General features: G+C 36.6%; 8 protein-coding genes and 4 long non-coding RNA genes across 17 annotated transcripts in view; 6 read left to right on the forward strand and 6 right to left on the reverse strand.

Annotated features, from left to right (window-relative positions):
• LOC127853002 (uncharacterized) overlaps nucleotides 1-66565 on the forward strand; it is a 102729-nt gene extending 36164 nt beyond the window's left edge. Inside the window, exons 9-15 of the mRNA XM_052387120.1 lie at nucleotides 6810-6851; nucleotides 23516-23676; nucleotides 35187-35255; nucleotides 36775-36900; nucleotides 43834-45853; nucleotides 63288-63943; nucleotides 64247-66565. Of these exons, the coding sequence (XP_052243080.1) occupies nucleotides 6810-6851; nucleotides 23516-23676; nucleotides 35187-35255; nucleotides 36775-36900; nucleotides 43834-44023 (588 nt within the window). The 3' untranslated portion in view covers nucleotides 44024-45853; nucleotides 63288-63943; nucleotides 64247-66565. The remainder of the gene's footprint in view (nucleotides 1-6809; nucleotides 6852-23515; nucleotides 23677-35186; nucleotides 35256-36774; nucleotides 36901-43833; nucleotides 45854-63287; nucleotides 63944-64246) is intronic.
• On the forward strand, nucleotides 9154-11725 carry LOC127853012 (uncharacterized). Its single transcript, XR_008036401.1, has 3 exons — nucleotides 9154-9275; nucleotides 10138-10640; nucleotides 11362-11725. It is a non-coding gene; the product is annotated as an uncharacterized LOC127853012 (long non-coding RNA).
• Nucleotides 66566-70342: 3777 nt separating the features above from the next.
• Nucleotides 70343-79455, reverse strand: LOC127852999 (wee1-like protein kinase 1-A). Of its 2 annotated transcripts, none has more exons than XM_052387113.1 (10): nucleotides 78569-79455; nucleotides 78224-78281; nucleotides 76655-76824; nucleotides 75774-75895; nucleotides 75069-75215; nucleotides 74825-74932; nucleotides 74279-74424; nucleotides 73683-73790; nucleotides 72334-72488; nucleotides 70343-71917 (listed from the first exon to the last, which is right to left on the reverse strand). In XM_052387113.1, exons 1-10 carry the CDS (start codon nucleotides 79168-79170, stop codon nucleotides 71788-71790), a joined length of 1746 nt encoding a protein of 581 aa, XP_052243073.1. In that variant the 5' UTR covers nucleotides 79171-79455; the 3' UTR covers nucleotides 70343-71787. The 2 variants fall into 2 exon arrangements, with proteins under 2 accessions (XP_052243073.1, XP_052243074.1); XM_052387114.1 differs by having other exon boundaries at nucleotides 72343-72488; nucleotides 78569-79450.
• Nucleotides 79456-84838: 5383 nt separating this feature from the next.
• Nucleotides 84839-95510, reverse strand: LOC127853000 (D-beta-hydroxybutyrate dehydrogenase, mitochondrial-like). 3 transcript variants are annotated; one of them, XM_052387117.1, is made up of 7 exons: nucleotides 95350-95510; nucleotides 88976-89174; nucleotides 88626-88826; nucleotides 88278-88430; nucleotides 86475-86668; nucleotides 86034-86264; nucleotides 84839-85093 (listed from the first exon to the last, which is right to left on the reverse strand). In XM_052387117.1, exons 1-7 carry the CDS (start codon nucleotides 95410-95412, stop codon nucleotides 84983-84985), a joined length of 1152 nt encoding a protein of 383 aa, XP_052243077.1. In that variant the 5' UTR covers nucleotides 95413-95510; the 3' UTR covers nucleotides 84839-84982. The 3 variants fall into 3 exon arrangements, with proteins under 3 accessions (XP_052243077.1, XP_052243076.1, XP_052243075.1); XM_052387116.1 differs by lacking the exon at nucleotides 95350-95510 and adding an exon at nucleotides 93632-93792; XM_052387115.1 differs by lacking the exon at nucleotides 95350-95510 and adding an exon at nucleotides 91914-92074.
• A 6-nt stretch (nucleotides 95511-95516) lies between these two features.
• LOC127852997 (DNA (cytosine-5)-methyltransferase 3B-like) lies at nucleotides 95517-188486 on the forward strand. The gene is made up of 21 exons (XM_052387109.1): nucleotides 95517-95776; nucleotides 103852-104053; nucleotides 106714-107634; nucleotides 110496-110626; nucleotides 133759-133911; nucleotides 143936-144037; nucleotides 145554-145689; nucleotides 146288-146395; nucleotides 146720-146808; nucleotides 149214-149261; nucleotides 162000-162064; nucleotides 163580-163634; nucleotides 166648-166794; nucleotides 179197-179352; nucleotides 181566-181634; nucleotides 182765-182855; nucleotides 183729-183877; nucleotides 184130-184215; nucleotides 185946-186027; nucleotides 186233-186444; nucleotides 187612-188486. Exons 2-21 carry the CDS (start codon nucleotides 103852-103854, stop codon nucleotides 187757-187759), a joined length of 3150 nt encoding a protein of 1049 aa, XP_052243069.1. The 5' UTR covers nucleotides 95517-95776; the 3' UTR covers nucleotides 187760-188486.
• Nucleotides 169944-172674, reverse strand: LOC127853008 (uncharacterized). Its single transcript, XR_008036397.1, has 3 exons — nucleotides 172359-172674; nucleotides 171919-172144; nucleotides 169944-170355 (listed from the first exon to the last, which is right to left on the reverse strand). It is a non-coding gene; the product is annotated as an uncharacterized LOC127853008 (long non-coding RNA).
• Nucleotides 188487-199465: 10979 nt separating the features above from the next.
• On the reverse strand, nucleotides 199466-201314 carry LOC127853010 (uncharacterized). The gene is made up of 3 exons (XR_008036399.1): nucleotides 201042-201314; nucleotides 200768-200935; nucleotides 199466-200129 (listed from the first exon to the last, which is right to left on the reverse strand). It is a non-coding gene; the product is annotated as an uncharacterized LOC127853010 (long non-coding RNA).
• Nucleotides 201315-206655: 5341 nt separating this feature from the next.
• On the reverse strand, nucleotides 206656-208908 carry LOC127853004 (uncharacterized). Of its 2 annotated transcripts, XM_052387128.1 has the most exons (4): nucleotides 208781-208908; nucleotides 208580-208700; nucleotides 208306-208497; nucleotides 206656-207326 (listed from the first exon to the last, which is right to left on the reverse strand). In XM_052387128.1, the coding sequence occupies exons 2-4, from the start codon at nucleotides 208680-208682 to the stop codon at nucleotides 207136-207138; spliced, it is 486 nt and encodes a 161-aa protein (XP_052243088.1). In that variant the 5' UTR covers nucleotides 208683-208700; nucleotides 208781-208908; the 3' UTR covers nucleotides 206656-207135. The 2 variants fall into 2 exon arrangements, with proteins under 2 accessions (XP_052243088.1, XP_052243087.1); XM_052387127.1 differs by lacking the exon at nucleotides 208781-208908 and having other exon boundaries at nucleotides 208580-208774.
• A 5579-nt stretch (nucleotides 208909-214487) lies between these two features.
• LOC127853001 (low density lipoprotein receptor adapter protein 1-A-like) lies at nucleotides 214488-235558 on the forward strand. The gene is made up of 9 exons (XM_052387118.1): nucleotides 214488-214724; nucleotides 220753-220910; nucleotides 222609-222721; nucleotides 225271-225385; nucleotides 227183-227290; nucleotides 229879-230038; nucleotides 233215-233297; nucleotides 233567-233658; nucleotides 235201-235558. The coding sequence occupies exons 1-9, from the start codon at nucleotides 214664-214666 to the stop codon at nucleotides 235364-235366; spliced, it is 1056 nt and encodes a 351-aa protein (XP_052243078.1). The 5' UTR covers nucleotides 214488-214663; the 3' UTR covers nucleotides 235367-235558.
• LOC127853013 (uncharacterized) lies at nucleotides 231617-232562 on the forward strand. Its single transcript, XR_008036402.1, has 2 exons — nucleotides 231617-231755; nucleotides 231912-232562. It is a non-coding gene; the product is annotated as an uncharacterized LOC127853013 (long non-coding RNA).
• Nucleotides 235559-250887: 15329 nt separating the features above from the next.
• LOC127853264 (general transcription factor IIE subunit 1-like) lies at nucleotides 250888-263572 on the reverse strand. The gene is made up of 7 exons (XM_052387612.1): nucleotides 263443-263572; nucleotides 261565-262024; nucleotides 260130-260318; nucleotides 259045-259249; nucleotides 256869-257076; nucleotides 251969-252142; nucleotides 250888-251106 (listed from the first exon to the last, which is right to left on the reverse strand). The coding sequence occupies exons 2-6, from the start codon at nucleotides 262017-262019 to the stop codon at nucleotides 251970-251972; spliced, it is 1230 nt and encodes a 409-aa protein (XP_052243572.1). The 5' UTR covers nucleotides 262020-262024; nucleotides 263443-263572; the 3' UTR covers nucleotides 250888-251106; nucleotide 251969.
• A 1-nt stretch (nucleotide 263573) lies between these two features.
• LOC127853265 (charged multivesicular body protein 2b-like) lies at nucleotides 263574-285732 on the forward strand. 2 transcript variants are annotated; one of them, XM_052387613.1, is made up of 8 exons: nucleotides 263574-263775; nucleotides 271220-271311; nucleotides 272305-272346; nucleotides 273537-273638; nucleotides 278229-278279; nucleotides 279444-279546; nucleotides 281863-281969; nucleotides 284579-285732. In XM_052387613.1, the coding sequence occupies exons 1-8, from the start codon at nucleotides 263646-263648 to the stop codon at nucleotides 284684-284686; spliced, it is 735 nt and encodes a 244-aa protein (XP_052243573.1). In that variant the 5' UTR covers nucleotides 263574-263645; the 3' UTR covers nucleotides 284687-285732. The 2 variants fall into 2 exon arrangements, with proteins under 2 accessions (XP_052243573.1, XP_052243574.1); XM_052387614.1 differs by having other exon boundaries at nucleotides 263604-263887.
• The last annotated feature ends 2626 nt before the right edge of the window (nucleotides 285733-288358 follow it).

The raw sequence follows: 288358 nt of genomic DNA on the forward strand, positions 1-288358 counted from the left end.
GCCCCCAGCCCTCACCTACCCTCCAGTCATTCTATACATAGATGGTGACGTCACTACGTTATTATCACCTCTATACTTAGACGCATCACGCACCTCCATTTGGAGGCATTTATGACTACGACACAAAGAAGTCCGCGGATGAATGAAGAATTTGCTTTATAAGTAAACTTTCATGTTATGATTTAAAAGTTAAGTATAATTTTGTTCAGTCTTACGGTCTTATGTTAGTATCAATTAAAATTTTTGTAAGTTTTCAACAATTTCGCTCTTTATTCATTTTTTTTAAACTGTACTTTCACTTTCGGTTGTATAACAACATGTATCCTTTATTGACGAAAGTTTGCAATGAAATAGCGTTTTCAAAACCGCTTAAAAAGTTTCAGAAGGTGTGTCTGATGCATGTTATGAATAGACACAATGTCATAGCTATATTGCCGACTAGTATGGGAACAATTTGGTATTTCAAGTGGCTCCATTTGCATTGCAAGAGAAGTTCAAATTGACTTGTTCAGTTTGTTAAATTTTGACACCCTAATTATATATTTTTTTATAAGTGCCTGATAGATTTTTTTCTTTAAATAATTGAGATCAATGAAAATTTTAGTAATCGCACAGCATTGATGTTCTATGATGGTCATTTTTTAGTGGAATAGTATGTTACAATAAAACAATTATAACTATTGTATTAATGAATTTAGATTAGGTGTCGTCTTTAAATGGGGTAGTAATTCATTATATGAGATTAGCACATTATATAGTTGAACAATAAATAACACTTTAATGACTTACCATAGTAAAATAAAGTAGCATAGAATATGTTGCAGGTCATAAAATGTAAAACTGAAGTTCAAACTCAGAAGAAGCTTTACAAATATTTTACACTGTCACTGACAACACTGCTGGTTTTCCAAAAAAAATCCTTCCTATCTACCTGACCTAGTTTTTTGGGGCAAATTTAAATATTTTTAATATCATTGACTTAAATTATTAAAATATCAATGTGTTTTGATTACATTAGCTTATTATATTATTAATAATAAATACTTTGCAAGGAAAGTCCAATTCTGTTTTAATTAGTCTTAATTTGGTTCTAGTAAAATTGAAAATATCAGTGACATCCAAAACATGGCTTATATGCGTATGAATGCATATTTTCTTTGACAGTTACATAGTACCCTATTTAATTGGATTAAAACAACAAATAACTATAGTTCTACAACCCAGCCCAAGTTGACTCAAACTGAATTAATTCATCAATTGATCCTATTTAATTATATTAAAAACAACATGTGTAAGATTTTGATAATATCCCATGTATTCCTCTAGTATTCCTGTAGTACACCAACATGCACTTACTAATGATTTACATGCACTCCTTAAACAGTTTAACAAAAAAAATGAATGATTAATCCAAAGAAAACAACAAACAAGCTGCTTCATATAAAAAGTTAATTACATAAGATTACATAAGCAAAATAATCATTTTGATAATAAATCAAGATTATACTTTTACCAAACCATTATAAATTTATTGTGGGGTGGGGGGGGGGGGGGGGGGGTAATGTAAGCACTAAACTCAATATTGAGTGCATTTGAAAGAGATATAAATGTTTCATGCATTGTTTTTGATGAAGCCCACAAGTCATGGTCCTTTAATGGTAGCTTTCCTATTAGGGAATTTTATACTTATTTTTTACTCTACAATCTAGCTCCTTTGTCATAAAATGAGAAGTTTTAATATCCAACAGGTTTTGTGTTTGAACCTCACAAATTTTATAATACCAAAGTCCCATCATATAATCATCATCACAATCAGCAGCAGCATTATCATATTCATCATCATCATCGTTGGCAGCAGCATCATTGTGTTGTATTATCAGAATTCAATACAAATACAAACACAACCATTACAACTCTTACTACTACTACTACGACTAATTAATTAATTATCTACTACTACAACAAGAACAACAACTACGACTACCGGTACTACTACTGATCTTACTTCTAATACTACTAGTCTTCTACTACTACTACTACTACTACTACTACTACTACTACTACTACTACTACTACTACTACTACTACAACTACTACTACTACCACCACCACCACCACAACCACCACCACTACTACTACCACCACTACTACTACTACTTGGTACACCAGAACTTGTTGTCCATGGAGACGATAATGAGAACTCCCAGAGTATTGATCGAACCCACGTCCAGCGGACATCATTCTCTGCACCATAGCGACCATGAATTAATATTTGACGCCATGTACAACATAATTCACCTTATTACAAAAAACATGGAATTCACAAAATGACTGAAAATGCTTTAAAATAAATGCAAATTTTAAATTTGAAACCAAACAACCTAAGCAATACATAATAAGAAACACTACTATATTGAAACACTGATACCATGAACATTATAGGGTGTAACACCTTATGTACATGTACCAGACCTTTTATGTACTACCGGTACTTTGAAACTTTACGTACCACCTACATAAAATATAGGTGTTATTGTCCATACATTCATAGCAGTCCTAATGAATTAAGGTCATTCTCTAAACATGATTAAAGTCTAAAGAAGGAAATTATTTGATTTTTTTACAGTTTGAACATTAAGGTCATTCTCTCTTCTCTTCAAAGTATCACATTTCAATTATACAATATAATACAAACATTTTAGACTTTATAATCCTTAGTAAGGATAAGATAAGAGACAAATGAATTTTTATAATTTACTTCAATTTCAGGTAAGACTAATAAATCATTTATTAAGTACTACATGTACTTGGGCTAATAAATTAAACTAAGACACTCAGTGACACTAAGACAATCTGACAAAATATAAAATCTATGGCCAATATAGATCTATAAGTATAAGTCTAAATTCATAAATACTATCACACAAAATACATTTCATCAATAACACACATTCATATTAAATTAGTTACCGTAAATTCGCGAATATAATACGCCCTCGTGTTTAATACGCACCCCCAACTTTGGTCCAAATTTTTTGGTAAAAATTCAAAATCCGAGTAAAATACGCACTAAAAAATTCAGTGTCCGAAATCGGCCATGACACTGTCATTTCCGAAAAAAATGTATTCACACTTGTTAAAATAAAATTTCAGATTGAAGATTCCTGTTTAAAGTGATCGCTGTCATCTGTTCTCCCACATGTTAAATGTCTTTATATATTTTCTCCATTAAGTTTATTTGAACGTATTATTTTAAACAATAACGACATTTAGAGCAATACCGGTAATTATTGACCATATCGGCAAGCTATTGCATTCCCAGTACACATTACGTTCGACAGTGTTTACACCCACTCTAATTTTCGCGCGCTTTTAGACAAAGACTTGACAGGAAAATACATGAGAAATAGATTTGCTAGCGTAAGCGTCGGGTAAGCAACAAAATGGGGAAAATATATTTTTGTGTTGTGAAAATAGCAAACCAATTTGGCGTTATCACACATCTGTTTCACAGTGCTACCCCGGTATATTGATCGCGATGTGTTATCGGGCCGTTGTCATGACAGTTGCATAATAAATATCTGTCTATTGTTTATATTACCGTTGATTGTTTTATTAACGCAAACATATGGTTAATTTGATACCAATGTGACAATTTTGAGACAATACACGGGTCCCGCTGACAAGCGATGGCCCTTCTCAGCACCTTTACCGATAACACATGGGCCACCTGCTGACACCCGGGTCAAGCAGTCAGCAAAAGAAAGAAACAGAGACGCTGTTTTTTTATAACATTTAATTCCATTTGACAATATTCAGAAAGATGATAATTATAATTATAAAATAATAAGTATTATTATTATTATTATATATATAATATCGATGGTTGGTCTATTAAGCATGTACGGTACTATACGGTGTAGCCGTGACAATTACCGTAAGCACAGTTGCCCCCCTTTGATGTAATTGTGTAATTCAAAATGGCTTACGCGCAGCGAATTACAACGATTAAGTTGAACATTTTCACAGGAAAATTTTTGTTCTGATCTAAATTCGTATATTATACGCACCCCCTACTTGAAGAAAAATTTGGCAGGTAAAAAAGTGCGTATTATATTCGCGAATTTACGGTATCTCTTTATATTATAAATATGGTACATAAAGTGTCAGATAGTGGTACATAAAGTGTCATTACATAAACGGACTGGTACGTAATGTGTGACATTCAACATTTTAAAAATCAGTTAACAATATATGGACTTCATTGTTTTGCATATACGCAATCAAAGCATATTTATTAAAAATTAAAACACACTGTTCATGGCTGTATCTTTTTATTTATACATGCATCAACTATTCTGGTTATTAATACATTTTTCAAATTATATATAAACAAGAGCATCACATTATGGGTGCCAAGCTAGGCTGCGGTGCAGTTTTGAATAAATGAAATTTATTAAAAGAATTTTTAGAGGTTAGTGACCTTGACCTTTGACCGAGTGACCCCAAAATGGGTGTGGTGTGTAGAAATCATCAAGGTGCATATACATGTGAGGTTTCAATGTTATAGGTGGAAGCACTTTGATTTTAGAGCCGATTTAAAGGTTTTAGCATGACGCGGACGTCTGACGACGAGCTGTCTATGACAATACCTAGGGTTTTCCCCAAAAACAGCCGAGCTAAAATTGAGCGCCATTAGTCCAAATTTTTGACGCTCTTAAATATTAAGCTACTTTTTATATGGGTAATATTTAAAGCAAAGAATTTAGCCCATATAAAAAGTATCTCTAAATTCTTTGCGCGTCTTATAAATAAGACTAGAGCACCATATAAATTAAATGGAAAACATACAACATTATGTCAAGAAAAATAAAGCTGTAAAAATCTCACCTGCTCGTCTTTGATGTTGCAATAAGCACATTCAGCATTTTCAGTATCTACTAAATAAATATATGAAAGTGCCAAATGTCCAAGATACCATGACGTCCTCCTCAAAATGTTAGATCCTTTGAACTCCATTTATTTTATCCCTGATTAATCCTCTCACACATGAGGCCTACATGTAAGATTCCTTGTAATGTTCACAGCGTTTATTTTAAATCGTTTACGTTCTCAAATTTCAGCAGGTATTTAATTATAAATATTTATTTAAGATTTTGATTTATTTACTATTTCGAAGATACAGTCTAAAAACGTGTTTAGTTAGTCTAAGTTACGTGTTTAGTGATTCTTACAAACAATAGACTGACATGAAAAGTGGCTCCTTTTGAAGCACAAACTGCATCCATGTATATATTACAGCTGGCCCGGTTTGATGGGGCCTGTTTTTGATAATAATTAATTACCATTTTTCACTTCCGTGTTTATTATGTTTACCAACGCCATGATGGAAAAGAGTCCGTTTCCCACAATGCTTAGCGCGCATTCACACAGGTCAGTAAGACCGGTGTGACACAATGACCCTCCAGTAGACATAGACACCACCTGCCTACATACAGGCACAGTACTGTTCACATCTTGACTTCACAAAACAGAAAAGCATCTCCAGGACAATAAAAATTCAAACCTGATTATAAGTTAACGAGTGATCATAATTGATCAGCAAGTTCTTAAAATTGTCTGTCCTATGTTATATGTTATATTGCACATTAAATTAATAAATTAAGTTACACTGTTCATCTTCCTTAAGCAAATAGATAGAGGCATAGATATCAGTTTAACTACCTATTTGTCTTGTTGGATGAATTTCAATGTTTGTGAACACAGGGTCTGAGCTCTCCTATGAAATACCCATACCATAGACATTGTAGGCTCCTTTGACAACAGTGACCATCTAACCTGATACCAGTCCTGATAAAGAGCTTGTATTTTCTCCTGAATTATAGCTGCTAATAACTGAACATACCATCGTAGCAGTTAGTTTTTTTTGCAGTGAATGGCTACCTGAAGTAGCAGTGTCTATTTGCAGTTGCCCGCCAGAGAAGCTCCAGTAATGAATTTGTGAACATGCTTTTGTGTTCTCACACATGCACTGGAGCTTATAAAATATGTTGTTTAACAATACGTTATAACTTTGATTTTATATTTGATGGAAATGAATGTAACAAATTTGATTATATACTGTTGAATGGCGATACTGTGATACCCAAGTTTTCATTATATGTTTAACTAAAAAAATATGTGAAACTACATGTTCACAATTAAACAACAGATGTGTTACTATGAAATCGTCCAGCCCAATCATAATGTCTGCATTTAAACTCAATACAACAAATCCATGTAAAACTGAAATTGTGGTAAAACTTTCAATAAAGATGTCATACATTTGCCCAATCAGACAACAATTAAAATTGTTTGCACTGTAAATTTGTTTATCTGCTATTTAAGGACGCTTCAAATAATACAGTATGAGATTTGCTTTTTACACTTAACAATCTTATTTTAAAAAGTCTATGTGACTTGGATACATGGACACAGATATTTTAAAATAAGAATGGAACATATATTGCAGGTGTATAAAAAATTATACATAGTTTGTAAATGCAATGACAGTGTGTATTAAGTAGAAAAATATTATTTTAAGGTAAACTTGTCATGCAATGTCAGGATTAATCATGATATAACATGAAAAACCGCAAATGTCTACCGTGTTTATCATCCAAGCTTCTGTGAATTGTGGGCCATCATAGCCAATATGTTGACAGTGTGACCTAAGCTCGACATGCATGTGCTGTAAAAGGCAGTTATAGGCAACAGCCTGTTAAGAATGGTTTGCACTGTATGTTGATATTCTGCTTCTTGCCTGCCAGTTCCTGACCAGTGTCTGGAGCCTTGTTGACCTCTGCAGCAAGGTAGTCTTGTTTAAACAAAGTTTGGTTGCTGAAATCATGTTTGGTCTGTTCTTTAAATTTCATGAGTTCGTTTGACTTTGGTACCTATTACCGGTATTGATTGAGTTATTAAGCATTATTGTGATAATAATCAAAGTTTGAAAGGGATTATCAGACATTCCCAAAAGTGCCGGACCGTCGGACCTGACCGACGTTTTTAAGAGAGGTCCGATTGAAATTGCTATGTTGCCGGTCCGAATGTCTGGTAAATAATAAAAGAGCAGAAATGTATTTATTTCCTAGAATTAAAATCTGGAAATTAAAGAGAGCTTAAAACAAATATGAGCATTAAAAATGCGTCGTATTTTTGAAAACATTCATGAAATGTTCGTGCGCATGCGCACTGAGTAAATTTGTCAATAGTGCTTACAGTTAAACGAAAACACGTTTTGTAACTCAGATCGTTGTTATCGGGGCATTAACAGTTCATTCCCGTTCAAATGTACGCTTTATAGTGCGTTTTTATTGATTTTTATTTCTTTATGGCCTTTTTATTTACATTTACAGTAAAATTCTGAGTTTTCATGTAATTTCGCGACCAGGAAATAGTTGTCAAGAAATTTTCTTAACACCGATAATTGCATTGAGCTTTTAAAACTTAGTCTGAGTAATTGTTTTTGATATCCCACATTTGTTCTGTTGTTTTAGGTAGTCTTTATTGATTCCTAACAAGTATATATGTGATTTTTTGTTTAAATGTAGTGTATTTACATTCTTCACTGACTTCAGTCACTGTCATTTAACTCTCAGCGATGCTTTTTTTTAGCTCACCTGAGCACAAGGTGCTCATGGTGAGCTTTTGTGATCGCCTTTTGTCCGTCGTCCGTTGTGCGTTGTCCGTTGTGCGACATTTGCCTAGAGGCCACATTTATTGTCCAATCTTCATGAAATTTGGTCAGAAGATTGGTCTCAATGATATCTTGGATGAGTTCGAAAATGGTTACGTTTGCTTGAAAAACAAGGCTGCCAAGGGGCGTGGCATTTTTACTTATATGGCTATAGCAAAATCTTGTTAACACTCTAGAGGCCACATTTATTGTCCGATCCTCATGAAACTTGGTCAAAAGATTCATCCTCATGATATCTTGGAGGAGTTCGAAAATGATGTCCGTTGGTTGAAAAACATGGCCGCCAGGGGGCGGGGCATTTTTCCTTATATGGCTATAGTAAAACCTTGTTAACACTCTAGAGGCCACATTTATTTTCCGATCTTCATGAAACTTGCTCAGATTATTTGTCCCAATGATATCTTGGATGAGTTCTAAAATGGTAACCTTGGCTTGAAAAACATGGCTGCCAAGGAGCGGGGCATTTTTCCTTATATGGCTATATATGGCTATAGTAAAATCTTGTTAACTTTCTAGTTTGCTCAATCTTCATGAAATTTGGTCAGAACATTGGTTTCCTGTGTAGTAAAGTTTGGTTTTATTATGTCAATATTATGTGACATTAACTGTATTATGTAATTTTTCATAACACAGAATTTTCATAGTTTACATAACAGTTTTAGTCATTAACACTTATGATAAGCCTTTCAACTAAGATCATGCATTTGATATAAAATCTATGTAAACTCTTAAAAATTACGTCCATTCCATATGTACAACACGCTTTGTTTGTCGGACAAAATGGCTGCCAGATAAGCGTTGCTGAGGGGTGTGTGAAAAATAGATATCTGATTGGCTGATAGAAAAATGTGGGCGGAGTGATCGATACTTTGGCGACTGGTCAATTAGGTTGTATCACCCTCTAAGGGGTGTGATATTTATATAATGTTGGCATAGTGGTGTGCTGGGTATTAATCATCATCAATGATCTAGTTGTGGGGCAGTGGTCTAGTTGTGGGACAGAGGTCTAGTTGTGGGACAGAAATCTAGTTGTGGGACAGTGGTCTAGTTGTGCGGCAGTGGTCTAGTTGTGGGACAGTGGTCTAGTTGTGGGACAGTGGTCTAGGTTTGGGACAGAGGTCTAGTTTTGGGAATGTGGTCTAGTTGTGGGACAGAGATCTAGTTGTGGGGTAGTGGCCTAATTGTGGGACAGAGATCTAGTTGTGGGACAGTGGTCTAGTTGTGGGACAGACATCTAGTTGTGGGACAGTGGTTGTGGGACAGAGATCTAGTTGTGGGACAGAAATCTAGTTGTGGAACAGTGGTCTAGTTGTAAGACAGAAATATAGTTGTGGGACAGTTGTCTAGTTGTGGGGCAGAGATCTAGTTGTGGGACAGGGATGTAGTTGTGCAACAGAGATCTAGTTGTGGGACTTGTCTTGTTGTGGGACAGAAATCTAGTTGTGGGACAGTGGTCTAGTTGTGGGACAGAAATCTAGTTCTGGGACAGAGATGTAGTTGTGCGACAGAGATCTAGATGTGGGATAGTGGTCTAGTTGTGTGGGACAGTGGTCTAGTTGTGGGACGTGGTCTAGTTGTTGGACAGTGGTCTAGTTGTGGGACAGTGGTCTAGTTTTGGGATAGTGGTCTAGTTTTGGGACAGACATCTAGTTGTGGGACAGAAATCTAGTTATAGGACAGTGGTCAAGTTGTGGGACAGAGATCCAGTTTTGGGGCAGAGATCTAGTTGTGGAACAGTGGTCTAGTTGTGGAACAGTGGTCTAGTTGTGGGGCAGAGATCTAGTTGTGGGACAGGGATGTAGTTGTGCAACAGAGATCTAGTTGTGGGACTTGTCTTGTTGTGGGACAGAAATCTAGTTGTGGGACAGTGGTCTAGTTGTGGGACAGAAATCTTGTTGTGGGACAGAGATCTAGTTGTGGGACAGAGATGTAGTTGTGCAACAGAGATCTAGTTGTGGGACAGTGGTCTTGTTGTGGGACAGTGGTCTAGTTGTGGGACAGAAATCTAGTTGTGGGACAGTGGCCTAGTTGTGGGACAGAGATCTAGTTGTGGGACAGAGATCTAGTTGTGGGACAGAGATCTAGTTGTGGGATAGAGATCTAGTTGTGGAACAGATATCTAGGTGTGGGACAGAGATCTGTGGGTGGGTGGTCTACTTGTGGGACAGAGATCTAGTGTGGTACAGAGATGTAGTTGTGCAACAGAGATCTAGTTGTGGGACAGTGGTCTTGTTGTGGATCAGTGGTCTAGTTGTGGGACAGAAATCTAGTTGTGGGACAGTGGCCTAGTTGTGGGACAGAGATCTGTGGGTGGGTGGTCTACTTGTGGGACAGAGATCTACTTGTGGGACAGACATCTTGTTGTCGGATAGAGATATAGTTGTGCAACAGAAATCTAGGTGTGGGACAGTGGTCTAGTTGTGGGACAGTGGTCTAGTTGTGGGACAGTGGTCTAGTTGTGGGACAGTGGTCTAGTTGTGGGACAGTGGTCTAGTTTTGGGACAGACATCTAGTTGTGGGACAGAAATCTAGTTATGGGACAGTGGTCTAGTTGTGGGACAGAGATCCAGTTTTGGGACAGAGATCTAGTTATGGAACAGTGGTCTAGTTTTGGAACAGAAATCTAGTTGTGGGACAGAAATCTAGTTGTGGGACAGTGGTCTAGTTGTGGGACAGAAATCTAGTTGTGGGACAGAGATGTAGTTGTACAACAGAGATCTAGTTGTGGGAGATTGGTCTTGTTGTGGGACAGTGGTTTAGTTGTGGGACAGAAATCTAGTTGTGGGACAGTGGTCTAGTTGGGGGACAGAGATCTGTGGATGGATGGTGTACTTGTGGGACAGAGATCTAGTTGTGGGACAGAAATCTAGTTGTGGGATAGAGATCTAGTTGTAGGACAGAGGTCTAGTTGTGGGACAGTGGTCTTGTGGTAGGATGCTGGTCTAGGAATTGGAAGGTTCCTGGTTTGAAATATGCTCACATCACAAAATTAGTATGAGCAAAAAATTAATCACCTGCTTGCTCTGCTCCACCCAGAAACCTAGTTGTGGGACAGTGTTCTAATTGTGGGACAGAGATCTAGTTATGGAACAGTGGTCTAGTTGTGGGACAGAAATCTAGTTGTGAGACAGTGGTCTAGTTGTGGGATAGTGGTCTAGTTGTGGGACAGAAATCTAGTTGTTGGAAAGTGGTCTAGTAGTGGGACAGTGATCTTGTTGTGGGACAGAGATATAGGGTTGGGACAGAAATCTAGTTGTGGGACAGTGGTCTAGTTGTGGGACAGAGATCTAGTTGTGGGACAGATATGTAGTTGTGTGACAGAGATCTAGTTGTGGGACAGTGGTCTTGTTGTGGGACAGAAATCTCGTTATGGGACAGTGGTCTTGTTGTGGGACAGAGTTCTAGTGGTGGGACAGAGATCTAGTTGTGGGAAAGAAATCTAGTTGTAGGACAGAGATCTGTGGGTGGGTGGTCTACTTGTGGGACAGAGATCTAGTTGTGGGACAGAGATCCAGTTGTGGAATAGAGATCTAGTTGTGGAACAGAGATCTAGTTGTGGGACAGAGATCTAGTTGTGGGACAGAAATCTAGTTGTGGGATAGAGATCTAGCTGTAGGACAGAGATCTAGTTGTGGGACAGTTGTCTTGTGGTAGGATGCTGGTCTAGGAATTGGAAGGTTCCTGGTTTGAAATCCACTCACACCACAAAATGTGTATGAGCAAAAAATGAATCACCTGCTTGTTCTGCTCCACCCAGGAGTATAGATGGGTCATTGTGAGGGAAATAAGGCAATGTGTTGTGGCAGCATGCTTCGCCAAGTGTAAACTGACACTTATGTCTCAGTAGTTGGGAGTTAAATGTGAAAGTCGGCTGAAGATTTCACCTAGAATCACTTATCAGACTATAAAGCCATACCTTTACCTTTAACTTTTTGTTAGAACAGAAATACATTCATGGGATATGCCAGTACTGATCAAAACTTAGTAAGTTAGGATGTATAAAAGCTGCATAAAGTACATAAAATGTCTTGATTGCAGTTCCAAGTTGTGTAAAAAGTGTTAGCTATTTCTTTGTTTTGCCTGTTTTTATTGTAAGCAAGTTGTCTGTTTATCTTTCAACAGGGCAGTAACATGAACTGTGCACATCTTGAATCTGAGGCTACTTCTTCCATAGGACAGGTTACAGCAGGACTGCCGCCTATCTCCTCCTAACCATCTGTCTATATAGCAGTCTTATGTGTCCTTAAAAGCCACCAAATCTGTCTGTAATTTTCTATGCACATTCGGTGTACAAACAAATACAATAATTCACTATGGTGCATTCTGGATATAGAAGTTCATACATATTTATTTAGGCCTCATTTTTATGCCCCCGGTAGGGTGGCATATAGCAGTTGAACTGTCCGTCAGTATGTCAGTCTGTCCGTCCGTCCGAAAAAAAACTTTAACGTTGGCCATAACTTTTGCAATATTGAAGATAGCAACTTGATATTTGGCATGCAGGTGTATCTCATGAAGCTGCACATTTTGAGTGGTGGAAGTTCAAGGTCAAGGTCATCCTTCAAGGTCAAAGGTCAAAAAAAATAAAAAATATTTCAAAGTGGCGCAATAGGGGGCATTGTGTTTCTGACGAACACATCTCTTGTTAATGAAATTTTGATGAAACTTGGTCAGAATATTTATGTGGACAATATCTAGACTGAGTACAAATCTGGGACACATGCATTTAAATACTAATTCACTAGGTAAAATCTAAGCAAACCTTTGCCACAACTCTAGAGGCCACATCCATGACTCAATATTGATGAAACCTGGTGAGAATGTTTATTTAGACAATTATTAGGCCAAGTTTTCTAATCTTTTTTATTTGCCTCCAAAACTTTGTTACCAGGTCAAATCTTATAAATACCTTGTTACCACTCTAGAGGCATTATGCATACATCGATCATGTTAAAAACTTATTCAGAATGTTTATCTAAACATTTTTAGGCCGAGTTTGAATCAGGGTCACATGCATTAAAAAAATAGTTAACCAGGTCAAATAATATCAAAACCTTCCTACCTTTTCTAGAGGATACATTTATGACTCAATATTTATTTAACTTCGTCAGAATGTTTATCTTGACAATATATAGGTCAAGTTTAAATCTTGGTCATGTGTGTTAAAAAACTAGGTCATCAGATCAAATCTTAGAAAATCCTTGTTAGCAATCTAGAAAAAAAACAACTATGATTTGATCTTGATGAAACTTTGTTAAAATGTTAATCTTGACATTCTCTAGGCTGAGTTCGCATCTAGGTCATGTGTCCAAATAGTAGGTCACCAGGTCAAAAGAATGTTCATTATGGAAATATCTAAGCTGTATTCCAATCTGGGTCAAATGCAAAAAAAAACTAGTTCACTTGATCAAATCTTAGAAAAACCTTGTAACCACTAAATGGGGCAACAATTTTGACTCAAGCTAGATTAAACTTGGTCAACTTTTTTCTTTACAAATCTATGCAAAGTTTGAATCTGGGTCAGATGTGTCTAAAATCTAGGTCAACAGGTCAAATCTTTTTTTTTAAGCTTAATTGTAGCCACTCTAGAGCCACATATATTACTCAGTCTTAATGAAACTATTTCAGAATGTTTATCTTGACAATATGAAGACCATGTTCGAATCTTTATCAAGCGTTGTAAAAATCTAGATCACCTTTTTAAGTCTTAAGCTCTTGGTAACCATGAACTCAGGTTAGTACTTACATCCCATCATGGCCCTCTTGTTCTTGTCAATGACTTAAGATTATTTTAAAGCATCTTCTAGAATCATGGATTTTTTTTTCCTCTAGAAGTATAGACACAATATTACGCAAATACATTAAGAACATGAAATTTAAAGTTTTGTTTGAAAATGATGCCCATTCCAATTTCAATGTCTTATTCCTTATTCACGTAACACTGTGTTGAATACTGTTTTTCCTTAAAACACAAATAGTCAAACAATTTGAAAATTTCAGACTGTATTAGTGTTTCTGAAAACATTTTTAAAAAGTCAATGAAATAATTATTGGTAGTAATAATATTAGAATGAATAACAGTGTTTTGAACATACAAATAATAAGAAATAATTAACTAGCATTTATTTCTTATGAAATGCAGAGATGTGGTGGCTTTAAACCTCCTGTCTGGAAATGTAACAGTCTAAGTTCAGCTCACAATGTCTTTAACATTTTGCATGCAGCCTGTTTAATAAATGATTTTATACTGTTGATTTTTTAGCTCATCTGAGCACAAAGTGCTCAAGTTGAGCTATTGTTATCACCCTATGTCATGCGTCTGGCTTTGTGAACTTTTAGCTCATTTCCTCTTTAGAGGCCACATTTTTCAACCGATTTTTTTTTACTTGGTCAGAATATTTATCTGAAAAATATCTAGGCTTAGTTCGAATCTGAAAAATATCTAGGCTGAGTTAGATTAAGGGTCAAATGCCTAAAAAAAACTGTATCACCTGGTCAGATCTTAGAAAAACCTTGTTATCACTCTATATGTCACATTTATGACTCCATCTTGATGAAACTTGATCAGAGTGGTTATTTTAACAATATCTAAACTGTGTTTGAATCTAGGTCTCAGTTGTCCAAAAACTCTGTCTACAGTCTAACATCTTTTTGCCATACAAGAGGCCACATTTAGGACTCAATCTTGATGAAACTTGGTCAAAAAGCTTATTTGGACAATATCTAGACAAAGTTTAAATCTGTGTCATGTGCATGCATAAACTATTTAATCAGTTCAAAATTTTGAAAAACTTTCTTACCACGCTCAAGGCCACATTTATGGCTCAATCTTGATGAAACTTTAATCGAATGTTGATTTGAAGAATATTAAGGTCATGTTAGAATCTGGGTTGTATGTGTTGAAAAACTAGGGCACCAGGTCAAATTTAAGTAAAACCTTGATACCAATCTGGTCATAAATAAAGCTTATGTAACATGTGAGACAACTCTATTTATGCCCAAAATATAGGAATATAGCATTTAGCAATCACACAGTCCATTCGATCGTCCTGCATTTGTGTTTTGTTTTTTTCCTTAATGCTTTCAAATATTTACCTGAGTTTTGTAATATGAATCTGCAAGACCTACAGATCAAGTTTGAGTTTCTGTCCGGTCCATTCATTTTTGGCAAAGTTAAGGACAAGGACTTAAAAAGAAATTCTGGTGTGTGAGTCTACCTACATAACTTACAGATAAAGTTTGAGTTTGATGTTTGACAAAATTACAGGCCTTGGACTTTGGAATTTTCTTTAAAATAACACTTTTCTGGATTTTTTTGGCAAAACACTTTCAGATACTGACTTTATTTGTTTAGCGTGAGTCTACCTACATTTCTTACAGATCTAGTTTGAGTGTCATTCCGATTTGAAGAAGTTATGGATCTTTCAATTAACAATTATCTATACAAAAGCTGCTGTTGCTTCAAAGTGCAGTAGCGGGCATTGTGTTTCACAAAAACAGCTCTTGTTATTTTTTAATATAGAATTAACTCATTTACTACCCTTTGACTGCAGTGTTATTCATGTTAGTTCAGTTTACTTGTATCATTTTCGTGTTATTGCTATTCAAGGTTTGATTATTTATATGCCCTTTTGTGAAGAAGGCAGCATATAAGAGTCCATCAGTATTTTTATTGGAATTTTCCTGTCTTAACCATACACGGAGGGTTAATAAAGATGGCGACATCTATGCTGAGACAGGTATTAATTATTCCTCTGCAAAATTTCTTAGCGGGTCACAAAATTACAGCTCTCTTTAGCAAGTATTAATATGAAATAAACGCTAATTACTTTCTTGCTGATATGGCTAAAAGTGAAAGGCATTTAAACATTTAATACAAGTAATAAAGGGTATAAAACGGCGAATATACCAGTCTCAGCAATAGTCGCCATCTTGTTTGTCACATGATTACCTCATCTGATACATTTGCCATAATCATATTTATGTATTGGTAAAAATCTTTTTATGCCCCCCTTCTAAGAAGAGGGGGTATATTGTTTTGCTCATGTCGGTCGGTCGGTCGGTCAGTCTGTCGGTCGGTCGATTGGTCCGTCCACCAGATGGTTTCTGGATGATAACTCAAGAACGCTTATGCCTAGGATCATGAAACTTCATAGGTACATTGATCATGACTAGCAGATGACCCCTATTGATTTTGAGGTCACTAGGTCAAAGGTCAAGGTCACGGTGACCCGAAATAGTAAAATGGTTTCCGGATGATAACTCAAGAACGCTTATGCCTAGGATCATGAAACTTCATGGGTACATTGATCATGACTCGCAGATGACCTCTATTGATTTTCAGGTCACTAGGTCAAAGGTCAAGGTCACGGTGACCCGAAATAGTAAAATGGCTTCCGGATGATAACTCAAGAACGCTTATGTCAAGGATCATGAAACTTCATAGGTAGATTGATCATGACTCGCAGATGACCCCTAATGATTTTTAGGTCACTAGGTCAAAGGTCAAGGTCACGGTGACCCGAAATAGTAAAATGGTTTTCGGATGATAAGTCAAGAACGCTTATGCCTAGGATCATGAAACTTCATAGGTACATTGATCATGACTCGCAGATGACCCCTATTAATTTTCAGGTCACTAGGTCAAAGGTCAAGGTCGTTTGAAAAAAAAGTTATGAGCTATTGTCATCCCCTTGGCGTCGGCGCCTGGTTTAGTTTTGTGTTTAGGTCCACTTTTCTCATAAAGTATCAAAGCTATTTCATTCAAACTTGGTACACTTTCTTACTATCATGAGGGGACTGGGCAGGCAAAGTTAGATAACTCTGGTGTGCATTTTGACAGAATTATTTTCCCTTTTTATGTCCCCCACTATAGTATTGGGGGACATTGTTTTTTTGCCCTGTCTGTTGGTTGGTCTGTTGGTTGGTTGGTTGGTTGGTCTGTTTGCGCCAACTTTAACATTTTGCAATAACTTTTGCTATATTGAATATAGCAACTTGATATTTAGCATGCATGTGTATCTCATGGAGCTGCACATTTTGAGTGGTGAAAGGTCAAGGTCAAGGTCATCCTTCAAGGTCAGAGGTCAAATATATGTGGCCAAAATCGCTCATTTTATGAATACTTTTGCAATATTGAAGATATCAACTTGATATTTGGCATGCATGTGTATCTCATGGAGCTGCACATTTTGAGTGGTGAAAGGTCAAGGTCAAGGTCATCCTTCAAGGTCAGAGGTCAAATATATGTGGCCCGAATCGCTTATTTTATGAATACTTTTGCAATCTTGAAGATAGCAACTTGATATTGGGCATGCATGTGTATCTCATGGAGCTGCACATTTTGAGTGGTGTAAGGTCAAGGTCAAGGTCATCCTTCAAGGTCAGAGGTCAAATATATGTGGCTCAAATTTCTTATTTTATGAATACTTTTGCAATATTGAAGATAGCAACTTGATATTTGGCAAGCATGTGAATCTCATGGAGCTGCACATTTTAAGTGGTGAAAGGTCAAGGTCATCCTTCAAGGTCAAACGTCATATAGGGGGACATTGTGTTTCACAAACGCATCTTGTTATACTTAGAAAATAGAAAATTTGGTTAAGAAAAAAGTATACTTTTTGCGATTGGGAATATAGCCGAATTTCGGCTATAAAATTGGGCCCAAAAAAAACCCTGCCTAGTTCCATTTTTAAATCCATCTACATTTTTGTGTCTTTTCACTACCGGAAACGGAAAGATTGTCTTTCATTCATACAGTCATTGAACATAGAATGCTTTTTATGCCCTCCTTCGAAGAAGAGAGGGTATATTGTTTTGCACATGTCTGACCACCTGTCCGTCGGTCCGTCCACCAGATGGTTTTTGGATGATAACTCAAGAACGCTTAGGCCTAGGATCATAAAACTTCATAGGTACATTGATCATGACTGGCAGATGACCCCTATTGATTTTTAGGTCACGTGGTCAAAGGTCAAGGTCACAGTGACTCCAAATAGTAAAATGGTTTCTGGATGATAACTCAAGAATTCTTAGGCCTAGGATCATGAAACTTCCTAGGTACATTGATCATGACTGGCAGATGACCCCTATTGATTTTCAGGTAACTAGGTCAAAGGTCAAGGTCATTGTGAGTCGAAATAGTAAAATGGTTTCCGGTTGATAACTCAAGAATGCTTAGGCCTAGGATCATGAAACTTCATAGGTACATTGATCATGACTGGCAGATGACCCCAATTGATTTTCAGGTCACTAGGTCAAAGGTCAAGGTCACAGTGACTCAAAATAGTAAAATGGTTTCTGGATGATAACACAAGAATGCTTACACCTAGGTTCATGAAACTTCATAGGTACATTGATCATGACTGGCAGATGACCCCTATTGACTTTCAGGTCACTTGGTCAAAGGTCAAGGTCACAGTGACTCAAAACAGAAAAAAGGTTTCCGGATGATAACTCAAGAATAATTAGGCCTAGGATCATGAAACTTCATAGGTACATTGATCATGACTGGCAGATGACCCCTAATGATTTTCAGGTCACTAGGTCAAAGGTCAAGGTCACAGTGACAAAAAATGTATTCACACAATGGCTGCCACTACAACTGACAGCCCATATGGGGGGCATGCATGTTTTACAAACAGCCCTTGTTTCAAATGTCCATCATCATAAGACGACGTTTCAAGTGAAGCATCCGTCTCCCTACTTCGATAGTACAGGTCTCTCTGAGTGGTTGAAAATCAAATGTGGCCATAAAACAGCTAGAAATTTCGTGTCTCAGCCATAACTTTATCATATGTATGAGTTAGGAATTCTGTATTGGTTCCAATAGATGCGCCATGGGGCGTTCATTTTTCTGAGGATGTGCAACAACTATGGGCTAAACTTTGACGTACATAAATTTCCAAAAACATATATTTATACCATGTTTATTTAAAAGTAGATTGCATTTCAGGAGTAGTAACTGTCTGACTACCACACATTTCAAGGTCACACTTAGACATTAAAAGTAAAATTTTGCCATTAAACTTCTTTAAAATTCCTGTCTTAGCCTTATCTTTGACATGTAATGATGGATTTTAAAAGATCTGTGGCTCATGTAGGTACATCCTATTGTTCTCGTACTAAGTTCGGTTTTTCTATCACGGCAAGTCTTCAACAATTGATATCCAAGAACTAAGGCGACTGCTTAAGGGTCATCATGACTCTCTTGTTTCTAATAACTCATTAGTGCAATTGTGTTCCGGGAGATTTGTGTATACTGTATAAGAAGATTTGAGCAAATTTATGTAAATTTGTAATGAGAACTGGCATATCAGTAAACTTCATTCCCTGTTCACACAAATTTGATGACAAGCCATGTGAGCCCAGTAATCTTGTGTATCCCAGTGATATTGTGTATCCCAGTGATCTTGTGTAGGCACAGTGATCTTGTGTAGGCACAGTGATCTTGTGTAGGCCCAGTGATCTTGTGTAGGCACAGTGATCTTGTGTAGGCCCAATGATCTTGTTGGGGCCCAGTGATCTTGTGTTGTTCAAGTGATCTTGTGTAGACCCAGTTGACTTGTGAAGGCCCAGTGTTCCTGTGTTGGCCGAGTGATCTTGTGTAGGCCAAGTTGTCTTGTGTAGGACCAATGATCCTGTGTTGGCTGAGTGATCTTGTGTAGGCCCAGTTATCTTGTGTAGGCCCAGTGATCTTGTGTTGGTCAAGTGATCGTGAGTATCCCAGTGATCTTGTGTAGGCCCAGTTGTCTTGTGTAGGCCCAGTGATCTTATGTTGGTCAAGTGATCTTGTGTAGGCACAGTGATCTTATGTTGGTCAAGTGATCTTGTGTATCTCAGCAATCTTGTGTAGGCCCAGTGATCTTGTGTAGGCCCAGTGATCTTGTGTTGGTCAAATGATCTTGTGTATCCCAGTGATCTTGTGTAGGCCCAGTGATCTTGTGTTGGTCAAGTGGTCTTGTGTAGGTCCAGTGATCTTGTGTTGGTCAAGTGATCTTGTGTAGGTCCAGTGATCTTGTGTAGGCCCAGTTGTCTTGTGTAGGCCTAGTGATCTTGTGTAGGCCCAGTTATCTTGTGTAGACCAAGTTGTCTTGTGTATCCCAGTGATCTTGTGTTGGTCAAGTGATATTGTGTATCCCAGTGATCTTGTGTAGGCCCAGTTGTCTTGTGTAGGCCCAGTGATCTTATGTTGGTCAAGTGATCTTGTGTAGGCTTAGTGATCTTATGTTGGTCAAGTGATCTTGTGTATCTCAGCGATCTTGTGTATCCCAGTGATCTTGTGTAGGCTCAGTGATCTTTTGTAGGCCCAGTGATCTTGTGTAGGCCCAGTGATCTTGTGTTGGTCAAATGATCTAGTGTATCCCAGTGATCTTGTGTAGGCCCAGTGATCTTGTGTTGGTCAAGTGATCATGCGTTTCTCAGTGATCTTGTGTAGGTCCAGTGATCTTGTGTAGAACCAGTGATCTTGTGTAGGCCAAGTGATCTTGTGTATCCCAGTGATTAATGTAGGCCTTGTGATCTTGTGAAGACCCAGTGATCTTGTGTTGGTCAAGTGATCTTGTGTATCACAGTGATCGTGTGTATCCCAATGATCTTGTGTAGACCCAGTGATCTTGTGTTGGTCAAGTGATCTTGTGTTGGTCAAGTGATCTTGTGTATCCCAGTGATCTTGTGTAGGTCCAGTGATCTGTTTTAGGCCCAGTGATCTTGTGTAGACCCAGTTATCATGTGTAGGTCCAGTGATCTTGTGTAGACCCAGTGATCTTGTGTAGGCCCAGTGATATTGTGTAGGCCCAGTGATCTTGTGTAGACCCAGTGACATTGTGCAGGCCCAGTGATCTTGTGTATCCCAGTGATATTGTGTAGGCCCAGTGATATTGTGTAGGCCCAGTGATCTTGTGATGGTCAAGTGATCTTGTGTATCCCAGTGATCTTGTGTAGGCACAGTGATCTTGTGTAGGCCTTGTGATCTTGTGAAGACCCAGTGATCTTGTGTTGGTCAAGTGGTCTTGTGTATCCCAGTGATCTTGTGTAGACCCAGTGATCTTGTGTAGACCCAGTGATCTTGTGATGGTCATGCGATCTTGTGTATCCCAGTGATATTGTGCAGGTCCAGTGATCTTGTGTAGGCCTTGTGATCCTGTGAAGACCCAGTGATCTTGTGTTGGTCAAGTGGTCTTGTGTATCCCAGGGACCTTGTGTATCTCAGTGATCTTGTGTAGACCCAGTGATCTTGTGTTGGTCAAGTGATCTTGTGTACCCCAGTGATCTTGTGCAGGTTCAGTGATCTTGTGTCTGAAATTGGGTCACATGAGGTCAAAAAGTAGGTTCTGATTAAAGAAAAAAATGTGAACACTCTAGATGCCACGTTTATTGCCCAATCTTCATCAAACTAAATGATAGTTTTTGTCCCTATGATATCTTGCATGAATACAAAACTGTATCATGTGAGATAAAAAAAATACATCACTTGACTAAGTAAAAGAAAAAGCTTGTACAAACTCCAGCAACCAAATTAATTTCTTTAAGCTTGGTGAGAACCTTTGTCCCAATGATATCTCAGAAGACTTCAACAATTGGGCCAAGTGTGGCCAAAAACTGGTTAACTAGTTAAAAATAAAGAAAAGCTTTCGAACACTATAGAAATCACATTTGTTTGCTCAATCTTTATAAAACTTGCTCTGAGATCTACTAGTGAGATATGGTTCCTATCCATTCAAAAACAGGGCTGCAATGAGGCAGTGCAGCTTTCCTTATATAGCTTAAGTTAAAGTGTTTGAACACACATTTTTTACTAACTCATCATGAAATTGCTTATAACATTAGAGTATTGTGTTGTCATTATATCTGGGCTGTGTTTGAAATTACTTGTGGTTAGTTCAAAATCATGGTTGGCAAGTGTTGGGTAAGTTTTCCGTATAATTTTTGTAAGACACCTTAAACGTCTTTAAGACTACGTGCCCAAAATTATTTAGTTGCTAGGGGTATCAGGTTAGGGTCAAAGGGCCCTTTTGTTTTTATGCTCCCCCAAAATTTTCGGGGGAGCATATAGGCGCCGCTTCTTCCGTCCGTGTGTGTGTCCGTATGTCCGTCCGTGCACAATTTTTGTCCGGGCTATTTCTCTGCAATTAATGACCGAAAGTCAATTAAACTTTATGGGAAGCTTCACTACCAAGAGGAGAGAGATGTGCATATTATCAGCCGGTTCTGGTTGGATGATTTTTATGTCCCCCACTATAGTAGTGGGGGACATATTGTTTTTGCCCTGTCTGTTGGTCTGTCTGTTGTTCTGTCTGTTGGTCTGTCTGTTTGTCTGTCTGTTTGCGCCAACTTTAACATTTTGCAATAACTTTTGCTATATTGAAGATAGCAACTTCATATTTGGCATGCATGTGTATCTCATGAAGCTGCACATTTTGAGTGGTGAAAGGTCAAGGTCATCCTTCAAGGTCAGAGGTCAAATATATGTGGCCCAAATCGCTTATTTTATAAATACTTTTGCAATATTGAAGATAGCAACTTGATATTTGGCATGCATGTGCATCTCATGGAGCTGCACATTTTGAGTGGTGAAAGGTCAAGGTCATCCTTCAAGGTCAGAGGTCATATATATGTGGCCCAAATCGCTTATTTTATGAATACTTTTGCAATATTGAAGATAGCAACTTGATATTTGGCATGCACATTTCGAGTGGTGAAAGGTCAAGGTCAAGGTCATCCTTCACAAGGTCAAGGTCATCCTACAAGGTCAAACATCATATAGGGGGACATTGTGTTTCACAAACACATCTTGTTCACAGAGTTATGGCTCTTTGAAATTTTCTATAAACTGTACATATAGTGCAATTCTTGTCCCCCCCCCAACTACTAGACGTTTCCTTTTATCTGAATATATAGTGCAATATTGTGACAAAAAAAACTTTGGGGAGCATCACCTGTCTCTGACGGTTTCTTGTTATAAATGGATGGTAAGTTTACAACTTTAAGTTCAATATTCAGTAAACAGCAATATCATAATTTTGTTTTTCTCTATTAAGTAGTATATTAAATCTATGTTGCTCACTTGAATATGAAGTGCTCGCGGTTATCTATTGTGGTCAGTCTATGTTCGTAACTTTTAAGCTCATTTCAAATTAGGAGGCTACTTTTTATGCTCAACCTTGATGAATCTTGGTCAGAATGTTTATCTTGACATTATCTAGGCAAATGTTGATTCTTGGTCAAATGGGGTCAAAAACTTGGTCATTAGGTAAAATCTAAGAAAAAGACTTGTAACAGCTCTTGAAGCCACATTAATGACACACTATTGATGACGTTTTGTCAGAATGTTTGTCTTGAAAATCTTGGCCAAGTTTGAATCTGGGTTAAGTGGGGTCAATACTTGGTCACCAGGTAAGATATAACAAAAATATAATTAAAAACATTAATAATGCATCTTTAGTGTCCTATTTATCATGACATCTAGTCTGATTGTTTTTCTTGGCCATATCTAGGCTAACTTTAAGTGGGACATGTGAAATCATGTGGTCAAATGTTAATAAGTGTTGTCTCAATAGGATGAAGAAGAGATTAAGGGCCGTCATGGCCCTCTTGTTTTAAAGGAAATTCTTATCTCTGTCAAGTCTTTGATGACATGTTACACATTCATTTTCATCTGGTAAAAGTGTCTTAGTAATTAACATAATTTTATTGTAACAGTTGTCAGTTTCTGATGTATATCATCAAAAGATGCCTTGGTAAGTATTTATTCTGCAGTGTGCTTGTTGATGTTTGCAGGATGCCAGGAGCAGGTTCCAGGCAGCTGTAGCTCACACGACCATGAAGTCTGCAGTGGCCAACACACTTCGGAGGGCCTCACTAGAGAAGCAGAGTTCCATGCGCACCAGTACCCCACCTGGAACCCCACCCACTGTGTCCCGTGACAACTCCTCGGACAGGTAAACCAGTGTATACTGAAGTACCCCTCCTGACACCCCACACCCACTGTGTCCTGTGACAACTTCTCTGACAGGTAAAACAGTGTACACACCTGTACTGCACCTGACATTCCAACCTATGTGTCCCATTTAAAAAGTCCTCTAACATATAGATATGTGTATAAAGTTGTGCTCCTGGTGCAATTCCACTGATATGTAGATCAGTGTGTGCTCTTGTATCCCACTTGGTGCCCCAGCCTAGGTGTTTCGTAATAATTCAGGTAGGTCAGTGTACGCACCAAGAACTTGTCTGGAACCCCTCCCTAGGTGTACCATGACAATTTGTCTGGCAGTGCATAAAGTGGCTGATATAATGGTTTGTAATACATGTATGCATATGGTTAAGGTTAAAAGGGTTACTAGTGTACATATAGTGGCTGGTAGAATGGCTTGTATTGTACATTAGTGGACTGTTATATGGGCTTGTATTGCACATAAGTGTGCTATTAGAAGGGCTAGTATTGTACATAAGTTTGCTATTAGAAGGGCTTGTATTCTACCTAAATGGACTATTAAAAGGGCTTGTATTTTACGTAAGCAAGCTATTAGAAAGGCTTGTATTGTACATAGGTGGGTTATTGGAAGTGCTTGTATTGTACATAAGTGGGTTATTGGAAGTGCTTGTATTGTACATAAGTGGGTTATTGGAAGTGCTTGTATTGTACATAATTGTGCTATTAGAAGGGATTGTATTTCACATAAGTGTGCTATTAGAAGGGCTTGTATTGTACATAAGTGGTTTATTGGAAGCGCTTGTATTCTACATAAGTGGGCTATTAGAAGGGCTTGAATTGTACATAAGTTGGTTATTAGAAGCACTTGTCTTCTACAATTTATGGCTATTAGAATGGCTTGTATTGCACATAAGTGGGCTGTATTGCACATGAGTGGGTTATTAGAATGGCATGTATTGCACATTAGTGGGCTATTAGAAGGGTTTGTATTGCACATAAGTGGGCTATTAGAAGGGCTTGTATTGTACATAAATGGGTTATTTGAAAGGGCTTGCATTCTACATAATAGGATTATTAGAAGGGCTTGTATTCTACATAAGTGGGCTATTAGAACGGCTTGTATTGTACATTAGTGTGTTATTAGAAGGGATTGTATTGTACATATGTGGGATAATGAAAGGGCTTGTATTGTACATAAGTAGGCTTTTATAATGGCTTGTTTTCTACATAAGTGGGCTATTAGAAGGGCTTGTATTGTACGTAAGTGGGCTATTAGAAGGGCTTGTATTCTAGGAAAGTGGGCTGTTAAAAGGTCAAGTATTGTACATAATGGGGTTATTAGAAGGCATCCTATTGTACTTATAGTGGCTGTTATAAGGGTTTGTATTTTCTGTAAGGATGCTGTTTGTGTTTTTATTACATACCTCTATTTGAAGAGAGTGTAGTGTTCCTATTCTAATTTGTTCAAAGGGTGTGCCTTGGGTCAGCACTTAGCATGTTGATGTGTCACATGATTTTTATAGACTTATATATTAAATAACATTAACAATCTTATTTTCTGAAACCTCAAGGGTCAGGGGTTTATTAATTAGTGTGCAACATTGTATGGTGGTCTTCCACTAAGTTTGTTCATGCCCCTGATGGACTGTTATATGGGCTTCAAAATTGGCCTCACTCTGGGGGTTACTTTTAATGTTTATAGTATACACTTACATTTGTTTTAATTCGGTCTCGTCCACATTAACTTTTCAAAAACAAAGTATTCTTACACTAATTCCAAAACCAGGAAAAAATCTTGAAACACTTGATAACTGGAGACCATTGAGTTTATTGAATGTCGATTATAAAATAGCGACCAAAACAATTGCAAACAGAATTAATAAAGTTATATCATCTGTTGTCAAATCAAGACAAACTGGATTCAAAAAAAAAGGAAGATTCATTGGCGGAAATGTACGCACAATTTTTGAAACAATAAATTTTCTGAATAACAATAACAAACCAGGCCTACTTTTATTTGCCGATTATGAAAAAGCATTCGACAGTTTAGATCATGACCACATGTTTAAGTCTCAAACAATTTAATTTTGGAACTGAACTCATACAATGGATTAAATTATTTTACACGGACATAAGTACCATTATTATTAATAATGGACATCTATCTGAACCTATTCCTATTCAAAGAGGCGTAAAACAAGGTTGTCCATTGTCAACAACACTTTTTATATTAAGTATAGAAATATTATCCAACTATATTGAAAAAAATGAAGACATTAAAGGAATAAAAATAAAAGAACAAGATATAAAACAAACACTTTTTGCAGATGATACAACCTATCTGACAGATGGAACGCTTAACTCGTTCTCGGCACTAATAAACACTATTCAAGACTTTAGTGAAGTATCCGGACTCAAACTTAATACACAAAAATCCATTGTAATGCGCGTTGGTTCACTTAAAAATATACAAATTATATTTAACAAATACAAACATTTTACTTGGATGTCAGAAGAAGCCAAAACACTGGGTTTTTACTTCACAAATGATGAAAACCTCAATATAGACAAAAACCTTCAACCAAAATTGCAAGCCTTTAAAAGTTGTTTAAAACAATGGCATCACAGAAAATTAACACTTCTCGGAAAAGTCACTGTGGTGAAAACATTTGCCTTACCAAAAATTATGTACACATTGTCAGCACTCCCAAACCCTAATCATGATATAATACAAACAATTAATAAATCTATATACCAATTTGAATGGGATGGTAAACCTGACAAAATAAAACGAACAACTCTTGTTAAACCAATTGAGCAGGGAGGGCTCAAACTCACTGATATAACCGCCTTTTTATACGCAAATAAGGCCAGTTTGGTCAAAAGATTGACAGACATTAATAAAACAGGGCAGTGGAAAATTTTCTATCAGAATGAACTTTATAAATATGGTGGAGATCTTGTATTTGAATGTGCCCTTAATGACAAACATATTAATTCAAATTTTAAAAATGTATTCCTCAGAGATGTAATTTCTTCCTGGAACAAAATTAAATCAAAAGAAACAGAAGGACATGTCACTAAAACGATTATATGGAATAACTCGACAATAGTAAAAAATAACCAACATACCTTCTTTTACCAAAACTGGTTTAATATGGGTGTTAAGTTCCTAGAACACATCTATGACTTTAGGTCAAAAAGCTATTATACATTCGAAGCTTTTAAAACCCTTTATGAAATACCCTCAACAGATTATCTTAAATATTACACTTTAATCAAAAGTATACCAATAACTTACACACAACAACTTTCGGAAGTGGAATATGTCAATTTCAATAATAACACACTACTTGAAAAGGTACAAAAAACAAAAACAGTGTGTAAATACTTATATAATCTACAACAAACCGTAGAAGAAAATAAAACCAAACAAGAACAGAAATGGGAAGAAATAATGTCCCCCTATGAACAAAGTATAGACTGGAAACACGCCTATATAACACCATTTAAAGCCACCATTGATAATACTTTACGCAATTTTCAATACAAAATTCTGCAATGCATATTACCAACTAATTCATATTTATTTAAATGTAATTTAATATCTTCAAGTCTCTGCACTATTTGTTCAAGTTGTAAAGAAACAATTATACATGTTCTATTTGAATGTAATTCTGTACAACCGATATGGCGGGAGCTGACATTATTTTTAAATAGTAGACAATTACACATAGATCTGAATGTAAATGATATTGTATTTGGTACAAAAAAAGGAGGCAATTATAATCAAGTGATAAACTATATAATTATTCTGATGAAGTCTTACATATTTAATACTAAATCATAAGCCGAAAAGCCAAATATTGAGACCTTCAAAAATGCTCTAAGAATGAAAATTACATTAGAAAAGCAAATTGCTTTTGAAAAAAATAAAATTGACAAACATAATAAAAAAAGGCACAACTTTGCAATAACATCTTGAAAAGATCTTGCCTATATCCTCCTCATCATATGATCTTTCTTTTGTAGTCTTGTTTTTTTTATTGTATCTCTCTTCATTTCTCCTTTTTGCGGAAATTTAAGAAATTAGAAAAACACCTATTGCTCTTTAGCTCCACTGGCCAAAGGCCAGCGGGGCTTATGTCATGGTCCTGTGTCCGGCGTGCGTGCGTGCGTCCGTGCGTCCGTTAACTTTTTCTTTAAACATCTTTTTCCTAAACTACTGGTCCAATTCTGATGAAATTTCTCAGGAATGTTCCTGTGGTGAACCTCTTTCAAATTTGTTCAAATTATACCCCTGGGGTCAAATTTGACTTTGCCCCTGGGGGTCAAAAAATTGAAAATTTACTTATATAAGGCCTATTTTGTGCAAACTTTATAAATCTTCTTGTCAAGAACCATTGGGCCTAGGGCTACCAAACTTGTTATGTAGTGACATCTTATAGTCCTCTACTAAGTTTGTTCAAATTATGCCCCTGGGGTCAAATTTTACCCTGCCCAGGGGGGTCAAAAAATTGAAAATTTGCTAATATAAGGCCTATTTTGTGCAAACTTTAAAAATCTTCTTGTCCATAACCGTATGGCGTAGGGCTACCAAATTTGGTATGTAGTGACATCTTATAGTCCTCTACCAAGTTTGTTCAAATTATGCCCCTGGGGTCAAATTTGACCCTGCCCCGGGGGGTTAAAAAATTGAAAATTTGCTATATAAGGCCTATTTTGTGCAAACTTTAAAAATCTTCTTGTCCATAACCATTGGGCCTAGGGCTACCAAATTTGCTATGTAGTGACATCTTATAGTTTTCTACCAAGTTTGTTCAAACTATGCCCCTGGGGTCAAATTTGAACCTGCCCAGGTGGGTTAAAAAATTGAAAATTTGCTTTTATAAGGCCTATTTTGTGCAAGTCATGATCAATGTACCTTTGAAGTGTCATGATCCTAGGCCTAAGTGTTCTTAAGTTATCATCCAGAAACCATCTGGTGGACGGACATACGGACAATAAACACCCTCTTCTTCGAAGAGGGGCATAAATATAATTAACAACCCACACATCCCTTAGACCAACAGGCCTGAGAATATTATGATAATCTAAAGATTATTTCTTATATTTATAAATGTATTTAATTAAGTAATACATTTGACTTCTAAGATCAATTCATAACTTATATTAAGAAAATTATAAAATGATCAGAAATTAATATGGATCGTTGAGCAATTGACAATCATATCTCCACAATTCATGAATCACAATTCACAAATGGAACAATGAATCATTAGTTATTAAAAAGCAGCATATATGATAGTTAAGAATATTGCACTTCATTAGGGGGGGGGGGGGTAAAAAATAGAAAATTTGCTAATATAAGGCCTACTTTGTGCAAACTTTAAAAATCTTTTTAACCATAACCATTGGGCCTAGGGCTACCAAATTTGCTATGTAGTGACATCTTATTGTCCTCAACCAAGTTTGTTCAAATTAAGCCACTGGGGTCAAATTTAACCCTGCCCCGGGGGGTCAAAAATTTGAAAATTTGCTTATATAAGGCCTATTTTGTTAAAACTTTAAAAATCTTCTTGTCCATATCCATTGGGCCTATGGCTACCAAATTTGGTATTTAGTGACATCTAAAGTCCTCTACCAAGTTTGTTCAAATTATGCCCCTGGGGTCAAATTTGACCGCGCCCTGGGGGGGTCAAAAAATCGAAAATTTGCTTATATAAGTCCTATTTTGTGCAAACTTTAAAAATCTTCTAGTCCATAACCGTATTGCATAGGGCTACCAAATTTGGTATGTAATGACATCTTATAGTACTCTACCAAGTTTGTTCAAATTAAGCCCCTGGGATCAAATTTGACCGTTCCCCAGGGGTCACAAAATTGAACATATGCTTATATTGGGCCCATTTTGTGCAAACTATAAAAATCTTCATGTCCATAACCATTGGGCCTATTTCTATCAAATTTGGTAGGTAGTGACATCTAATAGTTCTCTACTTAGTTTTTTCAAATTATGCCCCTGGGAACAAATTAGACCTTGCCCCAGGGGTCACAAAAATGAATATATGCTTAAATAAGGCCTATTTTGTGCAAACTTTAAAAATCTAGTTCTTAATGATAGAGCCTAGGGCTACTAAATTTGGTATGTTGTGATATCTAATAGTTGTCTACCAAATTTGTTCAAATTATTCCCCAGGGCTCAAATTTGACCCTGTCCCGGGAGGTCACAAAACTGAACATATGACGTTTACCAGGGGAGATTACTGCGGCCGTGTGGCTGTGATCAACAACAACAACAACATCTTGTAAACATGAGATTAAACCCTGTCATTTAGTGCCATTTTAGATCAGATGGTGACTGCTTACAAAGGAATTGAAGTAAGAACATGTGTTCTGAATGTTTTTCTTATAAACTGAAAAAAGTCGGGATTTATTTAAATATGTCGAAAGTGACCATATATCCGAATAAAAAAATTTCGGATGACGTGTTTATTTAATGTCTTTTTTGTAGTGTTTAAACCAGTTTAATAATATCTTATTGATTTTAAAACACAACTTCCATGAACATAATTGTTTCCAGAAAAGTCAATATATGATACTGCATTGTAAACTCAAACTTTGTATCCAAGAGGTGTTGGAATTAATGAAGTGCAATGTTCTTAACTATCATATATGCTGCTTTTTAATAACTAATGATTCATTGTTCCATTTGTGAATTGTGATTCATGAATTGTGGAGATATGATTGTCAATTGCTCAACGATCCATATTAATTTCTGATCATTTTATAATTTTCTTAATATAAGTTATGAATTGATCTTAGAAGTCAAATGTATTACTTAATTAAATACATTTATAAATATAAGAAATAATCTTTAGATTATCATAATATTCTCAGGCCTGTTGGTCTAAGGGATGTGTGGGTTGTTAATTATATTTATGCCCCTCTTCGAAGAAGAGGGTGTTTATTGTCCGTATGTCCGTCCACCAGATGGTTTCTGGATGATAACTCAAGAACACTTAGGCCTAGGATCATGACACTTCAAAGGTACATTGATCATGACTTGCAGATGACCCCTGTTGATTTTGAGGTCACTAGGTCAAAGGTCAAGGTCACGGTGACCCGAAATAGTAAAATGTTTTTCGGATGATAACTCAAGAACGCTTATGCCTATGATCATGAAACTTAATAGGTACATTGATCATGACTTGCAGATGACCCTTATTGATTTTCAGGTCACTAGGTCAAAGGTCACGGTGACCGGAAAAAGTAAAATGGTTTCCGGATGATAACTCAAGAACGTTGTATGCCTAGGATCATGAAACTTCATAGGTGCATTGATCATGATTCGCAGATAACCCCTATTGATTCTCAGGTGAAAGGTCAAGGTCACTGTGACCCGAAATAGTAAAATGTTTTCTGGATGATAACTCAAGAACGCTTATTCCTAGGATCATGAAACTTCATAGGTACATGGATCATGACTCGCAGATTACCCCTATTGATTTTCAGGTCACTAGGTCAAAGGTCACGGTGACTCAACTTAGAAAAATGGTTTCCAGATTATAACTCAAGAACGCTTACGCCTAGGATCATGAAACTTCATAGGTACATTTATCATGACTCGCAGATGACCCCTATTGACTTTCAGGTCACTAGGTCAAAGGTCAAGGTCATGGTGACTTCACACAGTAAAATGGTTTCCGGATGATAACTAAAGAAAGCTTACGCCTAGGATCATGAAACTTCATAGGTACATTAATCATGACTCACAGATGGACCCCTATTGATTTTCAGGTCACTAGGTTCAAAGGTCAAGGTCACAGTGCCAAAAAAGGTATTTACTCAATGGCTGCCACTACAACTGACAGCCCATATGGGGGGGGGCATGCATGTTTTACAAACAGCCCTTGTTTGAGATGATTCTTTACAAAGAAAGATGCTACTATTGTATTTGTTATAAATGTGTGAAAGGCTCTAAGAAGGAACCAGAGATAATTAACCCTTTACCAAACACCAACAGGGTTTTACGGGTTTATAGCTGACGACTTTATAAATAATTATGATAAAATGAGAAATTGCTAAAGATGAGCAATTTCTCCTTTTATCACAATTATTTTTACCCTACCTGATTATTTCCTTAATATTCCATTACAATTTAATTGTCATCTGCAACCTTTTTCAAATTGGGAAAGTCCAAAATGTGTCGTTTGGTAAAGGGTTAAGGCATTTTGATTCCTACGGGTCTTGTGAATCTGTTTCAAATCAAATGCGTATATTTGATCTTCAGCATCTAAAAATATGTGAAATAGAAAGAACGACAATATCTTTTGGAGAGATAAATGTACCTACGTTATAAGCAATGGGACTGTGCTTCAAAGGAACAATTCCTGGGCTTTTTAGTGGAGCGATACAGGGCCATCATGGCCCTCTTGTTGATTATTTGTGTTAATGTTTATAAATTCTACCTCTCTCTTATAATTTAACATAGTTTCTCCCCTCTCTCTTTCACTCTTTACCAAAATAATAATATAGCATCGTCTCAAAATGTATTTTCTGGGAACAATATCAAGCATTAGCAAATTAATGCATTAATAACGTGTTATTGTTAATATATACCAAAAACATTGTGCTTGTACATAAATCGTAAATATATATGATACTGTGGTATGTATAACTATGTAGCTTCATATGTATAACCTTGTTGTAATTGAGATGTATGTTGAAAATCAAAAAAAAAATGTATATAAAAAATAAAAATAAAAACTCGTCAACGAATTGACCGATTGGCTTGATACTTCACATGTGCATTGGCCTTGGATTGTAGATGACTCCTACAGAAATTGGGGTCACTAGGTCAAAGGTCAAGGTTACTGTCTGAATAAGTGTCAAAATCATTTCTGATCAATAACTCATCAACCAATGAACCAATTGGCTTGATACTTCCCATGCCAATTGGCCTTGGAAAGTAGATGACCCCTTTTAAATTGGGTTCACTAGGTCAAGGTCACTGTCACAATTGTGAAAATCGTTTCCAATCAATAACTCATCAACAAATTGACTGATTCACATGTGCATTTGCCTTGGACAGTAAATGACCCCTAGTGAAATTGGGGTCACTAGTTCAAAGCCCTGTTTAGGGCGGGGGGGGGGGGGGGGCATATGTCTCCGACAGCAGAACTCTCGTTTTATTTAATTAATGCCAAGTGGTAAATTTAAAAAGTAATTTTACATTTCATATGTCACATTCTCATATATTACAGCAATAACTGTTTCTGAGAAGTTAGTTCTAAATGGGAGGATCTATTCAAATTAAATTACTCAAAATTATTTGAACTACTTTTTGCATGTGTACACACTTAAAAGCTATTCTGAAATTGCTAAATTGATCATTCTTAATCAAAAGATAATTTTTGTCAATTATTTTTTTTTTCTCTGATTTAGTACTGTCTCTTATAGTTTTTCGTCTTGCACATTCTGACAAATATAATAAAAATTGTAATATATTTTATTATGCCCCCCCTTCGAAGAAGAGGGAGTATATTGCTTTGCTCAAGTCGGTCGGTCTTTCGGTCGGTCAGTCTGTCGGTCCGTCCACCAGGTGGTTGTCAGATGATAACTCAAGAACGCTTGGGCCTAGGATCATGAAACTTCATAGGTACATTGATCATGACTCGCAGATGACCCCTATTGATTTTGAGGTCACTAGGTCAAAGGTCAAGGTCACAGGTGAAGGTCACAGTTACTGGAAGTAGGCATTTTAAGGATTTAGCGTGGTTCAAACAAGGGAAACAACTACCGTTTATGCATGTTCTTTTTGTTACAGCATTTGCCTCCCTTGTAATATATTTAAATTTTACCAAATGTAAGGCTAACTGCATTTTTGCTGCACCACCACCCACCACCCACCACCACCACCACCACCATTGTTCACAGTGACAAAAAACGTATTCACACAATGGCTGCTACTACAACTTATAGCCCATATAGGGGGGCATGCATGTTTTACAAACAGCCCTTGTTTCAGTAAGTTTTCATAATGATGATCTTGAATACAAATTATTCTCCTGTAGCATGAATGAAAACCTTGTACATTTATTCACAATTATAAACAGCTAACAATTGACAAACTTTTCAATCACGTCTGCCATTTCGTGTATGACAGCTTCACACCTTTAAGTGTACTGTACATGTTTGAAAAACATAATAATTTTACCTTACATATCCTATGTATATGCAATGAATCCATCCATTTCATGGGAATATTACTACATAGACAATAAAATTACTTTGCTTGTTTAACCACAAAGAAGATGTAAATAGAGCTGAAGCTCCACCAAATTTCTTGGATTAAGTCAGACACTATTGGACGGGTATACATTTCAATAATGGGTCATCAAAATGGAGTCAGACATAATTCCTTAGCATCAAAAGCATGATTGCAGTGTCTATTGAAAACCATTTTAATTTTTTACCTTCAATTTTTTGGAAAACATGGTTATAATCTTCTAAATAACATTAAACTTTGTAATTGTTCTGAAGAAGAAATATACCAAGGGCATAAACTCTGAAAAAATGAACAGAAAGATATTGTTCTTGCATTCTGCATGTACTCAAAGTGTTCACTGTAGATCTATTAAGTTTTATCGGTATATTTTGTATTTAAATTATAGAGTGCACTAGAAAATAAACAAAGAACAATAACTCATGAAATACTGAAGAAAGAATTATGCCACTTTTTCTCTGCACTTCCTCCCGAAGCCTTCTATGTTATGAAGTTTCGTTCAAATCTATTTAATTCTTTTTATGCCCCCTTTCGAAGAAAAGGGGTATATAGTTTTCGCACTGTCCGTCAGTCTGTCACACTTTTCGTGTCTGCTTTCTAATTCAAAACGTTTTCATCCGATCTTTACCAAGTTCGAATATGGGTCATGCTGGGTCAAAAACTAGGTCATGGGGTCACTTAGTGCATTTCAATAACTTCTATCAAAGCGTTTATTGGGGGCATATGTCATCCTATGGAGACAGCTCTTGTTTACTTATACTTTGAACAAGATAATTACAATATGCAGTTAGATTCTGAATACAAAATAAGAAAAGGGGAATTACTTGAGATATGATTCATGTACCCTTTATTTCCTCAATGTTCTCTATCAATTTGCGAAGTTATATTTTGATACCTTCAATGCGAAGGAAGTTATGGTCTTTACAAGAGAAAAAAAAGGGAAACAACTCCTTAACTTCTGAAGAAAGAGTTATGGTTCTTGTATTTTGCACTTCCCCATGAAGTCCTCTATCATTGGAATCACTTAAATACTTGCTGAATAATGCTCTGCACAGGAAATATGACGGACAAACAGAAAGACGGAAGGATGGAGTACGGTATGTGATTTCTGTATGCCTCCTTTCAAGGGCATAAAAGAAGCATGGCTTAGTTAATAGACGAGAAACTTATCAAAATAACTGACAAGTAATAAAAAGTGTATGTTTATGTGAACAAGTTGTGTGTTGCAGTATGCCTGCCAAGGATGCACAGGAAAAGGAGAAACAGAAGAATGCAGAAGAGGAAGCCTTCAAGAAGGGGTGAGAGCATGTAGGCAACTGGCCTGCTACTTAGTACACATATTATTTACAGAATAACTCTCTCTGACATATACAAAGAATGTGGATTTGAAAAAAGCAACAACTGTGTTCATAATCTGAAGATTAAAATGCAGTCAAATTGTTGAAAAGGCACTAGTCCCATGTAAACACCACTAAGAATATTGATTATTTAGCATTCTATCATGTATATTATAGGTATAAACAGGGTATATAAATAAGAGCAGGCAATATTGTATGTTCTAAGAATAAGCAGGGTATGTTGAATTTTCTAGATATGAACAGGGTCAGGGTATGTTGATTTGTATATATAATTATGAACAGGGTATGTTGTACGTACTAGATATGAACATTGCATGTTGTGTGTTCTAGACATGAACATGGTATGTTGTATGTTCTCAATATGAGCAAAGTAATGTGTATGTTCTAGATATGAACAGGGTATGTTGTATGTTCTAGCTTTGAACAGGGTATGTTGTATGTTCTAGATATGAGCAGGGTATGTTGTATGTTCTAGATATGATCAGTGTATGTTGTATGTTCTAGATATGAACAGAGTATGTTGTAATATGTTCTAGATATGAACAGGGTATGTTGTATGTTCTAGATATGAGCTCTGTATGTTCTAGATATGAACATGGTATGTTGTTATATGTTCTAGATATGAGCAGGCTATGTTGTTTGTTCTAGATATGAGCAGGGTATGCTGTATGTACTAAATATGAGCAGGCTATGTTGTATGTTCTAGATATGAGCAGGGTATGTTGTATGTTCTAGATATGAGCAGGGTATGTTGTATGTTCTAAATATGAACAGGGTACATTGTATGTTCTAGATATGAGCAGGGTATGTTTATGTTCTCGATATGAACAGGGTATGTTGAATTTTCTAGATATGAGCAGCGTATGTTTATTTTCTAGATGTGAACGGGGTATGTTGTATGTTCTAGATATGAGCAGGATATGTTGTTTGTTCTAGATAGGAGCAGTGTATGTTAATGTTCTAGATATGAGCAGGGTATGTTTATGTTCTAGATATGAGCAGGGTATGTTGCATGTTCTAGATATGAGCAGTTTATGTTCTAGATATGAACAGGGTATGTTGAATGTTCTAGGTATGAGCATTGTATGTTCTAGATATGAACAGGGTATGTTGAATTTTCTAGATATGAGCAGTGTATGTTTATGTTCTAGATATGAACAGGGTATGTTGTATGTTCTAGATATAAGCAGTGTATGTTGTATGTTCTAGGTATAAGCAGGGTATGTTGTATGTTCTAGGTATAAGCAGGGTATGGTGTATGTTCTATGTTTAAGCAGGGTATGCTTATGTTCTAGATATTTACAGGGTTGTTGTATGTTCTAGATATTAGCAGTGTATGCTCTAGATATGAACAGGGTATTTGAATTTTCTAGATATGGGCAGAGTATGTTTATGTTCTAGTAATGAACAGGGTATGTTTTATGTTCTAGGTATGAGCAGGGTATGTTGTATGTTCTAGGTATGAGCAGGGAATGCGAGCTAGTCTGGGTCAGGACCTGTCCAGCCTACGGGAGCAGCAGAACAGAATCAATGCAAGTCTTGGGGATATCATGGACAACATAGACACCCACATGGAGGATCCAAAGTATGCATATGCAGGCTTCCTTTATGACCTACTCCATTCAAACTGTATTTTTCTGTTGTACTGAATAAGAATAGATGATCACATTTTATTGAAGAAGTTTCCATCTACCTTTGAAGTTTACATAAAGGAAATACTTTTACATCAATCATGCAAGGGAACAATACTTGACAGTTTCCTGTGTCTTTAAAAAAAATTAAATGGCTACAATATAAATTATACACCAATCATGAATTATACAGCATAACATAACATCATTTCACATTAACATAACATATAAAACATGAAAAAAATCTCCCAACCAAGACCTTAGTATCACAATGTGAATTCAGGTTTGGATCAGAGCCGGAATGGCCCTCTTGTAAATTAAATTTAAAACATGGCCTCCAGGGAGCAAAACAGTTTTCCTTATAAGGCTATTGAGCAACCTTGTGAACACTCGATAAGTCATTTTGCTTGCTCAATCATTAAAAAGCTTGCTTGGAACAATTCTGCAACGTCATCTCAGCTGATTTATAAAATGGTAACAAAAACATCACAAAATCACTCAGAAAAGGTGAGTTCCTATGCTGAGCGAAATGGGCTTTGTTACTTTAATTATGATTGCTCCATGAGTGTCAACATTTTCAGGGAGCAGGTTCTAAAATGTGTGTATTTCAACAAATGTCTGTGGAATCATTTAGGAGTTTTAGGGTTCACGGACAATCAAAAATGCTCCTTTACAGTCACTGAGCAACTCAATCAGGGGTGTAATTTTCAACCTAATGATTTTTATCACACATGAGCACAACATGGTCATGATGATCTTTTTGTCCGCTACCGGTTTCACCGGAGGGGACTTATGGTTTGCGCTCTGTCAGTCAGTCTGTCTGTCAGTCTGTCTGTCACACTTTTCTGGATCCTGCGATAACTTTACAAGTTCTTAATATTTTATCATGAAACTTGAAACATGGATAGATGGCATTATGGACATTATGCACGTCATTTCATTTTGTTCCTACATCAAAAATTATGGTTGCTATGGCAACAAATAGACTAGAAATACTGCTGAAAATGGTGGTTTTCTGGATCCTGCGATAACTTTAAAAGTTCTTCATATTTTTTCATGAAACTTGAAACATGGATAGATGGCAATATGGACATTATGCATGTCATTTCATTTTGTTCATACGTCAAAAATTCCTGTTGCTATGGCAACAAATATAAAAATAAAAATAAAAAAAATTCTGACAATGGTGGAATTTCTGACAATGGTGGAGCCGGTAGCGGACCATATTGCTTGGCAATCTCTTGTTTGATCAATATTTGTCATCATGCATCATGAATCGTTTGTCATTGACATTTATTTTGGGAACACTCTAAGTGCCATGTTTGTTGTCAAATCTTCACGAAACTTTATCAGAACATTCGTCCAAATTAAGGTTGGCAGAGTTTGAAACTGGGATGTGTGAGGTCAAGAATAAGTCTCTAGGTCAAATTAAAGAAAAAAGCTTTGTAACACTCGTTTTTCCCAATTAAATCATGACCTTGTTTGAAACTGAGTCATGCAAGGTCACAAAATTGGTCATGAGGTCAAATTAAAAAAGCTTGTTAACACAAGAAGTCACATTTTAAGTCAAATCCTCATAAAACGTGGTTGGTACTTTAGTTTGAATGATATCTTGGCAGAGTTAGAAAAATGGTTCTAGTTCATAAAACACATAGCCATCATGTGGCAGTTTTCCTTTAATGCTTTAGTGAAACCTTGTAAACACTCTAGAAGTCACAAATTTACTTCAATCTTGGTGAAACTTGCTCAAAAGATTTGTTCTTATGATATCTAGGCTGAGTTCAAAACTGGTTCTGGTCTTTTGAAAAAAATAGCCCTCAGCGAGCAAGGAAGTTTTCCTAATATGGCTATATTTATACCCCCACAAACAAAGCTTAGGGGGGTATATAGGAGTGAACTTGTCTGTTGGTCGGTCCGTATTAAGTGTCCGCTCTCTAATTATGTCCCCCACCCACTATAGTGGGGGACATATTGTTTTTGCCCTGTCTGTTGTTGTGTTGTTTGCCCCAACTTTATTATTTTGCTATAACTTTGGCAATATATAGGATAGCAACTTCATATTTGGCATGCATGTGTATCTCATGGAGCTGCACATTTTGAGTGGTGAAAGGTCAAAGGTCAAATATATAGCTTCAAAGCGGCGCAGAAGGGGACATAGTGTTTCTGACAAACACATATCTTGTTCAAGTTGTTTTCATCTGATCTTCACCAAACTTGGTCAGATGTTGTATCTAGATGATGTCTAGGTCAATTTTGAATATGAGTCATGCCGGGTCAAAAACTAGGTGTTGGTGCATTTTAAACAGTCAGCATGTTGTCCTCTCTCTAATTAAAGTAGTTTTCATCTAATATCTTCACCAAACTTGGTCAGAAGTATTATCTAGATGATCTCTATGCCAAGTTTGAACATGGGCCATGCCGGGCCAAAAACTAGATCACGGGGTCACTTAGTGTGTTTTTTAACATTCAGCATGGTGTCTGCTCTCTAAATCAAGTAGTTTTCATCCGATCTTCACCAAACTTGGTCAGAAGTTTTATCTAGATGATCTTAAGGCCAAGTTCGAACATGGGCCATGCCAGATAAAAAACTAGGTCACAGGGTCACTTGGTGTCCGCTCTCTAATTCAAGTAGTTTTCATCCAACCTTCATCGCACTTGGTCAGAAGTTGTATCTAGATGATGGGTAGGTCAAGTTCGAACATGGGTCATGCCAGGAAAAAAACTAGGTCATGGGGTCACTTAGTGCATTTTAAACATTGAGCATGGTGTCCGCTGTTTGTTGTGAAGACAACATGCAAAATATTCTGTGTCAATGCGGCATGTGGGGGTATTGGTCGCATCTGTGACAAAGCTCTAGTTAAACCTAGTTAACTCTCTTGAAGTCTCATTTTTTGCACATTCTTAAAACTTGCTCAGAATGTTTGTTATGAACATATCTCACTTGATTTTTAAATTGGTTTCCGTCTGTTGAAAAATATTGCTGCCATGGCATGTGAAAGATTAGCTTGTAAATTTGCAATCTTTAAACACAGGTGATGTTGCTTTCTCTGAAAATTAGAACAACCATTAAAGAGATACTATAATAATGTGATTTGTATGCCCCCCTTGGAAGAAGAGGGGGTATATTGTTTTACTCAGGGCCCTCAATCTATCAAATCTGCGGCCGAATTTCGGCCGCAGTCCCCCACCTGAAAAGTATATTTATGCCCCCCTTCGAAGAAGAGGGGGTATATTGCTTTGCTCATGTCGGTCGGTCGGTCGGTCGGTCGGTCCATCCACCAGGTGGTTTCCGGATGATAACTCAAGAACGCATATGCCTAGGATCATGAAACTTCATAGGTAGATTGATCATGACTCGCAGATGACCCCTATTGATTTTGAGGTCACTAGGTCAAAGGTCAAGGTCACGGTGACCCGAAATAGTAAATTGGTTTCCGGATGATAACTCAAGAACGCATTCGCCTAGGATCATGAAACTTCATGGGTAGATTGATCATGACTTGCAGATGACCCCTATTGATTTTGAGGTCACTAGGTCAAAGGTCAAGGTCACGGTGACCCGAAATAGTAAAATGGTTTCCAGATGATAACTCAAGAATGCATATGCCTAGGATCATGAAACTTCATGGGTAGATTGATCATGACTTGCAGATGACCCCTATTGATTTTGAGGTCACTAGGTCAAAGGTCAAGGTCACGGTGACCCGAAATAGTAAAATGGTTTCCGGATGATAACTCAAGAATGCATACGCCTAGGATCATGAAACTTCATGGGTAGATTGATCATGACTCGCAGATGACCCCTATTGATTTTGAGGTCACTAGGTCAAAGGTCAAGGTCACGGTGATCCGAAATAGTAAAATGGTTTCCGGATGATAACTCAAGAATGCATACGCCTAGGATCATGAAACTTCATGGGTAGATTGATCAAGACTCGCAGATGACCCCTATTGATTTTGAGGTCACTAGGTCAAAGGTCAAGGTCACGGTGACCCGAAATAGTAAAATGGTTTTCGGATGATAACTCAAGAACGCATATGCCTAGGATCATGAAACTTCATAGGTAGATTGATCATGACTCGCAGATGACCCCTATTGATTTTCAGGTTCCAGGTCACTAGTTTATTCAGACTGTTTTCACACTGTCCAGTAAAGAGACTTACAAATTTTTGACACATGTTCATTCATAATGATGTATAAGCCTTTGTTTCTGTGCCAGTAAATACTATGTTTATGGAAATGACGTGAGAATTCAACATTTAAAAAACCAATGTAATATGATATGTAATATTATATGGCAACAGGACAGTTGTGATTTGCTGGGTCAATTCTATTTAGCTTGACCATCCAAGCGGTTGATAGCTTTGACAAACTGGTGGTCTGAAACATTGAGAAAATGTCACGATTCACTGACAATAAATCAAACATGTAATTCTTGCTACGCAACTTGCATTTAATTTTGTCAATTCAAATTATACATAAAATATAATTAATTTTTAATCTGCTTGTTAATTGAAAAACAGCAACACAGTTTGTATGTATAAAACAATGTTAATACATAAATAGGATCAAGCATATTAAAATATCAACTTAGATTTAGTTTCCTTTACTGTACAGGATTTGTAAAGTTAGGTTAATATTTGTGTATTGAACAAAAATAACAACAGTGTAAAGAAAAGTTAATTTGGGGATGTTCTATCCAAACCCTGAGAGTTCAGATTTCCTCAAATGCCAAGTAAAGATTGTAAATTTCAACCCACTCCTCTGGTTAGTTTTCAGAGGCACATATAATTAACTTTTGAGCTTAGTGTCTCATTTGTACATGCATTACTGTATTAACTCCAAATCAACTAGTACAAGTGGTAGGCCAGTATTACATGGACTGGTGTTCACTGTTTACACAGTTTCACAACCCCATCTGATACTGGTCAGTATCTTGGCAAGTGGCCAAAGTTGGGAGCGGAATTAATGGTCTATTACATAACTGACTTCTGTGTGTGGTAAACACATGATACTGGTCATGTGGTCAAGTTGCACTTGTATACATTTGCCCAATACACAACACTAGCCTTGGCTATTTTTAATCAGATTGCATTGCTATCTATGGTGGTCATTGACTAGGGGAGTTAACTGCTATAAATAACATGTTTCATTACCATTAATAAATAAAACATTACAAATTGTGTGCACGTTTCACATATTGTCAAATAAGTCAAAATGTGTGAAAGGAATCCAAAAAATCAAAGACTCAATCATATAATGGATATAATTGATAAGTATAGGTCCTGATTGGTTTTTGCACTATTAATTGGATACATTTCACAGGTCATTGACATACAGTGACAAAAAACATATTCACACAATTGCTGTCACTACAACGGAGAGCCCATATGGGGGGCATGCATGTTTTACAAACAGCCCTTGTTTTTTCCCCTTTTGGGGGGAAAAATTCCCCCTATTAATTTTTTTTATATATTTTAAAGATGTGTCTCATGATTATTATATCTCAATTCTATTTCAATTTAATCTTGTTAAACATACTTAATTATGAAAAAAGAAATGAATATAGTGCAAACATGTACAAATGTAATAATTAGAGAGTAGTAAAAAAATCCCCCAAAAAGGGAAACGCCGCAAAAATTCCCCCTCATGAGGGTAGCAACCCGCTTCCCCTAAAATGGATTAAGGGCCCTGTTACTGGATGGCAGTCTTTGGTAGACCAGATCGTTTCCCATCAATAACTCGTCAAGGGAATGACCAATTGGCTTTAAACTTCACAGTCGATGACCCCTATTGAAATAATGGTCACTAGGTCAAAGGTCAAGATCACTGTCACAATAAGTGTGAAAATCATTTCTGATCTATAACTCATCAACGAATTGACCAATTGGCTTGATACTTCACCTGTGCATTGGCCTTGGACAGTAGATTACCCCTCTTGAAATTGAGGTCAAAGGTCAAGGTCACTGTCAAAATAAGTGTGAAAATTGTTTCTGATCAATAACCCATCAACCATTAGACCAATTGGCTTGATACTTCCCATGCCATTGGCCTTGGACAGTAGATGACCATTTTTGAAATAAGGGTTTCTAAGTCAAAGGTCAAGGTCACTGTCACAATAAGTGTGAAATCGTTTCTGATCAATAACTCGTCAATAAATTGACAAATTGGCTTGATACTTATGTTGATGATGATAATGATGATGATGGAAATATTGTCAATTATCAAAAGTGTGTCATGATAAAGCTATTTTTGTTATTTTGATGAAACATTTTTAACATCTTTCTTTTACTAGTTTGTTTGACAAAATGTTTTAGAAACAGCTAACTTACTTGTTGAATTTTTTTCATAGATTGACCATATTTCTTTGTATACTAATAACTTATAAACCTATCCCCTTATCGTTTAAATAGATTTCCTATACTCATGACTCTAGAACACTTAAATTATGTATGCTATATTCTATTCGCACATCAAGTTTTTTTGCTCTCATTATTTCATTTTCTGTTTGCATTGGTACATTTGATTAAAACCATTTAAGACACGCATTTATTGTGTGAATAATTTTTGGGTAAGTGTAAGGTTTGGCTAGCTTTCAAACCAGTTTGAACACCCAATGCTTTACATTGACCGTTCTTTGGCAGTGATCTAAGTTTTAATCATTTCTTGTTAATAGTTGGTGTTCTGTTACAAAAGCAGAGGATAAGAACACGAATTTCTCCTGTGATAGTTCATAGTTTGCTGTAATAATGTGCCTATACATTGTATGTTTCATTAAGTACTCTTATTCTTCTAAGCTCCACATTCTCCAAATAGTAAGCACCTAATGGCCCTCTTGAGTATGGAAGTGCTGCATCTGAATTCTGGTACTTGTTGTTCATTTCAGGAGTTTGAAGGACATTTTGCTGCAGCATTACAGGGACAATGTTCCAAAGATCCAGATTTCTAGCTGGCGTATCCGGCTCACGTTTGGCTGTTTTTTCATTGTGATGGCGATACTGTCTGTGATCATCTCCCTGCTGCCTGTTGGGTCTGCGTCTGCTGTGGATGTAAAGCACTACAATCCCCCACACTGACAATCTGACCAGCTTTGTAATCCCCTACTCTGACATCTGACCTGCTTTGTAGTGTCCTACTATCTGACTTGTGTCATTGGGCTAAATTATTTGTTAGTGTTACCAAATCTGCAAGATAACTTATACTTATTACTTGGATATTTTTAGGGTGCTTTCAGTTATTTTTAGCTCACCTGAGCACAATGTGATCGCCTTTTGTCCATTGTGCGTTGTGTGGCGGTAACATTTGCATTGTTAATACTATAGAGGCCACATTTATTGTCCGATCTTCATGAAATTTGGTCCAAAGACTTGTGCCAATGATATCTAGGATGTGTTTAAAAATGGTTCCGGTTGGAAAAACATGGCCCGGGGGGGGGGGGGGATTTTTCCATATGTAACAGTAGTAAAACCTTATTAACACTCTAAAAGTCTTCTTTATTGTCCAATCTTCATGAAACTTGGTCAGAACATTTTTATAAGCCCGTTTTAAAAAAACGGGACGTATTATAGTTTCACCTTGGCGGCGGGCGGGCGGCGTCCACAGCAGTTTCCGCTCTCTAATTCAAATAGTTTTCATCCGATCTTCACCAAACTTGGTCAGAAGTTTTATCTAGACAATATCTAGGTCAAGTTCGAATATGGGTTATGCCGGGTCAAAAACTAGGTCACAGGGTCACTTAGTGCATTTCAAGCATTTAGCATGTTTCCGCTCTCTAATTGAAGTAGTTTTTATCCGATCTTCACCAAACTTGGTCAGAAGTTGTATCTGGACAATATCTTGGTCAAGTTAAAATATGGGTCAAAAACTAGGTCGAGGGGTCACTAAGTGCATTTTGAGCATTTAGCATGGTGTCTGCTCTGTAATAGAAGTAGTTTTCATCCGATAATCACCATACTTGGTCAGAAGTTGTATCTAGACAATATCTAGGTCAAGTTCTAATATGGGTCATGCAGGGTCAAAAACTAGAGCATAGGGTCACTTAGTGCATTTCAAGCATTTAGCATGGTGTCGGCTCTCTAATTGAAGTAGTTTTCATCCAATCTTCACCAAATTTGGTCAGAAGTTGTGTCTAGACAATATCTAGGTCAAGTTCGAATATGGGTTATGCCGGGTCAAAAACTAAGTCACAGGGTCACTTAGTGCATTTCAAGCATTTAGCATGTTTCCGCTCTCTAATTGAAGTAGTTTTTATCCGATCTTCACCAAACTTGGTCAGAAGTTGTATCTGGACAATATCTTGGTCAAGTTAAAATATGGGTCAAAAACTAGGTCACGGGGTCACTAAGTGCATTTTGAGCATTTAGCATGGTGTCTGCTCTGTAATAGAAGTAGTTTTCATCCGATAATCACCATTCTTGGTCAGAAGTTGTATCTAGACAATATCTAGGTCAAGTTCTAATATGGGTCATGCAGGGTCAAAAACTAGAGCATAGGGTCACTTAGTGCATTTCAAGCATTTAGCATGGTGTCGGCTCTCTAATTGAAGTAGTTTTCATCCAATCTTCACCAAATTTGGTCAGAAGTTGTGTCTAGACAATATCTAGGTCAAGTTCGAATATGGGTTATGCCGGGTCAAAAACTAGGTCACAGGGTCACTTAGTGCATTTCAAGCATTTAGCATGTTTCCGCTCTCTAATTGAAGTAGTTTTTATCCGATCTTCACCAAACTTGGTCAGAAGTTGTATCTGGACAATATCTTGGTCAAGTTAAAATATGGGTCAAAAACTAGGTCACGGGGTCACTAAGTGCATTTTGAGCATTTAGCATGGTGTCTGCTCTGTAATAGAAGTAGTTTTCATCCGATAATCACCATACTTGGTCAGAAGTTGTATCTAGACAATATCTAGGTAAAGTTCTAATATGGGTCATGCAGGGTCAAAAACTAGATCACGAGGTCACTTAGTGCATTTCAAGCATTTAGCATGGTGTCCGCTCTCTAATTGAAGTAGTTTTCATCTGATCTTCACCAAATTTGGTCAGAAGTTGTGTCCAGATGATATGTAGGTCAAGTTCAAATATGGGTCATGGTAAAGTTATCAAGTTGTCCAAAACCTTCAAACGGGCGTATCTTGTGACAGTTTGGCACTCTTGTTTTAAGGATATCTTGGATGAGTTCAGAAATGGTTCTGGTCTGTTGAAAAACATGGCGGCCAGGGGCCAGGGAATTTATCCTTATATGGCTATAGTAAAACCTTGTTAGGACTGGAAAAGTTACATTTTTAGTTCACTCTTCATGAAACTTTGTGAGAACATTTGTTCTCATGATATCTTGGGCTGCACCGAACAGGTCAGCTCCTTTGTATCTCAGGTTAGCTACTTATTAAATGTATTGTACATGCTTATGTATACATGTAATCATCATAATCCGCGGACCTTTTGGCTATTTTCTGTTGTTGAGCAGTCATAACAATAATCTTACCTGTAAATTTAAAAGTTCTTAAGTTTTCAAAATGGAAATATATCTCATTGAATTTATAGCAATCAGATATGGTTAGTTCAGCTTTCAGTGCTTTAATTTCCCATGCACTCGTGATAGTTTCATTCCATTCATATGAGAGGAAATCAATATATTGATAATAAGCATGTGAACTGTTCCTTTTGTTTAATTATTACTTATTGAAACTTTTCGAATTTAGAATTAGTTCTAGAATTTTTTTGTTGGAGGCATTTGTCATGACTCATTATATTTACTTGGTGATGCTTATTTGTTTGCTGTTTAATTTAATGATCACATCTTGAAATATTTTATGTGGTTGGAAATTCATGACAAAAGTTCTTACCTGTCAAAATAATAAGGAAAGATATGAGTGAGGTTCCTGCAAACGCCCCTTTCAGCAGCATTATATTTGGAAAGACCTTTCAATAATGCAGTATTAGGTGTCGTCATTGTGCTTTAATATTATTTTATATGTTTTACACGAGGTTTGTTATTATTTTAATTTTTGCTTGTTGTTTCATATACTTTAGTTAGAATTGTTACACCACACCCAAAATGGTTGCAGGAATTTTTATGTCCCCCACCACTATAGTGGGGGACATATTGTTTTTGCCCTGTCTGTTGGTTGGTTGGTCTGTTGGTTTGCGCCAACTTTAACATTTGCAATAACTTTTGCAATATTGAAGATAGCAACTTGATATTTGGCATGCATGTGTATCTCATGGAGCTGCACATTTTGAGTGGTGAAATGTCAAGGTCAAGGTCATCCTTCAAGGTCAAAGGTCAAAGAAACTAAATCAAAGCGGCGCACAAGGGGACATAGTGTTTCTGACAAACACATTTCTTGTTTATTTCTGCATTCACACCAAAGTTTACGGTGTATTAACTATGTTTACCTGACATGTTATATATAAAAGCTGAAACTGATCTGACACATAGAGTAGTCATATTTCAGGTAAACATCTCTATATGTAATGTGTTATGAATCACACAAAAAATGTGTTCTGAATAATGTTTATGATATACTTGTTGACAATGGTCACTTTGGCCATTTCATTTGACTGACCACTGTACTCAGTTTTGACTGTGTGCATAATGCTATTCTGTATCAAGAAAAACATATTTTACTCAGAAAACGATTTAACTTCATGATGAATGACATTTTATGTGCACAGCCATATCTTGTACCATGTTTAGTGTATTACTAGTATATGCAACCTAGGCATGCATTTGCACATTCTTCTAAAAAATGTCTTCTCTTCTTAAGAATCTTGGCAACAGTTGTTTCTTTTGCTCAAATTCAAACAGTTCAAACTTCACAACTTGCTTTGAAGTTAATAATCTTTGTGAATAGGAACCCAGTTAAATTGGATACTAAAGTGCAGCTGCTCTGCCAATGTAGTCCACCGATCCACTATCATTATTTCATCTCTCTGTCATTGATTGTTAAAAGTCCACTGATCCACTATTATTATTTCATCTCTCTGTCATTGATTGTTATAAGTCCACTGATCCACTATCATTTGTTTCATCTGTCTGTCATTTATTGTTTGTAGTCCACTGATCCAATATCATTTGTTTTATCAGCCTGATATTGTTAGTGAACTTGATATAGCAAGCGTCATTCTGTCTGAGAAAGGAGCACCGGTATATGTATATAGAAATGTGTGCTTATTGTTCATCTACCAATGTGTCTATTATTGTACTATATTGTATAACTTTGATTATTATACCAAGTTGTGTTTAAAAAAAAGTTGATCTTAACCCAGACAGTTTTAAGTTGTTTATTGACTACCAACAGTGTTTCTGGGACATATTGATTCCCATCAGTGTTTCTGGGACAACAATTTTGGGTTTGTACAGTGAAATATCCTGAATAGATTTATCACTGGGTAATATAATGCTGAGAATCATTGCAAACCCAGTCTTGTTATGAAATTGTCTTTTGATTGTTTATACCCAAAAGAACGACACAAAGGGAGCTAGTTGATGGCTTTTGTCACCATTTTAAGCTCGGCTGTTTTCGGAGAAAACCCGAGGTATTGTCATAGCAAGCTCGTCGTGTCTTCCGCTGTCCGCTTCGTGTTAACCTTTTGAACATCGGCTCTAAAATCAAAGTGCTTCTACCTACAACTTTGAAACTTCATATGTAGATGCACCTTGATGAGTTCAACATGCCACACCCATTTTGGGGTCACTAGGGGTCTAAAAAAAATAAAAAAATTCTGACAAGCTTTCATTTATTCAAAACTGCACCCGCAGCCGAGCGTTGGCACCTGTTATGCGGTGCTCTTGTTAGCTCACTTGAGCACAATGCACTCATGGTGAGCTTTTGTTATCACCGTTTTCGACTTATCACCTTTTTATAATTTTCTTAATATAAGTTATGAATTGATCTTAGAAGTCAAATGTATTACTTAATTAAATACATTTATAAATATAAGAAATAATCTTTAGATTATCATAATATTCTCAGGCCTGTTGGTCTAAGGGATGTGTGGGTTGTTAATTATATTTATGCCCCTCTTCGAAGAAGAGGGTGTTTATTGTCCGTATGTCCGTCCACCAGATGGTTTCTGGATGATAACTCAAGAACACTTAGGCCTAGGATCATGACACTTCAAAGGTACATTGATCATGACTTGCAGATGACCCCTGTTGATTTTGAGGTCACTAGGTCAAAGGTCAAGGTCACGGTGACCCGAAATAGTAAAATGTTTTTCGGATGATAACTCAAGAACGCTTATGCCTATGATCATGAAACTTAATAGGTACATTGATCATGACTTGCAGATGACCCTTATTGATTTTCAGGTCACTAGGTCAAAGGTCACGGTGACCGGAAAAAGTAAAATGGTTTCCGGATGATAACTCAAGAACGTTGTATGCCTAGGATCATGAAACTTCATAGGTGCATTGATCATGATTCGCAGATAACCCCTATTGATTCTCAGGTGAAAGGTCAAGGTCACTGTGACCCGAAATAGTAAAATGTTTTCTGGATGATAACTCAAGAACGCTTATTCCTAGGATCATGAAACTTCATAGGTACATGGATCATGACTCGCAGATTACCCCTATTGATTTTCAGGTCACTAGGTCAAAGGTCACGGTGACTCAACTTAGAAAAATGGTTTCCAGATTATAACTCAAGAACGCTTACGCCTAGGATCATGAAACTTCATAGGTACATTTATCATGACTCGCAGATGACCCCTATTGACTTTCAGGTCACTAGGTCAAAGGTCAAGGTCATGGTGACTTCACACAGTAAAATGGTTTCCGGATGATAACTAAAGAAAGCTTACGCCTAGGATCATGAAACTTCATAGGTACATTAATCATGACTCACAGATGGACCCCTATTGATTTTCAGGTCACTAGGTTCAAAGGTCAAGGTCACAGTGCCAAAAAAGGTATTTACTCAATGGCTGCCACTACAACTGACAGCCCATATGGGGGGGGGCATGCATGTTTTACAAACAGCCCTTGTTTGAGATGATTCTTTACAAAGAAAGATGCTACTATTGTATTTGTTATAAATGTGTGAAAGGCTCTAAGAAGGAACCAGAGATAATTAACCCTTTACCAAACACCAACAGGGTTTTACGGGTTTATAGCTGACGACTTTATAAATAATTATGATAAAATGAGAAATTGCTAAAGATGAGCAATTTCTCCTTTTATCACAATTATTTTTACCCTACCTGATTATTTCCTTAATATTCCATTACAATTTAATTGTCATCTGCAACCTTTTTCAAATTGGGAAAGTCCAAAATGTGTCGTTTGGTAAAGGGTTAAGGCATTTTGATTCCTACGGGTCTTGTGAATCTGTTTCAAATCAAATGCGTATATTTGATCTTCAGCATCTAAAAATATGTGAAATAGAAAGAACGACAATATCTTTTGGAGAGATAAATGTACCTACGTTATAAGCAATGGGACTGTGCTTCAAAGGAACAATTCCTGGGCTTTTTAGTGGAGCGATACAGGGCCATCATGGCCCTCTTGTTGATTATTTGTGTTAATGTTTATAAATTCTACCTCTCTCTTATAATTTAACATAGTTTCTCCCCTCTCTCTTTCACTCTTTACCAAAATAATAATATAGCATCGTCTCAAAATGTATTTTCTGGGAACAATATCAAGCATTAGCAAATTAATGCATTAATAACGTGTTATTGTTAATATATACCAAAAACATTGTGCTTGTACATAAATCGTAAATATATATGATACTGTGGTATGTATAACTATGTAGCTTCATATGTATAACCTTGTTGTAATTGAGATGTATGTTGAAAATCAAAAAAAAAAATGTATATAAAAAATAAAATAAAAACTCGTCAACGAATTGACCGATTGGCTTGATACTTCACATGTGCATTGGCCTTGGATTGTAGATGACTCCTACAGAAATTGGGGTCACTAGGTCAAAGGTCAAGGTTACTGTCTGAATAAGTGTCAAAATCATTTCTGATCAATAACTCATCAACCAATGAACCAATTGGCTTGATACTTCCCATGCCAATTGGCCTTGGAAAGTAGATGACCCCTTTTAAATTGGGTTCACTAGGTCAAGGTCACTGTCACAATTGTGAAAATCGTTTCCAATCAATAACTCATCAACAAATTGACTGATTCACATGTGCATTTGCCTTGGACAGTAAATGACCCCTAGTGAAATTGGGGTCACTAGTTCAAAGCCCTGTTTAGGGCGGGGGGGGGGGGGGCATATGTCTCCGACAGCAGAACTCTCGTTTTATTTAATTAATGCCAAGTGGTAAATTTAAAAAGTAATTTTACATTTCATATGTCACATTCTCATATATTACAGCAATAACTGTTTCTGAGAAGTTAGTTCTAAATGGGAGGATCTATTCAAATTAAATTACTCAAAATTATTTGAACTACTTTTTGCATGTGTACACACTTAAAAGCTATTCTGAAATTGCTAAATTGATCATTCTTAATCAAAAGATAATTTTTGTCAATTATTTTTTTTTTCTCTGATTTAGTACTGTCTCTTATAGTTTTTCGTCTTGCACATTCTGACAAATATAATAAAAATTGTAATATATTTTATTATGCCCCCCCTTCGAAGAAGAGGGAGTATATTGCTTTGCTCAAGTCGGTCGGTCTTTCGGTCGGTCAGTCTGTCGGTCCGTCCACCAGGTGGTTGTCAGATGATAACTCAAGAACGCTTGGGCCTAGGATCATGAAACTTCATAGGTACATTGATCATGACTCGCAGATGACCCCTATTGATTTTGAGGTCACTAGGTCAAAGGTCAAGGTCACAGGTGAAGGTCACAGTTACTGGAAGTAGGCATTTTAAGGATTTAGCGTGGTTCAAACAAGGGAAACAACTACCGTTTATGCATGTTCTTTTTGTTACAGCATTTGCCTCCCTTGTAATATATTTAAATTTTACCAAATGTAAGGCTAACTGCATTTTTGCTGCACCACCACCCACCACCCACCACCACCACCACCACCATTGTTCACAGTGACAAAAAACGTATTCACACAATGGCTGCTACTACAACTTATAGCCCATATAGGGGGGCATGCATGTTTTACAAACAGCCCTTGTTTCAGTAAGTTTTCATAATGATGATCTTGAATACAAATTATTCTCCTGTAGCATGAATGAAAACCTTGTACATTTATTCACAATTATAAACAGCTAACAATTGACAAACTTTTCAATCACGTCTGCCATTTCGTGTATGACAGCTTCACACCTTTAAGTGTACTGTACATGTTTGAAAAACATAATAATTTTACCTTACATATCCTATGTATATGCAATGAATCCATCCATTTCATGGGAATATTACTACATAGACAATAAAATTACTTTGCTTGTTTAACCACAAAGAAGATGTAAATAGAGCTGAAGCTCCACCAAATTTCTTGGATTAAGTCAGACACTATTGGACGGGTATACATTTCAATAATGGGTCATCAAAATGGAGTCAGACATAATTCCTTAGCATCAAAAGCATGATTGCAGTGTCTATTGAAAACCATTTTAATTTTTTACCTTCAATTTTTTGGAAAACATGGTTATAATCTTCTAAATAACATTAAACTTTGTAATTGTTCTGAAGAAGAAATATACCAAGGGCATAAACTCTGAAAAAATGAACAGAAAGATATTGTTCTTGCATTCTGCATGTACTCAAAGTGTTCACTGTAGATCTATTAAGTTTTATCGGTATATTTTGTATTTAAATTATAGAGTGCACTAGAAAATAAACAAAGAACAATAACTCATGAAATACTGAAGAAAGAATTATGCCACTTTTTCTCTGCACTTCCTCCCGAAGCCTTCTATGTTATGAAGTTTCGTTCAAATCTATTTAATTCTTTTTATGCCCCCTTTCGAAGAAAAGGGGTATATAGTTTTCGCACTGTCCGTCAGTCTGTCACACTTTTCGTGTCTGCTTTCTAATTCAAAACGTTTTCATCCGATCTTTACCAAGTTCGAATATGGGTCATGCTGGGTCAAAAACTAGGTCATGGGGTCACTTAGTGCATTTCAATAACTTCTATCAAAGCGTTTATTGGGGGCATATGTCATCCTATGGAGACAGCTCTTGTTTACTTATACTTTGAACAAGATAATTACAATATGCAGTTAGATTCTGAATACAAAATAAGAAAAGGGGAATTACTTGAGATATGATTCATGTACCCTTTATTTCCTCAATGTTCTCTATCAATTTGCGAAGTTATATTTTGATACCTTCAATGCGAAGGAAGTTATGGTCTTTACAAGAGAAAAAAAAGGGAAACAACTCCTTAACTTCTGAAGAAAGAGTTATGGTTCTTGTATTTTGCACTTCCCCATGAAGTCCTCTATCATTGGAATCACTTAAATACTTGCTGAATAATGCTCTGCACAGGAAATATGACGGACAAACAGAAAGACGGAAGGATGGAGTACGGTATGTGATTTCTGTATGCCTCCTTTCAAGGGCATAAAAGAAGCATGGCTTAGTTAATAGACGAGAAACTTATCAAAATAACTGACAAGTAATAAAAAGTGTATGTTTATGTGAACAAGTTGTGTGTTGCAGTATGCCTGCCAAGGATGCACAGGAAAAGGAGAAACAGAAGAATGCAGAAGAGGAAGCCTTCAAGAAGGGGTGAGAGCATGTAGGCAACTGGCCTGCTACTTAGTACACATATTATTTACAGAATAACTCTCTCTGACATATACAAAGAATGTGGATTTGAAAAAAGCAACAACTGTGTTCATAATCTGAAGATTAAAATGCAGTCAAATTGTTGAAAAGGCACTAGTCCCATGTAAACACCACTAAGAATATTGATTATTTAGCATTCTATCATGTATATTATAGGTATAAACAGGGTATATAAATAAGAGCAGGCAATATTGTATGTTCTAAGAATAAGCAGGGTATGTTGAATTTTCTAGATATGAACAGGGTCAGGGTATGTTGATTTGTATATATAATTATGAACAGGGTATGTTGTACGTACTAGATATGAACATTGCATGTTGTGTGTTCTAGACATGAACATGGTATGTTGTATGTTCTCAATATGAGCAAAGTAATGTGTATGTTCTAGATATGAACAGGGTATGTTGTATGTTCTAGCTTTGAACAGGGTATGTTGTATGTTCTAGATATGAGCAGGGTATGTTGTATGTTCTAGATATGATCAGTGTATGTTGTATGTTCTAGATATGAACAGAGTATGTTGTAATATGTTCTAGATATGAACAGGGTATGTTGTATGTTCTAGATATGAGCTCTGTATGTTCTAGATATGAACATGGTATGTTGTTATATGTTCTAGATATGAGCAGGCTATGTTGTTTGTTCTAGATATGAGCAGGGTATGCTGTATGTACTTAAATATGAGCAGGCTATGTTGTATGTTCTAGATATGAGCAGGGTATGTTGTATGTTCTAGATATGAGCAGGGTATGTTGTATGTTCTAAATATGAACAGGGTACATTGTATGTTCTAGATATGAGCAGGGTATGTTTATGTTCTCGATATGAACAGGGTATGTTGAATTTTCTAGATATGAGCAGCGTATGTTTATTTTCTAGATGTGAACGGGGTATGTTGTATGTTCTAGATATGAGCAGGATATGTTGTTTGTTCTAGATAGGAGCAGTGTATGTTAATGTTCTAGATATGAGCAGGGTATGTTTATGTTCTAGATATGAGCAGGGTATGTTGCATGTTCTAGATATGAGCAGTTTATGTTCTAGATATGAACAGGGTATGTTGAATGTTCTAGGTATGAGCATTGTATGTTCTAGATATGAACAGGGTATGTTGAATTTTCTAGATATGAGCAGTGTATGTTTATGTTCTAGATATGAACAGGGTATGTTGTATGTTCTAGATATAAGCAGTGTATGTTGTATGTTCTAGGTATAAGCAGGGTATGTTGTATGTTCTAGGTATAAGCAGGGTATGGTGTATGTTCTATGTTTAAGCAGGGTATGCTTATGTTCTAGATATTTACAGGGTTGTTGTATGTTCTAGATATTAGCAGTGTATGCTCTAGATATGAACAGGGTATTTGAATTTTCTAGATATGGGCAGAGTATGTTTATGTTCTAGTAATGAACAGGGTATGTTTTATGTTCTAGGTATGAGCAGGGTATGTTGTATGTTCTAGGTATGAGCAGGGAATGCGAGCTAGTCTGGGTCAGGACCTGTCCAGCCTACGGGAGCAGCAGAACAGAATCAATGCAAGTCTTGGGGATATCATGGACAACATAGACACCCACATGGAGGATCCAAAGTATGCATATGCAGGCTTCCTTTATGACCTACTCCATTCAAACTGTATTTTTCTGTTGTACTGAATAAGAATAGATGATCACATTTTATTGAAGAAGTTTCCATCTACCTTTGAAGTTTACATAAAGGAAATACTTTTACATCAATCATGCAAGGGAACAATACTTGACAGTTTCCTGTGTCTTTAAAAAAAATTAAATGGCTACAATATAAATTATACACCAATCATGAATTATACAGCATAACATAACATCATTTCACATTAACATAACATATAAAACATGAAAAAAATCTCCCAACCAAGACCTTAGTATCACAATGTGAATTCAGGTTTGGATCAGAGCCGGAATGGCCCTCTTGTAAATTAAATTTAAAACATGGCCTCCAGGGAGCAAAACAGTTTTCCTTATAAGGCTATTGAGCAACCTTGTGAACACTCGATAAGTCATTTTGCTTGCTCAATCATTAAAAAGCTTGCTTGGAACAATTCTGCAACGTCATCTCAGCTGATTTATAAAATGGTAACAAAAACATCACAAAATCACTCAGAAAAGGTGAGTTCCTATGCTGAGCGAAATGGGCTTTGTTACTTTAATTATGATTGCTCCATGAGTGTCAACATTTTCAGGGAGCAGGTTCTAAAATGTGTGTATTTCAACAAATGTCTGTGGAATCATTTAGGAGTTTTAGGGTTCACGGACAATCAAAAATGCTCCTTTACAGTCACTGAGCAACTCAATCAGGGGTGTAATTTTCAACCTAATGATTTTTATCACACATGAGCACAACATGGTCATGATGATCTTTTTGTCCGCTACCGGTTTCACCGGAGGGGACTTATGGTTTGCGCTCTGTCAGTCAGTCTGTCTGTCAGTCTGTCTGTCACACTTTTCTGGATCCTGCGATAACTTTACAAGTTCTTAATATTTTATCATGAAACTTGAAACATGGATAGATGGCATTATGGACATTATGCACGTCATTTCATTTTGTTCCTACATCAAAAATTATGGTTGCTATGGCAACAAATAGACTAGAAATACTGCTGAAAATGGTGGTTTTCTGGATCCTGCGATAACTTTAAAAGTTCTTCATATTTTTTCATGAAACTTGAAACATGGATAGATGGCAATATGGACATTATGCATGTCATTTCATTTTGTTCATACGTCAAAAATTCCTGTTGCTATGGCAACAAATATAAAAATAAAATAAAAAAAATTCTGACAATGGTGGAATTTCTGACAATGGTGGAGCCGGTAGCGGACCATATTGCTTGGCAATCTCTTGTTTGATCAATATTTGTCATCATGCATCATGAATCGTTTGTCATTGACATTTATTTTGGGAACACTCTAAGTGCCATGTTTGTTGTCAAATCTTCACGAAACTTTATCAGAACATTCGTCCAAATTAAGGTTGGCAGAGTTTGAAACTGGGATGTGTGAGGTCAAGAATAAGTCTCTAGGTCAAATTAAAGAAAAAAGCTTTGTAACACTCGTTTTTCCCAATTAAATCATGACCTTGTTTGAAACTGAGTCATGCAAGGTCACAAAATTGGTCATGAGGTCAAATTAAAAAAGCTTGTTAACACAAGAAGTCACATTTTAAGTCAAATCCTCATAAAACGTGGTTGGTACTTTAGTTTGAATGATATCTTGGCAGAGTTAGAAAAATGGTTCTAGTTCATAAAACACATAGCCATCATGTGGCAGTTTTCCTTTAATGCTTTAGTGAAACCTTGTAAACACTCTAGAAGTCACAAATTTACTTCAATCTTGGTGAAACTTGCTCAAAAGATTTGTTCTTATGATATCTAGGCTGAGTTCAAAACTGGTTCTGGTCTTTTGAAAAAAATAGCCCTCAGCGAGCAAGGAAGTTTTCCTAATATGGCTATATTTATACCCCCACAAACAAAGCTTAGGGGGGTATATAGGAGTGAACTTGTCTGTTGGTCGGTCCGTATTAAGTGTCCGCTCTCTAATTATGTCCCCCACCCACTATAGTGGGGGACATATTGTTTTTGCCCTGTCTGTTGTTGTGTTGTTTGCCCCAACTTTATTATTTTGCTATAACTTTGGCAATATATAGGATAGCAACTTCATATTTGGCATGCATGTGTATCTCATGGAGCTGCACATTTTGAGTGGTGAAAGGTCAAAGGTCAAATATATAGCTTCAAAGCGGCGCAGAAGGGGACATAGTGTTTCTGACAAACACATATCTTGTTCAAGTTGTTTTCATCTGATCTTCACCAAACTTGGTCAGATGTTGTATCTAGATGATGTCTAGGTCAATTTTGAATATGAGTCATGCCGGGTCAAAAACTAGGTGTTGGTGCATTTTAAACAGTCAGCATGTTGTCCTCTCTCTAATTAAAGTAGTTTTCATCTAATATCTTCACCAAACTTGGTCAGAAGTATTATCTAGATGATCTCTATGCCAAGTTTGAACATGGGCCATGCCGGGCCAAAAACTAGATCACGGGGTCACTTAGTGTGTTTTTTAACATTCAGCATGGTGTCTGCTCTCTAAATCAAGTAGTTTTCATCCGATCTTCACCAAACTTGGTCAGAAGTTTTATCTAGATGATCTTAAGGCCAAGTTCGAACATGGGCCATGCCAGATAAAAAACTAGGTCACAGGGTCACTTGGTGTCCGCTCTCTAATTCAAGTAGTTTTCATCCAACCTTCATCGCACTTGGTCAGAAGTTGTATCTAGATGATGGGTAGGTCAAGTTCGAACATGGGTCATGCCAGGAAAAAAACTAGGTCATGGGGTCACTTAGTGCATTTTAAACATTGAGCATGGTGTCCGCTGTTTGTTGTGAAGACAACATGCAAAATATTCTGTGTCAATGCGGCATGTGGGGGTATTGGTCGCATCTGTGACAAAGCTCTAGTTAAACCTAGTTAACTCTCTTGAAGTCTCATTTTTTGCACATTCTTAAAACTTGCTCAGAATGTTTGTTATGAACATATCTCACTTGATTTTTAAATTGGTTTCCGTCTGTTGAAAAATATTGCTGCCATGGCATGTGAAAGATTAGCTTGTAAATTTGCAATCTTTAAACACAGGTGATGTTGCTTTCTCTGAAAATTAGAACAACCATTAAAGAGATACTATAATAATGTGATTTGTATGCCCCCCTTGGAAGAAGAGGGGGTATATTGTTTTACTCAGGGCCCTCAATCTATCAAATCTGCGGCCGAATTTCGGCCGCAGTCCCCCACCTGAAAAGTATATTTATGCCCCCCTTCGAAGAAGAGGGGGTATATTGCTTTGCTCATGTCGGTCGGTCGGTCGGTCGGTCGGTCCATCCACCAGGTGGTTTCCGGATGATAACTCAAGAACGCATATGCCTAGGATCATGAAACTTCATAGGTAGATTGATCATGACTCGCAGATGACCCCTATTGATTTTGAGGTCACTAGGTCAAAGGTCAAGGTCACGGTGACCCGAAATAGTAAATTGGTTTCCGGATGATAACTCAAGAACGCATTCGCCTAGGATCATGAAACTTCATGGGTAGATTGATCATGACTTGCAGATGACCCCTATTGATTTTGAGGTCACTAGGTCAAAGGTCAAGGTCACGGTGACCCGAAATAGTAAAATGGTTTCCAGATGATAACTCAAGAATGCATATGCCTAGGATCATGAAACTTCATGGGTAGATTGATCATGACTTGCAGATGACCCCTATTGATTTTGAGGTCACTAGGTCAAAGGTCAAGGTCACGGTGACCCGAAATAGTAAAATGGTTTCCGGATGATAACTCAAGAATGCATACGCCTAGGATCATGAAACTTCATGGGTAGATTGATCATGACTCGCAGATGACCCCTATTGATTTTGAGGTCACTAGGTCAAAGGTCAAGGTCACGGTGATCCGAAATAGTAAAATGGTTTCCGGATGATAACTCAAGAATGCATACGCCTAGGATCATGAAACTTCATGGGTAGATTGATCAAGACTCGCAGATGACCCCTATTGATTTTGAGGTCACTAGGTCAAAGGTCAAGGTCACGGTGACCCGAAATAGTAAAATGGTTTTCGGATGATAACTCAAGAACGCATATGCCTAGGATCATGAAACTTCATAGGTAGATTGATCATGACTCGCAGATGACCCCTATTGATTTTCAGGTTCCAGGTCACTAGTTTATTCAGACTGTTTTCACACTGTCCAGTAAAGAGACTTACAAATTTTTGACACATGTTCATTCATAATGATGTATAAGCCTTTGTTTCTGTGCCAGTAAATACTATGTTTATGGAAATGACGTGAGAATTCAACATTTAAAAAACCAATGTAATATGATATGTAATATTATATGGCAACAGGACAGTTGTGATTTGCTGGGTCAATTCTATTTAGCTTGACCATCCAAGCGGTTGATAGCTTTGACAAACTGGTGGTCTGAAACATTGAGAAAATGTCACGATTCACTGACAATAAATCAAACATGTAATTCTTGCTACGCAACTTGCATTTAATTTTGTCAATTCAAATTATACATAAAAATATAATTAATTTTTAATCTGCTTGTTAATTGAAAAACAGCAACACAGTTTGTATGTATAAAACAATGTTAATACATAAATAGGATCAAGCATATTAAAATATCAACTTAGATTTAGTTTCCTTTACTGTACAGGATTTGTAAAGTTAGGTTAATATTTGTGTATTGAACAAAAATAACAACAGTGTAAAGAAAAGTTAATTTGGGGATGTTCTATCCAAACCCTGAGAGTTCAGATTTCCTCAAATGCCAAGTAAAGATTGTAAATTTCAACCCACTCCTCTGGTTAGTTTTCAGAGGCACATATAATTAACTTTTGAGCTTAGTGTCTCATTTGTACATGCATTACTGTATTAACTCCAAATCAACTAGTACAAGTGGTAGGCCAGTATTACATGGACTGGTGTTCACTGTTTACACAGTTTCACAACCCCATCTGATACTGGTCAGTATCTTGGCAAGTGGCCAAAGTTGGGAGCGGAATTAATGGTCTATTACATAACTGACTTCTGTGTGTGGTAAACACATGATACTGGTCATGTGGTCAAGTTGCACTTGTATACATTTGCCCAATACACAACACTAGCCTTGGCTATTTTTAATCAGATTGCATTGCTATCTATGGTGGTCATTGACTAGGGGAGTTAACTGCTATAAATAACATGTTTCATTACCATTAATAAATAAAACATTACAAATTGTGTGCACGTTTCACATATTGTCAAATAAGTCAAAATGTGTGAAAGGAATCCAAAAAATCAAAGACTCAATCATATAATGGATATAATTGATAAGTATAGGTCCTGATTGGTTTTTGCACTATTAATTGGATACATTTCACAGGTCATTGACATACAGTGACAAAAAACATATTCACACAATTGCTGTCACTACAACGGAGAGCCCATATGGGGGGCATGCATGTTTTACAAACAGCCCTTGTTTTTTCCCCTTTTGGGGGGAAAAATTCCCCCTATTAATTTTTTTTATATATTTTAAAGATGTGTCTCATGATTATTATATCTCAATTCTATTTCAATTTAATCTTGTTAAACATACTTAATTATGAAAAAAGAAATGAATATAGTGCAAACATGTACAAATGTAATAATTAGAGAGTAGTAAAAAAATCCCCCAAAAAGGGAAACGCCGCAAAAATTCCCCCTCATGAGGGTAGCAACCCGCTTCCCCTAAAATGGATTAAGGGCCCTGTTACTGGATGGCAGTCTTTGGTAGACCAGATCGTTTCCCATCAATAACTCGTCAAGGGAATGACCAATTGGCTTTAAACTTCACAGTCGATGACCCCTATTGAAATAATGGTCACTAGGTCAAAGGTCAAGATCACTGTCACAATAAGTGTGAAAATCATTTCTGATCTATAACTCATCAACGAATTGACCAATTGGCTTGATACTTCACCTGTGCATTGGCCTTGGACAGTAGATTACCCCTCTTGAAATTGAGGTCAAAGGTCAAGGTCACTGTCAAAATAAGTGTGAAAATTGTTTCTGATCAATAACCCATCAACCATTAGACCAATTGGCTTGATACTTCCCATGCCATTGGCCTTGGACAGTAGATGACCATTTTTGAAATAAGGGTTTCTAAGTCAAAGGTCAAGGTCACTGTCACAATAAGTGTGAAATCGTTTCTGATCAATAACTCGTCAATAAATTGACAAATTGGCTTGATACTTATGTTGATGATGATAATGATGATGATGGAAATATTGTCAATTATCAAAAGTGTGTCATGATAAAGCTATTTTTGTTATTTTGATGAAACATTTTTAACATCTTTCTTTTACTAGTTTGTTTGACAAAATGTTTTAGAAACAGCTAACTTACTTGTTGAATTTTTTTCATAGATTGACCATATTTCTTTGTATACTAATAACTTATAAACCTATCCCCTTATCGTTTAAATAGATTTCCTATACTCATGACTCTAGAACACTTAAATTATGTATGCTATATTCTATTCGCACATCAAGTTTTTTTGCTCTCATTATTTCATTTTCTGTTTGCATTGGTACATTTGATTAAAACCATTTAAGACACGCATTTATTGTGTGAATAATTTTTGGGTAAGTGTAAGGTTTGGCTAGCTTTCAAACCAGTTTGAACACCCAATGCTTTACATTGACCGTTCTTTGGCAGTGATCTAAGTTTTAATCATTTCTTGTTAATAGTTGGTGTTCTGTTACAAAAGCAGAGGATAAGAACACGAATTTCTCCTGTGATAGTTCATAGTTTGCTGTAATAATGTGCCTATACATTGTATGTTTCATTAAGTACTCTTATTCTTCTAAGCTCCACATTCTCCAAATAGTAAGCACCTAATGGCCCTCTTGAGTATGGAAGTGCTGCATCTGAATTCTGGTACTTGTTGTTCATTTCAGGAGTTTGAAGGACATTTTGCTGCAGCATTACAGGGACAATGTTCCAAAGATCCAGATTTCTAGCTGGCGTATCCGGCTCACGTTTGGCTGTTTTTTCATTGTGATGGCGATACTGTCTGTGATCATCTCCCTGCTGCCTGTTGGGTCTGCGTCTGCTGTGGATGTAAAGCACTACAATCCCCCACACTGACAATCTGACCAGCTTTGTAATCCCCTACTCTGACATCTGACCTGCTTTGTAGTGTCCTACTATCTGACTTGTGTCATTGGGCTAAATTATTTGTTAGTGTTACCAAATCTGCAAGATAACTTATACTTATTACTTGGATATTTTTAGGGTGCTTTCAGTTATTTTTAGCTCACCTGAGCACAATGTGATCGCCTTTTGTCCATTGTGCGTTGTGTGGCGGTAACATTTGCATTGTTAATACTATAGAGGCCACATTTATTGTCCGATCTTCATGAAATTTGGTCCAAAGACTTGTGCCAATGATATCTAGGATGTGTTTAAAAATGGTTCCGGTTGGAAAAACATGGCCCGGGGGGGGGGGGGGGGGGGATTTTTCCATATGTAACAGTAGTAAAACCTTATTAACACTCTAAAAGTCTTCTTTATTGTCCAATCTTCATGAAACTTGGTCAGAACATTTTTATAAGCCCGTTTTAAAAAAACGGGACGTATTATAGTTTCACCTTGGCGGCGGGCGGGCGGCGTCCACAGCAGTTTCCGCTCTCTAATTCAAATAGTTTTCATCCGATCTTCACCAAACTTGGTCAGAAGTTTTATCTAGACAATATCTAGGTCAAGTTCGAATATGGGTTATGCCGGGTCAAAAACTAGGTCACAGGGTCACTTAGTGCATTTCAAGCATTTAGCATGTTTCCGCTCTCTAATTGAAGTAGTTTTTATCCGATCTTCACCAAACTTGGTCAGAAGTTGTATCTGGACAATATCTTGGTCAAGTTAAAATATGGGTCAAAAACTAGGTCGAGGGGTCACTAAGTGCATTTTGAGCATTTAGCATGGTGTCTGCTCTGTAATAGAAGTAGTTTTCATCCGATAATCACCATACTTGGTCAGAAGTTGTATCTAGACAATATCTAGGTCAAGTTCTAATATGGGTCATGCAGGGTCAAAAACTAGAGCATAGGGTCACTTAGTGCATTTCAAGCATTTAGCATGGTGTCGGCTCTCTAATTGAAGTAGTTTTCATCCAATCTTCACCAAATTTGGTCAGAAGTTGTGTCTAGACAATATCTAGGTCAAGTTCGAATATGGGTTATGCCGGGTCAAAAACTAAGTCACAGGGTCACTTAGTGCATTTCAAGCATTTAGCATGTTTCCGCTCTCTAATTGAAGTAGTTTTTATCCGATCTTCACCAAACTTGGTCAGAAGTTGTATCTGGACAATATCTTGGTCAAGTTAAAATATGGGTCAAAAACTAGGTCACGGGGTCACTAAGTGCATTTTGAGCATTTAGCATGGTGTCTGCTCTGTAATAGAAGTAGTTTTCATCCGATAATCACCATTCTTGGTCAGAAGTTGTATCTAGACAATATCTAGGTCAAGTTCTAATATGGGTCATGCAGGGTCAAAAACTAGAGCATAGGGTCACTTAGTGCATTTCAAGCATTTAGCATGGTGTCGGCTCTCTAATTGAAGTAGTTTTCATCCAATCTTCACCAAATTTGGTCAGAAGTTGTGTCTAGACAATATCTAGGTCAAGTTCGAATATGGGTTATGCCGGGTCAAAAACTAGGTCACAGGGTCACTTAGTGCATTTCAAGCATTTAGCATGTTTCCGCTCTCTAATTGAAGTAGTTTTTATCCGATCTTCACCAAACTTGGTCAGAAGTTGTATCTGGACAATATCTTGGTCAAGTTAAAATATGGGTCAAAAACTAGGTCACGGGGTCACTAAGTGCATTTTGAGCATTTAGCATGGTGTCTGCTCTGTAATAGAAGTAGTTTTCATCCGATAATCACCATACTTGGTCAGAAGTTGTATCTAGACAATATCTAGGTAAAGTTCTAATATGGGTCATGCAGGGTCAAAAACTAGATCACGAGGTCACTTAGTGCATTTCAAGCATTTAGCATGGTGTCCGCTCTCTAATTGAAGTAGTTTTCATCTGATCTTCACCAAATTTGGTCAGAAGTTGTGTCCAGATGATATGTAGGTCAAGTTCAAATATGGGTCATGGTAAAGTTATCAAGTTGTCCAAAACCTTCAAACGGGCGTATCTTGTGACAGTTTGGCACTCTTGTTTTAAGGATATCTTGGATGAGTTCAGAAATGGTTCTGGTCTGTTGAAAAACATGGCGGCCAGGGGCCAGGGAATTTATCCTTATATGGCTATAGTAAAACCTTGTTAGGACTGGAAAAGTTACATTTTTAGTTCACTCTTCATGAAACTTTGTGAGAACATTTGTTCTCATGATATCTTGGGCTGCACCGAACAGGTCAGCTCCTTTGTATCTCAGGTTAGCTACTTATTAAATGTATTGTACATGCTTATGTATACATGTAATCATCATAATCCGCGGACCTTTTGGCTATTTTCTGTTGTTGAGCAGTCATAACAATAATCTTACCTGTAAATTTAAAAGTTCTTAAGTTTTCAAAATGGAAATATATCTCATTGAATTTATAGCAATCAGATATGGTTAGTTCAGCTTTCAGTGCTTTAATTTCCCATGCACTCGTGATAGTTTCATTCCATTCATATGAGAGGAAATCAATATATTGATAATAAGCATGTGAACTGTTCCTTTTGTTTAATTATTACTTATTGAAACTTTTCGAATTTAGAATTAGTTCTAGAATTTTTTTGTTGGAGGCATTTGTCATGACTCATTATATTTACTTGGTGATGCTTATTTGTTTGCTGTTTAATTTAATGATCACATCTTGAAATATTTTATGTGGTTGGAAATTCATGACAAAAGTTCTTACCTGTCAAAATAATAAGGAAAGATATGAGTGAGGTTCCTGCAAACGCCCCTTTCAGCAGCATTATATTTGGAAAGACCTTTCAATAATGCAGTATTAGGTGTCGTCATTGTGCTTTAATATTATTTTATATGTTTTACACGAGGTTTGTTATTATTTTAATTTTTGCTTGTTGTTTCATATACTTTAGTTAGAATTGTTACACCACACCCAAAATGGTTGCAGGAATTTTTATGTCCCCCACCACTATAGTGGGGGACATATTGTTTTTGCCCTGTCTGTTGGTTGGTTGGTCTGTTGGTTTGCGCCAACTTTAACATTTGCAATAACTTTTGCAATATTGAAGATAGCAACTTGATATTTGGCATGCATGTGTATCTCATGGAGCTGCACATTTTGAGTGGTGAAATGTCAAGGTCAAGGTCATCCTTCAAGGTCAAAGGTCAAAGAAACTAAATCAAAGCGGCGCACAAGGGGACATAGTGTTTCTGACAAACACATTTCTTGTTTATTTCTGCATTCACACCAAAGTTTACGGTGTATTAACTATGTTTACCTGACATGTTATATATAAAAGCTGAAACTGATCTGACACATAGAGTAGTCATATTTCAGGTAAACATCTCTATATGTAATGTGTTATGAATCACACAAAAAATGTGTTCTGAATAATGTTTATGATATACTTGTTGACAATGGTCACTTTGGCCATTTCATTTGACTGACCACTGTACTCAGTTTTGACTGTGTGCATAATGCTATTCTGTATCAAGAAAAACATATTTTACTCAGAAAACGATTTAACTTCATGATGAATGACATTTTATGTGCACAGCCATATCTTGTACCATGTTTAGTGTATTACTAGTATATGCAACCTAGGCATGCATTTGCACATTCTTCTAAAAAATGTCTTCTCTTCTTAAGAATCTTGGCAACAGTTGTTTCTTTTGCTCAAATTCAAACAGTTCAAACTTCACAACTTGCTTTGAAGTTAATAATCTTTGTGAATAGGAACCCAGTTAAATTGGATACTAAAGTGCAGCTGCTCTGCCAATGTAGTCCACCGATCCACTATCATTATTTCATCTCTCTGTCATTGATTGTTAAAAGTCCACTGATCCACTATTATTATTTCATCTCTCTGTCATTGATTGTTATAAGTCCACTGATCCACTATCATTTGTTTCATCTGTCTGTCATTTATTGTTTGTAGTCCACTGATCCAATATCATTTGTTTTATCAGCCTGATATTGTTAGTGAACTTGATATAGCAAGCGTCATTCTGTCTGAGAAAGGAGCACCGGTATATGTATATAGAAATGTGTGCTTATTGTTCATCTACCAATGTGTCTATTATTGTACTATATTGTATAACTTTGATTATTATACCAAGTTGTGTTTAAAAAAAAGTTGATCTTAACCCAGACAGTTTTAAGTTGTTTATTGACTACCAACAGTGTTTCTGGGACATATTGATTCCCATCAGTGTTTCTGGGACAACAATTTTGGGTTTGTACAGTGAAATATCCTGAATAGATTTATCACTGGGTAATATAATGCTGAGAATCATTGCAAACCCAGTCTTGTTATGAAATTGTCTTTTGATTGTTTATACCCAAAAGAACGACACAAAGGGAGCTAGTTGATGGCTTTTGTCACCATTTTAAGCTCGGCTGTTTTCGGAGAAAACCCGAGGTATTGTCATAGCAAGCTCGTCGTGTCTTCCGCTGTCCGCTTCGTGTTAACCTTTTGAACATCGGCTCTAAAATCAAAGTGCTTCTACCTACAACTTTGAAACTTCATATGTAGATGCACCTTGATGAGTTCAACATGCCACACCCATTTTGGGGTCACTAGGGGTCTAAAAAAAATAAAAAAATTCTGACAAGCTTTCATTTATTCAAAACTGCACCCGCAGCCGAGCGTTGGCACCTGTTATGCGGTGCTCTTGTTAGCTCACTTGAGCACAATGCACTCATGGTGAGCTTTTGTTATCACCGTTTTCGACTTATCACCTTTTTCCCATCATGTGTTGTCAGTCTTATCACATTTATTGTCCAAACTTAGTGAAACTGTGTCAGAAGATTTGTCCTATTGATAGCTTGGTTGAGAGGTCAAATGCTTGGGCACTCGGTCAAATAAAAGAAAAAGCTTGTAAATTCTTTAGAAGTCACTTTTGTAGTCTAAACTTCATTGACCTTTCTCAGAAGTTTTCTTTAATGATATCTCAGTTGACTTTGAAAATGGTAAATGTTTTTTAGCTCATCTATTTATTTTTTTTAAACCTGAACTATTGTCATCACCTGAGCGTCGGCGTCTGGTTAAGGTTTGTGTTTAGATCCACTTTTCTCATTTAGTATCAAAGATATTGCATTCAAACATCGCACACCTATTAATTATCATGAGGGGACTGGGCAGGCAAAGCTAGATTACTCTGGCTGGCATTTTGACAGAATTATGTGCCCTTTTTATACTTAAAAAATTGAAAATTTGGTGTTTAGGTCCACTTATTTCCTGAAGTATCAAAGCTATTGCTTTCATACTTGCAACACTTACTATCATAAGGGGACTGTGCAGGCAAAGTAATGTAACTCTGACTGGCATTTTGACAGAATTATGGTCCCTTTTATACTTTGAAAATTGAAAATTTGGTTAAGTTTTGTGTTTAGGTCCACATTATTCCTAAAGTATAAAAGCTTTTGCTTTCATACTTGCAACACTTACTAACTATCATAAGGTGACTGTGCAGGTAAAGCAATGTAACTCTGACTAGCATTTTGACAGAATTATGGCCCCTTTTATACTTAGAAAATTGTAAATTTTGTTCAGTTTTGTGTTTAGGTCCACTTTATTCCTAAAGTATCATATCTATTGCTTTCACACTTGGAACACTCGCGAACTACCGTAAGGGGACTGTACAGGACAAGTTGCATAACTCTTGTTGGCATTTTGATGGAATTATGGCCCTTTTTTGACTTAGTAACTTTCAATATTTTGTTAAATTTTGTGTTTACATCCACTTTACTTCTTAAGTATCAAGGCTATTGCTTTCAAACTTTAAATACTTTATTGTTATCATGTGGCTACTGTACCTGGCAAGTTGAATGTGACCTTGACCTTTGAATGACATTTTAAATTATGCTAAAATTGCCATAACTTCTTTATTTATGATCAGATTTGATTTGATTCATACTTTCAAAACAACATACCACAATGGACTCCACTCAAACCATCCTCCTCGCCACTCCTCAGAATCCCCCCCTCATTTTCCCATGTGTTTCTATTCGAAAGATCATCTTATAAATGACCACACACCCACACTAAACCCCCTGACCCCCCCCCCCCCAAAAAAAAAAATAATATATATAAAAAAAAGTTTTGTTTTTTTTTGAAAGACTGTCCAAGAATCCCCCCCCCCCAAAAAAAATAATCTTTTTTTATTACATTTTTGAAAGATAATGTAATAAATAACCACACCCCCACACTATACACCCCTCTCCATCCCCACCCCTCCCCCTTTTTGATTAGTTTAAACCTATTTATTTTAGCTTGATTGCATCGAAAGCCTAAGGCTTATATAAATGCTCTCGAGTCCGTTTCCTGGGCCTAGAACCAGTACTTGGTGTCTTTGGGGGAGATCTAAAGAACGCTCCCACGGTGGGGATCGATTGATTGAAGTATTGAGAAAAGTCCCTTTACCTTTAAAAAGTAGATGAGCAATCTGCACAGGCTAGGCGGTGCTCTTGTTTTTAAACATCACCACCAAGGGGTGGTAGTTTCCTTATATGGCTATAGTTTTAATGACATCTTGGCCGAGTGTGAAAATGTGTCTGGTCTGTCTAGAAGTAACTTTTTAGTTAATTATCATGAAACTTGCTCAGAACATTTCTCTGAATGATATCTAAGCCAATATCGTCATGGTGACAGTCTAGTGAACACAAAGCTGCCAGGGATTGGGGCAATTTTTCTTATATGGCTATGTTAACTCCCTTGAGTTCACATTTTTTGCCAATTCTTCATAAAACTTCCTCAGATTTGTTCCAATTCAGTTCTGTGTGTTGAAAAATGTGGCTGCCACGAGATGTATTTACTTTGAGGTGCTTGATGTTTATGTTGTTTTTGTTGAAGATGATTGTTCACAATGATGGTGATGAAATATCAAGATCGCCGTGGCGTAGTGGATATCGTGTCCGCCTAGCGATTGGGAGGTCACTGATTTGATCCCAACTGTGGGAGCGTTCTTTAGGTCTCCCCCATAGACACCAAAGAAACGGACTCGAGAGCGTTTCATATAAGCTTAGGCTTGTTATGCAATCGAGCTTTAATAGTTGTTTTTTTTAAATATCAATAGGTGACTGCTTCAGAAACTCAAGCATACCTAATTTCTAATTTTATTGAAATACATTTATTTAAATATTGACATTACTTCAGATTATAATATATATTTCTATAAAAACCAATTAGTGATACTTAGTTAAACAAAGAGAACTGTTTCATATTATTCTTGTATGACCTTTCACCCAATGGTATGTCAGTATCTCTCCATTTGATCTATAAATAATTCTCAAGTGACCTGGTACATAAAGCATTTTTGCAAGAGATACAAGATATTGGCTAACTCAAATATATCCCCAATAAATTAATCTAAGGTTTTAATATAAATTATGTGTTGGAAAAAGGTTGTCATAATAATCTGCCTAGACATGAAATATTTCTATTTTATCATAATACTATTTTCTGATGTTCACCTTGTGAGAATACTCAGTAGAGCCTGGGGGCCCTTTTGCATCTTCCCAATCACCATGGCAGATAACTTTATAATGCCTGTCTAAGACGGGAGACGGAAAACTACAACGGGCGAGGCATGGTCAGGGGTGATAACCCCAAAAAGGGTTAGGGTAAGGGTTAGGGGTCGGGTTAGGGTTGGGTTTAGGCTAACCCAAACCCTAACCCGACCCCTAACCCAAACCCTAACCCTCTAACCCCCCCTTGCGCAATACCATACCATGCCTCGCTCGTTGTAGTTTTCCGTCTCCCGTCTAAGACAGATATGTACAACCACTTGCAGTCAGTGATATTACATGTTTAAAGTTGACAATCACATCAATGAAATCTCCTCAAATGTTCATGCCTATGACGCCTGTAATTAACTAGATCAATCAATGCTAAAAAGGTATTTGTAAGAAAACAAATTAGAGGAATAGGTTACTTATCTTTATTGTATTCTTTTATTTACACAATTTTATACCATAATTACATGCTTACAATTTTATCACAAAAATATTCACAAAATAATCCTACAATCTTTACAATCAAAGAGCACTGATTACCCCTATCTGTGTGGGGTTCAAGACATGTGAGATACAATAGCAGAGCCTGGAAACTAAAGAACAACAATAGAAACATTCACATTCATCCAATTAAACTGCCCCTGTAACTAAATTCAAAATATGATTTCATGATGGCAGTAAGCAATTATGAAAACAAACCTATAATGAAAATTAGAAACAAACAATTACTGTCAATAATGTAACTTCTTTTTCTGAAAATACACCATTGGAAAAGTAAATGTGGGGCCACTTTAAAAGGGCAATGTTATCGGTTAGGTAACAGCCATACAACCATACAGCAAGATGACATCTGGAACTGCTTGATCTTTATCCATGATGGATTACTAAGCATGTCCATGTACAACCAACGACAACTTTTATGCAATATCAACAGGTAAAAATGCTGAGATGCTTTCTAAAATTTTATCATTGATTACAAAGAACTTAAAACAGGAATTTCATCAAAAACCAACAATAAAATTGTAGTAACTCTCCAACATTTTTCACTGTAGATCATTCATTACAAAAAATAGTAAATTCAAATATAAAGCTTAAAAAGTCAATAAAATAGAAACAGATGCAAACCAGACACACCATTTATAAAATGAACAATCTACATGAACCATCATTAAAACAGCTCAATTGTGACACAAACACTTCTACACAGGCAAAGCAGATATAATGATAATCATTTTTGTTGACACTAGGACTTAAACTTGAAATACTAGGAATAAACCTTGAAATAATTGTTCACATTGGCATTGCTATTCTGGTTACCTAAAAATAATTTTTAACATTAGATTTGTTTCACAATAATGAAACAAACAAAAATTGTTTGGCTAATTTTTTTTAACTGATTTATGTAAACAAATTCATAAACACACACACTGACACACGCCTGATTCAACCAAGTATATAATAGTCTGTAGTAAATAGACAATATTTTGCTTTACAATTTCAATATAGCACACGATTGTATTGAACACATTTCATTGGAAGCACTGCCACCTTGTATGTACACAGGTTATTACAGTCTGGTATTTACAAATTGTAAGATTCCTAGACAGATCACAGACTTTCAATACTGCTGCCGACTTCCTGTAATGCCCCTAAACTTCATAGCAATAGTATTTTGCACACACAACTATTCAATGTTTTACCAAAAATTGTGATGACAAAACCAATTAATACAGAGATAACAGTAAAAAAATATAATCTTTTGAAGCGAAAAAGAAGATGGTAACACTAAGTCATAAATAGTGTTTAATGTAACACTACGGAGCTGGTATTCAAACGCTGGTTGTTAGCCGCTAAAGTCAGAATGCAGTCATGCTCATGCTACGCTTCATCTTGTTTCCTATCAACCTCGAGTTTCCAACAGTCAACTTCGGAAAGGCAAACTTTGTGGTATTTTGTGTCAGACATTGTGTGGCTTCAACAAGTTTCCTGAAAGAAATCAATCAATAAGTATAAATAAAACAGCCACAGTCACAATATAAAAAGAAAATAATTAAAAGAAACATGTGCATCTTAAAAAGGGAAAATATGCTTTTCTTTACAAACAGATACAAGAAGGTTGTATCACATGATTGATGAGAAACAAGAAGGCTGAGAGAAACATGAAGGCTGGGAGATCATACAAGAAGGCTGTATCAGCCTGTTTCACATGACTGAGAGATGTATGAAGGCTGTATAACATGATTTAGAGAAACATGAAGGCTGTATAACATGAGTGAGAGATAAAAGAAGATTGTATCACATAACTGAGAGATACAAGAAGGCTGTATCAGCCTGTATCACATGACTGAGAGATGCATGAGGGCTGTATTACATGACTGAGAGATACAAGAAAGCTGTATTACTTTACATACTGGGACAGCAGCTGGTTCTTGAAGCGTTCTTCATTGAGTTCCTTTCTGAGCTGGGCCCTTGACTTCTTTCCCTGGGGGCACAGGGCGGGGTGTTGAGTGATGGCCAGGGCAGTTGGGCGCTCACGGGGGTCACACTTCACCATGCTCTACATCAAAACAACACAGTGCACACATCAACATAAATTATATACCATGAGCAGTGTTCTTCCGTGGATGCGCCCTTGCGTCATTGGCGCAAAAAAGAGATTTGGCCCCACCCTTTTTCCGTATATGGGTATGCGGGTGCACAGAAATTAGGAATAAAAATTAATCGATTAAATTTGTAAGTTGTTAAAGAAATCGAGTAAATGCGTAATGAGAACGAATTATTTCATTGGACGTGACATCATTTCGCTGCCAATCCTTAATTTACTTTAATAACATTCTATTTCATTGGTAAGTTGAGACTATAACAACCAATCAGTTATCAAGGAAATTTCCACACCTATCAAAATGGCGGAAAGTGACCGGCCGAAGAAAACAAAATCCATTTTGAGTTCTTTTTCCTCCGGCAAGTAAAATAATAAAATATGGATAGTAATAACACCCCAACAGAGTCTTCCCAAGTACCAACATCATTTAGCAATGACGAAAAAAGTCTGCCTCTAAACGTACATTCCAAGCAAATTGGCTTTGAGATTTTCTTGGTTACTGTTTGACACTACAAAATGACATGCAGTTTGTGCATAAAGCCCAAACAAGAAAAGCCTTTACTATCGGTAATTCTAATTTGAAAAGGCTTTAGATCACTGGAGAAATGTAAAGCAAATGTGAATCTTGGCCTCTAATTCCATTGAAGCAGATGTAGACAGACGTAGATGTAGACATTAAATACATGTAACTGTTCAAAGTTTTGTTAATATATTGACAATTGTTTGACAGTTTTAATTTTTTTTTAAAGTTCAAGTTTGAATTAGAATGTTACATCCTGTGGACTGGCTGTAGGAATAAATCTAGCCAGAGTGCAAGTAAAAGGTAATTAGTTTCTGAAAATTTAATTCTGCTACAAATGTTTTTCCCTGTCCCCAAATTTTTCCCTTTTGTCCCCACTTTTTTAACCCTAAAGGGTCCCTGTCCCCAACAGTACAGATTCACGGCAGAACACTGATGACACAAGATCACATCAATAGCATCATAACATTTATAAATATACCATGGATTAAAAAAGCAGCACCAACAAAAAATTCTTTGACTATATGTTTATTATTTGCTAGAAATAAATAGAAATATGTTACATTGTGCTAAATGTTCTAAATATACCTTGCTTTCAAAATAAATTACTGAGTGTATGTAAGACTAACCCTTAGTAGATAGTTCAGTTCCGTGGTGTAGTGTGACAGTTCAGGAAGCTCCCCACGACGTATTGCCTGCCACGCCTCGCCATTCTTGGGAAGAGGGCCTCCTCCTCCCTAGAGAGAAACATATCAATGGTTAGGAAAATATTCGAAAATACTGATAGAGAATCAAAACAAGGACCATAAAAACATGAACTTGATTTATTTTAAATAAATAATACAATTCAATACAAAATTGAAGTTTCAAATCATCTTTATTCCATTTTCTACAATCATTATGGCTTTCATTAACTTTTAACAACTGGAAGTTTGAACTTTCTTGCCTCGGATAAAAGTTGATTACAAATGTTTGAAGAAAAAAGTAACATGTGCATTATTTTTTGGTCAAAAGATAAGACACATTATACTTGACTAATGTTTTCATATTTAAAATACTGCTGCAAAAGAACACTTTAGGAAGTTGTTACAATTTTTCCTGTAGATCGAGTCCGAGTATATTTTTATATTATTTTCGATTTTTGCAAGTCAATTTTGAAGATTGTATAAGTCCATATGTCTAATTCTCTATTTACAGCTAACATCAATCCTGATTGTTAACTTACCAGTTCGTAAATGGTGAGTCCAAGGGAGAAGATGTCTGCTTTGGAGAGGTGCTCATAGTTCTCTGCTAGGATCTCGCTGGCCAGATAGCGACAGTCCCCATCCTCCACGCTGGGGTTGGACATGGACGTCACATGACCCAGGTCACCTGCAGATACACACACACACATCTATATAGGACAACCATAGATACAACATGTTTGAGGGTATTAACTTAAAATAAAAGTTGAACTGCTTAATTGTATTGTTTTAAAAACAAAGATAGGAATAATGATTTGATGTGCTAAACCTTATACTTCATCATAATAAACGCATTAATTAAGAAAGGGTTTAAAGTATGCTTTGATAAAAACCAATCTTAATTATGAAAAATATTTGCCAACAAAAAAACACCTAATATTTTAATCTTGATCAGAGGGCTTGAACAAATTCTGGGAAAGGCTCTGTATTTTGTGACTTAAACAAACATGTTTAAACAAACGCGTTATTATTATGCTGATATTTCTGAATATATGCGATTTGACTGAATACAAGGAGGCCACAAGTACCTATCTTGTAGATGATTGGTTCATCAAACTCTTCATCCTCCTCACAAGACTCCAGGCCACTCTCAGGGGACTGCATCAACTTTGGGTTGCGATGAATGAACACATTACCTGAAGTACACAATCTTGTAAGATTAATTCACATTAGAAATTATTCCAAACTGTTATATGAAAAGAGACTAAGCATTGAACAAAAACACTTTTGTAAATAATATACAGTAAAAATATAACCATGTGCAGTTCTGACCTGGCTTGATGTCGAGATGTACCAGGTTCTGTGAGTGGATGTAGCGTAGTCCCTGGGCCAACTGGTACAAGATCTGGGTCAGCTCCACTTCAGAGAAGTGCTGGCCCGTCCGCCTGTGGTCCTCAACATACTCTGCCAAACTGCCTCCTGCAAGTGCAGTTGTTGAAATATAATACAGCCATTTTTTCCATCTTAATAAAAAACAATTGCTGTCCGAGAACTCGCCAAAAAGATGTGTCACTTTGTTTGCAAGGGTACATATAAAATGTCCAGAGCACTGAAACTGGACATTTTAGCATACAGCAAAATATTTAGATGGGTTAGTGCAATAACCAGGCAATTAGAGCCCACAATTCCTGATAAAAACTTTAGTTTTCCCACTAGCACGGTTTTTAGTGCTTGCCTTTTTTCCAATTGTTGTGATTACCGTACTTTTGCTAATTGGACCAAAAAGTCATGTTTATATACTACAAAAAATATTAATTTATGCAATCACTCCAATTATTTCATTCACAATTATTCTGAGACTTTCAAGTTTCAACTGTATTAATGTTTCTCCTACATGGCCTTTAAGAGATAAAGTCAAATTGTTCAACAGCTTGTGTCATTCAGTGTTTTTCCTCTACATCCAGTAGTATAATTCTTAAGACTGGGAATGGTAAATAGTCGCAAACTTGACCAAAAGAACAGCGTCAAACCACCAACCATTGCAGTATTCATTCTGGATGAACATATGGTCCTCCTCTGCCCAGGCTGAGTAGTATCTTACAACGTGTGGATGCTTTCCAAGAACAGCGTGTGCATATACCTCATTCATCGCATTGCGTCTAAAAACAGTCATACAAAATACATTATCATAGCCAGTGGTTTGCATTTAAACAAATAAACATGCCAACATTTTCTGGTCATTTTATCTGGATATCATAAATTGTTGCTACCTTTTGATGTTCAGGGCTCGAAATTAACACTCGCACACTCGCAAACTGCATAGTGAAAAATACTGATTGCGAGTTAAGTTTTAAGACACTAGAATTTTTTTGCGAGAAAAGAAATAGTGAAAAAATATTGCTAAATGCGCTCCACATCGTGGGTGGCTAAACCGTAGGTCAATTTATAGAACGTCCGAATACCCGTATGCGGAAGCGCGCACTTTGTATGTAGAGTGGTATACTTATAGTGTAGACTGGTATACTATAGACTAGTCGACTATTCACACGCGTTCATTGAGCTTGAACAGACATGGTGTCGAAGCAAAAAATAACTAGTTTCTCTTAGCCCACAGATGGAAATAACAATACGAAAGATAAAGCAAAGTTTACCGTTAAGTTAGAAAAATTAACGGAAATTAAATCCTTCTATGAAAACATTGACAATGTGGAAAAAAGAACTTAATATAAAACTAAAATTTGCGAGAATGTTTTTGATTTTGCGAGTTGGTATTAAAGCTGCTTGCAATGTTTTACAAGTAGAAAAAAAAAGTTAAAATCAAGCCCTGATGTTTTGTCCTTAGTTAGACAGATCATTTATACAGCGTCTTTTTTTAACTAGTTTATTTACCGCGGACAAACTGCAGAAATAATACATACTCATATACACTGCCTGCAACAGGAGTCTTGGATTTCTTGATCGCATATGTGCAGCCATCTAGCCGATGTACACATTTATAAACGCTTCCAAATGCACCATCGCCAAGTTTGCAAACTTCGTGGAATTCCTCATTATACCGAGATGTGTTGATTTCATGAAGTGCCAGTTTCTAAAAAAAATTATTGATATATTTATATTCTGAAAACATTTTAATGATATATGAAGCGGTATGTTATATTGTACAACTGTATCACAATCATACAACATGATGACGAATAAATAAAACAATTAGTAAAGCATTAAACCAAATGACTTTAACGAGAGACTCCATTCTAAACACTCAGTTTGGAGTGTAATTATAATATATGCTTCTAGGGTTATGTGGCCCCTACATTAAATGACATGTTTCAGTGTTTTTTTTTCAGTTTTGGGGGAAGGGGGTCGGGTCCCCTGAGAGGGGGAAAATTCGCGCGTAAATGGGGAAAAGGGGGAAATTTCTATGCTTAGCTAGTAACATTCAAAATCAAGTTTTAACACTATAATTCACCATACAGAGGGAGAAAAACATAATTCAAACTCTTTTATTCATTAACATGTTATTTTCATGTTCAAAGTTCAACATTTCTGGGCTTTTCAGGGAATTTATCAATTATTCTGGTGACCTCCTATAGACCAAGTCTCTCCGTGTGCAGACAAAGTCTGATCAGGGACTTCAGTGTAGCTTCCCCAAGCCTGTTTCTCTGTGGCGTGCAAAGCAGGTTGAGCAAACTAAACAGTCTTTCAACACTCTCTTGACCGGACGTTTCTGGCGTTTCACTGCCGGCATTTAAAGAAGACTGACTTTTAAGTTGTACTTGTTTGAAAAGAATATCAATTTATTTTTAAGTTAAAACAGATTTGTCAATTTTTTTACGATAGCTTTTTTTGTTGTGCGACATGTTGGAATACGTATGGTTTGCGTTAGATCGTAAAGCTAAAGTCGTCATAGTGAACTACGTACGGGTTTGCAGTAAAGGCTAAAATAAACACGCGGATGCAGTTCAGTAAAATTGTAGTAAATTCGTAACGAAAGACGTATTTAAATGAGGTATTGATTAAAATTGAATAACACTTCCGAGAGGGGAATTTTAAAAATACTTACTCTAAAGATGGGGGAATGGGGCCGAATAACGCCGAATATTTCATCCAAAAAAACACTGTGTTTGTATTTAAGTTTTGTGCATGCTTTTTCTGAGAATGAAGTGCTTTTTTCTTGATTTGGGGAAAGTGTCTGGCCCTAAATTTTTGGGGGAACAATTAGACAAAACATAGAAAGGGGAAACTGTTTCCCCAAGCAGTGTTTTTTTCACCATTTAGGTTATGTGGTCGGGTCCTTTGCATTGGGAAAAGTCGAATAGTATAGTTTAAAATTGGAAAATACATGAATTTTTAGGTCCCAATTGGGAAAAAAAATGTGTTCCATTAGGAATGGGTCCCCCATCACAATCAGAAAATCTGCCCATAAGTTCATGCATATGGACATTTACATTAACACTGAGAAACCACATCACATAAAATGATTAAGTTACCTTGGTTGCAGGCATATCTATGTCCAATTCTTCTTCCATCGAGTCATCGAGAATGCTTCTAAAATGAAAATTAAAGTTAAAAGATAAAACGTTTACATAAAAAAACATCATTTGTTAACACTAGCATTGCCAACAAAATCAGGGACGGTATGTTGGCTAAAATTTCTTATGATTCCCCACTTTAATAAGAATATAAATGACATGAAGACATTATTGCTATTTTATATTTATTATTCTTTTATGTTCCTTGTATGTTAAATTAAATGTTGAGATTATGATAGAATTTATCAAAAATTAGAAAACTTTGGAGATACAATCTAATAATTAATCTAATAACCAACATACCTCTCTAGATCTGATCGGGTTCTTTTCCCACTACCACAATAGCCAGAGTCGTTCTGATCCGTGTTTGGACCCGGTGTAAATGGATTCACGTTTGCTTGCGGTCTGTCCACTGCAATCTTTGGTTTGTCTCCAGTTGGGCGTCGTTTTCTGGCCTTTTCAAGCAGTGATTTCGGGGTGTGTGGTGTGTCAAAGAGTCTGAGAGCCCGCAGTTTCCTGTGCGGAGGCGAGTTCTCGGACTCGGGACTCGTGGCATCAGATCCGGGTACCTGTTGTGCCTCCTCCTCAACCTCCTCCAGGCCAAACATTGGGGAGCACCGCGCCCGTCGCCTTTGAAACCGCCGAGTGGACTTCGGACTGGCGATCAGGTTGTAGTCCGGCATGTCTAGTTCCAAGAACTCGGGTGGCTGGTCAAAAGGAGTGCTGGTGTTCACTGATCGCCTTTCTGGGGAACACAGCGGGCTAGATCCTAAACTTGAATCTTCTGCCTCGGGACCACTACCTTCATCAGAATCCTGATACGTTAATGTTCTAATAATATTCTCCTCACGGCGTTTCATGAACGCTTTTCGCTTTAATCCAAATTTTGGTTTGCACAATGACATGATCACATAATAAAGGCACTGATCAAAATGTTAAAATCACTTACACATTAATATTTAAAATCCACCGATCAAACGTAAATAAAAGCTATACACCTTTCAGATTTGGCGGGTCCGTTATTCACGTGAGAAAATTAACCAATGAGAATGCTCGTTTCAAGCGTGGCTTCACACATCAGATAGCTCGTATAGTCTTTATCGACAATCAATGCCTAAGGCGTGGTCTATGAATCACTCAAGCGTTGACATTATTGATCTTGCTGAAGCCGAATCGATCCGGTTTACTCGCAGTTTTTCAATAATATTATAGAATTGTTAAATGATTGTGCTTTTTAAAGGCTTAATAAATATTAAAAATATGAATAAACAAGAAGAAATACTGATCGAAATAATATGACAAATGATCGTTTCAAAATATAGTTTATAGCAGATATATTTAGTCTAATATAGCAGACTACATTAAACGACTAGTTTGTCTATAGCCACGTATGTACGTTTTATATAGCTCTACCTTTAACTTTTTGGTCGAGTAAATTGCTAAATTTGGTAGGAGTCCTCACATAATGCGGCCTAAAGTGCGGATGGTCCACATAAACTTTGAAACATTCGCACAATTACTAGCTTGTATCACAAGCTTTGAACATAACAGAATTATGCTGCATATATATAGCATAACCAAACAACCCACAAAGAACTATCGCTACAAACAACATCTATAAAATAATTGTGTTCGTGATAATAAGTCTATCATTAGTTGTTGTCAGGCAATTTTTCTGCTTTTATCTTTTGATTTGTTTGTAGCACATGTCCCGTTTACAGTTCGTATCTGAAAGGCCGCCGGCAAATCAGTCCGCGGGACCAAGACAACGGCTTTTTTGTTTGCGGTAATGTGATTAATGGTGAAAAACAACAGTCACTTGATGTTCACACTGTACAGTTAGGGGCCGCAGGGCCTGTCATCGTAACGCAGATGCCTGATGGTGTTATTGGTTGTTGTTCTCGAATATATTACGGAATGTCAATAGTTAAAATTGTGTAATTTATTGTACTATTGTTATCATCTTTTTAATTTAACAGGTTTATTCAAAGCAGCTTTTATTTATGTAAGCGTTTTGTTCAGCTTTGATAGGCATTTAAATTAAATTGTCAAATAAGATAATTGTTGCCACATAATTTGTTCGATAACAAAGGAGTTGCAAGATGTAAATGTTTTAAACCTGTGAACAAATAAAGTTTTTGACTGACCATAACGAAGACACAATGCTTTGAATATGTTGATAATGTATTTTTTCTACTTGTAACATCAGTGTACATGTTTGTTAAACAATTAACTAAAGCAATTCCACCTGCCTGCAAAAAGTTACTGTGTCCAACTTAAAAAATAATATCATCTTCTCAAATCAAAATTTCGTCTCAAATGAAACTACTCGAACAGGCGTTAAATAACGTATGCGCGTGTTAGGATGGGTTTGAACTCTGCGCACTCCGACGGCTGTTGAGATTTCACTCAAGCCTTCTCAATGTGTTCTCTTTATGTTTTGGCCATGGTCAGATGTATTTGCAAAGTACACATTTACTGACTTGTTAATAATGAGTTTAGATACTCAACTGACCGGTGTCAAACTACAAGCTATCACGGACACAGCAATTACAGATAATATAAGTAATATATCACACATTAATAAGAAATGACCATTCGTATTCAACACTTTAGTTTCATGCACATGTTGATATTACAAACGGGCTCCTCAAACACAGGCAAGCACGAAATTGGGGCTGCACGCATTTTGCCGTTGTTGATTTTGGGAGGTGCATTTATATATATTAAGTAAAGTGCAAGCATGTATTTTATTAATGAGCGCAAGAAAACTGTGCGATGCTTTTAGCAAAGCGCGTTGGGTTCGAAAAAGGCATCAAGAAAATACCTTTTTAAAACAAATAACAATCAAAAAGTAAGAGGATGCTATAGGCGTCATATAAAATTTCAGTTATAAATATAACATATAAATAGGCGATCCTTTGTTAGATCGCATCTGTGTAATATTATATCATCTGTAGAGAAATTATCCATTTTTTTTCGTTGACGTGGACGTTTGAAAGTAATTTAAGCAATCGAAAGGCAAATAAAACTTGTAAAATCTACAACATGCCGTTATTGTATTAAGGTGTTTAAAGATGATATCTATTCTCAATGTAACTTGTGCATCATAAATACCCACCACTTAACGACACGATATCTATAATCGTTTAATTGTAGTACATTAAACTAGTTTTTATCTGACAATTGATGTGGCATAATCTAAAATATAATAATTCCTTTACGTAAATGTTTTCATAGACTATAATGATGTAAAATTTCTTATCTTCTTGCGTTTTTAATAATTGGAGAGAATGTTGTGGATCCCGGATATTTTGCATTTTTTCCAACACCCCCACAACAAAAGCAGCTGGCGGCCCCTTTAATGGTTTCCACAGCTCCGTACCCCTCGCTGTCCTTTATCGCAGATTTCGTCTGTGACCATCTTGTGTACACAAAGTTATCTTTTGTAGCTGCGATGTAAACATCAGTGTGTTTATGTTACAGTAGATTTTAATTGATACCATTATTAGCTTACGGGACATGTGATGGCAGCAATTGTTAGCGATTAATTTTGTATAACTGCATATAAAAAACATCATTAAAACACCACCAAGAGATAAAACGTGGTGTTAAAACAATTGTCGGGAAGAAACCAGGCGTAGTCAAATAGCAGCATAATTATGTTTATTGTAATAATTATTTTATCATTATAGTGCACATTTCACTTAGTTAGCACGTCGTACCTCTTAACATAAAAGGCCTTACGCTTAAAGGCCCGCTAACTATTGAAAACCATCATGAGGTCATATATTTTTTATTGATAAGCGTATACAATATTGAAATCAGCCTATTTCAATTATATTGAAATTAATTGGAATTTTTTTTTTTTTTTAATACACGTTTCTTCTGTCTGACTTTTTAATTTGTTGATATTTATGTTCACTTCTAGTGTATTTATTAATATGAGATTTATGAAGATTGGCTAGAACGTGTTCTGTATATAATTCAACTTCTTCCCCGCAGATTAGTAACGAGCTTAGGCTATTGCGAGATAACCACTGGGGAGAGTTGAGTATAATTGTGAAATATTCTATTATGCTGCAAGGTTTAAGATGCGGACCGTCGTTGCAGTTAAACAGGCGGTTACTGAGAAGTCGTGGTACCTTAATTTTGTCTGACATTTATTGTGGGTAATTTATTTGGTTGTATATTATATTATCCAATGCCTTATATTTGCTATTATAAGTATAAAATTGCCCATGTTGCGCAAATTCGTGCCATATCATGTTAATTAGAGTCGATACACAGAGTCATAAAGATGTCACGCGCGCGCCTCCATGCTGCTATCAAATGCACTGAAGTCATTTAAGTTGCTTTAAGTGCCTTTAATAAGCACAATATGCAAATGAATGCATGTGCAGGTGGTATATTAATCCGTGTCATAACTGTGTCGTCGAGTGTCAAAAAAGGTGTGAATCCAAGTCACGCAAGTTCAAGATAACCTTTGCTCTCAGCCACACAAAAATCTATATTATTATAGATTATTACAACAATGCACATTTTTATAAATGTTTGTTGATTACAGTACGGCTGTTAGGTACTTGACACCGAGGAAATCATCATATTAGCAATTGAATTATGTAGCTCATGTGAGTTTATTGTTATAAAAATATCATTTAATTGCCAATTGATCTTTGAAATATCCAGCTTTTTTTGTACACAATTGGTAAAAGAGAAATAAGGCAAGGGTCATATTGAAATGATCTCTGTTATACAAACCGACCACATAGTTTAGCCGAACAAAATATATGTCTTTTGGTAAAATACATGTAACTTAAAGCATGGGCTATCTATTCTTGACTTGTCATGTGCAATATCCCATTTATAGCACGGTGATAAAGGAACATCAAATGCCGTCATATATTCACTACTAGGCCCATGAGGCCGCGAGCGTGCCGAAAGCCTCAATGTATGAGCCGACCCTACCAGAGCCCGGTCAGGACTGGATCTCGTCAGGTCAGTGCAATCAATTAATCTACTGAAGGTATTGGTTTTAACAAATATTGACCTGGCGTAAATGCATTTGTTATAACTAGTACACGAAAATGAAAACAAATACTAGAGCAATATCGCATTGCCAGGCGAGTTGTTCTCGGGCAAACGGCGCTCAAAAGACGCCTATAGCTGTACTAATATTTGAACTTTCAGCTCCTTTGCATTTGTTGAGCAAGTCAATATTAGGTCATCTGCAACGGGTCATTAATTCCCCGTTATGTTAAAACGTTTGCTATCTGTCAATGATTTGTCTATTTTTGTTTCACAAATATCTGTGCAGTTCCTGAAGGAAACCCGTTGTCTGGCTGATACAGTGACCGTAATCCGGCTATCAGTGTCATCATGTACTCGCTAAACACTTAATCCTACACACAAGCTTGACAATATTATATAACTGTGTACATTATTGAATGTATTATTGAACTATACTGCGCATAATACAACATAATATTTGAATTTGTGTATGCGAATTGCTCTTGACCATTACAAAGCACGATTGTAAAAAAAATATATAACATTTTGATTAATTTCACATGTATGTGAATGTGTATGTTGACATGCAGGACATAATGTGTTATCCCGCCTAGAATCTTCAGAAGACCCGTACCCTGACCGGGTCGCAGTTGCAGCACTTGACACGTTGGTGTACTATACTTCTTTTATGATGGACAATCCCGCGCACATATTGAGTAAAATTTAATGTTGTACTATAACTGCATACCGTTTAGTTTTCAGTAATTAAAGCAATACAAGATGGTAATGTTGCAACGCGAATGGAGGTCAATTGAGGTACAAGATGATCATGCTACAATGTGGATGGAGATCGCTTGTGCTGGTTGCAGCGCGTGCACCTTTGTCAAGGGAGCGGACTTTAACCATTAACAGCACACATAGTAGCATGTATTTTTGCACAAAGAACAACATATTAACCGTTCAGTTCGACGTTAATGGATGTACAAATCGTTGCCTGTTATAATGGCTGAATGTCTATTGACAGGAAACACACATACATGCTAGCGTTTCAATATTAATGGGACATTTTCGTGAAGTGACAAATGCATGACGATGGATGTCAACTGTTGCGTGACGTGAAGTAATTTCCTATGTTTGATTTTTAAACAAGCAAAGACCATGGCTAAAACTTCATAACTGTGGGTGTATTATATACCTCAATATAAGTCTGTTAATGTTTAGTATAACTGGTGTGATCAGCAAACAATACACGTACGATATATATACGTCATCGATGTATGGAAACAGAGATTCACGACAATATATATCTGATACGTTTTCCAGTTATTCTAAGCATTTACATAATTTTATTGGGGGTATATATACTGTTTTGTAGACATTTTGACCCAGGATGCAGTTATACATAAGTGAAACTTTGTAGATTTACTGTTATCTTATACAGTGATCATTTAAAATTTTATGGAATATTTTATAATACTGTGCATCATTTTAAAAGTACAACGTATGTTATGTCAAATATTTGGCATTGCACGTAAATGATTTATATTAGGTTACCCACATGTGTTAGTTTTTACATAAACTTTATTTATATATCAGTAATTGTTTGGCATTTTATTTAATACTTAAAACTTAAAGTATAATGCACTTCTAAATGTAGTTCTTTAGACAGGACCAGGCCTACAGTGTAACATGTGTGAACGCGGTGCGTTATTCTAGCTTTAGTTTCCGGTAGTCAGGGAAGCAATCGCAGCCAGTCCAGCAGCTGATAATCAGATCAGAGACCCACGTGGGCATTACGTCATAGTATTGGGCCAGAGTCTGAAATAGAAACACGTGGACATGATTTCCTATACTCAAGTACATAACCAGCGTCTTAAAACGAACAACGCGGGTATGATATTAAAATATCTAGTCAGATCTAATACAGAACCACGTGGCACAAGTCCGCGAGGTGTCACAGTATCTAGTCAGTGTCTGCAACAGAATCCCGTGGTCATGGTGTAACCGTATATAGAGTATGAAACAGAAAACCATGGGTATAACGTCACAGTATCTAGTAAACCTCTGAAACAGCTCAACATGGGCATCACGTCACAATATCTAGTCAGGGTCTGACACAGAACCCCACGACGCCGACGTCACAGTATCTAGTAAACCTCTTAAACAGAACCACCACATGTGGATGACGTCCCAGTATTTAGTCTGCGTCTGACACAACACAACATAGGCATTACGTCACTGTATATTTCAGCGTCAGAAAAAGAACCACGTAAGCATCACGTCGCAGTTTATAATAAGCGTATGAAACAGAACCCTTGTTCATGGCGTCACAATATATTGCCAGCTTTTCAAACAGATATGATGACCATGACGTCATAACATCTAGTCAGCGTCTCAACCGGAACCATGTAAGCATGCCGTAAACGCATTTAATAGGCGTCTAACAAGGAACATCGTGGGTATGTCAATAAATCTAGTCATGTCTGAACCGCACCTGGGGACATGACGTCATATTATTTGGACAACGTCTAAAACAGAACCACCTTGGCTTGGCGTTATCGTGGCTGACTTGCGTTTGAGACAGAACCACGTTGAAATTTCGAAACAGTTTCTATATATCATATATTTCTACAGAACCACGTGGGCATGACGTCACTAGCCTAATATAGTCCTGCAGTTTGCTATATGACGAATTTGACGTTGACCTCTTTATATTCAAATGGGTTGGATTATCTACAAGTTATGTAGCCTATCTAACCGTGTGCATGTCGAGGCAGCTTCCGGCGATCATATAGCGTGTATGCGGACGTCTGCTCAGAATGGCGTCCTCCATGGCGTCCATAACAGGCGCAGTGGACCCGCCGCCTCGACCGATGCTCGAACGCTGATACTCTAACATAGCGTCTAGGTAGCGGCGTCTATAGACTTCACGTACTTCGGTGGGCGCAGATTCCCACATTTTGTCGGCTTCTTTCCGATAACGTTGGAACTGCGTATTATACAGGTTCGAATTAGGAAATGATAATTATATTGTTAGTACATTACGTTTTTCCTGTTATATCCACAAACGTGTGGCCATTTAATGTTTTCTTCTTTAAATAAATTAAAACAAAATTGTCGAACCAATAAACTACTACACATAAAATATTACTTAGTTGCCGGTATGGTAAAATGTATAACAATTTGCGATAAGACTAACCACTTCCTCATTCTGACAGGCTGTCGCCGTGCTGAAATCCCCGGGCTCTATGATCGCCACGTTCACGCCGAACTTGCGCATTTCCAGCCTCAACGAGTCCGCCATGGTCTCCAACCCGTGCTTGGTCACGTGGTATGCGGAGTCGGCCGGCCACGAGCTGCGGCCTTTCACACTGGTAACTATGACAACGCGACCTGGAATAATAACAACGACAACCCAAAGTCAGCATGCTGGCTGCACACTTTCTACAGAGTTTCGTGTTATAATAAGCTGAAAAGATTTGGAATTTTTTGCATGTACATGTACTTACATATTCTAATTTATTTGGGAGTCATACAACTAAAAATGAACAGAAAAAGCCGACCTTCCCATCCTATTTTTGTGGCAAATATATTTAGTGAAAACAAGTAAATTTTAGGCCTCATTTGCAGTCAATAAACGGTGAAAGGATATAATTTTCCGGTATATAACGATTTTCCAATAAGCTGTTTATAACTCATTATATACAAGCACATGATCATTTATAAACACATTAAAACACAAACCGTAGAATGAAAGCGAAAAACACAGACCGTAGAATGAAAGCGCACAGTATAAATTTCATCAACATATTCAAAATGTTCACTATCGTTTTATCTGAAAGAATCACTGACAGAGTCGTGGTCCGGGCAGTCCGTTACTTTTTGTGTAAATCGTTCATGTCGTCATCAATGAACCATACATATTATTATTGGAATTAGACAAATAACAGCACATCTTTTAATCGATTCGGGATAAGTCTGTCACGTCATAATTTGTGGTTCTGTTGCCATATAATGTCGCGGTCTTCAAGATACCGGTAATGCAATGTTTTCTTTTTCGTCTTCACTTGATTACAAAGTAACGAAATTAAATCACGTGGTCATGAAGAAGTGGTCACTGTGGGAGTATCATTTTGAACCAAGTGTGCAACAACTCTCGGCTGAACGGGACACAGGATGCAGAATCACGTGACTGCGTGGGGTTCATGCTTGAAAGTTAATGGATGTAAACACACCTGGTTGGAGCTTTTCTCCAAATATCTTTTTTAAAACGATTTTTCTTAAGAATTTCAACTAGTGCATGAAAGACAGTTTTTATGCTGCTTTTAGCAATGTAAAATACATCAGAATTACTTTATTCAAAAAGCCTGTGTTCTTGTTCAAATATTCGATGTTTAACGCATTTATGCACATGGATATTCTGCACGCAACGTGAAATGTTGGCACCAACTTCAGACGTATTCAATGCTTTATTCTTAAATATTAAGATATCGGCACACACTGCAAGAAAAACTGTCTAAAATTCACTAAAGAGTCGTAAAAATGTATTTCAATAACTTAACATATTTGCAAAAATAAAGTTTTTAACGTTGTGTTTACTTTCTGTCCAGCCCGTGTGTAAACCCCGTTAATCCTGCACCCTGGCACCGTTTACACTGGTGTCGGCATGGTAAACACCTACAGACATTCTGTGGGACTATATTGATTTAAATCCATACAATCGCGTGTACAAATTGATATAGGTTACCCAATAAGCGTGAAATTTGTATTGACATGTAACATACATTATTGTGAAGTGTTCAATTTTAATAGCCTTCTTGTTGCAATGGCACGTTCGTATTGACGGGACCTCTCTGTTACTTGACGTGAACCCATTTCTTACTGTTGACATCATTTACGCTTAGACATACAGCTGTATTATTGACCAATTTGTCGTTGAGCAGAAGCTCGTAAAGACAACGTACCTTTAGTTGCTCTAACCATATACAGGAAGACAACGTACCTTTAGTTGCTCTAACCATATACAGGAAACGCCTGAACGTGCGTACGGCTCCGTAGAAGTTGACGTCCATAGCTTTATGGTACAGATCTACCGTCAACCACTCTACATCTCCCATGACGTTAAAGCCAGCGTTATTAACGATTGCCCATAGACCTGTTAGTATACTAGTATGACGTGTTTGAACAACATTATCACATTAACATTTCACACAGAAATAATACTTAAAGTAAATACAGACCAGCATTTTAAACATTCATTTAGTAATCGGTCTTTTTACTCAATTTTTAATAACCACAGAAAACTCAAAAATGAATCTGCACTATTCACACGAAAACAACGTATAAGTACCTCCCGAGGGGAGATGTTTCTTTACGTATGCGTGAGCTTCCTCTACGCTGTCGTCTGATGTCACGTCTAGAGGAACCACGTGCAGACGTTTGGACGCCCCGGATGCTAATTTCCGGGCACCTGCACCATCTGGTCGTAGACATCCGGCGAACACTGTGAACTTTCGGTCGTCAAGCCGCCGAGCCAGATCGTGTCCAAAACCTAAAAAAGTATTGCGTACGAGGTTAAGATATGCCTTGTATATCGCATGGTTATATTTAAATATGATTCAAGTTGAAACAAACAATACATGCTTTAATAAGTAAAGCACAGCAGTACAATGAAACACTAAAAGCCAAGTTTGTACTTACCTGTGTCGCATCCCGTAATGAAAGCCGCATAATCGTTGACCACTATGCGACCGGCAGTTTTCCTCCTGACAATCTTGAAGCAGACATAGAGCCCCAGAACTAGCGGCAAACTGCACGTGACGCACATAGAGAACAGCGGCGCGAGAGCCACTCCAATTATGGTGAGACCGACCACTTCAGGGCCTCGAATGTGCAGCGACTGTATTGTAGACATCTTTGTTTCAGTTCATGAACGTATGGCATTGAAGTACATGCATTTTAAACAGTCGCGAATAATGTCCTCTTATCACTATTTTACCAACACGTTGCTTCAACGAATGTAAGCGATATGTAGAAACACGGTTAAAGGTGAGAGCATGAAATTAAAATTTCAAATTTTAATATGCAACATGTAATAAAATTACAAGGAGCCGCGTCAAAAAGCTGCCCATTATTTAGGTCTTACCGCACATTTTCGTAGCCGAATGACCGCGTTAGGGTATCAATCTGAATCCATAACACTATTTTCATTGACAATATACGTTATAATAACATAATCTTAAAGGAGCCTTTTCACGTTTTGGTAAATTGACAAAATTAAAAAAAGTAATTTCACATTCGCAATTTTTTCTTTTTAGTTATGATATTTGTGAGGAAACAGTAATACTGAACATTTACCATGCTCTAAAATATCCATTATCTGCATCTTTTGACAATTTAAAAACTCGAAAGTAATAAAGCGTTGCAACGCGAAATGATTGAATAATTAAGAAAGTTCTATTGTCATACCCGTACCCAGGGGGGTGCGTTGGGTGCGTTCGCACCCAATCTTTTTGGACGAGTAAAAAAATTGTACTCTAAGTTGCACCCAACTTTATTGGACGCAAAAACAGAAATTATTTTTTTCCAGGAACCAAGTGAGTCTTCGTACTTAAGCGTTAAAATAATGTTGTATTCAATTTGCAACCGACAGGATTCCATATCATTAATTTTTCGATTAAGTCATTTCTAAGATAGTGCGTGATTTTTATTTACAAGTTTTAACCGTAGAATTGTTGAAATCATTAGAAGTAGTGAAAGCAAAATGTTAGAAGATCTAAGAAGCCGGTCCCCGCAAAATGGAATTGGAATCTTTGTTACAAATAGATATTTGTTTTCTGTATAATGCAAAATTATTAACCTGGCACTCTAATCCGTATACAATGGATACTTATTTATAGATTTTTGATACTAAATGATTGTTTTGTAACTTTTGTAATCGTTTTTAATGTCTGTTAAAGCTATAACTGCAAGAGATATCATAACAAAATGTTGAAGCCTACTTGTTGTGGGTTGAAATACCAGTCCAATAACCTTTTTTTGAAAATTATCTAAATGGCTGGAAAAAACAATTTGATTAACTTGAATAAATAAATAATCTTATAAACAAGAAAATATATTTTAGGTGATTATTTTTTTTTTGAATGACAATAAAACAAATCATTATTACAAAGCAGTGTAGCTTTTTTTCTATTTACCAACACTTTATGGCATCTGTTCTGCTCCACATACAGAACTTTCCACAATGTTTTAATTATGTCAAACTTCACACTATGAATGTCCTACTCTTAAACAGTTGTTATAATTAATTCAAAACGTTATATGATCAGCTGGACGTTAACGTTTAATCTTCATCAACTGTGATGGATCTTGAGCATATAATAGGCAACTAAGTACATCTTTTTACTTCAACGTCCTGGTATACATTGTTTAGGACTTTGAGACCATAGGGCCAGTAGTTTGTGGTTATAGGGTCTTAATGAAGCCTAAAGTGTTCGTATGTTTCCGAAATTCGTTTTGAAAAAGATAACTTATTTGTTAAAAATAGTTAAAAAAATAAATAAGTAACCAATTATACCATTTTGATTTCTTTTTAGAATTGATGCACATTAGAGAAGACCCAGTTTTGTTAATCAGTGTTTGCTGTACAATACACTACTAGCACGTTTTGAGCAATGCTAGGCCTCTGGTACTCTCCATAGTAGCAGACAAATAATTGTTTTGTAAAAAAGTCAAATATTTCCATTTAATTTGCTTGATTTATGAATGGTAGAATGTTAGAATGGTAAAACACACCAATTTTATCAAGATTCCAAGATTCCAATAAATAATGATATTTTATACCGTTCTTATTGTTGATTTCACATTCTATAAATTTTTGTTGCATAGGTAAACAAAGTGTGTGCGCGCATACTAGTGTCGGGTTAAACACCGTATAAAATTATGTATTCCCGTGACTGATCGAAAAAGGTGGTTATTGAAAAACGTGGTGGAGAATACATGTATGTTGTATCATATTCATGTAGATCAGTCACTGAGTATGGTCAATGAAAGTGAATTTTCATATAAAATGCTCTATAACTTCAGTCTCTGAAATCATTTTAAAAAATGACCAGAATATGCAGGAATTTACGTTTCAACATCCCCTCCCGCACATACTCCCTTCTCCACTTCGTTGCTCAATAACAATCGTCTATGACAAACATTCGCACCCCCCTTTTCAAAACCCTGGCTACGGGCCTGATTGTTGTCGTTATATTTTTTAAACTAAGAGGATTGCTTAATAAAATAACATCTCTCATTGTATGAGCACGGATGGCCGAATGGTCTAAGCGGTAGACTTTTACTCCAGGACTCCAGGGGTCAGTGGTAGGAGCCTAGTTGAGGGTAACTTTTCTTTTTTTAATTGTATTCTTGTTTTTGTTACTGGTGCTTTTTGGATCCAATGTTTTCATTTATCAATATAAAGCATTTAATGAAAACTTCAATACATGCCAAAATCTGTGAAAAGGCCCCTGAAATGCAAATCTATATATCAACGACGTTTATTATTGTTTATCAATGTAGTTGTGGTTTTTGCTTTAAATGCAAATCTATATAAACCTAACGACGTTTCTTATTGTTTTGTTTTTGCACTTACTGAAGAAAGCCTTCTTTTGTTGGGCGGCTGCTTCTCACAGTATTTTGGCAGCGGCGGTGGCATTAATTGCGGCTACTGCTCCGACGCCTATTCACGGAAACATATTGGTTGGATGTCGAGCTGATACCCGCTTTAAGCAGTTGTCCGTACTGAAAAGGGCTCGAAACGAACGAGCTGGATCCAAATCGCACGTAGACTTTTGATCCGGGTCATATTAAGAACACGAAGAACACTTGTCTTTGTCGAAATCAATTTAAAACTATAAACGTAATTAATAAACCACGTTTTTGTTTTCGACCAGAATGTTAGTTTATTTTAACCCAGATCAGTGTCTTCTGCTAATAAAAAGGCGGTAAAATTAACTATCGTCACACGTAGCATGTGTTTAACGTTTTATTAAGTGTAAATTAATGCACGACAAATATAGGTAACTACAACATTTTTTTTCAGAAAGTTTTACTTTTTGGTTAACAGTTAAGTTACGTTCACCTATATAGAGTTTTAACACATCTAGTTAAGACACTGAGGTGTGGAACAAGACCTATCTAGAGCTATGTATTATCGTCTACACATCTACTTACTGAGGTGCGGAGACAAACATATATTTAGTGTCTATGTATTGTATAACTACCTTCTTGTAGCTTGTAGAAGCTCTACAATACTAAGTGTAATTTGCATGTATAAATTGAAAATGCAGTGAAATAATTAATATAGAGCGAGGTAGAGTATTATGTAATATTACCTTAAAGCACTTTACTCTCAGACTCGACAGACTGCAATATACTATTTTGCTCCAAGTTGAAATGCTACAGGTCAGCTACACTTGTTTGTTTTGTTTGGGAACAGTTTACAGATGGTGCTCGGCAAACATTTACATTGCGATTTAGGGTGGCAAGATTGGGGGTCAAATTACAGTATTTTGATATTAATCTGCAAATAAGGTTGTACATAAATTTTTGTTGCATAGGTAAACAAAGTGTGTGCGCGCATACTAGTGTCGGGTTAAACACCGTATAAAATTATGTATTCCCGTGACTGATCGAAAAAGGTGGTTATTGAAAAACGTGGTGGAGAATACATGTATGTTGTATCATATTCATGTAGATCAGTCACTGAGTATGGTCAATGAAAGTGAATTTTCATATAAAATGCTCTATAACTTCAGTCTCTGAAATCATTTTAAAAAATGACCAGAATATGCAGGAATTTACGTTTCAACATCCCCTCCCGCACATACTCCCTTCTCCACTTCGTTGCTCAATAACAATCGTCTATGACAAACATTCGCACCCCCCTTTTCAAAACCCTGGCTACGGGCCTGATTGATGTCGTTATATTTTTTAAACTAAGAGGATTGCTTAATAAAATAACATCTCTCATTGTATGAGCACGGATGGCCGAATGGTCTAAGCGGTAGACTTTTACTCCAGGACTCCAGGGGTCAGTGGTAGGAGCCTAGTTGAGGGTAACTTTTCTTTTTTTAATTGTATTCTTGTTTTTGTTACTGGTGCTTTTTGGATCCAATGTTCTCATTTATCAATATAAAGCATTTAATGAAAACTTCAATACATGCCAAAATCTGTGAAAAGGCCCCTGAAATGCAAATCTATATATCAACGACGTTTATTATTGTTTATCAATGTAGTTGTGGTTTTTGCTTTAAATGCAAATCTATATAAACCTAACGACGTTTCTTATTGTTTTGTTTTTGCACTTACTGAAGAAAGCCTTCTTTTGTTGGGCGGCTGCTTCTCACAGTATTTTGGCAGCGGCGGTGGCATTAATTGCGGCTACTGCTCCGACGCCTATTCACGGAAACATATTGGTTGGATGTCGAGCTGATACCCGCTTTAAGCAGTTGTCCGTACTGAAAAGGGCTCGAAACGAACGAGCTGGATCCAAATCGCACGTAGACTTTTGATCCGGGTCATATTAAGAACACGAAGAACACTTGTCTTTGTCGAAATCAATTTAAAACTATAAACGTAATTAATAAACCACGTTTTTGTTTTCGACCAGAATGTTAGTTTATTTTAACCCAGATCAGTGTCTTCTGCTAATAAAAAGGCGGTAAAATTAACTATCGTCACACGTAGCATGTGTTTAACGTTTTATTAAGTGTAAATTAATGCACGACAAATATAGGTAACTACAACATTTTTTTTCAGAAAGTTTTACTTTTTGGTTAACAGTTAAGTTACGTTCACCTATATAGAGTTTTAACACATCTAGTTAAGACACTGAGGTGTGGAACAAGACCTATCTAGAGCTATGTATTATCGTCTACACATCTACTTACTGAGGTGCGGAGACAAACATATATTTAGTGTCTATGTATTGTATAACTACCTTCTTGTAGCTTGTAGAAGCTCTACAATACTAAGTGTAATTTGCATGTATAAATTGAAAATGCAGTGAAATAATTAATATAGAGCGAGGTAGAGTATTATGTAATATTACCTTAAAGCACTTTACTCTCAGACTCGACAGACTGCAATATACTATTTTGCTCCAAGTTGAAATGCTACAGGTCAGCTACACTTGTTTGTTTTGTTTGGGAACAGTTTACAGATGGTGCTCGGCAAACATTTACATTGCGATTTAGGGTGGCAAGATTGGGGGTCAAATTACAGTATTTTGATATTAATCTGCAAATAAGGTTGTACATAAATTTTTGTTGCATAGGTAAACAAAGTGTGTGCGCGCATACTAGTGTCGGGTTAAACACCGTATAAAATTATGTATTCCCGTGACTGATCGAAAAAGGTGGTTATTGAAAAACGTGGTGGAGAATACATGTATGTTGTATCATATTCATGTAGATCAGTCACTGAGTATGGTCAATGAAAGTGAATTTTCATATAAAATGCTCTATAACTTCAGTCTCTGAAATCATTTTAAAAAATGACCAGAATATGCAGGAATTTACGTTTCAACATCCCCTCCCGCACATACTCCCTTCTCCACTTCGTTGCTCAATAACAATCGTCTATGACAAACATTCGCACCCCCCTTTTCAAAACCCTGGCTACGGGCCTGATTGTTGTCGTTATATTTTTTAAACTAAGAGGATTGCTTAATAAAATAACATCTCTCATTGTATGAGCACGGATGGCCGAATGGTCTAAGCGGTAGACTTTTACTCCAGGACTCCAGGGGTCAGTGGTAGGAGCCTAGTTGAGGGTAACTTTTCTTTTTTTAATTGTATTCTTGTTTTTGTTACTGGTGCTTTTTGGATCCAATGTTCTCATTTATCAATATAAAGCATTTAATGAAAACTTCAATACATGCCAAAATCTGTGAAAAGGCCCCTGAAATGCAAATCTATATATCAACGACGTTTATTATTGTTTATCAATGTAGTTGTGGTTTTTGCTTTAAATGCAAATCTATATAAACCTAACGACGTTTCTTATTGTTTTGTTTTTGCACTTACTGAAGAAAGCCTTCTTTTGTTGGGCGGCTGCTTCTCACAGTATTTTGGCAGCGGCGGTGGCATTAATTGCGGCTACTGCTCCGACGCCTATTCACGGAAACATATTGGTTGGATGTCGAGCTGATACCCGCTTTAAGCAGTTGTCCGTACTGAAAAGGGCTCGAAACGAACGAGCTGGATCCAAATCGCACGTAGACTTTTGATCCGGGTCATATTAAGAACACGAAGAACACTTGTCTTTGTCGAAATCAATTTAAAACTATAAACGTAATTAATAAACCACGTTTTTGTTTTCGACCAGAATGTTAGTTTATTTTAACCCAGATCAGTGTCTTCTGCTAATAAAAAGGCGGTAAAATTAACTATCGTCACACGTAGCATGTGTTTAACGTTTTATTAAGTGTAAATTAATGCACGACAAATATAGGTAACTACAACATTTTTTTTCAGAAAGTTTTACTTTTTGGTTAACAGTTAAGTTACGTTCACCTATATAGAGTTTTAACACATCTAGTTAAGACACTGAGGTGTGGAACAAGACCTATCTAGAGCTATGTATTATCGTCTACACATCTACTTACTGAGGTGCGGAGACAAACATATATTTAGTGTCTATGTATTGTATAACTACCTTCTTGTAGCTTGTAGAAGCTCTACAATACTAAGTGTAATTTGCATGTATAAATTGAAAATGCAGTGAAATAATTAATATAGAGCGAGGTAGAGTATTATGTAATATTACCTTAAAGCACTTTACTCTCAGACTCGACAGACTGCAATATACTATTTTGCTCCAAGTTGAAATGCTACAGGTCAGCTACACTTGTTTGTTTTGTTTGGGAACAGTTTACAGATGGTGCTCGGCAAACATTTACATTGCGATTTAGGGTGGCAAGATTGGGGGTCAAATTACAGTATTTTGATATTAATCTGCAAATAAGGTTGTACATTATTTAAAATTATTTGAATAATTTGAACAAGGATTACAAACTTTAGAACGTGGGCATGTTATATTTTGTGTATGTAACGAAATCGGTAAATATAACAACACCACCACAACAACAACAAATTGTTCCTTTCTGCTTAATTGAAAATTAAGTGATCGTAACAGTATTACGAATAGTAACAAACAAAACAATAAATTTTTGAAAAACAAAGATACAAGTTTAACCTTCCCAAAAAGTCGTTCAGTTTCGTAAAAAGTAATGATGTAATGATAACGTTAATTAAAACAAGATCATAAATAAACGTCAAGCCAATCAGAAATAACATTTACATCTGGGCATTTACCGTACTTGCTGTCAAAAAACCCCAGCTCCCTTGATGCGTATTTCGGATTTTCTGCATGCTATCCCTCTTGTTTGTAGGCTGTTAAACATGTATTTTGTTCACTTGTTTCTCCAGGGTGTCGGGTGTCCATGAGTGCAGTAGCTTGTTGGCTGTTCGTTTCTCTAGGGTGTCAAGTGTCCATGAGTGCAGTACCTTGCTGGTTGTTTGTTTCTCAAGGGTGTCAGGTGTCCGTGAGTGCAGTACCTTGCTGGTTGTTTGTTTCTCCAGGGTGTCAAGTGTCCATGAGTGCAGTACCTTGCTGGTTGTTTGTTTCTCAAGGGTGTCAGGTGTCTGTGAGTGCAGTACCTTGCTGGTTGTTTGTTTCTCCATGGTGTCAGGTGTCCATGAGTGGCAGTACCTTGCTGGTGGTTTGTTTCTCAACGGTGTCAGGTGTCCTTGACTGCATTACCTTGCTGGTTGTTTGTTTTTCCAGGGTGTCAGGTGTCCTTGAGTGCAGTACCTTGCTGGTTGTAATTCAGGTGTCTGTAAGTGCAGTACCTTGCTGGTTGTTGATTTCTCCAGGGTGTGAGGTGATCTTGAGTGCAGTACCTTGCTGGTTGTTTGTTTCTCCAGGGTGTCCGTGAGTGCAGTACCTTGCTGGTTGTTTGTTTCTCCAGGGTTTCAGGTGTTCCTCAGAGCAGTACCTTGCTGGTTGTTTGTTTCTAGAGGGTGTCAGGTGTCAGTGAGTGCAGTACCTTGCTGGTTGTTTGATTCTTCAGGGTGTCAGGTGTTTGTGAGTGCAGTACCTTGCTAGTTGTTTGTTTCTCCAGGGTGTCAGGTGTCTGTAAGTGCAGTACCTTGCTGGTTGTTTCAATCTCTAGGGTGTCAGGTGTCCTTGAGTGCAGTGCCTTGCTTGTTGTTTGTTTCTCCAGGGTGTTAGGTGTCTGTGAGTGCAGTACCTTGCTGGTTGTTTGTTTCTCCAGGGTGTCCGGTGTCCTTGAGTTCAGGACCTTGCTGGTTGTAATTCAGGTGTCCTTAAGTGCAGTACCTTGCTGGTTGTAATTCATGTGTTTTTGAGTGCAGTACCTTGCTGGTTGTAATTCATGTGTTTTTTAGTGCAGTACCTTGCTGGTTGTTCGTTTCTCTAGGGGGTCAGGTGTCCTTGAGTGCAGTACCATTCTGGTTGTTTGTTTCTCCAGGGTGTCAGGTGTCATTGAGTGCAGTACCTTGCTGGTTGTTTGTTTCTCCAGGGTGTCAGATGTCCTTGAATGCAGTACCTTGCTGGTTGTTTGTTTTTCTAGGGTGTCAGGTGTCCTTGAGTGCAGTTCCTTGCTGGTTGTAATTCAGGTGTCTGTGAGTGCAGTACCTTGCTGGCTGTTTGTTTCTCCAGGGTGTCAGGTGTCAGTGAGTGCAGTACCTTGCTGGTGTTTGTTTCTCTAGGGTGTCAGGTGTCTGTGAGTGCAGTATGTTGCTGGTTGCAATTCAGGTGTCATTGAGTGCAGTACCTTGCTGGTTTTAATTCATGTGTCCGTGAGTGCAGTACCTTGCTTGTTTTTTATTCTCCAGGGTGTCAGGTCTCCGTGAGTGCAGAACAATGCTGGTTGTTTGTTTCTCCAGGGTTTCAGGTGTCCTTGAGTGCAGAAAAATGCTGGTTGTTTGTTTCTCCAGGGTTTAAGGTGTCCTTGAGTGCAGTACCATGCTGGTTGTTTGTTTCACCAGGGTGTGAGGTGTCCTTGAGTGCAGAACCTTGCTGGTTGTTTGTTTCTCCAGGGTGTCAGGTGTTTGTGAGTGCATTACCTTGCTGGTTGTTTGTTTCTCCAGGGTGTCAGGTGTCCTTGAGTGCAGTACCTTGCTGGTTGTTTGTTTTTCTAGGGTGTCAGGTGTTTGTGAGTGCAGTACCTTTCTGGTTGATTGTTTCTCCAGGGTGTCAGGTGTCTGTGAGTGCAGTACCTTGCTGAATGTAATTCAGGTGTCTGTGAGTGCAGTACCTTTCTGGTTGTTAGTTTCTCCAGAGTGTCAGGTGTCCTTGAGTGCAGTACTTTGCTGGTTGTTTGTTTCTCCAGGGTGTCAGATGTCCGTGAATGCAGTACCTTGCTGGTTATAATGAGAGGGTGTAAGTTATCTTTGAGTGCAGCACCTTGTTGGTTGTAATTCAGGTGTCTGTGAGTGCAGTACCTTGCTGGTTGTAATTCCTGGACGGTTTTAAGGGACTTGTACACAGATTGTTGAAATGACCATTTTTCAAAATTTTTGTCACAGATTTAAAAAACAAAAGAACATAAAACAGTAGGGATCAAAATAACACCAATGATGAAAACTTATACTAAAAATACATTTTCAGTTATGGGGGACAAACATTTTTATTATGCTCCCCCCAATTATGTTTTTGGGGGAGCATATAGTCGCCGCTTCGTCTGTCCGTGTGTCCATTTTTCCGTGTGTCTGTCCGTCCGTGCACAATTTTTGTCAGGGCTATTTCTCAGCAACTAATGACCGGAATTCAATGAAACTTTATGGGAAGATTCACTACCAAGAGGAGATGTGCATATTATCAGCGGGTTCTGGTCGGATGATTTTTTAAGAAGTTATGGCCCTTTGAAATTTTCCATTAACTGTACATAAAGTGCAATTCTTGTCTGGGCTATTTCGTAGCAACTAATGACCGGAATTCAATGAAACTTTATGGAAAGCTTCACTACCAAGAGGAGATGTGCATATTATCAGTGGGTTCTGGTCGGATGATTTTTCACAGAGTTATGGCCCTTTGAAATTTTCCATTGTATATATAGTGCAATTCTTATCCAGGCTATTTCTCAGCAACTAATGACCGGAATTCAATGAAACTTTATGGGAAGCTTCACTACCAAGAGGAGATGTGCATATTATCAGCCGGTTCTCGTCTGATGATTTTTCACAGAGTTATGGCCCTTTGAAATTTTCCTTTGTACATATAGTGCAATTCTTGTCCGAGCTATTTCTCAGAAACTTATTACGGGAATTCAATGAAACTTTATGGGAAGCTTCACTACCAACAGGAGATGTGCATATTATCAGCCGGTTATGGTCGGATGATTTTTCACAGAGTTATGGCCCTTTGAAATTTTCTATAAACTGTACATATAGTGCAATTCTTGTCCGGGCTATTTCTCTCCAACTACTGACTGGAATTCAATGAAGCTTTATGGGAAGTTTAACTACCTTGAGGAGATGCGCATGCTATTTGTGGGTTTTGGTTAGATGATTTATTTAGAGAGTTATGGCCCTTTGAAATTTTTAAGTTGCTAAACCATCCATCGTATTATTTTGTCCAAAGTTATGCCCCTCAAGACGTTTCCTTTTATCTGAATATATAGTGCAATTTTGTGACAAAAAAAAACTTTGGGGAGCATCACCCGTTTGCGACGATTTCTTGTTTCTGTATTTGTTTTTCTATCTTAAATTATACTCTTTTATTATAATAAAGCTCTACTGTTAAAATATATTAAACAGTTCCATCTGTGCTTGTTCTAGACATCTGTCCCAGTTTTAGAGACTTTCTACCTGGTGTTTTGGAATCAAAGATGATAGTCATAGTTCTCCATTTATAATTTGATACATTCAGAAATTCATGATTTACATTTTTAAGGTAATAGCACCCCATCATGTAGTGTACTATTTATGTACAGCGATTTTTTTCCTTTCTTATATGGTACCTGTAAAAGGAACTTTCCCAATTGAGAAAAAACTACACAATTCCCAATAGCCATCAGAAAAATCCCAAAAGGAAAAAATATTGCGTAAATTCCGCCACATCACTTCTCCAGTGTACAGCGTAAAGGATGATACACTGTTCAGTGTACGGATTTCTGGACTGCTTTCTGCATGTTCATAAGACACATAGACACAAATGTTTGCACACTTACAATTACATGATTAAATCCATCTCGCATAATTTCAGGCTCAGTACTTGGCCACTAAATTGTCAGGGGAAGACATAATGGACCATCGATAAACGTTGAGAACACAGAATTGCTTTTACGATGATGGAACAAAATATACCGAAATAGTATAGTGTCCTGATGAAAACAGGGAAATTGTTTACTAATCTAACCACATATGTTTGCCATCTTGAAATAGTTTCCAAAAGCATGAATAAGTTGTCAAAATGTACCAATTTGCTATAAATTACACAATTTGACTTCAATTTTCTATCAAAAAGTATTGTGCTTTGACATTCATTTACAAGACGCAATCAGAGTTCAAAAGATCGGCGTCATGCAAAAATGGGTCTTATGCCATATGTGGCCATCATTGATATAGCCCAGCCTGCGCATCTCGCGGTCTGGTCAGGGGATACTTAATGATACCATGAAGCCTTGTGTCATTTTTATAGCAGACAGTGTAGCTCCGAACAATTGCAGAAATGCCATAAGACCCATTTTGGCATGACACAGCTCTGAAAGTGTGATTTGTATGTGTCCAAAGAAAACTGCATGTTTATCAAATATTTACATATCATATATTGCAATGGTGAAGAAATAAACTAATAATAAGCCTTTTGAAGGGTGTCCTATAGTATAATTTGTATCTATTTACAAACACTATTTTTATGCTCCCTGAAATAAAATTTCGGCGGAGCATATAGTTGCCAGTTTGTCCTAACGTACTTCCCTACGTCACACTTTTGGTCAAGGTCACCGAAGCTAATAATAGATTTTCTGTCACACTTTTGTTACCGTTTCTCATAGCGCGTTCAATACTTTACCCATCTCTATCATATTTGGCATGTAGGTACCTTGCATGGACCTCTACCTTTAGATGGGGTTTGAGGTCACTGGGTTCAAGGTCAAGGTCACCAAGGCTAAAAATAGATTTTCCGTCACATTTTTGTTACAGTTTCTCATAGGGTCTTCAATACTTTACCGATCTCTTTCATATTTGGCATGTAGGTACCTTGCATGGACCTCTACCTTTTGATGACGTTTGAGGTCACTGGGGTCAAGGTCACCGAGGTTAATAAAAGATTTTCTGTCACACTTTTCTTACAGTTGCTCATAGCGCCTTCAATACTTTACCCATCTCTTTCATATTTGGCATGTAGGTGCCTTGCATGGACCTCTACCTTTGATGAGGTTTGAGGTCACTGGGTTCAAGGTCAAGGTCTCCGAGGCTAATAAAAGATTTTCCGTCACACTTTTGTTACAGTTTCTCATAGCGCCTTCAAAACTTTACCGATCTTTTTCATATTTGGCATGTAGGTACCTTGCATGGACCTCTACCTTTTGATGAGGTTTGAGGTCACTGGGGTCAAGGTGAAGGTCACCGAGGCTAATAATAGATTTTTTAAAGGTGGTTATTAACACATAGATTGACAAAGCGCATCATTGGGGAGCATCCATCAGTTTCACTGATATTCTTGTTTGGTTTGAATATACATGCACACATTTCTTGCATTTGATATGCAAATGACAAGTGAAAAACAACAAAAAGAAAACCTTTGTTTTTAATTTAATTATTTAGAAACATAAGTTTTCTATTTTTATTTCAAAGTCAGGATATATGCCAAATATCTTTTTTTTAACGATATTTCTTGTTTCATATAAACACTACAGCTGAACCGCTTGGCATAATAAAAAAATCAAAGTATATGAAAGTACTGGTGTGACGATGCTTTTGAAGAGGAAGGATATAAAAGCATCAATTTAAGTTTATCTACATCACCACAATTATGTATGTGGGTACGAAAATTTTGGGTAGGAAAAAAAATGTGGGTACGAAAAAATTATGCCCCCCAAAAAATTTTGATACGAAAAAAAAATTGGGTACGAAAAAAAATTTGGGCACGGATAACAATATGGTTACGAAAAAAAAATTGGGTACACAAAAAAAAATAGGTACAAAAAATGTTGGTTACGAAAAAGAAATTGTGGGTACAGGGAAGTAGTACCCGTGGGGAACTTGACCCATTATGCCAAACTGGGGGGCGGGTTACATTCTCGAACAAATCTAAAAAGAATTATATTTGGGGTTTTCCCAGCATCACACAGGGCTTTTTTTGTCCGGATTTTATAGCCGAAATTTGGCTATATTCCCTATCGCAAAAAGTATACTTTTTTCCCAAAATTTGCTAAAAAATTCCCAATTGGGGAAAAAAACGCTAATGACATTGGCTGTTTTGCTATAAAATAAAGGGTAGTCCGATCTTGTCTCGTACGGGTTTTAGACCAACCTCGATTTGGATTACATCGGAATTATTCGTGTGCATGATATTCTCTGTGTTGTTCAGGCGCTTTTATATTTGCGATGAAATTCGAGCGTTTTGTGATTCGGCTGAATGGAAAACAAAGATGTCGCCCAATTTAAAATATTACGTGAAAAAGATTCCTGAGCAAAAACCAGGCGGCAAAACGAAAACTGTTAATTTTTTGAAGCAAGCATCATTAAAAAATCAAACATCGTCAAGAAGTACAAGTCTTCCCATTGAAACAACTTCTATTGTTAATGATAATAATTTAATATCAAGTGATTCTTTTGCATCGTCATCGTCATTGTTGATTTCTGAAAGCAAAGTGTTGACTGATTTTCAACATGGTGATAGCAGTTGTTCTTCAGAAGAAGATGAAGCGCCTCCTAATAAAATGGTGCCTGATGTGACTGAAGATTTGTGTGAGCTTATTATGTTGTCATGATGGTGTTTGTGGTGTTTGTGATTAAAGATGCTGAACTCATTCATGTAGTTTTAAATGCCAATTTATTTTCCCAATTTCTTGAACATGCCCATAAAATTCCCAATTTAAAAGCCATGGGCTATCTTCCCAAAAATCTGAAAAAAGCCCTGTCACAGCGTTTGAAGTGCCACCTGGCAATTTTGTGTCTGGTTCCTGTCCCGAACCTCTCGATAAATTTGAAAGAGGACAGGAACCAAGCTGCCTTTACCTTTATCAAGGATAATCAGCGAGGTATGCCGAATGAGAAAATTTAGCTAACTCAATCGGACTGGCTCAGTCTTTTACCTAGGTCGCCATTGTGAAGACTTTTTTCATGGTATGATAACTTAGACGAGCTGCTTTGCTGAAGCAGCATACAAAAATTGTTTGCATCGTACTGTGTGAACAGTTAATCAGTAAACTTTTCATGTTTGTTAGATAAGATATATATTGCAGTATGGAAGAGAGTGAAACAATTTTAATATGTTGAGAATAGTTATAACAATAGTAGAATAATATAATAAACGATTTTACATACATTCCATAGATGTGTACATCAGAGTACCAGGCAACGTTGCGAAGTGACTGGAGTGAGTTCTCACTGCGCGTGAAACCCGGCAGGGTGCAGCCATACCAGGCGGGAATTGAGGCACCGCAGACCCCGGTGAAACACAATATGGGTCATGTGACACCCCGCTACACACTGCGTTACTGTGGGGAGGCAGATAACTCCATTGAGCATGATGTCTGTAAGTGCTCCCTCCATAGGTGTTGTACATTATAGCGTCAACCCTAATTAAAAGAGGGGTTACTTATGTCTGTTTGTACCTCATATATGACCACTTTTGTTGCCATTCTATGAAGTCAGAATTGTTTTAGATCTTCACTAAACTTAATGAAAATTTATGTTGGCAAATAGTCTAAGTCGGCCAAATTGTGAATATGCTTGAATATCTATAATTTCCTTTAAGATGTTTTTGTTCTCAAAATTCAACAGCTTGTATCCAGTCTGAACCAAACTTAATGAATATGTTTGTAATAATATTATCTATGACAATTTTAATTACCCCAGAAATTGACTTAGAATTGGCCATCTATTTATCAATTCCAAACTCAAAATACAAGTTGTTTCCTGGTTATAGTAATTTTTATGCTCCCCTTCGAAGAAGAGGGGGTATATTGCTTTGCTCATGTCGGTCGGTAGGTCGGTCGGTCGGTCCGTCCACCAGGTGGTTGTCAGACGATAACTCAAGAACGCTTGGGGGTAGGATCATGAAACTTCATAGGTACATTGATCATGACTTGCAGATGACCCCTATTGATTTTGAGGTCACTAGGTCAAAGGTCAAGGTCACGGTCAAGGTGACCCGAAATAGTAAAATGGTTTCCGGATGATAACTCAAGAACGCATACGCCTAGGATCATAAAACTTCATGGGTAAATTAATCATGACTCGCATATGACCCCTATTGATTTTGAGGTCACTAGGTCAAAGGTCAAGGTCACGGTGACCCGAAATAGTAAAATGGTTTCCGGATGATAACTCAAGAACGCATACGCCTAGGATCATGAAACTTCATGGGTAGATTGATCATGACTTGCAGATGACCCCTATCGATTTTGAGGTCACTTGGTCAAAGGTCAAGGTCACGGTGACCCGAAAAAGTAAAATGATTTTCGGATGATAATTCAAGAACGCATATGCCTAGGATCATGAAACTTTATAGGTAGATTGATCATGACTCGCAGATGACCCCTATTGATTTTCAGGTCACTAGGTCAAAGGTCAAGGTCACGGTGACCCCAAATAGTAAAATGATTTTCGGATGATAACTCAAGAACGCATATGCCTAGGATCATGAAACTTCATAGGTAGATTGATCATGACTCGCAGATGACCCCTATTGATTTTGAGGTCACAAGGTCACGGTGACCCGAAATAGTAAAATGATTTTCGAATGATAACTCAAGAACGCTTTTGCCTAGGATCATGACACTTCATAGGTACATTGATCGTGACTTGCAGATGACCCCTATTGATTTTCAGGTCACTAGGTCAAAGGTCAAGGTCACAGTGACAAAAGTCGTATTCACACAATGGCTGCCAGTACAACGGACAGCCCATATGGGGGGCATGCATGTTTTACAAACAGCCCTTGTTTCTAGAAAGTCTCTTAATATCTAATATTTTTGGCTGTAACCTGATAATGCAATAATATGCCTAGAAAGATGTGTTCAGTCAAACAAACCATGAAAAAAAGAAACTACAATATTGCAAGAAACCGTTAATTGATGAAACAAAAAGATACTTATGTATGGATCGTTGTTTCGGCATTAAGAAGCAGGAAAGATGTATTGTTTAATGTTGTTTTTGTATTGTGTACAATAATTGTATTGTGATATACTCTTCTGTTTCTGCTTTGAAATAAATACAATTTCTCAGCTTTGCTAACTCTTGCCAGAAATGATAGAACCAAAAAGTAAAAAAAGTAAAAACACAAAACATTCTGCTTCCATAATAGGTCAAGGACGAAACTGTTTCAAATAATGTTGAGTTAATCCATTGTTTTCTACTGGTATTCATTGTTATTTACCAAATTGCGCGACTTTAATGGTCCGCTGCCTGAGGCATGCATCTGCCAGATTTTATGGCCTTAATCCGGTGGCAAAAATCCATGCTCAAAGTGTCACAAGATAAGCGAAAACAGGACCAAAGTCTGTAGTATAACGCTGTAAAATATACTGTCAGAAAATTGAGGGACATTAATTTTGAAAGAAAACCTGTATGTCCGAAAATTAAGAGTTGCGAAAAATAATTATTTTTGCTAAAAAAGAGGGTGTCTGAATACTAAGTGTCCGAAAACTTAGAGTTATTACGGTAGTTATAATTTTCGAACACCATAATTGTTGTCTCTAAATTTTCAGACACCTGTAATATTTTTTGTATCTAAATTTTCGAACACACAAAAAAAAAAACATTTATAGAGCCTATAACTTCTCTATGATTCGGTTTTATACACAGAGATGTTCAAAACCATACTATCAAGTTATCTACATGTTTATTCATTAAACAAACATCAAACAAAACTCACGTATGTCTATGAAACGTCACTGTTCCGAAAACTTAGAGTACTTATGGTAGACAGAAATTATGTCTTAAACAGTTTACAACAATTATTGGTGGTAAAGCTGCTATAATTTATGCAAGAAATCTAGTTCAAAACCCATCTTATACAGCAACGCCAAAAAAGCTGTGTGTGTGTGTAGATCAACAGTTAATGCAGATAACTAAAAGCAGTTGACATGTAATAGAATAAGTAAAAAATGCTACTACATAACATTACAGCATGGCATCTCGTATTTTCCATGTTCTTTTTAAATGTGTAATGTTTAGTGGTCACTTTTTCAGTTGTAATCTTGATGTCGTACCCTGAGGGACAACAAAGGTTACTAGAGAGGATGGCTGAGCAGGAGAAGATGCAGCTCCATAACAACAAGAAACAGCTCCATGACAACAAGAAACCCTTGCCCCAACAACCATCCCAACACAGGCCTAGCTTAGGCAAGACTAGAACCAAAAGGAAGTCAATTAACAAACATAGAATGTTACAAAACACTGCAAAATCATGGTCACAAATGAAGAAAATGAGATTAAAAAATATGCTTGCAAAGTATAAATCAAGAGGGAAACAACATGAAGTGATTGAATGTCAGAGTTCAAAGATTTTGAAAGTCTCTGATATTTATACGAGCTGTGATGATGACACTGATGAGCTGGAGTCTGATGATGAGCAGCTTAGCAGAAAGGGCCACAGGTTAGCAGACAGTGACAGTGAGGGAGAGCAGGTTGGCAGAAGGGGCTACACCTCAGCAGACAGTGAGGGAGAGAAGCTTGGCAGAAGGGGCTACATCGTGGAAGACTGTGAGGGAGAGAAGCTTGGCAGAAGGGGCTACATCTCAGCAGACATTGACAGTGAGGGAAAGAAGCTTGGCAGAAGGGGCTACATCTCAGCAAACAGTGACAGTGAGGGCACCTGTTCTATAGGGACATGTGAGAATGACATTGATGACACAGCTAAAGGCGCCAAAGAAGACGTTCATAATGCTGAAGACAGAAATGTAGAAGTGGTGGCCACGGAAGAGAGCTGTTGGTTGATGGAGAAAAGTCTGTCAGGATTTTGTAAGAGACAGGATGAATCACGGCATGGTAATGATGATTGCAGGGCTGGGGTTGCACACAGGAAAGGAGAAGACAGACCAGAAAAGAGTATTGAGCTGTCCGATGTGTTTACAAAGGATAATTGCTGTGATCCCCTTGCCAATCTTGAAGGTTACATTATAATTATTGTAAATTCTTCAAGCATACTTGTGTTTATGTCCCCCAGTATATACTGGGGGACATATTGCTTTTGCCCTGTCTATTGGTTTGTTTGTTGGTTTGTTGGTTTGCGTCAAACTTTAACATTTGCCATAACTTTTGCAATATTGAAGATAGCAACTTGATATTTGGCATGCATGTGTATCTCATGGAGCTGCACATTTTGAGTGGGGAAAGGTCAAGGTCATTCTTCAAGGGCAAAGGTCAAATATATGGGTCAAAATCACTAAACTTTAACATTGCCTTATCTTTTGCAATATTGAACATAGAAACTTCATATTTGGCATGCATGTGTATCTCATGGAACTGCACATTTTGAGTGGTGAAAGGTCAGAATCAAGGTCATCCTTCAAGGTCAAAGGTCAAATATATGGGTCAAAATCGCTCATTTACTATACACTATAACTTTGTAACGACTCCTCAAATGCATATGGAGCTGCACATTTTAATTTGTACAATGTTAAGGTCATCATGAAAGGTCATTTACAAAGGTCAATTTTCATTTTAAATATGCCAAAACGTCAGTACCACTTTATACAGATACTTTATATTTTACATGCATGTGTTACTCATACAGCTGAACGTATTAATTGGTGACATGTCAAGGTCATTCTTCAAGGTTATATACTTAAAAATGCCTGTACCTTTTTAACTATTGTACATAGCATGTCAAACATTTGCCATAACTTTTGCAATATTGAACATAGCAACTTCATATTTGGCATGCATGTGTATCTCATGGAGCTGCACATTTTGAGGTCAAGGTCATCCTTCAAGGTCAAGGTCATCCTTCAAGGTCAAGGTCATCCTTCAAGGTCAAAGGTCAAATATATGGGTCAAAATTTCTCATTTAATATACACTACATAGCAACTTTATATTTGGCATGCTGGGGGGCATAGTGTTTCTCAAACACATCTTGCTTTCTCATTGAGTAACAATTGTGTTTAATATAAGCTTATACATGTTCATAATGCTTATATTATGGTCTTAACTTTGGCAAATGTCATTTTTGAGCTCACCTGTTTTGCTGTTTTCTGTAAACTTTTTATTCAAATGACATCTCCTCTTAAACCACAGAGCAGATTTTAATAAAACAATGCAGGAATGATCCTCGAGTTACCCTCTTTCAAAATTTTTTAAATTCTTTGGGTCTGCTGCATTTATAAGTAAAGGGTAAGGGATTTTTGTGTTTAACATCATTTGGGAGTCCTCTACAAAGTCTGTTGAAATAATGACGCTGGTGTTTAAATTGGCTCTGCAATGGGTGTTTCTTGTTGTCTTTATATGCATGAAATGAAAACCTTAAAATGGTTCTTGTGGTAGACTGCCGGGCCAAGAGTTTTTTTTATTTGGCATGTAAATTCTTATAGTGGTCCTCTGCAAAGGTTGTTTAAATAATACAATTATGTAGGAAGATGACGTAAAAACAGGCGTGCTTAATTGGGATACATCGACTATCTCTTAAGTTTGTTGTCGTTCGTCGACAACTCGACAAGCTCTATTTGCACTCATTCTAAGGAATAATTGCTGTATAACATTTATTTTCTAATTATGTTTATTGGGAAAATGTGCCCATTTTTTGGAAATTTTAGTCAGATTTTTGGGGGAAAAAACTTCGCTTTATTGCGATTGGGAAACAGCCAAATATTGGCAGAAATGTTCAGAAAAAAACCCACTGCATCCTATGTCCATGGTCCATCTTAGCGCGGTGTGTGGGGTGCGTCATCAACTTTTAGCTCGTTACCACTCTAGTGGCCACATTTTTCATCCAATCTTGATGAAACAGGGTCAGAATGTTTATTTGAACAATATTAGCCATAACTTTGGCATATAAGTTGGTACAAAAGCAAACCATATGTGTTGTGTGTAACAGGCGTCTCCCTGCCTAAAAGGTTAAGGTCACACTTAGTGGTAAAAAGTGAATTAGGCCATAAAACATCTTGACAATTAATGTTTCCGCCATTCCATACCTTTGCCACATGTTGATTGATTTTGAAACAACTTGGCATAAATGCAATCCAATATAAGACGACAAGTCATGTTTAAAACTTGTCTCCCTACCTCAAAGGTCAAGGTCACACTAATGAGTTCAAAGATTAAATGAGGCCATTAAAAAGCTTGTTAAGGCTATTTTACGATAACACATATGACAACCATGATGAGAAAGCATTTTGTGTGTAACAACCAACTCCTTTTCTCCATGGGCAATGTTTCACTTAAGTTATAAAAAAGTCTATTTTGGACTAAAACAGCTAGAAAATTCCTGTCTCTGCCATTTCTCTGCCATATATTGATGGATTTTAAAATAACTTTTCACAAATACAATTCATCATGAGACGATTTGCCTCGTGTTACACTTGTCTCCCTACCTAAGAGGTCAAGGTCACACTTTAAAGTTGAACTTAGGCCATAAATAGTTTATGGGGACTGTACATTTATCATTCATAATGCTATTTTAAGATAACATACCAATAATGACAACCATGAGGACACTGCATGTAATGTGTGAAACCTGTCTTGCTACCTCAGAGGTCAAGATCACTGTGGTTTTAAGTCAAATTTGACCATAAACAGCTTGTGTTTGACTTAAGCAGAGTTTTTAAACAAAAGTGGAATGTGTGGACATCTGTGCTCTATGGATACTTGTCTTTTTCATTGAGGTATATATTATAGTTCTCTTACTAAGTTGGTGCCTTCTATCAAACAAAGTCTGCCACAAGTGGTGTCTGCAAATTCAGTTGAGCGCCGAAGGGCCCTCATAGTCCTCTTGTCTCATAAAAATAATTTAGGAATGTATTGTTATTGTTTCAAGATTTGGAGCAAGCCTTGTTTGGTAAATCAGAGTCATCTTTCCTGGAGATGCTGACAACATCCGATGTCCTAGGACCCTTCTTGGACAGACAGGAACTTGGTACTTTCATGGATAGAAAAATACATGACAAGGTCTGTAGCTATAGATTTCTTGCCCTGTATCACATTGGAAGTTTAGATTATCAATGTTTTCTATCAAGCTGGATAAGATGATGTTTTTGAGGGTTCTTTGCTTTGAGTTAGGAGTGACCTGCTCTATTTTCAGATAAATACATCAAGGTTTACTGCATTCTTCCTAGTATTGTTAATTTTCAATGGTACCCATTTCTGAGAATTATTTGTATCATACCACTACAGATATAACGCTGCCCGATATATTGTTTTATATATCAGTACAACAGAAAGTTGTTATATCAGTAGATGTTTGGGGGTATGTCATATAACTAGGAAGCAACTATAAAGCAAATCTTTTTGGTAACTGAGAGACTCAACAAAACAAACAGTTTGGTACCAAAATGCAATATATTTTAGACACAAAAAGCAACAAGACAGCAAAAATAAACAACAAATATTTTTTACTGCCCCAATTATTTGGCCGGATTTTAATTGAACAGAAGACAACGGATCATTCAGCCGGATTTAATTTGACAGCAAGATAACGGATCAAACCCGTAAAACTGAAATTACACAATACAAAAAACTTACAAAATGCACGACAAAATAATCCGTAAAATAACAGCGTTACACAACTATTTAAAAAGTAATCTCAGGCCTTTAGCATTATACAAGTATTGCATAGATGCACATAAGATTTTACTGTCCATCACTATGAGCATTTAGATTTCAAACAATAAAAGGCAGTACTGAATGTTTAAGGAATGATGGATTTAGTTGAGTTATTCAAATAATTACAACCAAATAACAGCATATCACATCAATGTTGCAATAACTACATTTAACTTACACAACGGTGAGACCAATTAGATTTGACTAGATATCGAGGTATGCATGGCGTTGTAGATGGCTGTAAAATGATATAAAACATTGGTCAATAAAAAAAAAGGAACTGGATCTATCATGTATTACACATATGATGAGTTACATAAGATTCAAGCGGAGAGTTTACACTGAACAAATGATAATCCGAAACACAAAAATGGAACGAATCGTAAGTGTACGAACGAACAAAAATCTTATCAGCAAAATAGTAAGAAAATCGCTGAACAGTCTAATAAAATAGTTTGTATAATGATCAAATACATAAAAATGTATCAAAATATGCTCTTTCTATTTGTTTACCTGGACAATGAAGATTGCAAAGGTTTTTTTTTAATTTAAGAAAAACGTGACCAAACGATTTCTTGTAAAAATTATAGCGTTGTAAAAATCGGTCAGGTTACATACAACTAACAATCAAGCTAAGGGACAACACACTCCCCGTCTGATATCATGAAGATGTCACTATCAATTTACAACTTTTGTCTAACATAAAAAAAAGTATCAAAGATCCCAAGAAAAGAAAAAATAGCAAAAATACACTTAACCTTGAACACTTAACCTTGAATAATAGGTATACATGAATATAACATCAATTATTAAACATAAAGCTTAGCAATTAAAACATAACACTGTTTTACACACAAAATTCAGTCAATCAACCGCACCACTTGCGTTATAGGTCTTATGTATGTTGCTGACTGTCCGTCTCTATGCAACCTCACTTCAAGTGACCTCACTCTTTCGTTGGTTCCGGGGAAAACTCGCTCTACTACCGCCACTGGCCGCTGGTTTCTCTCCGAACTCTCCTTCAGCAACACGACATCTCCCGGTTTGACATCATCCCTAAGCTCGAGCCACTTTCGTCGACCCTGAAAGCTACTTAAATAATCTTGTTGCCAAACGCTTCCAAAACATGTTAGAAAGTATTTGAACATGTTTCCACTGAGAAGCGTAGATTTCTCTGATGTCTGTAGAAGTTGTCAGAGGTGTCAGGTGGCCAGATTTCTGTGTCAACAACATCGATGGGGTTATCAGGACTGGTTCGAGCGGATCGTAGGTGATTGGCCCAATCGGTCGACTATTTAGCACAGCACACACTTCACACATCAATGTACACAACACTTCGTGTGTGAGTTTTTGACCTTAGGTATTCAAAAGCATTGCATTAAGAATATTTCGAGTTAGTCCAATAATACGCTCCCAACATCCTCCCTTGTGCGAAGCGTGTGGAGTGTTCAAGATCCAGTCGACTTCCTTATCCATGAGAAATGCTTTTACGGGTGGGTCTTCAACACAGATTGCATCAGCTTTAATATCCTTCAAAGCACCAACAAATTTGGTTCCGCGATCAGATCGAAATTCTTTCACAGGTCCCCGTACAGAGATGAATCGTCATAGAGCGTTTATAAAGGCTGAGCTACTCATGTCCTAGATCACTTCTTTATGAGATGCTTAGTGAGGTGACTAAGCAAACAAATATGATGGCCCATCGTTTGCTCTCTGCAACCCCTCCTCTGGTACGCCGTGTCACAACTGGCCATGGTCCGAAGGTATCCACACCAACGTATGTGAATGGAGGTCCTGGGGTAAGTCTATCTTCAGGAAGGTTGGCCATCTGTTGATTCACAAAATTGCCACGCAAGTGCCTGCAAGTAACGCACTGGTATATGATGCTGGATACTAAACGTTTCACCCCGACTATCCAATAGCCATGATTTCTTATGGCTGCCTCTGTATAAAGTCTACCCTGATGGTGAACTAAAACATGAAAATGATTTACAAGCAGACCAGCAATGTGTGATTTTTGAGGTACAAGTATTGGATGCTTGAAATCTGTATCGAAGGGAGCCTTGTGTATACGTCCACCAACTCGTAGCGTCCCATTTTTATCCAAAAATGGGTTCAACAAAGCTATTGGGCTTTTGACGCCAACTCTCTTCTTGTCTGTCAGCGACTTTACCTCTGAAGGGTAATAGGATTTTTGAATTGCATTCAAGACAAACAACTCTGTCTCCTTACGGAATTCAACAGTATCTTGACTCAGCTTCTGTTTTGAACGAAATGATTGCACCCATCTTCTCAAGAGTGAAAAGGCACTGATCAAAGACTTCCAACTAGAAAATTTCTCAAATGTTTCAGTTATGTCACGATTAATGTCTGTTTTTGAAACCTTCACAAGAGGTCGAATTTTGCTATCCTTGTCTTCATCTACCAGGGTGAATGATTCGGGAGAACGTGTTTCATTCGGAAGTGTCTTCGGTCCTCTCATCCACATACTTGCATCCAATTTCTTGGCAGGTGTCTCACAACGTGTTGCGATATCTGCTGGGTTGTTTGATGTATGTACATAGTTCCACTGGTGGACATTAGTGCGTTTCAAGATGATTTGTACTCTGTTGGCTACGTATGTGTAAAATCTTCTAGACTGATTGTTCAAATACCCGAGAACAACTCTGCTGTCAGAATGAAAAATGAATCTCTCCATGGGATAATCAAGATGCTCCGAGATAATTTCTGCTATCTCAGTGGCCAAGACTGCTGCACACAACTATAAGCGTGGAATGGTTGTGTTTGCAGGTGCCAACCTTGATTTTCCGAGCACAAACCCTGTTTTAGTTGCAGTCATCACAAAACAGACAGCCAATATTGCCTTTTCAGACGCATCTGAATAAATGTGTAGTGCATCCTCTGCGGTAAAATTGGTCATGGTTTACATACGTGGAATGGCTATGTCATTCAATGAGGTTAATGACTTTTTCCATTGTTCCCATTTTCCTTCTTAGTGTCTTGGCAACGGCTCATCCCAATCTGATGGTGTGGCCTCATTCATGATTTCCCGTACCAAGATTTTTCCTTCTATTGTCACAGGCGCAAGAAATCCTAGTGGGTCAAAAATGCTGTTGACTGTGGCAACTATTCCTCGTCTTGTGAATGGTCTTTCAGCAATGTTGATCTTAAACTCAAATGTATCGGCATTGGTATTCCATTTCAAACCTAGACTAGCCTGATCGGGCATTACATCTGTAGAGATGTCAAAGGATGTCATGTCAATTGCGAGGTCTTCTACTGGGAAACTGCTTATCACGACTCTAGAATTAGAGGCTATCTTATACAGTCTAAAACTGCTTCTACTCAAGGTTTCTTGCGTTCTTTTAATCAAGTCAATGGCTTCTTCTTCCTTTAAATGTGATGTCAAGGCATCGTCTACATAAAAGTCCCTGTTTACAAAGGTTCTCACATCTTCATCTGCAGCTTTCTGACAGTAGGTGGCTACAGCTGGCGAAGGGCTGTTCCCAAAGACATGAACCGTCATTCGGTATTCTATAAGCTCTTTCTTTGGATTGTTGTCTTTGTGCCAAAAGAAACGAAGCAAATCACGGTGTTCCTTGTTGATCTTGAAGCAATAGAACATCTGCTGCACGTCGCACATGACAGCAACAGCATTACGTCTGAAACGCAGAAGTACACCAAGCAGACTATTCGTGCAGTTTGGTCCAGTCAAGAGAATGTTGTTCAGTGAATTTCCATCAAATACTGCAGATGAATCAAACACTCCTCGGACCTTGTTTGGCTTGAGCGGGTGATATACCCCAAAGAAAGGTAGATACCAGCGTTCTGTGTCTTCATTCAGTGGTGGGGCCTCTTCTGCTGCGCCAGAATCTAGTATCTGTTGCATGAACTTGTGCATTTGCTCTTGTTTCACTGGATTTTCTGTAGTGAAGCCCGTAGGCTGGTAGCTCTCTTATAAACACTTAGCTTGTTATTTGGGAGCTTTTCTCTGGGATTCTTTAGTGGCAACGGAGCTGTCCAATGACCATCTCTCATGTCTATTGTATTGTCCATGATTTGAAGGAACTTCTGGTCATCTTGGGACAGTCCAACTTGATCATCAGCTTTAGTGACCTTGAAAATATCATCGCTTGCGTTGATTTTCTCACTTACTTTCAAAGCATTCTGGCAAGGGCACAACAAAGTTGTTCTGTCTGCGTTCAACACTTGAGTCTTGAATGTTCTTATGTTCTCACAAGTCTCGTTCATATGCAACTGGCCCAAACACACTTTGCCAACCAAAACCCAACCAAGTGGTAGTTTCTTTGCAAATGGCAATTGCTTCTGATCACCTAGCACTTGTTCCAGAACATGATGTGCTTCTGGGATATCTCTGCCAATCAGTAGCCCTATGTGCCGATTCTCCATGAGTTCAGGGAACTTGTCCTTGATTGGCTTCAGGTGGGAAGACAATGCAGCAACTTCCGGTGTGGGTATTTCAGATATGTCACTAGGAATTTCACACTCAACTAAGTTTTTGACTCCTAACTGACAAGAGTCATCAATTGCACAGACCATGAGATTCGAAACACTTCTGGATAAGATACTTGTCTTTCCTGCGCAAGATGAAAGTGTGTATCGCTGTCTCGCATCTGCAATTCTAAGCTCATCTAATAGTTCCGAGCTTGCAAGGGATCGGTTGCTTTGAATATCATGTACGGCGTATGTATAAATGTATCTGCCTGGTTCTTCGGGCTTGAATACTTTCACCAAAACTGTTTTGGAACATGACCTTCCACCAACCTTTTTGCCGCACACAGCAGTACATTTCGAAACAATTTTGCTTTCTTGCTCCCCGCCGTGGCTTCTCGTTGTTGTGTCACTATGAACATGAAGAGCAGTTGGATGACCTTTGTCGCATACTCGACACGTAACAATGGCCTTGCAATCCTTTGCCATGTGACTGTTTGAATTGCAACATCTGAAACAAATCTTTTTCTCCCGTAGAATTTGCTTGCGTTCTTCAAATGGTTTTTGACGGAAGGCCCTGCATGCATTCAACGGATGCCCCTTGCCATGGATGGCGCATTCGTGCACTGATGGGATAGGCACTTGAACTCGAGGTGTTTCAACATCAGTTTTTATACGCCCGTATAAAATACGGGACGTATTATGTGAAACCCCTTGGCGGGCGGGCGGGCGGCGGGCGGAAGGCATCACTTTGTCCGGACTCTAATTCAAATTGTATTCATCCGATCTTCACCAAACTTGGTCAGCAGTTGCATCTAGTTGATATCTAGGCCAAGTTCGAATATGGGTCATGCCGGGTCAAAAACTATGTCATAGGGTCAATAAGTGCATTTTCAAAGGGGCCACTTTGTCCGGACTCTATTTCAAATTGTATTCATCCGATCTTCACCAAACTTGGTCAGCAGTTGCATCTAGTTGATATATAGGCCAAGTTCGAATATGGGTCATGCCGGGTCAAAAACTAGGTCATAGGGTCAATTAGTGCATTTTCAACGGCGCCACTTTGTCCGGACTCTAATTCAAATTGTATTCATCCGATCTTCACCAAACTTGGTCAGTAGTTGCATCTAGTTGATATCTAGGTCAAGTCCGAATATGGGTCATGCTGGGTCAAAAACTAGGTCAAAGGGTCAATTAGTGCATTTTACTTTGTCCGGACTCTAATTCAAATTGTATAAATCTTATCTTCACCAAACTTGGTCAGTAGTTGCATCTAGTTATTCATTCAGTTCTGTTTGCATAAGGGCTAGGGAGGGGGTATTGGTATGTCTGGCAAAAGGAGAAATGATGTTACATAGTAAGCAATATCTTGGGAGTAAGATCTTATTTAGGGGAATCAACATGATTTTCATGCAATTTTTTGTTGTTGAAAAAATGACACATTATTGCCCTTTCTATGAACAAAATACTGTGCTAGCTAATTAGGCAAGGTAATTGCAACTGTTAAATGAAATTATTTATTTTATCTACAAGAAGAATGTTAAGCTGCAACATTAAAGCTCGAAACCACTAAGGAAACCACTTCAACTATTATGAAAGTGGCCTTTTCCTGTGATCCATACATACTCATGTTAAGGTCTCATTTTGTCATTATGACTTTCAAATCCATTTTAAACAAAAAATATTATTTTTATACAACCATTGTAAAAAAACGGAACGTATAATAGTTTCACCTTGGCAGTGGGGGGGCGGCGTCCACAGCAGTTTCCGCTCTCTAATTCAAAAAGTTTTTATCCGATCTTCACCAAACTTGGTCAGAAGCTGTACATGTATCTAGACAATATCTAGGTCAAGTTCCAATAATGGTCATGCCGGGTCAAAAACTAGGTCACAGGGTCACTTAGTGCATTTCAAGCATTTAGCATAATGTCTGCTCTCTAATTGAAGTAGTTTTCATCCGATCTTAACCAAATTTGGTCAGAAGTTGTATCTAGACAATATTTAGGTCAAGTTCGAATATGGGTCATGCTGGGTCAAAAACTAGGTCACGGGGTCACTTAAACCATTTCAAGCATTTAGCATGGTGTCCGCTCTTTAATTGAAGTAGTTTTCATCAGATCTTCACCAAATTTGGTCAGAAGTTGTGTCAAGACAATATCTACATGTAGGTCAAGTTAAAATATGGGTCATGCCAGGTTAAAAACTAGGTCACAAGATCACTTAGTGCATTTCAAGCATTTAGCATGGTGTCCACTCTCTAATTGAAGTAGTTTTCATCAGATCTTCACCAACTTTGGTCAGAAATTGTGTCTAGATGATATGTAGGTCAAGTTCAAATATGGGTCATGGTAAAGTTATCAAGTTGTCCAAAGCCTGAAAACGGGCGTATCTTGTGACAGTTTGGCACTCTTGTTCTTGTTATGAGGTGATGTTGCGTCCTTGTGCTGGATGGAACGCTTTTGGCGTCAAACCTCTGGCTTTGTTTGTCACTGATCACTAATGCTGGATCATTGAACCTTCCTGCCATACTGTCAAGAAACTCTGTAAACACTGTAAATGGCGGATATGCAACGCAGTTAGTCTCCTTGTAATTCGCTGCCTTGTTGATCCATTTTGACTGAATAGTGACTGGCAATTTCTGTATCACTGGATTTAAGCCCATTGGAGTGTTGAAGTGCCCTAGCAATGTAACAAACTCGGGACGTGTCATCAAATAATTTACCTCATTAACCCAGTCCAACAAGTCATAAAGCTTTGAATAACCCTGGTTGCCTGTAATCCTTTCGATTGAGAACAATCGTCTGTTCAATGAATCAAGAATCATTTCAGATCTGCCAAATCTGTCGTTTAACCGTTTCCATAGTTGGTTTAGCCCTCTTTCTGCGTTTTGGCAAGAGTTTCGGATAGATATAGCCTGGGGTGACGACTTGTCACCTAAATATTTTACCAACAAGTCCAACTGTTCGCTTTGTGACAGTTCAAGTTCTTCAACTAATGACATGAATTGTATTTTCCAATGAAGAAAGTTCTCAGGCTTATTATTGAATTTCACAAATCGTGTGGATAAAAGTTCTTTCTTTAGAAGGAAATTTGAATATTGCAATGTTTCTTTCAGCGTCTCTTGCTTACATGTAGAATAAGGCAAGGATTGCCTCACAAATGTCTCTGTACGGTAACGTTTTTCTTCTTCTAACTGAATATCACGATCTTCAAAACTGTCTGAATTCTCCAACACTTCTTGAATTTTTAACTCTCAGCAGTAAGAATGTCTCTTTTAATTTTTAACTTTGCACGTTGGTTCTCAAGTTCTAATTCAAGTTCTCTTAATTCTGCTTCTTTTCTGACAAACTCTAAATTCACCTTAGCTTCTTCGACATTACTTCCTGCCGATGATGGACGTCTGGACAGCTGACTAGGTGGCCCTTGTTTGAAGTGAAGATTCCCGTGTGGAACCCCTCCCACACTTAGTGTAGTCCGAACGGGTGCCATCAGATCCGGGTCCCGTCTGATTCTTTCAGATGCGACGCTCATGACATTTGTTAGTCAGTAGTCTCGTTGTTTTTACTTTACTGCCCCAATTATTCGGCCGGATTTTAATTGAACAGAAGACAACGGATCATTCAGCCGGATTTAATTTGACAGCAAGATAACGGATCAAACCCGTAAAACTGAAATTACACAATACAAAAAACTTACAAAATGCACGACAAAATAATCCGTAAAATAACAGCGTTACACAACTATTAAAAAAGTAATCTTAGGCCTTTAGCATTATACAAGTATTGCATAGATGTACATAAGATTTTACTGTCCATCACTATGAGCATTTAGATTTCAAACAATAAAAGGCAGTACTGAACGTTTAAGGAATGATGGATTTAGTTGAGTTATTCAAATAATTACAACCAAATAACAGCATATCACATCAATGTTGCAATAACTACATTTAACTTACACAACGGTGAGACCAATTAGATTTGACTAGATATCGAGGTATGCATGGCGTTGTAGATGGCTGTAAAATGATACAAACATTGGTCAATAAAAAAAAAGGAACTGGATCTATCATGTATTACGCATATGATGAGTTACATAAGATTCAAGCGGAGAGTTTACACTGAACAAATGATAATCCGAAACACAAAAATGGAACGAATCGTAAGTGTACGAACGAACAAAAATCTTATCAGCAAAATAGTAAGAAAATCGCTGAACAGTCTAATAAAATAGTTTGTATAATGATCAAATACATAAAAATGTATCAAAATATGCTCTATCTATTTGTTTACCTGGACAATTAAGATTGCAAAGGTTTTTTTTTAATTTAAGAAAAACGTGACCAAACGATTTCTTGTAAAAATTATAGCGTTGTAAAAATCGGTCAGGTTACATACAACTAACAATCAAGCTAAGGGACAACACATATTTAGCGAAAGTACTGATGACATCATTATTAACACGTCAAGCGTCACAAATCATATTATTCCTGCTTAAAATGCAGCATTGTAGCGATTATATTTCCTTATTTCTTATAAAATGTGGAATGTAGAAGTATGATCAATTATTTTATTGCATGCCTCACCTGAAACATTACAAAACTGTCAGGCACAATTCTCTTATTTTCTGTAACTTACTATTCTGAGATTTATAGCATGATATATATATGGTTGTTGTGCTGTGTGTGTTACCAACTTTGAAAACTTGATCACACTAGAGGCCACATTTGTTATCCAATCTTGATGAAACTTGGTCAGAATGATTTGACTTTCACTAGCCCAGACAGAAAGTTACTTTGACCATCAACTTGCCCCAAATGAAAGGTTGCCTCTAAAATCGATTCGTTTTAATGTGTATATATGTCCGGCATTGTATGTTTTTAGTGGTCATCATTACGCTTGTTATTGCAACATTTTCATCCTATCTGGATGAAACTTTGTGAGAATTTTTATGTTGCCAATGTTTAAGATGTTATTAAATCTTGGTCATGTGTGTACAAAAGGCTGTAACCAGGTAAAATCATAGAAATACCTTGTTACCTCTATGGAATCTTTATTTATGACTCAATGTTAGGTCATCAGGTCTGATCTAAGAAAATGCTTTTTTAGAACTCTCGAGTCCACATTTATGACTCAATCTTATTGAAACATTGTCACAATGTTTATCTTGACAATATCTGGGCCGAGAACCAATCTTGAACCCAAGTGTCCAAAAACTAGGTAATCAGGTCAAATCTTTAAAACATTGTTTCCATTCTAGAAGCCACATCTATAACTCACTCTTGATGAACTTTACATAATTCTTACAGTTTCAAGGCAAAGTCTAAATCTGGGTTTTTGCATCCTTAAAGTAGTGCCAGCTGGTGAACTCTTCAAAAACCTAGTTACCACTCTAGAAACCTCTTTTATTACTCAAACTTGATGAAACTTGATCAGAATTTTAACCTTGACAATAGTATCATTTTTTTATGTAAACAAGTTTAAATATCGGTCACATGTATCCAAAAGCTTTGTTATTAGAAACCTATAATTCCTCTTAAGAAGCTGCATTTATGACTCATCTTGATGCAGCACATGCAACATGGTCTGAATGTTTATCTTTACAATGTCAAGGCTATGTATGAACCTGGGTCAAGTAGTGTGAACAACTTAGACACCAGGTTAAGTCTTTGAAAATGTGTGTACCTAGGTCTTAGAAAATGTGTGTACCTAGAACTCGGGTTATGATGGCCCTCTAGCTCTTGAATAATAGTAAGCAATTGACAGAAATAATTCAAAAATGTTTGTTTTTAGCTCTACTGGCCGAAGGCCTGAAGAGCTTATGTCATGGCGTGGTTTCCGTCATCTGTCCGTCGTTAGATTTTTTCTTGTTTACGCAATCAAGTCCACAGTTTTCATCCGATTCTTTTCAAACTTGTTCAGTGTCTTTATATTAATGAGGACTCGAACCCTATTGAAAATGGGTTACATCAGAGTAAAAAGTCCAGAATTAGCTCCCCTTGAATTTGAGAAAATTGTGAAATAAGGCTTGTTTACGCAATTAAGTCCACAGTTTTCATCGAATCATTTCCCAACTTGCACAGTGTCTTTATCTGAATGATGAGTCAAATCCTATTGAAAATGAGCAATATCGGAGTTATAAGTCCAGAATTATCTCCCCTTGAATTTGAGAAAAAAATGAAAATTCAGTTTTTTTATGTGATAAAAGTCCATAATTTTCATCCAATTCTTGGCAAACTTGCACTGTGTCTTTGTATCAATGAGGACTCAAACCCTTTTTTAAAGAGAGCAATATCTAATCAATAAGTCCAGAATGACTTCCCCTTGAATATGAGAAAATTTTGAAATCCCGCTTGTTTACGCAATTTATTCCACAGTTTTCATCCAATCATTTCCAAATTTGCACAGTATCTTTATATCAATGAGGACTTGAACCCTATTGAATATGAGCAGTATCGCAGAAATAAGTACACCATAATCTCCCCTTGAATTTGAGAAAATTCTCCTTGTTTGCGCGATTAAGTACACAGTTTTCATCTTATTCTTTCCAAACTTGCACAGTGTTTATAGCAGTAGAGTGATTCAGGCCCTCATGGGCCTCTTGTTTATGATTCAGTCTTAATACATTAAATAATTTACAAATGTCACAGTTGTAAGAAACCGGAACTTATTTTGCACTTTTCAAATAGTCCTTATGTTATATGGTTTTCAAAATGTTTTGAACCTTGATTGGAGCGTGATAAAATTTATAGTCACAGTAATTTCTTCACACTGAATTGTTTTCACAAGATTTTGAACTCTTGTTTTGCTTCTTCTTTTCTTTTTCCTCTTTATTAAATGGGATTTGCTTATTAAATGGTATTTTGGGGCTTTCTGAATATTTGAATAACATTTGTCCTTTGATGATTACACACTGTCTGCCATATTAAGCACATTGCCTTATAGAACACACACAAGATAATAACAGCAAAGAAAAATTATGTCAATATGATCAGGGTTTTTTTTCCACTTTTTGGGAAGATAGCCCATGGCTTTGGAATTGGGAATTTTATCGGAATTTTCATGAAATTGGGAAAATAAATTCATTAGCCTTTTTTTCCACACGAAAAGTCCACTGATTTGGGAAATACTAAATTTGATATAACTCTTTACAATCATTCAAATTAAAAGAAAAAAATCATATAATACTTTGTTAGATGTAATTGAATAACAATTGAGATAAAATACACATAAGACTTCTTTCTAAAAAAAAAAAAAAAAAAAAAAAAAAAAATTTTTTTTTTTTTTTTTTTTTTGGAAATTGGGAATTTTTTGCCACATTTTGGGAAAAAAGTATACTTTTTGGGATTGGGAACATAGCCGAATTTCGGCTATAAAATCGGGCCAAAAAAAACCCTGATGATAATTGAATTTCCGGACAGGCTACATACTAAAAAGAATCAATTATGGCCCCCATGAATTTTAACCGGGCAAGGCAACTGGGTATCCACTTAATGTTTCAATCTGGATCATGTGCTTCCAAAAACAAGATCACCAGATCATATTCTTAGAAAAACATTGTTGCTGCTCTAGATGTATATTTATTACTCAATCTTGATGTAACTTTGTCAGAAGGTTTATCTTGAAAATATCTTGGCGGTGTTTAAATCAGGGTCATGTCAGCCAAAAAATTAGTTCACCAGGTGAAATATTAGAAAAAAACTTGTAACTGCTCCAGGCCACATTTTTAACTCAATCTTGACGAAACTTGGTCAAATTTTTTAACTTGTAGGTCATGTTTGAATGTGGGTAATTTGGATCGAAAAACCAGGTAACCAGGTCCTTTCTTTTAAAAACATGTTTATCACTCTAGTATTTATGACTCAATCATGATGATAGTCGTTAGAATGTTTCTCTTGACAAATATCTATGCAGTGATCAAATCTGGGCCATGTGTAAAAAACTAGGTCACCAGGTCAGATCTTAGTCAAGCCTATAGAAGCCACATTAATGACCCAATCTTTTTGAAACCTGGTCAGAATGCATTTAAACCAAGTTTGAATTTGGGTCAGGTGTGCCACATTTTTGTGATCGCCGTCGTGCGTTGTGTGGCGTCAACATTTGCCTTTTTAGCTCACCTGATTGCTCAGGTGAGCTTTTGTGATCGGTCGTCTGTCCGTCCGTCCATCTGTCGTCCACATTTGGTTTGTAAACACTCTAGAGGCCACATTTCTTGTCCGATCTTTATGAAACTTGGTCAGAAGATTTTTCCCAATGATACCTCGATTGAGTTTGAAACTGGGTCATGCTGGGTAAAAAAACTAGGTCACTAGATAAAAAAAACAACAACCTTGTAAACATTGTAGAATTCACGAGTCATGCCCAATCTTCATGTAACTTTGTCAAAATGTTTGTCTTACTGATATGTTGGTCAAGTTAAAAAGTGGTTCCGGTCCGTTGAAAACCAAGGCAGCCAGTTGGCGGGTCAATTTTCCTTATTTGGCTATAGAGAAACCTTGTAAACACTCTAGAAGTCAAACTTTTTCCCCATTCATCATGAAACTTGGTCAAAACATTGGTTTTATTGATATCTCAGACGAGTTTGAAAATGGTCCAGATTGGTGACATGGCCACCAAGGGGCGGGGCAGTTTTCGCTCTATGTATATAGCAGGGATCATATTTTCCCGCAACATCAATCGGTCCGGATATAAATGGGGAAAAGTATCCGAAAATGTATATCCAAAATCATGACAAATAACGTTAATATACATGTATATACCATTGATTTTGCCATTCATGAAGGTGGTATAATACATGTACAAGTAAAATTCCCTTAGGCATTTTTTTAAACGGAACGAGTTTCCTCAACTGGTTTTATCATTTGGTATTTCATTGTTGTTTCGTGTGCTGTTTTATCAGACTTTTTTCATCGTTGTCAATATTATTAATCTGTGTAAGTCTATACCGACGTTTTAAATTGTTGTCGACTCGATAATAGCTTACAAACATGCACTGAACCAAACAAATGTCTGTGCATAGGTTGGCTACTGACAACAACAAACCAAATAATTAAGAAATAATTTGTTGTCAAATAACCCACGGCCGATAGTTTAGATGTGTAGGGATTTAATCACGAGAGCGAAGCATTTGAAACCACGCATCTAATTTTCCGGTCTTGAGTTATTCAACAACAAAGTATAAAGTACACGAATTATTTCGATTCTAACACGGTTTTACTAAAGATTTATTCAATGTATATTATTTTTCTTGTGTACTATTTAATGTGAAGTTCCGCCCATATAAATAACTTTCGGCTGTTCTGTCGATCAGATCCGCGACTTGCATTCATAATTATATTACCGGAATATTACGCTGGTGGAAAATGTATCGGCATGTTTTGTTTAGTTACAGCGCGTGCATTCAGACGCGTCTTTTCGGATGTGTCTTTTAACCGCTGTTCACAAGTTTTTGATTCTTGGTCTAACGTGCAATAAACCGGTCATGACCGGTTTAGAGATTGCAGCGAATGGTTTATCACACCTAATCGAGATAAGAATGTCATAAGGGTGTGTTAGCATGTACACTGTGTAATCGATTTCATGACAGGGAAATTTTAAAAGCAAACAGAATCGGACCGACTGTTTGGGATTTTCAATCGGTCTTTCATGACCCCAATCGGTCTAGGACCGACAAAACCGAAAAAAATATGATCCCTGGTATATAGTGAAAACATGTCAACACTCTAGAAGTCACATTTTTGGTCCAATCTTCATGAAATTTGGTGAGAACATTTGTTTCCTTGATGCGTGAGGTAAGTTCGAAAATGGTTCTGGTCTGTTTAAAAACATGGCTGCCAGGGGGATGGGGCAGATTTCCTTATATTTTTATAGTAAAAAAAGGCTCGTGAACAGTCAAGAAGTCACATTGTTTGTCCAATCATCATGAAACTTGGTCAAAACATTGGTTTTATTAGCTCCACTGGCCAGAGGCCAGCGGGGCTTATGTCATGGTCCTGTGTTTGTCGTGCGTGCGTCCGTGCGTGCGTTAACTTTTTCTTTAAACATCTTCTTCTCCAAAACTACTGGTCCAATTCTGATAAAATTTCTCAGGAATGTTTCTGGGGTGAACCTCTTTCAAATTTGTTCAAATTATACCCCTGGGGTCAAATTTGACCCTGCTCCAGGGGGTCAAAAAATTGAAAATTTGCTTATATAAGGCCTATTTTGTGAAAACTTTAAAAATCTTCTCGTCCATAATCATTGGGCCTAGGGCTACCAAATGTGGTATGTAGTGACATCTTATAGTCCTCTACCAAGTTTCTTCAAATTATGCCCCTGGGGTCAAATTTGAATCTGCCCTGGGGGGTCAAAAATTGAAAATTTGCTTATATAAGGCCTATTTTGTGAAAACTTTAAAAATCTTCTCTTCCATAACCATTGGGTCTAGGGCTAAAGAATTTGGTATGTAGTGACATCTTATAGTCCTCTACCAAGTTTCTTCAAATTATGCCCCTGGGGTCAAATTTGACCCTGCCCCAGGGGGTCACAAAAAATTGAAAATTAGCTTATATAAGGCCTATTTTGTGCAAACTTTAAAAATCTTCTTGTCCATAACCGTATGGCTTAGGGCTTCCAAATTTGGTATGTAATGACATCTAATAGTCCTCTACCAAGTTTGTTCAAATTAAGCCCCTCTGATCAAATTTGATAGTTCCCCAGGGGTTACAAAATTGAACATATGCTTATATTGGGCCAATTTTGTGCAAACTTTAAAAATCTATTTGTCCATAACCATTGGGCCTATTTCTACCAAATTCCGCATTTAGTGACATCTAATAGTTTTTTACCTAGTTTGTTCAAATTATGCCCCTGGGGACAAATTTGACCCTGCCCTGGGGGTCACAAAAATGAACATATGCTTAAATAAGGCCTATTTTGCGCAAACTTTAAAAATCTTCTTGTTCATAATTAAAGAGCCTAGGGCTACTAAATTTGGTGTGTAGTGATATCTAATAGTCCTCTACCAAATTTTTTCAAATTATTCCCCTGGGCTCAAATTTGACCCTGCCCCGCGGGTCACAAAACTGAACATATGACGTTTACCAGGGGAGATTACTGCGGCCGTTTGTCTGTGACCAACAACAACAACATCTTGTAAACATGAGATAAAACTCTGTCATTTAGTGCCATTTTAGATCAGATGGTGACTGCTTACAAAGGAATCGAAGTAAGAAAAAGTGTTATGAATGTTTTTCTTATTAACTGAAAAAAGTCGGGTTTTATTTAAATATGTCGAAAGTGAACATACATCCGGATAAAAATATTTCGGATGACATGGTAATTTCATGTCTTTTTTGTAGTGTTTAAACCAGTTTAATAATATCTAATTGATTTTTAAAACACAACTTTCATGAACATAATTATTTAAAGAAAAGTCAATATATGATACTGCATGGTAAACTCAAACTTTGTATCCAAGAGAAGGTGTTGGAATTAATGAAGTGCAATGTTCTTAACTATCATATGTGCTGCTTTTTATGTCCCCCACTATAGTGGTGGGGGACATATTGTTTTTGCCCTGTCTGTTGGTCTGTTGGTTGGTTGGTTGGTTTGGGCCAACTTTAACATTTGCAATAACTTTTGCAATATTGAAGATAGCAACTTGATATTTGGCATGCATATGTATCTCATGGAGCTGCACATTTGAGTAGTGAAAGGTCAAGGTCATCCTTCAAGGTCAAAGGTCAAATATATGGGTCAAAATCGCTCATTTAATGTACACTTTTGCAGTATTTCAATATTCAATATAGCAACTTGATATTTGGCATGCATGTGTATCTCATGGAGTTGCACATTTTGAGTGGTGAAAGGTCAAGGTCATCCTTCAAGGTCAAAGGTCAAATATATGTGTCAAAATCGCTCATTTAATGTACACTTTTGCAGTATTTCAATATTCAAGATAGCAACATGATATTTGGCATGCATGTGTATCTCATGGAGCTGCATATTTTGCGTGGTGAAAGGTCAAGGTCAAGGTTATCCTTCAAGGTCAGATGTCAAATATATGTGACCAAAATCGCTCATTTTATGAGTTCTTTTGCAATATTGAAGATAGCAACTTGATATTTGGCATGCATGTGTATCTCATGGAGCTGCACATTTTTAGTGGTGAAAGGTCAAGGTCACGGTCATCCTTCAAGGTCAGAGGTCAAATATATGTGGCCCAAATCGCTTATTTTATGAATACTTTTGCAATATTGAAGATAGCAACTTGATATTTGGCATGCATGTGTATCTCATGGAGCTGCACATTTTGAGTGGTGAAAGGTCAAGGTCAAGGTCATCCTTCAAGGTCAAATATATGGGTCAAAATTGCTCATGTAATGTCACTTCTGCAATATTGAAGCTAGCAATTTTATATTTGAAATGCATGTGTATCTCATGGAGCTGCACATTTTGAGTGGTGGAGGGTCAAGGTCAAGGTCATCCTTCAAGGTCAAACGTCATATAGGGGGACATTGTGTTTCACAAACACATCTTGTTAATAACTAATGATTCATTGTTTCATTTGTGAATCGTGAATCATGAATTGTGGATATGATTGTCAATTGCTCAATGATCCATCAATCTATATATTTCTGACCATTTTATAATTTTCTTAAAATAAGTTATGAATTGATCTTAGAAGTCAAATGTATTACTTAATTATATACATTTATAAATATAAAGAAATAATCTTTAGATTATCATTATATTCTCAGGCCTGTTGGTCTTAGGGATGTGTGGGTTGTTAATTATATTTTGAGATGATTCTTTACAAAGAAAGATGCTACTATTGTATTTGTTATAAAAAGTGTGAAAGGCTCTAAGAAGGAACCAGAGATTATTAACCCTTTACCAAACACTAACAGGATTTTACGGGTTTGTAGCTGACAACTTTATAAATAATTGTGATAAAAGGAGAAATTGCTCAAGATGAGCAATTTCTCCTTTTATCACAATTATTTCTACCCTACCTGATCATTTCCTTCATATTCCATTCAATTTAATTGTAGTCTGCAACCTCTTTCAAATTGGGAAAGTCCAAAATGTGTCGTTTGGTAAAGGGTTAAGGCATTTTGATTCCTATGGATCTTGTGAATCTGTTTCAAATCAAATGCGTAGATTTGATCTTCAGCATCTAAAAATATGTGAAATAGAAAGAAAGACAATATCTTTTGGCGAGATAAATGTACCATCGTTATAAGCAAAGGACCTGTGCAACAACTCCCTGGCTTTTTAGTCTGTTTAGTTAACACAGTAGTAACTTTTTCCATATATAAAAAAGCTCACCCTTCCAACTTTTAAGCGCCCAGTGGGACGAGGAATAGAAAGAGAAAGTCACATGCTTGAGTACATTTAAACCCATGCGCATTGCACGGTTTTTTCGCATAAAAACAGTGGAGCGATACAGGGCCATTATGGCCCTCTTGTTGATATCTCCGACAAGTTCGAAAATGGTCCAGATCGGTGAAAAAACATGGCCGCCAGTGGGTGGGGCAGTTTTATCTATATGTATATAGTGAAAACATGTGAACACTCTAGAAGTCACATTTTTGGCCCAAATTTCATGAACTTTGGTCAGAACATTTGTTCCCTAGATACGAGAGTTTCGTTCCAAAATGGTTCTGGTCCGTTGAAAAACATGGCTGCCAGGGGGGGGGGCACATTTTTCTTATATTTATATAGTAAAAAAGCTTGTGAACACTCTAGAAGTCACATTTTTTACCAATCATCATTAAACTTGGTGAAAAGATTGGTTTCATTTATTATGCCCCACTTCGAAGAAGAGGAGGTATATTGTTTTGCACATGTCTGTCGGTCCGTCTACCAGATGGTTCCCGGATAACTCAAGAACGCTTACGCCTAGGATCATGAAACTTCATAGGTACATTGATCATGACTGGCAGATGACCCCTATTAATTTTCAGGTCAGTATGTCAAAGGTCAAGGTCACAGTGACTCGAAACAGTAAAATGGTTTCCTGATGATAACTCAAGAATAATTAGGACTAGGATCATGAAACTTCATAGGTACATTGATCATGACTGGCTAGGTCAAAGGTTAAGGTCACAGTGACAAAAAACGTATTCACACAATGGCTGCCACTACAACTGACAGCCCATATGGGGGGCATGCATGTTTTACAAACAGCCCTTGTATCTCAGATGAGTTTGAAAATGGTCCCGATCGGTCAAAAAACATGGCCGCCAGGGGGTGTGGGCAGTTTTCCTTATATGACTATAGAGAAACCTTTTCAACACTCTAGAAGTAATCTTTTTTGCTAAATCATCGTGAAACTTAGTCAATACATTGGTTTTATTGATATCTCGGATAAATTGGAAAATGGCTCAGATCGGTGAAAAAACCCACTTTTTAGCTCACCTGATTGCTCAGGTGAGGTTTTAGGGTTGGTCTTTGTCCGCCATCCGTCCGTCCATCCACATTTGGTTTGTAAACACTCTAGCATTCACATTTCTCAAGCATTCTTTATCAAAGTTGCTGAGAAGCTATATGGCCACAAGATCTCAGTCAAGTTTGATAATGAGCAAAATCGCTTTATAAATGACAAAATTATCGCCCTTAGATTGTCAAAATTTTCATTATATGATACAAAATCTCTGAAAACACTCTAGAGGTCACAATTTTGTTTCAGATTTTATGAATCTTGGTCATAATATTTATTTTTATGTCCCCCACTATAGTAGTGGGGGACATATTGTTTTTGCCCTGTTGGTTGGTCTTTTGGTTGGTCTGTTGGTTGGTTTGCGCCAACTTTAACATTTGCAATAACTTTTGCAATATTGAAGATAGCAACTTGATATTTGGCATGCATATGTATCTCATGGAGCTGCACATTTTGAGTGGTGAAAGGTCAAGGTCATCCTTCAAGGTCAAAGGTCAAATATATGGGTCAAAATCGCTCATTTAATGATAGTACACTTTTGCAATATTTCAATATTCAAGATAGCAACTTGATATTTTGCATGCTCATGGAGCTGCACATTTTGAGTGGTGCAAGGTCAAGGTCATCCTTCAAGGTCAAAGGTCAAATATATGGGTCAAAATCGCTCATTTAATGTACACTTTTGCAATATTTCAATATTCAAGATAGCAACTTGATATTTGGTATGCATGTGTATCTCATGGAGCTGCACATTTTGAGTGGTAAAAGGTCAAGGTCATCCTTCAAGGTCAGAGGTCAAATATATGTGGCCAAAATCGCTCATTTGATGAGTACTTTTGCAATATTGAAGATAGCAACTTGATATTTGGCATGCATGTGTATCTCATGGAGCTGCACATTTTGAGTGGTGAAAGGTCAAGGTCATCCTTCAAGGTCAAATATATGGGTCAAAATTGCTCATGTAATGACACTTCTGCAATATTGAAGCTAGCAATTTTATATTTGACGTGCATGTGTATCTCATGGAGCTGCACATTTTGAGTGGTGAAAGGTTAAGGTCATCCTCCAAGGTCAAATGTCATATACGGGGACATAGTGTTTCACAAACACATCTTGTTGTAAGCAAAGTTTGATGTTTGGTCATGAGGGGTAAAAATATAGGTCACCAGGACAAATCTTACAAAAACCTTGTAAACACTCCATACGCCAGAGTTTTGGCTCAATAATTATGAAACTTGACTGGGATGTTTGTCTGGACAATATCTAGGTCAAGTTTGACGTTTGGTTAAGATTGAATGAGCCGACTCCTCTCAGATGAGCGAACTAGGGCCATCTTGGCCCTCTTGTTTTCAGCTTTTTGGGAATTTTATCAGCATTTTCAAGAAATTGGGAAAATAGATTGAGATTTAAACTACATTAATGAGTTCTGCATCTTAAATCACAAATACCACAAACACCATCATGACATCATAATAAGCTCACACAAAGTCTTCAGTCACAGCAGGCACCATTTTATTAGGAGGCCCTTCACCTTCTTCTGAAGAACTACTGCTATCATCATGTTGAAAATCAGTCAGCACTTTGCTTCGGAAATCAACATTGACGATGCAAATGAGTCTCTTGTTATTAAATTACTGTCATTAACAATAGAAGAAGTTTCAATGGGAAGACTTGTACTTCTTGACGATGTTTGTTATTTAAATGATGCTTGCTTAAAAAAAGTAACAGTTTTCATTTTGCCGCCAGGTTTTGACTTAGGAATCTTTTTTCACGTAAGTTTTTGAATTGCGTGACATCTTTGTTATCCATTCAGCCAAATCACAAAACGCTTGAATTTTATCGCAAATATAATAAGCACCTGAACAACACGGAGAATATGGTGCACACGAATAATGCTGACGTTATCCAAATCGAGGTATAGTCTAAAACCTGTAGGAGACCGGATTGGACTACGCTTTGTTAAAAAGCAAAACAGCCGATGTCATTAGCGTTTTTTTTCCCAATTGGGAATTTTTTAGCAAATTTTGGGAAAAAAGTATACTTTTTGCGATTGGGAATATAGCCGAATTTCGGCTATAAAATTGAGCCAAAAAAAGCCCTGCCTTATATAGCTATAGGAAAAACTTGTTAACACTCTAAAGTCACATTTATTGTCCAATCTTAATGAAACTTGAATATTTGTATGCATTATATCTTAGATAAGTTTGAAAATGGTTCCGGTTGCTTGAAAAATAAGGCTGCCAGTGTCGGGGCATTTTTCCCTATATTGCTATAGTAAAACCTTTTAAATACTCCAGGGCCATATTTATTGTCCATTCATTCATCATGAAATTTGGTCAAAAGATTTGTCCCAATTATATCTTGGACAAGTTAGAAAATGGTTCCAGTCGCTTGAAAAACATGGCCGCCAGGAGGTGGGCATTTTTCCTTATATGGCTATAGAAAAACCTTGTTAACACTCTAGAGGTCACATTTATTTTCCTTTCTTCATAAAACTTGGGTCAGAATATTTGTCCAAACGATATGTTGGATGAGTTTGAAAATGGTTCGGGTTGGTTGTAAAACATGGCTGCCAGGGGAGGAGCATGTTTTCTTAAATGTTTATAGTAAAAACTTGTTAACACTCTAAAAGTCACATTTATTTTCCAATATTCATGAAATTTGGTCCGAACATTTGTTTTAATGATGTCTTGGATGAGATTGAAGATGGTTCCTGTCTGTTGAAAAACATGACTGCAAGGGAGCGGGGAATTTATCCTTTTATGGCTATAGTAAAACTTTGTTAGCACTCTATAAGTTACATTTATTGTACAATCTTCATGAAATTTGGTCGGAACATTTGTTTTATTGATATCTTGGATGCGATTGAAAATGGTTCCCCTCTGTTGAAAAACATGGCTGCCAGGGAGCAGGCAATTTATCCGAATATAGCTATAGTAAAACATTGTTAGCAATCTATAAGTTACATTTATTATTCACTCTTCATGAAACCTGGTCAAAACATTTGTTTAAATGATATCTTTGGCTGCACAAAACAGGTCAGTTCCTTTGTATCTCAGGAGAGCGACTTTGGGCATTTTAGGCCCTCTTGTTTGCTTTCAATATTGATGAAACTTGGTAAGAATGTTTATCTTCGTAATATAAAATTCATGTTCTAATCTGGGTCAAGTGGGGTCAAAAACTATGTTACTATGTCAATTCTTCAACAATTGATGTATTTTGGACCCAGGTGAATGCCTCAGGGCCACAAATGCCGTCTTGTTATCCCCCGCCATCGGCAGAGGGATATTGTTTTGGCGTTGTCCGTCTTTGTGTCTTTTCGTCCGTCCGGAGCCATATCTTGGAAGTGCTTTGGCGGATTTCATTGAAACTTGGTATGAGTATATATATGGATAAGAGGATGATGCACGCCAAATTGCATTGTACACCATCTGTTAATAACAGAGTTATGGCCCTTTTTATCTTGAAAAAATGCTTTTTTGAGTGTCAAATATAACACTTTGGTGTCCAGAAGCATATTGGTGGGGGATATCAATTCAACGATTTTGCTTGTTTTCTTGGATTTTACAATTTTAAAAGGTATACTTAGTCTATACATCTGGCAGGAGGTTCTAGCAGTGGGAAGCCTGGTGTGGGGTAGATTTTCGAAGGTGATCTGGTGGCCAGGGATCATCATTCAGGGCCCCATGGCAGGGCAAAGGGAGGCACGACATGGATGGACGTGGATGATGTGGTTTGGAGATTTTACAATTTCTGAGGTAATTAAAAAGTTAAAACATACAGCTTAGCCATGTTATCTAGATATCAATTTGAATATTAGAGTGATTTCATTTTATCTGTACTCAAACGTTGTGTAATAAGCATAGGTTTACAGTTAAACAAATCATTATAATAAGGACAATATTGGTATTTAAATTATGATTTAAATGTTTTTTCAGTATTACTGAACGCAATATACATTCCAGCACAAAATATAACGTGAAACAATTATTAATATCTACACATCAGATTATAATATAAACAAGGGCTGTTTGTAAAACATGCATGCCCCCCATATGGGCTGTCCGTTGTAGTGGCAGCCATTGTGTGAATACGTTTTTGTCACTGTGACCTTGACCTTTGACCTAGTGACCTGAAAATCAATAGGGGTCATCTGCGAGTCACGATCAATGTACCTATGAAGTGTCATGATCCTAGGCAAAAGCGTTCTTGAGTTATCATCCGAAAAATCGTTTTACTATTTCGGGTCACCTTGACCTTTGACCTTGTGACCTCAAAATCAATAGGGGTCATCTGCGAGTCATGATCAATCTACCTATGAAGTTTCATGATCCTAGGCATATGCGTTCTTGAGTTATCATCCGAAAACCATTTTACTATTTCGGGTCACCGTGACCTTGACCTTTGACCTAGTGACCTAAAAATCAATAGGGGTCATCTGCCAGTCATGATCAATCTACCCATGAAGTTTCATGATCCTAGGCATATGCGTTCTTGAGTTATCATCTGGAAACCATTTTACTATTTCGGGTCACCGTGACCTTGACCTTTGACCTAGTGACCTGAAAATCAATAGGGGTCATCTGCGAGTCATGATTAATCTACCCATGAAGTTTCATGATCCTAGGCGTATGCCTTTTTGAGTTATCATTCAAAAACCATTTTACTATTTCTGGTCACCGTGACCTTGACCTTTGACCTAGTGACCTCAAAATCAATAGGGGTCATCTGCGAGTCATGATCAATGTACCTATGAAGTTTTATGATCCTAGGCCCAAGCGTTCTTGAGTTATCGTCTGACAACTACCTGGTGGACGGACCGACAGACCGACCGACATGAGCAAAGCAATATACCCCCTCTTCTTCGAAGGGGGGCATAAAAAGCATGTAATTCACAAAAAATTTACAATTAATTATTGTCCCCTACTGGTGAAACAGGAGGGGACTTATGGTTTGCACTCCGTCTGTCTGTCTCTCAGTCTGTCTGTCAGTCTGTCACACTTTTCTGGATCCTGCGATAACTTTAAAAGTTATATTTTTTCATGAAACTTGAAACATGGATAGATGGTAATATGGAGATTATGCACGTCATTTCATTTTGTTCCTACGTCAAAAATTCTGGTTGCTATGGCAACAAATTAAAAAAATACTGAAAATGGTTGAGTTTCACCGGTAGGGGACCATATTGCTTGGCAATCTCTTGTTTTAAAATGTTTCTGTTCATGATCAGGGTCTGGCATGTTTTGAATGTGTGAAATGCTCGGAAAGGGATTTGCTTTAAGGCCTTTAGCCGGTTTGCTACGGAATGTTTTCACATTGAGATAAACAAACAAGATATGTTATAATATAGATAAATGTTTGGTGTTTGAAAACCACCTTGATCACCATCCAATAATTTAAGTTTCAAGATATGAGATAAGCCACAGTATTTTATGTGAATTAAGAAGACTATATCTCTCCTCTTCAACGTTACCAGAAAATAATTGGTTTGATCTTCAGCCTGGCCACAACTTGTGTGGCATAAGGCCATTCTTTACCTACGTCTGCTTCACGTGGGACTGTTGTCAGTTACTACCTCTGTGATAGCTTAATACTTGTAACCCAGCTACCCCACGAAAAGTGTGAAATCTGACTGAAATACTGTTGAAATTGGCAAAAAATCTAACTACAGTAAAAACTGACCTAACGGTCACTTGAGAATAATGGTCAGTTGCAGACAACGGTCAGTGTGGATTCACCCGACGAAAATCACTCTATATTACACTTGAGAATAACGGTCAATTGTCCAAAACGGCCAACAGCCAGTATATACTCCAAAAGTCATGTTTGAAAATAAAGAACCCTTACGAAACTGGTGCACATAACAATATAAGCAGCAATTATCAGCTGCATTCATAAAGACTAAGCATGAGAGCGTGACAAAGTCAATAGTTCTTTATTGCTGATAAGGTGTTAAAAACAACACTAGGCTGGTGAGTGTTATTATAAGAAGGCAATAAAAGCATTAATGATCGTTTGTTCAGGAATAATATAAATTGCATTGCAACTTTTATAACAAACTAAATATTTTTTAACAAGATTTTGGCGTCTTTTACTTTGAATTAAAACTATCCAGTTATACCGTACTTTTGGTTTATGACAGCAAATTCGCTTATATATTTGTTCCTACATGACATCAATGACAAGTGACAATCTTGAATTAAAAATACATCCCAATGAATGTTTTACAAACTCGGGGCTTTACTGAATGGAAGAGATGCATGAGTAAAATAGTTATGAAATTAAATCAATTCCTAAGACATTATTCTTTATTATTTTAAAGTTATTATACCCACATTACCATTGGTAATGGGGGCTATATAGGAGTCACTTTGTTGGTAGGTCTGTTGGTCGGTCTGTCCCAAAAATTTCATCTGATCTTCACCAAACTTGGTCACAAGTTGTATCTGGATGATGTATAGGTCAAGCTTGAATATGGGTCATGCCGGGTCAAAAACTAGGTCACGGGGTCACTTAGTGTGTTTTAAACCGAAAGTTTGTCTGGACCATAACTATGTCATTTATCGTTAGATTTTAAAATAACTTGGTACGTTTGTTCACCATCATGGGACGGTGTGTCACATGATAAAAGTACGTCGATATCTCCAAGGTCAAGGTCACACTTGGAGTTCAAGGGTCAAACGCTTGTCCGGGCCATAACTTTATCATTTATTGTGAGATTTAAAATCATTTGGCAAATTTGTTCGCCATCATGGGACGGTGTGTCGCGCGAAACAATTACGTCAATATCTCGAAGGTCAAGGTCACACTTTGAGTTCAAAGATTAAAAATGGCCATAAATGAGCTTGTCTGGGCAATAACTATGTCGTTCATTGTGAGATTTTAAAATCATTTGTCACATTTGTTCACCATCATTGGATGGTGTGTCGCGCGAAAGAATTACGTCGATATCTCCAAGGTCAAGGTCACACTTTGAGTTCAAAGGTCAAAAATGGCCATAACTGAGCTTGTTCGGGCCATAACTATGTCATTCATTGTGAGATTTTGAAATCATTTGGCATATATGTTCACCATCATTGGACGGTGTGTCGCACTAAAGAATTAGGTCGATATATCCAAGGTCAAGGTCACACTTGGAGTTCAAAGGTAAAAAATGGACATAAATGAGCTTGTCCAGGCCATAACTATGTTGTTCATGGTGAGATTTTAAAATCATTTGGCACATTTGTTCTCCATTATTGGACGGTGTGTCGCGCTAAAGAATTACGTCAATATCTGCAACGTCAAGGTCACACTGTGAGTTCAAATGTCAAAAATGGCCATATATGATCTTGTCCAGGCCATAAATATGTCATTTATTGTGAGATTTTAAAAATACCAGGTACGTTTGTTCACAATCATTGGACGATGTGTCATGCGAAAGAATTATGTCGATAACTCCAAGTTCTAGGTCAAACTCGGAGTTCAAAAGTAAAAAAATGGCCATAAATTTGGACGGCATGTCATGCGAAAGAATTCAAGAGTTCAAAGGTCGAAATGGCCATAAATGATAATTGAATTATAATTCTTAAAAATCGCCGTAAATTTGATTCTCTTGTTTTGTGAAGACAGCATGCAAAATAGTCTGTGTCAATGTGACACGTGGGGTTATACGTCACGTCTGTGACAAAGCTCTAGTTTATGTTATCATGCTTAGGCCTAGCTATAGGCAATGAGCCTTTGTTTTACACTGTGTGCGAACGACTGGGTGGGATAACGATGTGGCAATACTGCCAACTGACCAAGCATCTAAAAAAAATGGTGATGGGAGAATAGCGGTCACTCGTTGACAATGGTCACTTTGGCCATTTCCCTTGACTAAAAGTTTTGACTGTAAAAAAAAACAAAGAATTTCTTCATAACTGAATTTAAGGTGATGAGGTTTAATTATAGTTGTACATTTTTAGCTCACCTGTCACGAAGTGACATGGTTAGCTTATGTGACTGTGTGATGTCCGGCGTCCGTATGTGCGTGCGTGTGTGTGTGCGTGCGTCCGTCAACAATTTGCTTGTGTAGACAGTAGAGGTCACAGTTTTCATCCAATCTTTTATGAAATTTGGTCAGAATGTTTATCTTGATGAAATCTGGGTTGGGATTGTATTTGGGTGATCTGGGGTCAAAAACTAGGTCACTAGGTCAAATAATAGAAAAACCTTTTGTAGACAATAGAGGTCACATTTTTCATGCAATCTTTATGAAATTTGGTCAGAATTTTTATCTTGAAGAAATCTGGGTTGGGATTGACATGACGCCTTATCAGTGATCGCTCCGCCCACTTAATCACATGGCTCAGCGGGAAGAAAACTTAGACAAGCTAACACCAAAATGGCTTCTTTGCCTATAGACTGCACATAGATTTACGCGATATTCCGGATGATTTTATGGACTTGTTTAACACCATATTACACTTGTAAAGGGGTTGATGCCATTTAGTTATTCTGCAAATGCAAAAAATATACGATTAAAGAGAACATCAGCTATTTATAACAGGTAAATCGTTACATTAAACACGCTCTCAAACGCTTGCGCGCTTACCGAAATCAAACCCATTATTACGTGTAATGGTGGTATTTGCAATAAATTAACACTTCACCGGTATTTACCCATGTTATTAACAAAATTATTACCGAAAAAATTTCCCCCTACCCATGTATTTGACACGAAATAGCGCTTTTTAACTGGGAATTCGGTGAAGTTTTACGCGCTTTCTGACGCCGGGTGGGTTCCTCAATCCCACATGTTATTGCGTATAAAAGTGATATTAATCATATTAAACATTGCTTATGGGACATTTATCAATCACTATAATTTAAAGCGCAAAAACAACACAGTAAGTTTGGACATTGTCTGATATAAAATGTTTTACGAAATGGAATACGGTCAGGCTATTATAAATTAATAAGGCTACCAATATCAGACGCTCGCGCAGGTACCGACTTCCCTGAAGTTACCGCATTTATTTGTTAACTAATATCAGTAATAATAACTCTTTTACAATAGCATTTATCGATACGTCTTTATTAAAATAATAACAAAATGGTTTTCACTTGTTTCTGACACACACAGAAACGCGATTTTTAACGGGGATTTCGTAAAGTTACACGAATTGGGTACCAAAATTCTCAATTATTTTACATGCACACGTGACATAATACATACTTAATAATGCTTAGTTATTGCTTATATGACATTTCAAGTTTGTGAAACAAATTAATGTTCTATAAAGGGGATCTCGGTAATTCTTGAAGCTTCCACTCGCTCTTGTCAAGACCGCATTGCCGCGTTGGAAATGGTATAAATTTAATTCATCTAACTTATCTTTCTGGATACCAAATGTCAGAGTTGCATTAACCCTTTTTACACCGTTTTTGCCATATTTTATTTCCGTTTTTTAATCCGAACAAAAGAAACGAAACGCGTTTAAAAAATGAGATCTAGGCATTCGAGCTCCTAGTGTAGATTAAAAGCGTTTATTGGTGACACCACATGAGTGCAAATGTGTAGATACCGTTAATAAGATAATATATCACATGTCACCTTCAAATAACATGTATGATGTCAATTAAGTGCATTACTATTAGAGTAATATAACACAGCATGAATTAGGCTACATGCTGGGTTTTATTTCTGTTTAAGTAATGCAGATGAACCTCGCTTCTGACCTAGTAACTGATAAAACTATTTAAAAAAAAGTGAAATATAATGTGATAATCAGATCGATAACATAAACTATTTAAATCTGCTAGTATATCCGATAAAAATATATTATAATTGTCTTTGACATTGTTGACGTTCAGTTGTTCGTGGTGACGACCGCATGTATTTATACATCTCTTACACTTCTCAAGATCTCTTTTCGGCTTTGGAAACGATATAAATTAAATGTCACCAACTAATCTTTCAGGATATCGATTGTCCGAGTTACATAATCCCCATTGACACCGTTTTACCATTTTTAATCGTTTTTTTTAAGAGGAAAACAAAAGAAACTCGTTGGAATAAAAGTGAACCTAAACATGTAGCCTGTCTAGAAAATGGCGGGCAGGTCGTTGCTAACAAGTGCGCCCGATTAATCGATCGCTGATTTTTGGATCAATTCTAGTGGGCGGAGCGATCATAGATAAGGCGTCATGTCAATTGTATTTGGGTCATCTGGTGTCAAAAACTAGGTCACTAGGTCAAGTAATAGAAAAACCTTGTGTAGACAATAGAGGTTACATTTTTCATCCAATCTTTATGAAATTTGGTCAGAATGTTTGTCTTGATGAAATCTGGGTTGGGATTGTATATGGGTCATCTGGGGTCAAAAACTAGGTCACTAGGTCAAATAATAGAAAAACCATTAACAGCATAATTAATTGTTTTTCACTAAGTGTATTATAATAATTTATATATCAGATTAAAGAGAATAAAATTTTCTTTTTTATGGTTTTTATTTCATGAAAATCCATAAAGGATAAGTGTTATTAATCGTTGCTTAATTATTGAACAATTGGAATTATCGGTATTGATTTTTTTCCTGACATGCCGTGCCAGATATTAACCGCTTTCAGCTGTAGACTGTGCTTCAATACATCGCCGTGTTATAGACCTAAAAAATTGATACGCAGTCGGCATTAACACCAGTCATCGAGACAAATTACTGATGTGAAAACAAATCGTACATCGTAGTGGCTTAAATAAACAATTACATCTGATAAAAGATTGCTGCCGTTTTAAATAAATTTGAGTACTTTTTGCGTATATTTAATGCCGAATGGGAAGCTGTGTTTAGACTTAAGGTAGCGCACCTCTAATGGGCACATATCCAAATATAATCTAATTAATTATTTTCTTAATCAGCATCATTTCACTGAACTACATGCAAATTTGTAGGTAGGCTTTCCATGCTTTTAAAAAAAATATACCGATTTTTTCAAAACCACCCCCACGCTCGGCTTTTGTCCAGTTTATTTTCACCCCTGGGGTATATAAAAGTTCCATAATTCATTCAAATTTCCAAATATGGGCATGCAGTTGGTGTGTACAGATGCTGTAAAGGTGTTTAAAGTTTAAACAAGATGAAATAAGTATTCTTTTACAGACATTTATTTTTTACAAATTTTTATCTATGGAAGAGCGCCATGAAATGTAAGTGATTTCAGCCAAGTAAAAATTGGGTCGGTTAAAAAAAAAGTGTCATAAAATTCAAAATAGTATCATTTAAGTCATATTTTAAACTTAGTTTTTATAGAAACACTATATACAGCAAAAATACCAAGAACTAGACAGATTTACCGTCTACTTTTTGAAATAAAAATAAAAATGCAACATGCATGGTTCGTATTTTCAACAGTAAATCACCCAATTTCGCCATAACATTGTTTTAATTTTAATAATTGAAGAATGTGCATAAAAATTGCAACATATTTAACAATAAATATAGCTTATATGCCATATTAAATCAAATTACGTTAGACAATAAATAAAACGCGTCGCAAAAAAGTATACGTCGTCGTCGTCGAGTGAACTGGTTGAGAAAAGTGGAAGCTTGTGGAAAAGCGGTTTGAGAAGTTTGTAAGAAAACCCTGAATAATCAGTCTTGTGGGAAGAAGGCATTTCGTCTCCACGCAGAGGACCCTAATCACATATAGAATATAAGAACCATCAAGACCAACCAGGTAGGGTTTTTATTTTTTAAACTAACACCCCGAATTTGGTCGTATTTTCTGTTGCTAAAGTTTACTGTTTAGGTTGTTTTGCATAAAAAATCGGCAAGATAGATCTAGCAAATTTGCCAATTTCTTTTATTAATAACGTATGATTCATTGATTATGAGCTTTTAAAACATGTTGACCTTTGAATAAAGCATAAAACAGGAAAAGAATTTTAACAGTAATTAAAAATACGATCAAATACGCCATTTTTGCTGACTGGGACAGGTCTTTTTTAGTTAAATAAAATGTTTTATTGTCCCCAACATATGAGCCCAGCAGCAAGAAATGTTTGTTTTTTGACTTTTTGTAAAACAGATATGGGCAAACTACCGTAACCCAAATTTGACGACACCTAAATTCGACGATGTTCTATTTTTATCGATTAAATGGATGATTATTGTCTTGGAATCATGTCAAAGTAATACAGCAGAGTTTAAAATTATTATTTTGTGCTATTAAACATTTCATTATTTCTTTAATTATTTGCTAAATATTGCTTCATGTAACCGTTACATCGTCGAATTTGGGTCACACCAGGATACTATTGTTTAGCATTCAAACAAAACAATTGGGATAAAAACTAGGGAAACCCATGCTGAAATTTTCAATTTTAACTGTTGAGCAGAAGCCACCATACCCAATTTTCTTAGGTGTATGTGGAGGCTTCTGGCAGCATGATTCTGTGAATATAAATGGTGACAAAAATTTGATTCTGCATTTATTAAACATGTATTATTGACTTCTTAAAGTATGTGTGAAAAATATAATTTGTAACGACTGTTGCAGGTTTTACCGGGTTCTTCAAAAGCAACGCCTGCAGTCGAGTCCATGCCAGACAGAGGGTGCATGTGAATGAATTGCCTTTTGACTAACTTTTGTGTGTTCCTTATCAAATACATGAAGATTTTTAAATATATGTGTATGTTGTTTTTTTAAGAAAATAGAATCACCAGAACAGGTACAGGCACCCTTTTAAAGCGTCGAATCCAGGAGCTTCCGGGGGCCTCCAGCCTCCTTGTCCCCTGGACCCACCGAGGGCCCTGCGGCCCCCTGGCCCCCAGCTTTAAGTTCAGGATTTTCAAAATATCCAACTTTGACCCCTACAGATGCTTTGCTAAAACTTTGGCTACAGTTTCTAAAATTTGGCTACACAAGATTCCATTTGGCTAAAACGTTGGCTACATAAATTTTTGGGCCAGGGAAGCCCTGTTTGGTTTGTATTTGGGTCATCTGGGGTCAGCAACTAGGCACTAGGTCAAATAATAGAAAAACCGTGTGTAGACTATAGAGGTCACAGTTTTCATCAGACCTTAATGAAATATAGTCAGAATGTTTGTCTTGTTAAAATCTGGGTTGGGATTGAATTTGGGTCATCTAGGGTCAAAAACTAGGTCAGATTAAAAAAAAAACTTTTGTAGACAGTAGAGGTCACAGTCTTCATTAAATCTTTATGAAATTTGGCCAGAATATTAATCTTGATGAAATCTGGGTTGGGATTGTATTAGGGTCATCTGGGGTCAAAAACTAGGTCACTAGGTCAAATCATAGAAAAACTTTGTGAAGACAATAGAGGTCATAGTTTTCATATGATCTTAATGAAATATGGTCAGAATGTTTATCTTGATAATATCTGATTTTGGATCGTATATGGGTCATCTGGGGTCAAAAATTAGGTCACCAGGCCAATTCTAGTAAAACCTTGTGTAGATGAAAGAGGTCACAGTTTTCATCACGTCTTAATGAAATTTTGTCAGAATGTATTAATTAATGGAATTTGGCTTGGGATTGTATATGGGTCTAATAAAATTTAAGTTCATGAAGCAAGGTTAGTCAGGTGAGCGATTCAAGGCCATCATGGCCCTCTTGTTATTTGTTAGCATTTCATGACAAATACTTCATGTTAACAGACTTAATATGAAAAATATATAAAAAATGCCTGCCTGTGCCAAATAACAGCAACATAATTTTATTATTCAAAATAGATTTTTTCTTGGTGTGGAGGATTAAGTGAATGTAAGAAGTAGCTGTGTGATCTGATCTGTGCAGATGCGGCTCAGTCAGGTGGAGCCATTTACAAAAGACTTCAGACAGAAGTGCCAGGGCAAGCGGTCTGATTGCTTGGAGTCTGCTATTGTGCAGGCTTTACAGGTAACTAAAGGGTAACTAATGATACATTGCACTGTTTTGATACCATGAACTGTTCAGTAATGCTATGCTACATTGCACTGTTTAGTGATGTTATGCTACATTGCACTGTTCAGTGATGCTATGCAGTATTCACCTGTTCAGTGATGCTCTGCTACATTTTACTGTTAATTGATGCTATGCTACATTTCACGGTTAAGTGATGCTCTGCTACATTTACTTATTCAGTAATGGTATGCTACATTCTCCTGTTCAGTTATGCTATGCTACAGTCCCATGTTCAGTGATTCTATGCTTAATTTTCCTTGATGCTGCATTTATTTTCATTGATGCTGTGCTACATTTTAAATATATGTTTTCTACATTTTACTGTCGAGTGATGCTATGCTATATTCCACTGTTCAGAGATGCTATGTTATATTCCCCTGTTCAGTGATGCCATGCTACATTCTTCTGTTCAGTGATGCTATGCTATATTCTCCTGTTCAGTGATGCCATGTTACTTTCACTTTTCAGTGATGCTATGCTTCATTCCCCATGTTCAGTTATGCTATGCTACATTGTGCTGTTCAATGATGTTATGCTACATTCCACTGTTAGGTTATGCTATGCTTTATACCCCTGTACAGTGATGCTTTGCTACATACCCCTATAAAGTGATGCTATGTTGCATTCCACTGTTCAGTGATGCCATGTTACATTCCCCATGTTCAGCTATGCTATGCTACATTGTGCTATTCAGCGATGTTGTGCAACATTTCACTCTTCAGTGATGCCATGCTACATTTCACTGTTAACTGATCCTATGCTAAATTTCACTGTTCAGTGATGCCATGCTACATTCTTCTGTTCAGTGATGCCATGCTACATTCCCCTGTTCAGTGATGCTGTGTTACATTCCCCTGTTCAGTGATGCTGTGTTAAATTCCACTGTTTTGTGATGCTTTGCTACATTCCACTTTTCAGTCATGCTTTGCTACATTTCACTGTTCAGTGATGCTATGTTACATTCCACTGTTCAGTGATGCTGTGTTAAATTCCACTGTTTGGTGATGCTTTGCTACATTCCACTGTTCAGTCATGCTTTGCTACACTTCACTGTTCAGTCATGCTTTGCTACATTTCACTGTTCAGTCATGCTTTGCTACATTTCACTGTTCAGTCATGCTTTGCTACATTTCACTGTTCAATCATGCTTTGCTACATTTCACTGTTCAGTCATGCTTTGCTACATTTCACTGTTCAGTCATGCTTTTCTACATTCCACTGTTCAGTCATGCTTTTCTACATTCCACTGTTCAATCATGCTATGCTACATTTCACTGTTAAGTCATGCTTTTCTACATTCCTCTGTTCAGTCATGCTTTGCTACATTCCACTGTTCAATCATGCTTTGCTACATTTCACTGTTTAATCATGCTATTCTACATTCCACTGTTCAGTCAAGCTTTGCTACATTTCACTGTTTAGTCATGCTTTTCTACATTCCACTGTTCAGTCATGCTATGCTTCTTTGCAGGAGTGCTGCCGCCGTGCTTGTCTCGATGTTGGAGACTATGAGAGTGTGAGGGTATGGGGTCTTCAAGAGAGTAGGTTTACAGACCTTGTACAGGCAGCAGATGATGTTGGGGTGGACCTCTTCACACCTGGACCAGGTCCTTATTGTATTGTTACCACTGGGCTTTTCTTGCAGGATGGTTTTTACTGTTTTGTTGACTTTTAGCAGACAGCAGTAAACTTTGAATAATATGAAGTCTTATCATTCGTATGCTTTTCTACACAATGTGTTCTGAAACTAGTAAGTTATCATGTACATGCCTAGAAAATAAACATAACTCTAATGTGAATATTGTTACTTACCTGTTCATGCCAAAAGATGGGGCTTTTAACATTGAGAACTAGGTTATATGTTATGTTGTTTTTATATGAGACCTTTGCATAGTCCATGTTCTTTCTGATTTTTAATTTACCCATTAATTCATGAAGATGTTGGATAATACAACAGTGTTGACCAGACTGTTTGTGTGATGCTGGTTAAGTGTTGACCAGACTGTTTGTGTGATGCTGGTTAAGTGTTGACCAGACTGTTTGTGTGATGCTGGTTAAGTGTTGACCAGACTGTTTGTGTGATGCTGGTTAAGTGTTGACCAGACTGTTTGTGTGATGCTGGTTAAGTTTGTTGAATACCTCTTCCTTAATATTTTTCAAGAATGTGAAAACATAATCTCATGCATAGCACTTTGATATTGGCAGGTATAGAGTTTCCCTCATTTGTGGCTGAAAGGCTTGAAAAACTTAGACATGACAATGAAAGAGATCTCATTGACAGTGCTGCAGAAAACACTGAGGATAGGTTCTCAGGTAGGCAAAACACCCTAATGAGGTTAGCACAGCATGTTAGAGCAGCAATGAGATTAGTGTACTTATTTGTCAGTGTTCACTGTCAGCTGTTCTTGTTTGTCATTACTTTATCAGAGTGCTTGGTAACCACTTTGTATTGCCAGTATATTCATAATGGCTCATAATAAATCTTTCTTGCATGCATAGTCAATGACTGTTTTAACTGCTGCTTCAACACTCCATCAGGTCTATAAAACGCAGACTTATTTCCCATCCCATCCAAAAGGAGATCCCAAATTTCAGCCAACATTAACTCGGTCTATGATTGTAGTGCGGGTATTTCAGATGCAGTCTGTTTGTCCTGTGGAAAGTTTGTCAGCCAGCTACTGTCAAATCACCCACTCTTTGAAGGACAAGTGTGCAGCAGATGTAAGGTATACAATACAAGGCTCAGAAATGTGTTGCTGTAAACCTTGCTATCAAATGAGTATCAGTACTAACATTAAATAATGAAACATTCAACAAAATACCAAAGTCAATATTATGAAAATATGCTTAACAATGTTGAAAATGTACATTTCAAATACTTATGATATTCGATTACTTTGTTAATAACATTTCTCACAACTATTCTGCTAGTTTCCTTTACAACAGTAATACAGGTTTGAAAAGCAATTGAAACTGGATAACGCATTGCCACTTTTACACAGAACATTGCATTGAATGTTTCATGTACATTATATGGTATGCCTGTGTTACAATGTTTAGTAGATCCGGTTTCTTAGTGCTTGTTTTTAGGGTTATGTACAGATGGTTTGCCTGTGCTACAATGTTTGGTAGATCAGGTTTCTCAGTGCTTGTTTTTAAGGGTTATGTACAGATGTCATGCCTGTGTTACAATGTTTGGTAGATCAGGTTTCTCACTGCTTGTTTTTAGGGTTATGTGCAGATGTTATGCTTTAGTTACAATGTTTGGTAGATCAGGTTTCTCACTGCTTGTTTTATGGTTATGTACAGATGTTATGCCTGTGTTACAATATTTGGTAGATCAGTTTCTCACTGCTTGTTTGAAGGGTTATGTACAGATGTTATGCCTGTGTTATAGTGTTTGGTAGATCAAGTTTGTCAGTGCTTGTTTGTTAGGGTTATGTACAGATGGTATGCCTGTGTTACAATGTTTGGTAGATCAGGTTTCTCAGTGCTTGTTTTTAAGGTTATGTACAGAGAGCATGCCTGTGTTACAATGTTTGGTAGGTTAGGTTTCTCTTTGCTTGTTTTAGAGTTATGAACAGATGTTATGTCTATGTTAAAATGTTTGGTAGATCAGGTTTCTCACTGCTTGCTTTTAGGGTTATGTACAGATGGTATGCCTTTGTTACAATGTTTGGTAGATCAGTTTCTCACTGCTTGTTTTCAGGGTTATGTACAGATGTTATGCTTTAGTTGCAATATTTGGTAGATCAGGTTTCTCAGTGCTTGTTATCCCCCGCCATAGGCGGAGGGATATTGTTTTGGCGTTGTCCGTCCTTCCAGCCGGCCGGCCGGCACATTTGTGTCCGGAGCCATATCTTGGAAGTGCTTTGGCAGATTTCATTGAAACTTGGTTTGAGTTTATATATGGATAAGAGGATGATGCACGCCAAATGACATTGTACACCATCAAATAATATCAGAGTTATGGCCCTTTGTATTTTGAAAAAAATGCTTTTTTTGTGTGTCCAGAGCCATATCTTGTGTCCAGAAGTATAATGGCGGAAGATATCAATTCAACAAATTTGCTTGTTTTTAGGGTTATGTACAGATGTTATGCTTTAGTTGCAATGTTTGGTAGATCAGGTTTCTCACTGCTTGTTTTTAAGGTTATGTACAGATGGTATGCCTGTGTTTCAATGTTTGGTAGATCAGTTTCTCACTGCTTGTTTTTAAGGTTATGTACAGATGTCATGCCTGTGTTACAATGTATGGTAGATCAGGTTTCTCAGTGCTTGTTTTTAAGGGTTATGTACAAATGTTAATATGCCTGTGTTACAATCTTTGGTTGATCAGGTTTCTCACTGCTTGTTTTTAAGGTTATGTACAGATGTTATGCCTATGTTACAATGTTTGGTTACAGATCAGGTTTCTCACTGCTTGTTTTTAAGGGTTATGTAAAGATGTTATGCCTGTGTTACAATGTTTGGTAGATCAGGTTTCTCACTGCTTGTTTTTAAGGTTATGTACAGATGTTATGCCTATGTTACAATGTTTGGTTACAGATCAGGTTTCTCACTTCTTGTTTTTAAGGGTTATGTTCAGATTTAATATGCCTGTGTTACAATGTTTGGTAGATCAGTTTCTCACTGCTTGTTTTTAAGGTTATGTACAGATGTTATGCCTATGTTACAATGTTTGGTAGATCAGTTTCTCACTGCTTGTTTTTAAGGTTATGTACAGATGTTATGCCTATGTTACAATGTTTCGTAGATCAGGTTTGTCACTGCTTGTTTTTAAGGGTTATGTAAAGAAGTTATGCCTGTGTTACAATGTTTGGTAGATCAGGTTTCTCACTGCTTGTTTTTAAGGTTATGTACAGATGGTTTGCCTATGTTACAATGTTTGGTAGATCAGGTTTCTCAGTGCTTCTTTTTAGGGTTATGTACAGATGGTATGCCTGTGTTACAATGTTTGGTAGATCAGTTTCTCACTGCTTGTTTTTAAAGTTATGTACAGATGTTATGCCTTTGTTACAATGTTTGGTTACAGATCAGGTTTCTCAGTGCTTGTTTTTAAGGTTATGTACAGATGTTATGCCTGTGTTACAATGTATTGTAGATCAGGTTTCTTCAGTGCATGTTTTCAGGATCTCCTTCAGGAGAAACTGCTTCTCCTGGACAATGATGGATTCAATGTAAGTACACCTGATATGCACTCATGGCATGTTTTAGCTCATATGAACATAATGTGCTCATCATGAGCTTTTATGATAACCTTTTGTCCCTTGTGCATCATTCAGCCTCAACATTTGCATTGTTAACACTCTAGAGGCCACATTTATTGTCCAATCTTGGATAAGTTCGAAAATGGTTCCTGTTGTTTGAAAAACATGGCAGTCACGGGGCAGGGCATTTTTCCTTATATGGCTGTAGTAAAACCTTGTTAACACTCTAGAGGACACTTTTATTGTCTGATCATCATGAAACTTGGTCAGTAGGTTTGTTCCAATGATATCTTGGACGAGTTCGAACATGGTTTAGCTTGCTTGAAAAACATGGCTGTGAGGGGACATGGCTTTTTTCCATATATGGCTTTAGTAAAACCTTGTGGACACTCTAAAGGCCACATTTATTGCCAGATATCCTAGAAACTTGGTCAGAAGATTACTCCAAATGATATTTTGGACAAGTTTGATAATGTTACCATGCAGTAGGTTGAAAAACATTGCCACCAGGGGGGCAGGGCATTTTTCCTTTTATGGCTAAAGTAAAAGTCTACAAGTCACATTTATTGTCTAATCTTCATGAAACTTGGTCAGAACATTTGTTTTAATGATATCCAAGATTAGTTTGAAAATGGTTCTGGTCTGTTGAAAACATGGCAGCCAGGGGGCTGGGAATTTATCTTTTTATGGCTATAGTAAAACCTTGTTAGCACTCTAATTGTTACATTAATAGTTCATTCTTCATGAAACTTGGTCAGAACATTTGTTTTAATGATATCTTGGACTGCACAGAAAAGGTCAGTTCCCTTGTTTCTCAGGTGAGCGACATTGGGCCTGAAAGGCTCTCTTGTTAGAAGATGACATTATCAGTTGAAATTTTGTGGTAACTGACAATATAATTTACTGCTGAGTAATAGGTAACCTCATTAAATGCGTTGAGTATTTTAACAGTCAGTCTGTCTGTCCATCAGTGTGTAGACCTAAATTTGTCCACAGAAAATGCCTTTACTTTGTCATATGTTTAAAATGTAAAGGGTTATGTACGTTTAACCTCACCTGAGTACATAGTTGTGATGGAGAGCCTTTAGGATACAGTGTTGTCCATCCATGCATGCATGTATGCATCTGCTAAATTATTCTTCTCCTGACAGATTTTAACAAAACTTCACAGTGATTATCCTTGGGTGACCATCTTTCAAAATAATCCCAGGCATTTGGAGCTGTTGCATATGTTTATCACCAGAGCATAAATACATTTAAAAAATGCAGGCTGTCAAGCGGTCATACTTTTTCCTACTTTTTCCTACTATTTCCTACTTTTTCATCAGGATCCTACTTTTTCCTATTTTTTTACCAAATCTTCCTACTATTCCTACTTTTTTATTTTCAATGGAGAATTTTTTTTTTAAGAGTTAATTTAGTAAACTTGCAGGATGAATGAATCTATGGCATGACTGTATCCCTGTTAATGTGCATTCATCTAGATGAGACCTGACAACCCATGCTGACTGTCTGCTAGCACCTCTTCAGGAGCATAAATATTTATTTCTTATGTAACTTTTAAAATTATTGACAAGTTTTTTTTTGAAGTAACAATAGTGCCTTGTTTACTTCCTTAGCATTTGTACACTGCAGACTTCACTACCTTACACAGGTCCCAGTGATGCAAGAGCTGAGGGAACCCATAGTTTATTCCAGTTTTATTTTGTTTCCATTGACAACAATTTGACCAAACCTTATGCATGTTTACATGATATTGCTGTTTGGAATGTAGAGATATAGAGATACATGTATTGTATGAGTGGTTATGTAATATGGAATTTATTACACAAGTTTTTGGAAAAAAGATAAAACTGATGCTTTGTTGAGTTTTCATCATTTACAAATATAATGTAATAAATTCTGTATTACATGACAACGGATATGATGTTCTATTGATATCATAGGTACATCATGTTTAGTAATTAAAGATAAATGCACAGAGCCTAAATGCCCTGATACATTTTTATGCTCCCGGTAGGGTGGCATATTGCAGTTGTACTGTCAGTCCGTTTGTCTGTCTGTCTGTGTGTGTGTGTCCGTCCGAAAACTTTAATATGGGCCATAACTTTTGCAATATTGAAGATAGCAACTTGATATTTGGCATGCATGTGTATCTCATGAAGCTGCACATTTTGAGTGGTGAAAGGTGAAGGTCATCCTTCAAGGTCAAAAGTTAAAAAATACAATCCAAGGGAAGTAATAAGCTTTAAAAGGGAGATAATTTCTAAACCTGCCAAATGATATATTGAAATTTTATTTCAAAGCTGCGCAATAGTTGGCATTGTGTTTCGGACAAACACAATTCTTGTCTAATGATGCCATTGCTAGTGAGGTAACTTCAAGGTGTTAAAGCGAAGTATTAAAATTATTAAACGGCATTATTAAACTCCCGCAAAGTCATCAATAATGTAAAAGCCATTATTTGAAACTGGAATAAACAATGTAGTGCAACTGTTTCATTGCCCAATCAATGCTGTCATAAAAGATGTCAGGTGATAAGGTCCTATCTCCAGTTGCATAATCTGCTCTGCAATGACCAGTCATTTTGAATGTAACTTAAGTCATTATAACTGCACCCTATTGTCAATTTAAAGGTTTCACAATGTAGCTGTAGCAGAGCATTTACACTGCTTTATATACTAGTATTAATCTTGTACAACAAGTTGGTGTATCACTAAATAAATTTGGTCTTCTGCTTAAGGATATAACATGCACAATATAATTACCATTTTTATATCGATACACAGAAGACCTCTAACCACTTATTTGATGATACATCAAAATGAACAGCATCTAATTACATGTATACTTCTTTATCAGGGTAGCTTTGCTTGAAACTTAATTATCATAGATACACTATAAGTGCTAAAATTCCTAGTGGGAAAACAAAGTTTAACCCTTCATGGATGGAGAAGTTGGACAACAGTGGAAAAACACTGGGATCATGGTGCAAGAGAGATACCGGCAATGAGTTTGCAAGATATTGTACTGTCTGAATGAAGTCCATCTTGTAGTAATTCTGGTGCTAATCAACTTATAAGTCATGCAGATGGATAAAAACACAAGGAAAACATGAAATACATGCATGATAATTCACAAAAGCGTTTGTTTGGAAGTGCCCAAAAGCCAAGCAGCTCTCAGGGTTGTGGGGATAAATCTATCTGTATGCAAGTACATCCATCACACAAGGAACAGGTACAAAAGGCTGAAATCTTCTGGGCCCTTAAGGTAGCTTCAAGTGGGTATCCATACAGAACATGTGATGGCACTCCTGCTCTGTTTCAAGCTATGTTTCCTGGACCTGTGTCTAAAAAATAAGTATTATGTATTCCTACTTTTGAGGGAAAAGTTCCTACTTTTTCCTACTTTTTTCCTACTTTTCTTGCAAAAGTAGTTCCTATTTTTTCCTACTTTTTGAAAAAAGGTCACTTGACAGCCTGAAAATGAAAACTTAAAAAATCTCTGAAACCACAAACCTCAAGTGTGTACTATTTGGTGCATTATATTATCTAGTGGTGCTAAAATATATTTGTTCAAATAATGCCCCTAGGTTTAAAAATGGCCATGCACCAGGAGTCACATGATTGGTTTAAATTAAGTTAAATTAAAAAAATCTTTGTAACATCATGTGATTTTCCTATTAGGCCAGTCAAATTAGATCAAAATTAGCCTCAACCCGCAACAAATTACAACAGAAACGAAACTTACTTATTTGTTATCTTTAATGATTGCTTGTACACAGAAAAAAAGTCCTCAAAAATCCAATGATGGGAAAGTGCTTTAAATCACGTGTTTCCATGGTAACAATCGGGAAATGCATTAGCGCATGTGTTTCTTAATAAAATCATGATACATTTGTTAATGATAAAGATTAAGGTATAAACTATGTCACCAAACATAAACCTAAGTTATTTATATTCAGATGAAATGATCAAGGTCAACTTGATAATTTGCATATTTATGAATATTAATGAGATCAATAAAAAAAACGATGTGAGTCCAACGTTAAATCATTCAATAAACAAAATTGTAGTTTAACTACAAATTGTTTTTTGTAACATCCACAAATAATATCTTTAACAACAATCGCCACTGGTAATGTATTCATTTATACAATTAATGTTAATAATTCAATTAATTAACCAATAATATACATGCTGTGTAACTATATTAATAAATGCAAAAATAATTGACATTATCAGGGTATGACAATAACTTTGAAAACATCATAAACGATCTGTCAATACTTATAGATACTGTCAAAAAACGAAGTTTAATACAGTATTGAAACAGAAACTAATTGCAATTAATTAACTAATTAATTGCAATTGTAATAAGTGTTATTATAGCAAACACTTAAACGGTGCAAAGTTTTGTATCACTTATACAGTTACATGAAACATAATTCTTGCAGTGTGTCCATCCCTGTTGCTGCAGCTTAAACCATGGCAGTCCCCACATGCTGGTGTACAATGTAGTCCATATTTTTTGCATGTACATCTACTGGAGTCACAATTTTGCTTACAGCAGCACCGAATAATTTACAGTAGTCTATCAGGAGCTGCTGGTAAAGTCATTCTTACTGGAATGAGTTTATTATTGACTTCAATCCAGCCCCATTCAACTGGGGAAAGGTTTTTTCCCAGCCACGCCTGCACTTGAAGATATACTCTATAACTTTGATATTAAGCACCACACGATGTTGGTGGAAGAGACTCTACCAATACAGCAGTCTTCCTAGTTTGGACTTTATTCAAAAACTTCAAGTATCTTAAAAGATCCAAACCTTGATCTGGCATTCCACCATACACACTTGCGAGTAAAGCTTCACCAGCATGTGCAACAACCTCGTGTAAGGAATCCATCAGAAACACACTACATTGTTGTCTGAAAGTTGCATCTGTCAAGACTTTCTTCAATACACTTCCCTTTCCAATTCCATACATTCTAGAAGTGGTATCACAGCCGGTAAATGCGTGCACAAATAGTATAAGCTTGCAAACATCACTTCCTATTACTTTCATGGTTTTTTTTATGTCCCATATCTTCTTAACTTTCTGTGAAGCTTTAGTATCAGAGGTGAAGTAGATGGTGTTTGCTTCAACTTTTGCATGTGCACAAAGCAACACTAGCAGATCAGTGTCTTCACCTATGACAACAACATCGGATTTATCTGCTTCAATGATAGCTATTTCTACAATTTGAACATCTGCATCCGCCTCAGCCTATTTTTACCGAATTCTTTGTTCCTAGGGTAACAGATTTGTTTGACTTCTTGAATGAAAAGCTTGATACACTTTTGTTTTTCATTTCTTCAATAAGTGTCAAACCCAACTCTTTTGCCCTATCGACATTGACACGTTCATCTGCTACAATACCAGTTTCAAAATTTCTTAGATCAGGCTCATTTGTGAAAGGATTTCTAGACCGCAAGAAAGAAACAAAGGTATCAACATCTTTGATGTCACGTTCAATCCTTGCATTGTGGGTGTCCTCATGCTGCTCATTGGTCTCGTATGTCTGACCTGTAAATTCGTGCATGGCAGCGTTTATGTCAGTGCATGCAGGCATTGAAAGAATCCATTGGGTCTGTTGTGTATCTGTCATGCCTTGTCCTCTAGTCAGCCCACCCGTGCTCTTTACACTTCGCATGAGTGCCTGTTCTGTAACTAAATCGGTTGAAAGTCCACCCCAGAAACGATCAATCCTCCTCACTTCATGATAACCTCTCTTGAACGAATTGTATAATTCTGGATGTGTGATTGGAAGTGAAACCATATCCTGGAGATAAACATAAGCCGATTTAAGATAAAGATGATACCCAGCAGCTGCGAAATATGGAAGCATTTCTTTCATTGTCTTCAGATGAAGATCCCAATCGCCCGTTCTCTCAGCTTTAATGAAGGCTTTCAAAATTTCTGTCATGTTCATATACTGAATCCAAAGTTTTGCTGTTCGGTAACATTCGAGAGAAGATTTTAACTCTGAACGTCTACTTAGTACTTCATTCAATGCTCCATTTTCATTTACTAATGGCACTTCCACATCCTTGGAATGTACACCGTCAAACAAGGCCTTCAAATCTTCAACAATCTTAAGTTCGTCTCTGTCTTTTGATGAAACTTCGGTTGAAACAGTGTCTCTCGGTTGAAACGCAGCTGGCAGTATTGTTTCCAATATAACGTATTGAGTGCATCATCAACCAGAATGTGTGATCTGACTGCCCTGGAAACTGCTTTGACTGCATTCGGAGCATATACAGTCTCAAGTAGCTCTTGCAACCCAGTATTTTGCATCAGCTGACCTATGCAACCAAGGAAGCTCATCTGTGAATGGAATTCACCAAGCCTTACAACAACGGATTTTATATCACTGTGGTTTGGTAATTAACAATAATTTGCAAAGCCTTTCAGTACAGGAACCCTTTTTGGTGTAATTTAGCCAGCAGTCCATTTTTGTTGGAGGTCTTACAAATGACACATACATATTGGCCATCTTCAATGCTGAAACAAATAAATCCATCGCGAAGGTTTACATAATAAATTAAATGATAAATAATTTTTGTTTTCAGTTATTGTTGCAGTTTATTGATTGACAGATAAATTAAAATTTGCACACACAGGCAATACTAATAAGAATGCATTCGAATTGCATTTGTTTAAGGAAGTGAACTGTTCTAAATAGCATACACAACTATTAACAAGAAGGAGGAAACGGCCTACCGTACTTTAAAAAAATGACAAAAATCTGTTTAGCATGTATAAACATTCTCATTATTAAGGCACTGCAAAAATGTTAAAACTGGTGTTCTTCATGATAATTCGTCATTTAATTACCATTGCCCGGTAAATATATCCCTTAAAATGTAAGACTAGCATTATGAAAATAATGGCAATTATGATCAAATTAAATACCATTTACGACTAAATGCAAGAAAAACACCGTAAAATGTCTTACCTGACAGCAGCAGAACTCGCATCCATGTTTATAGAACGATAATGTTATGTTTTGAAATGAACGCGGTTTAATATAAAGTTTGATACCCATTAATGACCAGCTTCCTATATTTGGGACACCTAGGAAATCTGGTAAGTGTTAATTATTTTAGTGATAAATATACAGTTATCTCTGTTGTGTGGCTTTGTATCAGGTAACACCAATTTGAGATGAAACAGCAAGATGTATGGCGTGCTGAGTGGGCAATGCCAATTCAGAATATATGTGGAATTTTAAAAACAATTAAATGGATTAAATACAATGAATTTTTTCGAGGACTTTTTTTCCGTAATACAGTATGACTTTATTATAAGGTTTATGTAAAAAAAGTTTCTGTTGTAATTAGTTGTACCTCAAATTCTATTTTTACTGGCCTATATACCAAGTTCAAACAAATCATGACTGAGTGTTACTTGTTTCCCTTATATGTATTTAGTGAAAACTAAGAAAAATCTTTGAAACCTTATAGCTCATTTTTTCCATTTATTAATATATGTGGAAACTTGAAAAATCTTCTTCAATAACACTGCAAAAAACTTGATGTTTACCAAGTTTGTTTCAAACATGCTTCTGTGGTCAAAACTCGCCTTTCTGTGGGGATTTCTTGTATCCCTAATGTGTCTAAAATGAAAACTAAAAGCATATTCTGTAAGCCCCAGTTGTTTTGTATTTGGCAAGTAAATTTGCATGATGTGTACTATATTGCAGATGTATTTTTTACAATGCTCTGTGTGCAATGTTTCAGATGTCTGTGTTTTCAATGTTCTCTGTTTCCAATGTTCTGTTTGTAATGTTTCAGATGTTCTGTGTTTCCAATCTTCTCAGTGCTATTTTTGTAGATGTTTTGTGTTTCCTTATGTTATATGTGCTATGTTTCTTATGTTCTGTGTGCAATGTTTAAGATGTTGTGTGTTTCCAATGTTCTGAGTGCTATATTTCAGGTGTTTTTTGTGTGTTTCAAATGTTCTGTTTGCCATGTTTCATGTGTTCTGTGTGCTATGTTTTGACATGTTCCCTGTTTGACATGTTCTGTGTTCTATGTTTCATATTTGAAGTATGCATTGTTTCACATGTTCTGTTTGATGAGTTTCACATGTTCTGTGTGCTATGCTTAAAATGTTCTGTGTGCAATTTTTTACATGTTGTTTGTGCTCTGTTTCAGATGTTCTATGTGCTATTTTTCACATGTTCTTTGTTCTCTGTTTCATATGTTCTGTGTGCTCTGTTTTAGATGTTCTATGTGCTATTTTTAGCTCACCTGATTGCTCAGGTGAGCTTTTGTGACCGGTCTTTGTCCATAATATGTCCGTCCGTCCGTTAACATTTGTTCCTAAACACTCTAGAGGCCACATTTATTGTCCGATCTCCATGAAACTTGGTCAGAAGCTTTGTCCCAATGAAATCTCGGTCGAGTTCGAAACTGGGTCAAAAACTAGGTCACTAGGTCAAAAAAAAAGAAAAAACTTGTAAACACTGTAGAAGTCACATTTCATGCCCAATCTTCATGTTACTTTGTCAAAATGTTTGTCTTAATGAAATGTTGGTTGAGTTCAAAAGTGGTTCCGGTCCGTTGAAAAACATGGCCGCCAGTGGGCGGGGCAGTTTTTCTTATTTGGCTATAGATAAACCTTGTAAACACTCTGGAAGTCACAATTTTTGCCCAATTATCATGAAAGTTGGTCAAAACATTGGTTTTATTGATTTCTCGGACGAGTTCGAAAATGGTCCAGATTGGTGAAAAAACATGGCCGCCAGTGGGCGGGGCATTTTTCTCTATATGTATATAGTGAAAACATGTCAACACTCTAGAAGTCACATTTTTGGCCCAATTTTCATGAAACTTTGTCAGAACTTTTGTTTCCTAGATACGTGAGTTAAGTTTGAAAATGGTTCCGGTCTGTTGAAAAACATTGTTGCCAGGGGGACGTGGCAGTTTTCCTTATATTTATATAGTAAAAAGGCTTGCAAACAATCATGAATTAAGGTCATGTAACATGTGAGACAACTCTTCTAAATATTGCATTTAAGAATACAGTAGTTACTCCCCTTTGATTATTAATGTTTTCATAATAATACAGTGTAGTTGTGTTTCATATATGTGTTAATTGTTATTCGAGGTTGGATGTTTTTATGCCCCCTTTCGAAGAAAAGGGGGCATATAGTGATCAGACTGTCTGTCTGTCCGTCTGTCCGTCACACTTTGCATTTAGGTTTCCAAAAATGCTCATAACTTCTATGTCCCTTGAGATATAACCTTCATATTTGATATGCATGTGTATATGGACAAGGCCTTTCCTTACGCACACATTTTTTTAGCCCTGTGACCTTGACCTTGAACTTAGGGTCCGCGCTTAGGTTTCAAAATCTGCGTTTAGGTTTCGAAAAATGCTCATAACTTCTATGTCCCTTGAGATATAACCTTCATATTTGGTATGCATGTGTATATGGACAAGGCCTTTCCATACGCACAAACTTTTTTACCCCTGTGACCTTGACCTTGAACTTAGGGTCCGCGTTTAGGTTTCGAAATCTGCGTTTAGGTTTCGAAAAATGCTCATTACTTCTATGTTCCTTGAGATATAACCTTCATATTTCGTATGCATGTGTATATGGACAAGGCCTTTCCATACGCACACAATTTTTAACCCCTGTGACCTTGAACTTAGGGTCCGCGTTTAGGTTTCGAAATCTGCGTTTAGGTTTCGAAAAATGCTCATAACTTCTATGTCCCTTGAGATATAACCTTCATATATGGTATGCAGGTGTATATGGACAAGGCCTTTCCATCTAAATCTGTGTTGAGGTTTTGAAAATGCTTATTACTTCTATGTCCCTTGAAATATAACCTTCATATTTGGTATGCATGTGTATATGGACAAGGCCTTTCCATACGCACAAATTTTTTTACCCCTGTGACCTTGACCTTGAAATAGGGTCCACGTTTAGGTTTCAAAATCTGCGTTTAGGTTTCGAAAAATGCTCATAACTTCTATGTCCCTTGAGATATAACCTTCATATTTGGTATGCATGTGTATATGGACATGGCCTTTCCATACGCACACATTTTTTTACCTCTGTGACCTTGACCTTGAACTTAGGGTCCGCGTTTCGGTTTCGAAATCTGTGTTTAGGTTTCGAAAAATGCTCATAACTTCTATGTCCCTTGAGATATAACCTTCATATTTCGTATGCATGTGTATATGGACAAGGCCTTTCCTTATGCACACAATTTTTTACCCCTGTGACCTTGACCTTGAACCTAGGGTCCACGTTTAGGTTTCGAAATCTGCGTTTAGGTTTCGCAAAATGCTCATAATTTCTATGTCCCTTAAGATATAACCTTCATATTTGGTATGCATGTGTATGTGGTCAAGGCCTTAACATATGCACACAATTGTTTACCCCTGTGACCTTTACCTTGAAGTTAGGGTCCGCGTTTAGGTTTCCAAATCTGCGTATAGGTTTCGAAAAATGCTCATAACTTCTATGTCCCTTGAGATATAACCTTCATATTTGGTATGCATGTTTATATGGACAAGGCCTTTCCATATGCACACAAATTTTGACCCCTCTGACCTTGATCTTGAACTTAGGGTCCGCGTTTAGGTTTCGAAATCTGCGTTTTATTTTCAAAAAATGCTATAACTTATATCAAAGCGTTTATAGGGGGCATATGTCATCCTATGGTGACAGCTCTTTTGTTTTTAGCTCACCTGATTGCTCAGGTGAGCTTTTGTGACTGGTCTTTGTCCGTCGTCCGTACGTCCGTCCACATTTGTTCGTAAACACTCCAGAGGCCAAATTTATTGTCAGATCTTCATGAAACTTGGTCAGAAGATTTGTCCCAATGAAATCTCGATTGATTTTGAAACTGGGTCATGCTGGGTCAAAAACTAGGTTACTTGGTCCAAAAAAAAGAAAAAGCTTGTAAACACTGTAGAAGTCACATTTAATGCCCAATCTTCGTGTAACTTTGTCTATATGTCTGTGTTAATGATATGTTGGTTGAGTTAAAAAGTGGTTCTGGTCCATTGAAAAACATGGCCGCCAGTGGGCGGGGCAGTTTTCCTTATATTGCTATAGAGAAACCTTGTTAACACTCTAGAAGTCACAATTTTTGCCCAATCATCATGAAAGTTTATCAAAACATTGGTTTTATTGATATGTCGGACGAGTTCGAAAATGGTCCAGATCGGTGATAAAACATGGCTGCCAGTGGGCGGGGCATTTTTCTCTATATGTATATAGTGAAAACATGTGAACACTCTAGAAGTCACATTTTTTGCCCAATTTTCATGAAATTTAGTCAGAACACATTTGTTTCCTTGATACGAGAGTTGAGTTGGAAAATGGTTCTGGTCAGTTGAATAACATGGCTGCCGGGGGGGGGGGGAGTTTTCTTATATTTATATAGTAAAAAAAAGCTTGTGAACACTCTAGAAGTCACATTTTTTGCCCAATCATCATGAAACTTGGTGAATAGATTTGTTTTATATACATCTCAGATGAGTTTGCAAATGGTTCTGATGGGTCAATAAAGATGGCGGCCAAAGGGGTGGGGTAGTTTTCCTTATGTGACTTTTTACACACTTTTTAGCTCACCTGATTGCTCAGGTGAGGTTTTAGGATTGGTCTTTGTCCGCTGTCCGTCCGTCCACATTTGGTTTGTAAACACTCTAGCATTCACATTTCTCAAGCATTCTTTATCAAAGTTGCTGAAAGATCTCAGTCAAGTTTGATGATGAGCAAAATCACATAATTAATGCCATAATTATTGCCCTTAGATTGTCCAAATGTTCACTATATTATACAAAATCCTTGTAAGCAAAGTTTGATATTCGGGGGGTCAACTCAAAATATAGGTCACCTTTTCAAATCTTACAAAAACAAAAACACTCCCTACGCTAGAGTTTTGGTTCAATAATGATGAAACTTGACCAGGCTGTTTGTCTGGTCAATATCAGAGTCATGTTTGACATTAGGTAAAGATTGAATGAACCGACTCCTCTCAGGTGAGCGAACTAGGGCCATCTTGGCCCTCTTGTTTACCCTTTTCTTTGTGCTCTGTTTCGGATGTTCTTTGTGCTATGTTTGACATGTTTTGTGTGCTTTGTTTCACATGTTCTGTGTGCTCTGTTTCAGATGTTCTGTGTGCTATGTGTTCTTTGTTTCACATGTTCTTTGTGCTTTGTTTCACATGCTCTGTGTGCTTTGTTTCACATGTTCTTTGTGCTCTGTTTCAGATGTTCTTTGTGCTATGTTTGACGTTTTCTGTGTGCTTTGTTTCACATGTTCTGTGTGCTCTGTTTCAGATGTTCTGTGTAATATGTTTCACGTGTTCTGTGCTTCACATGTTCTTTTTGCTCTGTTTCACATGTTCTTTGTGCTATGTTGCACATGCTATGTGTGCTTTTTCACATGTTTCGTGTGCTTTGTTTTACATGCTCCATGTGCTTTGTTTCACATGTTATGTGTGCTTTGTTTCAGATGTTCTGAGTGCTTTGTTTAAATGTTTTGTGTGCTATGTTTCACATGTATTGTGTGTTTTGTTTTACATGTTCTGTGTTCTTTGTTTCAGATGTTTTGTGTGCTTTGTTTTACATGTTCTCTGTGCTATGTTTCAGATGTTCTGTGTGTTTTGTTTTACATGTTCTTTGTTCTTTGTTTCAGATGTTCTGTGTGGTGTGTGGTGGAGGGGAGGAGCTGTTCATGTGTGAAGAGGAGGGCTGTGGAAAGTAAGGCTCACTCAGCTGATAACAGGCACAAACAGCAGAAATACATTAAGAATATTTTATGTTAAAATATGATTATTGAAAACCGCAGACCTTTATAGGAAGTTGACATATATTGCATTATTCAGTACATTACCTAATACTTTTGTGTCACATTGTCAAACGAAACATTTTGATATCAGTGTAGACAGTCATGCTTCTAACATGCCATCTGTTCATCTGTTGGTCTAAATATGGATCCTGGGATACTTAAGCTTAGTACCTCTGTGTGTGGATTTATGGATTTTTGTAGAATGTGAATCTTATTTCTTTTTTTTTCTTCAGAAACAAATTTTGGTTGTCATGGCTACAAAAATAAGTAAAAACTGACAATTATGGATCTTGCAATAACACAATAAGAATTGAAGCTTGATTGATTAAACTTGGAATGTGGAGAGAAGTTCGTATGCAGAATATTTTGTGTTGGTGGGTTAAAATGATGGAGAGACAAAGTCCTAATGGCTAGGTTTATTCAACTGGTAACTATCAACTGACAGTGACCAGTAACGAGCATGCAACATAATGATAATGATTGATTTAGTTGAAGTACAAAACTGAATATGCATGAATATTTTAGGTCTCTCTTCATATTATAATTCTGGTTAGTATGGTTCAGAAAATGTGAAAACTGTTTTTCAACAAGTACGTAAGCAAGTTCATGTACGTTAGCATGTGAATAAAGGGCAATGAAGAAAACAAATGTTATTTCAGATGTTTTGTTTGATACAAATTTTGGTTGCTGTAGTTACAGAAATGAAAACTGTCCGAAAAATCTGATCCTGCAGTAAATCAAAACGTTCTTTACCTAGTTACATTGAGGGTGCTATAGTTGAAGAAATATGTGAACACTGAGCAACTAAACTATCACAACCAAACAAGTACTAAATCAAGGATAATTGATTTGGTGTGTAGATATAGGGAATATGCTTGCTATTTCAGTTTTTTTATTCAGACCAAAAGCATTCTTGATTTGGATACAGAATTCATAACAAAGTAAAATCTGGATACTTAAATGACTAAAAAGTAGTAAAGCTAAAATTATTACTTCTTGAAATCCTGTTCTTACATCTACAAGATAAACCTGTTTTGTCTGTGACTAGGCTCTTGAATTTCATAACAATACTATTTATAGGGGATGTGGGGCTGTAACAAAAATTTGGAATATAAACAAGTATATTTCATAACATGTTTTTTTTACAATTATTATTCAATTTTAGCAATATCATTGTATTAAACATGAAAACAGAAATTATTCTCATTGAAAAATGAAGTCACAAATGAAATGCATATGAAAATCACCATGACCCGTAACATTAATATTGCAATTAGAAATCAGACTAATAACATTGTTGCATACACCGTAAATCATAATGTGTGATGCAGTTACAAGCTATGTCTGACAAATTGTTACAAAATTTGTGTAATAATTTAATTTTTTCATATTTCCAATGTTTGTTAATGCTGGGAATTATATTTCAGGTCATTTTGTGTTGAATGCATCCGAGACAGCTTGGAGGAGGACAGCTTCCTCAAGGTATTTCAGCTTGGAGGAGGGCTTGGGGGGTTATCTGGGGTGAATGTTATCATTTACAGACAGCACTTTATCTGGTCAGTAATTAGGATGTTCCAGTGAGTGTTGGTTAGACATCCCTTTTTTGTGAGAGCTGCAATTTTATTGTCCCCTATCGGTGAAACCAGAGGGGACTTATGGTTTGTGGTCTGTCTGTCCGTCTGTCAGTCTGTCACACTTTTCTGGATCATGCGATAACTTTTAAAGATCTTCATATTTTTCATGAAACTTGAAACATGAACAGATGGCAATATGGAAATTATGCACGTCATTTTATTTTGTTCCTACGTCAAGAATTCTGGTTGCTATGGCAACAAATAGACTAGAAACATTGCTGAAAATGGTGGATCCTGCGATAACTTTAAAAGTTCTTCATATTTTTTCATGAAACTTGAAACATGGACAGATGGCAATATGGAGATTATGTACGTCATTTCATTTTGTTCCTACGTCAAGAATTCTGGTTGCTATGGCAACAAATAGGCTAGAAATATTGCTGAAAATCATGGAGTTTCACCAGTAGGGGACCATAATGCTTGGCGATAGTCTTGTTATATTTTAATCACTGAAATCTATCTCATTACAATGTGCAGATGCTGAACCATTTACACTTCCTGAAATGGGGGAGACATATAGTCGCAGCTAGAGTTAATGGAATCAAGTGTGCATGGGTTTGAAAGCATTTCACTGTTGATCATTTCCCACCTACTTCATGTCTGTCCTTCTGACCCTCACATTTGTTGTTTTCTTAACATGATTACAATTACACTGCAACTCCAATATATCGCGGTTGAAGGGGTCCAAAGATCGCGACCGTGATATATCAGGCGCGCGATATAAATTGTAAGGTTATGTATGCATGTATATGTATTCATTAGCATCGTTATGCAATCTCAAAACACGCTATTTACCTACCTTATTCAATTATGTGTTATATCCATATGTTATTCATTGGTATAGCACAAAACATTATTCCTTGTGAGTATTTTCAAATGCATATAATTAAATTTGTAATCCGAAAAACATTGCCGAATTGTATTGTTCAAGAAAGCATGCACAAATTAGACCCATGTACAAAATGATGTCATTCATTCTCATGAAGCATGGAAAGCATGGGTTTTAATAGCAGTACATTTTGACAAACTGAGGGATCTTTACCTCTAAATTAAAAGCAAGTAGTTTACACTGTATCTAACGCACACAGATTGTTGAGATAGGTCAGTATTGACTTGTAACATTTACAGTTACAATTGTGTACACTTTCATGTGTGCACTGGTGCGTTTCGGCAGTTAAAAGCAAATTCAATACAGAATGGTAACACCCGAAATGACCTGTGATGTTTGCCAAGAGGGGCTATTGTTTATCGCAGTACATAGGTGTTAAAGTGATGTACAATGTAAGCAAACAATCTGGTCAAAACTGGATTATGAATGTTGGATTAAAGTTGGTGAAAAAAGGGAAAAATACTAGCTTGAAACGGATTTTAATTCATCAAATTCTCAGATTAAAACATTTTATTTGGGGATTATGCTCGTCAGATTTTTGGGAGCCATAGCCAATTCGCGATATATTGGACAACGCGATATAACTGACCGTGATATATTGGAGTTGCAGTGTAATTTGCGGTAGTCTTATAGGTTGGAAATGCGCATATCGTTCTGCATCAGTGATTTTCAATGTACTTATTTACATTTGAATAAGAGTTTGTTTCGCTGTGAGATCTGGGCAACTTATGATCCAAATCTGAAAAATTATATGCAGCCTAGGTTAGGCATACCTGTATTATCTCTTGATCTTTTATTGGCTTTTATTTTCTGTTCAAGTGCTCTAAGTTAAGCCATACATTGAATTAGTACATTATCAGGGAGCATGGATCAGTTTCACTGATATTCTTGTTGTTACCATTCATCTTTGCACTAAGCATGAATGTCATTATCCGGACAAAATTAGTTTAAGTACATTTACTCATATTTTTTCTATAACTTGATTGTGCACAATTGGATTTAAAAAATAAAATCGGCAAAGAGGAATTCACATAAGGGAGACATTTTTTTAATCATTCTGGAAACAAATGTCTCATAGCAAATAAATTACTTGTATTCTCATTATGTATTCAAACTTGCTTGTACAGCTACTAAAATGATGTGATGAACATATGAAAGTTTCAAATATCAAATACTTTACAACCGAGAGTGTGTATAATTCTGACCTGGTTGTGTTTGGTGGGAGTAAATGCGAGAGTGTGTATAATTCTGACCTGGTTGTGTTTGGTGGGAGTAAATGCGAGAGTGTGTATAATTCTTACCTGGTTGTGTTTGGTGGGAGTAAATGCAAGAGTGTGTATAATTCTGACCTGGTTGTGTTTGGTGGGAGTAAATGTGAGTGTGTATAATTCTGACCTGGTTGTGTTTGGTGGGAGTAAATGCGAGAGTGTGTATAATTCTGACCTGGTTGTGTTTGGTGGGAGTAAATGCGAGAGTGTGTATGATTCTGACCTGGTTGTGTTTGGTGGTAGGAGTGCAAGAGTGTGTATAATTCTGACCTGGTTGTGTTTGGTGGGAGTAAATGCGAGAGTGTGTATAATTCTGACCTGGTTATGTTTGGTGGGAGTAAATGCAAGAGTGTGTATAATCCTGACCTGGTTGTGTTGGTGGTAGGAGTGCAAGTGTGTATAAATCTGACCTGGTTGTGTTTGGTGGGAGTAAATGCGAGAGTGTGTTTAATTCTGACCTGGTTGTGTTTGGTGGGAGTAAATGCGAGTGTGTATGATTCTGACCTGGTTGTGTTTGGTGGGAGTAAATGCGAGAGTGTGTATAATTCTGACCTGGTTGTGTTTGGTGGGAGTAAATGCGAGTGTGTATAATTCTGACCTGGTTGTGTTTGGTGGGAGTAAATGCGAGAGTGTGTATAATTCTGACCTGGTTGTATTTGGTGGGAGTAAATGCGAGAGTGTGTATAATTCTGACCTGGTTTTAGGTGCGTGTGATGAGCCCCTGGCTGTGTATGCTGTGTACCATGTACTCGGAGAATACTCATGGGGATCTGATTCCTCGACTTAACTGGCCGCAAGCCATGGTCTCCTTCTACACTGAACACCTTGCACAGCCTGGTCAGGTGCTTCAGGTAATATACTTATATCTACATTTATAAGTTGTTGTGCTTATATCTACATGTGTACCATAGGTTGTTGTGCCTATATCTACATGTGTAGGTTAATGTGCTTGTATCTCCATATGTAAGTTGTTGTGCTTATATCTACATGTGTAGGTTGTTGTGCTTATACCTACATATGTAAGTTGTTGTGCTTATATCTATATGTGTAGGTTAATGTGCCTATATCTCCATGTGTAAGTTGTTGTGCCTATATCAACATGTGTAAGTTGTTAAGCATATATCAACATGTGTAAGTTGTTGAGCTTATATCTACATGTGTAGGTTGTTGTGCCTATATCTCCATTTGTAAGTTGTTGTGCTTATATCTACATGTGTACCATAGGTTGTTGTGCTTATATCTACATGTGTAGGTTGTTGTGCTTATATCTACATGTGTAAGTTGTTGTGCTTATATCTACATATGTAGGTTGTTGTGCTTATATCTACATTAGTAAGTTGTTGTGCTTATATCTACATATGTAGGTTGTTGTGCTTATACCTACATGTGTAGGTTAATGTGATTATATTTCCATATGTAAGTTGTTATGCTTATATCAACATGTGTAGGTTGTTGTGGTTATATCTACATGTGTAAGTTGTTGTGCTCATATCTCCATTTGTAAGTTGTTGTGCTTATATCTACATGTGTACCATAGGTTGTTGTGCCTATATCTACATGTGTAGGTTAATGTGCTTGTATCTCCATATGTAAGTTGTGCTTATATCTACATGTGTAGGTTAATGTGCCTATATCTCCATGTGTAGGTTGTTGTGCTTATATCAACATGTGTAAGTTGTTGTGCTTATATCTACATGTGTAGGTTAATGTGCCTATATCTCCATGTGTAGGTTGTTGTGCTTATATCTACATGTGTAGGTTAATGTGCTTATATCTCCATATGTAAGTTGTTGTGCTTATATCTCCATGTGTAAGTTGTTGTGCTTATATCTACATGTGTAAGTTGTTGTGATTATATCTACATGTGTCGGTTGTTGTGCTTATATCTACATGTGTCGGTTGTTGTGCTTATATTTACATGTGTAAGTTGTTGTGCTTATATCTACATATGTAGGTTGTTGTGCTTATATCTACATGTGTAGGTTAATGTGCTTATATCTCCATATGTAAGTTGTTGTGCTTATATCTCCATATGTAAGTTGTTGTGCTTATATCTACATGTGTAGGTTGTTGTGCTTATATCTACATGTGTAGGTTGTTGTGCTTATATCTACATGTGTAGGTTGTTTTGCTTATATCTACATGTGTAGGTTGTTGTGCTTATGTCTCCATATGTAAGTTGTTGTGCTTATATCTACATGTGTAAGTTGTTGTGATTATATCTACATGTGTAGGTTGTTGTGCTTATATCTACATGTGTAAGTTGTTGTGATTATATCTACATGTGTAGGTTGTTGTGATTATATCTACATGTGTAAGTTGTTGTGATTATATCTACATGTGTAGGTTGTTGTGCTTATATCTACATGTGTAGGTTGTTGTGATTATATCTACATGTGTAGGTTGTTGTGCTTTATCTACATGTGTAGGTTGTTGTGCTTATATCTCCATATGTAAGTTGTTGTAATTATATCTACATGTGTAAGTTGTTGTGCTTATATCTACATGTGTAAGTTGTTGTGATTATATCTATATGTGTAGGTTGTTGTGATTATATCTACATGTGTAGGTTGTTGTGATTATATCTATATGTGTAAGTTGTTGTAATTATATCTACATGTGTAGGTTGTTGTGCTTATATCTACTTTGTAAGTTGTTGTGATTATATCTACATGTGTAGGTTGTTGTGATTATATCTACATGTGTAAGTTGTTGTGATTATATCTACATGTGTAGGTTGTTGTGCTTATATCTACATGTGTAGGTTGTTGTGATTATATCTACATGTGTAGGTTGTTGTGCTTTATCTACATGTGTAGGTTGTTGTGCTTATATCTCCATATGTAAGTTGCTGTAATTATATCTACATATGTAAGTTGTTGTAATTATATCTACATATGTAAGTTGTTATGCTTATATCTACATGTGTAAGTTGTTGTGATTATATCTATATGTGTAATTTGTTGTGATTATATCTACATGTGTAGGTTGTTGTGCTTATATCTCCATATGTAAGTTCTTGTAATTATATCTACATATGTAAGTTGTTGTAATTATATCTACATATGTAAGTTGTTGTAATTATATCTACATATGTAAGTTGTTGTGATTATATCTACATGTGTAAGTTGTTGTGATTATATCTATATGTGTAGTCCTAGATATAGCAAAACGTGTGACAGTTTGTGTTTCATATTTGAATGTTATGCGTAGTTGTTCTTTCACTCATGTGAATAGTCTTAGTAATAACAAACACAAATGTGCTCTTTAATGATGTTACTACGTTGGTGGCTCAAGTGAGACTGGCTTATCAGCTCACTGTACAATGTAATAGTAAAGTTATTCAAGCATGCAACTATCTATAGTCTGTATCTAGTTACACTATGCAACATCCCCTTTGTTTTGTTAAGATGGAAATTTGTCTTCAATAAAAGTTTGTTATAACATATTAACAATTGATCATATTTATGTTAATATTAATAATTTGATGTTTTGATCAATGTAACCTAAACATCAACAACATTCTGAACATTTACTTAGTCCATTCATTTTCTGCGTATCGCTGCCTGTACGAAATGTTCCGCCCGGAATCGGCACGGAATCGCAAACTAAATTCCGGGCGTAAAAAATATTTCCAGGCGTATTTTTCTATATATGATTTTAAGAAGAGGGGCGGATTCCGGGCGTAATCCGGGCGGAAAACAGGGGCGAAATATGTAAATGAGGTGGGACGGAATTTTAAATTACGGGCGGAAAGCAGTTTATGGGCGGAATTCAGATTACAGGCGGAATGTTAAAATTACGGGCGTAACTTAGATTACGGGCGTAATTTAGATACCGGGCGGAAATCGGATTACATGCATATTGTAAATGTACCCATATACCCATATAAGGACAGGCAATTTGAAAAAATAAAAGGCGATCGCAAATGCTCACCATGAGCACTTTGTGCTCAGTTTAGCTAAAAACTAGTCAAAATTATGACCAGATACATTTAACATAGTATCTTTATATTTATTTTAAGATAATACATTTTAAAAAACATGGATCACCATTTTATACTTCTGCAAATGCGGAACAAATGCTGAAAATCCCCGCATTTTTTCCACAGACACAAAAAATGTGGAACTTATGCGGAAAATGTATGCATTTTCGTTCCGCATTTTGATGATACTTTTAAGATACAATGTAGCTTTTAAAGACAAACAACAAAAATATTCAATATATATACATAAAAAATAATTTGATAGACATGCACTTTTTAAAAAACAAACTGTTCTTATACACGGCCAAAATAAAAAAGTTCACTCTTTCACATTGACTGTGTATTTTAAACTGCTTTCTTGAGTAGGAATTCCTCTCTATCACAGTATTGTTCAGGTCAACGATTCTCCCCCATCCTATGTCATAATCTGAAATGCAATTTGATATTAAGTACAACTACAGTTCACCTATTGCAAATACTGTTAACAACTTATGTAGAATTAATTGCTTTTTCAAACTTTTTATCTAATCCAGGGCCCCATCTAGGATTTGAAAAAGACAGGGTCCAAATTTGGCAACTAAGTGAACTTTTGAACGTGCTTGGATATTTATCCCTGTGGAATATTTTCAAATAACATGTGCGATATATGCGCATATTATTTAATATAACATGCATTTTCATTTTAACAAGGGCTGTTTGTTAAACATGCATGCCCCCCATATGGGCTGTCCGTTGTTCTGGCAGCCATTGTGTGAATACGACTTTTGTCACTGTGACCTTGACCTTTGACCTAGTGACCTGAAAATCAATAGGGGTCATCTGCAAGTCACAATCAATGTACCTATGAAGTGTCATGATCCTAGGCAAAAGCGTTCTTGAGTTACCATCCGAAAATCATTTTACTATTTCGGGTCACCGTGACCTTGACCTTGTGACCTCAAAATCAATAGGGGTCATCTGCAAGTCATGATCAATCTACCTATGAAGTTTCATGATCCTAGACATATGCGTTCTTGAGTTATCATCCGAAAATCATTTTACTATTTTGGGTCACCGTGACCTTGACCTAGTGACCTGAAAATCAATAGGGGTCATCTGCGAGTCATGATCAATCTACCGATAAAGTTTCATGATCCTAGGCATATGCGTTCTTGAATTATCATCCGAAAATCATTTTACTATTTCGGGTCACCGTGACCTTGACCTTTGACCTAGTGACCTCAAAATCAATAGGGGTCATCTGCGAGTTATGATCAATTTACCCATGAAGTTTCATGATCCTAGGCGTATGCGTTCTTGAGTTATCATCCGGAAACCATTTTACTATTTCGGGTCACTGTGACCTTGACCTTTGACCTAGTGACCTCAAAATCAATAGGGGTCATCTGCGAGTCATGATCAATCTACCCATGAAGTTTCATGATCCTAGGCATATGCGTTCTTGAGTTATCATCTGGAAACCATTTTACTATTTCGGGTCACTGTGACCTTTGACCTAGTGACCTCAAAATCAATAGGGGTCATCTGCAAGTCATGATCAATGTACCTATGAAGTTTCATGATCCTAGGCCCAAGCGTTCTTGAGTTATCGTCTGACAACCACCTGGTGGACGGACCAACCGACCGACCTACCGACCGACCGACTGACAGACAGACCGACATGAGCAAAGCAATATACCTCCTCTTCTTCGAAGGGGGGCATAAAAATATTTTTTTTAATTGATAAAACTAGTTTCACTGTTAAAATAAAATTAGTTTATTGAAAATTCATTGAATATTCTGTAAAATAATGTGATCAGAACCAATTAAAAACATGACTGGGGGTCAAAGGGGGCAGGTTTGAATCTTAGTGCGGCAAGGTACTGAGACACCCTGTTATTGACAGGTTAGCCCTGAGGATCACTAATCGTATAATTCGAATTAATCTTTATTTTGAACTTAACTATTTCAAACTAATAATTATAACTTGTATAGTAAAATTGTGATTTACCTATCAACAAATCCAGCTTTCCTTTGTCAAGGACCGCTTTGTGCTCATTATCCGGGCGCGCACACAGAGCAAATCATAAAAAAGTTCATTTTTTCACAACATGTTTTTTTCAACACTGTGCTTTCTTGCAAACAAATTCTTCAATTTGTGATGTGGCTTTTGAGGTCCGAGAAGGGAAAATTTGTTATGCCACCAGCAACCTTTCTCCCTAATCCTATGACATAATCTGAAAATGAAATGTTAATTTAAGTACTTACTTAATATTTTAAAGAAATTTGTGTATTTCATTTTGGTTTCAAACTGTGTTGTTTTTCCTTCAGATGCCTGTCTACTTTTCATCATCCTTTTACATTTCCCACTGGGACAGTACACAAATACAATTACAATTATATCAGTTAATAATCTATATAATAGAGGAATGAAGGAGTAAAAATACAAACCTTTTATGCTGTTCTGCAGTATTCCAAAAACACAGGAATTTGGTGAGACCAAATCACAGTTAAACCTGAGCCAATTTGAACCTCTTTTGCAACAAACTTATTGTTCATTTCCACATTATGTGTATTAAATACAAATTGTTTTTGACACAGTACTCCCTGCAAGACATTTTTTCACTACAGTTTAGTCCTCATTTTGCTTAAGTATTATACTGACAATTTAGTTCAGAGTCAGTAATTTGCTTAACCGCTCTAATGTTTTCAAACTGCAACTTCTACCACTCACTTCCTGTACCACTGATCAATCCACTGAAGCCTGATAAGCCCAGATGGTTTATAAACATGTACAGATGTGACTCAGCCTTTGGTGAGTATTGAATGGGCAGCACAATACATGAGATCAACTCAGCTGGTTGTCAGTGTTTATCTGAGATTAAATTAACATTGGTTTGGTATAATTATGTACATAATTATGGTCTTTTCAGACTGGGGAAATCTTAACTACTAAAAAAAAAATTTTATAGAGTAACATGCAGAGAAACTGCATTCATATTGATGATATAAACAAATAATATTAAACTAGACTGTTGTGTGTTTAATGTTAAAGGAAACCTTAAAATGATGAAAACATTACCAAGTCTTGTTCTTTATTAAACTTTACAGTCATTATTGTAATTATGAAATAATTATTAAAAATGAGCAAAATTTTCAAAAAAGAAGAAGAATTAAAGAAGTGAATTAAAAAAATAAGTGCATATAGATTTTTAATGCATCGTCATCCCTCAGACTTAAAATTATAAGTGGAAACTGTAAAAGTCAGCAATAGATAAAATTTATTTAATTAAAATGTGTTATTGTTATCTCCTAATTTTTTTTTACCAGCAATATTGCCAATAATAAAGCAAATTCTAAGAGTATAATTCATGATCACAAGTTCACAAGTCTGTCTCCTTTTCAGCTTCTCACAAATTAAGTATAAAAATACTACAAAATATGTTTTAGAATCGGAACATGAAAATCATAAATAAGATCAAAGCTTTATGCTGAATTAATTATACTGTGACTGAAATAGTTGTGTCTATAATGAATGTTCATTGATTGTACAAATGTATAAATAAAATTAAATATTTTTATTTAAAAACGTTTATTAAGTTATCAGTTACTGGTAATATTTTGTTCAGTACTTAAGTTTAAATTAAATTTATTAAGTTATTGTTCAGCTTCATAGACATTTGCAAAGTCCAATATTACTCTCTATAAAAACTACTAAGTTCAAAATTCCGTCATGTGGCTTCACAAATATTTTATAAGTATGAAATTCTGCCCCACGAAAGAAACAAAGTGCAAAATTCCGTCCACAAATCTCCATCATACAAATTCTAAGTATAAAAATACGCCCGGATTTGTTTTACGCCCGGAAAAAACAGTTGAATTACGCCCAGAAATAATTTTAGTTCCGGGCGTAAAACTCATTCCGCCAGTTGTACGGGCGTAATTCCAACATTACGTGCCAATTCCGCCCCGATTACGCCCGGAATCCGCCCCATTATTTCGTACGGGTGACTCGGCTGCACTATTCTACCTGATCGTGTCTGATAAGGTGAAATGGGCTTATCTACAGGTACAGAGGGATGTTGAATATTCAATGCACTATTGTTTGTTGGTTGTTTGACCTGTTTATCAGTGCTTGAATGATTTCTTGCCAAAACATCAGGTGTAAAATCTGATATCTCTGGGAAATCCTCATTGGTTCTGATGAGGTAGCGGCGATTTCTCATGTAAACCTGACCAGAAGGTGTTTGTATTATGTAAGAGTTAGCATTGTGTATTTCGATAACCTTAGCTGGTTTCCAGAGTTTTCCTATCTGGAACCTCACAGTTTCATTCAAATGTAATCTGGGGAGCGGTTTTGCGGTTTTGTCATAATAGTTTTTCTGTTTATTTTTGGAAGTTTGAATTGAAGATCGGACAAATTCTGGGTTAACGACTTTGGGCAGAAGCTGGGTAACCGTTGTAGGCATAATTGACCTAGTTCTCCTACTCATCAGCAACTGCACGGGTGACCGATTGCAATCTGAGAGTGGAGTGTTCTTATACTCTAGCAAGGCTAAGTATGGTTCATGGCCACTGTCTTTTGCTTTTTGTAGCAGTCTTTTTACAGTTTGTACTGTCCGTTCAGCAAGTCCGTTTGACTTTGGATAATGTTGACTAGATGTGAGATGCTCAATATGCCATGATTTTACAAAATTTCGAGATACGTCCGATGTATACTGAGGTCCGTTGTCACTGAAAATACGCATCGGAATGCCATGGGTACTGAAGCGTGACTTCAGTTTTCTGACAACTGTTGTGGACAGCATGTCCAGAAGTTTGTCTATTTCAAAGTATCTGCTGAAGTAGTCTACTACGAGCAAATAGTCATTTCCATCAAAATGGAAAATGTCTGTGGCAACCTCCTGCCATGGACCCTGCGGAATTTCATGGGGTGTTAACGGTTCTTTTTGATTTGAGTTTCTATGCGATAAGCAAATTGTACAGCTCATTATGTACTCAGTAATTTGCTTGCACATTCCTGGCCAGAACATAACGTCTTTGGCTCTTTGTGTGCTTTTTTCAATGCCCATGTGACCTAAATGGACTTGTTCTAACATGTGTAGTCGGAGTCTCTTGGGAATGACCAGTGTCTGCCCTCTAAAAATTAGGTCATCGGCTGTCGAAAGTTCGTCCCTGTGATTGAAATACTCGCGTATCATGTCAGGGCAATCTGACCTTGAACTTGGCCATCCTCTAACTATAGTCTGTTTCAGGGCTATCATCTGTAGGTCAGTTCTTGTCTCTTTTCTAACGTTTTCTAGACTTCGGTCAGTATAGATCATGCTCGAGAGCACCGTGTGAACGTGAAGGTCAAGACCTTCGATTTCAGAACAGTCTGACATTGGCTGTCATGACAGGAAATCCCCGATGGGAACTTCTTACCCGCTCACATGTCTAACATCAAGGTCATATTTTTGCAAACTAAGCATCATCCTTTGCAAACGAGGTGGTGCTGCATGTAATGGCTTCTTCATGATCGCAGATAAGGGCTTATGGTCAGAATGAACAATTACATGTCTGCCATATATGTACTGGTGAAAACGCTGGCATGCGAACACTATAGCTAGCATTTCACGTTCAATGTTTGCATAATTTCGTTCTGTCTGTGTCAATGTCTTAGATGCATATGCAACTGGCTGACCATCTTGCATGATCGCTGCACCTACACGGTTCATTGAAGCGTCACATTCAGTGTAAACCGGCTTCTTGGGGTCAAAGTAAGCTAGCACTGGGCTTTGTGTTATGACCTGCTTAACTTTAGAAAAGGCATCTGATTGTGGCTGATCCCATACAAATTCAACGTCTTTTTTCAGAAGCATTCTCAATGGGCTTGTTATTTCAGCCAAATTTGGAGCAAATTTCTGCAGATAAGTAACCATACCCAAAAATGTTTCAAGTTCGCCGCGTGTCTTTGGTGCTTCTACATTGACACATGCCTCAATCTTAGTACTGTCTGGTTTCAGTCCAGATGACGTGATCACGTGACCAAAGAATGGTACTTCGGACAATCCAATACGACATTTGTCGGGATTAAATTTTATGCCATTTTCACGTGCACATTGAAGCGTAGCAGTGAGATTTCTGTCATGCTCAATTCTTGTACGTCCACTTATTAATATGTCGTCAACTATTGTGCGTACACCTGTCAGGTCCCCGAATATCTCCGCAATTTTCTGTACAAAAATGTCCTGAGATGATTTTATCCCAAAAGGAAGTCGGATATAACGATATCTGCCAAATGGGGTACTGAATGTTGTCAGGTAAGATGACTCTTCGTCAAGCCTTACACTCCAGTAAGCATGTGTAATGTCTAATAGACTGAAATATTTGCATTCAGCTAACTGTGACGTCACGTCGTCAAGTGTTGGCATAGGATAATGTGGTCTTCGGATAGCGTCATTCAGTGCTTTTGGGTCAAGACATATTCTTAACTGTCCAGTGTTCGGCTTTTCAACCACTACAAGTGAATTTACCCAGTCTGTGGGTGTATTGACCTTAGCAATTATGTCATTGTTTTCCATTCGTTCAAGCTCTTCGCGTAGTCTATTGCGTAATGCTTCCGGAACTCTCCTAGGAGGATTAACGACTGGTATAGCATCTGGCTTCAAATGAAGATTGCAAGTGCCAAGGATGACCCCAATACCTTCAAAGAGGTCTTTGTAATCTGATAACACACTTTCTTTATTTAATTCTTGGGGTGGGCAATCAACAGTACATGTCAGCTGAATTAACCCTAGATCGTCTGATGTTTTCAGGCTTAAGAGAGGTACCGACGTGTAATCTACAACATGAAACCACGTGCTCACAGTTTTGTCTTTGTGTGAACATCGCAATTTGATTTTCCCTACAACTGGAAGTATGTTACCTGTATAGGCAGTCAAAATGTCAGTAGGGGGTTCCAATGGGGAATGAATGTTCAGACCATTAAACTCTTTCTTCGGCAGAATGTTTACTGAACTTCCAGTATCAATTTTAAAACTAATGGGACATTTATTAGGGCCAATGGGGAGACGAATCATTGCACGATCGGTAGAACAAAATGTGCTTACCGTGTCAATATTGAATCCATCTACATCCGATGTTACATCATGACTTATTGTGTCATTGTCCACAGTGTGTATATTATTGTTTTTAGAACGGCAACACTTTGCGAAATGGTTAAGTTTGTTGCACTTGCGGCACTGCTTTCCTTTTGCTGGACATTGTCCAAAGTTGTGAAATGTATCACAGTTGAAACACGGCTTGTGTTTAGTAGGTAGACTTGGACCTGCATCAGTAGATGTCGTCCATCGTCCCTAATGGGACATTTATTAGGGCCAATGGGGAGACGAATCATTGCAGGATCGGTAGAACAAAATGTGCTTACTGTGTCAATATTGAATCCATCTACATCCGATGTTACATCATGACTTATTGTGTCATTGTCCACAGTGTGTATATTATTGTTTTTAGAACGGCAACACTTTGCGAAATGGTTAAGTTTGTTGCACTTGCGACACTGCTTTCCTTTTGCTGGACATTGTCCAAAGTTGTGAAATGTATCACAGTTGAAACACGGCTTGTGTTTAGTAGGTAGACTTGGACCTGCATCAGTAGATGTCGTCCATCGTCCCTAATGGGACATTTATTAGGGCCAATGGGGAGACGAATCATTGCACGATCGGTAGAACAAAATGTGCTTACCGTGTCAATATTGAATCCATCTACATCCGATGTTACATCAGGACTTATTGTGTCATTGTCCACAGTGTGTATATTATTGTTTTTAGAACGGCAACACTTTGCGAAATGGTTAAGTTTGTTGCACTTGCGGCACTGCTTTCCTTTTGCTGGACATTGTCCAAAGTTGTGAAATGTATCACAGTTGAAACACGGCTTGTGTTTAGTAGGTAGACTTGGACCTGCATCAGTAGATGTCATCCATCGTTGTTGTCGTTGGCGATGCGGTTGCATCGGTCTTGGTAGCACTGGCCTGGATCGGCACGCGTCTACTTCGTTGTTCATGGAGCGCAGCTGCTCCCTTGAGTACTCCAGACTTTGCGCAGTCTGTACGGCTACATCGAGTGTCAACCCTGCACCGATGTTAATTAGCTTCTCGCGTAACTTTGGCGAATTTGTGCCAAAAACGATCCTATCTCGAATCATTTCGTCCGTCTTTTCGGCAAAGTTGCAGTCTTGTGCAATAAGTAGCAAGCATGTAATATATGCATCAATGGAGTCGTTGTCCTGCATCTGTTTGTAAAACTTGTACCGGGCAAAGATCGGATTTAACTTTGGCTGCACGTTATTTCTGAAACGTTCATAATATGTTTTTATCTTCTTTGCATTTTCTGGTGAAATGTCTTTCCACGTGCTGTGAATGTCACGTCCTCTGTCACCAATCCACAATAAGAAATATGATACATGTTCTTCCTCTGATTTGTTCTTCAAAGGTCCACTAAACATGAGTTTCACGTGACGTTCAAATTTGTCGAATGCTTCGGGTAAATTGGATGAGTTCCAGTCCATTCGCGGAGCTTGGATGCCACTTAAATCCATTTTTTAAACTTATGTGATGTGGATAAATCACTCAAATTCTGACACCATGTTTCATATTTGAATGTTATGCGTAGTTGTTCTTTCACTCATGTGAATAGTCTTAGTAATAACAAACACAAATGTGCTCTTTAATGATGTTACTACGTTGGTGGCTCAAGTGAGACTGGCTTATCAGCTCACTGTACAATGTAATAGTAAAGTTATTCAAGCATGCAACTATCTATAGTCTGTATCTAGTTACACTATGCAACAGTTTGTTACAAGAAAACCTTGCTCAAATAAATAAGTGTCTTTTGTAGTTGATCTTCTAAATAATGTACTAAATTTAGTAACCAACACTTTACCTATAATAATAGTATTTTATTAAACCAGTTTAGAAATGTGTTAGTGATTCTTGACACATTTCCTTGATAATTTTATAAAATAATTGCTTGAATAAAAAGTTTATAGATATTTGTATCACATTTTGAATGGTAAAAAACTTCTAATGTATATGAAGTTGTTCACTGACATGACATCAAAATAACATCATGTGATTGTTCAGTTTAATACAATTTAGCTAAAAATATTTCAATAGAAACATTTGATATGGTTGTATTTCATGGGAAACAAGGTATACAATGCCATAAATAAATAATAAGATCGAGTAACATACAGTTGTTGATCCAGGATGTGTTTTTGAGCATGCACAATCATATTCTGTTCACAGATAGCAGATGATTTGCCTCCCCTTATTGGTCCTAAACAGCGTTTGAGAGTGCTATCCCTTTGTGACGGTGTAGCTGCTACATTGGTTGCCCTGCAAACCCTCTGTGTAGACATGGAGACCTACTATGCATGTGAGACAGACCCCGCCGCCATTCAAGTAAGCTACTGAAACACGCATCATGCAGTTATATACATGTTTATATCCCCCGCCATAGGCGGAGGGATATTGTTTTGGCGTTGTCCGTCCGTCTTTCCGTACGTCCTTCCATCCGTCTGGCACTTTTGTGTCCAGAGCCATATCTTGGAAGTGCTTTGGCGGATTTCATTGAAACTTGGTATGAATATAAATATGGATAAAAGGATGATGCACACCAAATGACATTGCACACCATCTGTTAATAACGGAGTTATGGCCCTTTGTATCTTGAAAAAATGCTTTTTAATATAAGCTTAGAGCTTTTCCTCCATTAACACATGTCTGCCAGAGCCTTGAAATTTGCCATAGTTGTTCTCAATCATCTGAGGGTGCTTCACATTCAACACCTTTAATCCTAGGGGCTAAAGTCAATGTCACACATTGAGGTCAAAGGTCACAAATTTGATGAAATAGTAATTATTTAGTCATTCCTTTACTATGCATCAAGGGATTATGTAATAACTGTCCACAATTGTTCTCCATTATCTAGCTGAGTGTCAAATATAAGATCCAGGTTGCTAGGGTCATGGTCAAAGTCACACAAAGGTCAAAATCACACATTTTGATTAAATATGCCTTATTTGGTAAGTATTCTACCATACTAAAATGGATTCTCAAAATGTTCTGATGTAATTGTTCTCAATTATCAGGCAGTGCAAGACCTATGTGTTTTTTACCAAAGTCAATGTCACGCATCAAAGGTCACACATTTGTAGACATATTTATTGTTTAGCCATTATTTTACTATGCATCAGTGGATTCTGTAATAACCTTCCATAATTCTTCTCCATCTTCTCCCTTGCTGTGTGTCATATGTAAGATTCATGTCTAGGGTTAAGGTTAAGGTTCATGCCAAGGGTTAAGGTCAACGTCACACAATATACTTCATGTAAGGTCATACGATTCACATCAAGGGTCAAGGTTACACAAATGCTTCATGTAAGGTCGAACACTTGACCCCTAAACTGACCAGCATTTTTTCCAGAATTATGTAGATACATCTTTGTACCTAGAAATTACAGGTTAGAGATTTTGTGTTCAACAAGGGAGAGCATATAGTCGCTGACTTGTCTGTCTTTCCTTCTCTCATAATTTTATGTGGAGGAGGATATTGTTTTGGCGTTGTCCATCTGTCCTTTTATCTGGATGAGATTGTTTTGGCGTTGTCCATCTTTACAGAAAACTTTTGTGTCCAGAAGCATATTGTGGAAATGCTTTCGTGCATTTCAATGAAACTTGTTTGAACATAAATGCATTTAATTCGTCAAAAAATATGTGCATAAAATGTTATGTTTTAAGTTTTCGATTGTCCCAAATACTAATGAAAACACACATGTTGGGCCCATGTTCACCAACCATTCTTATGTTCTTGTACATTTAGACTAATTATGCCACCCCCCCCCCCCCTCCCGCACGCTAAAGGTGGAGGGATATTGACTTTGCCTTGTCCGTCTGTCAAAATTTTAAAATTGGCGGGGGATATCAATTCAAGGAATTTGCTTGTTTGTAATTGTATTTTAGAACCTTCCATAAATTTTACATAATAACAATATTTTGTGCATGTATAATGTTTCCACACATGAATTGTTTATATCCTATCAGTTGCCATTTTGAACCCAGTTTGTAAAATATTTATTACAAAATGTCAATCAAAACAGAATGATAAATGAGTGTTTATAAGCGGGGTTGTTGGCGCGCTAACCCCCAATAGAAGTGATTCTGCTAGTTGTCCCCTACCGGTTTCACCGGTTTGCGCTCTGTGTGTCTGTCTGTCTGTCAGTCCGTCACACTTTTCTGGATCCTGCGATAACTTTAAACGTTCTTCATATTTGTTCATGAAACTTGAAGCATGGATAGATTGCAATATGGACATTATGCACGTCATTCCATTTTGTTCCAACGTAAAAAATTCTGGTTGTTATGGCAACAAATAAAAAATAAATAAAAAATTCTGACAATGGTGGAGCCGGTACGGGACATATATTGCTTGGCAATAGTCTTGTTTACTTATAAACTCAAATAGCAAATTATAACTGAACCCATCAGACAACAATGCACATGTATCTTATTATTATTTTGAATTCGGAAGTCAATGGTCTGGTTGACCCCTTGCTACGCAGTTCACAGTTCATGTGGTGGGTGTTTACATTAGAATGGTTGTTGACTGTCTCTAGGTGGTACAGTTCCAGCAACCAAACTGTGTGACCAACATCGGCAGCGTTTATGACCTTAATAAGGAAAAGGTTGGCTTCTTGTATTACCTGTTCAGAAATTAATAATGTGAAGTTATTATTATCAAAGAATGGTCATAAAAATTTTACACACTTCAGAAAAAACATTTCTATAGAATATTAATTTTTTTAAACTGTACCCTAAATATTGTGTTAAAAAAATCTATGATTCAACCATTTCTGTTGGTATACACAATGTCCCTATAAAGTTATACACAATGTCCCTATAAAGTTATACACAATGTCCCTATAAAGTTGCGGAGATGTTGGAAGATCACTATGAGAACCTATGTTGCAATTAAGCACATACAAATAAGTCTTGTTTTGTTGTTATTTGTGAAACCATTAGACAGATCAATCAGATTCTGTGCATTTTATGGACTCGAGGAGGAGATCTGCTGACATTGTGTTTTTTTAGATTGGCCAAGGCCTTATGGGGGTTTGGGTTTGAGCCAGCTTAAACACGATGAATATTAAGTGTCAACATCTGGAAACAAACCAAACACCATTTCACAGTTGTGTCTTTTTGCTTTGAAAAATAAGAAAATGTAGAAATGAATGCACACAGTTCGAATATAATATTTACAGGCAATTTAAGTGTTGATATTTCACAATTTTTTTCAACCATTTTATTTATTTTCAACATTAATTTCCAGAATTTGGATGCGTCCATAAATATTTTTCCAAAATGGTGTTCAGAGCAAGGAATGATCACGTACACATTTTATATACATACACATACACTGGTTTCACACAGGAAAAATTTAATTCACTAAGCATGCAAGTTTTAACATCAGCCCTTAATCTGATCAAACTTTTAAGTCAGATAAAGATCACCTTGTCTTGTGGTATGGTGTCTACCTTGCTGGTACATCACAGATGGGATCTCCACTGTGGGAGTGTTCTTTAGATATGTCCAAAGACACCAAAACTAGTTCTACCAGGAAAATGGACTAGAGTCAATAAGCTTTAGGCTTTTGATACAAAAAAGTTAAATTAAAAAAATCAAATTGCTTCTCTGTCTTACTGTATCCTTATTTATACAAAATATCATGTTTTCCAATTAGAACTTTCTTCTTAAACTGTTTGTGCTCATGATGGCCCTATGTGGCACTAAACTGACCTGTATCCTCCGTGTACAGTTGAAGACCCTGCTGCCCCTGCATTTGGTGGTGTGTAACCTACCTGGCGAGGACTGTGATGTCAACCATGATCCAGACACAGGGGGTTTCAGTATGTAGTGGATTCTTTCATTCCATTTTCAACTGAACAGTTAGATTTAATAATCATGCAAAAATCACAGGAAAATATGTTATTAGATAGTATTTAGAATTGTCAACACCATATAAACCTTGATAGTGATTTTTATTCACAATGATTTAATAATATAATTGTTAGTGTATGATAGTATTTCTGCAAATTTGAAAAACTCTTCTCATGTGTAAAACATATGGATGACTAACATTGCACACATCTGAATGTAAGGTTGACACTGTATGCAAACATGTCAAATGTAATGTTCACAAATTACTAAATTTGGTTGTCTTAAACTGCACACATGTAAGATGTTAGTTGGACAAACAATACGCAAATGCAAAATATTAGGTTTACAACACAACACACATGTAAAATGTTGCTTTAGGCATACCAATATCTAATTTTTAGACTGAATATGGATCATTAGATTGAGTCTTTTGTCCGTTAGGCACTGATTTGAATGGGAAAACGGAAGTTTCTAATAAGTATCTAAAGAACTAATTAAGCTATTGTTATGAAACTCGTTCATATAAACATTTTATCAAGACAATACCTGTGATAGCATATGTGCGAGGCATTTTTTATAATGATTTGTTTCAAATACAAATAACTTATTTTGCCACTTTCCTTGTGATTACATATGCGTTGAGTGCAGATAAGAGGTCACTAATAATAGAAATAATGTTTGCTCAGTTAACAAAATAATGTTTTCGAAAAATTCAGTTATGGTTATATTTCCTTGTTTCTTGTACGTAGAAGATGAAAGGCTGAATGGTAAAACTTAATTTTTTTGCACTCGATTACTAATGTTAAAGACAACCAATGTTCTTCCTATTGCTGCTGTCCCAGATGGAGGTGGTGTGCTGGCCTGCAAGCTGCTGCTGATCCTGAAGGACATCACTGTGCTGCAAGGCTTGCAGGGGGAGCCACTCTGGCTGCTCACTACACCTGCCACTCTAACAACACACATCACCAAACAACTGACACAACTTTTTCAGGTACATTAAAAATAAAATGGTGTGAATTTATGTTGGTTAACTCGAGGACTTTTGGATTTACTAGTACATGTAACTATTTAAATTTGAGTTGTATAAATGCTCACTATGAAGTCATTCATTTTCTACTATCTTTCATTTCGTATGGCATATTAATATAGTCAATTCATGCCATTATGCTTTATTTTAAATTTGCATGTTTGTAACATTTACTAGATTTTCTGTAATAGTTGATCTCTGCTGTGTCTGTTTAAGATTGGGCCCAGTCTCTGGGACGCAGGGTGGTTCTCTCCCTTGCATTGTCCTGTTTTGGTGTGGGGAAATCTTCCAAATATACACAGGTATACTATAAAGAACAAGCTGTGAAACGACTTAGGGCTGATCCTTGTTTCACTGGATACAAAATGCTTGCTATTAACTAATTGTATGTAGTTTATTTTTCACTGCTGATCCTTGTTTCACTGGATACAAAATGCTTGCTATTAACTAATTGTATGTAGTTTATTTTTCACTGCTGATCCTTGTTTCACTGGATACAAAATGCTTGCTATTAACTAATTGTATGTAGTTTATTTTTCACTGAACTTATTAAAAGCTAGTGTGAGGGAAAGTGCCATATGTAACAAGCCAAATACAGGTTATTTAAATGGTCAAGCTATTGGATTTTGTTAATGCTCTTGAGAAAAATATAACCTTGGCGTGGGTAATAATACAGAGTATAATATGGTATTGTAGCAAGTAAAAATACAGAGTATAGCAAGGTGTTGTAGCAAGTGAAAATACAGAGTGTACCTTGGTATTGTAGCAAGTGAGAAAACAGAGTACATGTATAACATGGTATTATAGCAAGTGAGAATACAGAGTATAACATGGTGTTGTAGCAAGTGAGAATACAGAGTATGACATGGTGTTGTAGCAAATGAGAATACCGAGTATAACATGGTGTTGTAGCAAGTGAGAATACAGAGTGTAACATGGTATTATAGTGAGCGAGAACACAGAGTTGAACATGGTGTTGTAGCAAGTTAGAATACAGAGTATAACATGGTGTTGTGGCAAGTGAGAATACATTGTATAACATGGTGTTGTAGCAAGTTAGAATACATAGTATAACATGGTGTTGTAGCAAGTGAGAATACATTGTATAACATGGTGTTGTAGCAAGTTAGGATACAGAGTATAACATGGTGTTGAAGCAAGTGAGAATACAGAGTATAACATGGTGTTGTAGCAAGTGAGAATACATTGTATAACATGGTGTTGTAGCAAGTTAGAATACAGAGTATAACATGGTGTTGAAGCAACTGAGAATACAGAGTATAACATGGTGTTGTAGCAAGTGAGAATACATTGTATAACATGGTGTTGTAGCAAGTTAGAATACATAGTATGACATGGTGTTGTAGCAAGTTAGAATGCAGAGTATAACATGGTGTTGTAGCAAGTGAGAATACAGAGTATAACATGGTGTTGTAGCAAGTGAGAATACATAGTATAACATGGTGTTGTAGCAAGTTAGAATACATAGTATAACATGGTGTTGTAGCAAGTTAGAATACAGAGTATAACATGGTGTTGTAGCAAGTGAGAATACAGAGTATAACATGGTGTTGTAGCAAGTGAGAATACATAGTATAACATGGTGTTGTAGCAAGTGAGAATACAGATTATAACATGGTGTTGTAGCAAGTGAGAATACAGAGTATAACATGGTGTTGTAGCAAGTGAGAATACATAGTATAACATGGTGTTGTAGCAAGTGAGAATACATAGTATAACATGGTGTTGTAGCAAGTGAGAATACATAGTATAACATGGTGTTGTAGCAAGTGAGAATACAGAGTATAACATGGTGTTGTAGCAAGTGAGAATACAGAGTATAACATGGTGTTGTAGCAAGTGAGAATACAGAGTATAACATGGTGTTGTAGCAAGTGAGAATACATAGTATAACATGGTGTTGTAGCAAGTTAGAATACAGAGTATAACATGGTGTTGTAGCAAGTGAGAATACAGAGTATAACATGGTAGTGTAGCAAGTGAGAATACATAGTATAACATGGTATTTTAGCTCCTGCCAGTATGCTGATAGCTCCCAGGAGAGTCAGACCCTGGACTCATGCCTTGTGAGAAGCCTTAACAGGACTGCCAGAGTGAGTACTGTCTTGCATTACCAGCCAGAACAATATTGCAAAATAATTATATAGGCACTTCTTATAGACTTAATTGCTTTTGTATATTTGGATTGTTTGTCAGTTTATTATTCCGTTGGTGATTGTTCAATTCGTTTATATTCATAAGTGCGTTAACAGTATTACTTAAATTAAACACAAGTTCATTATGTTTTCAATATATAAGGTGCCTAAGCTCAGGCTTTGTGCAGTTATAAAACAAGGAAAGCAACCAGTGCTTGAAAACAAAAGTGAGGCAACTGAAGAGCCGGTTGATGATGTTGGTGCTGTTGCAGCAGATGGAATCAGAAGTAACATGCAAAGCTCTAGTGCTAGCTTCAGCTACCCTGTGTTGATGGACAACAAACCATGTGGCATCTGGACTATAGAGATTGAAAGGTTATCATTAAAATAATTAAATTAAGTTAATTAGTATTTTATTGCAGGAAGATCACCATGTTGATTGAGTGTAAGTGTAACTGGAGAGGGTTTTCAGAAGGCAATTATGAATGGATGATTAATTAATTTGACTGTAATACAAACCTTTGAGCTGATAGCACAAAGATAGCTTTCCATGTTAGGAAGTGAAAAAAAAAAGCTTTCTTGTATACTTGTCGAAAACCAAAAGCCAAAGAGAAGCTACGATGAAAAACCAGTAAACTGACGTGTGTTAGATCTTTGCAAAGTAGCATAGATCTACAGTTTGTTGCAAAACATTCCTGTCAATGCTTTTGATTTTTAAATGTTAATTTTATAGTATTTGTCAAACTTGGCTGGGGATTTCTGTTTACAAGTGAGCATGTGCACCAATTAAAAATGTACCAGGCCTGCTATGGATTCATCATTATTTTTGTTAAAGTAACAGATACTGCACAATTACTTCGCATTTTTATAATTTCTTTCCATTTTTTTTTTCAAATCCACTGTTATAATTTGAAACCATATTCACCCATAGCATCCAGCATTACTTCTACCTTGTCTTGTCACTTATTTTATAGGTTTGGTTTTCATAAAGTATTTTCTGAGTTAATACTCAGCCATTTTACGTTTGCTATTAAAAAAAAATATTGCATTTATATCATTTTATTGTTAATGATGTCTTTGGCTATATATGTTTTTCACCCTATGTTGGTGAACACAGCCAACACAACTATGCATGAACTTATCCACAAATGTTGACAGTATCATTTTCTTGGCAGTCAAACATGATCATGGCATGCATCCATTTTGAGCGCAGTCAGGTATTTACATAATTTTATACTTATAATTTTACACAATTGATAATGCTTCAATAGCTCCACAAAAAAACTGTTAGTTCTATATCAGTTCAATCACAAAACAATTTTGAGTTCGAAGGTGGTATTACTATAGTTCCACCACAAAAGATGTTAGGACACAGTTGATATTTCAACTGTTCTGCCCCAAAACACTTGTTTAGAACCCAGTTGATATTTCTTCTCTTCCTCCACAAAACACGTGTTCAGGACACAATTGATATTACTGCTGTTCTATCACTTTAATTTTCAGTGTTAATTGTCTTGCAGAGTACTGTACAATGTGTTTCAGAGCCATTGGCTTACCAGAGCACTACACAGATATCTCTAGGCTGGGCAGCAAGGAGCGGGTGTGCCTGCTGAAGCAAACTCCTTCTGTTGTCCTGCTCACACACCTTATGCAATCTCTCACCCAGAGGTTTGCTTTGAAGCAGGAATAGATCACTACATGACATTCCACTCACCGAGTGGTTTGCCTTCAAGAAGGAATAGATTACTACATGACATTGCACTCACTGAGTGGTTTGCCTTGAAGCAGCAATAGATCACTTCATGACATCGCACTCACTGAGTGCTTGACCTTGAAGCAGGAATAGATCCCTACATGACATTGCACTCTCTGAGTGGTTTGCCTTGAAGCAGAAATAGATCACTACATGACATTGCACTCTCTGAGTGGTTTGCCTTGAAGCAGAAATAGATCACTACATGACATTGCACTCTCTGAGTGGTTTGCCTTGAAGCAGAAATAGATCACTACATGACATTGCACTCCCTGAGTGGTTTGCCTTGAAGCAGGAACAGACCCCTACATGACATTGCACTCTCTTAGTGGTTTTTCTTGAGGTAGGGTTAGATCTCTCTTACATTGCGCTCACTGATTGGTGTGCCTTGATGCAGGAATAGATCAATCTATGACATCGCACATTCTGATTTTCAAGGCAGGTTTAGATTGCATAGTATTTACTGAGTGGTTTGCCTTTAGGTAAAAATATATCCCACAATGAGATATGGATGATTGTAGGCGCAACTGTGACTAGAAGAATTGTGTTGGCAATTGAATGTTATCGATATTTATTTTCTAGACCAAGGAATGGTGCTACTGTAAACATTTCACAAGGTTTGACAAAACTTGAAACTAGTTGAAATAAAAGTGTTTGCTGGTAATTTGTTTAATATTAAGTCATTTAAGCAATATTTACCTCACCATGTCACAATATTTGAATGGTCATTTGTCTATTGTGCATTGTCAATATTTGCCTTGTATTGCATACTTTTGCCTAAAATTGGGAAATTAATGTTGTTGATTTTATACTTACAAATACTTACAAATCTATAATAAAATTGATTTCAATACTATATTTTCTAAGGTTCAACTTGTAGAGTTATATTTGGAGATAATTGACTTGTAAAGAATTATTTTGAAAAATATTATTTTTTCGGAAACCGTTAATTGGGAATTTTTTGGTCCCATTTGAAAAAAATTATATACTTTTTGCCATTGGGAATGGGTGCCCCTTCCAAACCCAAATTTGTAGGAAAAAAACACTGCTTTTATTGCCCAAACTTCATGAAACTTTTCAGAACATTAAATTTTTTCTCAACAAGATCTTGGCAAATCTAAGACTGGGTCACGTTTGGGTCAAAAACTAATTCACCAGGTCAAATTAAAGGAGAAGCTTGTGAATACTTTAATGGCCACATTGATTTCCAATCTTCATGACACTTGGTGTGATAATTTGTCCCAATGATATCTCAAATGAGTTCTAAATTGGGTCACATGGAGACAAAAACAAGGTATCTAGGTCAAATTAAAGAATAAGCTTGTGAAAACTAGAAGTCACATTTGCTTGCACAATCTTAGTGAAGCTTGCTCTGAAAAGTTTATCACAAGATTTCTCAGAAAAGTGAGATATGATTCCTGTCCAATGAAAAACAAGACCGCATTGAGACAAGTCAGTTTTCATTGTGTGGCTATAACGTTAGTTAAACACTCTAAAAGTCACATGTTTGACCCACTCATTGTGAAACATGCTCAGAACATATAGAAAATAATTGTTGTAAAAAACTTGGCTGACAGTTGTTAGGATAGTTTTCATTATAAGTTTATTGTGAAACCTTGTGAACAGTTTTTGCTCAGATCAGTTAAAGTTCATTTGGGTTTTAGGTGAGCTCATTTGGGCAATTTGCCATCTTGTTTCTATGGTAAGTGTATCTTTACAAAACATGTGTAGATGACATGATTTATGATGTAAGAAAACTGTGTAACCTGATAAAAACATCATAAATGAAATCTAACTTGAGAAATTAAAGATCATTAGATGTAGTGCCTTTCATCTTTTTTTCTGATGCAATGGTAACTGTAATAAAATTTAAATTGGCAGTGTAATTCTTTTTTTGACAATAAAATAGCAAGATTTGACAAACATATCTTTTTTTTCCAAGGAATGATATAAATCTGTTTGGTTTTGTAATATTATTAAATGTTCTCATAGTTTGCTATGTCTGTCTTTTTATGCCCCCCTTCGAAGAAGAGGGGGTATATTGCTTTGCTCATGTCGGTCTGTCTGTCGGTCCGTCCACCAGGTGGTTGTCAGACGATAACTCAAGAACGCTTTGGCCTAGGATCATGAAACTTCATAGGTACATTGATCATGACTCGCTGATGACCCCTATTGATTTTGAGGTCACTAGGTCAAAGGTTAAGGTCACGGTGACCAGAAATAGTAAAACGGTTTTTAGCTCCACTGGCCAAAGGCCAGCCTGGCTTATGTCATGGTCCTGTGTCCGTCGTGTGTGCGTGCGTCCGTGCGTGCGTTAACTTTTTCTTTAAACATCTTCTTCTCCTAAACTACTGGTCCATTTCTGATGAAATTTCTCAAGAATGTTCATGTGGTGAACCTCTTTCAAATTTGTTCAAATTATGCCCTTGTAGTCAAATTTGACCCTGCCCCGGGGGGTCAAAAAATTGAAAATTTGCTTATATAAGGCCTATTTTGTGCAAACTTTAAAAATCTTCTTGTCCATAACCATTGGGCCTAGGGCTACCAAATTTAGTATGTAGTGACATCTTATAGTCCTCTACCAAGTTTGTTCAAATTATGCCCCTGGGGTCAATTTTGACCCTGCCCCGGGGGGTCAAAAAATTGAAAATTTGCTTATATAAGGCCTATTTTGTGCAAACTTTAAAAATCTTCTTGTCCATAACCATTGGGCCTAGGGCTACCAAATTTAGTATGTAGTGACATCTTATAGTCCTCTAACAAGTTTGTTCAAATTATGCCCCTGGGGTCAAATTTGACCCTGTCCCGGGGGGTCAAAAAATTGAAAATTTGCTTATATAAGGCCTATTTTGTGCAAACTTTAAAAATCTTCTTGTCCATAACCATTGGGCCTAGGGCTACCAAATTTAGTATGTAGTGACATCTTATAATCTTCTAACAAGTTTGTTCAAATTATGCCCCTGGGATCAAATTTGACCCTGCCCCGGGGGGTCAAAAAATAGAAAATTTGCTTATATAAGGCCTATTTTGTGCAAACTTTAAAAATCTTCTTGTCCATAACCATTGTGCCTAGGGCTACCAAATTTGCTATGTAGTGACATCTTATAGTCCTCTACCAAGTTTGTTCAAATTATGCCCCTGGGGTCAAATTTGACCCTGCCCCGGGGGGTCAAAAAATGGAAAATTTGCTTATATAAGGCCTATTTTGTGCAAACTTTAAAAATCTTCTTGTCCATAACCACTGGGCCTAGGGCTACCAAATTTAGTATGTAGTGACATCTTATAGTCCTCTAACAAGTTTGTTCAAATTATGCCCCTGGGATCAAATTTGACCCTGCCCCGGGGGGTCAAAAAATTGAACATTTGCTTATAAGGCCTATTTTGTGCAAACTTTAAAAATCTTCTTGTCCATAACAATTGTGCCTAGGGCTACCAAATTTGCTATGTAGTGACATCTTATAGTCCTCTACCAAGTTTGTTCAAATTATGCCTCTGGGGTCAAATTTGACCCTGCCCCGGGGGGTTAAAAAATTGAAAATTTGCTTATATAAGGCCTATTTTGTGCAAACTTTAAAAATCTTCTTGTCCATAACCACTGGGCCTAGGGCTACCAAATTTAGTATGTAGTGACATCTTATAGTCCTCTAACAAGTTTGTTCAAATTATGCCCCTGGGATCAAATTTGACCCTGCCCCGGGGGGTCAAAAAATTGAAAATTTGCTTATATAAGGCCTATTTTGTGCAAACTTTAAAAATCTTCTTGTCCATAACAATTGTGCCTAGGGCTACCAAATTTGCTATGTAGTGACATCTTATAGTCCTCTACCAAGTTTGTTCAAATTATGCCCCTGGGGTCAAATTTGACCCTGCCCCGGGGGGTTAAAAAATTGAAAATTTGCTTATATAAGGCCTATTTTGTGCAAACTTTAAAAATCTTCTTGTCTATAACCATTGTGCCTAGGGCTACCAAATTTGCTATGTAGTGACTTCTGATAGTCCTCTACCAAGTTTGTTCAAATTATGCCCCTGGGGTCAAATTTTACCCTGCCCCGGGGGGTCAAAAATTGAACATTTGCTTATATAAGGCCTATTTTGTGCAAACTTTAAAAATCTTGTCCATAACCATTGGGACAAGGGCTACCAAATTTAGTATGTAGTGACATCTTATAGTCCTCTACCAAGTTTGTTCAAATTATGCCCCTGGGGTCAAATTTGACCCTGCCTCGAGGGGTAAAAAAATTGAAAATTTGCTTATATAAGGCCTATTTTGTGAAAACTTTAAAAATCTTTACGTCCATAACCATTGGGCCTATGGCTACCAAATTTGGTATGTAGTGACATCTAATAGTCCTCTACCAAGTTTGTTCAAATTATGCCCCTGGGGTCAAATTTGACCCTGCCCTGGGGGGTCAAAAAATCGAAAATTTGCTTGTATAAGGCCTATTTTGTGCAAACTTTAAAAATCTTCTTGTCCATAACTGTATGGCATAGGGCTACCAAATTTGGTATGTAATGACATCTTATAGTCCTCTACCAAGTTTGTTCAAATTAAGCCCCAGGGATCAAATTTGACCGTTCCCCAGGGGTCACAAAATTAAACATATGCTTATATTTGGCCTATTTTGTGCAAACTATAAAAATTCTCTTGTCCATAACCATTGGGCCTATTTCTACCAAATTCGGTAGGTAGTGACATATAATAGTTCTCTACTTAGTTTGTTCAAATTATGCCCCTGGGAACAAATTTGACCTTGCCCCAGGGGTCACAAAAATGAACATATGCTTAAATAAGGCCTATTGTGTGCAAACTTTAAAAATCTTCTTGTTCTTAATTATAGAGCCTAGGGCTACTAAATTTTGTATGTAGTGATATCTAATAGTCCTCTACCAAATTTGTTCAAATTATTCCCCTGGGCTCAAATTTGACCCGGCCCCGGGGATCACAAAACTGAACATATGACGTTTACCAGTGGAGATTACTGCGGCCGTTTGGCTGTGACCAACAACAACATCAACATCTTGAAAACCTGAGATAAAACCCTGTCATTTAGTGCCATTTTAGGTAAGATGGTGACTGCTTACAAAGGCATTGAAGTAAGAACATGTGTTATGAATGTTTTTCTTACAAACTGAAAAAAAGTCGGGTTTTATTAGCCGGATTTTTTTCGAAAAAATCTCGGCTTATAGATTGATGTTGTCGGGCGGGCGGGGGGGGCGGGCGGGCGGGCGGGCGGGGTGGCGGCGTGCTCGAAAATGTTAAAGTTCTTATTTCATGGTATAACTTTGGTATGCTTGGACCTAGAGTCTTCAAACTTGACATGAAGGTTGGCCAGGATTAACAGATGACCACTGGTCATTTCAAGGTCATTCATTTGAAGGTCAAGGTCACTGTGACCTTCAATATAAAAAATGTTAAAGTTCTTATAACTTTGGTATGCTTGGACCTAGAGTCTTGAAACTTGACATGAAGGTTGGCCAGAACTAGTAAGTAACCACTGGACATTTCAAGGTCATTCATTTGAAGGTCAAGGTCACTGTGACCTTGAATGTAAAAATGTTAAAGTTGTTATAACTTTGGTATGCTTGGACCTAGAGTCTTGAAACTTGACATGAAGGTTGGCCAGAACTAGTAAGTAACCACTGGACATTTCAAGGTCATTCATTTGAAGGTCAAGGTCACTGTGACCTTGAATGTAAAAATGTTAAAGTTCTTATTTCATGTTATAACTTTGGTATGCTTGTACCTAGAGTCTTCAAACTTGAAATAAAGATTGGCCAGTACTAGAAGATGACCACTGGTCATTTCAATGTCATTCATTTGAAGGTCAAGGTCACTGTGACCTTCAATGTTAAAATGTTAAAATTGTTATAACTTTGGTATGCTTGGACCTAGAATCTCAAACTTGACGTAAAGGTTTGCAAGCACACTTAGATGACCACTGGTCATTTCAAGGTCATTCATTTCAATGTCATTCATTTGAAGGTCAAGGTCACTGTGAACTTAAATGTTAAAATGTTAAAATTGTTGTAACTTTGGTATGCTTGGACCTAGAATCTCAAACTTTGCTCATGCCTTGAAAAGTACTTACATTTCATTTTGACCTTTGAACAATATTTCAGTAATTTAAGTATTGCATTGACAAAAACACGAAAGGTACTTTCCTGTCATTTAAATCAAAAATCCGGCTTCAATGCGGTCATCTCCGACCGCGGAACTCTTGTTTTAATATGTCGAAAGTGACCATATATCCGGATGAAAATATTTTGGATGACATGTTAATTTCATGTCTTTTTTGTAGTGTTTAAACCAGTTTAATAATATGTTATTGATTTTAAAAACACAACTTCCATGAACATAATTATTTCAAGAAAAGTCAATATATGATACTGCACTGTAAACTCAAACTTTGTATCCAAGAAAAGGTGTTGAAATTAATGAAGTGCAATGTTCTTAACTATCGTATATGCTGCTTTTTAATCACTAATGATTCATTGTTCCAGTTGTGAATCGTGACTCATGAATTGTGGATATGATTGTCAATTGCTCAACAATCCATATATATTTCTGACCATTTTATAATTTTCTTAATATAAGTTATGAATTGATCTTAGAAGTCAAATGTATTACTTAATTAAAAACATTTATATATATAGAGAAATAATCTTTAGATTATCATAATATTCTCAGGCCTGTTGGTCTTAGGGATGTGTGGGTTGATGAGCAATTTCTCCTTTTGTCACAATGATTTCTACCCTACCTGATCATTTCCTTCATATTCCATTTTAATTTAATTGACGTTTGCAACCTCTTTCAAATTGGGAAAGTCCAAAATGTGTTGTTTGGTAAAGGGTTAAGGCATTTTGATTACTATGGCTCTTGTGAATCTGTTTCAAATCAAATGCGTAGATTTGATCTTCAGCATCTAAAAATATGTGACATAGAAAGAACGACAATATCTTTTGGAGAGATAAATGTACCTACGTTATAAGCAAAGGACCTGTGCAATAATTCCCGGGCTTTTAAGTCTGTTTAGTTAACACGGTAGTAACTTTTTCCATATATAAAAATGCTCACCCTTCCAACTTTAAACCCCCAGTGGGACGAGGGATAGAAGGAGAAAGTCACATGCTTGAGTACATTTCAACCCATGCGCATTGCACGTTTTCTTCGCAAAGAAAAAACAGTGGAGCGATACAGGGCCATCATGGCCCTCTTGTTGAATGATAACTCAAGAACGCATACGCCTAGGATCATGAAACTTCATAGCTACATTGATCATGACTTGCAGATGACCCCTATTGATTTTGAGGTCACAAGGTCAAGGTCACGGTGACCCGAAATAGTAAAATGATTTTCGGATGATAACTCAAGAACGCTTTTGCCTAGGATCATGACACTTCATAGGTACATTGATCGTGACCCGCAGATGACCCCTATTGATTTTCAGGTCACTAGGTCAAAGGTCAAGGTCACAGTGACAAAAATCGTATTCACACAATGGCTGCCACTACAACGGACAGCCCATATGGGGGGCATGCATGTTTTACAAACAGCCCTTGTTATCAAATGTTTTATTCAATGTGTTTATTGCTAACCTGAGCAAGAAGTGATTGAGGTAAGCTATTGTGATCAGTCTATGCCTGGAGTCGGTTTTGGGTTAAGTTCCATCAAAAACTAGGTCATAAGTTCATTTCATATAAAAAAATCTCTGTTTGCTCTAGAAGCCATAGTTATGAATATACTCAATCTTGATGAAACTTGATCAGTATGCTATTTTGATAACATCAAACAAAGTGTTCATCTGATCGTTGACAAAATTTCGTAAAAGGTTGTTGAGTAAAAATGGAGGCAAAGTTTAATAATTAGTCAAATCCCAGAAGGTTCTTAGGAGTAATGGCCTTCCATTTCTACAAAATATGGCTCTTTGATGACTTCTGAGCTCAGACTCAACCAGTGTTCATCTGATTGGCCCCAAACTTGTATTTCTGACATATTTCTTGCTTCCTCAATCTCGATAAATCTTCTAGGCCAAGTTCCAATATGGATCTAATTGGGTGTTTAACAAGGTCACCTGGGTATTTACCTTACCCTTACCTTAGAAAAATCTTATAACTCTAATAGCCATGTTTATGCTTCAATCCTGATGAAACTTGGTCAGAATGTTTATATTCACATGATCTTGGCTAAGTACCAATCTCAGTTTGGTCTCTTCAAAACCTATTTAACCAGGTCAGATTTTAGAAAAACCTTGTCAACATTTTGGATGTGACATTGATGACTCAATCCTGCTTAAATTTGAATTGAATGGTAGTAATCTTGAATATATGTTAGACAAGTTGGAGTCTTGTTAAAATGAGATCAAAATCTAGGTCAACAGGTCTGATTTTAGAGAGAGAAAATTGCTACCACTCTAGAAGCCACCTTTTTTATTCAATCATGATGACACTTTGTGTGAATTTTTACTTTGACAAAATCTAGGCCTGGTTTTAATGAGGGTCAAGTGGGTTCAATAACTAGATTACCAGGTCTACTCTTTGAAAAATCCTGGTACCACTCTGAAAGCCAAATGTATGAATCTTGATGAAACTTGATCAGAATGTCAATCTTGACAATATCTTCGCGAAGTTCAGAGTCAAGTGGGCTGACAAATTAGGTGGCACATTCAGTTTTTGTATTTAAAAAAACAACAACAACATTGTTGCCACTCTGGGAAACAAATTGATGACTCAATCTTTATGAAACTGGGTTGGAATGTTTATTGTTACAACATCTGGGCCATCTTGGTCAAATTGTGTCAAAAACTAGGTCACATTATAAGTTTTAAGGAAAAACGCTTGAACCAACTTCCATTATTGAAATATTGCTTTAGTTCAGTTCAGCAGTGGATTCGTTGGTTGATAGGCTGTATGTGGTATTTGACTAAAGCTATGTTTCTCGGGTGAGCAACATAGGGCCATCATGGCACTCTTGGTATGTTTTAATGTTTAATTTTAAATAGTCAACTGGTTGTAATAAGATTTTATTAGTTAAGCATTACATACTTACTGAAGAAATCCGGATTCTTTGCATCAGTTATTAAATCACTCCAATAACAAACTGCTTGTGTAGATAAGTCATTATTGAATACCAGGGAAACGATACATGATATACGTGGATTTATTTACGCTTTCGGTCATCCTTTTATATGATTTTGTTTATGATTGTGTTCTGTTTCATAAAATAAATAACAGCTATTCAGTTATTATGTTACAAAGTCGGAATATCGTTAAATGACCCAACAATTTCGATAAGCCTTTATTAATCTCCTGTAACATTTAGGATCAGATGCGTATCAATTAACAGTAATGTCGTCAACGTTTTTATAAACATTAACACAGGCATATTGTGTTTAGACAAGTTTGTGAATATTGTTAACTGTTTATCGTTGGGTTTTAGATTAAATCTCCAGTTAGATGTGATAGTTTGTATGTGTTGTGTAATCGGTCCCTTAGCAATTATATGCCTTAGTTCTGATGTCATTCAATGGTGAACTGATGATCAGATTAGTACACGCTTGATCTTCTTACCTACAACATGAGAAAAATGTCCCCAATCATAATTTCTCATAAGGGATTTAAAAAGAAAAAAATCAATACGTTTATAATTACATAATTCTCAAAACATTTCGAGTAGCCGATAGGAATTTGTATAGTGGCTGTGTACGATACATGGTCGTCCAAGCACAAATCAGTGTCATTCATTTATGCATAGGCACATTTGCATGAATCATCGAGTGAACTTCTTCGAAGAAAACCAATACGTCATGCTTTAGTTATTACATTGTTCTATCCTTAGCTGGATAAAATGTCTGTTAACGTACTGTATGGTGTAGAACTTTTAAAGATATTTACGTTTAGACCATCTAATATATCTATGTTGGAACTGATCGGGTGGAATTAGTCCAAATAATTAGACGTAATCTACCGATTATGTTTATCGAGCGTATGTGTATAGGAGTAGGTGGAATTGACCCACGTAAATCCACATCATAGAAACTAGATATAGTAATACCATGGATGAAATATGTTTATTGAATTAAGCTCAAATCCTCAGTTGTGAAGTGAACACAAATGAGAGGCAGGATTGTCCTCAGCAGCCCATATTCATATGTAGTGCATAAATTATGTTCACCAAATGTAACACTAACCTATATGAGTGCATGCAAGGCAGCATATGAAACAACGACATAAGCGTAGACTAAAACAAAATGAGATATATTTGCAAAACTGTTCTCCTGTTATTATGATGATGATTGGAAATGAAGTGTAATTAAAGAATTCGTTACACGGCTATAGACTGACCCAGTGCGGTGCTCGAGCCCAGGATAAATGTACCATTCTGTATCACAGCGTACTGGATTAGAAAGTAGTTCTAAGTGTAACTAGAAATGTCGCGCTTATTTAGTGCTTATCATCTCGCTTAATTATTGTAGTTTTATAATCTGATTCTCTTGTACTTAAGACTCGTTTGAAGTATTGTTGAACGGTGTCTATTTCTACTCCAAACTTGAGACTGGTATGGTAATGGCAAAATATGCATATGCACATCAACATTTCTTTCAAAATGAAGACCAAAAAAGTAACTGTATTTTACATTTGTGACTTTAATTAATAGAAAATCGCCTTTATCGGAGAATAGTATAACCTTCGACAGAGAAAAAGTACGCTGAATTACAACCATGAATATAATATGTTCAATTTTATCAGAAAGAAATGTGTATGTAAACGTGTTATTCCCTTATAGCACAAAATATATAGCATTAAAGGCTTGATACTGTGAAAAATAAATACGCACATATTGTAAAAAATGCAAATGGTCGCAGCTTTTGACTACAGGTCATGGAAGGCAAAGAAACAAAGACACCTCCATATTTTAATGTGCTCACAAAATACGTTCATCAAAAATAGAGTTGAATATTTTAACAATATATACGTCAAATGAACCCTACGTATTAAATTGTATTTCCTATCCGGTTTCAAAACTGAAAATATTTTCCTTGTGGTATTGTTTGACAACAAAATCCGGTAAGAATGTTTTACAATAAAAGTATGCTTTATTAAAGCATTAAATAAACCTCACGAAGAATTTCCAAGTAACCATGAACATATATTTGTCTTTCAACGTACGTGATTGACGTATTTTAACACAAAATCACAGAGTTTTTTTTCTAAATCTACCCAATCAATAGAATAATCTGATTTATCAAATGTTAAAAGAAAAAAACATTTAATATTGTTCATACGTCTATCTGTATGCACCAATTATAAACATTGCACTTTTCCATATAGTGAGGTTTTTTATTAAGGGCCGGTTGAAGCATTCTTTCACATACGATATCTTAGGATGCGAGAAAGAGCAATGAAAACTGATTTTGTATGAAATGTGTACATTGCACATGTTGCCCAAATATTGTTCTATGCTATTGTTAAACATCCTCAAAATTTATAAGTATTACAATAAAGAAAATAATCGTAGACATGTTGTATTTAATGAAGAATTTGAATGAATAATTAACTAAAATAGTTTGACTATCACAGGAACAGACTACTAACTCTTTTTCTCGAATGAATATCTGACTGTTACCTTAAAACACAAAACTCAAATACTTTTTGATGCTCTCGAATAAGCAACTTTATTGACAAACATCAGTGCACTATGACAAGACATTCAACCCAAGTAAAATACAACACACCAATGCTTCATTGTTGACACATGCGTGTTGTTGCATGCTGGTTTACCCAAGGTTAGTAAGGAGTCTTAACATACTATATCATATAAAAAGCTAATGTTTCTCTTCGTTTACAAATGGTTGACGTAGTCGATATGTAAGTTATACGGACGGTTGCAAATTAGTAAGTTATACGGACGGTTGCAATGCCCTTTGAGAACTTTAAGGAGAGCCGTCCAAAGTGAGCGCTTCTTCCAATTTATCAGAGACCATGGCAAACTTTGGTAGGGTTGCGTGCGGAATCCTGAAGCATCCGAGCTTTATTTTGATGTTCTTTTTAAGAATTTTGATCCTGAAGGTGATTTTGACGCACGCTTTTTGTTGACCACATCCACGTCGTAGATCTCCATGCAGACGTAAGCAATGCGACTCAGACCGGGGATCTTGTTGACGCAAAAAGGTTGTGGGTTGCTAATGCTTATCTGTTCTTCCACTCAGAGAGACTTTGAACTCAAATCCGAGTTTGAGAATGGTAGCTTCGATGCAGGCTTTGAACCACTTGGCACGAGTGCAAAACTTACACCGGCCCTGGCTGCAGCCTGAAAGTCGTATCCGCAAGTCATAATAAGATTAATATACTACAAATGTTTTATTAAGTAGTCATTCAGTAATAATTTTGAGCTAGAAACAAATTATTTTATTGACACATTTTGTTTACATTTCATTTCATAAATACCAACTGGATATTGAGAAAGGTAGTACTATAAGTACTTCATTTCAAATTTTGCTTTTTGGAAATATCCTTTTTAGAGGCATATCGATGGTACGATACAAAAATATATAACGTTTGTATGTCACTAACAGCTAAGTGTTGTTTATTGCGTAATGACCAACGTTTTGGAGTTCCGGTGAGTTGGAATTAAAGCAAGTGTGTGATAGCAATTTAATTATGCCAATAAATGCACATAAAATGCGTCATGAACAAAATAAAAGCATCAAATGTGATTTTAGTGCAGACATAATTTGCCAGATAATTCATAGATTGCTCGTTTAAGCGCGTGTATTTTACTTAACAATCTATTCGAATTTCCGGAAATACCTTTTCAAAATTAATCTTCAACCACGATTGTTGCAGAATAAACCACATCTTTCTTCGTCTTTTTTTATGAAAACTAGTTGCGGGTCATTGAGGATGCAATATAAAAGTACAACTAAGGTAACAAAGAGGACCGTAAACCTTGCATTAGAGCCTGAAGATCCCTATTCACATCCTGCAGAACGGTGCCTGACACCTCCATGAAGACGGTCTCTTGGTCGCTATGAATAACGACATCTGGTGTCTGTGCGTCGTCAACGGAGTCGCTGGTCAGCAGCTGGAGTAAGTTGACCATGGCGGCGTTATCGTCTGTAATGTCATGCTTTCATTGTATACAAATTCAATAATATGAAAATACAGAAATTGTGAACGTATTAAATGTTAATTAAATGTGTTCATACGTTAATGCACGTACCTGTGTGAAGCACAACGTCGTCTGTGACGATTGTTTCCCTCAGACTCTCAATGAACAAAAGTTGAAAGCTGAGAGCACTCAGTATGAAGCCTCATGGTCTGCATGGAGGGTGTTGCGAAGGAGTTTAATCCTTTTGTTAAACTTCAATTAATACTCGTTTTATACGGGACATGCCATGTACATTTCTAGGGATGTACGATTTCCGTTCCGGAGACAAATGAAACATTCTCAGTACATTTGATTCCAATTGTCACCCCCGGAAACCCGATATGCTGTGAGAAGTTGGATGTGCTAGGAGATGTTGCCGATAGATTTCGATGAATTTCGGTAGGGTAAGAAAATTCAGTTCTTTAATTGTTTAAAGGCATTTTTGAATTTAAATATTTTTTGGTGTATGCAAAGGAGGTATTACCATGTATGTTAGAAAAACCCTGGTTATTTATATTCAGGATTTATTGAAATATGGCTATTTAAAGTCGACGATGCAGGGATTAGTCCCATATATAGCACTTTATTTACAAATTTCTTTAAAGGTATGCCAGTGAACAAGTTTTTGCACAGACAATTATATTAACCAATGTCCCCGAGTAACATATCCGCCAGGGTTTCTTAAAAAAAAATCGTATTGGAAAAATTCGACTGTACATTCAACATGTTGATGAAAAAAAGATATGACATAGTGCAGTACAAAGATGTCGAGATATGACATGAGTGCTGTTCATTTATAAACTTAATAGCTCACTATTACAGCTGATTTATGTCCACTCTGATGCATTGTAGATCATTTTCATTGAACTTTGAGGTTTTATATTTATATCCGTTCTGAAGCTAAGTTAATTTCCAGCTTTTTTGTATCTTTTTTTATTGTTTGAAAATCATTGTAAATGTAAAGCAATTGATTCATATAGGTAAAAATATACGTCAGGTAGGCAATCTAAACATTTATAATAATATGTTCTGCCTATAGTTCCAATTATGGGTAAACTTGTTCACTGGCATACCTTTAAAGAAATTTGTAAATAAAGTGCTAAATATGGGACAAATCCCTGCATCGTCGACTTTAAATAGCCATATTTCAATAAATCCTGAATATTAATAACCAGGATTTTTCTAACATACATGGTAATACCTCCTTTGCATACACCAAAATATATTTTAATTCAAAAATGCCTTTAAACAAATATAGAACTGGATTTACTTACCCTACCGAAATTCATCGAAATCTATCGGCAACTTCTCCAAGCACATCCAACTTCTCACAGCATATCGGGTTTCCGGGGGTGATTGTACAGTAGGGAAGTTTTTTGCGATTGTTTTTCAAACACATTTGATTCCAATTGTACAGAAGGGAAGTTTTCTGCCATTGTTTTTAAAACAATTGAATGTTTTTTACCGTGTTCAAGTGAAATATTTTCCTGCAAAAAATGGTACCTGCTTTCTGTTTAATGAATGCATGCTACCATGTGCAGAGCCGTTGGTGTCAATTGTCACAATTTGTTTCGGGTCAATAATTTACATTGACAAAATATTTAATTGATAAAATGTTCAGCAATCAGTCAATAAACATTAATTCGGACTGCCATTTCGTAGGCATCAAACGAGACGTTTAATGAGAACGACACAGAGTTCTTTATTGACCGATAAGTAACGCCGGTGTCCGTTCATAGCATGATTAAGACCGACGTGCTAGACCGACCAACCAGTTCGTCACTATACACGACTTTGTCTTATCTCATTTGGAAAAGAACCTAACCTGATGATTGTTGGAAGAAATATTTAGTTGATAAGGGACATTAAAAAGCTGGTATTAGTTTTGATTCAGGGCAGAAACTGATCGATTTAAAAGAAACATTTGTTATTTTCAAGAGACATTTTTTTAGTCTATGTTATGTTAGGTGAAAAATAAACTTCAATACACTAGTCATGATTTCCTAAAATAAGTCCACTTAACAAAAAAGGAAACGCATATTTGTTACACCTAATCATTGTACATGGTCATCACCAGCATGAACAACTGTTTTTAATATTTTATTAATTGGTTATTACGGAATTGACAATCTGGCCCAATGTTCTTTTAATTACGACGGGTTAAAGTTTGCTTTATGGCATGATCATGATGGCGGCATTTGAAGGCAACTTTAAACAATGTGGATCCTTTTCAATGGTGCACAATTTGAAACAATGTTCACTGCAAAAAAATCCAGTAGAAACGCATTCTTCTTCTTATTTGTTAACTTATATTCGATTAGTATATTATATTAAAGGGACTTGTTTCTCATAGTTTCGTGTTTAAAAAAAAATGAATGAATCTACGATCATATCTGTACGATTTGGAATAGTTTTTATAACAACAAGAAATATGATCAAGTATAACATATCTGTCAGTTTTTTGCTAAGCTAACTTGTTACCACTTGGCTTTTGAAAGTGGATTGTACTTTAAAACGCTAAGTAAGTAATGCAAATGTTTGCTAAATTATCGATTAAGATCGTTACAAACGCTTCATTCTTATTTTTAGTTCGTCGGATGAATATCTATAAACAAACACATATTGTATACATCTTTCGCAGCATGAAATTGGCAGAAATGTTATTTTGTTTGTTTGAATTAAATGCACACGTTTATGTTGCAAAACGGTGAACAAGTCCCTTTTAAGAAAAATTTTGGTGGAATAAATTTTAATTATTAGTGAGACAGCGTAGTGTCATCGCAGTTCAAGTAAACCCGTTTTCAACAATATATCTACCAAGGTTACAAGCATACACCCTATCTTATGATTGACCAATTTAAACATACATGGAATTTTAATATATACTTCTAGCTCAAGACAAAATATATGTAAAAATCAAGTCCACTAAAATATCATACCGAAACTGAATGCATTATTTTTTTCATATTCTTTGAATACATATATGATTATGTGATGTGAAAACTTAAACAGTACGTGTATATATTCGCTCAAATGTATGTACATGTATATGGTATATTTAAGTCGAAATATTTATGGATTTGGTGACATTTCCTGTAATAATCTTTCCCATTATTAATGTACATTAAAAACATACCAGATATGCAACTGGTATTACATGGATTTACAAGATAAGTATTGATGCAAAGCATCAAAGGGCGTCGGGAATTTCAGTGTAAAGGGCACTCAATGAAGTTACATGGAACAATTTTTTCTACTGTAAATATTAATATATTGGCCGATTATTTTAAACAAAATAGAAAAAGATACTGGTATAACCATTATCTATGATTGTGTGTTATAACCCCCAAATAACCATTATTTATGATGTTGTGTTATAACTCCATAATAACCATTATCTATGATTTTGTGTTGTAACCCCAAAATATTTCATAGTTCATTTTATTTACATTGGTTTCCTTTTTTACTGGTATCCGTGTGCAGTTTTCATTAATGGAACAGAACTGTGTAGGTTTTAAAAAATCTGCTTCATCTTGTAAGCGTATTTAATATTTTTCTCAACTTCAAGGGGAGATGATTCTGAACTTATTCCTACGTTGCTCATTTACGATAGGGGTTGAGTACTCATTGATATGAAAACACTGTAAAAGTTTGAAAAAAAATGAATGAAAACTGTAAATTGTATAAGGAAACTGCATTTCACAATACTTTGAAATTCAGTAAAAGATCCTAATAGATTTATTGCTCCGATATTCATCATTTTCAATAGGGTTCGAGTAATACTGATATAAAAACACTTAACAAGTTTGGAAAGATTCAGACGAAAGTTGTGAAATCTTTTTAACAAGTGGAAATTGTTTATTTTGTCAAATTTAATAGAAAACAGTTCTGGACTTATTGTCCCGATGTTTCTCATTTTAAATGAGGTAAAAATGCTCATTGATATGAAAACACTGTAAGTTTGGAAAGAATCTGATGAAAAATGTTGACATAATCACCTATCCAAGCAGTTTTTCACTTTTATTTTTAAATTCAAAGAGACATAATTCTGGACTTATGGTCCGATATTGCTCATATAGAGTTTGGGTTGGGTCCTTATTGATAAAAAAAAACGTGAATGTTTGGGAACAATCGGATGAAAATTTTGGACTTCGAACAAGGATTTCAAAATTTCTCAACTTCTAAGGAAGATAACTATGGACATAATGGTCGGATAATGCTAAAGGGTCCATACCACCTGGATAGTAATACGTGTCGCGCTTCGCGCTCTATATGTGGTTCTTAAAAAAAACTCCGAGAAGTGCTTGACTCTAGGGAAACGGGTTGCTGGGACACAGCTCCTCCTTGATAAGCGGCTGCTTCCTTTATCGCAACTCATTGTCACAATCAATAATACGTGTCGCGCTTCGCACTCTATATGTAGTAGGGATAGGCCTATGATAGACAACCATAAAAATACATGGATAATAGATGTTTTGTTTGCATTTATTTGTTAATATAAAAACACGTGTATTTTTTTATAAGATATTTAAGTGATGTAAGAAATTTTAATTAACGTTGTCACCACGTTGCATCCATTAATTTTAATAAAAATGTCCAATTGTAGGAAAATGGATTTTAAAATGTCTACATAAAATAAAGCTTTATTATATTTATTAACCTGACTGAAAAAATTGTCAGCCGCCGAACTGTTCCGTTCGTGCCGGAACCCGGGATTGAACCGGGGGGCCTTTAGATGACTGTTGCGTAAACAACTTCAGTCTAACGCTCTCCCAACTGAGCTATTCCGGCTAACATTCACTTATGTACTGCTATTTGGTGTATGTCTATTAATAAACTAATACATTGTACGTTTTCGTACCACTACGCCTTCCAATAAACTTGCTTGCGCGATAGGTCGTCAAATATCGTACTACATTGATTCTCCACTAAATAAGCAAATTAGAAAAACCACAAAATAAATACATTTTGATTATGTTTTGATTTTATACAAAACATCATTTGTTTTTATACAAAACCAGAAAGTTTCGCGTATTTGCCCAGTCCCTGTGATATTTCCCCTGTGATCAGTTGTGGATCAGTTATTAATTAAAACAATTAGTTTTGCATTATTTGCAATAAATGTTGTAATAAATGTAATAGGCACAAATGCAGTACTTATTTACACTAATTTACACAAAAAATCACCACTACGCAAGATATTCTTAAAACAAAAATATATCCATTGATCCGTAAAATAACTTCTCCTCCCATAAGCGAAAAAAAATGCATTACATACTAGTCGCCGCCCTCCAGGGCGACGCCAATAAAATATGCGTCATGTGAATGGTTACCTACGCTTAATTTGCACACATATATGGTTTTATTTTTTTCCGGTCGATAATTCAAGAAAGACTTTACAACGGTGCCTATTCCTCCTGACTTTTTAAGATCTGTGTTTGGAGAATAAAGCGCGACCCCAGTTAATATTGTTAATGATGTCTTTTTAAATATTTCACCATTTGTAATGGGATAAAGTGGAGAGCCCGCTCATTCGTGAGAGTTTTCTATAGGTATCATGATCTTTTTAAACAAATAAGTATTTTTTCAAGAAAGTGCAACCGCGCGTTTGTAATATGAAGTCCCCACACTGATCCGATATTTTTCTAACCGTTCAAACGCGCACAATAACGTAGTGACGTCAACATGATGCTAACTTTTTAATTTGTACAAACATTAATGGTGTAAACATAGTAAACTTGCGATTTAAACAAGATGTGTCAATTTACAAAGAGTTTGTAATTTATAGATATCACAGTACATCAGAACAGATTCCATGTTCTTTTCAGTCGTTGGTATCTAATGTACACATGAAGCTGGTAGGGGCTGGTTTAGTTGCGTTAGGAGGCCCGTTGGTATCTAATGTACACATGCAGCTGGTAGAGACTGGTTAAGTTGCTTCAAGAGAGTCGTTGGTATCTAATGTACACTAATGAACGCGAGTCCTTCATTCTTGTTACCGGACGTGACTCCTGTGTTATCTCTTAAAGATGGAATCTGAAAACACCCCAATTTTAAATCGATCTTTTTCGAGATGGGACCCAACTTGATCTTGAAAGTGACCTTGACACAAGCGCTTTCTCTGGCAAGATCGACGTCGTAGACCTGCAGGCACACGTCAGCTATGTTACGCCAGACCTGGGATCTTATTAACGCAGAAGGGCGGTGGATTTTTAATGCTGATCTCCCTGCTGAAGATCGTTATTCCATTCACAGAGACGATGACCTCAAACCCGAATTCGATAATGGAAGCTTTGACGCAGAATTTTAAAAACCACTGTGTGTCAGTGCAAAACTGACAGCTGCCGTTGCTGCAATCTGAAAGTCGCATTCATGTTGGATATTTACCTATTAATAAAGTGACGGTAGGTAGTACGATTAGCACTAGAAGAGAGAGAGAGAGAGAGAGAGGGAGAGAGAGAGAGCAGAGATAGAGATAGACTAGAGAGAGAGAGAGCTCGAGAGAGAGAGAGAGAGAGAGAGAGAGAGATAGAGAGAGAGAGGAGAGACTCTCTCTCTCAGAGATAAGATCAGATAGAGAGAGAGAGAGACTCTCCGAGATCGAGAGAGATCTCTATCTAGATCTCTATATAGAGAGAGAGAGAGAGATATATAGAGAGACAGAGAGAGAGAGAGAGATAGAGAGAGAGAGAGATAGAGACATAGATAGAGAGAGAGAGAGAGAGACAGACAGAGAAGAGAGATAGAGAGAGAGACAGATAGAGATAGAGATAGAGAGATACAGATAGAGATAGAGAGAGAGAAGAGAAGAGAGAGATAGAGAGAGAGAGATAGAGAGAGATACAGAGACAGAGAGATAGAGACAGACAGAGAGACAGACACAGAGAGAGATAGACAGAGACAGACGAGACAGAGACAGAGAGACAGACATAGACAGACAGAGAGAGAGGAGAGAAAGACAGACAGACAGACAGAGACAGAGAGAGACAGTAAGAGAGAGAGAGACATAGATAGAAAGACAGAGACAGAGACATAGATAGATAGATATATATATAATAAACATAAAAATATATTAATTAGCATCATAACATTTATATGGTCACGAAATACGTAGAATTCTATATATCGATTGATTGTTTGGTGGAAATAACATGTTTGAAAACGATATGCATGTATGATATTATTTTGAATGGGTCAAAAATATGCTAACACAATGCCGTGTTTAAGCGTAACGATTTGAGAACATACCAAACAAAAAAATGTTCATCGACAAATAAGTTTTTATAAGTACATGTATGAAGAATATTATGCTAATTTAAGTGAAACCAAAGCACACCTTTTAGGAGAGTCTGTAGATCCAGGTCCAAATCCTGCGTGATGGCCGATATGATCTCCTTCAGAACGGTATCTGACATCGCCATGGAGACGGCCTCTTGGTCGCTATGGATACCGACATCTGGTGTCTGCGCGTCTTCACCGGTGTCGCTGGTCAGCAGCTGGAGTAACTCTACCATGGCAGCGCCATTGTCTGTAATTTACGAGCTCAATAAAACGAAAATACAGAAAATATTGAACTAGCGGTTCACGCGGTCGTATTTCAATGCACGCACCTCTGTCAGGCGCAAAGCCGTCTGAAGCTATTGTTTTTCCTGTACACCCCGTGAAAACAAGATGTAGGCTGACAAAGCTCAGTATAACGCTCGTAATATGCATGGTGGTTGTCGTGAAGAGGTTCAATTCCTTTATGAGACGTTCAAATAAATGTTTCTCTTTTAAGACTGCGCATGAGGAAGTTTGGTTGTCGTGAAGAGGTTCAATTCCTTTATGAGACGTTCCAATAAATCTTTCTCTTTTAAGACTGCGCATGAGGAAGTTTGGTTGTCGACATGATTATCCTACCCATTTATGTATATATCTATTTATAACTTGTGACAACTTTATTGAATTATAATATATTCCTGGTGAAATAATTTACCGTTTTATTTGTCTGTGGGCATCTAAGTGCATACCCTAATTGTTACATTTTATGCTACCCGTATCCGTATTTTATAAGTGAGGTCGAAGGTTCGAGCCCCTAGTTTGGAGGGTTGCTTACCCATTTTTAAGTATGGGCACCCATTGTCTTTCAAGCGCCCGACATGTAGGAAAGTAATCAGTAGAAAGGATGCTCATCAGAATAGGTGCCTCAGAACCAAAGTAGGCTGACTCTTTCGCTCGATAGTGACACTATAATAATTCATTGTGTTTAAAATGACATCCAACTTGAACGCGACACAAAAAGTTCAATACCGTCGAATACTAGTATGTCGAATTATTGAAGAATTGATTTAAATGCGTCACGAAGTTTGATATATATATATATCTACATGTAGATTCAAATGTAACCAAAACGATTAAACACCTGATCCCAGTCTCATGTATTGTAAAAGCCTGACATGTTATATTTAAAGTGGACAATGGGATTTTGAGAATAAATAAAATAGTCACAATCGCTCCTTTATCTAAGACCAATCCTCAGACGGCGTTAACGCTTTAGGGATTGTCGTGACCTGTCCTTGTTTGCGATACACATGATCCTGTCGTATTGATGTGTTGGCCTTGCGATACACATGATCCTGTCGTATTGATGTGTTGGCCTTGCGATTTTTATCAAGGCAATTCATCATGTGTTGGGCAAGTCTCGTGCAATCACGTGCTGGGTGCATGGATGGCTTCCATGTTGTACAGAGAAATTTAAGATTTATTGGAAGAATTGTCGGACAAAAGTTTCTTTCCTCCGAGGTTACCAGTTTCACCTTGACTATCTTGCATTCATTGACTAGCTTGCATTCTTTTCATCGTAGATGTACACGCCTTTGACTGCTAGTTTCGATGTTCGCCTTGTGTTTCTCAAACATTAATATCCTCGAATTTGAAAATTTTGGTTTCGAGTTTCACCTTGTGTGTCTCAAAAATTTACTTCCTCGAATTTACCAATGGCTCAATACATTAAGGAAATAAACAGTCCAGTCGAAAGTAAGTTTATTAATAACAATAATAGCGTGTAATTTTGCGTTGAAAGTCCATTGGCAAGATACCGGGAAGTTTCTGCTGAAGTAAATGTTAAAGGAACAGCTTACCGAATGAAAATCTAAAAGGCTACCAAAAAAAGTACACATAAATGAAACAAAAAGTGGTGAAATATTGCAAACCATCCTTTATCCTATGGTATGGCTGGAAAATTAGCGGCATTTTAAAAATTAATACAATAAATAAAGGGTATAAAACGGCGAAAAACCTGCCTTGGCATATAAAGACGTCGCCATCTTGACTATCACGTGATTCCTCTGTATAGTAAACGTTAAAAGCATTTGTCAATTAATAGAATTGTTTTACGAATGATGTTTGTTTTATTTTGCAAGAACGTTTTTTCACTAAAATTGGTTTTAGAAAAATTGACTAAAAGTGGTGCTAGAAAAATTCTCAGAAGACAATATTGGAAAAAAGTAAGAATCAGAAAATTCGATGTTTATTATCTATTCTATTTCGTCGACCAACATCCTCCTACCTCCGGGAATTTTTACCGCATTTTTTACACTCAATCTTTTCAATTTGTGGTTATTAAGTCCATTCGCAAGCCAATGGACAAAAATCAACTATATATTATTGACGTGCGAACTTAAGCACATATACGTATGCACTTGCGCGCGTTGATAAAGCACTGAGCGCGTTAACGTTTGCACTTTATTTCTTTTCGTACGCACCTAAGAGTCGATACGAACGCACTTTTGAGTCTTTACATGTGCACTTTAGATTCGTGACATGTGCACTTGAGAGTCTTTACATGTGCACGTGCGAGTCTTACGTGTGTACTTATAATTCTTGACATGTGCACTTGAGAGTCTTTACATTAGCACTTGAGAGTCTTTACATGTGCACTTGAGAGTCTTTACATTTGCACTTGAGAGTCTTTACATTTGCACTTGAGAGTCTTTACATGTGCACTTGAGAGTCTTTACATGTGCACTTGATAGTCTTTACATTAACACTTGAGAGTCTTTACATGTGTACTTGAGAGTCTTTACATGTGCACTTGAGAGTCATTACATTTGCACTTGAGAGTCTTTACGTGTGCACTAGAGAGTCCTTACATGTGCACTTGAGAGTCCTTACATGTGCACCTAATAGTCCTTACGTGTGCACTTAAGAGTCTTACGTGTGTACTTTAGAGTCTTACGTGTGTACTTGAGAGTCTTTGCATACGCACTTGAGAGTCTTTACATGTACACTTGAGAGCCTTTACATGTGCACTTGATAGTCTTCACATGTGTACTTAAGAGTCTTTACATGTGCACTTAAGAGTCCTTACATGCGCACTTGCGAGTCTTACGTGTGTACTTAAGAGTCCTTACATGTGCACTTGAGAGTCTTTATATTAACACTTGAGAGTCTTTACATGTGCACTTGAAAGTCTTACGTGTGTACTTCAGAGTCCTTACATGTGCACTTAAGAGTCCTTACATGTGCACTTGAGTCTTTATATTTTTAACACTTGAGAGTCTTTAAATACGCACCCGAGAGTCAATACATGCGTACTTGAGAGTCTTTACATGCACATTTGAGAGTATTTACATGTGTACTTGAGAGTCTTACGTGTGAACTAGACAGTCTTTACGTGTGTACTTGAGAGTCTTACGTGTGTGCTAGACAGTCTTTACATGTGTACTTGAGAGTATTACGTGTGTACTTTACATGTGCATTTGAGGGCCTTTACGAGTGCACGTGAGAGTATTATGTGTGTACTTGAGAGTCTTACGTGTGCACGTGAGAGTCTTACTTGTGCACTTGAGAGTCTTACTTGTGTACTTGAGAGTCTAACGTGTGTACTTTAGAGTCTTCACAAGAGCACTTTAGAGTATTTATGTGTACACGTGCGAGCCTTTACGTGCGCACTTCTTCATCTTTTCATGTGGACTTTTGCAAGTGAGCGATTTTTGTCCGCGTGATATATTCATTGCGTCGGCATTTTAAGCGTTACATGTGCACAGTATTGCCATTTCCTACGTACATTTACCCACATGCGCACGTGAGACAGATAATATATTTGCAGTAGCACGTGAAATTCGTTAAGAATACACTTTACTCATAGTTATGAGTAAATTTATTATTCTCTATTCTCAAAATACTATTAAATTCTTATCATCATTATCAACCATTTCATTATCATCCTATCAACATCATTATGATACAAATAATAACCCAAAGACAAAGTATGAGTGGGTGTTTGTATTTGACAGGACTTTCGGCGTATAAATGCAAAAACAATGCTTCTGACGCCCGTATGTGTTCCATGTGCAACGAAGATCGACCTCAATGGCACCGCTCAGTTGATGAGTCTCGAGAGGACTGTAAACGGTGTAACATCTTTGTTCAGATGTCTAAATAACTGAAACGATACTATTTAAATGATGTAAGACATGTCATTATGAATACTTAACATGCTGATGTGTGGCATGTAAAAAGTCTACAAATAAGCAGCTATTATTATATTGTAACAATTAAGTATTCTTTAGCAAAACATGTAAAAAACATTATCAATCATATTGCGCAAATTAACATAACAAACAAACATCAAAAGCACCCCCTACACACCCCGGACATCAACAAGAAACAAATAAATCACTCAAACCATAAATCCATAAAATAATACTTAAAAAGAATGTAGATTAATCATAAGTATTCCGAGTAATATATATATATATATATATATATATATATATATATATATATATATATATATATATATATATATATATATATATATATATATATATATATATATATATGCATACGACGAAATTATTCAACAGTTATATTAAACCGACGTCAACATTTAACCAGTTACACCAAAACGAAAAAATTAAGTAATCGTAAAATAAGAATATCTTTAAAATTAAACGTTCATTACGTAAGAAAACAAAAAAAAATAACACTGACATTTTAACATACCGAGATTAACATCCACATTAAAACACAATATGAAGTAAAAGATGAATCAATATAATCAAGAAAACTTAGCTGCTTCAGACACCCATCGACTTTTTCGGTAAAGGAATCGGTTCTTGTTTAGATCCCATCTCACATGGGCAAAAACCGCACTGAAAATAAACTTAATATCGACTTTATTATTGCATATTTTTCCATAACTTGTGCCTGTCAAATACACACCTCGAATGGCGACTCAATAGATTTGCAAATCATAAATACCCCAAAACAAAAAAAACTCGTGCGCTTTTGCGCTAAATCTCAAACACAAAACCCGTGCATTTTTCGCGCTAAACCATTACCATAATCGCTTTTCTAAATAACATGCATAAAACCATACTATACCGTATTTATCAAACCGAGAATAATTCAATTTATCGCCTTATATGAACATCTACACGTTATCACTTCAGCTTTTTACGTTCTTGCTGGAGTTTCTTTATGTCCTCACTTCAACGTGTTTTTATTTACGGAACTTAGCATTTGGGCGTCGCTACGTGCGAATAAAGACCTATAGAATACATTTGTTATAGGTCTTTGGTGCGGACGTGAGCATCTTTATGCGCGCAGGTTTGAATCGTTTCTTACACTAATGTGTGTCTGTATTTATATATGAATATCGAAATATTTCAGCTTTATGATTTTAGTATGTTAATAATTGTTTTTGACCGAAGAGCAAACATTTAGCAAAAAAAGTTATTTCCACTACAGTCTCGCAAAAAATACTGATGGAAAAGTGTTTGGGGCGAACATTATTCCTGTAAATTATCAAACATATATTTTGTTGAAAACCACATTTATTGATTATTACTTTCGACACGTGTTAAAATTCTGTTAACTTGTTTTAATAAAACAATTTCGGTTTATATTTTTGCTAACTTTTAGAAAGCGCGAATTCTTTCAACCTCATAAGATGCATCGTCTGCAGTTGTGTAAGTAACGGTGTAATTGTTAATCCTGATTAGTCTGTTTAGTTTAAGCATAGATATTTGAGCTCGATTATGGCGTATTAGACATGTTTGGACTATTGTAAACATGTCTCCGAAATAGAATGTAAAAAGTTTTTTGTGAAACGTCACCGAGTCTGTAAGAAGTAATGTTCCGTTTGCATTGCTCATAAAATGACGCATAGACGCAATAAGGATGCGCTGCCCAGTTTATGATACTACATGCGGAATGGGGACCAAATATGGTGAAATGCAAACTATATATCACGATTGTTCTTTTCAGACGCGTCGGATTTCAACAAAATATTGGAATACTAGTCCAAAAGTCCAAATATGTCTAATACGCCATAATCGGGCTCAAATATCTATGCTTAAACTAAACAGACAATTACTAATCATGATTAACAATTACACTGTTACTTACACAACTGCAGACGATGCATCTTATGAGGTTGAAATAATTCGCGAATTTTGGCTAATTAATAAAATAGTGATTTGTAACCTGTATTTGCCGGTATCTTGATATATATTAAGTTGTAAAAATCGCTGAAAATTGAGACTGGTGTCTTCGTGATTGTTTGATATGATAAAACTTTGTGTAAATAATTGTGTACAGTCAAGTAAGGTCGTACGACTTGTTCGACGTAAATATGTTATTGTAAAAGTATTAATCACACGAAAGTATCAATTTGTGTGGAGAAAAAATATTGATAGCAATAATTAATGGAGTCAATTTTTCGGAAAGTGAGAAAGAATCCACAAACAGTCGGTGGTAAACATAGCAGTAAGTTGCTAGAGATCTGAGCTGCATTAAGATCTCAGAATGTCATAGTTATCGATACTCAGTAATCTTATACCTGGATACCTGGACTGTTGGGCCGTAATTTAGCTATGCTGTAGTGGCCCCTCTGATAAATGGTCTCTTCTTTAGAATCTCTCTCTGATATGAACTAATTTTATTAAAACTTCTCTAGAGTGCGCTTAGTAAAATTAATTTAACTTCATTTACAGACGGGTTAAACTTAATGTTCCATTTCTCAGAATAAAGCAACGATTTAAATTGATTAACACTTGTGGCAGCTATTGTTGATTCTTCCAAACTGTTCCAGTAATGAATTGATATTTCACACCAGACACTCTCATTAAATCCTGATCATCAAAAGTAGTCACATTTTGTAGCTTTCAAATATTTTCTTATTAAAAACAATACACCTCTGTTCCCATTGGAAGTAGGACTAAAGGCATCATAGTCTGTAAACTTCAGACCATTTATACTCAGTTTTTCATTAGCTGACTTTGGAAAAAACCTCACAAATTCCAAATATATCTGGATGTAACATGTCTAAAATGCCTCAAGTTCTGCAACTTTATTCGACAACGAATCAACATTTGTAAAGCACAATTTCAAAATGTATCTGTATCTTCAGATGAACCCATTAACTAAGTATTTGAACACCCTGCATTATCCACACTTCCATTTGAACGACTCAATAACTGAACATTTTGAACGTGATTAACAATATTTTGAACATTTTTAACGCGATTAACTGTGATTTGAACATGTTTAACTGTTAACATATTTACATTACAATCTCTGTGAAACTGGTAATCATATTATCATGGACGAACCATCTTTCGAACCTCTTAAGTTTTGACATGTCAATTATACTCAAATATAATGTTGAAAATAGTGAAACATATTTACAAGTACTCTATTTGATAAATAACTTGTTTCTTCGTGGCTGGCAACTGTAATTGTTATGTAAATCCTCTTTTGATTAAAGATTTTTGCAAGTTTCCAGCACATCCATATCATGTAAAACTATCAATACCGCCCAAACAATGAGTACCTGCTTTCGAACCATTCAGTGTACAACATTTAAAATAAATTAGTCACATGTTTTGACCATGGTCACGTCAGCTGAAATGTGTAAATTGTGAAGCAAAGTTGAGAACAAAAAAAAGACCATGTTTTTATATCTTTTTTAAGGAAAATCCTTACAGATGTAAAAAGCATTAAGAAATGCAATGATTTTGACGTGTTTTATGATTAATCAATCGTCGATTTGCAGCTACGCGTGAGTCGACGTAAACAAATCACAAATACTAAAAAACGGTGATGTAGTGCGCATGGGCATACAATGTAAACTTATGAAGGGTTCGAAAAGAAGTGAGGTTCGAGAAGAGGTACTTCAACGATATTCGCAATAATCCAACTCCCAGCTATTAACCCTCCGGGATGCTGGGAGTTGCAACTGGTAACAAGATATTTCATAGAAACGTTCCGCCCAGATTCCGGGCGGCACTTTAATCGGTAGTATTAGCAACATAAACTATTTTCTGGCATAAATAAACACTAACAGATCATGTATATATCTTATGCGCAAATTAAAACAACTTAAGTGATATGGTGTGCTCGCATAGTAATGATATTAATCCAAAGTTTCAAACTGTCAATGGTTCATGAAAATGTGTTAATTTTGGCAATGGAAAAAGCCGAGCAGGGCTCGTGCTGTCGTTCGCCACTTGAGCCATTTGCGAAAATATTTAGAATTTGGCTCAAGAAAAATCCGATTTGCGAAAAATGCTAATATCTCGTAAAATTTCATTGAAAACAGCCGCCATTTTAAGCCGAAACTGGTTTTCTATATTTTTCTCTTTGTTTCAATGAAAGTATTCGCAATTTGAACAGTGAACGAAAACCGGTCTGCACCTGTATCGAGACATCGCTTGACCTTATTGCTATTGAAGTGCACATGGTAGCTGGCCAATCAAAACTGAGCTCGCTTACACCTGAAATGACGTTGTCGAATGAAACGTAAAAATGGGTGGAGCTTTGAATACACAGTTAATATTGTCGTCTTCAAACAAAATAGCGGCCGGTCGCAAATGTCGTATTATAAGATTAAAAATGAAAATAAGCGTGACAATATTTTAATTATTTCCAAGCTGACTATCGATCTAAATTAAAGAGTGATAACTAAATAATTAGTTCTTTGTCGTTGATGTTACAACTTTCTGCCGATTTACGATTGAAATGAAAAGGTGATAATTAATTAATTTGATCGCTTTACTCACACACTATGCTAACTAACAGCGGCGTATTTTAATCAAAGGAAAACGTGAAAAACACGCGCGGTTTAATTGCAATTAAAGTTTAATTAAAGGTACGAATTTGTAAGGCATAGGAATGGTAATTCATGCCGTCTACTATATAAATGGAAGTAACCACTTTGTGCGTACAGTCGCTAACATGACTTCTTTAACCTTAAAGTGTCCTTTGGACGAAAATGAGTCTGAACAAACAAACAAAAAAATTAAAAAACAAAAAAATAGAGCATTCCATGAGTCTTGGAAAGTTGGTAATAATTGGCTTCGCTTGAGAATGAATCAAAATCAATGTACTGTGACCTATGCATTAAGGCGCAGAATTCCAACACTTTCACTGTAGGTTGCAATATCCTGAAAAAAGACTAGGTGACGAAACATGCAAAGTCTAAAGGTAAGATTTTGAAGATGAGAGGAATTTTAATTTGAAATTACTTTGATATGCTATAGTCTAACTATATGTATATATGCAGATTGACAATGTATTTAATTTATTTTTATTTTTAGATCACACTAATGCCGTCGATGCCAGCAAGCAGTCGGTGTTTATGAAGTCCGCCTGTGAAGTGGCCATAACGAAGAGTGAGGTAGCGGTAACTGCAGCTCTAAAAAATGTATACTTTGCTGCTAAGCAGAATCTAGCTAGCTCAGTGATTCCTGCTCTTAATGCCCATTGCATTAATCAAGGTGTCTCACAACTATGTGATCTAAGGGTTGATGGTCATACCACATATGAACACCACCAGTCAATCAATGAGTTCCAAGAATGTATTGCTGAGTCTTTGCATTTAGAATTGTTAGAAAAATTGAAATACTGTCCAAAATTCAGTCTGATGTTAGATGAGTCAACAGATGTATCTGTGTCACAAAATTTGATCTGTTATGTAAAAATCCTAGAGAGCGATTGTTTTGGATCGTCTATCCTGTGACCCACTTTTTGGGCATATCTGATTTAAGTATTGCAAATGCTGAGTCCATCTATGTTTAAGTCTGTGACATTCTGTTGAGAAAAGGAATAGACATTGCCAACCTATGTGGTGTCAGTACTGACGGTGCATCTGTCATGGTCGGACACAAATCAGGGGTAGTAACGAGGTTAAAAGAGCATGTCCCTGGTGTCCTTGCTACACACTGCATTGCCCACAGGTTAGCCTTGAGCTGTTGCAGCAGTGCAGATTCCCTTCCCTATCTGGTCAAATTTCAGGAGATATTAAATTCTATCTACAAATACTTCAGAAACTCCCCCAAGAACATATCAAAGCTCTCTGCCATTCAGTCCATTTTAGAAGGTCAAACACTCAGATTTAAAGAGGTCTTCCACACACGTTGGTTAAGTTTTGAGGGTGCTGTTGATGCCTTGGTCACAAACTACCCAAGCCTAGTTTCTCTGTTTCTAGAAGAAAAATCTGGTAAAGCCCTGAGTCTGTACAAACCAATTGCCACATTCAAATTTCTGTACACTGCTCACTTCCTGTGTGATGCACTCAAACCCATTGTCATTTTGTCCAAAATGTACCAGAAGAAAGACTTGTGCTATTCTGAGGTTAACCCCCTTTTGACAGCCACTATTCAGGCTCTTGAACACCTGTCAGAGACAAGGTCAGGTCCCATGATGAAAAAAATTCTGAAGGTCACACCCCAAACACCAGAGATTGATAAAGATGGTTTGTCCACATTTGAGTATGAAGGTCACACTATCACAGACAGTGTCAAACAAAGAACTGAAGCTGAGTCTGTATGCCAAAAGTTCATGAGCAATATGGTCACAAGTCTGAATAGCAGGTTTTCAGACAACAGTGATGGGTCTGTCCTTACAGCCATGAGCAATCTATTTGACCCCAGTATCCCAGTCCCACAAATACACTCAGACATTGACACTGTCTCTGACTACTTAGGTACTGTAGGATTTGAAGGCTCACAGTCTGAACTGCTTTGCTTTGCCAATTTTGCAAGAGCAAGCCATAATTCTGGAAACAAGTCAGTGACTGACATACACTCTGCTGCAAATTTGGCAATTAAAAATGTCCATTCCTATCCAGCATCAGCAGAAGCTGCCAAAAGGTTGTTAGTATCCCCAGTGTCTACAGTGGACTGTGAAAGAGGGTTCAGTAGGCAGAATGTAATCAAAACTGATCTAAGAAATTGTTTGACTGTAAAAAATTTGGAACATCTCATGAAAATCTCAATTGAAGGAAAAGACTGCAAAGATGTTGACTTTAAACTGATCTACAAACTGTGGGCTGGTAAAAAACAGCGCAGAATAATAATGAAATAATAATGATACATGTCATGACTTTGTTCTCTGTATATAGCAGGATTTGTTTGCAATGTATTTTGTGAATGAAATGTATGCTTGTATTTACATGCCATTCATCATGTTGTTAAAAATGTGCTGTATGAAAATTTCTCTATTACTATGAAAATTGTGATGTGATGTATATTATGATATGTGACATGTGCTTGTTGTCATTAAAAGAAATATTAAAAATCTATAGTAAATATTGTTATTTGAAACAAACGAAAACTGGTTGGCAATAGGCACAGACAATCTAGGATCCAAAAAATTTCCCGGACCCCCCTAGATCTGGGTGGCTCAAAGAAATTTTGGGCCAGCGCTAGCCCTGTCGAGTATGCTGAAGTTGAAGTGTGACATTTCACTGAAATGTGTATTTATTTACAAAAAAATTATTAGAAATGATTTTCATATTAGATATCTCATGAATTAAAGGCCATTTCATGGAAGTCACCAAATCAACCCTTATCTGTTCATCTCTTTTCTATCAATATGTTCAGTCATAAACACTGTTTTGAGAATTAATACTAAGAGAATACAGATGTCAGAACTGTGAATATACTATAAATAAATATTTTGGTACTGGCAAGCAAGTATTTCTTAGACAAAATATAGGAGTTTTCTTGAATTACTTACTTAATAATATGAAATATCACATGAACACTTTACGGACATTCGCGTGCTATTAATATCCCCCACCCGGAGGTCACATTTCATTGCAACGAAATGTAGGAACATTGCAATTGTTTACTATAATTGTGTACTATAATAGTTGCCTTTCAATAAATTGTTGCTATCATCTTCAAGAAAACAAGAGTCTGTAAGTATGTGGCAAAGCAAATTGTGTTAGAGCGTTACATTACACAAAATACATGTTAATAGCATGTCCGGTAAATACTGCTGTCCGACAAATACTCAAACACCCACTTTATATTGTTCAGTTCTTTATTGCAGAATCATTCCAACATGAATTCATGTTGTATGTACACGTATTTCAAGCTGCAAATTAATATTGAACTGACTGTTGTGTTGACTTAACAATATGTCAACTTGAAGCTTTTTCTTGATCTGAACTCCTATATTTTGACACATGAACAAGGCTTTTTTATCCAGCATTGTAACTACTATATGCACCAATTTTTATCAAGGGCACACATTCAATAATGATTGTATTTGTGGTAGTCTCTGCTATGATATTAATATTTTAGGTAAAAATGGATGGTTCAAATGGGTTGAATGCAAAAAATATTTTCTATGAATAATTTAACTGGTGTTAATTTATTTCTGGGTATGATAGTATATCTTATAATTCTGAAGAAAATTATTGTATTGTCTCTTGACCTAAGGGCGTATGGCTAGTCCCACTTTATGTTGCCATGTTATTTATTTACTCCAAATATTCTTTTTACAGAACTAGGAGAGGGTTGGGATGAGAACAGTGAGGCGGTAACTGAAGGTGTGGGCTTCTATCTTAAGTACCTGGGCTCCACCCTGCTTGATGAGCTGCCTCTGGGAGAGAGCTATGGGGAGGGAGTGAGCACTCGTGCTGTACAGAGGATTGTAGAGATGGTAATGTCATGTACATACGTGTGTGCAGACTACGAAAAACCTGTCAGACAAATCTGGAAAAAAATTAAAATCGCTGATTTTTTTTTTTTTATAAACAATTTTCTAGTCCTCTGCTTATTTTATTATTAAGTTTATTTTTATGTTCCCCACCCACTATAGTGGGGGACATATTGTTTTTGCCCTGTCTGTTGGTCTGTACGTTGGTCTGTTGGTCTGTTTGCTCCAACTTTAACATTTGCAATAACTTTTTCAATATTCAAGATAGCAACTTGATATTTGGCATGCATGTGTATCTCATAGAGCTGCACATTTTGAGTGGTGAAAGGTCAAGGTCATCCTTCAAGGTCAGAGGTCAAATATATGTGGCCAAAATCGCTAATTTTATGAACACTTTGGCAATATTGAAGATACCAACTTGATATTTGGCATGCATGCGTATCTCATGGAGCCGCACATTTTGAGTGGTGAAAGTTCAAGGTCATCCTTCAAGGTCAGAGGTCAAGTATATATGGCCAAAATCGCTCATTTTATGATTACTTTGGCAATATTGAAGATACTAACTTGATATTTGGCATGCATGTGTATCTCATGGAGCCGCACATTTTTAGTGGTGAAAGGTCAAGGTCATCCTTCAATGTCAAAGGTCAAACAAAAAAAATAAAAAATTCAAAGCGGCGCAGAAGGGGACATAGTGTTTCTGTCAAACACATTTTTCAATATTGAAGATAGCAACTTGATATTTGGCATGCATGTGTATCTCATGAAGCTGCACATTTTGAGTGGTGGAAATTTAAAGTCAAGGTTATCCTTCAAGGTAAAAAAAAAATTGTTTCAAAGCGGCGTTCTCATGAAGCTGCACATTTTGAGTGGTGGCAGTTTAAGGTCAAGGTCATCCTTCAAGGTCAAGGTCATCCTTCAAGGTCAAAGGTAAAAAAAAATAAAATCAAAGCGGCGTTCTCATGAAGCTGCACATGTTGAGTGGTGGAAGTTCAAGGTCAAGGTCATCCTTCAAGGTCAAGGTCATCCTTCAAGGTCAAAATAAAAATAAAATTCAAAGCGGCGTTCTCATGAAGCTGCACATTTTGAGTGGTGGAAGTTCAAGGTCAAGGTCGTTCTTCAAGGTCAAGGTCATCCTTCAAGGTCAAAGGTAAAAATAAATACAAAAATTCAAAGCGGCGTTCTCATGAAGCTGCACATTTTGAGTGGGGGAAGTTTAAGGTCATCCTTCAAGGTCAAGGTCATCCTTCAAGTTCAAAGGTCAAAAAAATTATTTTTTCAAAGCAGCGTTCTCATGAAGCTGCAAATTTTGAGTGGTGGAAGTTCAAGGTCAAGGTCATCCTTCAAGGTCAAGGTCATCCTTCAAGGTCAAAGGTAAAAAACAACTTTTTTTTCTTCAAAGCGGCGTTCTCATGAAGCTGCACATTTTGAGTGGTGGAAGTTCAAGGTCAAGGTCATCCTTCATGGTCAAAGGTAAAAATAAATAAATTTCAAAGCGGCGCAGAAGGGGACATAGTGTTTCCGACAAACACATTTCTTGTTATATTTTTTCTGCATGTGTTGTACATTATGTGTACAAAGTAAATTTTGATGTTATCTGTTTTATAAAAGGGAACAGCAAGTAAGAGTTAAATTCAGGTATAATTTAGTTCAAGTGATAAAAATCACCCAGATTTGTTAATGATAGTCTTACATATGCAGGCAAAATCTCAAGCTAAGAAGCTGGTGAAAGTGTCACTGAAAGTAACCCCTCATGGCATCAAGGTAGTTGATATGGACAGCAAGGACATGCTCTTTGATGTCTCCATATACAGGTATATCTCATGCCTCATGTTGTTCAGTAAACCTTGTAAACATTGTGTTTTTGTATTGATCCTTATTTTATGTTACTGACTAAAATGTGGAAAGTTGGCTGATATGATAGTGCCAATAACTAGTTTGCATTTCAGGGGTGTTAACATTTGCTAAAACTAAAAGCCAGCTAGCAGAAGCAGATCACCTTTCTTTGCGGTTGCTTTAAATTAATTATAGTTATCAATATGGAATATAATTAGATGCACCATGACATTTCTGTCCAAATAAAATATCTTTTATCAAATTGTTTGGACATTTTGATTTAGTGAGAAAATAAATTATGTCGATGCAAATATTACCCCAAAAAGACTAAGTGGGATTGCCCATTGGGGTATTATTTTGGAAATCATACTCGCCCATTTAATTTAAGTCTCCAACGTAATTGGGCAAGTGGAAGTTTCAACCCCTATTATTGGTTAATTGCCTTGTTTAAAAGGGCCATGAAGAAAAGAAGGGTTATTAGCTCATCTATTTTTTGAAAAAAAAAGATGAGCTATTGTCATCAACTTGGCGTCTGCGTCGGCGTCTGGTTAAGTTTTGTGTTTAGGTCCACTTTTCTCATAAAGTATCAAAGCTATTGCATTCAAACTTGGTACACTTACTTACTATCATGAGGGGACTGGGCAGGCAAAGTAAGATAGCTCTGGCGTGCATTTTGACAGAATTATGTACCCTTTTTATACTTAGAAAATTGAAAATTTGGTTTAGTTTTGTGTTTAGGTCCATTTTATTCCTTAAGTATCAAAGCTATTGCATTCAAACTTGGTACACTTACTTAATATCATGAGGGGACTGGGCAGGAAAAGTTAAATAACTTTGGAGTGCATTTTAACAGAATTATGGCCCCTTTTTATACTTAGAAAATTGAAAATTTGGTTAAGTTTTGTGTTTAGGTCCACTTAATTCCTACAGTATCAAAGCTATTGCTTTCATACTTGCGACACTTACTAACTATCATAAGGGAACTGTGCAGGCAAAGTTATGTAACTCTGACCGGCATTTTGACAGAATTATGGCCCCTTTATACTTAGAAAGTTGAAAATTTCGTTAAGTTTTGTGTTTTGGTCAACTTTACTCCTTAAGTATCATAGCTATTGCTTTCAGACTTGGAGCACTCACCAACTATCATAAGGGGACTGTACAGGACAAGTTGCATAACTCTTGTTGTCATTTGGACGGAATTATGACATTTTTTTGACTTAGTAACTTTAAATACATGATGTATATGGTTAAATTTTGTGTTAACATCCACTTTACTTCTAAAGTATCAAGGCTATTGCTTTCAAACTTCACATACTTTCATACTATCATGAGGGTACTGTAACTGGAAAGTTGAATTTTACCTTTACCCAATGATCTTGACTCTCAAGGTCAAATAATTAAATTTTGCTAAAATTGCCATGACTTTGTTACTTATGATCAGATTTGATTGATACTTCGACAAAACAACTCTAACCTAACATACTACAATAGACTCCACCCAAACTATCCCCCATGCCCCCCCCCCAAACCCCCCCCCCCAAAAAAAAGAAAAGATCATCTTATAAATGACAACACCCTCACACTATACCCCCCCCCCCCCCCCCCTAAATTTATTTTTATTTAAACATGGTTAAAAAAAACAAAAATATTTATTTTTATTATTTTATTTTTGAAAGAACCGTCCAACTATCCCACCCAAGACTCCCCCCCCCCCCCCCCCCCAAAAAAAAATAAAAAAAATTTTGTTTTCATTTTTATTTCTTATTTTTGGAAGATAATGTAATAAATGACCACACCCCCACACTATACACCCCTCTCCACCCCACCCCTCCATCTTTTTTGATTCAAGTATTTAGATAGGTCCCTTCACCTTTAAAAAGAAAAATAGATGAGAGGTCTGCACCCGCAAGGAGGTGCTCTTGTTTTTCTTTTCTGCATGCTATACCATGTTTTTCATTTGATTTTAAGCTCCAATCTCCATATAAAACGTATTGTAAGATATTTATTTATACCACAATAATTAACTCATTTTCTAAATACATTATATTATATTGAACAAAACATGTTTCTCATTCTTTTACTATTATGTCTAGCATGTATATATTTTGAACTGCATGTACCCGTTATATATTTTTAACTTTGGGGAAAAAAAAAGCTAAAACAATTATATTATGCCGTTGTTGCTAGTTAGCACAGTTCTGGTAAATGTTATACCAGGCTTGATTGAGGACCAAGAAGCTCAGATTTATATTGTACATACATTTAATATGTAATAAAATATGAATTAGAGCTTGCTTGGTCAAACTGCTTATTTCCATGGAAACTGATATGTAAACCAAATATAACTTGCACACATGGGAAACAAATGTTACAAGTGCAGTTTTATAGATGGTACATGGATTGAAGCATTCTCTGCATGAAGTATTTATCTTATAGCTGATAGCGACTTAATATGACATTCTATGGTTTTGTATTTTTATTTTGAGCTACAAGTGTTATTATATGGCTGTCTGGGTCTGTGTTGCAGGATATCGTTCTGTACAGCAGACAAGAATCATGATAAGATATTTGCCTTCATTGCAAGAAACACCATCAACGAAACAATGGAGTGCCATGCTTTCTACTGTGCAAAGCAAAAAATAGTATGTGGATATACCGGAATGTTTTTAAGTAGATGAGTGAAATAGGCTTGTCATGATATGCTATGATTGTACCATAATATAGCTCAATACAGCATATGGCTGTTTCATGATACATATGATATTTCACAGTTTATATTTTAACAAAAGAAACAACAATATAACAATAGTTCTAGGTTTATAACTTTGTACAATAATCTCTGTTAAAACACTTTAAGTCTGTGATAGTCTGATAGGAAACTGTAAAATGGTAGTTTTTCAGCTATTTTGTAGTAACATCAATATGTGTAGTTTAATTTCTAAAATACTAGGTTTAAAATATTGATCCACATGAGTCTGTTAACATACATTTGGTTCAATGAATTGCCAAGTGTATTCTGTTTCCAAACTAAAAGCTAGTGTGATTCAGATATAATGCAACAAACAAGCAAACTGTTTACATTTCATGAACTACTTTTCGTTGAAAGATGTTCCCAACTTTCAAATGGTACGATATCGTGCTGGCATATTTAGCTTCATACTTGAGATGTTCAAGTTCAACATGTATATGTGTACGCACTAAATTGATCTGGATATGAACCAATTTGAAATTGTACAATTTGCATTCACTTCTATGGTTGTTAACACAATTATCTAATTAAAAAATATATGTATTCATCCTCAGTGTTCATAAAGAAAATACCAGTACAAAAACAGAATAGCCAATGGTGTATCACAATTTGATTTTTATGCCCCCCTTCGAAGAAGAGGGGGTATATTGCTTTGCTCATGTCGGTCTGTCGGTCGGTCTGTCGGTCGGTCCGTCCACCAGGTGGTTGTCAGACGATAACTCAAGAACGCTTAGGCCTAGGATCATGAAACTTCATAGGTACATTGATCATGACTCACAGATGACCCCTATTGATTTTGAGGTCACTAGGTCAAAGGTCAAGGTCACTGTGACCCGAAATAGTAAAATGGTTTCCGGATGATAATTCAAGAACGCTTATGCCTAGGATCATGAAACTTCATAGGTAGATTGATCATGACTAGCAGATGACCCATATTGATTTTCAGGTCACTAGGTCAAAGGTCAAGGTCACGGTGACCCGAAATAGTAAAATGGTTTCCGGATGATAATTCAAGAACTCTTATGCCTAGGATCATGAAACTTCATAGGTAGATTGATCATGACTAGCAGATGACCCCTATTGATTTTCAGGTCACTAGGTCAAAGGTCAAGGTCACGGTGACCTGAAATAGTAAAATGGTTTCCGGATGATAACTCAAGAACGCTTATGCCTAGGATCATGAAACTTCACAGGTAGATTGATCATGACTCGCAGATGACCCCTATTGATTTTGAGGTCACTAGGTCAAAGGTCAAGGTCACAGTGACCCGAAATAGTAAAATGGTTTCCTGATGATAACTCAGGAAAGCTTATGGCTCGGATCATGAAACTTCATAGGTACATTGATCATGACTTGCAGATGACCCCTATTGATTTTCAGGTCACTAGGTCAAAGGTCAAGGTCACAGTGACAAAAAACATATTTACAAAATGGCTGTCACTACAACTTAGAGCCCATATGGGGGGCATGCATGTTTTACAAACAGCCCTTGTTTAAAGATAAATACTGCAATACACCAGTGTACCTATTGATAATGACCTTAAAGATATTATTTTTCATTGAAGATAAGCACATCAGTAAAGCTTCAGTCTGAGGTCAGTTTTATGTCCTGTTACACAAATAATGAAAACAAGATATGACGTGTATCTGGTTCTGCAGCAGGCTATTGACTATTTTCTCCCTGCACAGGCACAAGCAGTGACCTTGTCTGTGTCCCAGGCTTTCAACCTGGCCAAAGACACGTGGGAGAAAACCAACAATGCTAAAAATACTCAACAGAATCTCCACAATAACCAGGTAACAAAAGATTGCATTGAAAACACACACCACATTCTATATCTACTTATTGGAGCCATAATAATATTATTTGTCTGTAAAACTCAGGAATTTTCATTTTATAAGTTCTTTTCTACTTTACCAGCGATTGCGGGGATTTCAATTATTCACCATCAAGTGCATGATTCATCATGTCAAATTATTACAAGCATTATTGAAGGTGGGGGGGACATGTTACCGACAGGCATCTAGGTACTCTGTACACTTTGATACTCATCCCTGAATGTTGTGACATCTTTGACAATTCATCTCACAAATTTGGGTTTGTCAAAAAAATTAAAGGAAATTTTTTTTAATCTGCAAGGCCTTGAGGTTTGATATTTTTGGTGGCAAAATTCTCCGAGCCTTTGCAGTATTTTGTTTTCTATGTGCGTATAAAGTGAAAAATCTTTTCCAAAAATTAAAAGGTGAGAGCCTAGATATTTGGTATGAAGCATCAAACAGTAGCCCTTAAAAGCTTTGTTTAAATTTGTCTATAGGAGGTTTTGGCGTGACGTCACAATAGGGGTTTTCCGTTACTAAAAATAGATTGGCCGTCACATCTCTCGATCGCGGCCATTTACATTGTATCAGAGTAATGGTCATAGGAAGACTAAATACTCACAATTTCACAAAACAAAACTATAAATACCCGTATTCTTTCTTAAAGTAAGACTTTGATAAATGATATTTGAAAAATAATAAAACATATAATAATTTGATTATAATTATAAGTGGTGTGGATGCGATAGTGTTATTGTTCATCAGCGATCGAAATTTAGTGTAAGAGGTGCATTGAATCAGTTATAAAACAAAGCCCTAAAAAAGCGCAATACATTACAATCTTTTAATGTAGCTTTAATTTTCTTTTACATTTAATGAATTTTCGTTTCGTTTGCACAGTATGAAAATATTAATAAATGTTGGCATTCAAATGGAAAAAAACACCTGCTTATTTTGCAAATTGAACTGTCTTTGCATGTACATGTATATTGAAAACTCTTTACTAGTGATTTTGAGCGATACAAATCTAGCAATTTATGTTACCATAAATCTATACATTTAATTTATTTTTACACAAGTATTTTATATCCCTATTATGAACAAATGTGATTGCTTGTTTTCATGATGATATTTCGAACACTGCTGTAACGCATGATCTTTACACGTTATAGCGGAGTTGACATTTGCAGGTACCCGTTAAATACGTTAATTGTGTAGCAGTAAATTTGTACAATATTTTTAATTTATAGTTATTAAACACTTTATTGTTATGCTTAAACTGGCTAATATATATATACTTTTTATAGTTCCTGTTAATCCATTTTGGACAGATGTATATTTTTTAAATATGTTCAGATATTTAATTAAAGCAACTGTTAAGTAGTTGACTTAAATGACTGCTCAATGTGCCAAGAGATGACATGGAGGTATCATAAATTGTGATTGATGACTAGAAACATGTGGTTTAGTATAGGTCCCTGGGTTTATGACACCCTTTTTTTTAGTAATTGTCTGGAAAGTATTCGATCATATCGAGATAATCGGTTTGTGATGAACAAAGTGGCAATTAAGCACTGGGTTAAAAATGCTGAAACAAAGAGTGTCAAAATAAGTGTGAACAATTAAATAAAAACAATTGCATTTATCAAGAGTATTTAGTTAATCTGTAACATGGTAAGTTTTTACAGACACATAGGTTCAAATCTGTTTCTATATACTTATGTTGATTACAAAAAATCAATCTATTGGTTTCGTCCTTATTTGTGTTCGTTCATTGAATTCAATTTATTCTGAGTATTTTGTTGTTCTTAAAAAGGTTCGCGAATATGTGTTAAGTAGAGATTGTTATGGTAAACTTATCACGATGCGGTTCATCAAATGCAAACAATAGCAAAATGGCCGCAGTTTTGATGGCCAAAATTTGAGCATGCGCAAACGTAACGTCATTATCGGAATCCCCAAAACCTCCTATGGGATTCAAAATGGCAAGGTCCCAGGACTCACAATGGTATGTTTAGACTCCATTAAAAAAAAGGCTTTTGAAATATTTTCTGAAACCACAAGGCTCTGAGATAGGTGTTTGGCTTTTTCAATCAAAAAGTGGTATTCTACCAAATTTATGCAGATGTTTACTTAGTGTTGAACATGAACCCCGCCCTTGGGCAAACTTGTTTTCCTTGTTGTACATATCAGTAGTAAATAAAGAAAAATGAATTCCCAAAAGCTTTATCAGGAATGAAATTCTTGTTATTATGGTTTTCAAAAGAATACCAACTGTAAACATGATCAAAGTGATTAAAGCTGGGATAACCGCCTTGAAAAGGTCAATGAAAATCATTTGAGGGTCTTAACAGGTTCGTTGAGTGGTGCAGGGCCCTTAAGCCCCTCTTTATATATAATTGCATGTGTTTTATTTCTTGATTTTGTTATAATGCACTTATTAGTAACATATTTAAAAAACAACACAACTTGATTTGGTGAAGGTAAATAGTTAATTCATTGTGATGTATTTGTTGGATGAGGCCAGTGTAATGTTGGAGCCCTCTAAGACTGGTGGTGTGTTGCAGGTATCTGTGGAGGGGGGCCATAACAGGGTGACTGCGCTATCACACCTACCTGACGGGGCCCAAGAAAGGGTGTCTGCCTCATCAGACCACAAAGGGGTCCCAGCAGTACCACCTAGGATGCACCAGGTGCAGTCAGCACCACTCATAGACCTCCTCCAAGGTACACAAGAGCAGTAAATAGTACCATAAGATCAAACACATTGACATCATGAGTGGTGATGTTTCCTCACTGATGTGCCTCTTTTTAGCTCACCTGAGCACAATGTGCTCATGGTGAGCTTTTGTGATCGCCTTTTGTCCGTCTTGCGTTGTGTGGCGTCAACATTTGCCTTGTTAACACTCTAGAGGCCACATTTATTGTCCAATCTTCATGAAATTTGGTAAGAAGATTGGTCTCAATGATATCTTGGATGAGTTCAAAAATGGTTATGTTTGCTTGAAAAACATGGCTGCCATGGGGCGGGGCATTTTTCCTTATATGGCTATAATAAAATCTTGTTAACACTCTAGAGGACACATTTATTGTCCGATCTTCATGAAACTTGGTCAGAAGATTCATCCTAATAATATCTTGAACGAGCTAAAAATGATGCAAGTTGGTTGAAAAACAGGGCCGCCAGGGGGCGGGGCATTTTTCCTTACACTCTAGAGGCCACATTTATTTTCCGATCTTCATGAAACTTGGTCTGAAGATTCGTCCCAATGATATCTTGGATGAGTTCCAAAATGCTTTCGGTTGCTTTAAAATCATAGCCCCTAGGGGGCGGGGCATTTTTCCTAATATGGCTATATATGGCTTTAGTAAAACCTTATTAACACTCTAGAGGCCACATTTATTGTCCGATCATCATGAAACTTGGTCAGACGATTTATCCCGATGATATCTTGTATGAGTTCGAAAATGGTTCCTGTTGGTGTAAAAACATGGCGGCCAAGGGGGCGTGGCATTTTTCCTTATATAGCTATCATAAAACCTTGTTAACACTCTAGAAGCCACATTTATTGTCGGATCATCATGAAACTTCGTCAGAAGACTTGTCCCAATTATATCTTGGACAAGTTCGAAAATGGTTCTAGTTGCTTGAAAAACATGGCCACCAGCAGGGGGGGGGGTGCATTTTTCCTTATATGGCTTCATGAATCTTCATAAAACTTTCTCAGAATATTTGTTTAAATGGTATCTTGGATGTGTATGAAAATGGTTCTGGTCTGTTGAAAACGTGGCTGCCAGGGTGTTCACTAGTCATGAAAGTTGGTTAGAACATTTGTTCTAATGACATCTTGGGCTGCACAGAACAGGTCAATTCCTTTGAATCTCAGGTGAGCGACTTTGGGCCTTTCAGGCCCTCTTGTATAATGGTCCTGTGTTGTCACAAATCTTGACTCCTTCCTAAACTTCATGTATTATGTTAGTCAATTAACATGGTATAGATATTTATGCCCCCCTTCGAAGAAGAGGGGGTATATTGCTTTGCTCATGTCGGTATGTAGGTCTGTCGGTCGGTCCGTCCACCAGGTGGTTGTCAGACGATAACTCAAGAACGCTTGGGCCTAGGATCATGAAACTTCATAGGCACATTGATCATGACTCGCAGATGACCTCTATTGATTTTGAGGTCACTAGGTCAAAGGTCAAGGTCACGGTGACCCGAAATAGTAAAATGGTTTTTATACGCCCGTATAAAATACGGGACGTATTATGTGAAACCCCTTGGCGGGCGGGCGGGCGGCGGGCAGGCGGCGGGCGGAAGGCATCACTTTGTCCGGACTCTAATTCAAATTGTATTCATCCGATCTTCACCAAACTTGGTCAGCAGTTGCATCTAGTTGATATCTAGGCCAAGTTCGAATATGGGTCATGCCGGGTCAAAAACTAGGTCATAGGGTCAATAAGTGCATTTTCAAAGGGGCCACTTTGTCCGGACTCTATTTCAAATTGTATTCATCCGATCTTCACCAAACTTGGTCAGCAGTTGCATCTAGTTGATATATAGGCCAAGTTCGAATATGGGTCATGCCGGGTCAAAAACTAGGTCATAGGGTCAATTAGTGCATTTTCAACGGCGCCACTTTGTCCGGACTCTAATTCAAATTGTATTCATCCGATCTTCACCAAACTTGGTCAGTAGTTGCATCTAGTTGATATCTAGGTCAAGTCCGAATATTGGTCATGCTGGGTCAAAAACTAGGTCAAAGGGTCAATTAGTGCATTTTACTTTGTCCGGACTCTAATTCAAATTGTATAAATCTTATCTTCACCAAACTTGGTCAGTAGTTGCATCTAGTTGATATCTAGGCCAAGTTCGAATATGGGTCATGCCAGGTAAAAAACTAGGTCATAGGGTCAATTAGTCCATTTTCAACAGCGCCACTTTGTCCGGACTCTTATTCAAATTGTATTCATCCGATCTTTACCAAACTTGGTCAGTAGTTGCATCTAGTTGATATCTAGGTCAAGTTCGAATATGGGTCATGTCGGGTCAAGAACTAGGTCATAGGGTCAATTAGTGCATTTTCAACGGCGCCACTTTGTCCGGACTCTAATTCAAATTGTATTCATCCGAAACTTTTAAACAACTTTTTATCCTGCGTCAAAGTGGTATGGGGGTATAAGTCACATTCAGTGACAAAGCTCTAGTTCAAGTTGATATCAATGCATATATATGAATATATCAGTTATATAAGTTGTTGTTGTTTTTTTTGCTTATTTCCAAAACAAATACATCAATCATCAGTGTATCATCTCCAATGGCACACGAATCGGGTGTATATTGCTCCGTCATGCGGTGCTCTTGTTGAATGATAACTCAAGAACGCATACGCCTAGGATCATGAAACTTCATGGGTAGATTGATCATGACTCGCAGATGACCCCTATTGATTTTGTGGTCACTAGGTCAAAGGTCAAGGTAACAGTGACCCGAAATAGTAAAATGGTTTTCGGATGATAACTCAAGAACGCATATGCCTAGGATCATGAAACTTCACAGGTAGATTGATCATGACTCGCAGATGACCCCTATTGATTTTGAGGTCACAAGGTCAAAGGTCAAGGTCACGGTGACCCGAAATAGTAAAATGATTTTCGGATGATAACTCAAGAACGCTTTTGCCTAGGATCATGACACTTCATAGGTACATTGATCGTGACTCACAGATGACCCCTATTGATTTTCAGGTCACTAGGTCAAAGGTCAAGGTCACAGTGACAAAAAACGTATTCACACAATGGCTGCCACTACAACGGACAGCCCATATGGGGGGGCATGCATGTTTTACAAACAGCCCTTGTTCTTATTTATTTTCATCAAGTTGTGTATGCGGTCCTTGTTTCAGATAGCCACCCACACCTTCCCAAGCCTCACAGTGTAGCATGCTTGGATATTGACAGCCAGTCTTCTAGTCCCCGTCATGGCTGGGTAGGCACTCAACATTCCATAGGCAGATGTGCTCTCTAGCTGGTGCTCTATTATAGTTACTCGATGTCACATTTGTGTTTAACATAATTGCTTATTATAGAGCCATGACATTCATGTAAATAATGTACTTTTCTTATCCATTCATAACCTTAATTGTTTAGAAATAAGCTTGCTGTTTGAGGTAAGGTTATGTATTCATATTTCCACTAATATATATACTACTCATAATACTACTCTGCTCACACCATATAATGTCTCTGTGTTTGCAGCAAACGTTTGATGAGAGCAGTGAGACATCACCAGTCCTGTTTAATCTTGAAATCACTGCTGACTCTGATAACCTCGACGACTGCTTTTCTCAGTAAGTCACTGTGTAAAACTTCAGGCATAAACAAAGTGAATTATGTCATAAATAATTAATTTCTGAATATTCTAAGGGATCTTAAATTAATCCTCTCCCATACAAAAATACTAATATTTCTAATAAAGTATGTGTCTCAAAAACAAAATGTACACCTACAAAAACTGTGAGATTTAAGGCATATATATAGTGACATAATTAAAAAACTGTTTCAAAATCTGTTTCAAAATCGTGAATTTAACATTTTAAGCTCGACTATTATATATGAAATATATATAGTGGAGCTATACAACTCACACCAGCGTCGGCGTTTGCGTCTGCGTGCAAATGTTAAAGTTTTCGTACAACCCCAATTATTTTCATTGTCCCTTGACATATTGCTTTCATATTTTGCATATGTGTTTACCAACATGACCCCAACCTATAAACAAGAGCAGACAACTCTATCAAGCATTTTTTCATAATTATGGCCCCTTTTCCACTTAGAATATGCAGCAAATGATAAAGTTTGCGTACTACCCCATTTATTTTCATTGTCCCTTGACATATTGCTTTCATATTTTGCATACTTGTTTACCAACATCACCCCAACCTATAAACAAGAGCAGACAACTCTATCAAGCATTTTGTCATAATTATTGCCCCTTTTATACTTAGAATATGCATATTATTGATAAATCTATATTAAAGTTTGCGTACTAGCCCAAATATTTCCTATATCCTTTGACATATTGCTTTTATATTTTGCTTTCTTGTTTAACAACATGACCCCAACCTATAAACAAGAGCAGACCACTGTATCAAGTATTTTTACATAATTATGGCCCCTTTTACACTTAGATAATTGAACATTTTGCTTAAATTGCCATAACTTCTTTATTTATGATCACATTATATTAATACTTTGACAAAACAACACTTACCTGAATACCACAATGGAGTCCACCCAAACAATACCCCACGCCCCTACCCAGAATCCCTTCCCCCCCCAACCTCCCCTCCCCCCCCGTAATTTTTTTTTTTTTAAACATCATCTAATAAATTACCCCACCCCACATTATACCCCCCTACCCCCCTACCCCCCCCCCCAAAAAAAAAAAAATTTTTTTTTTTAAACATCATCTAATAAATTACCACACCCCACATTATACCCCCTCTCACCCCCCTACCCCCCCCAAATTTTTTTTGTTTTTTCTCCTTTTTTTATTTTGAAAGATCGTCTAATAAATGACCATATCCCACATTATACCCCCTCTAACCCCCCCCCCCCCCCCCCAAAAAAAAAAATAATTTTTTTTTCCTTATTTTTTGTTTTTTTTTTAGAAAGATCGTCCAATAAATTATTGAATATGAACAATTTCCCCATGATGGCTTACGTTATAATGTCAAGCACTCGAATAGTTGAGCGCGCTGTCCTCTGACAGCTCTTATTAATAATCATAATGCACAAGCACATCTAGCTTACACGTCAAAGTTCTCAGTGTGCTTCTTCATTTTCCTTAGACTACATGTATTTAGTAAGTCATGTTTGTGTGTTTGCAGACTGGCTGAGAACAGAAGCCGCAAGGCGTGTTTCCCGGCGTTCTCCACGGACCTGGAGGGAGAGGACCAGGATGAGTCCGTACAGAGTTACGTGGACCACAGCAGTGAGAGATGTCTGGAGGCTTTCGCACGCACCAGGTCCCTAGAGGATCTCATGAACATCTAGACAACATCTCCAACATGAATAACTAGTAATAGAAGAGCTAGGCTTAGATAGCTGGCCTTATGCTGGCTAAAAACCTCTTCTGTCACTTTGGGAGGATCAAGAAGAATTCTCATATATATTTCTACAATTTTGCAGAGGTTATCATTATATTTATAAAAAAAATGTTCAAGAATAGATCTTCATCTACTTTTATGTTTATTTCTTTTATGCTTTCCCCGTGGTTTATAGAGAAACATCAGTAAATTAAAACTGATATTTCACTGTTTCAAACAGTGAAAATTAACAATGAAAATTATTGATAATTTTCTTTGTTTTAAGGGAACCATTTGTGGATATGTTTGGTTTCCCCATTGTGACCCCAAATTTTACCAAGGGGGACAACTGGGCATTGAATGTTTATAAAAACATACGGATTATTAGCTTCCCTTTAACATATATGAAATAACATTTTGGGGTATTAACGGGGAAATATTTTCTGGATTGGCAAAACACAAAAATAATCATTTGTAAGCATGAAATAATAAAAAAAATGTTGGATTTAGTGGAATATTAGTTTTAATTCACTTGCGATCATAGAAAAAATATATTTTCACTCGTGGCTGCGCAACTTGTGAAAATATCATTTTCTATGATCACTCATGAATTTAAAGTGATATTCCACCAAATCCAACAAATATCCTCTATTTAATCAGTTTATTTATGTTTATTTATGATTTGATGTGTAATAGTTAAGCATGTGTCTATTTTCAGGCCTAAGCCTTTAACAAACCCAGACCTTAGTTTTTATATAGACACTATTCTGTGTTTAATTCACTGGGGGCATTGTATAATGCATGATAAGATTTGTTTTTAAATTTAGATATTACAGGGATGTAATGAGACTTGTATTGTCTAACTGCAATACCACTTTCTACAAAGCTTTTATACTTGCATGGATGTTATCTCTGAACGCTCTCTGCACACCCACATCACAAGACCTCATGTTGACCTTGACTTACTGATGGACTTATTTAAGAAGGTCCAAAGTCTTGGTAAACCCATGGTTAACCCAAAATGACACATTTTATCTAACATCAATACCCCTTGCATCAAAGCTTTGATACTTTTCTGGATATTTTCTATGAACACTGTCAGCACACTCAAATTCCCTGACCTCAATTTGACATTGACCTGCATATGGCCTAGACTTTTTCAGAAGGTCAAACTGTTTTATAAATCCAACATGAAATGTTTCATTAAACGTCATGAATGCTTCTGAAAAGCTTGTCTACATGGACTGATGATCTTTGAACACTATCAACACACCCAAATCACTTCACCTCAGTTTGCCCTTTACATTGACTTATTTTGGGACAAGTTTTGATTGTCAAAAGTGTTGATCAACCCAAATTGACCATTTGCTCAACATCAATATAACAAACTTGCACTGACACTTACATTGGACATTCAGCACACCCAGATCACCTAACAACATTTTTACCTTGACATTAACCTAATGTTTTATTTAGGCTAATTCAAATTGGCCAATGTATCACTATTTACAAGTAGAACACATGGGCATCAGCGCTTGTTGAATGCTAAATCTTGTTATGTACAGGGTTAATGAGCATAATTGATATTGAGAAATATATTATACACCTTTATTTCTATATTGAGTATTAAGCATGAAGTACTTCCATAGCTTCTCTGGTGAAATTGCAGTTTGAAGCAGTATTATAAAAGTTAAACCTAACATTTCGGCCAGTATATCATCTGATGTAGAGTCCTTAACATGTCACAAATATCTAAGGCTGTACAACCTATTTGGAAATGTGCATCTTTTTTTATTAGATTGTTGAATTCAGTTGTTGTTGTTTTTCAGAAGTAAAATACTTGTAGTTGTTCTGGCCTTTTTATGTAAGTCTTCATAATTTTGAAACTGAATCTGTTATTATCAATATTGTTGTATGTTACACTTATTAGGTTCTTATCAAGGTGCTAAAGAAGGATATGAGTATACACACAGTGTATATGCTGTGATAACTCATGAAGAATGAGAGAGTGATATGTGGTAGTGGTTATATTTTATTCCAATTATTGTTTTGTGTAATACAGTTCTTGTAACCTAATGCACTTGATGCATAATGATCAATGGCAAACATTTAATGTTATAAAATGGCGATACTATTTTGGTATATATGCCTAAGACTATTCCTGTAAACATCAGCAAATAAAGCTACTAATTTAAGGTGTTAAGATCGAATACCATCAAGGTATCAATATGGTACTTAATATATAGTATGCTATCATACGCTTAGTGCTATTTCAATGAAATGGATCTATCAGTGCAATGTAGTGTACCAGTGCAGGGTAAAGCATCTCTGATGGATGGCCACTGGGACAGTGACTTAGTTAGGCTAGAATTATAATTGGGAATTGATCTTATTTAGATGAAAATGTAATACTGAAGCTCAATCTGTACTTGCCAGACAATGAAAGTCAAGCTGATATCTAGTCAGCTTTTCTTTCTGAGATGGCCATATGAAGAAGAAAAAGCTGAATATGCAGCTGGGAAATATGTATTCAATGCCAGCATTCTATATCAATTGTCTTCAATTGAGCAGTCTTTCTGGGTTTGTAATCACCTCCCATTGTCAGATTTAATAACAATAAATAAGATTAGGTACATGATAATGTAGCGATGCTTTCACTAAATTGATGAAGATCGATGCCTCATTTTTCAATTAATTACTGTAAATAACGAAATGCTCTGTATTTAGTAAAAGTGAAAGTAAAATTCAAACTAACATCATCCTTAGAAGTAAGAGCAGAATAATTATAAATTTGCATTTGTTATGTAAGAACTTGTTAATATATCCCCTGGTCTAAAATGTGTGTTACAAATTACCTCAAAACAGATGGTTCACCATTGTCTATTGAGTAAGAATTAAGTATTGAAAAACATATTTTACTTAAGTCAAATAAATAAATAAATAAATAACAAACTTCAGAAGATCACATGATTAGTTTTACTCTTGTATTGTTTTATATGCAATGCTTTATTATTTGCTTTTGGTAAAAATGAATTTGTTTATGAAGGCATAACAAGACTTTGTTTTGTATTTTTTTGCCACATTTGCATGTATCCTTTACCTTAGATTTGTGTAACTAGTAACTTCTCTACGAGTTTGTGTGGTTTTTCACACACAGCTCATTTCATTGTAATGTCAAGTTCCAGTATTATTTTGTAGCTTTGTGATTGTCATGTTGTTATGCCCACCAGTACACATCACCATGGACTCCTGTCTGCCTATCCATAGACACAAACTTGTTCACAGCTGGTCTCAAACACTTTCCAACGTACAGCATTCAAGCTTGCAGACTTTGGTCCTTATAGTATGAAGCTGTGCATGTACGTTTATCAGTCTCCATAAAAATTACAATTGTGATGTTCCTTTTTCAACTAAGAAATCCTAAACATTATGATTATTAATATGTCCTCTACTCCGATTTCTCAAATAATGTTCAGTGCTCCAGCTAGGCCTAAATCGAAGGGCGCCGCGCCCTGCCCTCCCGAACCTCCGCCCTGCCCCCCCGAACCTCCGCCCTGCCCCCCACCCCCCCCCCCCCTAAAAAAAAAAAAAAAATATTTTTTTTTTTTTTTTTTTTTTTTTTTTTTTACATATGATAATTCATAAATCTCTTATTACATTGTAATTAGTTTAATCCTCATTGTAGACATTATATTTGAATGGTTTAATAATAATGGGAATAATACAATTATTTATAACATATAAATTAACATGCAATAGAAAGCATTCCAGAAACACCCGCGCGCTCGAACGTGCCCTTTTCACAAAATACTGCGCGTCGAAAGTGCCCTTTTCACAAAATACTGTGCGTCGAAAGTGCCCTTTTGACAAAAAGCCACCCTGCCCTTTTCAAATTCTAGCTGGAGCACTGATGTTCCTTATGGAAGACTGGCAAGGCACTGGGGATCACAAGGTTGGTACACTTATAAAAGCCAAGTTATTGAAACATTCTTTCAAACTATTATAGGTTAACTATTTGGTATGCAACATTGTTTTCTAGGCCTTAAAATAAGCAAATCATTCCAAGGTTACACAATTTATATAGACTTATGTATCAAAATAACTTAACAAATGTTTTTTTCTCAATTCATAGTGTACTTTTTGGTTTGTAACCTTGAAAAATATTGTATAACAGTCATCTACAAAGTATTTATAATAATGACTGACGCTAAAATGGTCACATTTTTGTTTTTATAAACTTTCTATGTATTACAACTTGTGACGCAGGGGTGTATTATTCGTCGGTATGGTGACAAGCACTAGTTGAGTTTGATTTTTTCGAATCATTCTCTGTTTTCTATCTGCAATCATTAATTCACTTAAATGAAAAATCAAATTCCATTTTTCCGCATAACATATGTGGGTACTGTCAATGAAATTTTCTCTATGGCCATATACGCCTGCTGTTCTTACCAGTAGAGCAGTTTTCAGTTACCAGCACAAGTATGTGCTCTTGCCAATTATTTTTACTAGTTAACTGTAAAAGTGGTTTAAGTTGCCCTGCAAAAACTGACCACCATATCAAGGAAAAACACAGTGACATCCTGAAACACTTTGTCAAGAATTTTCTTAGCAGGTGCTGTAAGTTTGTGAAACTCCAAGAAATTTTGTAGCGAGTTAAGTCAAGATATAGATCAAATATAAATACGATATGAACGCTCATCACTTTCTTGCTGATATGGCTGGAAAGTGAGCTGCATTTTTAACAATTCATAAAAGTAATAAAGGGTATATAATGGTGAAAAATTGCTCTCTAGACATGGACGTCGCCATCTTGTTTGTCACGTTATTACCTCCTCTGTCTTCTTAGGGAAATCATTGTAATATTGCTTATTGATGCTTAAATTTAGAGTCTTACTAAGTATTCTTCATTCTCATATTACATATGCTGCAATTGTTGATGCATATTTAGTTTCCGTGCCTTTCATTTTGTGTTTAATATATGTTTGTTTGTTACAAATTTTTACACTGTATGCAATTCAATTAGCCTCATTCTTAAAATAAAATGAAATCTTATTTTAATGTGCTACATGTCCATGCTCTTCTATAATGTACACAGCTTGTGTGGTTTTAACAATCAAATCTAAATCTCGTTTTTTTTAAATATATTTATAAAGATAGGAATTGCACTAAAATGGAATTCTTATGTTAATTAGTTGATCTGATATGGTAATGTGTTATTGGGCATTAGACATATGCTTTAATGACACCATATTGCATGGGTAATTGCTTAAAGCGATCCATTTTCACAATTATTCTTGCAGGATGTTCGGTCCTTTCAAGTTATGAATGGTTTTGCTTGCTTGTTTGAGTTTTTTTTCTATTTTAATTTAAACCAGGAATGGATACAAGTAATTCATTATTAATAAATGTCACTATAAGTAATGCCTTGCCATAGGGGTGTCAGAATTATAACAAAGAGGAGTTCACAAGCTTCTATTGTTAAAGTTAACAATTCAATAATATGGTGCTTATAAATTGTACAAATTTGGTATTAAGTAAAATGTTGTTGGGCCATAAGAAGTATTATTGTAGCTTTGGAGTCCAAAATGTATTTCAGTTAGATGTTGGGGTTACTGTATTGGTCTTTATGTTGCATTATTGTGTAACTAGCTGTTGGGAGCAGATTGTTGTAGTGGTCACGGACTAATAATTTCCTGTCGGAACGGAATGTCTAGAAAAGTTTTTTGTTATATATGAAGCCTTCAGAACTGTGAACACTTGTGACACAGTGAAATGATAACATTTGTATAATTATTGCCTTTTAAATTTTTCTCATCAGAAAATGTTCTATTTAAGAGATTTTGTGAGTGATTCTACCAGATTCCTCTTGGGCATTTGTGGAAAGTTAGGCTAGCGATGTTATCTTCCAGTTTTGATAAATTACCATCCATTTATTTTGATTTAAAGAGTTCAGTAGAGTTCAGTATTCTTAGTTTACATTTGCATCTTATAGATGCATCTTCTACATTTAAAGGCTCAAACATTTATTATAAAAATGCAAAAATATCATTTTACTATGTATTATTTATGATAGAGCAGTAACAATCATGTATCTTTTATTATTGAATAATCAAACAACAAATACCCATAAATCATGTAAAGAATGCTTAAACTTGATAATTGTTACTTATTTTTAGCTCACCTGAGCACAAACAGCTTAAGGTGAGCTTTTATGAATACCATATGTCCGTCATCCATTGTTGTGTAGTGTGCAGCATGCAGTGTGGGTCTCCACCGTTTAGCTTGTTACCAATGTAGATGCCACATTTTTCATCCAACTTTGATAAAACTTGGTCAGAATGCTTATTTATACATAATCTAAGCTGATTTTTTTTTATCTATGTCACATGTAGCCAATAAACTAGGTCATTAGGTCGAATATTAGCAAAACCTTGTAACCAAGCAAGAGGCCGCATTTATGACTCAATGGTCAGAAAGCTCATCTTTACAATATAAAGGCCTTGTTTGAATATGTCAAGTCAAAAACTAGATCACCAGTTCATGTCTTTACATATTGGTGTCCATTGACTCAGGTGAGCGCTAAAGGGCCATAATGGCCCTCTTGTTTTATGGTTTCTTTTTAACCAATGTAAAGTGCTTTTATTTACATCAGTTTTGTTTAAGATAGCTTTAACTTTTTGTTGTCAATCACAAAGAAGGTTGTTGATGTCCATGATGTAAAAACAAAAACAAATAGAATATAATTGTCATGTTAGTAAGATTTAATAATTTGCTTAGGTAAACAATAAAAAGAACCTTCTTGTATATACTTATTATAATAGTTAATAATACCTTTATCCAGTACAACAAACTTGTTTGATTATAATTACAGATGTCTTCAGTATGTTTCAAGTTGTGAAAATGTGATCTGAAAGAATGTCAGCTTCATTGAAGTTTTGTATTCAATCTCATGCAGACAATTCTACAGACATTCTGTTAGCTTATAGTGTTGTTAAGAATTCATTTTATACCATGTTTTTGTATCACAAGCATTATATTTAGTTTCTTGCTTGTATTTTAATAAATTTGTAATATTTTAATTTGTGTTATTAAGTTTGTGTATACATCATTTCAGTGTTTCAATTGTAGACATAAATAAACCGTCTTTGACAAGTCAAGAAACCATTGAACAACAAGAGATGTGATTGTCAGAAACACAATGCCCCCTACTGCGCCACTTTGAATTTATTTTTTTTACCTTGAAGGATGACCTTGACCTTCACCACTCAAAATGTGCAGCTCCATGAGATACACAAGGTCAAAAGTCAAATATATGACTTCAAAGCGGCGCAATAGGGGGCATTGTGTTTCTGACAAACACATCTATTGTTTGTGTGTGTAAAGGGGTTACAACACGTAACAAAACAAAACACTTTAACATACTATGTGTGAATTTATTTCATGATGTACAAGAGATGTGTTTGTCAGGAACACAATGCCCCCTATTGCGCCACTTTGAAATAATATTTCAATCTATCATTTGGCAGGTTTATAAATTATCTCCCTTTTAAAGCTTATTACTTCCCTTGGATTGTATTTTTTTACTTTTGACCTTGAAAGATGACCTTGACCTTTTACCACTCAAAATGTGCAGCTTCATAAGATACACATGCATGCCAAATATCAAGTTGCTATCTTCAATATTGCAAAAAGTTATCGCAATACTTTAAACAAGGTTAAAGTTTTGGGACAGAATGACAGATAGACAGGCCAAAAACAATATTCTCAAGATGTTTTTTGCATGAGTGATACATGTACTCTGTCAGTTTCGAAATTGGTTCTGATTTACTGATTAAATGATAGCTGTCGGATTTATAAATTGTAAACGATAAAAGATTTTGCCTTAATTTTCTGTAAGTGGTCCTCTGCAATAGGTGCTTATATGATTCCACTCTCCTCTCAAAGAAAAAACTTGACCCCAATTAGCATCATTTTCCTGACATGGCTATTTTGAAAACTTGTAGGCACAGGTTGGTCTACAAAATAAGTTCATAAGTTAATATATATTGTGGGGTTCTCTACAAAAGTTTGTTAACCTTCATTGAAAAACATTACCACTAGGGAGATCACATTAATATCAATACACCACACATTTATTCATATTCATTTCACATAAATGATGAAACCAATGCATTAAAGACAAAAACTCAAACCAAATTTGCACAATTAAATTTATAGATTTAATTGAAAGTGTTGTTTGTAAAAAAATGAAGGGAGAGCTCTTGAATATTACGAAATAAGTAATATTCATGAGACAGATGTATTATTTTGGTCTCAGTTACAGAAGGATATATCATGCTCTAGTTGTATGGTTTGGGCAATTTGTAGGTCTCTAACACAGCTGGTCCACTGCTGCGCAGAGTTTGAATGGGAATGCTGCAAACAATGCCTTGGGTACAGAGTTTTAGGTCTCATTGCTATACATGCCATTAATTCTTAGCTAAGCTTTCAAACAATGAAAAACACAAAACGTTGTTATCTATTTTTAGCTCATCCATTTTTTGAAAAAAATTATGAGCTATTGTCATCACCTTGGTGTCTGGGTCGGCGTCCGGTTAAGTTTTGCGTTTAGGTCCTTTTTTCTCAGAAAGTATCAATGCTATTGCATTCAAACTTGGTACACTTACTTACTATCATCAGGGGACTGGGCAGGCAAAGTTAGAAAACTCTGGCGTGCAATTTGACAGAATTATGTGCCCTTTTTATACTTAGAAAATTGAAAATTTTGGTTAAGTTTTGTGTTTAGGTCCATTTTATTCCCTAAGTATCAAAGCTTTTGCTTTCATACTTGCAACACTTACTAACTATTATAAGGGGACTGTGCAGGCAACGTTATGTAACTCTGACTGGCATTTTGACAGAATTATGTGCCCTTTTTATACTTAGAAAATTGAAAATTTGGTTAAGTTTTGTGTTTAGGTCCACTTTATTCCTTCAGTATCAAAGCTATTGCTTTCATACTTGCAACACTTATTAACTATCATAAGGGGACTGTGCAGGCAAAGTTATGTAACTCTGACTGGCATTTTGACGGATTTATGGGCCCTTTATACTTAGAAAATTGAAAATTTGGTTAAGTTTTGTGTTTTGGTCCACTTTACCCCTAAAGTATCATAGATATTGCTTTCATACTTGGAACACTAGCAAACTATCATAAGGGTACAGTAAAAGGACAAGTTGCATAACTCTGGTTGTCATTGTTACGAAATTATGGCCCTTTTTTGACTTAGTAACTTTGAATATATGGTTAAATTTTGTGTTTCAATCCACTTTACTTCTAAACTATGAAGGCTATTGCTTTCAAACTTCAAATACTTACATGCTATCATGAGGTTACTGTACCTGGCAAGTTGAATTTTACCTTGACCTTTGAATGACCTTGACTCTCAAGGTCAAATTATTAAATTTTGCTACTTTGACAAAACTACTCTTACCTGACATACCACAATAGACTCCAACCAAACCATCCCCCGTGCCCTCCCCCCCCCCCCCCCCCCCCCCCGAATCCCCCCCCTGTTTTTTTTTTTTTTAAGATCATCTCACAAATGACCACCGCACCCTCACACTATACCCCTCCCCACCCCCCCAATTTTTTTTTATTGAAACGGTTAAAAAACAAATATTTATTTTTATTATTTTATTTTTGAAATACCAACCATTGCACCCAAGAATCCCCTCCCACCCACCCACCCCCACCCCCCGAAAAAAAAATATTTTTTTTGTCCACACCCCCACACTATACACCCCTCTTCACTCCACCCCTCCCTCCTTTGTAATTGAAATTGAGAGTCCCTTCACCTTTAAAAAGAAAATAGATGAGCGGTATGACCCGCAAGGCGGTGCTCTTGTTAGATTTAGCCTTGATAATTCAGCAAATTTTGATGTATGACTAGTTGTTTAATAAAAGTTTTTGATTCTTTCAGAAATTGTGTATGAAATGCATTAAATTTCACAAATTAACACTAACTGTAAAATCGTTTATATTCCACAGCATACTTTTTTTAGTCCCCTACCAGTTTCACCGGAGGGGACTTATGGTTTGTGCTCCATCTGTCTGTCTGTCCGTCCGTCACACTTTTCTGGATCCTGCGATAACTTTAAAAGTTCTTAATATTTTTTCATGAAACTTGGAACATGGATAGATGGCAATATGGACATTATGCACGTCATTTCATTTTGTTCCTACGTCTAAAATTCTGGTTGCTATGGCAACAAATAGACTACAAATACTGCTGAAAATGGTGGTTTTCTGGATCCTGCGATAACTTTAAAAGTTCTTAATATTTTTTCATGAAACTTGGAACACGGATAGATGGCAATATGGACATTATGCACGTCATTTCATTTTGTTCCTACATTAAAAATTTTGGTTGCTATGGGCTATGGCAATACCGGTTTCACCGGAGGGGACTTATGGTTTGTGCTCCGTCTGTCTGTCGGTCCGTCCGTCACACTTTTCTGGATCCTGCGATAACTTTAAAAGTTCTTAATATTTTTTCATGAAACTTGGAACATGGATAGATGGCAATTAGACATTATGCACGTCATTTCATTTTGTTCCTACGTCTAAAATTCTGGTTGCTATGGCAACAAATAGACTAAAAATACTGCTGAAAATGGTGGTTTTCTGGATCCTGCGATAACTTTAAAAGTTCTTAATATTTTTTCATGACACTTGGAACACGGATAGATGGCAATATGGACATTATGCACGTCATTTCATTTTGTTCTTACGTCAAAAATTCTGGTTGCTATGGCAACAAATAGACTAGAAATACTGCTGAAAATGGTTGTTTTCTGGATCCTGCGATAACTTTAAAAGTTCTTAATATTTTTTCATGAAACTTGGAACATAGATAGATGGCAATTTGGACATTATGCACGTCATTTCATTTTGTTCCTACGTCAAAAAATCAGGTTGCTATGGCAACAAATAAAAAAAATATTCTGACAATAGTGGAATTTCTGACAATGGTGGAGCCGGTAGGGGACTTTTATTGCTTGGCAATAGTCTTGTTTTTGTTTTTTAGCTCACCTGAGCACAACGTGCTCATGGTGAGCTTTTGTGATCGCCTTTTGTCTGTCGTCCGTTGTGCGGCGTCAATATTTGCCTTGTTAACTCTCTAGAGGCCACATTTATTGTCCAATCTTCATGAAATTTGGTCAGAAGATTGGTCTCAATGATATCTTGGATGAGTTCAAAATTGGTAACGTTTGATTGAAAAACATGGCTGCCAAGGGGCGGGGCATTTTTCCTTATATGGCTATATATGGCTATAGTAAAATCTTGTCAACTCTCTAGAGGCCACATTTATTATCCGATCTTCATGAAACTTGGTCAGAAGATTCATCCCAATATTATCTTGGATGAGTTCGAAAATGTTGCCGGTTGGTTGAAAAACATGGCTGCCAGGGGGCGGGGCATTTTTCCTAATATGGCTATAGTAAAACCTTGTTAACACTCTAGAGGCCACATTTATTGTCCAATCTTCATGAAATTTAGTCAGAAGATTGGTTTCAATGATATCTTGGCTGAGTTCAAAAATGGTAACGTTTGCTTGAAAAACATGGCTGCCAAGGGGTGGGGCATTTTTCCTAATATGGCTATATATGGCTATTGTAAAATCTTGTTAACTCTTTAGAAGCCACATTTATTGTCCGATCTTCATGAAACTTGGTCAGAAGATTCATCCCAATAATATCTTGGACGAGTTCAAAAATGATGCCGGTTGGTTGAAAAACATGGCCGCCAGGGGGAGGGGCATTTTTCCTTATATGGCTATAGTAAAACCTTGTTAACACTCTAGAGGCTACATTTATTGTCCAATCTTCATGAAATTTGGTCAGAAGATTGGTTTCAATGAAATCTTGGCTGAGTTCAAAAATCGTAACGTTTGCTTGAAAAACATGGCTGCCAAGGGGCGGGGCATTTTTCCTTATATGGCTATAGTAAAATCTTGATAACTCTCTAGAGGCCACATTTATTGTCCGATCTTCATGAAACTTGGTCAAAAGATTCATCCCAATAATATCTTGGACGAGTTGGAAAATGATGCCGGTTGGTTGAAAAAAATGGCCGCCAGGGGGCAGGGCATTTTTCCTTATATGGCTATAGTAAAACCTTGTTAACACTCTAGAGGCTACATTTATTTTCCGATCTTCATGAAATTTGCTCAGAAGATTTGTCCCAATGATATCTTGGATGAGTTCGAAAATGGTAACCTTTGCTTGAAAAACATGGCTGCCAAGGGGTGGGGCATTTTTCCTTATATGGCTATATATGGCTATAGTAAAATCTTGTTAACACTCTAGAGGCCACATTTATTGTCCAATCTTCATGAAACTTGGTCAGAAGATTCATCCCAATAATATCTTGGACGAGTTCGAAAATGATGCCGGTTGGTTGAAAAACATGGCTGCCAGGGGGAGGGGCATTTTTCCTTATATGGCTATAGTAAAACCTTGTTAATACTCTAGAGGCCACATTTATTTTCCGATCTTCATGAAATTTGCTCAGAAGATTTGGCTAAATGATATCTTGGATGATTTAAAAAATGGTAACCTTTGCTTGAATAACATGGCTGCCATGGGGCAGGGCATTTTTCCTTATATGGCTATATATGGCTATAGTAAAATCTTGTTAACACTCTAGAGGCCACATTTATTGTCCAATCTTCATGAAACTTGGTCAGAAGATTCATCCCAATAATATCTTGGATGAGTTCGAAAATGATGCCAATTGGTTGATAAACATGGCTCTAGGGGGCGGGGCATTTTTCCTTATATGGCTATAGTAAAACCTTGTTAACACTCTAGAGGCCACATTTATTTTCTGATCTAAATGAAACTTGGTAAGAAGATTTGTCCCAATAATATCTTGTTATCTCAGGTGAGCAACTTTGGGCCTTTCAGGCCCTCTTGTTTTCAACAATGACAATTTTGTGAATATGTAAATTCATGGATTTCTTATTTATATCACACAAACAAGTAAGAAATGTGTGTCGGTCATTTTTGTATGTGTTTGTACTTATCTGCTATATAGAGAATAACAGGTTACTGTCCTATCGTTTTGTAATATATCAGGCGAGGCTTAGAATAATATAACGGCGAGGCTTGCCGAGCCGTAATTTAATTCATGCCAAGCCTGATATATTACAAAACGATAGGACAGTAACCTGTTATTCTCTATATAGCAGATAAGTACAAACACATACAAAAATGACCGACACACATTTCATACTTGGTTGTGTGATATAAATAAGAAATCCATGAATTTACATATTCACAAAATATTACAAAACGATGGGACAGTAACCTGTTTTTCTGTTTATCATACCACATTTTCCAAAAAAAATCTGCAAAACAATCAAATTTTTTTTAATTTAAAATGTACGGATCCCCGCTGATTTTGCTTTTACACGTTGACATACATGTAGCAACGGCGTTTGAAAAGACGAAACGAATAATCGCTTATTTTAAACATCGTTTAGAGAAAAAAAAGTTGTTTGCACTACAAATGGGAAGAGTACACCCGCTTTAATTATAAACGTCTTGAATTGGAGATCAGGAATGGACTGCAGGGACAAATTTAATCAAAAAACACACTTCACCGAATAGTTTGGAGACGCCATTTTGGAGATGTGTATTGAAATTGACATTTTGATGATGGTGTCAATATTGACATAAGCGTGTTGAATCGTTTGTTTAAATAGTTGAGGATTAGCATACAAGTATCATTTGTCTTGACTTTCTGTGCAACACTTTAGAGTGCAATGACTATATCGATATTTAAGATTTATTGTCCCATTGATGATGTTATTTAACTTCTGTAGTGCGGGCTGTGGTGTTTTTTTTTAAATAAACGTTTTTGTGATTTATGACTTTAAACTAGAATAAAATATGTACGTTCTTGGTATCAAATTGTTTGTTTTGTTGAACCTGATCCATGTTGATAGAAATTGTTGACTTAATTGCAAATCCCACGTAACTCCAAACATTGACTGATATAAGAACTTCCTGTTGACCATGATATAAAAAAATATATCAGGCAACGTTATATCAGGCAGATATCATTGCGGTGGTACGATAAAAATCTGGGTTTAGAGAAGGCATATTCATTCTAAATTAAAGGCTCTATAAGGCTAAAAATCAACAAAAATTTCGTAAAGTATTTCGTAAAATAAAGTTAACACCTAATAAATCAGAATTCCTTATAGCAATAGTTACAATTTCAACGCTAGATGTGGTATGATTACATAGATTTTTATGTCCCCCACTATAGTAGTGGGGGACATATTGTTTTTGCCCTGTCTGTTGGTCTGTTGGTTTGCGCCAACTTTAACATTTGCAATAACTTTTGCAATATTGAAGATAGCAACTTCATATTTGGCATGCATATGTATCTCATGGAGCTGCAAATTTTGAGTGGTGAAAGGTCAAGGTCATCCTTCAAGGTCAAAGGTCAAATATATGGGTCAAAATCGCTCATTTAAAGTACACGCAATATTTCAATATTCAAGATAGCAACTTGATATTTGGCATGCATGTGTATCTCATGGAGCTGCACATTTTGAGTGGTGAAAGGTCAAGGTCATCCTTCAAGGTCGGTGTCAAATATATGTGGCCAAAATTGCTCATTTGATGAGTACTTTTGCAATATTGAAGATAGCAACTTGATATTTGGCATGCATGTGTATCTCATGGAGCTGAACATTTTGAGTGGTGAAAGGTCAAGGTCATCCTTCAAGGTCAAATATATGGGTCAAAATTGCTCATGTAATGTCACTATTGCAATATTGAAGCTAGCAATTTTATATTTGACATGCATGTGTATCTCATGGAGCTGCACATTTTGAGTGGTGAAGGGTCAAGGTCAAGGTTATCCTTCAAGGTAAACATCATATACGGGGACATAGTGTTTCACAAACACATCTTGTTGTAGATACAAAATGCTCGTTTTTATTTATTTGTGACACAATTAATTCCATGTTAATTTCCCGCGAATATATCTATTCATATGACACTCGAACACTAAAATGGTACCATGTTAGTGTTCATGTGTCTTATGAATAGATATCGTTGCGGGAAATTTAAATATGCAAAACAATAATAAAAACGAGCATTTTGTATCTACAAACATCTATTTTACCAGACCACATCTGGCGTTGAAATTTCGGCACTTGCCATAAGGAACAATGATTTTTAATTGTTTAGCTATTGTACGAATTTTTTTTTTATTTTGAGTAGTAATCTTACTTTAATATATATATAAAGTTGCTTACTTGGTTAAACTATCTGACCTCTTCATACAAAAAAGTAAAACGAAATAAAAGCCATTTAGTCAGTCAGTTACAACTAATATCAGCCAGCCTCAATATACGCTTGTCCCTATGTTTTTAAGGCAAAGGAACATACGTGTATAAGAAAGTAATGTAACAAATTTTAAACTTCACATTTTTATGTTTAATTAAAATCAAATATGCAATCAATCTCACAGCATTAAATACTGTATATTTAAATAAATATCAAAATGTCATATACATGTCATACACACTGTATGGTTGTAAATGGGTGCACATCTTCCTTAAACTGATTGCGTGGCCCCAATGACATCCCATTGGATATGAACATCCAGATTACCACAGCAGTCTTCTATTTTCATACATGCTGCAAGACAAAAACAAAGTGCATAGTATTCCCGTTTAAGACTAGAAATGTGTCAATAGGACATGGATGGCCCTCTTTTGTGACAGATATAATGCCAATAGTTAACACAGGATATATGTATCTTATTCAGCGTTACATATAAAACCTATTGCATAATTTTGACAATGACCATTGTCAGTGCCATAGTTGCTGCACAAAACCTGTTGTACTGACATACATGTAATGATCATTTGTGCCCAACATATATATCATAAAGCCATATACATAATCCTTAAATGCCCATATTAACCTTGACCTTCAAGCGAGCAACATGGTTTTCACAGACGACACTTTGCCTTGATATGATTATTATTTATTTCCAAATCCAATTTTTATATTTGACAAATTTATTGGCCGGACACACAAATCTACCCTTACTATATCCATACATGTATAAGGAATGTGCACAAACTTCATAGTGAGCTTGACCTTTAAGCAAGTAGAACTATTGTTGAAAAACATGTCGTGTTCATAATTTATGCCATTTTATTTCAAAACCCCATTATGCATAACAATGTTATTGGTCAAGTAAGAACATTTACCTTAGCTTCGTCCATAAAAAGAATATGTGCAAACTTGAAAGTGGGTGCTAAAATTTTGAATTTTAATCGAGGGACATAGTTATGTCACGCAACAAATCTTCTTGATGAGATGATTGTTTGTGCCAATTCATTTCATAAAAACTCGATGTTCTGTCTGCCTGCCTCTCCACATTAAAATCATATTCTGGAATTTCAATAGAAGCCAAGTTTTAAATAAATTGAAATTAATATAAATTTGTTAAGCTCCAATGATTAAAACTACTACTGAATAGCCAGCATACCTCAGTCATACATATGGCTGTACATCTCCTGTCCCAGTCGTATAAACTCTGCCTTCTCCTCTAGCGACATCCTGGCCACCATGTCGTCTGACACATCAGATATGGCCACCTTGACTCCACCCACTGTCACCATGACTACCTCCTCCTCCTCCTCCTCACTCCCCACCTCCATATCTGAGACAAGTACAGGCCTTTTAGAATCCTCAAACATTCTTAATTGAAACATTTGTTAATGTATTTTATTTAGTTTGATTTATAGTGATAACTTTTATTGGTTGGTTGGTAGGTTGGTTGGTTTGTGTGTTTTTCCAACAGAGTTTCGGTCATCACAATGCAGTAAAATAACATATGTGCATTTATTTTGGGTAAGCTGGTCTACCAGTGCTAAATGCATGTTTTCATTCCAGTAACTGATGAACCAGATGAAATGGAAGAATAATGCTAGAAATAATTGTATGACCAGTTAACACACAAGTTTTGTGAGCACGCTGGGAATCCCACCCACAATCCTCGGATTTGTAGTTCAGACCAAACCAACTGACTAGCCGGCCTGGTGTAACAAGATCTTTGTCACTAACAAAACAGCAGTCCCCTACCGGGTTAATAATGTAGGCGAAAGTACACCATCTTAACATAGTTTGATTTACAAAGCCTAAGTACTTTTCAGTTATGGAAGGATGCAGGTGTTACTTTTCCCTTATTTCTGTAACCATAGCAATGACAAATTTTTTGTCTGACAAAAAAATTAATTAACAAGTTTATTCCCCATATGGCCCTCTATGCACACACATAAACCAAGCTTAAGTACTTTTCAAGTTGTTGAATGATCCAGATTTTAGTTTTTAGTTATTTCTGTAACCATATCAACTTCGAATGTTGCCTGACAAAAAAACTTAGTATTACCCACATGGCCCTCTATCCAAATATCAAGTTTCATCAACATAGCTAAATACCTAAAAAACTAAAATAACATGCATTTTCCCATATCACCCTCTTTTCACACACTAAATTTTATCAACCAAGCATTAGTAAGTTTTGAGTCATCCCAGTATCCAGATTCTTTGTATGGAAAACTGAAATAACGTTAATATCTCCCATATGTCCCTCTATCAAAGTGTAATCAACCTAGCTTATATACTTTTAGAGTTAGCACAGGTTCCAGATTATTGTACTCAATTATTTTTGTAACCATCGCATCCTTTACTATAGCAACCACATTTTTTGTGTCAGACACACACACAGACGCACAGACAGATTGGGGTTTTACCTTAAGTTCCCTCTGATTACATCTGCAGGGGACTAAAAAACATTGTATATAAATGAAGAACATACTGATTCATCTGAAAAAACATACTGATCTATGGTGACCAGTGATGTATAATCATCCTACCTCTATGGCCGTTGTGCATGTTCATGTTTGAGTACAGTGAGACACCCCACCTCATGAGACTCACCTTCTACCTTGCCTCACTATCACTGTTGTCACTATCACTACCTAGTGAGACTCACCTTCCACCTCTGTCTTGGTGGGGGGGCGGAGCCTCACTATCACTGTCGTCACTATCACTACCTAGTGAGACTCACCTTCCACCTCTGTCTTGGTGGGGGGCGAAGCCTCACCTTCCACCTCTGTCTTGGTGGGGGGTGGGGCCTCACTATCAATGTCGTCTCTATCACTACCTAGTGAGACTCACCTTCCACCTCTGTCTTGGTGGGGGGCGGAGCCTCACTATCACTGTCGTCACTATCACTACCTAGTGAGACTCACCTTCCACCTCTGTCTTGGTGGGGGGCGGAGCCTCACCTTTCACCTCTGTCTTGGTGGGGGGTGGGGCCTCACTATCACTGTCGTCACTATCACTACCTAGTGAGACTCACCTTCCACCTCTGTCTTGGGGGAGGAGGTCTCACTATCACTGTCGTCACTATCACTGTCGTCACTATCACTACCTAGTGAGACTCACCTTCCACCTCTGTCTTGGTGGGGGGCGGAGCCTCACCTTCCACCTCTGTCTTGGTGGGGGGCGGGGCCTCACTATCACTGTCGTCACTATCACTACCTAGTGAGACTCATCTTCCACCTCTGTCTTGGTGGGGGGCGGAGCCTCACTAACACTGTTGTCACTATCACTGTCGTCACTATCACTACCTAGTGAGACTCACCTTCCACCTCTGTCTTGGTGGGGGGCGGAGCCTCACCTTCCACCTCTGTCTTGGTGGGGGGCGGGGCCTCACTATCACTGTCGTCACTATCACTACCTAGTGAGACTCATCTTCCACCTCTGTCTTGGTGGGGGGCGGAGCCTCACTAACACTGTTGTCACTATCACTACCTAGTGAGACTCACCTTCCACCTCTGTCTTGGTGGGGGGCGGGGCCTCACTATCACCACTATCACTTCCTAGTGAGACTCACCTTCCACCTCTGTCTTGGTGGGGGGGGGGGGGTCTCACTATCACTGTCGTCAGTCACTATCACTGTTGTCACTATCACTACCTAGTGAGACTCACCTTCCACCTCTGTCTTGGTGGGGGAATGGGCCTCACTATCACTGTCATCACTATCACTACCTAGTGAGATTCACCTTCTACCTCTGTCTTGGTTGGGGCCAAGCCTCAGTATCACTGTCATCACTATCACTACCTAGTGAGACTCACCTTCCACCTCTGTCTTGGTGGGGGACGGGGCCTCACTATCACTGTTGTCACTATCACTACCTAGTGAGACTCACCTTCCACCTCTGTCTTGGTGGGGGGGGGGGGCCACACTATCACTGTTGTCACTATCACTACCTAGTGAGACTCACCTTCCACCTCTGTCTTGGTGGGGGGCGGGGCGTCACTATCACTGTTGTCACTATCACTACCTAGTGAGACTCACCTTCCACCTCTGTCTTGGTGGGGGGCGGGGCCTTACCATCACTGTCATCACTATCACTACCTAGTGAGACTCACCTTCCACCTCTGTCTTGGTGGGGGACGGGGCCTCACTATCATTGTTGTCACTATCACTACCTAGTGAGACTCACCTTCCACCTCTGTCTTGGAGGGGGGGCGGGGCTTCACTATCACTGTCGTCACCAGTCTTCACGCTAAGTATAAGCCCGACAGCCTGGGACTGGTGAAATGTTATTCAGGCTATTAGAAATTAATAATTTTTATAGTCGGGCTATTGGATTTATTGTCTGTTTCAAATAAAGCATCATTATTCGGGCTAGTGATTTAAACATATTACCGTGAAGACTGGTCGTCACTATCACTACCTAGTGAGATTCACCTTCTACCTCTGTCTTGGTGGGGAACGGGGCCTCACTATCACTGTCGTCACTATCACTACCTAGTGAGACTCACCTTCCATCTCTGTCTTGGTGGGGGACAGGGCCTCACTATCACTGTCTTCACTATCACAACCTAGTGAGACTCACCTTCCACCTCTGTCTTGGTGGGGGGGTGGGGCCTCACTATCACTGTTGTCACTATCACTACCTAGTGAGACTCACCTTCCACCTCTGTCTTGGTGGGGGGCGGGGCCTCACTATCACTCTCATCACTATCACTGCTGTCACTGAGACTCACCTTCCACATCTGTCTTGGTGGGGGACAGGGCCTCACTATCACTATCGTCACTATCACTGTTGTCACTATCACTACATTGTGAGACTCACCTTCCACCTCTGTCTTGGTGGGAGACGGGACCTCACTATCACTGTCGTCACTATCACTACCTAGTGAGATTCACCTTCTACCTCTGTCTTGGTGGGGGACGGGGCCTCACTATCACTGTCATCACTATCACTACCTAGTGAGACTCACCTTCCACCTCTGTCTTGGTGGGGGACGGGGCCTCACTATCACTGTCATCACTAGCACTACCTAGTGAGACTCATCTTCCACCTCTGTCTTGGTGGGGGACCGGGCCTCACTATCACTGTCATCACTATCACTACCTAGTGAGACTCACCTTCCACCTTTGAATTGGTGGGGGGCAGGGCCTCACTATCACTGTCGTCACTATCACTACCTAGTTAGACTCACCTTTCACCTCTGTCTTGGTGGGGGTGGGGCCTCACTATCACTACCTAGTGAGACTCACCTTCCACCTCTGTCTTGGTGGGGGGGGGGGCAGGGCCTCACTATCACTGTCATCACTATCACTACCTAGTGAGACTCACCTTCCACCTCTGTCTTGGTGGGGGGCGGGGCCTCACTATCACTACCTAGTGAGACTCATCTTCCACCTCTGTCTTGGTGGGGGACGGGGCCTCACTATCATTGTTGTCACTATCACTACTTAGTGAGACTCACCTTCTACCTCTGTCTTGGTGGGGGACGGGGCCTCACTATCATTGTTGTCACTATCACTACCTAGTGAGACTCATCTTCCACCTCTGTCTTGGTGGGGGACGGGGCCTCACTATCATTGTTGTCACTATCACTACCTAGTGAGACTCACCTTCTACCTCTGTCTTGGTGGGGGACGGGGCCTCACTATCACTGTCGTCACTATCACTACCTAGTGAGACTCACCTTCCACCTCTGTCTTGGGGGAGGGGGTCTCACTATCACTGTCGTCACTATCACTGTTGTCACTATCACTACCTAGTGAGACTCACCTTCTACCTCTGTCTTGGTGGGGGGTGGGGCCTCACTATCACTGTCGTCACTATCACTACCTAGTGAGACTCACCTTCCACCTCTGTCTTGGGGGAGGGGGTCTCACTATCACTGTCGTCACTATCACTGAGACTAACCTTCCACCTCTGTCTTGGTGGGTTAGGCGGGGCCTCACTATCACTGTTGTCACTATCACTACCTAGTGAGACTCACCTTCCACCTCTGTCTTGGTGGGGGGGGGGGCCTCACTATCACTGTCATCACTATCACTACCTAGTGAGACTCACCTTCCACCTTTGTGTTGGTGGGGGGCAGGGCCTCACTATCACTGTCATCACTATCACTCTCCTCGGCTGTTTCTCCGCCCCCTGGCACAATGGGGATGCTCACAGAGGACTTCTTCTCATGGATCATCAGCAGTGTCTCAATCTCACGGTTCACCTCGGGCTTGAGGACCGACTCCTTGCTGGATGTCTCTGGGGCAGCACCAGACATCTGAAATAAGATGTCACATCTCACAAACCCAATAGGTCAATGTCACACTTCATTGTTCTCAAATGGTCAAATGGAAGATGAGTATCCATAAACATGTATGTTTACATTTTTAAATGTTTGTCACTCGATGTAGTTTTTATGTTAAAACAAGAGATCGTACTAAAACATTAACGCTCCTCCCCCCCCCCCCCCTTAAAAAAAATCCTAGACTTTAATGTCTCTCTCTACTATTAAATACCACCCAACAATGAAAATCAATATTAATTGTTTAATAATATAACTGAAAAAGCTTTTTCGCTAACACTCTGTCTATGGATTGCTATTTTGGGTTTATCGGTACTCAAACTGACAATTGTACCAATATAGTTTTCATATTACCCTGTAACCTTCTTCTTTGACCTATTGACCTGAAAATCAATAGGTGTCTTCCTCTTTTCCAAAGTTACCATCATATAAATTATCATGGGTCTAGGTCACGGTGCCTATACCACGTGACTTTTTCGGATCTGTGTTGGGAGAATAAAGCGAGACCCAGTTAACATTTTGAAGGATCTCTTTAAAAAATATATCACCATTTTTAATGGGATAAAGTGGAGAGCCCGCTCATTCGTAAGAGTTTTCTTTAGGTATCATGATCTTTTTTAACAAATCAGTATTTTTTCAGTAAAGTGCAACAAACGCGCGGTTGCACTTTACTGAAAAAATACGTATTTGTTTAAAAAGATCATGATACCTATAGATAACTATCATCAATGAGCAGGCTCTCCTCTTTATCCCATTAAACATGGTGAAATATTTAAAAAGAGATCCTTAAAAATGTTAACTGGGTCGCGATTATTCTCCCAACACAGATCCGAAAAAGTCACGTGGTATAGGCACCGTGTAGGTGTAAGTGTTCTCTAGATATTTGTATAATTCTGAAACAAATGGTCTACGGACAAACTGACCTACAGACCAACAGACAAGTTCTATACAGGGCATAGTCTTTTCTAATGTACAAAATTCTCTCATTTTGGCAACCACTAAGCTGTTATATGGCCGTATTTTAACCTTTGACTTCTAAGTGTAACCTTGACTTAGATGTGTGAGTTGGGCGATACCAGCACAGGTGATCTCCTCATTATGATTATTTGTGTTAAATTATTTTAAAATTGCAGGACCCCAAATTTTCAGTCCAGAAAAACGAATTTTTAGACCAAATTTGAAATTAGATCTAAAAGTGTTAATAGGAAATTTAGAATAGGAAACAAGTGTTACATGCAATACAGCGTCTCCACATGGTGGTCATTTGCCTTAAATCATTTTAAAATTGCATAATATATGCCACAGTAGAAGCCCAGACAAGCTGGTTTGTGGCTCAATCTGACCTTTAACCCTAAATAGTGCCCCAGAATTTTGAGATAGAGAGATGGGTGTTACACAAAACATGCCGTCTCCTTGATGGTGGCCTTTTTTATTTTAGCATTGCTTACTGAATGCCTAAGTATCAGCCCATACAAGCTGTTTTGTGGCAAAATATGACCATGGGCCTCTTAAATTGTTATTATGGTTTACATTTGTGCATTTTATTTGAATCAATTATTATACGGCAACATTAAGGATGCACAGACCAACCATTAAAATGCTGAATGTTTGATTTTCAAAAAGCAAAGACAATTCTATAACACTACAAGTGAATGACTGCCTGTCATGTATCTGACCCATATTTGAACTTTGACATATAAGTGATCTTTGAGCTAAAACTTGGGTTATGCGAGCAACACATCGTCCACACACGGTGATTATTTGTTAAAAATAGCCTGAAGCATGATGAAGTTACTGTCTGGAAATGATATGTCAGATGGACACACACACACACACGCAGAAGCACCCACATACACCTAACCACCTAAATTATAAATAAGCAGCAAAAAGTTAGGAATTTCAAATATTTTAAAGGAGTAGACTGTAACCCTCCACTGTGTTTACCGCGTTCTCGTCGAAAGTTGGCACCCCCTCCACAGTACTCTGTGTGATCCAAATGGGCTGCTGTTTGGGGGCCTCCTTAGTCTGCTTCTGTTCCTCATTGAGAGAGATACTGATGGAGCTCTCTGTGTAGTTGAACGACGTCTTGTTCTTTGTAGCATCCCCACTCCACTTGTCTCCATCTTGAGCTGGCTTGTTGCTTCGATTTCTACAATAACAAGATCATTAGATGTGCAGCATTCTTAATTCATATGTCTGTGTAACCATGGAAAAATAGGAATATGGTTACACAATTGTACAATAAAAACAATTTGTAAATAATACTATTACATATCAGTGATATCACACTCTAAATAACAACATATTTTAAATGAATTCTTGAGTATATACACTTTAACAATAGAAGATAATTATGTAAGTCTAGGGAGAGTGCTAACAAAATGTAGGAGGAGTTGCAAACAGAAGCTTGTCTGTTATTTTAAACAAAGAGCAAATAACTCCAAATAACTCCATAAAAAAATAATGAAATTGACAATGTTGGCTGCAGCAATTTAATTTAATTACACTGAACAAGATTTCGGAAAATTGTATAAAAATGTATGAGCTCACACTGAATCTTTTATATGTAATTATAAATAAAGAGAAATATCTCCTTTAACGACCGGCAATAACTCCGTAGACAATGAAACAATTGCAAAACCTGGAAAATGTGCCCTTCAGCTCTTGAAAATAATTACAATGTAAATGATTGAAAAAAATCGCTAGCAAAGACTTAAAGGCAGTACGCATCAACGAGTGTGACGGATAAAATAATACATGCACGCGAACAGGCACACCCAGCGTTTGTTTATCATTATGACTTGGCAAGGATAATGAACAGTGATTCCGTCCAATAGCTTCCCAGACACCAAATTACCATAAATTGTACATGAATGTTCAAACTGTTCATCACTGCAAATATGGGTATGCACATTCTAACAACACCTCATCTTATTGTATTTCCTGACACACAATACATACATTGTACTGCAGATAAAAGTACAAAGCATGACATCATTGACATGAAGTGAAAGCTAGCCCTGCCTTACCTGTTGGCAGATCGTATATCAGTAGGTTCTGGCTCCAAGAGTTCCGGCGCGAGCTTCACGTCCTCACAGTCTTTGAGCAGCTTATACAGCACCTGAATCTGCTCATTGAACTTGGCCAGCAGCGTACGCGCATCCTTGGCATTCACTGCACTCTCATCCTCCTTCACTTCATTCTGACACATTGTGCACCTTTACAAACAAATCATAATTATACAACAACTTCAGTGTTCTTACTTTCTCATGAAAAACTAGTTTTTCTCAAAGAAATTCACAATCAAACTTGACCGCATACATGGAATATAAAACTATATCAGAAACCACATTCAAATAATTTATTCAGGGGTGTGATTGAGGCAAAGTCAGAGGGGAGGAAAGTTCTGTAGCCTGATTTTGACTACACGAATGGCCCGCATAACGCAATGACAAACCTGAAAACAGACATTAAAATAAACAACTTCTTGAACTTCATAACAATATTTCTTTATAAAAACCTGTTAAACTTCACATTTAACATACTGATGATGCAAAGTAAACAGTTAAGTAAGTATTTATTGTGATCAATAGAAGCAGTTTTTCAATGTATTGAATTACAGTTAATGGACTAAATATAAACAAACACACGTGAGTGTTTTTCTTGTGTTAATGATGTATCAACTGAGTTAAATTAATATATTTAATTTGTTTACCTTTCAATATCTTGCATTTCACATCTTCACTCAGCTCAACGCTATTTCAGTTAACTGAACAGCATGACAAACATAATAAAGCAGAATATGCATATGAATCTGATTATACACAGACCCACAGACATATAAATCAAATCATGTTTGTCTATTTCCATGTTCGAATGATACTCTTCTAAATTGTTTTACTTCGCGAGTAGACTAAACTCCAATTTGCAAACACTGGTTTCTGTGACACAAATTCAATGGGCACATTTCTTAACAAAATATGTGTTGCTTGTATCTAAAATGTAGTCTTTTTTTTTGACAAACACATTTCATTATTCCTATCAGACTAGGTGATGTCAGTCGTTTATTCGATTGCTATTTGTCATTTCAATAATCTTAATTTTCTCTTCACAACGGCGCCATTTGCAAACAAATCAGCTGAGCGCATTTTAAGAAAACGATTTTAATTGGAAGATTGGGAAACGACAGCCAATTATATCGCTCTTTTTAAAAATGCTTAGGCAGAATCTACCAGTGTAAAATGCGGAGACATTTCACAGACCACGGATATTTCTGGCCGCTTATGAAATACGTCCACTGAATCGGTGGTAGCTCCTCTTCCACACATTTTTTTAAAACGAATTTACGCGTATCTCAGAAGTGACCTCCGGGACATCCGCGGATCTGCGGAAAAATCACACCCCTGTTATTTAAATACAAATTAAAAATAAATAAGAAGCTTTTTACATTTCGTAAACAATTACCTGAAAGTTTGCGTCATGAAGTCAAACAACTGATCTGCTTCCAAGTCAGTGAAAGTCTTCTGACAGTCTTCACATCGAAAAGAGGCTCGACTTGTGTTGTCTCTTTCATCTGTTTCAATTTTCCGGCAAACATGATCCAATTTGTATTTCACAACATTTACGAACATTATGTAACTTATAAAGTAATAATTATGTTTTGTGGTTTTCCCTTCACTGTCAGTCTCCACTCGCATCTTTACTTTGATAAATTTGTCATTTTTTAATGTGTTTGTGATAGCTCGAAGTTGTTTGCGGTCAAACTTTAACAATTCTAACATATCATCCTCCTTCATGCATGGATTGCGTACCAACAGGTCTATTACAATAGCATGTTCAATGGAATAAAATCCTCTTGCCACAAGTCGAACCAGCCTCTTCATGGTCTGGGGTACTTCTGTTAAAACTTCTTGATCCATTTTATCTGAAATTAAAATAAGAACAGTTTTTAATGTAATGATGCATGCTTTAAAAAGTACAACACAGTCATTATTTAGCAAGGTTTATAATTTGCTATATTTCATTATAATCACAAACAAAAATGAACATGGTTATGCTGCATGATATGTTTAAACAAGACCTGTGTTGGTGAAACACAATGCCCCATACTGTGCTTTGAAGCTGCACAGCATCTATTTAAGAGAAAATTGTAAAGTCCCATAACTTTGCCATGGGTTAATGAACCAAAACGAAACTTATGCTTCATTTGTAAGTCATGTAGGTAAACTCAAATACCAAAAAGCAGCTCAATATCTGAAAGCATTGCATAAAAAAAATCAGGGAAATCTTTATTCTAGAGAAAATTTCTTAGTCAAAAGCACATAACTTCCCCCAAAACCAAATGACTTGAAAGAAACTCACACTTAAACTGTAGGTATTTAACAATTTTTAGCTGGTGTATGTTGTTAATTTTTTTTAAATACCGGTGTGGTTCACCAGGTACTGTTTTATGAATAACAACACAACAGTAATGAAGTTTGAAATATATATACAGGGTTCTCAATAAGAGCCGGCCACCGGCCAAATCAGCCGTTTGAAATCAGATTTTGGCCGGTTGAAATTTGCTCAGATTTGGAAAATCGGCAATTGAATTTTCGAAATTTGCGTGTCTTTTCTGTAATTTGGTTACTATTTGCTATTAAGCAAAAACGTCGATTCATTATCTCCCTTACAAATTACAACAACAACAATGGAAAGGCGCAAATTGGAATCGGTCAAAAAGCAGTAAAATATTTTGACGAGTTCATCAGAGTAAAAAAGAGCTTTTTCCATTTATCTTTATTTAGTTAAAAAAAGCTAAATTCATAAAATGCACACACAATTGCTAAAACTTAAGTGCCTGGTTGACCACTAAAATAGCCATAAAATGGCCCAAAATGCAGGAAATCAAGTGCTCAATTTTAAAATTTTCAGGGGGAGCATGCCCCCCGGACCCCCCTAGTAGGCCTGTTGGTTTCACATTTGGGCCTGTTGGCTCAAAAGTTATTGAGAACCCTGCATATATATATCCCGAAATTTATAATGAATAAAAATAAATGAATATTTCACACTCCAGAGGAGCACTATACTTTAAGGAAAGAAGAAAATATTGAATCTCTTCAAATTTATAAATAAATATAGAATAAAAGCCGGTCTAAAACAAGACCCCGCTAGCCCGAGGCCGAATCTCCCGCACCGCAGATTGCCCCCTTTGAATTCGACAACACAAGATACAACAAGACTTTACAACATTCACATTATCCGAATTTGCACTATCCGGCAAAACTGACAACGAAAAAAAACTTGATTCTACAAAACAACATCGTTATACACTCTAAGAAACATATTTATGTTTTTACATACAATTTGTGGAGTTTTATCTGCTCAAATATTATTTGGCATATTTTTTAATTGTCAACAACACAGCTCTCAAGTTCGCTGTTGTTATTGTTGTTCGCTTTTTTTCTTAATGTAGAGTTTTCTCCCTTTTTTAATCACAACGCTTGCGAAATCCAAGCTTTCTATTGTACCCTGATCGAATATTTCCTTGATTTGTCAAACGTCATATGAAACGCAATAATATAGATATACAACTATTTTTAGATACTAAGTGGTTGTTATTTTCATTTCAAAGCCAGGAGCTCAAAGAACTACAAAACAAGATGCCGTTGTTTTCAAAAACGCCCACAGTTGAAGGTAAGAAAGATACCTACAGTTAGAAGTAAGAAGCTCACAATTGAACACAGGACGAATAGACTAGTTTAAGCCAAGATGCCTTTAGTTGGTTGTAAGGGGCCTACAGTTGAAGGTAAGGAGTCAAAAGTTAAGGGTATTAAAGAAGCCTATAGACTAGTTGTAGGCAATGAGCCTTTAGTTGAAGGTAAGGAGCCGACAGTTGAATGTAGGAGGTCAACAGTGGAGGGAAAGAAGTCTATATAATAGTTGAAGTCAAGGAGCCTTTAGTTTAAGTCACATCAAGAAAGGTCAGTAGCCTACATTTAAAGCTACGGAGTTAACAGTTGAGGATAAGAAGCATAAAGACTAGTTGTAGTCAAGAAGCCTTTACTTGGAGGTAAGGAGCCTACAGTTGAAGGTACAATCACGGACTCTAGATTACACGGATAAGAAACGGGACCGTTACGCCAAATATCTTGTTGTGTCTAAGTCACGTGACCGCGTCGTAACTATCGATCTTTTATCGAAGCGCCGAGGTTATAAATTTGATGTACCCACGCACGTATTTTGTTAAATTATAGTTTCATTTCTAGGCCGATTTTGACAAATTATATATCATTAGAAAGCTTACGTAACGTAGTTTTCAGATATATAAATATAATATTCTTCTGATTTCGGCAGCCCGGCGAGCTATAACTTTAACTTTTGCAAATAACATACCGTTTTGGAGTTTTAGAATCTAGATTTACGGTTGACATGTTCGTACTTTATACCGATTTGTAGCGTTTATATTTGGAGTTCAGTTTTAAAAATAACATCTTGCTTAGGAGAATAGAATTCTGTATACGATAGAAAAAAAAATTGTTTAAAAACGAAAGTAATTAAGGAATGAAGGCGGGAAAATGTAGCGCGCGTTCCTAACGCACTGAACTGATGCTACGGTCTTGGCGATTATGCTTTTGTTTAGATACCGGCCATTGAATTTCCTTTGCCATGATTATTATATTTTTTATGAAATATATTGAAATATTTTGTTCTAGAGACATATCCATAAAGCTAAGTATTAATGAAGCTTAATAAATTTACGATTTCAGCTCTTGATTATAACACAGAAAGGGTGTTAATTTTATGATGAAACAGCGTATACAAATGTATAGCGGACCCTCTTGATATTTTTCGGCTTTGCATACTTCAAATATAATGGGTGTCAAAACATTCATCGTTTGTTGTTTATTATCAAAAAGGTTATTATGTAAAATTATATGAAAGGTTATTAACCATAAATTATCAATTAATTAAAATTATTTAAAGATTCTTGAAAATCACGGTCAACTGTCTATGCATGTATATTGAAATATCTTTATAAGTTAACAGAGTTATAAATATATAGAATTCTTAATTAAAACTCTGTATTATTTGTATTTTTCGGAAAGATTATTTAACCCCGTTGTGGTCAAATGAGAATGCTGTTTTTAATTATGTTGTTCCGTACACTACCATACACTCTTTATAGGACTACGAAATGACGGAGTTTTTTTACCGGTACCCGCTAAATACGTTAAATGTTAAGTATTAGTTTAAAATGTACATGTATAGGTATTAAGCACTTATAATTATTGTGATTTAGCTGGCTGACATCTATACAGTATTTAGTTTATGGCAATCTGTATGGGCAGATGACTATAACTGATTTCAATACGCTACATATCTTTTAAACGCAAAATTGAGTATTTGGCGTTACATTACTCCAAGAAATGACCACTAATACCACGAGAAGACATGGAGGTATCATAAAAAGTGTAAACTGACCAGACATTGCCACCTGTGGTTAGGGACCAATATACAAGTATAGGTCCCTGCTGTGGCGTATGACACCATAGTGTTATTTAGTATTGGTTGGCACAGTATCTGATCATAACGAGATAATTGGTTTGTGCTGAACACAGGGACAATAAAACCACAGATCTATCAATAAACAAGATTATTGAGATATCTTTTATTGAACACCGCGATAAAAATGCTCAAACCATGGACTCTAGATTACACGGATAAGAAACATGGCAACATTCTCAGAATCATCACTGCTATATGTGTAATCACCTAACAATTCGTCTGAAAATAGTTTATATATTTGAGTTGAAGACGATGTACTGTTGTTTAAGTCTGAATAAACTATATGTCTGCCTGTCTAAATCCAAGCCGTCATCGTCCCGGTGAAAAAAATCTGATTTTCAATAGTTGGACATGATGCCCTGATGTCAAAATACGAAATGACACGCGTAACACGGACCGTGATTTTCAAAAATCTTTAATAGATTGATAATTTAAGGTAAATAACATTTCAAATAATTATACATAATTACCTTGTTGATAATAAACAGCAAACGATGAATGTTTTTGACACCCATTTTATTTCAAGTATGCATGCAAAGTCGAATAATATCGAGAGGGTCCGCTATATACGCTGTTTCATCATAAATTTTACACCCTTTCTGTTTTATAAACAAGAGCTGAAATCGTTAATTTATTAAGATTCATTTATAATAAGCTTTATTGATATGTTTCGTGAACAAAATACTACAATATATTCCATAAAAAATATAATAAGATGGCAAAAGAAATTCAATGGCCGGTTTCTAAACAAAAGCATAATCGCCAAGACCGTAGCATCAGTTCAGTGCGTTAGGAACACGCGCTACATTTTCCCGCCTTCATTCCTTAATTACTTTCGTTTTTAAACAATTATTTTTTCTATCGTATACAGAATTCTATTCTCTTAAGCAAGATGTAATTTTTAAAACTGAACTCCAAATATAAACGCTACAAATTGGTATTAAGTACGAACATGTCAACCGTAAATCTTGATTCTAAAACTTCAAAAAGGTATGATATTTGCAAAAGTTAAAGTTATAACTCGCCGGGCTGTCGAAATCAGAAGAAAAACTTAATATATATTGATATATCTGTTTACTACGTAACGTAAGCTTTCTAATGATATATAATTTGTCAAAATCGGCCGAGAAATGAAACTATAATTTAACAAAAGACGTGAGTGGGTACATCAAAATGTATAACCTCAGCGCTTCGCTGTACGCTAATCGTAAAAGATCGATAGCCACAACACGTTAAAACGCGCGGTGGTAAAACATAAAATGCGTAGTTCTTGTGTTTAACTCGCTATAAATCCATTAATAACAACGGGAATATACTAAAAGTTATATTTTTTTGAAAGAGGAATTAATAAGCAACAAGATAACGTATAAACCAATAAAATCGGATGAATAGTTTTTGCATAAGATTGAATTTACTTCAGTAAGGGTCAAATACTCGATTCATCTCCTGTCAATATACACTCCGTAGTACAATGTAAGAAGTCAACAGTTGAGGGTTAGAAGCATATTGAAGTCCAGTTGCCTTTAGTTGAAGGTAAGGAGCCTACAGTATAAGGTAAGAAGCCTACAGTTGAGGGTAAGGCCTAAGGTTGGTCCAAAATCGAAATGGTGTATTGGTGATAGGGTAATAAAATTATAGTGAAAGCTTAATTATGCATTGTTTTAAATCATAGTGTAGTGAAACAAGGTCACTTCCAACAGCCTTGCTGTTGGGCTAGCTCTTTAGCAATCCAGTTAGAGTGTCTGACTACCACTCTTGAGGTCGGGTGTTCTCTGAAGCTTAGGATTTTTTCACTTTAAAAGCGACAAGGTAAACATGAACTGTGAATAAGTAAATGGATCTGAGTAATGGTTTCAAAGAGGGCCATGTGGATCCGGCTTCTGTAGCATATGGCGCTTGTATAGCTAATGGCACCTTGAATCATTAAGAGGGGGAGGAGTGTAGTGAAATAAGGTCACTTCCAACAGCGAAGTGGTCAGAGTGTCTGACTGTCCTTTATTCAAACTATTCATTTGGTATAAACCTGCAGACTCTTGATGTAATCTACAGTTCATTGACTAAACATCAAAACAAAGACAAGGGGATCTGTAAACAAAATTTCCTCGTTTAAAAAAAATTCAATTCATGTACACTCAACTTATTGTCAAACTGCTTACGCTAAACCTGAAAGGCAGATATTCAATAAACGCTATGTTTATACATTTTCACATAAATTGTTCCTTAAAGATTATTTCTTTGTGACAAATAAAGGTAACGGTATACAGACTAGTTAGATCCCACATCAGGTTTAAATCAATTTTTTAATTAAGGGTACAGTCCAAGTACCATCTTTTAGAAATCTTAAGTAGGCTCAGCTGTTTGTAGGTGGTGGAGATAAAGTACCCCTTCCATCAACCCGATGTTTGCCTCTAAAAAATCTGTCTGAAATGAAGTCCTACACCCATGTCTTTTTGTCCCCTACCGGTGAAACTGGAGGGGACTTATGGTTTGCGCTCTGTCTTTCAGTCAGTCTGTCAGTCAGCGTGTCAGTCAGTCAGTCTTTCTGTCACACTTTTCTGGATCCTGCGATAACTTTTAAAGTTCTTCATATTTTTAGCTCACCTGAGCACAACGTGCTCATGGTGAGCTTTTGTAATCGCCTTTTGTCCGTCATCTGTCGTGCGTTGTCCGTTGTGCGACGTCAACATTTGCCTTGTTCACTCTCTAGAGGCCACATTTATTGTCCAATCTTCATGAAATTTGGTCAGAAGATTGGTTTCAATGATATCTTGGATTAGTTCGAAAATGGTTACGTTTGCTTGAAAAACATGGCTGCCAAGGGGCGGGGCATTTTTCCTAATATGGCTATAGAAAAACTTTGTTAACTCTCTAGAGGCCACATTTATTGTCCGATCCTCATAAAACTTGGTCAGAAGATTCATCTCAATGATATCTTGGACGAGTTCGAAAATGATGTCGGTTGGTTGAAAAACATGGCCGCCAGGGGGCGGGGCATTTTTCCTTATATGGCTATAGTAAAACCTTGTTAACACTCTAGAGGCCACATTTATTTTCCGATCTTCATGAAACTTGCTCAGATGATTTGTCCCAATGATATCTTGGATGAGTTCAAAAATGGTAACCTTGGCTTGAAAAACATGGCTGCCAAGGGGTGGGGCATTTTTCATTATATGGCTATATATGGCTATAGTAAAATCTTGTTAACTTTCTAGTTTGCTCAATCTTCATGAAATTTGGTCAGAACATTGGTTTCCTGTGTAGTAAAGTTTGGTTTTATTATGTCAATATTATGTGACATTAACTGTGTTATGTAATTTTTCATAACACAGAATTTTCATAGTTACCATAACTGTTTTAGTCATTAACACTTATGATAAGCCTTTCAACTAAGAGATAACTGAAAGAAAGACAACATGTACATGATTTTGCAGTATTTATGCAGTATTTATCTCCCTTGTTTAACCTGGTTCAGTAATCTATTTTTAGTTCTGCTCTGGAAGTTGGGAAGATATTGATCATTGATAAATGCACTGTTCTGAGGGAAAATTGACTACTCTCCCATTGATATCTTCTGAACTGTATAAACTAAGCTGTTCTGGTTGATTTAAACACCTCTTGATGCTTTCTTGAAAAGTTAACAGCTCTTGAAAAAGGTTGGAATTTTGAAATAATTAAACTCTAAATTATTTTTAACACCAGCATCAAGACATTTTGGCATTATTTTCTAAATTATTCTTATTATTTAGATTATTTTTATTTGGCATTTTCTAAATTAGAAAGACTCTATTCTATTTCAATAACTGTAGTAAATTTTCTTATTTTTACATTTGATTCACTGAAGTTTCCTAATCTCCATAAATATTGTTCTTTAGATTAAATTAGACCTATTTTGTAAACTAGATTTTTGAAGCACTTTCAAGACTAACAGTAACTTATATTTATATCAGTTTTTTTTACAGATTTTGAACTTCTTTTTACATTCATTAAGGTATTTGCTGTATGTTGTTCATTTTTGTAACGATACTTAGATTCTTTAGACTTGGCTTGTACCTGTTCTTAATTTTCTGTCATTGTTCTTCATTTTCCGAGTTCTTGGAATAAAAATTAGTTATTTTTGTTAAAGCTGCCTTGGTTTTCACTCATAAATAAATTCTTTGAGTGTATTTAGGCGTCCCTGACTGAACACCTTTAGTTAATTGAATAACAACCAGTCAGTATATTCATCCTGACCGGAAATAAGAGTTTGTCAAATAAATATTTCCGCATTACATAAGTGCTTACAAAGTTACATAACTTGTAACCGTCCTGTGACCGGTTCATTTGCGTAAGCGAAGGAGACCGCACTACCACACCTGGATAGGACAGTTGAGTTCGATAATGGTTTGGATTGGTAAAAAAACATGGCCGCCGGGGGGGGGTCTTTTTCCTTATATTTATATAGTAAAAAAGCTTGTGAACACTCTAGAAGTCACATGTTTTGCCTAATCATCATGAAATTTTGTCAAAACATTAGTTATGTGGATGTCTCGGACCAGTTTGAAAATGGTCGTGATCAGTGAAAAAACATGGCCGCCAGGGAGTGGGGCAGTTTTCTTTATATGTATATAGTGACAACATGTGAACAGTCTAGAAGACACATTTTTTTCCCAATCTTCATGAAATTTGGACATATCTTGGAAGAGTTAAAAAATGGTTCAGGTCTGTTAAAAAAACATGGCCGCCAAGGGGCCATTTGTTGTTCATTCTTCATGATACTTGGTTAGAACATTTGTTCCATTGATATCTTGGGCTGCAAAGAACAGGTCATTTCTTTTTATCTCAGGTGAGCGACTTTGGGCCTGTCAGGCCCTCTTGTTTCATGAAACTTGAAACATGGATAGATGGCAATACGGAAGTTATGTACGTCATTTCATTTTGTTCCTACATGTACATCAAGAATTCTGGTTGCTATGGCAACAAAAAAATAAAAAAATAATGGTGGAGTTTCACCGGTAGGGGACCATATTGCTTGGCAATCTCTTGTTATTACTGTTTCGGGTACGAGTTGACTTTGATAAGTACGAGTTGATCAATAAAAACAGGTGCAAATTTAACCAAATAGGTACATGTTTACCACGGTACAAGTTGATTTATGGTACAAGTGTACTGGCACTCTCTTATTTTTATATTACTCGTATGTATTGATATTTGATGTAGTAACTTGTGTTATTTTTTTGTCTGAATATATCCGCTGGTATCATGTTACAATTACAATTTGTCTATGTTAGTTAATATTTTATTATTGAAGATTTAATTTTAACTTGAATGATGAATATTTTCTCAATAATGTTATATAAACAGTTCACTAAAAGTTACAAAATAAAACAGAATATCATGCAATGTGGTGTATTTTAATGGGTTTTGAACAATACTAATGCTCAACTACTACAAAACACAACACTGTCCCCATAAGCAGTATTTTACATCAAGTCATATAAAACTGAACATTTTAATTGAGAATTGTCTTTTGCAGAACAAATGTAGCACAATGACAGAGTATTAACCTAAAATTGTCAATTGATTTTAATTTCAGAACAATTAAGGGCAAATGACAGAGTTTTAAAAAAGACACAGAGAGATCTAGAGCGGGATAGAAACAAGCTGGAAAGGGATGAGAAGAAATTGGTAAACTCAGTATTTAAAGCTTATATATATTGTTCTCTATGTCACAATACAAAGTGCCGTGTGGGGTGTGTTTCTTCATATTTAAGCTTGTGCCGCTCTGGAGGCAATATTTTTCATCAAATCTTGACTAAAATTTTTCAATTTTTTTTAAGGACCATATCTTGGCCTTTTATGCATCTGGTTCACATTTGTTGAAAAACTAGGTCACAGGATCAAATCTTGTTACCACTCTAGAGGCCATATTCATGACTCAATATTGATGAAATATTGCCAGACTTTTAATATTGATAATATCTAGGTTGAGTTTGAATCTGGGTCAAGTGCATCCAAAAACTAGGTAACCAGCTACGATTAAAAATGTTAGTGTCCACATATATGACTCAATCGTGGTGAAAGATTTATCTTGAGATTTTCTGGGCTGAGTTTGAATCTGGGTCACATGTGTCCAAAAACTAGGTCACTAGGTAAATGCTTAGAAAACCCTTGTGTCCTCTTTAGAGAATACAGTTATGACTCGATCATGATGAAACTTGGACAGAATGTTTATCTTAAAAATATACAGGCAGAATCTGGGTCAAATGCATTAAACAAAACACTAGGTAATTCGGTTACATTTTAGAAGTCAAGTCTTAGAAAAACATTGTTACCACTATATTCATGAATTAAGCTTATGTTACATATGAGACATATGAGACAACTCTTCTTAATATTTAATAAAGTTGGCGTATATGGACATACAAGAAGTAACTTAACATTTGAAACCATAGCATGATTATCTGTATACTAAATGCTAACTTACTACTTATCCTGATGGTAAGTGTTGTAATATTTTTATTACTTTTTTTAGGCTATTAGTGGTAGTTGTACAAGCCCACATTTTCAAATTAAGGTTACAAATTGCATGTGTAAAAATATGTAAATAAATGTACGATTTATTTTTAATAAAGGTAAAGATTTTAGTCTAATAATAACTTCTTTAACATTATGTTTCAGGAAATGGAAATAAAAAAAGCAGCTAAAGAGGGCAATAAACAGGTATGTTTTATTCTATAACTGAGACCATGAAATACATATGTTACTGATTCTGAATTTAAATCTGCTTGACTCAGTTTATTGTACATGTAATTGGCTACTTTTAGTGATGATACATTTGTCTATACATTGCTGTCCTTCATTACACGGTTCTTCAAACATTTCTCAACCAAGTAATCAACTTGAACAAGCTGTTGGGATTAATTGAACTCTAGTTCGCACTTATGCAAAAAATATTGCATTTCAAATTATACATGATAAATTTGTTTACTTTTTGATTTAGAAATAAATGTTTAACTATGCTTCCTACCAGGATTTTGATTTTGTCATGGTTTATTGGGTATATTTTAAATACTACTTTTATTCTTGTCTAAATAAAAAGCAACAAAGTATTTACTTGAAGTCTAAGTAATGTTTAATTAAAGCCACACACCTTGAAAGGAAAGTAAATTTAAGTATAAATAAGAAACATATTTTATCTATGCCAATTAGAATATATCTGGTGGTTACAAGGTAGAAATCCATCTTGTTTGCGCTTTAAAACTTAAAAATAATCGCGTTTGTTGAAATGGACGTATAAGTCTAGAAATCCTACTTTCGGTTTTAAAAGCGGAACCGTTTAAAAAATAATAAATTACTTGCTAACTAGGCTATAGATTTAATTTTATCTATGCTAATAAGAATATATCTGGTGGTAACAAGGTAGAAATCCGTCTTTTTTTGCGTTTTAAAACTTAAAAATAATCGCATTTGTCGAAATGGATGTATACGTATAAAAATCCTACTTTTGGTTTTAAAATTTACAAAAATAATAAATTACTTGCTAACTAGGCTATAGTTTTAATTTTATCTATGCCAATTAGAATATATTTGGTGGTTACAAGGTAGAAATCCGTCTTTTTTGTGCTTTAAAACTTAAAAATAATCGCGTTTGGTGAAATGGACGTATACATATAGAAATCCTACTTTCGGTTTAAAAATAAAAAAATAAAAAAATTACTTGCTACATGTAACTAGGCTATAGATTTAATGACAATTTTGCACACTTTCAAATTGCATCTATATGTATTGATTAACATGTATTTCATTTAGAGGTGTGTGGCTTTAATATCTTCCAACTTTCAATTCATTGGAATTGCATCTTGTCAGCTGATGCTAATTTAAGAGAGGTTATTGGAAATATTTGGTTTCAGGCGTGTACAGTATTAGCTAAACAGCTTGTCAATCTGCGCAAACAGAAGGCCAGAAGTTACAACACAGGCTCAAAGATACAGGCAGTTGGCACACAACAAAAGGTACAATCAAAAACAAAATTTCACTTAAGGAAAGCATACTTTAAACTGAAAGTGGTTTATGTATTCTTTGAACAATTTATGTCAAATACCGGTAGGAGACTTTAAATTCATGCGATGCTGTTAACTAGTAGAGAACACATGTGAATGATGATAAAATTACATTGAACTGATAAGGTGTGATCGTTTCAATCTTATGTTATATTTTAGTACTTTTTATGCCCCTCCATCTGTATATTTTCAAATTATTAAAAATAAATATTTATTTGATGGCCTCTACCAAACATATGCAATTTTTTTTTTCCACTGCCTTAAAAGGCCAGTAGTTCAAGAATGTATTCAATTTTAATGAAACTTTAGGCAAATGTTCAAATGATTTTCCTTTACCAAAGAATTAAAAATGGTTCCGTATGACTGACAGAGCTATAAAGTTTAATATGTCCAAATGTTAAACTATTCTTAAGGTAGTGCTAGATTTTCTAGTTATGTCATACAGTTATCTTTTCATTTGTTTGCATTGAGTTTATTCAAATAAGTCTACTCCACTTCACAATAAAATAAAAAGTTTTGTATTTCTGTCATATTTTCTTAAGTTTGTTTTCACTCTTAATGGAACTTTTTATATGTTTCATGTATTTTCCTCTTTTTATGCCTCCATAGCATATAGCAGTCGGACTGTCCGTCACCCTGTCCGCCCATCAGTCTGTCTGTCCAGAATTCCATTTTTCTGACTTCTTTCCATAATGCTTTAAGATATTAGCCTGATGTTGGTGTGTGAGACTACTTACATGACTTACAAAGTGTGAGTTTTGTTCTAATCCATTGATTTTTGGTGAAGTTATGGGCCTTGGACTTTGAAGTTTTCCATTTTCCTGAGTTTTTAATTAGCTCACCTGATTTCTCTGGTGAGCTTTTGTGATGGGTCTTTGTCCGTTGTCTGTTCGTCCATCCGTCCACATTTGCTTGTAAATATTCTAGAGGCCACATTTCTTGTCCGATCGTCATGAAACTTGGTCAGAAGATATGTCCAAATGAAACCTCGATCAAGTTCGAAACTGGGTCATGCTGGGTCAAAAACTAGGTCACTAGGTCAAAACAAGAAAAACCTTGTAAACACTGTAGAAGTCACATTTCATGTCCAATCTTCATGCAACTTTGTCAAAATGTTTGTCTTAATGATATGTTAGTTAAGTTCAAAAGTGGTTCCAGTCTGTTGAAAAACATGGCCGCCAGTGGGCGAGGCATTTTTCCTTATTTGGCTATAGAGAAACCTTGTGGAGTCACAATTTTGTGCCCAATCATCATGAAACTTGGTCAAAACATTGGTTTTATTGATATCTTGGACAAGTTCGAAAATGGTCCAGATCGGTGAAAAAACATGGCCACCAGGAGGCAGGGCAGTGTTCTCAATATGTATATAGTGAAAACATGTGAACACTTTAGAAGTCACATTTATGGTCCAATCTTCATGAAATTTGGTCAGAACAATTGTTTCTTAGATATGAGAGTTGAGTTTGAAAATGGTTCCGGTTTGTTAAAAATATGGCTGCCAGAGGGGTGGCGCATTTTCCTTATATTTATGTAGTAAAAAAAGCTTGTGAACATTCTAGAAGTCACATTTTTTGCCCAATCATCATGAAACTTGGTGAAAACATTGGTTTTATTTATATCTCAAATGAGTTCGAAAATGGTCCTGATCGGTCTAAAAACATGGCCGCCAGAGGGGGTGGGGCAGTTTTCCTTATATGACTATAGAGAAACCATGTGAACACTCTAGAAGTCACATTTTTTGCCTAATCATCTTGAAACTTAGTCAAGACACTGGTTTTATTGATATCTCCGACAAAATGGAAAATGGCTCAGATCTGTGAAAAAAACACACTTTTTAGCTCACCTGATTGCTCAGGTGAGGCTTTAGGACTGGTCTTTGTCTGTCGTCCGTCTGTCCATCCACATTTGGTGTGTTAACACTCTAGCATTCACATTTCTTAAGCATTCTTTTAAGTTGCTGAGAAGCTATATGGCCACAAGATCTCAGCCAAGTTTGATAATAAGCAAAATCGCATAATAAATGCAAGAATTATTGCCCTTAGATTGTCAAAATTTATATTATATTATACAAAATCCTTGTAAACACTCTAGAGATCACAATTTTGTTTAAGATTTTATGAATCTAGGTCATAAAATTAATTTTTGTAAGCAAAGTTTGATGTTTGGTCATGAGGAGTCAAAATATAGGTCACCCGGTCAAATTTTACAAAAACCTTTTAAACACTCCATACGCCAGAGTTTTGGTTCAATAATGATAAAACTTGACCAGGATGTTTGTCTGGACAGTATCTAGGACAAGTTTGACATTTGGTAATGTGGGGACAAAATCTAGATCATGGGGTCTAATCTTACAAAAACCTTGTAAACACACTAGAGGCCATAGCTTTGGTCCAATAATGATGATACTTGACCAGGATGTTTTTCTTGATGATATCTAGGCAAAGTTTGACATTGGGTCATGTGGGGTCAAAATCTGGGTCACGAGGTCCAAATCTTACAAAAATCTTGTAAACACATGTAGAATTAGCATTACTTGCAAATGTTTGCATTGCAAAAAACTCATGCAAATGGACAGTACTCAATCAGAATTAATCATATGCTCAAACTGCAAAAGTTAACAGAAGAGAACCAATTTAATATGCTCTAGAGTACTGAATTTTTAACTAAGCAATGAACAAGGCCTTGTAAAAAAAGGTGAGCGAACTAGGGCCATCTTGGCCCTCTTGTTTTAAACGCTTTGAGATATGTATCAGATTTTTGGTAAGTGAATCTTCCTACATGACTTACAGATGAAGTGTAAATTTTGTTGCGGTCCTTTGATTTTTTTATGCTCCCCCCCAAAAAAATTGGGGGGAGCATATAGTCGCCGCTTCGTCAGTCCGTCCGTGTGTCCGTCCGTCCGTGCACAATTTTTTGTCCGGGCTATTTCTCAGCAATTAATGACCGGAACCAGTGAAACTTTATGGGAAGCTTCACTACCAAGAGATAATGTGCATATTATCAGCCGGTTCTGGTCGGATGATTTTTCACAGAGTTATGGCCCTTTGAAATTTTCCATTAACTGTACATATAGTACAATTATTGTCCGGGCTATTTCTCAGCAACTTAAGATTGGAATTCAATGAAACTTTATGGGAAGCTTCACTACCAAGAGGAGATGTGCATATTATCAGCCTGTTCTGGTCGGATGATTTTTCACAGAGTTATGGCCCTTTGAAATTTTCCATTAACTGTACATATAGTGCAATTCTTGTCCGGGCTATTTCTCAGCAACTAATGACCTGAATTCAATGAAACTGTATGGGAAGCTTCACTACCAAGAGGACATGTGCATGTTATCAGCCTGTTCTGGTCGGATGATTTTTTACTGAGTTATTGCCCTTTGAAATTTTCCATTAACTTTACATATAGAGCAATTCTTGTCGAGACGATTTCTCAGCAACTAATGATGGAATTCAATGAAACTTTATGGGAAGCTTCACTACCAAGAGGAGATGTGCATATTATCAGCCGGTTCTCGTTGGATGATTTTTCACAGAGTTATGGCCCTTTGAAATTTTCCATTGTACATATAGTGCAATTCTTGTCCGAGCTATTTCTCAGCAACTTATTACGGGAATTCAATGAAACTTTATGGGAAGCTTAACTACCAACAGGAGATGTGCATATTATCAGCCGGTTATGGTCGGATGATTTTTCACAGAGTTATGGCCCTTTGAAATTTTCTATAAACTGTACATATAGTGCAATTCTTGTCCGGGCTATTTCTCCCCAACTACTGACTGGAATTCAATGAAGCTTTATGGGAAGCTTAACTTCCTTGAGGAGATGCGCATGTTATTTGTGGGTTCTGGTTAGATGATTTATTTAGAGAGTTATGGCCCTTTGAAATTTGTAAGTTGCTTAACCATCCATAGTATTATTTTGTCCAAAGTTATGCCCCTCAAGACGTTTCCTTTTATCTGAATATATAGTGCAATATTGTGGAAAAAAAAAGCTTTGGGGAGCATCACCCGTCTCCGACGGTTTCTTGTTTGCGAAGTTATGGGCTTTGGACTTTGAGTTTTTTCTTTTTCTGAGGTTTTTTACGAAATGCTTTCAGATAAGTAGCTGAGTTTTAGTATGTGACTATACCTACAAGACTTACAGATGAAGTGTGTGTTTTGTGCCGGTCCATTTATTTTTGGCGAAGTTATGGGCCATTTATTTAGATTTTTTTTTTTAAATAACCGTTTTCCAGGTTTTTTTTACAAAACGCTTTCAGATATTTAGCTGATTTTTGGTATGTGACGCTACCTACAAGACTTACAGATTAAGTGTGAGTTTCATTCCAGTGCATTGATTTTCTGTGAAGTTTTGGGCCTTTGACATGGAATCTTCTCTAAAATAGTTGCTGTGCTGCTTTAAAGCCAATTATATAAATTATATGTAATTGTTTTTTAATGCAGTTTTTATCTGTTTATCTTGTAACAGTGCAACTTGTGTCTGTCTATGTTCGGCCATTCCTATAATTAGTCAGGATGCATATCTTTTACCCTTTAGTTGATGCACTCCAACATGAAGATGGCAGGAGCTATGGGCACCACTACCAAGGTGAGTTGGCCGGTAGAATTAGCTGCCTCTGTCCGTCTATATTAAATGATAAATAACCAATACAAGATGGTAATGTTTGCAGTTAGTAAGGAACAAACACTCTTAATACAATATACATTGTATTCAGTTATTTTAGCATTTGATAATTTGTTGCTTTTATGAACATGTTTTAAACTGGTTGAAAAGCATTACATAAAAAGACAATTTCTTGGTTTCCCATTTGTGATCATAGACTTTTTATGTCCCCCACCACTATAGTGGGGGACATATTGTTTTTGCTCTGTCTGTTGGTTGGTTGGTTGGTCTGTTGGTCTGTTGGTCTGTTGGTTGGTTTGCGCCAACTTTAACATTTTGCAATAACTTTTGCTATATTGAATACAGCAACTTGATATTTGGCATGCATGTGTATCTCGTGGAACTGCACATTTTGAGTGGTGAACGGTCAAGGTCAAGGTCATCCTTCAAGGTCAAAGGTCAAACAAAAAGTCACAGCGGCGCAGATGGGGACATAGTGTTTCTGACAAACACATTTCTTGTTTTATAATTTGTTTAATATTAATTTCTGTCATCATTCTTAAATTAAAATAGATAATCTACTGAAACCAATAATTATCCTCTATGTAATTGATTAATTAAGACTCAAACACACACATTTAATCATTGAGTCATTGTTCGGCAGATTTTGCAAAGACACACATTCTTTATGAGACATTTGCCCACTGGAGCAAAATTGATGCATTGAGATCATCAGACAAGGGTGATAGGATAAAATATGAGCTTTAAATTAATTTGTATCGCGGTCATGTACTACTCAAATCTCACTGGTTCCTTTACAATTGATATCCTCCATGTTTATGTCATTGATTATTAGCCATACTAAATGTGTTTATCCCTCACCTGTAAGTTCTCTATGCTAATTATATGAACCTCATTCTGGTAAAGTGGAGCGAAATGCATGTGTGTGAAGTTTCACAAGCCTTGTGTAGTCCGAATAGGTTAATCAGAGACAACACTTAACGCCTTAACTAGTTTTTGTTTTAGTAAAGACCTAAGCTAATCTGGGATGACACTTGCATTAAGCCCAGTTTTCCCAGAATGCAGGTCATATGAGATAGTACTGGTTGCCATGGTATCCCTGTGTATGCTCTGCTGGTTCTGTTACAGACAATGCAGCAGATGAACAAGGTGATGGACCCCCAGAAGACAGCCAAGATGATGCAGGAATTCACGAAAGAGTCCATGAAGATGGAGATGTCTGAAGAAATGAGTCAGTCAATACTTGACTTTGTATAAGCTCAGTCAGCAAAATGCATTTACATTTTGCAAGTTCTTCTTTTATTATTATTTCCAGCCTATAAGTGTTGGAATACAGAAATGATAGGCATTGTTCCGTTTATGCGTGCTTTGGTCTCTCCGTCACAATCTGGATCCTGCAATTAGTCTAAAAGTACTTATGCTAGGTAGATGAAACTCTGAATGTGGATAGAAGGCCAAATGGGTAATATTATTTCAGTTTTTTGTCAGACAAAAAATTGTGGTTGCTATGGTTACAAAAATAAGTGAAACATAAATCTTGATCCTTTGACAACTCATAAATGACTGAAAGCTAGGTTGACGAAGCTACATGTAGATAAAAGGCCATATGGGGATTATGCACTTTCTAATGTAAAGCAATACTATGTAAAGTTAAAACTGAGAAGTGTGTGTTGTTTTGCTTGCAGTCAATGACATGCTGGATGACATTCTCACAGAGTCTGGTGTACTGTGTGTTGTTTTCCTTGCAGTCAATGACACGCTTGATGACATTCTTACAGATTCTGGTGTACTGCGTGTTGTTATCCCCAGCAAAGGGCTGAGGGATATATAATTGGTGTTTCCTGTCAGTTTGTCTGTCACAAAAGTTGTTAGGGCTATATCTCAGAAACTATATAAGATATCAACATGAAACTTCATAGATGTATAAATATTAATCTGCCATGTACAAGAACTTAAACCCTACACTTTCTTTAATATGAGTTATTGCCCTTTGTTTTTGTGTGTATGATGTAACTTTCAAAGGCTATATCTATATCTCAGATACGCTAAAAGACTTCTACATGAAACTTCATGTGTGTATTGATATTAATGAGGAGAAGTGCCATTCCTAAGAACCATAACCCTTCACTTTCTTATTCTTATAAGAGTTATTGCCCTTTGATGTTTTTGTAAAGTGTAACTTTGTAGGGCTATATCTCAGATACGATACAACATTTCAACATAAAACTTCATGGGTTTGTAGAAATCAATTGGAAGAAATGCCATGCACAAAAACCATAACTCTGCACTTTCTTAACTAAGAGTTATTGCCCTTTGTTGTTTTTGTATGATGTAACTTTACAAGGCTACATCTCAGATACAATGAAACTTCATGAGTGTATAAATATCAATGAGGAGAATTGCAATTCATAAAAACAATTACCATACACTTAATCATTTTTTAGCTCACCTGAGCACAACGTGCTCATCGTGACCTTTTGTGATCGCCTTTTGTCCGTCGTCAACATTTTGCCTTGTGAACACTCTTCAGGCCACATTTATCGTCCGATCTTCATGAAACTTGGTCAGAACATTTGTCCCATTGATACCTCGACTGAGTTCGAAACTGGGTCATGCTGGGTCAAAAACTAGGTCAAAAAAAAAGAAAAACCTTGTGCACTGTAGAAGTCACATTTGAAGCCAAATCTTCATGTAACTTTGTCAAAATGTTTGTCTAAATGATATGTTGCTTGAGTTCAAAAATGGTTCAGGTCCGTTGAAAAACATGGCCACCAGGGGGCAGGGCAGTATTCCTTCTATGGCTATAGAGAAACCTTGTGAACACTCAATAAGTCACAATTTTTGCCGAATCATCATGAAACTTGGTGGAAATATTGGTTTCATTGATATCTTGGACGAGTTCGAAAATGGTCCAGATCGGTGAAAAAACATGGCCGCCAGGGGGTGGGGCAGTTTTCTCTATATGTATATAGTGAAAACATGTGAACACTCTAGAAGTCGCATTTTTGGTCCAATCTTCATGAAATTTGGTTAGAACATGTTTTTTCTGGAAATGAGGGTTGAGTTTGAAAATGGTTACGTTTGCTTGAAAAACATGGCTGCCAAGGGGCGGGGCATTTTTCCTTATATGGCTATATATGGCTATAGTAAAATCTTGTTATCACTCTAGAGGCCACATTTATTGTCTGATCTTCACGAAACTTGGTCAGAAGAATTATCCCAATAATATCTTTGAAGAGTTCAAAAATGATGCCTTTTTGTTGAAAAACATGGCCGCTAGGGGGCGGGGCATTTTTCCTTATATGGCTATAGTAAAACCTTGTTAACACTCTAGAGGCCACATTTATTCATAATTGTCCAACCTTCATGAAACTTGGTCAGAAGATTTGTCCCAATAATATCTTGTTATCTCAGGTGTGCGACTTTGGGCCTTTCAGGCCCTCTTGTTATGATTATACCTTTATATCAAGGGATTTGCATCCATCCATAAACAAAATTGATTTGGTTGGGGCTATCAATTTAACGAATTTGCTTGTTTCCATTGCAGTCAATGACACGCTAGATGACATTCTCACAGAGTCTGGTGATGAGGAGGAGCAAGATGCCATTGTGAACCAGGTCCTTGATGAGATTGGCATAGACATCACAGGCAAGGTAATACCAACACACATGCTTTTCCTCTTCTTTGTCCTATTATTCAATTAAGGATTCATTTTGTAAACCACACATTTAAGCCTTAGCTTTTTATTTGACAATTTTTTGGAATTTCCTGAATTACTTTTGCTATATTAAGCTCTGTCCATGGTTTATTGCAGGATATATCACACTAACTTCTTTGTTTGTAGAAAACAAGTTTCAGGTTATGGTAGATTTGTGGTTTTAGAAGTTAAAGTTAAAGTTGATTTATTTAGGCTTGATTGCATTTAAGGCTTAGGCTTATTGTTTTCTGGATAAAACCAGTACTAAGCATTACGATGGAATATCTTGATAATTCTTACAACCTGGCTATTGAACCCAGGACCTCCAGATCAGACACCATATACATCATGATTCGTTATAAGCTCAACTATTCAAGGAACATAGTTTATATTCACACATAAGTCACACATAATGTGCTACATTCCCCATGACTCAGTTTTATGTAAACACGGTTAGGCACCCTTTTTGACATATATGTTTTCGGGACAGTACTTATATTGTAAAGCTTTAAAACAACATAAAGTTGTCACTTGAAACATGAGATAAACCTTTTCATCAACTGTAGGATAAGGTTATAGCTATCTTTGGAATTTTGACAGTGTTCTACCCCTTTTTTGTAAGTTTTGATGCAATTGTCTAAGTTTGAAAGTAGACACAGTAACTTGGTCATAAATATAAAAAAACAACGCATGATGCATTTCCAAAAACCCAATTCTTTAAAAGTGCTTTTGGAGAATAAAAGTGATCAGTTCCAACACTAAGTGAACAACATTGTCTCTATAATTCATAGTCTCTATTATTCATTATTTAGATTATAAATTGTGTTTTATCTGTATTATTAATTGTCCTTATTATTAATTGTCTCTTTTAATCATTGTTTTATTATTCATGTTCTCTGTTATTCCATGTTTCTATTATACATTGTCTCTGTTATTCATTGTCTATATTATTTATTGTCTCTATTATTAATTGTCACTATTATCCATTGATTCTATTACACATTGTCTCTAATATTCATTGTCTCTATCATTAATTGTCTCTATTATTTATTGTCTCTATCATTAAATGTCACTATTGATTCTATTGATTATTGATTCTATTACTCATTGTCTCTATTATTAATCGTCTCTATTATGCATTGTCTCTGTGTTTGATTTTCTCTGCTACATATTGTCTATATTATTCATTGTATGTATTACTCATTGTTTCTATCGTCATTGTATTAGATTTGCATCGGGAAAAGCTATGCCTATTGCCAAATAGTTGTTCACTGTTCAAAAGTTTCAAACTTGAAATATTTATCAGTTTTTTACTTGGAATACACCTCTTCCATCAATTAAGCATCAGTGATCAATGCCCAAACTCTGCTTTGTATTTTGACAAATTATGGAACATACTAGATTGTCAGCTTAAAGATATTGTAAAAGTCTTATTGTAACTTCTAAAATAAGGCATTCATTAAAAAGTTAGATTAAATTTACAAAATAATGGCCATATTAAACAATTTAATACTGTTAAACCATTGTTATTTTTTGACACATATTTTTATGGATTTTATATGTACATGCAACTACAAATTAAATGTGTTCAACATAGTATTAGGTCCACAGGCTTATATCATATATTAGAAACAAAAACAAATTTAAGATCTCACCAATATGCCCGATTTTACAAATCCTTGGAATTTCATGTTAACAAAAATATATATATCCACAGTACTATACCTTACCACTTTCTAAAATATGTCTGTTCTCTTAAATGTCTTATGTACACAACTTTTGTTATTCCAGATTAATCATTTCTGTGTTCTTCTGTTATTCATTCTGTGTACATGTATGTATGTGTGCACACCTGTTTGAAAATGCCCCATTATGGTAATGCCAAAGGGTGCAAGGATACAGACTGTGTCAGCAGCAATACTTTGTTACGGTGGATTTCAAACAACTTTGCAGAAATAATAAACTTGAAAAGATGGAGTTAACCAGAAGCAAGGTCACAATGCCATTCCAAAAATCAAATATAAGAAGTACTTTGTTCAGAGCATACATGTGTTTCATGGAGAATGTTCAAATAACTCATCAGAGGTGATAAGCAAGATCTCGTACAAGAGTATTGCGTGCTCCAGGCTTCTTGATTATATATAATTCAATAGAGAAAAAGGATTTAACCCGAACCAGGCTTTTTGCTTAAAGATGAAGGTCACAAGTAAATTTACCCTGAGCACATAACTGTTTCCAGCATGGATGGGTTTTCAAATGACTAGGCAGAAGTGATACACAAGGCAGATCAGAGTGTTGCTTGCAAGTCTCAGGTCCCTAGATCAGAGTGACAGTTCTAGGACAAAAGTCAAACAAGAATATAGAGCATAATTTTTTTGCAGCCAAAGATAAGTCCAGACTTATGTCAAATCTTTACCTCAAATAGAACTATGGATGTGCCAATCTTTGTGACTGTTGCTGATTAATATAGTAAGAGCTTGGTTAATGTACTTCTATCAAAGGCCAATCCTTTTACATGCTGCTTGATTTGACAAGTGATTGCAGTTTCTGTTTGTTATATTGCAGCTGTTGGATGCCCCCTCTGCTCACAAAGGCAAGCTGGGTGAGTCGTCCAAGGCCAGGACTACAGACGATGACATAGAGCAACAACTGGCAGCGCTAAAGGACTTGTAGTGATCAGCGTCCTAAAATAGATTAAACTGTCTTAATATAAGGTGTATGATGTCCTTTCTTGTGCATATACCTTACACTTCATTTCTATATCAGGGACACTAAGACTTCATTAATCCCCGATGGTTATTCACTGGTTGTGCTCCCACACAAGGATGAATACAGAATACCGGAGATTAACTGTTTGTTCACATGGTGAAACTAAGTTTATTAACACAATACTTTTGAATGGATATACTACATTGACACAATTTGCTAATTTTCAACATTTTTGACGTAGGAAGATGATAGTTAATACAAATTTAACAATGTAAAATTATTATTATCAAAGCATTGTTTATACACATATTTTTTCGTCATACGTTAATTGATTTGATATTCAGGTTTGATTTGATATTTCATAGCATATTATTGCTAGCTCCACTGTAAGTCATGAATAATATTTCGCATTGTGACTTATGATGGAAACCTATTTCCAGTGATTTTGCCTGCATTACTGAAATAATGATTTTTTCACATGTATGCGCTCCAAAAATACAACAAAAATGAGGAAAAACCATCTTTAAGTAAAATTATCCAAATGTATCCATTTTATACATGTTAACATTTTATTGGTCCTCTAAATTGAATGTTTACATAAATTGCAAACTGAAGCAGACGACTTCCATTAGTGTAAACACAACACGTTTATTTCCATTTGAATTGAAGTACTCCCCCTTTGGTGTGACGTCACCGGAAATAAGTCAATCATGAAATAGTGACTGTTATTGCAGTGTGTTTGGAACTATCAGCTGTGCTTGGTTAAACATGCTGTACATGTAAATAAGCAAATTTGAGATTGATTTTAAGGGAATTAAAAAATTATTTGAAGGTTAATGTTTGTTGTTGAAATGGGTTATTTCAGACATTATGTAACTCGTTTTCTTTAATCAACGGTATTTGGTCACTGGAAAATATCCTATCATGTTCTCAACTATTTAATATGAAGTATCTTTTTTGTGCAACTTTTTCATGATGTTTTAGTTGTGAAAATAAATTTCATCAAGTAATTGATAGGTTTTGGAAATATCTTTTATTGATAGTATTGCTGTATTAATTAAGTTCTGTATAAAACTCCATGGTCAAATCACTTTTCATGACCAGTCCGCAAGGCTTTAACAAGCCTGCTAGATCTGTCCTTTCAGCCATCAGCGAGCACTCCAAACTGACAAGCTCAAACGTCACGAAGACATTCATGTATATGTGGAGGTTATATAAGACATTATATCAACATTGTATTGAAATTAACTTGTTTTATATTAAATATTGTCACATAAGAACACAATTGTTTTTTTTATTAAATTGTAAAATATCAGTTGATTAGGTAATGCCCTATTCATGTTGTGTATCAGGCGAGATTGCAGTTATCAGCAGATATCAGTTTTTAGGGCAATGGGAGACATAATTGAATGTGAACAATTTCCAAATATAAGGGAAAATTTAGAGAATTTGGCGAAAGTGCAAGAATACATTTTGGATTAATGCTCACAACTAATGTTACAGAGCAAGTTTTGCAAGTCATTATGCTCTTAGCTACGCTAGGAACGATAACCACTGCCTGTTGCACAACCTGCAGTAAAATTATGCAGACGACGAATGCTAGGAGCGTATGCTCTACTACGCTAGGAACGACAACCAACGCATCTGCCTGTTTATAGTTCACCACTGGTACACTGCAGTGTGTGTATGTAATTACTGATCAATAGTGTTTAACAGCTTGTTAGACGACATTGGCCAGTCTAGTGTTTATCATTGAAATCTGTACATATTGGCTGCTTTCAGGTAAAACAGGGCTTAATGCATGTCAAATAAGATTAGCCTGTGCACACTGATTAGCCTGTGCAATGCGCACAAGCTAATCAAGGACGACACTTTCTGATTTTATGGTGTTTTTTGTTTAAAGAGAGTCTCTGGTACTGGGATGACAATTAATGCATATGCATTAAGCCCTTTTTTCCCAAAATGAAGCTTAAATTATCTTTTTTATTAATGATTTGAAAAAACAAACACATCTCGACCTGTGCTTTAAGACACACTCTTTATAAATTTGAATGAGTTGTGTTCATTTCAAACTTGCGATATTAAAAAGCTATAACATCATTTTGAAAACTGAGTTGCGTCTAAGATTATACAACAGCGAGCAACTTCAGTGCCTTCAGCGCTTTACTCGAAATACTTAACAAATAAAACACCACGATTTTCACATTTTTGGATTATGAAGTTACGAAAGAAAATTACTTAAAATAGATACAATAAGTCGCTCTCGCTGGGGAAACCAGGATTATTGCATGTGCGTAATTTGTCGTCCCAGATTAGGCTGTGCAGACACTTTCTGCTTACACTGGATTTTCGCTTAGAAGTGACTTCTTTTAAACGAAAAATACCTTAAAAGCGGAAAGTGTCATCCACGATTAACCTGTGAGGACTGCACATGCTAATCTGGGACGACACTTGACTCACATGCATTAAGTCCGGTTTTCCCAAAACACGACTATGTCATGTACTGTTATCACTATGAATTAATTGTTTTAAGTAATTTTGCAAAACATGTACTTCACATCTAGACCGGGAGATGTCGGTGAACAAATACCTGGACAAGATCTTCACATGGCAAGTTATCACTATATATATGCATATTTGGTCTACGGCTAACCCCAGCAAGTTGTGGTAAGACAAACTTTGATTAAAAAAATAAGTATTGGGTTGGAGTTATCTCTCTTGGTTGGGCTAGCCATTTAACTATGGTTTTATTCTAGCCAGTCTCCTTATCCCGGCTGATTCTTGTGAGTGTAGTGGGTGGATTTGATGATGATCCGCTAGTAACGGCGTCAGGGTAGGGGCATTGAGTGCTACAGATGTCTAGTGTTCCGTTAACATCATTAAACGCACTTGCTACAGTCCACTGACTTAAAAAGAAACGGAGATATATGCGAGGTGCTATATACGTCTGAGCCAAACTATTTACGGCACGGAAATATAGCATTTGACGGTGATTACGGCTGTCCGGTTGTCGCAGTGGTTGATTCACGCGCTTCTGATTTAAGCGATCTGGGTTCAATCCCTGTTCCCGGAAACATGAGTTTGGTTGGTAGGTCACCATACCGGACAGATGGGGTTTCCTCCGGGTACTCCGGCTTCCCCCAACCACACAATACCACACCATTTGAAAATCATTTAGGAACAATGTGAGTTTAGTAAGTTAATTATCCAAGAGTATTGGACACTTCGGATCCTTACACCATGCAGCCTCAGGTGCGGAAGGACCTCATAAACCTCGAAATCCACACAAACATTGGCTTTGATTGCTCGTTAATCGTTTCGCTGCTCATATGGGATGAACTTGATCACTAAACTCCGCAGTCCATTTAGTTATAATCTCAAACACGAACACTCACATCGTACTCTTTGATAATGCGTATTTCCATTCTTAAATGTAACCACGCTGAAATAACGTACATATGGCGAATGATTAGAATATATATTGGTTGATTTCGGTGAAAGGTCCGGTATTATATTTCACCTGTGTTCCAACAAAGACGTATTTGATCTAGTATTTCATTTTCTATGAGAATGAAATAAACATGTTGAAATAACCTCTAACTTCTAAGCATAAAATCAAGTAATTGTTTACAATCT

This window comes from Dreissena polymorpha, chromosome 12 (genome assembly GCF_020536995.1).
Source record: "Dreissena polymorpha isolate Duluth1 chromosome 12, UMN_Dpol_1.0, whole genome shotgun sequence".
NCBI classification, from domain to species: Eukaryota; Metazoa; Mollusca; class Bivalvia; order Myida; family Dreissenidae; genus Dreissena; species Dreissena polymorpha.

What these genes read in the sequence shown, in the direction of transcription:
- LOC127853001 (XM_052387118.1), top strand. Translation starts at nt 214,664, where the DNA reads ATGGAGTCAATTTTTCGGAAAGTGAGAAAGAATCCACAAACAGTCGGT. An exon ending in AGAATCTCCACAATAACCAG is followed by an intron (nt 227,291 to 229,878) that starts GTAACAAAAGAT and finishes GGTGTGTTGCAG; the next exon opens with GTATCTGTGGAGGGGGGCCA. An exon ending in ACTCATAGACCTCCTCCAAG is followed by an intron (nt 230,039 to 233,214) that starts GTACACAAGAGC and finishes TCCTTGTTTCAG; the next exon opens with ATAGCCACCCACACCTTCCC.
- LOC127853000 (XM_052387117.1), bottom strand. Translation starts at nt 95,412, where the DNA reads ATGCCACCGCCGCTGCCAAAATACTGTGAGAAGCAGCCGCCCAACAAA. An exon ending in TATGGTTAGAGCAACTAAAG is followed by an intron (nt 86,669 to 88,277) that starts GTACGTTGTCTT and finishes TTATTATTCCAG; the next exon opens with GTCGCGTTGTCATAGTTACC. An exon ending in GCTGCCTCGACATGCACACG is followed by an intron (nt 85,094 to 86,033) that starts GTTAGATAGGCT and finishes TTTCTATTTCAG; the next exon opens with ACTCTGGCCCAATACTATGA.
- LOC127853264 (XM_052387612.1), bottom strand. Translation starts at nt 262,019, where the DNA reads ATGGATCAAGAAGTTTTAACAGAAGTACCCCAGACCATGAAGAGGCTG. An exon ending in CAACTTTCGACGAGAACGCG is followed by an intron (nt 257,077 to 259,044) that starts GTAAACACAGTG and finishes ATCTTATTTCAG; the next exon opens with ATGTCTGGTGCTGCCCCAGA. An exon ending in CACCAACACAAAGGTGGAAG is followed by an intron (nt 252,143 to 256,868) that starts GTGAGTCTCACT and finishes TACTTGTCTCAG; the next exon opens with ATATGGAGGTGGGGAGTGAG.
- LOC127853265 (XM_052387613.1), top strand. Translation starts at nt 263,646, where the DNA reads ATGAAACGCAATAATATAGATATACAACTATTTTTAGATACTAAGTGG. An exon ending in AAAAACGCCCACAGTTGAAG is followed by an intron (nt 263,776 to 271,219) that starts GTAAGAAAGATA and finishes TTTTAATTTCAG; the next exon opens with AACAATTAAGGGCAAATGAC. An exon ending in CTAAAGAGGGCAATAAACAG is followed by an intron (nt 272,347 to 273,536) that starts GTATGTTTTATT and finishes ATTTGGTTTCAG; the next exon opens with GCGTGTACAGTATTAGCTAA.
- LOC127852999 (XM_052387113.1), bottom strand. Translation starts at nt 79,170, where the DNA reads ATGTCATTGTGCAAACCAAAATTTGGATTAAAGCGAAAAGCGTTCATG. An exon ending in AACTGAACTATCTACTAAGG is followed by an intron (nt 72,489 to 73,682) that starts GTTAGTCTTACA and finishes GTTTTGATGTAG; the next exon opens with AGCATGGTGAAGTGTGACCC. An exon ending in CTGCTGTCCCAGTATGTAAA is followed by an intron (nt 71,918 to 72,333) that starts GTAATACAGCTT and finishes GATTTCTTTCAG; the next exon opens with GAAACTTGTTGAAGCCACAC.
- LOC127852997 (XM_052387109.1), top strand. Translation starts at nt 103,852, where the DNA reads ATGTGTACATCAGAGTACCAGGCAACGTTGCGAAGTGACTGGAGTGAG. An exon ending in AAGTGTGCAGCAGATGTAAG is followed by an intron (nt 146,809 to 149,213) that starts GTATACAATACA and finishes GCATGTTTTCAG; the next exon opens with GATCTCCTTCAGGAGAAACT. An exon ending in GCCTTAACAGGACTGCCAGA is followed by an intron (nt 186,028 to 186,232) that starts GTGAGTACTGTC and finishes TCAATATATAAG; the next exon opens with GTGCCTAAGCTCAGGCTTTG.
- LOC127853004 (XM_052387128.1), bottom strand. Translation starts at nt 208,682, where the DNA reads ATGCATATTACGAGCGTTATACTGAGCTTTGTCAGCCTACATCTTGTT. An exon ending in CGGCTTTGCGCCTGACAGAG is followed by an intron (nt 208,498 to 208,579) that starts GTGCGTGCATTG and finishes CGTAAATTACAG; the next exon opens with ACAATGGCGCTGCCATGGTA. An exon ending in TCTACAGACTCTCCTAAAAG is followed by an intron (nt 207,327 to 208,305) that starts GTGTGCTTTGGT and finishes TGCGACTTTCAG; the next exon opens with ATTGCAGCAACGGCAGCTGT.